Here is a 239,841-nt window from a genome sequence, read left to right as displayed (position 1 = left end):
CAATAAATGTGTGCAAATTGATTCTATTATCAGTGTGTTGGCAGGCCTCCTATTTGTCATTTAAATGAGTAAAACTTCAAATAAGAATTTTTTTTTTTTTTTTTTGGCCTCATCCTCACGCAGTGTTTGGTGTTGGTGAGTGACATGGGAACCCATAATTGACTGAGTGTAAAAGAGGAAAAGGAAAAGGTATGGCGTAATGCATCATAATACATAGATGCCATGCCTCTGTTCTTCAGGAGTGACATCCTGCATCCATGACAATTATACACATACACATACACACTGAAGCTTTGATCAGCACTCTGTCATACTGTTTGCCTCTGGATCACCTTTCCTTTGGATTTTCACCTCTTTATATCAGTAAATATAGTATTTTTATTATAATGTTTGTTTGGTGGCAGATTTAAAATTGTGTAGCCCCATTAAAAACACCTGGGCATCTTAAGGGCTTTAGTAAATTATAGCAAACTATCCTAACTGATATTTAAAAAAGATTATGTGTGGATGGCAAATTACATGGTATAACCTCAGTGACCAGAGTGAAATTTAAAATGAAAAAAGCAACAATGCATTTATTAATACAGTATTTAATGAGGGTTTTTTAAACATGAATTCAACATTTACAGTTCAATGTTCATTTTTAATTGGGGAACTGTTCATGTGAAGCAGTGGAAACATTCCATAGAAATAAAATTGGTAAACTCAAGCTCCATTCAATGATGAATTTATTTATTAATAACCATGGATTAATATATTTATTAATAACCAATACATATAACGATATATTGTGAATATAATGTATATATTATTTATGAGTTGTCATAAAAATGTTTATATTGTGACACCCATAAATAATATAGCTTACAATAGCAAAAATCTTTTTTGGCCATTTAAGGTGTAATTTTTCTCCTTAATCTTAATTCTGGCTACATACATTTTCGAAGACTAGCAAGCAAATTTATTTTAGATGAATAGTGCACCTAAAAGTGAAAATTCATCGATTCATCCTCATGCTGTTCAAGTGACTTCCAGTGTTACCAACATTCACAGTAAGTCTTGTAAGGTCATACATACAATAGCTTTGTGCATTGGAGACCACAATTTGAGTCATTATTCTCTGAAATTCTTCTTTCCCCGTAGCTCTTAAATCTCATTTGCATATTCAAATATTTCATTCATATTCAGATATGGCGCAGACAGCCCCTGGTCCCCTCCACTTTCATAGTATAGCAAAGAGCATCATGATCATTCATCTTTAACAGCACCTCTTGTGCTTTACATAAAATAAATTCTGGTTTGGAACAACATGAGAGTAAGTACATGATATAATTGTCAATATTTGTATTAATGATCCTTTAAATAACCTGTAGTAAAGAAAACTATGCAATGCAATATGCACTCTATCATGTGCAGTTCTCTGATATTTTACAGCATAATGTAAGTGAATCTAATATTTAGTTATAGACAGCAGCTTTGTGTAATTTACCTTTTTTTATACTGATGATCTGATTGACAAACCCGTGGAAAAGAATTGATGGGCAATGTCAGTTGCTATACCAGTGGGGTGAGGGGTGAGGTTGGCACACCCACAACCCTGTGGTCACCTCCAGGCATGATATCACACACTGACAGGCAGGCGTGATGCCACGGTACTTCACACAAACATAGCCACATTGACAGCCGACTGACCCAGGCTGACAGCGCCAGGAAGAAAAAGTGGGGGAAGGCAGAAGTTCTCCGTTTGTCCGTCACGGTGTGAGCGTGTTGGGGAGTCAACAACGTTTTTCTTACAGAGGCTCCCAAACCCTCCGCATCAGAACACGTTCACACCCAAACATCCGTGACCTTACCGGACACGGGTCACTGTACATTAGCACTCGAGATGGCTGCAGTGGTTTTGATAGGCTAAATAGAGTATGTCCGTGTCATTACTGAAGGGTTGAGCTGCAAGACTTGTAGACAGAGGATAGGATCTAACTTGATTTAGTTCAGTTAATATAGCCAGACTATAATGGATGTGGCTCTGTGCCATCTGAGCATCTTTTTGGTCATTAAGCATTATAGATGCATTGGCTATATGTCAAAGGTTTAGTCACAAAAGACTGAACCAGAGCTTGTTATGCGTTTTATCTGTCTTCGTTATAATAACATGCTGTAGTGGCCTTTGCTATTAACAGTTAGTTCATGAGTTCACCAGTCAATAGAGGCTTTCAATTATGCTAATATAGAACCATACTATACCATAATATAGTGCTCTCTAGGCCTACTGCCCATGGCTCTTTTATCAAAAAAAGTCTTTTGAAGTCAAAGACTGCAAAGGTAAAAATGTGCAGGAACTCATGAGCATACAATTGCAATGAAATTACATCACTGATCATACAGAGGTCTTTTATTTCGATTTGAGACAGCTAGACCATCATCTGTTTTCATCCAGCATTTATGTGGGAAGGGAAGTGGAGAAACTGCATTGTCTTTATGTTTACGAGCGAGAGAGGTATACTATATGATTCCCCTTGAAGTTTCGAGAGACGCCAGTCAAGATGCAGGCCTCTGAAGTTGATAACCCCAGCATCATGTGACAACGAGATGAGAATGACTGAGTCCTACTGAAATCCCTCTTCATTAAAGAGCAACCTCTCAGCTCTTCTGTAAGGAAGTTGACCTCTATGGTAAAAAAAAGAAAGAAAAAAAGGTGGGGGTACAGGTGAAGTGAAAAACAAACATCAACATGATGTATGATTCCCCACTATAAGGCTAAACAAGTCTTGCATGCTATATTCGTTTAAAGAAGGGTGAAGAGAAAGAGACATTCGAAAAAGAATGAAGAAAAAACAGTGTAGATAAAGTCACACAGAACATAAAAAATAGTGTCTTTTTCCATTGCTTTGTCCACCTCCAGATGTCCTCTATGTTGGTGTATTTTTTGCCTTTTATGTCCAATCTCCATGGCTTGGTCTTCGGCACCAGGTGGTTCCAATGCCATGTACAAAGTCCTTAGTTTCTGGTAAGAATTATCAAAGGACTGATAGTTTATCCCCTTCATGCTGAGATGATGACAATACTGACCCTGTGCTGGAACCAAGAGTAACCAGGTAGAGCCTCATCTTCTGTAGGCACCAGATTGAGCCTCTTTAGGTCCCTCAAGCCCATTGAAGCAGGTTGCTGACTGTCTGTATGTGATGAGAGGTTTTTGAGGGCATGGAGCCTTGCTGACAGGCATGAAAGGGCCAATGATCACCTGTCACCCACCTCATCACATCAAAGTCCCAAGTAGAAGCTCCTTGTGTGAGGGATCTGCTCATGAATATACTGGGCAATCTGATCCCTCTTATTAGTGAGATAGAGTTTTTGTGGGTTGTGTGTTGAGCACGGATGGCACATGAAAAAGTACCACACCTCTTGAAGTATGTGTGCTTTCACCAGGAATATTTTTAAGTCTTTTTAATGGTATCATCATCTTCTTATTAGTGGTAAAACCCCTGAGTGCCGAAGTGAAAGGGGCTTGTGGTGTCCCCCCCCGAGCCCTTGCTTTTACCCCTTAATCCGCTGGCTAATAAGTTCATAGCCAGTCCATATGCTCTGGTGCTGTTCAGGAGGGGGAGGTGTTGCCCCATGCTACTTACACCGAGCGGGCCCATTTCTCAGGTACCTCTCCTGCTGACCGACCTTTTGTTCTATCGGATCAGTCCACTCCACGGCCAGAATAGTCTGAATTGATTAGCCCTGCACCGTATAATTGCCAGCAAATCCCACTGAATCGTTTCCCATCCATTTGAAAAGGACAATGTTCGTTCTTTTTCTCCCCAGCTTTTCTCTGCGCCCCTCCCCCATTACCCTCCTTTTCATGCCACTTGGTTTGTATCCTGCCCCACACCCCAAGCCACCTCCTCGAGGTAAGGCGAGAAGGGGGGAGGGGCCGGAGGAGAAAGCGCTCCTATTCCGGACGAGCCCCCTACCCGAGCACTGGCAAAGGATGAAAGCGGGCGGCGGGTGGACGTGTTCTAATCCGTCACCCTGGAGTGTGAGTGGCGGGCTGATCGGAGTCCTTACCTGCCGGTGCACAGTCAGGGTTGGGAGGACAGTGGGAAGAATCCAGGGAAGGGGGAAGAGCTGGGGTATAGTGTGAAAAGAAACTGTGGGGATATGCACGGGATTATTCAGAGGCCTAGGCGCCAGCGTCAACTGCTCCTGCAGCTCTACTTATTCAGTCGAGAGGCCCAAAATCTCGGGTCGGGGCAAAAGTCCATCAGTCTTACTGAGAATATTGTTATATTGGAGTAGACCTGGAGGGCCGATAAAGTGTGCCATGTCTGGAACAAAGGCTATTTGAACATGTTTTACTTTGAGATGGTCCTTTCTGCACCCAACACATAGCTACAATTCAGGTCTCTCTCTCTCTCTACAATGTTTGTGACCATTCCACACAGTAATTTAATAGTCCATAATTCATTTTAATAATCATAAGTTCTGCATCAGCCATTAGCCCATACATCTTGCCCAGAAATTAATGTGGCCCACCTTCACAAGACAACAGGTTTTACTGTTATCCTTGAGCCAGGCAGAATATATTTTATGAGTTTTGAGATGTACAGACTTTGTTTATTAGGTCATCATTAATAAGATGCATTCTAATAATGTCTAATTAACATGCTGTATCCTCTTCATGCATAGTGTACCTCACCGCATTGCTCGCCCTTCATGAGAATGATATAAACTGTCTCAAAAAGCTTTGCATAATTGTATGCCAAACTGGGGTAAATTAAAAAGTTTGGTAATAACTGATTCCATTTTTGAATACCTTGTATTATTAAGAAATATCATCATTCTCTTCTTCTTCTTCTTCTTCATATTCTATGTTTCAATCAACTTTACATTACATTGTTCTTTGAACATCGGGGCTGGTCCTTTGGGAAAAGGTCATAGATTTTGGTTGTTAAGGGCTGTGACCCTTTCCAATTTTGACCAGGCCTGTGTTTAAGCTCCTAGATAGAAGGCCCTCATGGGGTTTTAAGAAACACATGGCCTATTGTCTGCTCTGAGAGCTGACCACAAACAAATTGTGTATGTTCTTACAACATGACCCTGGTGGGCGCATGCTAGGGATGTCTGACTAATGAGATGGTCACACCACTTGGAAGAGTGAGGACACTAGAGATTGAAAAACCCTTTCACCAGTTTTACTGTTGAAAAATTCTCTTTTTACAAAAATGATAAAATTCAAGAGTTAGGATATTGTAACCCTGGAAATGTAGTGTAGCCTATAATATCAAACTGGGACTACATATTGGTTGGTAGGTGTGTTATTGTATTTTGTTTTTGAACATACTCAACTATAAGAAAGCTATAAGGATTGGTATCGGTAAAGTATCAATATCAATGAGCTGAAAATTGGTTTTCCTCTGAGGCATTCACTTCTGTCCAAGTTCATCCATATGGTGGGTCATATCCTTCCCAAAGGGAGTCTGTGACATTGACAAGATCTCTGGTTAAAGGTCATATTGGTAGTGACCACTGAAGTGGTTGATGATGAACTGGTCAAACCCCTCATTCTCAATGCCCCTCCCTTTTCACCCAAAATGAGCCATTTTACCAGCTTATCTATTGACTCAGGTTCCTGTGGAGGGCAGGGCAAGTAGAATGGTTGACATCCCATAGGTCAGAGGTTAAATGACAAGGACTGTTAACTGGGAAAACAGTACAATTCATGATCATCATAAAAGCTGACTTGGATCTATAAGATGGTGAAGGGCCTCAAAACAAGAAATGTGTTTAATGAACTTTATGAAATAATTGTACAAAGCACAATAGTTTGTTTGTATTCAACAGTTCATCTAATAAGCCCGATCAATTCTGGAATAGTAGTCCCTCATTAATAATATGAATATGTTTAAATACAATATTTAACCTTGGTTTAGCCACTCTCTGCTGACCATCTCAGAGGGGGGTCTCTTGGGACACTTCCCTGCTTCGCAGGGTCACCGCCAGATAGTCATCAGACATTTTTCCCATGTTCCCTATTGTCCCTCAAAGACGGGCTCTTCTAGTGTTTGACCCAGTGAGGGTTAGTGCTGGGTGGATGACAGAACTGGGGTGTGAGCCTGTCTTGCTGCTTAAGTTTTTGAATGGCTCCCTGGGAAACTGCTTAACTGGGAGTGGTGGAGTTGCCCGGGACAGCATGTGGTTATTTTCCAGCTTGCTGCCCCTTTTAAGGCCTTCGGTGCACAGGGTCTGTAATCAGAGCATTGAGGAGGGGAGTCTCTTTGACTGAGCATGTGTATGGAAGATGGAGAGAGAGAGAGAGAGAGAGAGAAAACATGAAGGAAGAAAAAGCATGGCCTGATGGGAAAGTAGGGTGAAAATGTTGGAGAAGCAATATGAGATGCTTTGGGGATGTCATTGCTGCATGGCTGGGTAGCACCAGCCCATATGTGAACAACCAATAATGAGGGGAGAGGCACACACTGTAAACTACTGTAAACATCTGGAACAATAGAATGAAATGTGAACCTATCTGGTCGGATAAATAAAAGAACAAATCTATATAATTAAAAGTTAGTCTATCAAAGATAGCTTACCCTTCATTATCATAACTTACAACATACATACTCAAAGTAAATATGAAATTCTGCCTGTAAATCTAAGGCAACACAAAACAGCTAAATAATGTGTATTGGTTATTTATTTGCTTTTCTCTCAGTTAAACAGTTCAACACTCAAGATGTTGGTTGTTTGTATCACATTTCAGCTAAAATGGGATTCTTATTTGAAAAATAAGTTTCAATATATGTGTAACTGCCCTGAATAAATTCATACTGTTCATTTTGTTTTGCTCATCTCACAGCCGTCTCTGTCCAGTAATTGATTCCTTCACTGTCAGCCATTTTCTCACTCACGTCATCCTCCCCTTCCCCATTCCATCCTTTGCATGGGCAGCTAAAGGAGGCAGATTTATCTGCATCACCCTGCCATGATGACAGAGTAAATATTCATACAGACGGCCAAGGTTCCCACACCATTACTGGGGCGTTCACTGTTGGCCCTGCTGGTACAATGCTAAAAGGGATTGTTCGAAAGAATGAATGGAGCCAAAATACTGAAGGGCACAAGAGTTGCACAAACAAAAGTTTTAATGTTATTAGCTAAACGCGGATTCTGACCAATGGGATAAATAGCGAGAGAGAGAGAGAGAGAGAGAGAGAGAGAGAGAGAGAGAGAGAGAGAGAGAGAGAGAGAGAGAGACAGACATGGTTTTAGTGACAGTGATTTAAAGAGCAACACAATCTGCTGCTGCAAGGCTATAGTTTAACATTGCTGTTTGCAATACACAGACACACACGCACACATTATATAGGCCATTTAGTGGTGATATGTTTTAACATCATGAAAAGAAAATCCACCTGATCTATTTTTTAAATACATGTCATAGATGATTTGACGTGAATGATTTGTCCATGTAACATATGTTTTTGTTTTGTTTTCAATTGCCCTCATATTTTTATCAAAATGTCATTCCTGGATCTTTCGGTGGACGTTACAGACTTCTCTCTAGTGCCGTATGCAGGATTTCTCCAATCATTTAGTCTTACGTTTGTTCTTTTTTGATCATCTGTTCAACTGATCAACTCAACTGATTAAAAAAAGATCTGTCACAATTTTAACAGTCCCTGTTAACAAGCATACAAATAAATAATGGTGGTCTCGAGTGCACTAAAAGATCTTCAACTTGTGTTACTTTGTGTGTTGAATCCATTTAGCTCTAAAGATAGCTATACATTTAATTGGTGACCTGTGATATATTTATTTGTTTAGATGTCCTGAGGGGTTATCTACATGTTGTTTATGAGGTGAATCTGTGTGTAAGTGTGTGTGTGGGTTGTGCTATTGCTTTGTGTCACGCTGGGAGCCCCTCCTGAGAGGCACTGCAGAACACTGAGGTGGATGCAGCTGCAATGGCTTTCATCTCCTCAGGCACTCGGTGGGGAATCACAGTATTTATGAGTGTATACGTGTGTGTGTGTGTGTGTGTGTGTGTGTGTGAGAGAGAGAGAGAGAGAGAGAGAGAGCAGTGAGAATGCAGCGTCTGTCATTTGAAGCTAATTAAGGGTGGCAAAAATATTGAATTTCTGTGTCTCAGACCTCACATCTGGGATTGTAACACTGGTAATTCAATATATCGGTATCAGTTAGGAGAAAAGTGAAAACTATTTCAGTGTATTTGTACTTTAATCAAAAGAAAGTCGGTTCAGTTGTTCACATGCCTTTTTGGAGAGCGTGTCTGTAAGTTTCCATAGGAACAAAGCTATGAGAAATCATTCAATGGGACTGGATTCTGCTGACGGCGTCCACATTTGAAGGACATCTCCTCTCCTCAAGAGTGTGTCTGAGTCGATCATCCACTGCGACTCCCTTCTGGGATACGTGTGTGGGGAAAACGTGCGTGAACGCGGCCACATGTGAATCTCAGAGGTTGCCCACGGCTACAGCGCGGGCAGCTAATCCGCAGTACACCTTTTGCTTGCTTAGATGCCGCTTACAGTTGGGCAGAACGTTTCAGCCCCCGCAGTGTGCCGCAAGGCATGAAGTGATACATGCAGTGAAAAGCGTTCCGCTTCTGGTCTCTAGTTTTTTTCTTCTGCTTTGATTTCGCTCATCCCTAAATCAGTGACAGGGCACTAAAGGCCTCATTTACTGTAGATTTACCTTTGACTTACAGGCAACATCTCTGTCATATATAGTGCACTGATCAGGTCTGGTGTGTAAGAATAGGTTTAGTCTTGATCTGGGGTCTGTCGTATCCAGTCTATATCTGATTTGTTTTGTTACTAAATATTTATCTCCATCAGGAAATATCAGCTTTTGTCTGGTATTCAAAGACAACCAAGTTTGTTATGTTAACTCTTCTACCAGCCAGAGGCAAATGCAGGGGAAGAGAATAAGACAGCAGACGAAGTGATAATAAGTAACCACCAGAGTTTATAGAGTATATACATTTGTTTCTTTGTCAAAGCTCAGTCTAAGTTTGTCCGGCCAGAAACAAGACAGAAACAAAGTCGACAAATGTTCTTATGATGGTGTCTTATGACCTTGAAGACTTCAATTGGAGACAATTTGTCACCTCTAAATTGTGAGGATAGCAATAGTTATTCTGGCAGTTAAAGAGTTCAATCCTGCACAAATTAAGGCTAAATATGATCTTTTTTCAAATAAATGCTGTGTGGAGGAAGACGAATGAAGCATATTCTGAAAAGAACACTGCTTACAGTTAAGCATGGTGGTATATACCACCATGCACTTTCATTGTATGGAAAAGAGCAGCCCTGGTATTTTACAAATAAGTCATTTGAGATTTTAGCGAGTTTTGAGGATGGGTAGATGACGACAATTTCATGCAGCTCGACTGAACAGATTTTGATGTGGATGCATGATTTCTGCCAAAATATATATATTTTTTTTTTTTGGAAGTCAACTTCAAAAATCTAAAAATGCTTTTGAAAGGTTTACAGAAACTAATGTCTTAAAAATATTATACCCTCTTGCTATTCCTATAACATTACTACTGCTAATGATAACAATAAAATATCTTAAAATATCTGTCTTAAATGCCCCCATAATTCGCTAAATAATCAACATAATACTGAAAAAGCACCTAGCGTGCTCCTTAATCCCTTTTAGCATTATTTTAAACAATTTAACCATTAACAGAAGTGCCCTTTTTTTATTTGGCCAGCATACCTCGAATATACAAATGTGGAGACACTTTCTACTTTCCTTTTTCTAGAGAGCTTTTGTCCTCAAGTGAGGCATAAATGACAGTCCAATGTGTCTGTGGCACAAGGCAGTAATGATTGCATGAAATTACAGAGGCCTCAGCAGGCCTCCCCCTCCCTCTCTCTCAGGTAGCTGGATCAGCTCTCACCCCTGCCTTCCTTTCTCTCTCTCTTCTTGCCTCTCACAGCTATTCAAAGGGAATGTATAAATGAATATGAGATGGAGCGGGCGTCTTTCAAGGGCCAGAGCTAATGAGACGTTTTACCTTGAAATCAGAGCAAGACAGGAGGAGACCCTGTTGAGCTGAGCTTGCAAAGGGGATCACAATTGGGTCTGGATCCTTCAGCGAGAGAGACAGAGAGAGAAAGAGAGAGAGAGAGAGATAGGGTGTGATCCATTCCAGACAGGAATAATGCTCTCAAACCAGAGTGGATTATGACAGGAGGACATTTTCAAGCGACAAAGTGACCTCACAAAAGACGCTGGCTTGTTCCACGCTAACGTTGACCCGCTGTCTTTTGTTGCTTTTGTCCTGGGCGACACCTGTACGTCCAAGTTAAATCTGTAAGGCTTGGCTTTCAGGTGAAAGCAACAATTACTCTCACTTGAAGAGGCACAAACTAGAACGGGGTTGGATGGAGGTGATGAGAAGGAAGCGAACAGGTACTCTTGACAGTTAGCAGTGCCAGCATGGATCAGAGAGCTATGTTATATGAGGCCAGGGATAAAAGGGGACAGGAGATTTGTGTTCTGAGGGGTCCTCTTTTTAATCAGGGGCCCAACGAGATTGTTGCAGAGCAGGCTACTAACCAGTGTCATGCTAATAAAAGAGAATACAAGTGTGAATGGAGGGTGCAGCTAGTTATCTACACTCTAATTAACGTGGTACCGGAAGCGAGATGCTTATTTGCGTAGCATTGAGAAGAAGGGAGGCGGGAACGCTGAAGTGTGGGGGAAGGGTAAAGAGGTGCAGCCTAATGCCGTCCATCTTTTGTGCAATTGTATATGTGTGAACAAAGCCGTACATCCAATCTACATTGCGCGCATGCTAATCACCGCATTTGATAATGAAAGTAATTTTGAGCCATGGCATATTTTTGTTTGAAAGATGATGGGGAAGGTTATTTATTTTTCTTAAAATAGCATGGCTAGTAATGGTGGTAATTAGCAGCAGCTATGCTTCTATGGGGATTTCATATCATTTTATTCAGGGACAAAACATGCATTTTTATGATTTCAATAATGGTACAGCTCACCAAGATCTCAATCATAGAAAAAAGGACTTAAAAATACATCAGTACTCATACACCCAAAAATTACCTCGGCCCTTTTCAACAGTTTTGTAAGGAGCTCGACCCCGTGACCTTCGATGTCTGCCGTAGTCCTCATCCCCGCTTTCCCACAGACAATCCTGCAAACGAACCCATGTCAAGAGGCTCAGCATATGGCCCTGGGCCGTGCCTATTGTCTGGAGTGGCGGGGCAGGATGGGCCGCCATTATTGTCACCATTGTAAGATAGGCAGTGTGTCTGGAGAAGCAGACAGGCGGCAGTGTGAACTGATCCCAACAACTATCTGTGTGCCCTTTCCCACCAATCCAAAATCACATATCAGACATCAGCTTCACAAATGCTTCCTTGCCTGGTCAATGTTAAAGCTACAATATGTAATAAATGTAATAAAATATCCAAAAATCACTTGCACAGTGTGATATATTTCCTGCAGTTGTGTACTTAAAATATTAAATATGCCTAAATATGCCTTTTTATTAAATATGGGAGTTTAAAGCAGTGTTGCGGACATTAAATTTTTTTCACTTACAATATCCCAAAAGTTCCAAAAGATTTTTAATTTCAGAGAAATTCCAATTTTAAATAATGGCTCGTCCCTGTACACTTGTCGCCTGTCAATGACGTAATATCCGCGTTATCCCTGGTTTCCGCTCGTACTGGCATAGTAACCATGGCGACAGACGTGGACAACTGTGTAACGTCTAGCGCTGTTGTTGTTTCGTTCAGACATTACGGACCATCGCAAGCAGACTGTGGGACAAAAGGAGAACTAAAACTAGGATCAATATCAGTGGCGTTTTCGAGATGCCGAGAGGTCCACGTCCACGACTAACTTCGACTTGACAGAGACACCTGTCTTGCATGTACTTTATTAGACAGGTGAGCATATGTACATAAAACTAATCAATGTTATATAGCTCAACATGATGAAATGTTAGAATATGATCAGTATGTTATTCTAATGTTGATCTAGCTTACTGCTAGTCTCATACAGACAAACTAACACATAGAATAACATTATAACTTTCAACACACTCAAATGCAGTTTAGTGTGATAGTGTAGAGCAAGTGAAACAGCACAGCGTTTCATTCGTCTAATAAACTGACTTGTGCAAAGTAGTAATTCAGCACTTGTGGGTAGTTCGGTAGAATGAAATGTCCTTATTCCTTTATATCCGCGGGACTCATGTGGCGCTGATATCTGTCTCTCATTAGTAATCGCGACATGCTTCATACCACAGTCATGCTAAAAACATCAATGTATTCACTTATCCATAAACCTTATTAGATCCTTTCACTCACTCAGATTGGTTTCTTTGTCGTCAATTAAAGCGCTATGGGAGGAAGATCTGGGGTTTGCGTTCACTGACGATATGTGGGGGAATGTTCTCGACAAAGTGCACCGCTCTTCAATTTGTGCCAGACATGGACTCATCCAATGTAAAATTGTACACCGTACTCATCTGACTAAGACCAGGCTCTTTAAGATGTTTAGTAATATTGACCCGACTTGTGACCGATGTCACCAGGCAGCAGCAACACATATACATATGTTTTGGTCTTGCCCAGTCCTAACAACTTATTGGCAAAATATTTTTGATTCCTTGAGTGAGGTCACAGGGAAGAGATTAGTGCCTGATGCGGTCACTGCACTTTTCGGGGTAACTCCGGTTACAATATCATTGTCTGCGGAACTCAAGATGTTCATAGCCTTTGTTAGTTTGTTAGCGAGGCGCTTGATACTTTTGAAGTGGAAGTCTCCTACACCTCCATCGTACTTTCATTGGATTAGGGATGTCCTTTACTTCGCCAAACTAGAAAAAATTAGACATTTGTTAAGGGGCTCCCAGGCTAAATTCTCAAAGACGTGGGATCCCTTTTTTGAATATGTGGGGAAGTTGACCTTCCCAGATAATCCTGAATAAATTTAGTGTCCCGCGTCTTTGCTGCAAACGATTGGGCAGTAGTCCTCGGATCGTTACTCACAGCTAATAATTAATGTGTTTTTTTATTTATTTATTTTTATTTTTTTATTTTTTTATTTTTTTTATTTTATTATTATTATTATTATTATCATATATATATATTTTATTTTTTTAGGATGTTTCTGTATTCTATATGTGTAGAGGGATTTTGTTTGTTCTTGTTTCATGTTTAAAATTGAATAAAGAGATTTGGGAAAAACATTATTAGATCCTCTGGCATGACAAGTTTCATAATTCCGCTTATGCGTCATCAACGGCGCCTTTGTTATTGTAAGAGGTAGTGACCCCTAGCGTGAAAAAAATTACATATTGTAGCTTTAATGTCAAGGCCCAAATTTTGGGGCAGAACTCCTAAAATCATTATGTTAACAGAGACCCTGTCAAGTACTTTGATTTGCATACTTTGAAGCAGAACCTGATTTCACCAATTACAACATGTTCCTGGATCAACATCTTTGTTGATCCTGTAACAACATTCCAATCAGCCAATCAGATTTGAGGGACATTTTTACATGTGAAGTTTAGGCTTACAACCATGGTAAGGTGCTTCTGTTATTCACCTGTAATTTGCCTCTGACTTTAGGGATAACTTATAGGTAAGGTTAGGTTTAGGAGTAGGGATATGGCTAGGACAAAAATGTAAAAATGTTGTCCTAACTATATTAATAAACTATGTTTATCCAGGAACGTCACTAACTCGGCAATATCAGGATGTGCTGCTTTTTTTGAGGTTTGTTAAACGTCTCTGTCAAGTGCATTGTATCCGAAATGGCCAAACATATCACATCAGAGTGAGTAGTTTATATGGTTTGCTATCCACACAGACTGTTTAAACTAACTATATGTCAATCTATTTCATGGATATGGTTGCTGAATAATGAAAATATTTGTTTAGTGGTACTGCAGACCAGATATTATCCACAGTTCTTGTACCATCTGCTTGTGTCGTCCTATAAACCACCTACAACTACTCTGTGTGTTTTCCTAAACTGTAAACTGACAGAAAAATAAATGAATCGCACACCCCTGGCAGATGATGAGGTATCTAAAGCATTTGGTTAAAACGAGTTTCTGTCATTCCTGGAGCTTGATCTAAAATTCTCATTCATCACCTTTTTTAGGACAGGAATGTGCCGATGGCGGAACATATTCTTGTTTGATTTGTTGAAACTTGCACTCATTATAATTTTGATATAAAGACATTACAATTATGAAATCAATTTATTTTCCATATTGAAATCGTTTCCAGTGGCACTCCCTTATCCCCATCTATGGCAAAGCTTTGTTGAATCATTTGGATGTGTAGATACATTTTAAAGCCACAGAGTACTTGGATGTAAATAAGAAATGTACTAATCAGTTAATGTTAGTTAATACATTAACTACTGTTAATTAATGGGACCTTACTGTAAACTGTTACCGCTTTATTTTATAGTTTTTTTTTAATAATAAATAATATTAGATTTTTCCTCTGGCCTGTCCTTCGTTTTTCAAGCTTTAGCAGTGTCCATAGATCACTACTGCACCCTATTTACGCCTTATTTAATATTCTTATTGGGGCACAGAAAAAAATCCTGCATTTAGAGAGAAAGCCCCACCTTGCACATACCATCTTAATTAAATTGTTGCTAGGTAACAGAGGCAATCTGTTGGTAAATGGACAGGGTTTCGCAAAGTGAGCAGAGGCCGTTTACACAATGGCGACACATCGCCTCTCTGCCGCACTTGAAATATGTCCATTGCAAACTTGCAGACTATCCCTTATTTCTCTTGTCTTTCAGGCCAGCAAACAGCGGACACAATATGAGTTTCACACCTCCAGTGGTGACCTATGGGGAGTCAGCTCCTATGGCCTTTTGGGATACTATAGGCGGAACATGCCTCCAGCCACTGCCTGGCAACAATTCCCCAATGACAAATACTACTGTATAGGATCATCACTATGGCTACACATATACCAACACCAGCACATGAGAAGGGCAGGAAAGTTCTCAAGTCTGTGATTGTGGCGATAAATCTCATGTCTGAAGCAACTTCCCGAAGTAAGAAAGTTTTTCTTTTTCTGCATAGAGACATTGTATTGATAACACATTCAACTAAGAATATATCCTGTGTTTGTAACAGTTCTTCACACATTATTTCTCTCTCATTAATCTGCTTAATTTACAGTCACAGAAATAATGCTTGCTTATCCTCAGCTAATTACCTTTTCCTTTTTATTACTAGGTTTCTATTCCAGTAGAAGTAAAATAAATAGAGTATCTTCAGCGATGGTGATGGTATGCTGGAATCTAAATGCTGGTGTCCCTCGGGGGCTTCGGTTGACTGGCTGCTGACCTTTGCTGCCCTCGGACCACTAGCCACAGTTCAAACAAGAGGCACAAGGGACACATCAAGGACAACTATGGGCTAAAGAGGATTATAGATCGGGTCGCTTGACCGAAACTTTGTAAAAATACTGTTTGTATTTTTGTACTGTTTTTTTCTTCAAATATATCAACAAACATAGAAAATGTTTACTATTGTACTATTTTAGTACATGAAACAGAATGTTTGCTTTTCTTTTCTTTTTTTTTTTTTTCCTGAATGCAATATTAAAATGACTGATGTTTTCATTATTATTGTATATTACAACAAAATGCACTTAAATTATTCTTTGACTTTTATGAATTTGTAGGGCAAATCAATATTGCACACTCTCAAGGTTGTAATTAAAAATGTATAATCTTTAAAGGTTCAAAAATACCTTGGATATCTCTTAGATGGTTTTGTTCAGTCCAGCAGCTCTTTTCTTGTACTCCCATTTTCATTCACTTTCAGTTTTGATGCTCATATACCTTAAAGACAGAATTAACGATTTTTAACGAGATATAATAAATTAAAACTAAAAATTAATGACAAGGCATATAATAAAAATAAAGGCTCTCTTGAGATCTCATTCATGTTAAGCCTGTCAGTACAAGATGCTTTCACAAGGGGGCAGTCACTTCTGTTCAAATGCCCTCTTGTGAGCGCTTCTGAGTTCAAGTCATTATGCAGTGTATTTAATTGCATGATTGCACTATACAAATACCGTACATACTCAAATAATCCACTATATAAATAACAACAAATACGATATATCATTGGGTAGCTATCCCATTCCCTCGTCCCTCTTCTTAAAACATGTAAAACAATGCAGATACGTTCTGCAACTAACGTGTTCACGCATGTGAACTTACTGTTCCAGTGTGTATTTGCATTATGGGAAATCAAGTAGTCTTAGAAAACAGCTCTAAATAACAACAAAAATGATAGATCACGTGGTAGCTCCCCTCGTCCCTCTTAAAACATGTAAAACAATGCATCCACAAATATGTCTGTTCTGCAACTAACGTGTTCACGCATGTTAACTTACTGTTCCAGTGTGTATGCATTATGGGAAATTAAGTAGTCTTTGAAAACAGCTCTCTGTGGAAAACCAAAGCGCCCAGGGTTCGTTATCTTTCTCAAGCGTTCTTCCTTTCAGTCTATTCATTTCTGGACAAAAAGAACAAGGTTAGGTCACCCATTATTACAAGTTCTCATTATTTATTTTTCTGCACTCAACTGAGCTAACACAATAATGAAACTCTCATTATTTATCACAGACAGTGGATCGGTCATTAAAAAGATACCTTTCGAGAAGATTCGATCGTTCGGGCACTGGGAACGACGACCCTCAAAAGCACTGTTTGGTGGGCCTCATAAATGGTTTGTGTGAATGGAGTCTTCTTATGAAAAGAAAAGAGCCTCTTCGGCTGTTTGTTTTGGAATTTGTCTCATTGATCCAAGAGCGGCAACTAAAAGAGGAGGCCAGTATCGACAATAGCACTCAGGACGACATTGCTCCAGCGTCACTTGAAGGAGCACCATTCATTTTATTCACGATAACTCCGACATTAGACGATTAACAGGACTAAATTGTGTATTTGAGATTTTTTTAATTGAGATTTTTTTTAAATGTTTTATTTTAAGGGGAAAACCCCCCCAAAACTGTGTAACTATGATACGTCAACAAAATACGGAGGAAAATGATTGTGTATAAATCTTGACAGAACAAGAATAATGCTAATTCTAAAAATCGAGGGAAAAAAGAAGGTAAGTCATGTTTTCTTGACAATCATTTATTAAACAAAGTGAAAAGTAATAAATAAAGATAAGTACTTAAAATGTATTAAAGACCAACAGAGCCAGGGGGGTGGGGGGTGAATTGTCTTCTCAATTTAATATGGATCAGTTCTAAACCTCATATACTGTTATTTGGCATTAGGGTTAGAAATGTTTAAAGAAATGCTTAATGAAAACATCTTAAAAAGGGGGGTACGTTTTTAGTAAAATTTTTAATACATTTTGGTCACTTGTTTTAATTTTTAATGGTCGGGGAAAGGGGGAGAAACCCCTAGGTGAGGTAAGACTAAAATGGCCCCACTTATGATTACCAAAGGTTGTGAATGTTTACAGTTAAAATAAACCCCCCATTGCATCCATCAATCTTCACAGCTTGATAATCAACAACAGGAAGAGAAAAAAAAAAACAGCTCTTAAAAATTGAGTTCAGGATTTTACTGCCATGTTATATTAAGTGTGCTGTTGATGATAACGGACGCACCTTTGCAATATAAATGCCACTGGAAGTCCACAACATATAACATTTATATTTTTAATTTAACTGATATTAGTTAAAAGCCAAGATTATGTAATATTTGACTGTTTATTAGTGGCCCAAGGGTAGATTTGCTAAAATAAAATTAATCATAACTACAATAAAAAAATCAGGCAGGATCAATACATTCATTGTCTGCGTACCCTCCAAAAACTCATAAATGGAGGATGAGAGTAAGACTTTACAGTAGGTTAACACTAAAAAAAGACTAACAAACAAAAAACTAAAAATGTATTTAAAAAATACTTCAGATTTGTCTCTGTGCGGTTTCATGTCACAATGTTGAAGTGGACATCATTAAACCCCATGTTTCTTTGTGATCAAGCCACATGTTCTGCCTCTGCATGTGTGCTTTCTGATTTCCAGCAGGAAGTACTGTACACACTCATGGGGGAATACAAGCGTACTTGGCACCTTCACATGAAAGAAATCCTGTTATCCTGTTATTTGATGCATAACAGAAAATCAATAGGCTCCATACAGAAACATGGAGCACGCTTAAAGGATGTGCTTGATGTCACTGGACCCGAAATTCAAAGTGAAACATCTGACCGGTTAAATGACGGGGAAGGGTATCAGAAGAGCGGAGGCCACTGGTTTAGAATTTTTTTTTTTGTTAGCTTTTATACATGATCAAAATGCCCTTTTTAGATTTAGCAGGGGCCACCAGCAGCAGGGGTCACTGGGAGCCTGCAGGCACTGATGTTAACACACGAACCGCCACTCTCACACGCACATGCACACTTAAATTATCTCTCAGTCTCCTACAGTCAAACAAAACTCTCCTCATGAGAAGGCTGGCTTCAGTCCATCTGAAATAAATACACCCTTAATACATACTTTTCTTCTTGATAAATCCCCTCACTATACTCTCCAAGCTCGACTAAATCACTGTTTCCTCTTCATGTATCAGCAATGAAAACCTCCCCTACAGCAGAACCCAGTTTCTACTTTGGAGAAGTAAAACATAAAAAAAACACTATTAAAAACTGTTTAACAGCTGTTCTTATGAAATTCATCAACCATAATTTTCAACTAAATAATAAAATGTCAAAGACTGTGAGTGATCCCTTGCTTTCAACCTTCTGGTGGCTCAAAGACGGCGGAAAGTTGCAGCCCCTTCAAAATCAGCATTATTTTGAGGTCTCCTTCAGATGCCATCCTCCATTCGATGAATATAACAGTGACTGCATTATTACTATTGTCATTTTTTGAATTTGTTAGGCTAAAACAATGTGTCCATGGGGGAAGCACATCAGAGAAGAACCCGGCTGATATGGTTGCAGGAAAGGGGAATGTTCCAGGGCCTCGTCGTGCCGCACAGTTCAGTCGAACAAGCCCTTCCTGATGCTATGCAGCCATCAGATACTGGTGGTAGAAGAGGCCGAAGAGAGAGGTGGAGAACAGGCAGGCGGCGGTCCACCATGTGAAGAAAGACAGGAGCCCTCGAAAAAGCAAGGGGGAGAAAACAGTCCTCAATCCCCCGAGAGCGACCGACAGCTGGGCCACAGTTTGAGAGGCCTGCATCTCGCCTTGCCCCACCTCAGCGGGGTTCGAGTCCTCATTTGATAGACACGGCAAACTCTCTTCAGGGTAAATCGCCCACGAGTATCCACCTGGGGGTGAAACGAGATTATGAAAAATTCAAGAAACCCCACCGAGGCAAATGAGAATGTGTTGAGAATAACCTAATGCCTCACCTAATGTCTTTAGCAGCAAAGTAGTGTGTAACAGCATCACCAGAGGTGCAACGTACTGGAGTGCTATTACACACAAGTAGTAAAAGACTCGGGCGACCTATGTGAGGAAAAACAAATTTGCAGTTAAAACATTTAGGCAAATTTCATTCAAAACAAGCAGCTTGGCTTGGAGAGGAGCTCATCAAACAGACTCGCTGAAGACTCACTGGGAGCTTAAGTACAGAGGGAGGCTGCGAGCATATGATTTTGGAGCAGATGTAAGACCAGACACCCCTGCGACTCTACAGCCATTTGCGAATCTCACTTATGGCTTGGAACATCAAACGGGCTCTTTTCCTCAGCTCCAGCTGTGGAGTGCTGTGGGTTTTGATCCTTGCGCTCCACTAAACTCAAATAGCCTCCTCATTTTGGAGCTTTGAGGGCAACAATGCCACGCAGTCCTTTTTCATACCGACATATTTCCACCTTTGAGGAATGTCGACACTGTAATGTAGGCCCCTAGAGTGGATGCCACAAGAGGGTCCCTGAGTGCATTTATTAACCAGTATCAGATCAAACATCACAAGAACAACCTAGTGAAGATGGGATACTTGGGATAGATGGGATATCGGGCAAAATAAAAGGATGGCTTTCCATCACAATAACTTAATTGCATATTATTAGCATTATTACATGACTGCTTATTATCTCAGCGATTTTTAATGTCAGTAAGAAGACGACATAACAAGAACAAAAAGTGATAAGCACCATCTTTTGAAGGTCCACGGTACTAATGCGCCCTGCTTCCTTCTTCATCTGCAAGACGCCCTTCTGGGCCAGGTTGAGGTAGGCCTGGAGATGATACCGCATCATGGCTAGTCTCAGCGCACACAGAAGCAGGATCACCCACAGACGCAACGTGTCGTATGTGTTCTCAGACATTCTGAAAGCAGATGGAGAGGAGTGACACACCGAATCAGGGTGAGTAAAACTTGCCCAAACCTTAGGATGTGACTTGAGCAGAGAAGAATTAACAAAGGTCTCACTGAAATAACATCTCTTTAGGTCAGCAAGAAATGGCATTCACAACCCATTTTACTGTCGCAATGTGATGATTTATAGTAAAATAAATATAGGGCAGGACTTGATTGATTGGATTGTGAAAAGTGGGCATTCCACATGAGAATAAAGCCTCAATGTGAGTTTGAGTGGATTGCCCAAGGATAATTCCCTTTCTGAAATACCATTGGAGGCTGAAGGACAACTTCACCCCCAAGAGATCGACTTATCACAATAGTAATGCTTTTTACCCCATCCCAAATCTTTTGTTATCCTTTATTACTCTACCATTACCTGGCATTAAATTGCTGTGTTGTTAACTACTGGAAAGGTTGTTAACTACTGGAAAGGTTTTGAAAGACTGCATACAGCAGCCTAAAATATATCACCTATATGCCTATTTGATCTCATGAGAAAGCTCAACTATTTTACGAGTTGGAGATTTTGTATGAATTCGTACGATTTGATTTGCATGAAAACATAGTTTTTTTTTTGTTTTTGTTTTTTAAAGCATGATGATCCAACCCTCAACCTAACAGTCAGTGGGGCGTAAGCAGATAGTACAAAAACGTACAAATGAGATTATACGAATTCAGCAAGATGTAAAATAGTTACCAAATGTCATAAGAGTGTGTGGGCTATTTGTCAACATAATTTCCACCCTTCATGACATCGAACAAAGTCATTTCAGAAGCAGAACAAATTGTTAAAAAAACAATACTTGAATTTTCTTCTGAATAATTTGTACTGATGAATCATGCACAATAAAACCAGGGATTTGTATTAAGAAATTAATCAGGGACCATATAGATTTCATGTTGACATTAAAGTGAATTTCCTTGAGTAAACAAAGTCTTGATGAACTCAAAATCAAGTTTTTAATTAATCAAGAACAATTCAACAAACTAGTAATGCAAAATGTCATGTTGACAAAAAAACAACACAAAACACATTGTAAAATGAGGTACTCACAAAGGCACACCATCTTTCCCAAATGTGGGATTTATTATGCAATCCTTTGTTATGGGCTTCACCCATAGCAGTACCATAATTAAGGGGGCCAAGAAGTTGATATGCAGCAAAATCCTGAAGGATGGACACATAAAATCAAACCATTAGACCATTACACACAAGAGTATCAATGGAGCAGTAAACATCAACTATCACAAAGTACCACTGCTTTAAATGTGGCATTTCACCAGCACAAGAAGCATGGAAGTAATCCAGGCCTTAAAGAGGTCTAACTGTAAGCCTCATAGTGTCATGAGAGCAGAAGAGGATTAGCTATGTGAGATGTGTAATGCCTAACTCTTCTTTTGTAAAACAGTTACCCTAAAGCCCAACGCTGGCTGAAAATGGAGAACAGGTCCATCTGCAGTAATACTGGTCTGCTAACTTACCGAGGATATAGTCAGACACTGATGCTCCACATGAATTAACATGGAAATATTGTTAGTGGCTTCAATATTTCAATACAAATTCAGGTTGACAAATCATATATATATATATATATATATATATATATATATATATATATATATATATATAAGGATGATGAGATGTAATAAATTGTATATTATTTTGAAACATTTACTGTGTGATTTTGCAGTCGTTTAGCGTGAGGGCATCAAGATGCATCTGGGCCAATCGCAGGCCAGGGAAGGTGAGAAAGGCTCCAATGAGAGCGCAGAACAGTGCCAGGATCAGCTTAAAGGTCAGCTTGGATATAGGGCCCCTGTAGAGGCAGAGGAAGAGAGCAAGGCCTGTTCACCGCAGGGAAGCCCAAACCATCACATACACGGTTTAATCCTAACCCACAGAGACATGGTATACTGTATACACACACTCCCTCTGTACTGACAAAGGGGGGGGGGGGGGGGGGGGGGGGACGGGACACTGGCCATAATACTCACTGGGACTCAAGGCCTTGGTTCTCCAGAAACTGCACGGCACTTTCGGAAAAATTAGCAAAGCCTATGAAAGGAGAAAAACGAGGATAGAAACAGTTTATATCGACAGAAATTCAAATGTAACAAAAAAATAGTCATAGTAGGGGTGTGCAATATGCATCGCCTATGATAATATCCTCATTAATTTTGTATTGATGTGTGAGCTGACATTAAATGTGAGAATTTGACAAATGGAATGATGCATACATCTAACTAGGATATATAAAACATTGCCATTATATAGGTAAAAAATAATAATTTTTGCCTCATAGTGGAAAAGTTCAATTTAGTTTCTGCTGTGAACTAACCACAACACAGAATATGAAGAATATGAAAACCATGACAGACCTAAATCAGCCAAGGTACCAGCACAAAAACACTCAACTTAGTGTAGCCTATTGCATAGTTTAAATCATAATACCAGAATGACACGAAGTGATGCGAGTGATTCAAAACGAAGAGATTAAAATGGTCTACAAAATAAAAGCATGGTGACTGTCATGCACCGTTAAACCACTTTTTACTTTGGTTAAGTAAACTGGGAAGCCAAAAGATTTTATTTTATTGTCTACAAGTGTCCACATTCCTGGTGTTAAGTGACATCAAAAAAAAAAAAAAAAAAAAAAGAGAAACCAATAGCTCCCCATTTTTGTGAAAGTTTCTTTCATTCCAGGACTAGTTAGTGTATGATGATGTGAGTGATGAAATGGAAATATGCAAGAGAATTATTATTAATTTTTTTTTGAAATAATGTAACGTACAGTTTCATTGCCGGTTTTAAACATTTCCACTATCATTTGTTAATTTTAGAACAAATAATGGTCTCACATTCTATGTTACTACATACTCTAAAAAAAGAAACCGATACACAAAACACCCAACTTGACACTACTATACCTGTCTCGAGGCCAAATTCCAGGTAGTTCTCTGTGACAATAAGGATAGCCATTGCTTTCACGAAGAAGAAAAAGGCAAAGGTGATGCAGAGGGAACGCTCACCGCCCTCCTCTAGTCTGAAGTAGTGAGCCGTGAGGGAGAAAAGGATCTTCCTGAGAAAAACTAAAGCTAAGGAACATGGTCACAAAGGGTACTTTTGTACACTATACCAAAAATTGCTCTCCAAAAACATCAGAAAAAGGCTTGAATGAATTTTTTGCCTAATTAAAGAAATATTGTAGGTTATATTTAATAATTTTGGGTTACAATAATTGAGTATACTTTCCCCATAGACATCCATTGTAAGAGTATAGGCTAACGAAACACATTTTTCTTCATTTTACAAACTTACATATGCGGTTGATAGATTATGCTGTTGGATTTAGCAGACTTTTCCTTTCAGTGCCATTACTCTGATGGATTCTACATATAACTCTCTGAAAAAAAGTTATAAAAATGACATTTATTTTTATGAAAAATGCACAAAAAAAATTTATATTTATTTATTTATTTATATTTTATATATTTTTTTATATTTTATATATTTTTTTATATTTTATATATTTTTTTGTATTATAATACTTTGTTTTGCTCTAAAACTGTGAAAAAAAGCCATAATTGAAGAAAAAGCCATAAATCGATACAAGCTGTGTTCCAAATTTGAAGTTGATATCTCAAAAAATGAGCTTTCAGTAAGAATTTGTTTGTGCGCAGAACCAAACGCTTCCAATAGATGAAATTTATCTCCCATTCATTTCAAAAGCGCAAATTTTTGACCATGAACAATACAAGTTCGATTTTTTTTTTTCAGGACCATTTAACCTTTTCGAATCATGTCCATGATTTTTTTGTGTGTGTGTGTGTGTGTTCACACAACAAGTGCCAAAACCTTTACCAAGTTTTGTACTATTCCGTAAATGTAAAAAATTTCGGTCAAAAATTAACGAACAGCACCAGACGGTTAGATTTTAAAACACTAGGCAATATACACTTGAAGACTTTGTAAAATGGTTCCAGAGAAAACCTCATCGTAGCATCGTAGACTAAATAACTGAGGATCATACACTAACAGACTTTAAGTAATTTTCAAGCCGAAAACCAAACTGACAGAAACATTTGAAAAATAAGAATAATGTGCGTTTCAAAATCACCTTAAAAATATCAAACATATTTAATATCCTCCAACTGAATGGGATCAAATCCTGAAGCAAAAAAAAAAAGTCTGTTAACCGTCTACTACACAATTTTCTGTGATATCTGCCAAGTGCCAACCCTGACTGCCCAAAATCTGCCGACTAGCATCGACAAAAATCAATGAAAAAGTCATGGTACAAGTCTTACATTTAGTGTCACAGCAGCAGAGAAACGCATTTAAAACATGCCACATCAAACAGTGTCAAAGCTAATATCCTTACGGTGAGAAACGACAAATTTGAAAAGCGTCAACAGCAGACAGAAAATGTCCATCTGTGCCTCTTTGTTATGACCGCTTGCCTATATGTGCCCGTTTTGATTATACTGGTCTAGGGTCAATCATTCAACTTGTGGCTACGTCGTGCAAATCTGCAAGGCAAGCGGGCGGCCATCTGAGGAAATGTTTTAGTGACCATCTCTTTGACAAGGCCATTTTCCCCCACCACACACTCTCCACTGAGATCAGGAAAAAATGGCTCCCTCCTGTCCACATTCAGCCATTTGCACACATATAGACCTCTCATCATCGTCATCATCATCTTCATCACCCTACCAGGCACCTTCCTTCGTTCCTCTCTTTTTCCCAGGCAAATCAGTCCGGTGGGCCGTGCAAATTGGGCCTCCAATCTTCTGCGGCAGGCTGAGCTAGGTAAAGGGCAGTGCCGAGCGGAGGGAGATTGATCTTTGTGGACTGTGCCGAGGTTAATGTGTGTGATTTGGTGCGGCACTAGAAGGGGAAAGTAGCAGGTAAAAGGCAACAGGTGCAGCTTTCATCACTCATGGCTAGACTGTCCCTGCATCGAGACTGTGAAAATTGAGCTTCTCCACAAGGGTTGTCTTTTACAAAGGATGTTTTAACATTTAAGGACTATGGACATATTATTGGATAAAGTACTTTAAAAGTTCCTTCTGGAGTTCTGTTAAAATAACAAAAGGCTCCCTATGCAAGTCAAATCATGTTTTGAGAAACGACAATATTTTGTGTTTGTTAAGCATCTCCATTACTACTCGTGTTTGCGATTGCGGATTTTAAACCCCAAACTGAAGTGTACAGAATGATGATTAACCTCAAATCTTTTTAGAACTCTCTTTAAAACATCTCACAACCAAGCAAACGTATAGCAATACCCTGGCAACTATTAAAAGAAATAAGTAGTATTGTTGCGTTGATATTTACACAGGCAATGACTGAAAGAGTTGTCGAAGATTGGTGGCCGTGATGTCAAAGTTGAGCGAGTGACCATGGTTTAGTTCGTTTATAGCCTAAGTTTAGCTTTTTATTTCTGCCGATTGTATTTAGGCTTCTAAATGTATAAAAGCTTTGTTCATTTTTGAATGATCTTGATGGACAAAACGTGCAAGTATCATAAACAGAGCTTATTTTCTTGCGATAATTCAAGGGTTTGTTCACACTTGGTTCGTTTGGCCCGGACAAAAAAAAACGAACCCATTTAGTTCTGCTCAGCATGGCGTTAACATTGGCATTTTAACACCGAATCTAAAGGCACAGGGATATGTTATTTTATGACGTGTATTTCTAGACAGAACTTACCGAACATCCAAAACAACGCTGTGTTCTGAATGCGCTGGTTGTATGTGCATATGATTTTGACCAGCTGAGAACTCATGAAGAGCTTATAAAATGTGTAAAAGAGTCAAAACAGCAGCAGGAATCCCTCCGTCACACACACAAACGAAGATCTACTGCAAAGAGACGCGGTTCTCCTTACCGAACTGTGATGGGCAACCGCGATTATGACGAGAAAAAACTGGTTTGCTTGACAATTCTGTCCTTTTTAGGGTCACATCTTGTGACATCATGTCCCATTTTTGGTTTGTTTACATGTCTTTGGTCTGTATTGCTTTTATATTTTATGGAAGCGGACCGAGACCCGTTGTTTGGTGCGCACCAGGGTTCGGAATTCGGATGGCAGCGTTCACACTTATTCAAATGAACCGCACTAACAAAGAGTTTTAATCGAAACAAACATGCCAAGTGTCACACACCCTTAAAAGCCAACGGAAAAAAAATATTAGGTTTTTGTCGAGGGAACCAGTGTTAATGCTGATCCTATTTCACATCACACACAAAAAAAAAAGTGTTTTGTATTGTACATCAATTTTACAATTAAATCCTGATATAGGAAAGAAGACAATGTTATTTGTCAACTGTGCTATTAATGAAATATTTGCAAGAATTAATAGCAATAAAATATGAAATAGGGAAACCAATGCAAAAGATGAAACGGGAAGAGGAAAAACTAGCTCAAAAGGGATACATGACAAAGGCCAAGACCAGCAGGCTCCACACCACACTGATGTTCATCTCTCCACTGGGCTCCGCCACACAGAAGTACAGTTCAGTGATGAGATACACCACTGTGGCGGCCACCGTAAAATCCACCAACCACTGGAATTCAGGAAAATAATGCAGAGCTAGACAGACAAAAAGAGAAGCTTTAGAAACCAGACTTTCTAAGAAGATCCTTTAAGCTCCAGGATTCATTGGGCATATAATGACAACAGGTGAGTTACCAAGTGTGTCCACTTCTGCAATGCACTTAGTCTCCAGCTGAAGGTCGATGTCTTTGGGAATAGTCATCGGCTTGTTCTCCAAGTGCCCATTGTACTTCCTGAGAAGTAAAACGTGAACATAGCACATATAATAGTTATGCACTGAAAGTAGGCTAAGCTGAAACAAACACACACACACACACACACACACACACACACACATCACAAGGACATTTCAGGCCAAAAACCATTCACTTGCCAGTATTACTGAATAAATTGTAATAAAGTTGCTTTTTATTTATGCTTTTGAATAAAACTGAATATAAAACATAACAGATTATTATTTATTTTTCAAAGCGCATTACTCAAAATCTCGGCCATACATAAATAATAATAATTAGCATACTTCATGAATTATTTTTTTTTTCAAAATGATAACAGTATGTTCTTCCAAGTAGTCGCCGTTATCATCCTCTGCTGCCCGGATAAGACAGAATTTATTCAAGAGCATCTGGGCTACTTTATCCATTCATTTATGATGTTTCAGCACTCTTATAAGTGGCTTCAGTTGTAAGATGATGGGGCTTCTCTGGCATTTAACCTCATTACACAATGCAATGTGTCACATGACTTCTTCCTGACGGTGAGAATCCTGGTTTCTACGTGAAGTGGGATGTCATCATCAGGGTGAGAAGTTCAGAAGCTCCCACTTTCAAAAGACATTTGTGTTTCATTTATTTTGCTAACTTTTATTGAATGTCAGAGTTTAAGTTGATTAAACTAATGAAATGATTTCATAAATGTGTCATGTTGACCACTGACCTGCTCTTGAAATTGAATCTACAATACAGAGTACAATGAATTAGTAATATTGAGTCAGTGGTGACTAACTTCAGCCCTATTCGGATGGGACTAGTTTTCCTAGTTTTCCGTCGAGGACATTAGGGAAATTTGTTTCACAATTGTTTTTCTCACACAAAATTTCAGGGTAAATTACCTAGAGATTTCCAGGAAACTCAACAGTCCTCAGAGAAATCTAATCCCGTCCGATTAGAGAGTCTGTGATTGCCCATATTTTATTAGAAATGCTTCTCCTCCATGTGTTTTTTGACATACGTGAGCTACCATTTGCACACTAATGTTCCGCATGCTTTCATTTAATTTCAATAGAGATGATTTTAATCATCTTAATATCAGTGTCAGGCAAGATACTATGTTTAGATTTCGCTGCTCATGTATGTGGGTTTATTATAAACCGCTACTTCTATAAACCCATTTGAAGTTAATTTAAATAGGGTTTTGCCCCATTAAAATGGCAATATAAATTATTCACACATGTACAGCATACATGATACACGCAACCGCAGCACATGAGCTTCTGTAACGCCTACATCTACAAAACACACTTCCACCTTTGTAATAAACAGAGATGTTAGTCCCGTCAGAATCAGTTAATTAAATAACATAGTTTAGAAAACTAATCCTGCCCGAATAGGTTTTTGGAGAACATTGAAATAGTGTCCTTTGGACCATTAAGTAAAAAAACTCTATTATCTTTGTATACAGTGCAGTACAATTCATCATAACTCATTTGTGAAGTGCTGTGATACGAATTGGTGACATTTTTTGTAGTCATAATTATGAGCTTTCATAATAGTTTGGCCAAAAGCTGAAGTGTATTTTTTTCCTTAATTTTTTAGAAAATAAATATTTATATTTGAAACAATAACAATAACAGTATAACATTTTAAGGCAATTAAGTTTATTAAAATAAACTTCAGTTTTTGGCCAAACAATTATGACTGCACATAATTATGACTAGAAAAATTGTTACCTATACACTACTGTTCAAAAGTTTAGAGTCGGGAAGATTTTTTTATGTTTTTGAAAGTCTCTTGTGCTCACCAAGGTTGCATTTATTTGATCAAAATTACTGTAGTGAAATATATATATATAATATTATTATTATTATTAAAGTTTTCTATTTTAATACATTTTAAAATGTCATTTATTCCTGTGATAAAGCTGAATCCATCATCACTACTTCAGTCTTCAGTGTCACATGATCCTTCAAAAATCATTCTAATATCCTGATTTCTTGCTCAAGAAGCATTTCTTATTATAATCAGTGTTGAAAACATTTGTGATGCTTAATATTTTTGTGGCGACTGTGATACATTTGTTTTCAAGATTCATTCATGAATGGAAAATTCAAAAGAAAAACAGTTATTTGAAATAAAATCTTCAGCAACATTAGTATAAATGTCTTTACTGTCCCTTTTGACGAATTTAACTTTTCAGGGCACCTAATTATTATAAATTAAGCTAAATGTAATATACAATTTTATGGCGAGCAAGCAAAAGAATAGAAAGAACTGCAAAACGGGTATCAACGTGTGGGATCGGCAACTTAGTTCAAAGGACAGCAGATTTTCCGCAGACTAACAGAGGGCTCTGTCTCTATTGGAAACCAAACACTAGAGTTTGCACATTTTACTGGGGATTAGAGGAGCCCTCCTCGCTCTTGAAAAAGAGCTAAATCCACACAACGCTCAAATCAAACATATTTCCACCCATCTCCAATGCCGTCTGCATGACAAAGAATAGAGAAATGAATGTCGGGCTCTGCTGGGAGCGGTGGGATATTGGAAAGGGGCACAGGCCTTAGCGTGAACGAGTCTAGTATGCAAGCTTTCTGCCCCGTGGCTCCAAGCCAACTGAACCTGAGATTCTTGGACTTCTCCTTCGGGTCCCTGTTGTTTACATAGGTCAGTGTGCACAATGGTGTTCAGCACAAAAGCACTGTGGGTATGGTAGTCTCTCTGCGCTGGATTGCGGCATACCTGCCTGACAAAATGGCCCAAGAGCTCCCTGCAGAGCAAAAATGGGCTTTTGTCTGAGAACAGGAGGTAGGTATAATAGAGCTGACTATCAAAACTAAGCTGCTAGACACGGGGCTAGTCTACCTTTTCAGGGAATTAGCACTGTACGCATAGTCCAAAGCTTTCATCCACAGCAGAACATAGGCAACAAGGCTGCTTGATCTTCACAAGCAGTCAAACAAAAGTCAAACGTGCACAAATCTAGAGAAATGCGGTGTTGTACCTGTCCTTTTTGCTCTTTCCTCCTTTCTGCTGCTTTCCAGCCAAAGTCCTCAGCTCATCTTCTGTGGGGTGCTGGTACCAACGCAGACTAGCAAGACAAAGAGAAGTACATCACCACCATCTCTGAAATACACAGAGCTCTAGAAAAACATATGCTACCATTCAATACTCTAGCATTTGGGGTCGGTAAGATTTTATGTTTCTGAAAGACGTCTCTTAATGCAAGGCTGCATTTATTTGACCAAAAATACAGTAAAAAAAAATACAGTGTATTAGTATATTTTAAAACGTAATGTAGGCCTATTCCATCCTGTGATGGCATGGCATAGCTGAATTTTCAGCAGTCATTTCTACAGTTATCAGTGTCACATGATCCTTTAGAAATCATTCTAATATACTGAATTGGAGTCGAAGAAACATTTCTTATATTGAAAACAATTAAGCTGCTAATATTTTTTGTGGATTTTGAAACCATTATGATACATTTTCAAGACTATTTGATTAATAGACAGTTCAAAAGAACAGCATTTATAAGAAATAAAAAATAATAATAACACTGTAATAGTCTTTATAGTCACTTTTGATCAATTTAATGCATCATTGCTGCATTCATTTATTTTTAAAAGCCTTACTGACCCCAGACTTTTGAACGGTAGAGGAAAGAAAATGTTGGTCAGAACTGTTGTTTTAAAGAAGCTTACTAATAAAAAAAAGTTTTGTTTAAAAATCACCCACATTTTTTTATCTGTCATCATTTAGTTTCAAACCATTATGACAGAACAGATGAAAATATATTCTGAAGAATGTCTGTGTCCATCCAATGAAAGTCAATGGGGTCTAAAACAATATGCGATTCAACCGATTGACTTTCATTGCATGGACCACTTTCACAATTATTTTATGGTGCCTTTGTGACCTTTTTTGAAAGTTGAAAGCATCAGTCTTGCATTCACTGGAACTGCATGGAAAAGAGCGACAAGCGCAGCCTTCTGAATTTCTGCTTTTCTGTCTCACGGTAGACACAAAGATGATCACATGAATTTAAATTTCTGTGTACACCATTTTTCAAATGAAAAAGGTTGTTTGATGCTAATAAAATTAGCAGATCTTTGGTGGCAAACATTTACCACAACCCCTTCAACTTTGTTTAGGAGCCCGGCCTGTGATGAGCCCTGAGAGGGCTGTACTGCTTTCAGTTTGTTTTTTTGCATGTTTACTTCCTATTGAAAACTTAATTATGAAAGTCTCCTGGGCAACACTTCAAGCCCTGCACTCAAGCCAGAGTTTTCCCAAACTATTTTTACAGCCAAAAACAAGCACAGATGAATTATTGAGCACATTTGGAGGAGCTGTTTACTCTAAACACATATGGCTCTAATTAAGGGGGGAAACAGGCATGGCTTATACTTTCGTTAGCGGTTCTCTTGGGTTGCAGCGCTTTTTGATGATACCCTTTGGTCTTACTGAAACCCCATAATGATGCATTTTTGATGGGCCCTTAATATGAACAATAAAACACAGGATATGCTCGCAGAAGTGGAGCAGGATCTGTGGTTTGTGTTAAGGATTAAGATGCCATTTTAGGTTGACCATCGAGAAGGGATGCCAGAGTGGCACAGTGGGCTGTACTTCCTCATTACCTGCCACTGCAGAGGAGCCATCGTGCAAAGGAATAGTGGGGTATGATCTTCTGAATCATGCTGGCCATTACCATGGTAACCACCAGCTGCACACTGATCACACCCTGAAGGGAAAGAGTGAAATATTAGAACACTTTCTGATCGCACCAGTAAGAACAGAGAACAGCATTCAGAGTAGTTACTAACCTCAATTGCCGTTTTGGTTGGCAAGAGCATGTGATTTTGAAACCAAACTAGCCAAATTTGAGGTGAAATTTGTGGTCTTGCAAAATGAACATAAAAGGACTCAAAATACTTGACATTTTCTTGCAGATATGTATTTGAGTCAAATAAAAAGACAGAATGTCTTAAGGCACCCACACACTATATAATTAGGCCGATTTTGGGCCCAATTCTCCCCTTCTGACAATCCTAGGTAAAGTCCCGATTATTTTGATGGTTCAACAGATTATCTTTTCAGATTTTCCTGTGATACGATTAGGGGTGCACCGATATGAAAATTTTGGCCGATACCGATAACCGATAATTCTTTATATTTGAAAGCCGATAACCGACATATTGGACGATAAATCTAAATCCACATTTTTATATAATTTGAGAGCCAAAAAAAAAAGTCTCACCATTAAATCCATGTCCCAAGCACACAATTATAATGATGTTCTCAATTTAATTTTATGCAGCCTATATGACAGACTTGCACTGCACGTTGCACTTAACTGCATCTTCCTTTTTTGAAGTGATTCCAATCATATTTCAAGCAATAAAAAAAACATGGCGAACAGTGTGCATCTGAAGTGCACTATAATCATTATTTATCAGTTTTAACATATCGGCCAAATTTTCTTATTCGGCCGATAACGATAACATTAAAAATGACCATATCGTGTATCCCTAGATGCGATGTGTGTTAAGAGTGACGAAGAACAAATCTGCTTGGAAGAACATCAGTGCCGCACCAATCTCAAAATCGTAAATATTCAACATTGAATATTTAGGATCAGATATCATGTTGTGTTGGGAGAATCCAGCGAGCTGACTGAAGAACGAAGCATCAAGCGACTTCATCCAAATCTTTTTTCTAGTGAATGTTCTGTAAAAAGCAACACTATTACAGTAACTTCGTGTCCACCGTCTGCCATGTTTATTTACTCTAAAGTCACGTTTGTTTGAACATCAGCAAGCTTGCCCGCGTTCGCAGTCGAGACTCTAAAGTTTGTGAATGGAATCTAATAGTGTGTGGTTAGCTGTCTTGGTCACATCGTGGCACTCCACACACTAGTCATGTTTGTGGCCTTTCACATTTTGAAAATCTGATTTAGTGTGGGGCAGCCTTTAAGTGGAGAAAAAAAAATTGACTAAAAAGTCCACAGAGCAAGGGAAAAGTAATGAATTTAATAACCTAAGGTAATAACCTTTGCAAATGATGCTGACTTCCCCAGTCAAGCACCTCCTCTGTAATTTCCTTAAAAACCCAAGCATCAAACTATACCAGCTACAGCGTGGGAGGACCGCTGGCATCAATGGGCAATCTCACCATCCATGCGTGTAAGGCACAGTGTCCTGACCCTATGTTGAGGATGGTGATCAAATGATCGCTGATCCGCACAAATTGTTATGTGTCTAGCTAGCCATTTTCAAACTCACACAAAAGACATTTACATGGCAACATGGCTGGCGTGTCACTCAGGAACGAAGGAATCATGAATCATATTGTAGAGCAATTCAATCACATGACAGAAAAGCTAGGAAATTATCTGCAATATTCAATTTTGAAAGGTTGAAAGGTTGACTTGTTGAGTTCTGTTCCACGACTTTGGAGCCTAATTGTCAAGAGTTGTGGAATGCAATGGTCCCATGTTCTTGAAAATCTAGCAGTTTATTTAGTATACAAGACTTTGGATGAGCATGAGGGGTTCATGAGTGGAGCGTTCGCATGGGCCGTGAGCAACTGAGCACACATGCATCGAGCGGAATATTGAGCGGAGCGTCACACCGCAAGAGTGAAACCTGAGCACTGAGAGGCGGCATATATTTTCGGCCGTTTTTTTCTTGCTGACAATTTTCGGTAGCTGAAATTTTGGTGCATCCCTAAAAAAACAAAACACGATTGTACATCTTTTTTTCAACTATATTTTTTCAAATATACAACTAAAAATATGTATCTTTTTTTATTTGCTCACTGTATCCGGTTAAATCAGAAATCAATCAGTTGATTAACCTTTGCTCTATTTGTCTTGACTTCCTTAGTCAACCACATATTACTCTGTGCTCGTTTTAAAACCCCCAGCATCAACTATTCCAGTCAGAGGATCAACAGCTGTGATATTTAAGCACCGCTGCCATTTAATTCACAGTACAACAATTTGAAAAATTAGCTTCTTGTTATACCTTTCACTATGAAAACCTCACACTGATGTGCAGCACAAATGCAAAGCTTTCCATAACAACTGAAATGTTATATTTCATTTATATTTCACCACTTGACAAATGCCAGTACCTGCACTGAGGTAGAGCCACACAATGGCACAATAACTATAATGTGCTGGTCTGAAACGCATGAAAGCAGCCACATGCTTATTTTCACTGCTGGTCACAAACATCTCTGAGAGAACACGAGCCAGCCTTCAATGTTTCCCTCACTTTACCGGAAACAGACAGGTATCCCATCGCCATGGTTGAGAATTACATCGCCCATATGAATGAATGGGAGACTGCCGGGAAAAGTGTTATTAAGTTGAATGAATCAATGAATGATATTAATATGTGGGCAAGCCTAGAATCAAGTGTAGGGTACAATGGGGCTAAAGGCACACCATGAGAAACATGTGCTTTTCACTGCTCCCATAGTGTATGATAGCAGAAAAATATAATATATATGTTTTTATTGAACATTGACGGAGCAACAGATTTGGTGTGAAAATAAATCATAAAAGTGGTTTGCTTGGTAAAAAATGGTCTAAATGTATGAGGTGGCGAGGGGGGCCTTTTACCCTGTGTGTGGGACAGCATGGGGCAAAAGGCACAAAGGATTGATTCAAATACTTTAGCTAAATAATATGTCTTTAATAATGTCTAAGTTAAAACTTGTTCAAAACAATCACTTTAGCAAAGTTTGTATTATTTTTGGTTTATTTTGGCTGAAAATCATTAACAAGACCATTGTCTCAAAATATAGACAATTTTATCGATTCTCATTTGCTACATAAATCTACAACATTTTAAAAACCATTAAATATTACATAAAATTAGCGCAGAATCAACTTTGCGTTGGTGTCCGCGATCGCATTAAGGATCAACCAAATTTCCACGTGCATCCAAGTGCTGAGCTGAGCTTAAAAGAGAATAAAGTCAAGTGACCCTTTTAGCCCTGTTGTACCCTATATTTTTTATATGTTGTTTTCTTAAGACACACTGGAATGATAAAAGTGCTCAGGAAATTCAGCAATCAGTTTTATGTGAATAACCCACTTTTTGAAGATATTACAATTAAGGAGAAATAAATATAATTTTATTCATTCAGAAAACATAAAGGAATGAGGATTTTAAAATATGAAGGATTATTTTGGGATATTTCCCGAAGGTAGAGGTGCAAAACTTCCATCCGACTATCAATATTGAGATGGGTCAGTTTCCAAGCAACTTCCCATTAGTCAACTCAAACCATCAGAAAAGCGTAACACCTTAAAATGCCGGCCTAACATCCTGGACATTCTCCTTAAAAGCGTGACATAAAAAATGTAATGCGTCCCTTGCTGGGGAAGTTTGATCGGTCAGTGTAAGTCACCATGAGAGGTTCGGGCAGAAGAGGTAATTGAAGCAGCATGGGACACTTATCTGCCAGTCTAGCAGTGACCTGGACAGCACAGGGGCCAAATGAGCTCTGAAGGGGGCCACTGAAGATAACCAGCAGGGATAGAAGCCCAGTCACCATACGAGATAATGGTCAAGAGGAGAGTTGCTCTGGTTAAGTATGGATTTTTTAGCTCTTCAAAAACACCCTGTGGTGACACGTCCAAACACTGCAATTAATTTCCTTCCATTACCCAAGTTCTCACTGATACGCTGTATATTATAATTTAACCAGTCACAAAGACTAATGCCAGTGTGGAAAGAAACTGACATCAACCTAAAACTGATACAATAGCATTATTATTAGATGATATGATATGATATATTAATTGCATTACCTTAAAACCACATACGACATATAAAGCAATCTATAATGTACTGCCTCCAGCGATCCAGAAGTTCTGCTGAGAGTTAAATATTAATGAAGCATTTACAGAATGTAAAATAACTTTACTTGCAGTCTTGGCATCTAAAGAGTGCGTCCATGTGACAGGAAGTATGTGCGCAAAACTAACTCAGGTCTGAGCGGTATTTGAGGCTAAGCGTATTCCATAATTAATAGTGTTAAGGTAGCCTACTTGTGTGTCCCGAAATGATATGATTTTGAGGAAAACTTTCCAGTGTAAGTTAACTTAATTCGAAAATAAAATGTCAGTACAATGTATTGGTGCAGAGATGACGAGTGTGTGTATTTTATAAAATGCTTGCAATCGCTTTTTATCAATAGAAGCACAACAAAACTGTCACCTGTTACATAGGGGAACTACTTAAACAGTTAAAGTGCAAAGTATTGAAAAAATGAATATAGCTCTGTAAAAAGTTATCTTGCAATTTCACAACAAAATGTTTTAAGTGTTTCCCATCATGTAATCAACAGTTTTACACACACTTGAACACGAACCAAATACAGGAAATACGTCATGAGAGCAGACAAGTGATCATGTGTGGGTACTGGGACGGGCCTATAATTTGTGTCTTTAATTGAGCAGTGACAGGATAGGAGTTTACAGTTAAAGAGATAGGCCTAGTTCTCCTAAACATGAACATTCAGTCATCATTTCCTCACCCTCATGTCATTCCAAACCTGTATGACTTTATTTCTTCTGTGGAACATAAAATGACATGTTTTGCAGACTGTTTGTAACAGTCTCTGTTCATTTCCATATCACCTTTTCCACACAATGAAAGGTAAAGGTGACTGAAGCATAACATCCCTTCCTGTACAGAAATACATTTTACACCGGTTTGAAACTTCTTGAGGCTGAGTACATTGATGACAGAAATTTTATTTGGGTTGAACTTTTGGATCATTTTTTGATGAGACAAGATGAGTCAAGAGATCTCCTCTGGTGCCCTTCCATGACGTCATCCAGTGGAGGGCATTCTGAGGTCAAGCACCTGCACCAGGTGAGGCACATCCTCCCCCTATGAGCATATCCTGTCCAGCATTTACAACTACCATTAAAATGACGCTAAATTATATCATTCTTCATTTCTGTTTAAAATCTATGCATACATTTACACCCATACGATGCAATGGCCTCAATCCTAATATAGATAAAGAAATGTCTGCAGTCATGCTTCTAGATCTGGATCATCTATCATCAGAATGAACAAATGAATAAAATATCCTCTCGTATTATAACTAGCATGCATTAATGGAAACATGACAGTAATAATGCATTCAGATGATGTGCTCACTTACCATATTGATGTTGCAGTGCAGTGATAGATCTCAAAGCCGGTTGACACTCTGAGCACCCCGGAGCGGAGATCCAGCGGCACGGAGCACATAAGCCTGTCTTACGGTGCTGTTATTTGAGAGTACTGTGTTGACAGGTAAAACGAATACCTAAACAAACATCCCACTGATCGAGCCGCGGCTTCACTGTGTTTTCAACTGCAGTAGAGGTCACGCTCAGACTCTCGGCACTGGGCTGTCACCGACAGCCTGTACGGTTTAATGACTGCTAGAACGTTTTAATAATGACAGTCTGTACCACAGTAATGTTCCGGATTGATTATTGACATTTATTTTTGTGTTTATATCCACATTGTTAAGTATATTGGTAATAGGAACGTTGAATTATTCTCATTTTTAAAACAGGCGCCGTTTTGGGCGACTTAAGAATCTTGCAGGACCCCTTCAGCGGAAGTAGGGAAAGGAGCACATGTGACGTTTTCCTACCGGTGTTGTTAACCCTGCACGGGACTGAGGAATGTCAGTGCACATTTACTACCAGAAACCTTTTTTAGCTTTGTGGTGTTGTTAATAAGCGAAATCAGGCGGTGCAATGATAGTAATTAGAGATTCATTGAATTAAATGGTTTTAATGCTAGATTTTTTAAATGTATTATACATTATTAATTATAGGCCTATATATTTTTCACCTTAGAGTTCCCCTTGTTTGTTTATTATTGCATTGTATAATGTTATTCCCTGAATATGTGAGGGGGGAAAAAAGCTTAGGAACCAAGTCTTTATTTAATGTCAATATGAAGAGCATATTATGCAGCTTCACTATTTTGCATTTCCAAGTAACTTAATTCATTTATAAATGTAAAGCATTAAAACATTGTTCTTCTAGATTTCGAAAATATGTTGAGATTTGCATTCTCCCTTCTAACAAAAAGACTACTAAAACTTAGTGTGAATGTAATTTTATGTAATTTATGTATTTGCTGTATGCCTGAAATGATTAATTACTTTACTCTTTCTCTATTCACTGTTTTTATTCTCTAATATTTTAAATTTAACTATCTTGAGTTTTAATAATATCTTCTTTTATTTTAAATTGTTTTCTATACAATGATATATAGCTATGACAAGTTTAATTTATGTCTTATGATCATAAAAAAAACTTGATCCAAAGACTTATGTTTAAATGATTGAATTTGGATAATTGAAGTGCCAGTCATACATATAAACTTTAATACTGTTTGAAAAGCATCCCAGGAATCACCTCGTGCGATTTGAGCACAAAAGGTGGTGAATTGGAATAGTCTAAACTATGGAAAAGTTGTTTAACATTTGATAAATGTAGATAATGGTAATAATAAAGAACGAGGTGTGTCCACACATTTGAGTAGTAGTGTAAATAGCAGTGGGTCATGTATGAATTCACTCTCCCTCCCCTATGTCATTATCATGTGTACAGTAAACAAGATCTTCTCGTCCTCTATTTACAAAAGACTGCTTGTCTAACTGATGTCTATAACTGTCAAATAATAATGGATTTAATGCCTTGTGGAGTGGTCTTATGTTTGCCTTTATTGTTTAATATTGTAATTTTTGATATTGCAAAGGTTTTTTTTTAATGTAAGTTTTAGCACTTTTTTGTTGTTTTGTCTTCCCAGATTATCTGTAAACAGTTGCTTTTAAAACATGATTATACTTTTCCTGCTGATCAGATTTTATATATATTTTTTTTTTTTCAGTAAAAAAAGATAAAGAGCAAACATTCCACTGGTGGATCATGGTGTAAACAGTGGTTTAGTGGTGAGCATTAACAGACCAACCAGCCTGAAAGCACAATTTAACCTCTAGGTTTTCAGAACTGAAATGTTGAGGGGCAGTGCACCCTTTTTTTTTTTTTATTGCTTTATTTTGCCAATGACTAAATGTTTCCTTTTATATAACATATTCTTATAGTTATATGATGTATCACCAAACTATACCTGCAAAAATAATATCTAAATGTTGAACAATTTATCGGTAAATTAACGTTTATCTTCAACTATATCCGGATAAGATCCATTCACAACATGAAAAAAAAAAATGTCCTTACAACAATATCTTTCCAAATAAATTTGTTTAGAAACATGCCTAAGACTAAACAGGATAATTCTAAGGAGAAACCTAATGCCAATTAAATAGTTAAAAGTCGGATGTTAATTTAAATGCACAAGTGGCGTTAATAAGCGAATCCTTCTCTTTTATTAGCCTATTTGTACAGTGCAGTGGTGAATTGCCTTCATTACTATCCTTGCTGCATGTTTTATTTTTGGATGAGACACCATATCTGGGTCATGGGAGATCACAGTCGACTTTCACAGGCATTTCTGCTTTTTATCCAAGCTTTCTCCTTGGTATCTGTTCCCTTATTTCCAACTCCCTTGCTCTGCAATAGAAATTCACGCTATGACAATACTACAGCCCAGCCTTTGTATATCCAGTCAAACACCCTTGTTTCGAAATGCCACTCGCTATTTTTCCACTGTGTTTTTTTATTTTTATTAAATTTTTTTAAGGAGACCAGTTTCTATCTTCTATTAATTAAACACGATTTGAAATATGTGCCAGAACCTCAGCTGCTCTACCCTTGAGAAACACACACACACACACACACACACACACACACACACACACACACACACACACACACACACACACACACACACACACACACACACACACAGTTCTGCTGCAGTAGCACACTTGAATTTGACAGTTTACTTTATCAGTATAATCTGTCATTTAAATTATAATACAAATGCAAACACATCCATGCCTGTATTGATTCCCCCCCGTAAATAAGACAGTTTTCTGTTCAACATTTAATTTTAATTTAATTTTTTTATATTTAATTATTATTATTTTAAACAGGGACTAGACCTTTTCTTATCTACTTTCACTATATAGCATTCACATTTCTTCTTTATTGTTTAAAGAAATGCAATTTATATGCCATTGTGATATCCAGTCCACTTAGAAGCATCACACTCGTTCTATCAAATGTCATGCGGTTTTTCTACAGACATAATGTTATTTAAAGGAATTACACTGGAGGTGCTTTTGTTGCATGTACACACTTCTCTCAATGTAAATGTCACCTCCGTGCATTGTTGACATTAGACCCCGGTCGCAAGCCCCAAACATCCCTGGCAAGATGGAATACTATGCATTTTTAGTGAAACCACAGGCAAAGAGTGAATATTGTGGCGTGTTCTCATGAACCAACGTATTGAATTCTAAACATATGCTCGATCATCTCTCGTCAAGGCCTTGCAAACTGTAATGCTGCATGCGAGTCATAGTATTTGTAGAGCGAGCACACGGTTAGATTCATGACTATAGAATAGGCTTTCTTTACCTATAGTGTCCTCTGAGTGAGGCCTTTTGAACAGACTCCAAGCAGCTCTGAAAGAGGGGTGGACCGTCTCTGAGAGGGCCGCTTTGTGGGTCCATTGGGTCAGACAGATCCCCTGCTGTGAACTCCCACACCTTACAATCCATCACTCCCTGATGGTCCCCCCTCTGTTGTCTCAGAGAAGTGTCTATCTAATGGCTAGCGCCCCTTAAACACAAAATGGAGCTGCGGCATTCTTTAAATAAGCCACGTAGAATGACAAACAAAGCAAACATAGTACAATTTCAAATGGCCATTCCTAAAAATCAAGTCTAAGACATTCCTGGCCAAATGGCCCACTGTGGTTATATGCTGATGGCATTAGTTTGAATAGATTCTGCCACAGCTCTGCAATCCAGAAATGTGATAATTAAAAGAGAGGGGAGGGCGGGCTCTCCAGGAAAGAGAGAGAGAAAGAGAAAGAGAGAGAGAGAATATTCTCTTCATCAAGTAATTAGCCAGGCTTTCATACGGAGCCGCTCGGCATCCTCATTATTTTGCGTCGGGTTGATGATGGACTTACAGGGAATCACGGACACACGCACCTGAAGTGGCACATCTGAAAAACAGTAAGATCACGGGATGAAAGCTGTCTGGACGCACCATATTCATGCCGTTATTTGCATGTCTGACCGGGTCCGCCCTTCTGTCAAGGTTGCATTGTGAATCTTCAATAGAGCAGTCAGATTCATCATTTTATTTCATGCCTTCATTTATGACACCATATGTACTGACATACTGAATGTTTTTATTCGCATTCTATTCATGTAATTTTTTTTTTTTTTTGTAGGTCTTTAAAAGCCATGATATGTGTCTGTCTGTCTGTATACAGGCCAGTTTTCTGGGTGAAGGCTTTTCATGCACTATTTGAAACTAAAAAATGTAAAGGTGTTTACTACATTTTTCACATTTTCAGTTGACAATTATATGAAATTATATGACAAAAGACGTTGATTATTCACGTATTGTAAACCACTGTTGTCTAATACTGTTAAATGGAGCTGCTGAAGTCTGCAAAGTCTCTAAATAACAACACATGCTTTGGTGATAAAGAGCTTGACCTTTAGGTTAAGGGTGTTTGGCCAGCGTTTGACCTTGACCCTAGGCATGTTTTCTGCTGACCTCTTCTTGTGGAAGTCATATTGATCACTCTTCCCCAGAGACCCAAGCTTACTGACCGCTCATTATTCTCATTTACTGAAATGAAAATATTTGTAATGTTTGTATTAATATGCAATGTTTGTACATTTCAAGTGCTTTGAGTGTGTGTCCTTTTATCCAGTTTTGCTGCAATGTCTGTCAGTCACTGAAAATAAATAAAATCTTAATAATGAAAAACTCAGCCATTGTTATTTATTGTACATCATTAAATTACATTTTGTTATTCTTCCCAAGAAGTATTTCCCATTCTGTTTTTTTTTTTATCTTCCAAAAAAACATGGGCCTGTTTTTCTGTATTTACATATTGCATTAGGTAAATGTTTGCTTTATGTGCAATTATATATATCAGCTATAATTATTATATAGTATGGCAATTATTATTATTATTAAGGCTTTTAATCTGCAAGAAAAGCAAACCTATGTTGAACAGTTTAGTTACTCTGTGTTGAATAGTTTTACAGCATGTATAATAGGCTATAATAACAATAATAATAAATTACATTTAGTTTCCTTTAAAATAACATAAAAATAAAAATTATTTGTATTTGTACATTGCATAAACCAAATCTTCTGAAAACCTTTAGGGGTGAATTCGGGTTGAATGGGACACTTTTTCCAAGTCATCTCAATGGCCAAAAGTGCCCCAATCACCCTGAATTCACCCTACCGTATTTAGACTGTCCCTCTATGATTTACCGTGAATGATTTAGTTAAACTCATGTTAAAACTAAAATAAAAAATGAAATAAAATCTAAATAAACTGTTACCATTGTGAAGATCAAGCTATGCTTTTACCTGATACTGTGATTTGAAAATCAGGTGTCTTGTAGAACACGTAAAATGGAAGTGAATTGAAATGGAAAAATTACATTTAAAATAATCTCATCATACTAGGCTACATAACTTCATAACCATAATTCACAGCACATGAGTGTAACAGCACTGTTCTATGACTCCTCGTCCAACTCACACACACTGACACCATGCTAGCAGCACCTCGAATACTTCTCAGTAAAAAATAAATAAAAAAGGGTCTCGGAGGCGCACTGACCGCGCAATGCCGTGCCACACCCAGGAGCAACAACCCGCCGGTGAAGTTCTCAAGGAATAGTTTGTGTCTGGCCGTGGAGTGGGGGCTGGACAGGAGCGTTAGCATAACAAAGACCCTGGAGCATGTGAACTTGAGGAACCTTTCGACCCTGCAGCTCCATGTCTGAATGCTGCCAGGGCCTCCTCACAGAGCTCCTCCACCACTCTACTATTCGTGGCTAAATTGTTAATCAGGGTAATTTAATAAACTTTTCAATATGCCCCCATCTCTCATCAGGAGAGGCATTCACAGCCTCTGGTCCTCTTTTTTACACACACACACACACACACACACACACACACACACACACACACACACACACACACACACACACACACACACACACACACACACACAAAGCTTGCTCTCTCTTTTTATTTAGTCGGTTCAGACAGGCAGCTGTTGCTCATGGTTCTCTGTGCAAATGAAACGCTGGAAGTGTGTGTGTGTGTGTGTGTGTGTGTAGTGCCTCTGTACATCTCTGACAATAATAACATCACAATCAATCATTCATGGCCATTACGGCACTGGGAAATTAATCAGGAATATCAAAGTACAATGTATTTTATTTTGATGCTATTTATTTACTCTGAAAAACAAAAAAACATTTGAATGATGCATTGTTGATAATGATTTTTGTTTTTCTCTTTCTCTCTATCTAAGGAAAATGTATGACAGTTGCTCTTGTAAAGCAATTCAATGCAGGTCTGACATCTATTTTAACCATCGGCAATGATTCTCACTCTCTATCATGTTAGCTGTATGAACGTCCTCCAAACCTCTTCTTGTTTTGATATCATCTCAATTCTTGTCTTTTCTTTTACACATTTGAGGCCCCTACCAATATGTTAGCTCAAATGCAAGTGATGTCATGTTTAGGTGTGTTTGTCATGGCAGAGTGATGTTAGTGTGTGTGTGTGTGTGTGTGTGTGACTCAGAGCGGAGGCTCATACTTCATATGAGTAACACTGAAGGTCCAGCTCTGTCCTTCAGACCCCATAAATACAGTAGTGTGTGACTCAATCCTCAAAATGAATCCAGGTGAAATTGTATATGTGAGTGTATGTGTGCGTGTACATGAATGTGAGATTGTCCTTTGGACAGCACTTTCAGATAAGGGCTTTGTGGAGAAGCTGTGTGCAAGTGGAGACCTCTAGGGTTCAGTACCTCAGCTTTAGGCTAAAGATGCAAAGTCACATCCAACCATAAAGATGTTAACATTTATGTATTTAGTAGATTTATTTTTATGTGAGCAGTAATAAATAAATAAACAAGTGAGTAAGTAAATAAATAAATAAATACATACATAAATAAATGATATATTTGATGCTATTTTATATTAGTTATATATTATATATTAGTTATTTATTTAAATATATTATGTTCTATATACAGTACTGGTCCAAATGGGAAAATTACAGCATATTGTTATGATATTATAAGTCAGAAGCAGATCAATAATTGCACAATGCGTCATAAATAAAAATAATAATAACATGAAAAAATGATATATGCCACCATCTCTCATTGGGAGAGGCATTCACTTATGGCCATTATGACAAAAATATATAATGTATATTTATTAAAGCATTTTCTGTTCAAAATATTGTTGTTAAATAAAATATAATCATTTTAAAAAATGTGCATTTTAAATATAATCCAACACAGAAAACAAACAACTTATTGGGGCTTTTTTCCCCTGTCTTTTCATTGTGCTTCAGGCGAAGCAGACATATGAAGAGGATGGAGGGATATATTATATACACAGGCATATCACCACACACACACACACACACACACACACACACACACACACACACACACACACACACACACACACACACACACACACACACACACACACACACACACACACACACACACACACACACACACACACACACACACACACATGAATACAGCCATAGTGGAACGGAGCTGGGTGACATGTGCATTCCCTCAAGGGTGAAACAATAAGGATGTGTGTGTGATCTGCAGGTGCGTGTCTTCAAGTCAAGTCAAGTCTTCAAATCCACAATCACATGAAACATCATCTGGTGGTGTTGTAAGTATACTGAATGTTATCATAATCAAAGAAGCCATTACTCCTTTATTAAATGCAATGACTTTGCAGGAGATTAAGTGTAATGCAGAATAAAGTTTTGACCTGTATTCATTATTGAACCTCATAGCTGGATAGTTTTAAAATAAGTTGTCACTCTAATTACAGTTAACTTCTTCACTAATTATTGTGTTTGCTTTAATACATTTTTTTGTATGAAATAAAATATTATATTTATTTCTTTATTATATATTTTTATTATTTATTATATTTATATTATTATTTTTATATTATTATTTTTTTAATGAGGTGATATTTAACTGTGAAATGTCCCACATGGTCAAAACTCTGCAGTCTCTGATGGTTTATTCTAATTCTAATTTATTTAGAATGTTTTTGTTTTTTTTGGGATAGGGACACATGTCTGAAGTTCAAGTTGAAGGCTTCAGTGAGTTTAGCCACCGACATTTGGTGTCTGACAAGCCAAGTAGTGAAAGACTATGGAAACAAATGACGGATGGGTCTCTAAGGACCTCCACCGTGGTCTGAGCACATGGGTGAGGGGACATTGTCTAGACCAAACCTCTTTTGTGAGTCCCTTGTGACCCCTATGTCCTGTCTCAATAGAGGAACTTGACCCTGGGACATGGGCTAGTGACAGAGATACAGAATCAGCAGTTTTGTTTATTTTTAAATAACTCAAGACCCGGAAAACACAATCTAAAGCATGGATGTACATTAACTTTACTGGTGCTATACATAGGTTAAAGTTTTGTTGCACAGGTCATGTAATTGTAGCACAAAAAATCAAAAAACTAGTGCAGTTCATCACTTCACAGCCTCTGAATTGGGACACAGCCATCGACAGATGACGCGTAAAGAGAATAAACACATTGCGACAATAGGCCTATATGGTTTATCTGTGTTCTTCTAGACATCTTGGGTATTTTCATAAGAATTAAATATATTTATAATGCAATGCTAATCGACAGGCGGTGTAACATAAAATAATAGCCTATCATTTCCGCCTCATTCTACGATATGAAGTCACAAAAGTTATTTCAAGCACTCGACTGACCTTATGAAGTGAGTGTGGAGTCCCAGACAGCAACAAAGTGTCGGCCCAGATCCGGGCCACATCTGGTACATGTAGATTCCACGCGTACCAGATGTGGGCCGGATCTGGGCGACACTATGTTACTGTCTGGGGTAAAAACGTCATTAAATGTTCTCTTTTGTTGGACAACTGATTTGTAAACGCTTCTCATTACAAGTTTGGAGAGATGTTTGGTGCGTGTTGCTGACTCACTTTGGTGGGTTATAACTGACTCAAACTCACAGTGCTTGTAGAAACGGAGCAGCATTTACTGTGAACCGACCGACCCGCTCTGATCACAGTGCTGCGCTTCACCATGAATCACACTGCGCATATATCCATTTAATTCAAATGTTTCAATTTCATAATCACATTGAGCCAAATCTTCTTTATTAACCTCACACAACAAAATACTAATTCACACACACAAGTGGCTTTGTCTCACACATGCAAAACTGTGTCGCACACATGCTACTGTGGTAAATTTATATATACATATATATATTTTTTTTTTTTTTTTTTTTTGTGTGTATATATATATTTTAAGATTGGTCTCAGATTTATAGTAGTAGAGTTCCTGAAGTTTGGGAGATGTCATTTGTTCTTTGCATTTTAATGTTTGCATCTCATGAATAGAATCAAATAGCTGTTAAATTCAGCGAGACAGCAAGTCTGCAGTCTGTCTGATCCACGGTTATACTAGATAATGGACAGGGACACTCTTGGATAAGTTTGAAGTGGGTTCAGTGAGAGAGGCTTTTGAGGACCAAGTATTGTTTTGGACTGCAATTACACATGAAGTGAATGATGAATTAAATTTAGATGAGTTTGAAGGACAGTGATAGGACATTCAGCATTTTTTTTTTATCATACAAAGGCTAATTAACAAATGTGCCATGATTGTATGATTGTTTTTCTTGAGCAGAAATAAAATACGGGAGCAAATGATAAAGGTATTTTAATTTTCTATTTGATTCAGTTTTTTGTCATTGTCCATTTCAATTCATTTCTTTTGTATTTTTTAAATGTTCTAAAATGAACAGTCATCATTTACTCACCCTGTTGTTCCAAACCCATGTGATTTTCTTTCAATGTTCCATGCTTGTGTTTCTCTTCATGGAAGACACTTTATTTTATTTTTTATCTTTTAATCTTCAAAAAGGATGCAAAATCACTAAAAAAGTTTGTATTCACTAAAAACGTAGTCATTCGAGACATATATGAGACAATGAGACAATAAGGAGCAATTCATGAACCAATCAATATTTTGAGTTTGATCTTGATCAATGAATTGGTTTATCCGATTCAAAAGAAATCTTAGTCAAAGATTTGTTCACTAATCCGAGTGAACTCACTGTAATTTTTTATAGGTGAACTCTTACTTTAAATATATTATTTTAATGTAAATCCTTTCTTTTTTTTCTTTTCTTTTTTTTTTTTTTTGGTTGCTCTTCAAATAGATCTCATGATAAGACTTGAGTTTTCCAAACTTATTAAAAACTGTCCAATTAAAAGGTTTAAAAAAAAAAAAAAAAAAAGTTTCTGTTAGGACCCATGAAACAGTAAAGCTTTGACTGTTGGTTGTGGATCAGTTAAGAAGCAAAAAGCACTCCACTTGTTTAAACCACACTGCCTCAAGGCATGCTGGGAGAAGAAAAGGCTCTCAGAGAAGTGGGATAAGTCCAGTGAGACAGATGCATAATGTCAGCTATATAGGCCTACAGACCAAATTCATTATTAAAAACCACTTTCCTGAGCCATTCACAGCATTTCTGTATAAGTCTGTCCTGGGCCTGGCTATTTCTTATTTTTCATTGTGAGAACAATATGTGAATATGTTAAGTTAAAGTTAGAAACATGATATCTCAAGATCCTCTTTTTCACAATCATCCTTTCCAATACTTGTTAAAAAAAAAAAAAAAATTGATTGCCTCCTCTTATTAATGCTGTTTTCTCAGAGATTCAACATGTCAGCTGTTTACTGTTGTCTGCTATTTTGTGTGGCTTGTCACAGTCTTCATAAAGACCATGAAAATATGACAGCAGTGAACTCAGCAAATCAGAAATAAATCACAGGATGTGCAAGGCTTCCACTAGCCTGCTGTTATTGACCAATATAAACATTTTACACTCACCAAATGTGGTTTTGTTGCAATAAACATGTTACCATCAATGCAAACATGCAGAGTGGGGAAGAATTAAACTGTCCTTGTGTCTGAGCTCAGGGGTTTTCTGCATCTCTGAAAACATTTACCTTCAATCAATAGCTACACCAGAGTCTGTACAGAAACATTATAAAGGTGCAGGTCACATTAGCGAAATTCCGTCAAAATGTTGTGGGCAAAAAGCTCCATTTGAAGCATGTATGAAGCACTGTTCACACAAGTAGCTTTGTGTTGGTCAATGTGCGAATCTAGATGATCAACTTGAACCCGTCGCAACATAGCCTACATCGGGTAAACCTTCGTCCACATGCAATGTTTCAGCCAGTTCCAAACTTATCCGATCAGTGTCCGAAATCGCATACTCTAAGTATACATATTTTGAATAATTACTACTTCACGCCGCTAAAAGGTATGTAGGCTACGTTAATATAGTATGTGTGCAGTATGTAATCTGGACATTCGGATGTTGTCATTATCATGTGATCTATCAGCGTCAGTTGCGTCGCTTCACTGTCATTTACAAATCCTGTTCTGTGCCTCATGGGGTAATGGTGCGTTCAAGTCATGTCGTAAAGATCGGGACATCGGGTCATTGAGAAACATGGCGGAATACCACAATAGAGTGGTGCAGGTATGATGTCACTTTGTATGCCAAAACGAGTTCGCATTTTAGCACTTCCGGTTCCATCGTCCCGAAGTCAATGGGTTTTTTGAATGGGATTTTTGTTAAATGGCAAAAACAAACACAAGCGCAAGACACTTTCACGTTTTATTCTACGACATAAAATACATCAATACCTCACTCATGATTTTTTGAAGCTGTTATGTGTCTTGAAAAAGGCGGTTGCTAACAAGTGGCTTAATGGGACTATGAAGGCTGTCGGGGAAATTAAACGTCATCACGCCGAACAGGTAAACTGAGGTAAAGTCCGCTTTTACAGCCTCATTATACTTAGAACTGTGGTAATAGTGGTGGTGATGTTGAAGTCGTGGGACCGTGGTGTAGTTCGTTTATAGCCTACCTTTAGCTTTTTACTTCTGTCGACTGCATTTAGGCTTCAAAATTCATAAAAGTTGTGTTCTGTGAAAATTATATTGATGGACAAAACGTGTAAGTCTAAAAAACTTTTGTTGATCACCGAGCTTGTTTTTTTGCGATAAAAAAAACACACACCTGATGCACATTTCGTTGTTCTTAATTTTCTAGAAGAAGAGTTTAAGAACTTTGCTGTATTTTTGTGTTATTAATTAAGAGAAAGTACACCGCCATCTTATTCTGACGAAAGTGACTTGAATGCACCTGCCGTCGTAAACACGACTTCCCACCTCTTCCCAGGAGGGCTTGAAAGCACCATGAGTCTTCACTGGATGAATACTTAAGAATCTCGCCGGAAGAAGCAGGTCATCCTACGTTTTGCCTATTCTTTTGGTGTGAATTCGGACATGCTTCTTTTGTCACGTACTGTTTTTCACCTATATAGTAGGCTAGCTAGGGAAGTGTGCGATTTCAAATGCAGAATATCAGAGAAGAGATGAGGAAGAGGGAGGGGAAGGTTATGATGTTTAATGTTGCAAACAGGTAGGCTATTTGTTATGATATTATTTTAATTTATTACCATACTAATAATCACACTGGTTTGAAGTGCAGATAGCTTTACCATTTGCACTTTGTTATTCTTAGTTATTTACCTGTAGAGGCTAATGAATCGCCAATTCAAAGGAAATCTGTAAATGTGACTGCACCTTAACTCAGAATTGTATGCTATCTACTTATATGGTAATTTCACTTTGGAAACAGAACTTTTTCAAGAATTACGATTGCAATTCTGGATTCTTGATTCAGGGGCCAGTTGCATAAACTTAGCCATTGGTGTCTTAAGATCTAGTCTGACCCACTAGCAGTTAGTTAAGGGGCGGTTAGTCTTACTTTTCGGTATTAAATTAGGCGAATGCATGATGACAATCTTGTTAGACTAGTCTTGGCGGTTTATGCAACCGTCCCCTGATCTTAAAATGCAATATGCATTCGTGCTGTACCATAATATTAGTACTCATTCATGAAACAAGAGTGGAATTAAACAGAAATGAATTTCTGTGTAAAAGGTCTGTGAAAATATTTTCATGTAAATCATCATGCCGAATTGATGTATGTTACAGGCGGTTCACGCAGAAACCGAGGCCCGTTGTGTTCATACTTCACACGCGGTGCCAGGCTTAAAAAAACCCGAAAAAACAAGAACTGAATCCTGCTACAGTTTTAGTGTGGCCCAAAACTTGTCGTTCTCGGTTTGAAGTAAGTGAGAAAAACCTCACAGGCCATTGCAAGCCATCTGTGAAAATCAGTGCGGCATGTGTTCTGTCACAGGGGCCGCTTGCACAGGTAGATCTGTGCTTTGGAGGACATCACCTAGCATGCTTGGGAATTCTGACTGGCAGACAGACACTCTGGGAATATGTCACAGTTCTCTCTTTAAAAGTTCTCTTTGTGTTATACAGCCCGGCTCTGCGAGAGCACATATGCTGCTGCGCGAGGTGTATGCACGCCTGCGCGTGTGCGTTTGCGTATATGCTCGGCTTTTCAGATGTATCCCTCTTTTTGTCTGTAGAGAAATCCAAAAAAGCTCCTTTTTTACAATGCAACTGGCTCTCATCTCCTTTAGCATGAAAGTGTGGAAAGTTTGGAAAGGAAGTGTTTGGTATCTCACCATCCGTGGGGAGTGTGTGGTGTATCGCGCCTTGGAGGCTTTTCCCCTCCTTCCCGTTTCTCCCTTCTTTCCAATAAGAATAAGATAACACAAAGACCTGCTATCGGGAGATAAAGGTGAAATACTGCACAGTGCTTTCCTCTTTCTTAAAGCAAGAAAAGAAAGAGAGAAAGAGAGAGAGAGAGCGAGAGAGCAAGTCCTGGAGTTGGTAATGGAGTTTTTAAAGTTACCTCTCACTGGCCTCACCAAGGTCACTTTCTTTGGCCTTAAAAGCACTCTCACTTTATTTTATTTTCTCTAAATTTCAAATGTCAACAAAAAGTATATTGAGTTTCATTGTTTGCTCTGATTTCGGATCATTCGTAAGTGATTCGAAAGCAAAGCTAGCAGGGGCCTTTTGTGGTTCTATGTGCTTTACAGACAATTGGATTGTGCCAGAGAGTTGAGGCGGCCGTTGCCATTGTTCTGGGAAGATCTACTCTAAAACTGTGTTTCATAACTGAAGATGGAACATCAGTCATCATAGATTTACAATGGACATCAGTTAGTCAATATGGCTAATCAGATTCTGCCACTGCCCCGTCATTTGTAATTCTTCATTATTTTCAATCTCTGCGTTATAGATTACGAGTCTGGGACCATCAATCTGAAGGTTTGGACTGAAACAACTGAGATGGTGAATTCACGTGTTCGTCAGATGAAGTTAATGCGGGTCTGTGGAAGTAGAACAACTGCAGGAGAGTTTGTGTACGGTTTCAGTCAGATGCTCAGTTAAAAATGTTCAGAAAAATGCTTTATCTGTGTTTTCATGTGGGCTTGATGTGAAAGATACACACACACACACACACACACACACACACACACACACACACACACACACACACACACACACACACACACACACACACACACACACACACACACACACACACGGCTTCCATGTTTTATGGGGACTTACCATGGACATAATGATTTTTACATTTATTTTCATAATGATCATACTGTACAATTATACTGTACTGTATTGTATCCCCTTACACTAACCCTACATCCCAGAAAACTTTCTGCATTTTTGCATTTTCAAAAAAAAAACATCACTTATGTTGTATGATTTATAAGCTGTATTCCTTATGGGGGACCAAAAAATGTCTAAACAAGGATAAAGATTTTGGATATTGCCATTTTTGTGGGAACATTTTGTTCCCATAATGTAGGGTTTACCACATTGTCCATTTTTTTATTGAAATTTCTTTTTCTTTTTTTTTTGCTTTAATGACAGCAGTTTTCAAGCTGCAGGAACTATTTTGTATAACCAGATGATCATGTTCTCCAGCGTGATTTGAGATGATCATCTTGAGCTTTCAGGAACATTTGAGAATTTAATGCTCAATATTACAGATTTAATCAGAGACCTATAAATGCATAATCTTAAATATTTCTACATTTTATATCTTACTGTTTATTTGTATTAAATGTAATGCATAATATAATATAAATAATAATGTTTATTTCCAGTTTATAATTGTTAAATCCCAGAATTTGCATACACACTCTTAAAAATAAATATTCTTTATTTGTATTGGTGGTTCCATGTAGAACTTTTAACTTTCATGGAACTTTTCTATTGCACAAAAGGTTTTTTATAGTGGAAAGAGGTTCCTACTATTATTTTTAAACGTTGTTCACACTAGGAAAAAATGGTTCTTTTAAGAACTGCTCACTGAAATGGTTCTTCTATGACATCGCTGCACAAAAACAAAAGTGCGGTATATCTGTAATTCACTCTCAATGCATTATATTTCATTTTAGGGATGTTTTTGGTCTTAAGAGCAAAACACTGTTTCTGCTCCAGATACAGGCAACACCTGGCCATAACAGAGTCACATGACACTGAGGTCAGAGCGACACACAATGCCTGCCTTTGTGTTCAGGTGTTCTTGTAGACTCCCATGTGATCAACTCTTTGTGACACATGCAGAAAGAGCAGAATATATGAACTTTCATTTCCAGACCAAAGTAGCTTTATTCGTGCATCTTGACCACTTCCTGATGCAATTCAGAGAAAACAGCTTTTTCTGGGACATTAAACAGGAAATTCGTCTTGCTCATTTTACCTCAGTCACATTATTTAGGACTTTTTCAAGAACAAAAAGTGGAGTGTGAGAGCTACTTTGCATTATGCATGTGAAATACTTAGGTGTATAAATCAAATCTAAGCAATAGCATTGAGACTAGACATTATTGTTCTTTCATATTGGGTGCGTGAAATTTTCGAACAATGACAAGCCGGAGAAAACTTAGATACGAGAACGGAAAGAAAGGATAATTGTACATTATAATGGTAGAAATATTGTAGAGGTGACATGTTCAGACTGAAGCAATAATTCCCTGTGCGGCAGTCCTTTAGTACTGATTCAGCCATGTCAACCCTCTCAATGCATCCGAGACTGATCATTTTAATACCCAGGATATTAAATATTTCATCACCCACAGTTCAGCAAATAAATCACAAGACCTGTTCCTTTTTTTAGAAAAATGCACAATTTATTGAATGAATAAAATCTACAAGCATGTTGAAAAGTTGGAGCCTATAGCAATTTCTTCATAAAAATAATGCACTCCGCACAAGGTTCAAAAGGTTTTTCAAGCTACTTTGTATGTCGCTCATAATGTGCTGTCAGACTGTACTGCGACGTTAGGTCACAGTGGTCATCTTTCCACGTCGGCAAAGCTTGAATGAAATGGGCAGTTCATTGGGTTTGTGACCTGGTGTCTTCAGGTGCTGGACACTAATGAGGGTGGCATGTGCTGGAGAGCTCTCGCAACCTACAACAGAGACAAGAACATGTTAGAACGGACTCTCTTTTATAGCAGACATACATTACACACAGAAATATGACATTAAACAAGAGAGAATTGCATTAAATTCCCCTAAAATGACAGTGTTCCTAATCAGCTGTCTTAGTGCCTTTAGAAGAAATTATGTCAAATCTTTCTCAGCATTCACGTCACCAGAACTAAACTGTCGCTACACTTGTCATCTTGTTTTTCATTTTTATGTTTGTACAATGCTATTTTTTAATACCATGAAAGACCAGGCGTGTTTTTAAGTGAATCATCTTCAATCTTCACCTTATTTCAGAACGGTTATCTGGTATACATGGTATACTTTTCACAATTAGTTCAATAAGTATACTTAACTTTGCTGTATATAAAATTAGTTCTACAACAATGCAAAAGCAATAGTAGATGCTGTTTCATTTGACAAACTTTTTATAATTTCATACTTTATGTTCATACTTCTTATTAAATGATTATTATTTCAATTATAATATCTATATTGTAGCATTTATTCTACAATTAAATACCATAAAACTGAAATATTTGTTTGCGTGTACGTAGGATACTGCAGGCTGTCTGTGATTTCCAGGCAACATATAAACTTTGCACACTGTTTAGTCACTGGTGTGTGTTTTTGGTCATTTTAAGCGAAACAGACATTTATCCAACACGGTTTATCAGAATTTGGAGTCAAAACTATCCATTTTATAGTTCTTAAAGGGATAGTTCACCCAAAAATGAAAATGTTGTCATCATTTACTCACCCTCAAGCTGTTCCAAACCTATGAGTTTAAAAGACACAAAATAAGATATTTGTAAGAATGTTGGTAATCAGTCTGGTCTGTCTGGTTACCAACATTCTTCAAAATATGTTCTTTTGTGTTCAGCAGAAAGAAAGAAACAGGGTTGGAACACCTTGAAGGTAAGTAAATGATGACATGATTTAAATTGAGTGAACTATCCATTTAAAGTAAAAAAAAAAAAAAAAAAGGCGAGTCTCAAAAAAGTATTTCTTTCATAAAAAAGTATTTCTTTGTTATTCCTCACTCTGGTTTGTGATTCGACACAAAGCACTAATTCTGACATTAAGACCTTGCAAATCCCTTGCTGCTCATTTAGTCCAGCTCAAGCTACCATGATCATTTCATTTATCGAGGAATTAAAAAGAACCTCTCTATCTCTCTCTCTCAATATATATATATATATATATATCTCCCTACAGTACTAGGGAAGCGTCCTCATAAGCATCACAAAGTTTTCTACACAGCTTGCCAGTTTTATTAAAAGTTGTCTAGAGCTAAGAGGGATTTTGACATTCCCAATATTCCGGGCTGTCTGTCGGCAGGCTTCCAATGTATTATTATACCTCTTTAATATAGATACACACTTAATCCAAGTGTACAGTTTGAGGAGAACAGATCAATGAGAAATATGGAGGATTGTAGCAAAATGAACTGTCTCTATTGCCCTGTCAGACTTAAAGTGCACATTCATAAGCTGAATTCTGAAATGGTTTGGCTCTAATAGACCCGGAATGGCCCTCTGACTGCTGCTCTCAAGATCTTTCTTCTCAAATGAAACCTCATCGTAGGCACTACTTCACGTAGGCGCCATTGTTGAACCATTGTTTTCCCATTTTCTGTGTTTCAAGCTTGCAATAAAAACAAAACAAAACAACACAATGCTTTGCTTTAAATTTCACTTGCTTTGAGATCTGACTCGCATTCTGAAACATCATCTTCGATAAAAAAAAAAATCACTATGACATTCCACGACTCCTTGCACTGACCTGGCGTTTAACTTCAATAAAGGCATTCGATTCTTCAACAAAAGGAAACTATACCCTGCCTCATTATGAAACAAGAATCAGATGAATCACTTCAAGTCTAAACCATATCACAGATTGTGAACGACAAAAAGATCACCAAGTTCTCAAAAAGCTTCATGTACTGTTCGCTAACAAAGAGGAAAACAATAATGGAGTGTCCGACACGTTCTTGTCTTCACCTTTGTTCCTCCTTGTCTTCTCATATGGTTTTTGCTTACACTTCTCCTTATAACCTGATAAGAGTGTTTTTTTATATATATATTGTTGTGAAGAACACAGGAGGGTCTGCGTTTCTGCCTCCCGTCATTATTTCTTGTTTGCTATCGGGCAAGAGAATAACTTATCCGATTCCACTTACCGCCTTATAGCTTTCTCTCTCTTTGTGTATTACAGCATTATATTTCTTGAAAACTTTAGAAGACGATAACAAGCATGAGATTTTATTCAGGAGAGGACCATTACGCCAGTACATATATACTGTTAGCCATATCTGAACATTTTTCTAGCTTTCCTTTGAAGTTTTAAAGAGTTACCGCAGGTAGGATATTGTCGTTTACGGTCATGTTTCCAGCATTTTCTTCAGTGGCTTGTTAGATTTGTCTCATCCAGCCATCTCCATTCTAAATCTCTTGTCCCAGAAAGTAAATAATTAAATACCAAAATCAAGACAACAACAAAAAGTACTTCAGCCCAGAGGAATAAATTAAAAGTGCTTGTTACATACAGCGTGCTGCCTCAGGAGAAGCATGTGCCTTTGAAGTGTGGTCCGAGAACGGCACAGATGTGTTTTTCAGCATCACATTGCTTTTACTGACTCTGCAGAATTCATCATCCTATCTGTGTCAGATTCCTCTCCAACCGCACATTATTTCTCTGAGAAATGAAAGAGCTGCTTGAGCCACTCTTTCCCCAACTGAACCCTGCGACTCAATATGGCGCACACCAACCACTCCTGCTTCAACCACACTGCTATCCTGAATGAAAAGGGCAACGCCATCTAAGAACTCAAAAACTATCACCTAGACATCAAATTAAGTGTCCATGTGCACTAAACACTATTGTATGCAGGGTAACTAAGAAGTACTTTGCAGTTTAGGGCAATGAACCAGCTATTAAAACAATTGTTGTAGGCTACTCTCTCTGCTAAAAAAAAAAAAAAAAACTCTAAAACCAGTCTTAACTGCTTTGCTGGTCTTAGTTGGTCTCCAAACCTGGTCAACCTGGTTGGCTCATTTTAGAGGGGTTTTGGACACTTTTTGGTCTAGGACAGAGATTCCCAATTATTTTTAAATTATATGCTTTCATTTTACATTTTTATTATTTAATGAATTATTAGCTTTTCATCAACTCATGAACCCCAGTTTTAGAAGGCCAGGCCGAAAGACCAGCTTAAACCCGAAGAATACTGCAGCTGTCTGCGTTGTGTGACGGCCCGCGCACTGTCTATGTGACGTCATTTTCACCGTCCGTGTACAGCCCAATTTTTGTGTCTGTGCAGATGCATGTACAACAACAAAGTCCACAAGAACAAGTCTTTCCAAAGGAGTATATTGAAAGGCTTGAGCACTCAACTGTGCACACGATACAGAACCTGATTTCACCAAGTTCAACATGTTCATGGATCATCATCAACATCTTTGGTGATCCTGGAACAACATTCGAATCAACCAATCAAATTTGAGGGACAAGTTTACAGTTTATGTCAAGTTTAAGTCCTTCTACATCAGTGTTATTCACCTGTAATTTCCCTCTGATTTTAGGGATAACTTACGGGTAGGGTTAGGTTTATGAATTAATGGTTAAGATTAAGAAGTTATGATTACATTTTCTGACAGGAACGTTGTTCCAGGATCAACAAATTAAGTTGCCCAAGGAATGCTTCCAACTCTGCAAAATCAGGACGTACCAAGCAAGACTGAGCAGAAAGCGAAAAATGAAATAAACCTGGGCCTTTAGGCAGGTTGAAGGGTTTTTTTGTTTGTCTTTGTTTTTCATGGCCATCTCAGTTAGTATTAACAAACACTGTTCAAAATGTACCGTGTCCAAAGGATAAGGAGTTTGCAATGGTTTGTCATGCCTTTGCTTCCTATGAGGCAACTTTATTTTTTTGATTCACCTCAACCAACTTTAACTGTTGAGTTGTTTTTGTCCCTCGGTGACCACCTCTTAACCCCAAATATGACCCCTCATTTTATGTGACATACATAACAGTACAGTACTAACCTTTCTTCCTCACAGCAAAGAGCAGCGCACCTCCTCAGAAGCATCACTAGAAGGAAAGAAGAAAAAACACAATAATTAGTGTCATGTGTGAATGAACTGCTTCTATACGTCTAGTTAAACCCGTCAAAATCTCTCTGCTCCTTTCTGACCTGAAGTAAATTACATGACCTACTTCTTCCTCCACCTACAGCTCTTTTGTTGGTGTAGATAAAAGCAACTCCTCACCACATATCTGACAATCCATAAGTAAAGCCCATTCCAGTGCACAGTCTCACTCCCAACGAACAGAGGAACACTACAAGAGTTTCAGCTATTATAAATAATTTACAGAATTTTTCATTCGCCCTTTTAACCTCTCTGCAAAAAGCACATTTGGCTCAGGTTAAAAATATATGCTCCACATCCGCTCGGTGTATGAAGGCGGATCATAACCTGGTCCTGGAGAAGCCTGTGGTTTAGTCAAGTCCCATGTTGTCCGTGCTGTCTTGTGCTGATGTGAAAACGAATGAATGTGCGACTATGGGTCGGAGGAATATAAAAACGCTAACCAAATATCGTCCCTGACCAGGACGTCTCAAGGTCAAACTCAACTGTTTCTCCATTCAACTGTGAAAATCCTACTACTACTTAATGTAACTATTAATGCACATAATTGCTTTCCTTCCTTGTCCCACTGAATCAAGTGCTTTGCCCTGGGATTGGTACGGCCCTGGCATGCTGCAGTGTTGCCATGGAGACCAGGATAAACCCTTGCTCTTCCACCAGGCAAGACGGGTGAGGCTAAGCATCCATGTACATACAAACACACCCCCATCTTGGTTTCTGACACCAGACAGCACAAATATCTCGGTTCTTTGCCAGGGGCTCCTCTCCTTTCATATGTGTGCAAATGAATTCATGGCCATCTAAGAGTGGGCGAGATCAACCCCGTCTTCCAACGGCTAACCCAATGGAGCAGGCCCGTCACAGGGCCTTTCAGAAACTGCGAAATCTGAGATAAATGCATTTAACACTATGTAAAAAGGGGTGCAATATTTTCCAATTTTTATAATTTTCATAAATCTTTTCAGCTTTGACACTATAATTAGATATTTGGTAGGTCATATTTATCCATTAAATATTGTGTGTGTGTGTGTGTGTCTGTCTGTGTATAGATCTCTGCATGCTTTTGTGGGTATCCAGGGACATGTACAGTTTATCCCTCTGTTCATCCTGAAACGATTCTTTTCATTAGCGGTTATCAATAATGTAACAGTGTGCTTGTTCAGTTCTCTTCTCTCTCCAGTACAACATTACATATGCACTACCACATACACGAACCAAGCAGGCATATGTGAGTCCACAAACACACACACACACACACACACACACACACACACACACACACACACACACACACACACACACACACACACACACACACACACACACACACACACACACACACACACACACACACACACACACAAGCCCGCATGACCTACAAACGCTGTCTTATGTTTAGATATTAAATTTGTCAGTGTGCTCATCACACCATTTGAATTGGTTTTCAATCATTGCACGACCGCACTCAAATTGGCAAAAAATAAATAAAAATAAAATAAAAATATATTATTGAATTATTATTATTGTTTTTATTATTATGTACTGCATTGTTAAATCATAAATAAATAAAAAATAACAATACATTTAAAATACCAAATAATAATAATACTACTACTAATAATAATAATGATAATGATTATTATTATTATAAAAATATTATTATTATAAAAAAAAAAAATAATAATAATAATGTTGCAGGTTTAATATCTTAGCTATACAAAATTGCTAAAACATAATTTCTCTCCCCAGGATGGAAGAGCCTCTACTTACTTACCCATACACTAAAGATAATCCTTTGTGATTGGAGGGCTAATTTGAAGTGTCAATTATTCTTATGCAAATGCATATGTTCTTTCTCACATTTCAAAAGAGGCTGAGCACAGATGGCTTCCCACAAATCATGCCACGCAAGGCAAAGCAGCCCGCCAGACAATAAGATCTTGTATAATGTGATGACGGTGTCTGCATGTCTGTCCTCCCTCATGCTTGTGGGTGCAAACTAGTTCTTGTTTACCACCAAAACAGTGATAACAAACAAATCGCCTGATATAGATATATATCCATGACCATTTATCAAAAGTCTAATAAAATGGGGGGAAAACAAGCGGTTAATATAGTTTAAAGTAACATTAATATATATATCTATGTTCTACATTTACTGTATGTTGCATTTTATGGATGGCGACTTTAAACTGTATTGCCCTCTATAGTATACGCTGGCGAACATGGGCAGCAAAAAGGAGAAGAAAGAAAGAAAAAGGATAGTTAAACAGAAAGAAAGAGACAGTAAGGAACAAGAGGCTGCTCTCTCAGCGTGACCTGAACAAGCCACTAAAACGTGATTTCTGACAGTTTGCTAGCACTCAGACTGAGAGACAGCGGCCTCTCTGCTTTCACACTAAAGACCATGATTTTGCCTCAGAGAAGTCGGCTGACAGACACACCTGCTTCGAAACCAAGCAACTCTCAGACAAATATGTGGATAGGCTTCAACAAACTAGCATTGTAATGGCACTTTAGGAGCTGCAGAGGAAAGACAACTTGGTCATGTGGAAAAATTAGTTAATATTTTAAATGCAATATATACCAATTTATTCCTTTTTAAAAGGAAGATACCGGAAGAGACTGCACAACAAAAGACAGTGTTCCTTGACCTTCTCAGCTGATCCATCGCTTAACAAAAAGGAAGTGAAAAGAAGACCCCAAAGAAAACTTTTCAGAAGAGTGGATCAAACAGCCAGTTCTGGCGTCTTGTTACAACACAACAATGGAGCCATTGAAACCAAGACTGAACATGGCAACCGGGTCCACAGGTTTTGATTGTCTCACAAAGGGTCAAGAGGGAGAGGAGAAGCTGAGTGTTGAGATATTTTAGACGATAATGGTGCTCCAGAAATGAGACGGTTTCAGTTTGCCAAGTTTGTTTTGACTTATCTACCTCAGAGGCTAAAGTTGTTAAACCTGGAAGGCTAAAGAAATAAGAGAATTGTCCAGACTTTAATACCTCATGTCCATGTGGACAACAGATTGGCTAACAAGATACAGGAGTGTGTAGAGAGTGAATAAAGTGATACTTTACACAACCACTGTTCCTGAATAATGTTAATTGGGGCATAAAAGCTGAACCCTTTCAACTACGCACCCTAATGCCAGTTAAGTTAGCCGCCACACAAAGCCAAACCGAGATGTTTGCTTACATACAATAGACAAAGGGCTTTAGACCTAATTGTACTGTGATTCACACATACTCTAAATAGCATTCACCCTTCATTGCTCAACTGGAAGATGTTGTACCGAAAACATCTAAGTGCATTGCGGTTGACAGCCCCCCTGAGGGGAGCACCTGTCTATTGGTTATCCAAACCCTATCGATTAGCCCACATGAGTAAGAAGAACAGAAAATTCTGATTAGAAGAAAGGCTCAGTCAAAATTTCTGGCAATCATTACTAGCAAATTTCGGCCTTCCTCAAGTCCCTGTAACTCACAAAGTACTGTATCACTAAGTGTTTAATCATAATTGCATCTTAAAGGGATCATGAATTGAGAAATAAATGTTTTTTCTTTGATCTTTTGATATATAAGAGGTCATTGTATTATACAAATATCCTGTAAGTTTCAGAACTCAAAACTTCTAAGTCCAAAAACAGCTTTTATTGAAACCAAGCTCATGAAAACAAATAATTTCGGATTTTGTCACATTATTACATCATAGCGCACCAAAAGACCAACCCGATCTCACGGCTATTCATATGTATTTTACGAGGTAGCTAATTCGTACAAATTCATACCACTTCTGCAGAAGATCAACGCCTATTCTACATCATTGCCTCTTTAGCCCCTCCCACCGACGCATGTCGTGGAACTAAATACGAGACAGAAGCAAACACAGGATTGTGCCAAGTTGTGGAAAAACAGCCTTTGCATTGCCCTCCTTGTGATTCTAACATTAAGAATGTATGGATGATCTTCATCAGGTCGTGTCAGTAAGACACTGTTCGCTTAATTTTACTACAGATCTGTTTTTAAACAAGACACAGTTCGACCCAAGCTTTTCAGAGAGACTGAAAATAAAAGATGATGCAGTGCCAACAACATTGGATCCAACAGTAATGTCGCAACACACAAGTGTGAGTAACAGTGTTTTTACCATGTGTCACTATTGCTTTGTCTGTTTGTGGCGGATGTTAGTCGAGCCTCAGTCAGGTCAGTCTTGAAACATCCGCCACACACTGTTACAGATCGTTTGATATGTACTGAGTATTTATACTGTCGTGCCGCAGTCAGACTGAATAGTTGTGATTTGCTGTTCTTTCCTATGGCACGTAGAGAACGCTGCTTTTGTTATTGTTTTGATCTAAGCCATTCGCTGTAATCCTGAATAAAAGCTTCAGTGAGTGACATCTTCCGTTTCGTCATTAGTAAGACATTAAAACACGCTTCTTTTTATTTAACACGACACTGCACTTTATTTGCCACAACCGAGACTTATAAAGCATATTATGTAATATGCATAAATGTTTCACATTGTTGGTAAATGTTTCAACTATGTTACAATCATTTACAACATCCCCGCCATTACATTTATGGAATTGTTTTGAAAACTTCCTATGTTGAAATGATACACAACAATTCTATACATGGTGAAAATTATTATATGCAATATAATAATAATATGCAAAATGGTTACCCAATCATAGCAGTGGGCGTTTACGTCCAAGTCTTAAAGGCGGCACGTCTATCAAAATGGAGCGTTCGAAAGAGAAGGTAAAAAACAGGATAGAAAATAGCGTATTACTGCTAAATTAGAATGCTTTTTGATGTTAAAATCTTGATAACATTATAAGTGGACCTCAGAGAACATGATAATAATAAAAAAAAATGTAGTTCATGACTGTTGCTTTTGCAGCACAGGAAACTATTAGTAGTCCACTCATCACCTCTATAGAGACCAGTTGATGTCTAGACTACAAGTAATGAACAGATGCAAAGGAAAAAAGGTTTCCTAATGTCTCTGAGAGATTGTTTGCTAAAATAATGGTTCCCCAAATGACCAACTACAATTAAAGAAACTCTAAAACTAATCTTATAGTAGCAGTAAAGGTTTACTTCCAGCATAATTCTGAAACCTTCCAGTACAAAATGGTGGCTCACTTCACACCAAAAGCTAAGTCCAGACAAGCAACCATGATACTGTCACAAACACTGTCACTGTGAGGGCGGACATGCCTATTCACACAGCTCACACTAGTCTCTCCATGTGCCAGTGTTTTTCCTTTTCACCTATCTCCCCCAAAAAAGTGTGTGTGTGTGTGTGTCATACACATCAAAACGGTAAGGTGAATCCTTTTGAGCTGGCGGTGCAGTTGGCCACAGAATGAATAAACATCCATGTCAGGAGAAACTGATACACTCCCCTTTTCAAGCAGACGGGCCTCTCGTGGGAAATCCAGCACTAACACAATGGATAGAGACTGCCTTTTGTTGAGTCTCTCAGCTATGGGCTACTTCTTCTCTCGAGTCTGTAGGCTGAACAGACCACTCCCCTCGGTTCCTATTCCCCTTCTAGCACACAATTAACTTGAACCTTTTTCACACTTATCCATACTAGAATGTGTTTCTAATATGTCACTTCAGAGAGTTGGATATCAGAAATGATGTACGCTGGCTCTCAACATGGGATGCCAGTGTGTCCCTACCAGGCTTAAAAACAGCTAGTTAAGCTACCAGCATAAAACAGCTCAAATACCTGTTGGAAATTCATACTAGTCTAAGCTGGTCTTTTCAACTCCTTCCTCAACCCATAGTTAATGAACTCATGGTGAAGATTTTTAATTCTGGCTCCAAATCCTCTGAATAGTAACAACATGATGTTCATCCACAACAAACTCTAAGGAAGAGCTCCCGACAGGTCAAACTGAGGGGATTTACATGAAGTTTATCCGTATAACTCCCTAGTCTCTGTTGGCTGGCTGAGTGATTTTCCCTTTTTCAGGGATGTTCAACACTAAATTTGAAATTAGACTTGAACTTGACATATTACATACTTTACATGTACCCATATCACATACAATAACTATGGCAGCTGACAGGTCACCACTGTCTTCAACATTCAAATGGAAAGCAATTTCCATAAAACAAAATCCATTTGATATTTCCTTTATATATATATATATATATATATATATATATATATATATACTAGGCTATATAATAAGTAAGGGGTCTTGCATCAGCCTGAAGGGGTTTATTCTGAGAGAACAACCGACTGGATGTAAATTATCCCGCTTATTACATGGCTACTACACATAAGTAAATAACTAGACACAAAATACTGATCTGAGTCGAAATATTTTATTAGGTCTTTAAACGCAAAGCTTCCGCGGAGAGAGCAGTTGCTAGCGCTGCAAGTTCAAACTAGACAGACATTTAAGTGATACGGTACAGTCATACCACTTATTACACACATCATTTTGCCACATAAGTAATTATGGTGATGAGAGTATAAAACAATAGTCGCAAAATGGCAGCAGCTGCGTTTTTATGAAACAAGAGAGAGCGAGTCCATGATACTGGATGACAATTAAATAACTGTACACAAAATATTGATTTGACTGAGTTTTAATATTTTATTAGCTCACCAGACGCAAAACTTCCACAAAGAAAAAACGTTCCTAGCAAGCATATAGCGCTGCTGACTTCAGTAACCCGGATGGGTCGGTGTTATCTGTTTTCAGTGGTTGTTATTGCGGAATAACTTACCGCTGGACGGTGCGATTGACCAATCAGAATCAAGTATTCCACATAGTCGTGTAATAATATTATATAATAGAACAAAACCCTATTACCAATTAAACAAAGCTGCAATATTCCATACAATTGCATGTCAACTACACTGTGCAAAGACAATGTCTCAGTGTTAGTCAACACCAAAAACAAGATTTGTATCTTGAGCTCAGTTTACATACCCTGGTCAGCCCCTTTCCAGTCATGCTTTAAGAGAAGATTTCTCTCACTCCCCTCATCTTTCATTCCCTTGCCCTATTCTTTGCTTTCAGCTCCCATTTGTGTCACAATAAAGTTGTTATGCATGACAGTTTGGTAAGCAGAATAGGTACTGCCCGAGCCTGCTGTGTGGCTACAAAGTGGGCCCATTCTCTTCGGCCGGGCTCAGTTACGGGGCCCTGGGCAGTGGGACAAGGACAACATTGCTGGGACATTCCCAGACTGACGGAAACTATTAGACTCAAAACCACAGTGAATCTTGGATCCCCTTGTCCTTTAAGCGAGGACATCTTGATACAGTCCAACTCTCAGTGAACCAAGTATCTTCTACAGTTGAATGGGGATCTAACCAAAGACACAGGTGTGCACAAATTGAAGGCTTATTTCACTTGGTGCTTAAAGAGATTGTTCACCCAAAAATTATTATTTTTTTCATCATTTAAATCACCCTCATGTCATTCCAAACAAGTATGACTTACTTTCTTGTGCAGAACACAAAAGAAGAATGTTGGTTACCAAATCGTATTGGTGACCATTGACTTCCATTGTACAGACAAAACCAGTGGGTTATTCTGATAATCTTGATATTACAAATATAGGCTTTGTTAGAATTTGTTAGATGAGGAAAATTAAGCCCTTTTAGGTTCTTTGAAGTACCAGTACACAGATGGTTATCTAAAGAGGTTCTCAACTGGCATCAGGCTGCAAAACATGTTTGCAATCTTTGCTTTTAAAAGAGTGCCTTTTCCAATGCTTATGAATAACATATAGAGAAGGATTTATCTTTATAAGGTAAAAGTAAAAAGGGTTTTACTCTGTAAAAGTAAGAAGAGTGTTTCTTTGCAGGGATGGAGGCTTGTCAAATTGAAAGAGGGCAGGGACAATGCAACGCAAATCTAAAAGGCCTCCAATCCACAAGGACTCGCACAGCAACCATGGGAATGAAGACTACTGGGGTTCAAGGTCAATGCTAGAATAGAGGCCTGCAGATGCATTGTCTGCTTTCCCCTAACACATTCCTCACACACATATGCAAACATACACACCACTACCAACAGAAGTCATCAGCACCCCCACTAGCACAGGTCTGTTTGTATGTGACACAAAACCAACAAAAGCAGCAGTTCCGCCTGTATGTACGTGCGTGTGTGTGGGCGCATTCACATGTGCATACTCACTCGTCCTATAGAACCAACAGCTGTACACATACACAGAGGATAGATTTCCCACAGCTTTGTTTGTCTGTCCAGACAAGCTTGGAGCTAGCTGGCCAGCTAGCTGTGAGAAATGATCTAAGACCTAGTGAAAAGAAAGACTTTGGCCAAAGCTGAGGAGAGAGTCTGTGATTAGCTCCTTTGTTGGAGGTCTTTTGAGCTTCATTGGCTCCAAAGAAAGACCGTCTAATGAATCCATCCAAGCTTGGCCCAAACTTTGTGTGGACGACAAACTAAGTTATGGTGGTCTCCCGGTGCACCGCCGCACAGCATAATGATACAGAACGTTTGCACATATGGTCCCCTGATTTCAGGACCCCATGTAAGCACTTTCTCATATGCCTGGTCATCCGTTCGCTCCAAGACACCAGGGGCACTGAGCCAGGGGGACGATTTTACTAGGCCTGGTGTGATTGAAATTTGTTTGAAAGTCTTTACGTCTGTATGAAAATGCACATAATAAGTAAATATGCCTTAAACCATATTATATTTTGCAGTTCTTTATAAAGTTACCAGCCACTGGCAAATGTTCAATTTATATGCTAAAGTCAATTTTTACTTGTATTTGGCAATTGACGAGTGTTAATATTGGACCCGGCAAATTATTAGATTTAGACTATTAGAAGTATTCACTGGAACATGTCAATGGGAATGAGAGACAGCCGTTTATGTATTTTACTTATTTTTATGTAAAAACACTTTTGATTGTTGCATTGAAGCAGTGCAAGAGATCTCATATTTTATCACAGCACATGCCATTTTCTCAAATAACAACCTCGGAGAAAAGAGGGAAAAGTGCACTGACACGGGGTATTCCTCAGTTGCAGTGAGGGGCTGCACGCACCCCCCGCCCTTTCGCTTCTCAGCGGCACCCACAGAAGGCAGAAAGGCTTTCTGACATTGCCCTACATTCAGCTGACTGATCCCACACACACAGTCTTCTGTCACAAATAATCATTACAGCCGCACACCCTCTTTCTCTCCCACTGTATTAAATATTGAAGATTTCAACTTTCAACTGGGAGCATGTTCAAGCACCCTCCCATCAAAACACAGAGACGTGCACACACACACACACACACACACACACACACGCACGCACGCACACACACACACACACATTGCCCTAGCTGCAATACAAACCACCTCTATTAGAGTGTCAATCGCATTCAGATCTTTCCTTTCTTGCCAGCGCTGACTGTCAGAATATACGGAAGCCCTACATCCTCAGACGTGACTGTGCCCACGCCCATCCATCCATCCCCACACATTTATATGCTTTCTTTCTTTCCGTTTCCCTTTGTTCCTCTCAACACATCAAGGTGCCCTGCATTTCTTCCTAATGTTGGCTAATGCTTTCGAAAGAATACCACCCGAGTGCTGTTGCCCGCCTCTGTTGCGAGTACCCATGTCACCGGATCGTCATTAATTATTCCCTTACTTACAACATGCTGTTGCCACGGTAATGTGCCATTAAGGGAGAACCAAGCGAATGGCAGTCTCTATGCAAATGAGGCTGCCACAAAGACCCTGGGCGCGGATTTGCAGATCGGAGGATGCTGAGATGGACACACTGTATTAGAATTGAATAAAGGGACGATAATGTACCTGGGCTTCCTTTTTAAACACAACGAGTGCAGAAAGGAGCAGAGAAGGAGGGTTTGGAGGAAGCACCTGGCATTTTAGAAAATACAGGGGTGTGTGTGTGTGGTATTTGACAGTCATTTGAGGGACGAGTTGGCAGGGACCATCAGATTAACAGCAGATGCCTCTGCGACAAATCCGCAAGTCTTCGATTTAGATATAACTCGCATGTAAAATAAAGAGGTTTGAAATACATGTAGAATATGTCCTTGTCGTCCTGACGAGTTTGCTGGGATTGCGGTGCCGCCTGTAGTGGTGGACATAGTCACGCACAGCTTTAGATAATAATCAGAAAATAATTTTTGCCTGTGATGTCTCAAAATGAGAAGAGGAAAAGTATGTGGGAAGGGGAGAATGAGAAATGCAAAGATGAAGATTTGTGCCCCGCTGAACATTATGCTGTTTTAGCATGTAAACCCTGAGCCAATCAAAAATGATGTTCTTGAAGCATTTAGGGATGGCAGACCAAATCAGCATGAAATCACAAGGCTGCATTACTTACACACTGTAATATTATAAATAAACCATATTCACGTTTATAAAAAATAAAATAAGCCAACAAATCGGTTCATTCTTTGTCATTTAATTGTTCAATGTGTGCAATATTTGATTGACATCCAAATAGTCTCTGCACTGTTAATGAGAGCAATATTAAAAATCATATTAATCTCACATTTTAGTATTACTATAATGCCCAAATTACAATGCAACCATAACACATTCAATTAAAAAAAAGAAATTCACTTACTGAAATGCATTTACTGCACAATTCTTATTTTAAAGGAAAGCCAGTTCACTGTGGAACAAATATTGTTTAAGTTTTTTACAAATATTATATAATCTTTACAATTTAAATTGTAAAGTCATCAGTTTCACTCATAATTTCCCATCAGAGTGATCAGTGATGGATTGACTGATGCCGCTCAAGTAGGAATTCCAGACGGAAGTCATCGCAGGTTGCCGGAGAGAGAACTGTCCCCTGCCTTTTGGATACAGATTGCAGCCATTATCAGGACAATTTCCCAGGTGGAGAAAAGCATCAGAGGAGTCTGGGATAACGTTGAATAAGAATCACAGATGGGGATGTGTTTGTTGGGGTGGGGTGGTGGGATCTTCAATTTTATATGCAATTGTCATTGTCTGCTGCAGACTTTCCCTTTCTGCAACTTTTATTTCGTAAAAGCCATCACTGCCAGGATCCGAAACAGGTCATTGGGTGCCTTCACAATTTAGAGGGCATTCTTGTGTGTTACTTCTAATATGTGACATATGATTTACCAAATCCACAGATGGAGAGGAAATTCCAGGTATCAGACATATTTGATATAAAGTAAATAGAGTACAGAGAGTAAGAGGAAATAACAAAACAAGCTCAGACGGGGTTTGATGACACATACAAATCTGTCGTTGTGTTTCTTCACACATTCTTTACACTAAGCTATATTTTCCTAAGGTATAGTCTGTGCCTTTGACAATCATGTATGGACCTCTCTCTGTCTCTCTTTCTTTATCTCTCTCACACACACACACACACACACACACACACACACACAAATGGGCAAACACTGTCACTTGCTGCTGAGAGTCCAATCAAGCATTTGAATGCAGTGACACATTCATTTTTTTTTCCCGAAATGACAACATTTATTCATCAGGGAGAGAGAAATTTCATTCAAAGACCCCACACTGCTCTGCCAGGGTCGGTCTGGCCCTGTTAATTGATTGCTTCTCACTAACAAGGCTGTAAAGTCCTCCATTGTGCACCTCTTCCTCTATGCTAATGAAGTCCAAACACAACACGCTCTTTCTTTCGTTTCCTCTCCGCATCCCCCTTCCTCTCTTTCTCTCTCCAATAGGAGGTTTTGATGTGAAGATGCTATGACAGGCTTGCTCTCTTTCTCTCTCTGCAGCTGGCACGAAAGATGTGATAGGAGCCAGGACCAGGAAGCAGTAATGGGATCATGGGAGAGTGATTGCAAACACATACACACCTCCAAGTTTCCCCTCACACTCCCCCTAATGAGGGGTAAAGGGACAATATCGTCATTGTTCCCCCCATGTTTGGGAACCTCGGGCCAAGAACAATTGCTGTTTACCCAAGCAGTAGCGAAAGTCCTCGCTGTGTCCGTTAATTAATCGGAGGGCTCCTGATTAAGTCTGCTCTAAACACCCAACTCAAAACTACCTTTCACATCCAGTCATTAGAGATGAGGGATTATCGGTAGCGCTTCCTGCCGCTTTCATTTAGTTTTTACACCATCCACCGTTTTCTATTCCTATTTGTAGCGCACGCACACACACACACACCTGTACTCTCATTGTCTGTAAGAGCACTCATTTCCTTGATTTATCAACAAAATACAAAGGCTGAGGCAGAGATACAAAAGTGAAAAAGGGATAAATTATTAATTAAATAAATAAACCAGCAGTAATAATAATAAATGTATTACTATTATTACTAATACTAATTATTATTAAATGTCAATTTTGCTATGAAATATTTTTTTTGTGAATTTGTAAGGTCGGAAAGTAGCAATAATTATCATATAATTAATGCATAAGTAAATGTACATGTTTTTTATTGAAATTGCATTCAGAGCAATTAAATGCCATTACAAAAGATGTGGAAGTCCCACCGTAACATCTTCTCCATGCACATTTGTATTGGTGAAGTCACCCTCTCGTTTACCATCATATATCTCGATACTACAATCGATAAGCAAAGCACCATCATGAATATGTGCAATTAGGCAGGGCTGGTGAGATTTTTCCGACGTATGGGATGTGACATTTGTAGGGCAGAAGCACAGATCAGCATAAGCGAGAGTGACAAATGCCTAATCCCTTCCTCCACATTTCAACATTTTTCAGGTCTATCGGAATACGCGCTTACATACACACACCTACACCGCATATTCACACATTTGAATTCCCGGATCAACACGCCTCAGCTGTGGTCATACGGTGTCATGGATATGAACAACACCACCAGAGCAAGAACAAGAGGAGACTTCTTAATGGATCGTGAAGATTTGTCAGAGTGCATGTGCTCTGTATACCAAGGCCGTTCTGTATGGAAATCACACAATTTTTGAAACAGTTTGTGTGACAGAGTGAGTCTCAAGGATAATCAATTTGTGAGTTATTGAGAGGAAAAAACATGCAATGCATATACAGTTATATTCACACACCACAAAGAAAAAAGCTAAATGATAGACAAAACCATCCTTGGAGCTTTTTCCCTAAAACCATGTGAATCCAGTGAAAATAGATTATGTGTTCACTATACTTTTAGCTGTCAAATCACTGGCAATCCTCGCCAATTCATCACATACCTACTTCAGTTGAAGTCTGCAACCAGGCATTTTACATGAAAACATGCAAAAGAAAATTCTATTTTATTTCTCAAAAGTAAGCAATACAATATTTCCAGGAAATTACTGTTCGCTGTAGTGCACTTAAATAAATATATATTAGGAAATGGCCACATATGACTACATAAATATGCGCTTTATACACGTATATCTCAATCACACACACACACACACACTCTCAGGCAGACTGGTTTTATTCAGGTGTGGGTGTTTAATTTAGCTGAGAGACGTCTGTGAACCCTATAATACGGTTCAGGTCTGAATCCTCTTGGAAAATCATCAACCCATAATCCTTTACATTGTGGCGCATTCAAATGAGGTGCTGGAACTCCCACTAACGCAGTGTAGCAGCGACGGTTAATTTACACGCGCACATACACTGAAACAGAAATTGTTACAACCCCCACACACATACTGTATATAGTTACAAAATATGAGTAAAGCGCACACACACACCTGCATGTAACGTGGCACATTGCACGAGCTCCTCCTTGCAAACCTCTTCCCCCAACTAGCTACCACACACATCATGTCACACACACACACGGCGCATGGCGAGGCGTCGCTCACACCACCCAGGAAATTAACTTGACATTTTATGGCTACCACAGAGGAAAAAAAATATGGAAGGAAAGAAGAAAAAAAACAAAGCGTACCAAAGGCACAGATAACATAAACCCTCTCCCGAGCCTCGCCATCATATTCGCCAGGATTTTCACCGATCTGCAATGCAGACGGCACGGGGTGGCCACAGAAAATGAGCTTTTCCGTCCTCGCCCGCCTTCCTCCGGAGACGACGGCTGTCTCTCTCTCTCACTCTTTCTCTCCCTCGACAAATGCTTCCTGTCTATTTTCATATCCAATTCAGTTGGTCCCATTGGCACGGTTCTGCCTGATGTGAGGTTAGCAAAATGAAATAAATAGAAACGGGACAATCTCACCTCAGTCTAAGCTCCCAATTAAAATGATACAGCCGCCCATGTCAGAGAACGAGAGCGCATTGAAATGGGGAAGGAGAGTTGCTTTGTGGCCGCTTGGATTTATTTTTTCGTATATGCGTGTGCATGCTGGACGGAGCCATATTGTCATTGCGACTCTTCCTGCATGCACACACACACACACACTTTTCTTTTCCATTTCTTTGACACAATATAGCACAATAAATCTCTGCTATAGTACAAAATAGCAAAATATTGCAAAAAAAAAAAAACTGTGTATATTTGCATCCTCACACATGATGTACATATGAAAGTGCGTTTCTAAGAGGTGCAACGGCTTAAAGCCGTTGGGTCAGCGTTCGCTGTCATAACCTCAAAGAAAAGATTCAAACACACCCTTGCATAAAGAGTCCAAATTAATGTATCTCAGGATGCTGAGTGCATGGACACACAAACCTGTGCACACACGCACACACACACACACACACACACGTGTGCTTGTCTGATTTCGGTGCATCTCTCTGTGGCTGGGTCCTGCTCTATTAGACATGCAGGAATGTTAACATCATTATGCATTATTCTGAGTGTCTGTCTGTGCCTTCACACCCCCCTCCTCTCTCTCTTTCTCTCTCTCCATTCGCCATATTGTGTCTGAGGAGAGGCCCAGACATGTGTGTGCCACAGACTAACGCAGTATTGTGTCTCCTGTCTGGGGATGGGCATTATTTTAACGGCCTTTCATGTGCTGGTGCACACAAATCACTGATCTTTTTGGAAATGGAAGAAGTGGCAAACACACGCATACGGACAACCACACCCACTCACACACATATAGAAATTGTATTAATGCTCCACAGATGCCTTGCAAATAACGCCCAGGTTAGGTTGCCGCATATCTAAACAAAAGCACAACGTGTGTATGCGATATAACCTACAAAAACTGTGAAGAAAGAAAGAAAGAAAGAAAGAAAGAAAGAAAGAAAGAAAGAAAGAAAGAAAGAAAGAAAGAAAGAAAGAAAGAATTTTTAATGCTATATTTGGCGCTGAGCGGCTAAAGTGATATTACTGTCAAGAGAGTGTTTACTTATTATGCAGCTTCATTCAAAATGTAATCAGTTGTGACTATCATCAAGTCCCATTTTCAGACTGTTAATGGGGAGGGGCCGTTATATTTGCAAAATATCTCTTTGGCAATAATGAAAAGCCATTGAGACACTTATAAAATGTCATTAATTCTGATCAAGCTGAAGCACTGACCTCATTTTTTTCTTTTTAACCCAATATTTTATTATGCTGAAAAAAAGGCATTTTGAAATTCCACAGCCTAGATTTTAGGGGAAGAAATAAATTATTTATTAATCATTTCTTCAATTAAATCTCTGTACCCCTATTTTCATCCTAATAACGAATGGTCTCGGGTTACGTTATCTAACACCTCTATGGATTATGCAAACTTATTTCATTGATATATTTTATAGTTAAATTGTCTGAAAATGCTACAGTGATATTTTATCATAATTTCTAAAGCATTGTGGTAAAAAAAAGAACAATACAACGGTGAAGTAGGTGATGAAGGTAGCAATAAGCAAAACTTATAGCTGAGAGCAAATCTCAGGTGATAAAGTGGATCCTTGTTTAAGATAAAACCATCTCTCGTGGGTGTGTGGGCGCAGTAGAATATATGTAGATTGAATAAAAAACAGGTTGGAGTGTTTATGCAAAGCATTTAAATTAATATGCATGATTTTTTTGTGTCTTTTAACCTCAAATCTGGCATTCCGGAGAAATTCTTAATACATTGTGCCCTGAGAATATATATATGTAAACATTCGGTGTATTTGCAGTGAAACTAGACTATAGCCTTTCCTCTGCCTCCCCTCTCAACTCCTCCCTCTTGCTGCTTGAAATCTGCATACATTTGCATGTCATTACCATGCGCATATTCTTTGTTCTGAGAGGGAAAGGAGGATGCGGTTTACAACCGCGTAGCACACCTCTGTTATGCGATCCGCTTGAAGATGCTTGTATATTTAATGAATGCAAAAATGCTTCATCATCTGTTGTCACGAAAGGCTAACTAGCTTTTTAAAAATGAGACCCCCCCCCCCCCCCCCCCGGGGTCAAAAAGATAAAAAAAATGGTTATATAACAAACTGAGCGCTGTAAATTGTGGAATGTGGGGATTGTTGAATAAAATATTAAAATGACTTTTCAAATGTAAAATATTTCTATTATTAATAAGACCTAAATCATTCAATGACATGCATGAATGTTTATTTTCACAAACTACACACGGCTATAGTGAAATGCACTTAAATTGCGTCCGAAGCGGATTTAATTTTACGACACCATATGCATTCAAACGTGTCACATAAAACACAGCGATACAGGACGTTTGATAAACAGCAGAAGCATGGGCTGGCATGCTGTAAACTGACATCTATTGTCCTTGTGGGCTCTTCGCTTTGTGCCGCAGCCAACTGTAATCATGCAAACGCAGGCGCCAGACTTCATTAGCTCCTCAGGGCCAACGCTAATCACACCACAGCAAGGCACAAGAGAGGAGGGGTCACAGAGTATGCAGAAAACAGCCGGGCATTGCCTGTGTGCTGCTGATATACATGTATAGTGTACTGATAGCATGCATGCTAGCACTGACTGCTTTTTTTTCCTAGCGTTTTTCTTATATCTGCAAACTTTGCTAGTCAGCTTTCCAGGTATGCAAATTCACAGTTTATAAAGTGAGACATTAAAATATGTAGTGGCTGGCTTTGAACCCTGCTTTGCTGGTCACCAGCATACGGTATGTTTTGATTGTTGGGACCAGCATGGGTTGCTGGTTTGCTGGTCACCAGGAGTGCTAGTGGAGCAGCTACACCAGCTCAGTATTGTTTGAGAACGGTATGACTATGCTGGTCCACCAGCTAGACCAGCACTATACAGGATCTAACCAGCCTGGACCAACATGGATTTTATGCTGGTTTACACTGGAATTTTCAGCAGGGAAGACATTTTATAATGTAATGAAAAAGACTGGAAAGTAAAGGTGCATCTGAAAAAGTAAGATAATAAAGTGCATGCTGTTAATGTTTATGTGCGTATTAAAGACTGTCTGTTCTGACAGAAATGATGAGAATCAAGACTTCTTGAGGCCAACATGCTATGTTGCAACTATACAAATCTGTCAGGTAAAATAACACCAATAATTGTACAAATATATTTATGGGCTGATGCAGCCAGATTTGTATTTGTTTTTACATTTGGATTCATCGGTGAACTCACCTCATGTTGGTTTATCATTTGATAACATTGATGCCAGGTCCCACATGCTCAATTCAAGTGGGTCAAGTAACGGTCACATTTTCATTCAGCCCTGCAACACACACACACACAAAAAAAGGAAATTTTGACTTTAAAATCACTAAACATGCACAATTTGTTTTACAGCGATTTGTTTTGATGACATAAATGAAGTAAGCATGTGCCATAAACCATAGTTCATGTGGTTTAATATTTAGCAAACAGTTCACAAAAAAAAAAATAGGAATTTTCCCCAATAGGAAAAGAGCTTATAAATCATACTAAGTGATGTTTTTTGAAAATGTAAAAATGCAGAAAGTTTTCTGTGATGAGTAGGCTTAGGGATAGGGTTAGTGTAAGGGGATGTAATATACAGTGTGTACTTTAAAAATCATTATGTCTATGGAAAGTCCCCATGGAACATAGAAACCCAATGTGTGTGTGTGTGTGTGTGTGTGTGTGTGTGTGTGTAGAGGTGATTTATGAGGACAGAAATGTGTATAATGACATGGGTATTACAATGTAAACATAGATTATGAGGACACTTCCTGTGTCCTAGTAAACCATATGGCTTAAAAACATACTAAACTGTTCTTTTGAAATTCAAAAAAAAAGCTGAACGTTTTCTGTGATGGTTTAGTGTAAGGGGATAGAAGATACAGTTTGTACAGTTTAAAAAAAACAACAACACTATGTAGAGTCCCCCTAAACCACATATTCAAGAATGTGCGCGTGTGTGTTAGTCCAGTACTGTGATGTTGCTGTGTCTATGGCATATGTGAATATGTGTTTATTTGAATGATAGTGAAGGAGGACAGAGTTAAAGCCAGGATGAAATCAAGTCTGCCCTCCACAGCTGTATAGGATATGATCTTTGGATGTCCAGAAAGACACTCTGCCCATGAGTTGCTGCAGCTGGTGTAACCAGCATTGCAGTTACCTTGAGGGGGTTCACCACTGGTGACTTTTCAGATGAAATGACTCTTTCTGTTTCAAACCATCCCTGTGTATGGGAGAATTCTGGCAGAGGCTGCCTGTCACCTCAAAGTATGTCTCTGGCCAGCAGAGCCCGAGATCTCTGCAGCTATGCATTCCCTAGTGAAACACACACACAACACACACACAAACTGCTCTGCTCTACTGTCGCACTGGTCCAGAGCATAACATTATATTTATTTTTGCACATATACATTATTGTGTGCGAACAGCTCTGTAGTTTGCAGATGCTGAAAGCTTAACATGAAGCTTTTGAATGGTTTTCTGATATGTGTAGCAAGAAGTAAACATGCAAAGTAACACATCTTCTACAGATACTGCCGGAGGGCTGCAGCTTTTCAAGCCAAATGTGTATATTTATCCATCAGTAGTTGTAGCTTTTATGCAATTGAAATGCGTAATATGCATTTTTAGCATTATATTCCTTAGCCTGAGAGATAACCGTTTAGCTCAATTCAAAGATTGTTGTTTTTTATTACACTACAACACATTAAGGAAGACTCCCCTGAACCTATAGGTTTCAAAAAAGCTTCTTTTTTTTTCTTCTTTTTTTTAACCTATGCAGTGTGTGTTATCTCCAGAAACTCTCAAAGAGTGGTGTAGGGCCATGTCCACATAAAGGTAGTATTCTCCTGACACATGTCAGAGGCAGAGTGACAGCTGTCAGCTTTTATTAAGCCTCTGTGTTCGTATGGCTTGAGCTTTTGACTTAGTCACTGCTGCTACAATGCACAATGCATTTTTTTCACATGGGCTAATAATATTTTATTAAATTTTCTGTTGGTACCTATGAGTAACAGTGGTTTTTGAGACTTTTAATCCCATCTCATTATATGCCTTTACAAGATTTAAAAGATGTTTATTAGCACATAAAGACATCTCACATCATAAACCCTTAGAGGACTTAGATGTTAATTATAGCATTACAATATCTCATGGTTCAATCACATGATTAATAGCTGACCGTTGTTTGGCTATTATATTCTATGAGTCAGTCTTGACAGCTTGTGTGCTGAAAAGCAAATGTATAAGGCAAAAACAAAAAGCAAATTCCAATCAGAAAATAGAAATTTATTTTAAAAAAGAAAAAAGAAAAAGCACATCAATCATTGCTTTCGCAAAATACAATACAATAAAAGAAATGACAGCATTTTGTTTCATTTGTGAGGATGTTATCTCTTGGATCCCCAAATGTTATAGTTTAAGGTTTCTGTATACAATAACAAAATATAAGCTTCAAATCGATCACATAATAGCACATTTCATATAAAGGAAAGTTACTGTATATATACATTTTGAACATCACAAGCTGTTGTTTTTCAAAGCATTTTGAAAACGAACACCTTCTGGTTCTAGAGAGCAGATAGCAATAATTAAGCCGAGCAGCTACGCTAAAAAGCTAAGAGTCTCTATGTGCTTGTATCGCCTGCAGTACAGGGAAACCAAGGTCCATTTTAGCGCTTGATGTTGGCAGTGTTTGAGTCGTCCCCATCCCCCACACCCCCTCTCTCCACACCCTCAGCGTCTGCACTCACTGGATCCCTCTGCCAACACCTCAGTCCTGACAATCAGTGGCTACTGGACTATATATGAAGGCCGACTGCTCTAGCATGGAGCCAGGTATGATTCCCCAGCTGACAGTCTGCATCACATCTGATGGCTGAGAAGCAAGAGCTCTCTCTCTCTCTCTCTCTAACACACACACATAGCCGTATATGGATCATGACCAGCTACAAACAAAAACACTTAGGAACGATCATGCATACAGGCGTTCACAAACACAGTCCACACATTCTAGTGTTTGGTTAAAAATACGTCTATGGGGAAAAACTAAGATTAAGATATGTTTTGGTCAATCCAATCACAAGTGGACGACGCTAAATATAGCTGTAAACTGGGCCTAAAATGTTTTAAGCTTGACCACTTTCGACCACTTCCAGAGGTAGATGAAACCACATTAAATTGGATTGCTTTTATAGTGTAGATGTTCAGGTAGTCGAATGCGTTCGAACAGCCAAAAACACCCAATATGTGAGCATTGAGGGACTTCTTGTGAGAAGGCACAGCAAAACAACTGCATTGTACCAAAACACACAGGTTATGGTCGAAATCGTTGCTGCTTTCTTTATCCTTTTCAGTCATTCAGTATACGGCACTCCAGCAAAAGTGATGTAGAACATGATAAAATAAGAGGGGAGTGTCTCCAGGAAACCTGAACGGAAGTAGTTACAGGAGATGAATTTGAATCGCATCCTAATACCAGGTGGAAACAGGGTCTTAGAGTCTCAAACGACATTTCAATTGAAAAAAAAAAGAAAAAAAAATCAGTCCAGCTGTGGATAATGCTTTGTTCGGCCATGTGGCACAAAACGGTTGAGACTATGTGAATGATTGTTGCCTATTGTCTTTATTGTTGTCCTTTTTTCGTCTACGCCACCAATCCTTACGCTTTCTTATCTCATTTCTCAACACGTTTAGTACAGGAGATACTCTCGTTTCCTCCCATTAACCACTGACAGGCTGAATCTAAAACATGCAGGAATTTAATTAAATTCGGCCGGCTCTCATAACGGCGGTCTAGAAGTGGGGGGGGGTGAGGTGGAGGTAGGTTGCACACATCAGGTATAAGTGTGTATGTGTGGGTGGGTGCGAGAGGGAGGGAGTTTTGCTGACACCTCTGTTGCCCACTTTCACGCTAATTAACACTTCTCAGATATACCCGCTGACGGTAGTCTAAATGACAGGCTCAAGAGGACATTTGCGCGGACCTTTCGTCTCTGAACAATCCGAGCAGATAAAGGTGCGCGCAATACTTGCAACAAACGTGTGTGCGGGAGTATAATACATACACATGCACAAATACCTAACTGACAGCAACAAATGCACATGAAACGGATCTTCACTGATGCCGCCTCATTATACCACCCCATCTGTAGAAGTCATGCAGTAACTCTACCCGAACCAGGATAACACAGGACCATGGCGGTGTGATTCATGTAACTGTCCGTTCTCCATGAGAATGCCTCACTGCCACTCGGCACTATAATATCATGTCTTTTTGATACTTTCCTCCACACTAAATTCAAAGGACTCTAAAGAAGCCCATCACTCTATGACACCCGATGTCAGTCCTGCTGATGGATGCACGTTGCACATTGACATAATCTTAGCTTGGCCTTCTATTATTAGTATTTATTTTATCCCGTTGGATGGCTGATCACCATAAATGGGAAGCGCTATATTCTCTAAGTAAACCTATATCTAATTTCAGATTGAATATATTTGCAGGTAGAACACGCATGCGGCATTATGCAAGGCTCCTATGCCAGCGTTCTATATGTTTTTGTGCGTCTATAAGGGGGTGATATACAAAAGAGGTAAGCATTAAGAGTCATTTCTAGCACTCCTGCCTCGGCAGTGCCAAGAGGACGCGCGGAGATGAAAGGTAATGCAAATGGAAGTGTCATATAGCGAGTTCCATTCCAGACAGCCACCTTTGAAATAATTAAGACCGTGGAATGGAGTGGAGCCGGAGTGAGGAATAGCTATTCCTCTGAGTGACTCCTTCTAAAGACAGCAAGACACCAGGCACAACACTGCTGTGCAAATGTTACGACAGAATCTCGATTCAAATGATTGTTAAATTTGCCAAAAGGGCATTTTAATGTTAATTTGATGATTAAAAACTATAATCTCCGTCAAAGGGGCGCCATTTTAAATTGTAACCTTTTTACAATAATCGAGATGGTCATTAAATGAAATCACATTCAACACAATCATATTGAAACATGTCAAAATGTGTTAAATACACAGGAATTGGCTTTCTTTTAACCTTAGCCAAGGGCCACAATTCCACATACAGTAGCAACTAAATATTCATCCGGAATTTTCTACTTGCACACGGCTAAAGATGAATACAAAGTGGGTGAAATGTGAATGATTCCATGCTGTGTTGGAATATGGCGCATGTGTTGTGCCGGATAAGTACATGGCTTGCCACAAGCAATTCACATATGTATCTGACAATAATGGGGCGGGTTTATGCATGCAAATGAGTTTCTTGAGTCGCATCTTGCCAGCGACGCTAGCTAATTTCCTAATTGGAGAGCGTGATTATGCGAACGCGGTGGCACCTTATTGGAACATGCGAGGTGGGCTTGTAATCAAGCGCGTGCCAGCGGACATTTTAGGTCTATCCTTTTCGCATGCTCACCACTGCTAAATTCTTTAAGATGGTGGCACCTTGAAGGAAATGCTACTGCGCTGACGGAGCCCAGCCCACCTCCTCCCTACCCAGAGTCTGCAATGCGATTCTGGGAAGATTGTGGGGCACCCTTCGCCTACCCCACCTGCATGATAAATTTTTAATTCCCACGTTACTAATAAGGATATTAAGCAGAGAGTCTGGAGCTTCCGCATATATGCATGAGTCCGCATGCATTACATTTGCATAGATTCAAGCGATTCAAATGTAAGTATGCGAACATGCAGCACTTCACTGTGCAACATTACTCGCATGTATGACAAATGCTGTCTTTGGATTGTAACCCATGTTTTTAGCCACACACACACACACACACACACACACACACACACACACACACACACACACACACACACACACACACACACACACACACACACACACACACACACACACACACACACACACACACGCACACACACACACACACACACACACACACACACAGCTCTGCTCAGATTTTCTGAAAAATTAGTTGGTACAAACCTAATTATTCTGATTTAATCCAAACTGATTATTACGGTCAAAGTGCTAATGGTTTTTCTGCACACAAACCCGCTATATAGCTGTGTTTTAACCGCATTATTCACTCCTGAAAGATTTCTAAAATATATCAATATATTCCTTTCAATATATTATTTAAAATTAAAATATACTATATAAAAATATACTGTATAGTAAAAATGATAATTTATGAGCAAATGTAACATTTAAATACATTACTTTTTTGTAAATCATATTGTCAAACTTCTCACTGACATGACATGCATCATTTAGGCTTTCATCTGTTTTGAGGGGTATTTGAGACGCAGTTATTGACTTATTTATAGCTCTAAGAATTTGCATAATCTAAATTCAGCAGTGAACAAACATGCTCAGTCAAACCGCAAATGCATGTAGTGTCAGCGCTGTTATTGGACAGATTACTTCTGGCTTAGAGGAAAAATATTACTCAATCTTGTACCATTTTATATCTGTCATTATCATGCAATGGAATATTTACAATTACACACATTACCAGGAACTATAGTAAATGAATTATGATGCCCAATGACGGATTTTGGACAAAAACAACAGTAGTGTTTCACAACAGATCAAATCAATAATTCAACCATTAAAAAAAAAAAACCCAAAAACCTCATACTGAACTGGTTTGGAAGTTAAGGTCAAGATAGGTCAAACTACTAAATGTGGTGTTCAATAGTGAAATATTGACATTTGCAATTACTCATTTTACTAAGGGTTATATATAACATATCAAAAGAAAACATTTTGACTTTTTTCAAATCACTGTACTGCTTCTAAATCTTAACACTGAAGTAAATTTGCTCCATGAATCATGCTGCGGGGTTGTTATTTTTTAACTAACATTTTGGCACTAGATCTGTCTGCTTTGAGATGTCAACGAGCTGTGCATTGACTCTGATAAATCAAGATTTCAGTGTGAGGTACCAGATTGTTTCTGCAGCCTTGAGAGAGTGATATACACAATTACACACAAATGCACGGCAAATAAGAATGCAAGCAGACATGCACACATACACTTTCGAGTGACAGTTCCACAAACACACACACAAAGGTACATTCAAGTGAAAGAATCTTCCACTCACTAATACACACAAACACACACATATATGGAACCTATCCTGCTTTTGCACATTGCCATCATACGCATGTGAGATCACCCCCTTGTTGCCACAGCGACTCCAACCAGCGGGAACAACATTGTTCATGTGACCTGGTCGAGAAAAGGCGGGTCTACAGGATGCTCTGTGCCAACATGTATCTGCTTGTTTAACATCTCAGCACATTTTAAGGCACATTATTCCTTCAGTTTGAAGGAAGTAAACTTACACATGAACACGAAAGCTTAGTGAATCACTTTTTAAGAAGTCAGTGGTGAGAAAGCAAGCTGCACTTGGTCCCATTACAACACTGTAAAAAGTATCAATATGAGGCATGTGCAACTAAATGTCACCATGTATCAAACTAAAATATTATTTGTGGGACATACAAACTGAGAAGTAAACCTGAAAATCAATCAATAAAAATCTAGCTAAGAAAATCTGAAATGTACAGAAGACTCTATCTATCTATCTATCTATCTATCTATCTATCTATCTATCTATCTATCTATCTATCTATCTATCTATCTATCTATCTATCTATCTATCTATCTATCTATCTATCTATCTTCAGTTTCTTGTTTCTTGCCCCACCTTGGTTGAATACATCTAGTTAAAGATGCCATTTACAACTGCATACACAATTATTTTCCCAAGTTTTCATCAAAGTGAAGAGAGAGCCTGGACTATTTGTTTGTAACAATCTAAGCATGGAACTGAGAAAACAAGTTAAAAACTAAACAGGCTAAGCATCCAATGATTAAGTATATTTTAAATTAGAGGACAACAAAATGTATTCAAGGAAATAAGCAGAAATGACAAACCATGTCAATTCACCAAATGCTAACAGTTCAACGAGCACAGTAATAAAGACAACTGTGCAGAAGCGCTGCAGTTTGTGACAGAGAACAGGCGGAGGTTGTGGAGTAGCCAAAAATATGAAGATTGCTTGCCCAATGAATACTGATAAGCTACCATGGTCACCATGGTTATAGTATTCAGCCAATTACAAGACAGCAATATGCCTCCACTGTCTAACACACACACACACACAATAGCAAACGGCTCATTCATAGAGCTGCAGGCAGCCGGCCTACTACATAAAAATTCATATTCAAAAGGAACCTTGGAGTTCACCTCAATCCAGGTCCTAAATCGTGTAAACAGGCTTAATATTTTAGTTTAAGCTCTGAGCGAGTACACTTTTGTGTGTTTTGCTCACTTCCATGAAACAAGAATTCTTTTTTTTTTCTTTTTTTTTTTTTTTTGATATCTCGCAGGAGTAAATCCTCACAAAAAATATATGATAAAAATAAATAATAATAAATGCAATATCCATGATGTATTTTTTATTTATAAGTTAGAGCGCTGGCTTATGTAGCGCTGTCTTCTTTATAGTATTACAAATTTTCTTAAAAAAAAAAAAACATGACCCATTTCTATCACTCAAAGCATGTGGTATAGCTGTAATGAAAGAGGTGATCTCAAATGATTTTCAAACATTCAGAACGACATTCAACCTTTCAACAGTACACATTAAATTGCAATGCGGACATTTTGAATAGATTGACTGTCAAGTCCTGGTGCATACAAAGCCAGCGCTGGATATGTAAAACGAGAGGACACATAACATTATCATAAGAGGAATTATGATGAGTTTGACTGGTGTGCTAAAAACAAAGTCTATGGTTTTGTGAGACGCTAAAATTAAACCTAACCCCCCCCTAAAAAAAAATACACACACCTTTGTTGTCTTTTTTGGAAATTTGAGAACTCAAAAGGCAAGGTGACAATGCATTTTCACAGTAGATTCTAGTAATTGCTTGTCAATATATATATATATATATATATATATATATATATATATATATATATATATATATTATTTTTTTTTGTAACAATTAATGCCCTGTTATAACAAGTATTCACAGACAAGAGTCTATAATAAAAATGCCTTGTCAGGCATTTAAATAAAGGTATATATGTATTTTCCCTCTTGCAATAGGCCTATATTTAATGCACATTTATATCTTATCCAATTTATCCCATTTATCTGTAACATCATAATTTTTTTTTTTTTAACTAAACTATAAATATAATAATTATAAAAACAATACATTTGAATGCATGAATTTCTTTATTTTATAATTGTTGTTGGCTAAATATTAAAAATAATAATTTAGTTTAAAATGTATTTAAAGCTATTGGCTATTTCTTATATTAACCATTTGAATAACATTACAATTCCACTGTGTTAACAATATTACTGAAATGATCCTTTATAAGAGAATATGTGTTAAGGGTTAAACAATTTAGTCATTGTAGGCCTCTAAAAATATCTCATTTAATCTTCAACTAACCTGCATTAGGGCTCTAAAAAATAGGCTACCTTATTTTTTAACCGACCCTGAATAAATTCATAATAGAGTTGACCTATATTAAAAGTATGCTGCAAAGAATAAATACAGCAGGCCCATAATAAGAGGCCGTTAAGCCAAAAAAAAAAAAAAAAAAAAAAACCTCACACATGCCAAGTTCAAATACAAGCGCTTTGAGGACAATAGTGGTGATGTCATGTTTTAACGCGGTCTGCAGCATATGCTTCAAAACTTCAAGCTCAATACGCCACTTCTTTTACATACACACGCCTTATTCCCACACTTATTCAGCTCAGCAGAGGCAGCGTATATAGCTATGATGCCTGTGAGATATTCACAGCCGTTAGGCTACTGTTCCTGCTTTGGGGCCCGCGTCTGCTGAGGCTGGGAACGGTCGCCACTTTCTAAAGGGATGCAGATGAGTCGGGTGCACTTGACATCTTTTCATGACCCATGTCGCCCCCAGCCCCCCCCAGCCCGCCGGCGCTGTCTGTCATATTCTGGATAGGGCCGTGGCATTGCCACTTGCCCTCGAGCGTGGGAATGGGAGCGTCCAGTCGTTCACATCTACTGCGCTCCGTTTAACGGAATCAATTAAGGAGGACCGACCCCCTCGCTCCCCATGTGCCCACCCCTTTTCATTTTTGTCAGCTCTTTCTATATGTCCTAATTATTTCTGTTTGGGATGCCAGCGCCGTTTCCTGGCCAAAGGCGACCGAGCTGAAATAAATAGTGAGCACGTGGGTTCCTCTCTCTTCACGTGTCAATTTTCAGTAAATTGGTGAGATCATATAAACTCGAATATTATTAATTTAATCCCTGCGCGTCAATTAATTTATTCTGTTGAGTAAAACAATACTTCCTTAGGGAAAAACGAAGCTGACTTTTTTGGTTTGCATTTTTTTTTGCGCGCGAGCGATGAATAGAAAAAGCATATCCTACTTTTCAAAGCAACATAATAGGCTATTAAATGAAGCCTAAACAAATAAATAATAAAAACCCAAAATTCTGTCTGACATTGTGTGTAGCTATCAGCTCTCCAAAGGTATTGACACATATAATACACCCTAACACATTTTCTTTTTGTAGCCTAAATGTATCTTCGTGTCATTAGGCATCCAGAGTTTTCGATGATCCAGGAGGCAGTTTTTACTTTCGGTTATCTAGCTTTATGAAGTGCAAAATACTCATACAGCTAGATAACCAAAGATAACAACTCGCTTCCAATTCCACAACAGTAATCCCCGGATACCTCCGTGTCTTGTGTAAGAATAAATCCAAGTGGAGAAGTTGCTAAAAACACAATAAAAACAGGCACGGGACTTCACAATTGTCATTTGTAGTTCTTAAAAAGTAGGTGTGCTCGCAAGAAAAATAAATGACAGTTTCTTCACAGGGTAATGAGAATCAAAACGGAAGCTATAATCCATTTGACATCGGAGCAGTTAACGTTAAAACAATATGAGAGTTGGAGTGAGGGAGCCTGTCGAATAAGAAGCAGTCATCCTCGCACAGGCCATCATTTGCATTGCAAATTACCTCCCAATCTCACAAAAGGCTCCTTTGGCTCTATTAAATCGTGGCAGCAGCGATAGATATCCCACGGAACCAGCAGCGAGATTATACAAAGAAAGAAAAAAAAATCCGATTCCAGAGGAAAAAAGTGCACACGGAAATAACATCGCGTTTGTTTCGGCACTGAATGGAGAGATCTCTCTCTTATTTTTGGCCGAGTGGTGGCAGGTTGTCCGTGCACGGAGGAGATCGGTAATGCCACAGATCCCTGAGAGCTGCTATGAGAGAGACGAGAGGAGGATTGTGTTGCTGCTGCCAGCGGTCTGAGAGAGGGAACAGGGCCACATCTCGAGGAGTGGGGGGGCGGAGGGGGTAAGCGGGGGGGGACGGGCTTCCAGTACCAAAATATGGACCAGCCAGAGAAGGTCAAAGGTCTCGGACCACGGGAGTGCAAGGCGATGATAATGATGATGATGATGATGATGAGGATGATGATGTCATTAGAAATCTCCAGAGTGCGTTTGTTCCCCTCGTGCAGGTTGAAGCTGCGATCCTGCACGCACTATTTCTGAACGCATAATGCATTTTCAACGACGAGCATAGGCTACTTGACGGAAATATTTCAGAGGCAATGCCAATATCACCCTCGATCACGAGGATTTTAGATTGTGCGACTGACTAGATGGAAAATGCTCGCCAGCGACACAAGGAGTCTTGCGATCATTCCTCTGGCATTGACAGACAACACGCAAAGGTATGTTTAGCAGAATATAGCAGATCGCACTATAGACAGAGTACGCTGATTTCCATCGTTAGTAGATGTTGATGCCCTCATTTTCTGACCACTGATATCAGAATCTTTATTTTTTTCAATTGATTACATATTCACGTGGACTTTCTGGTCCACAAGAACTGTAATTGAGTGCAAGTATAAGTGGATAACAAACAAATCATTCAAAACGTGATGCTGACTTTCCAGCATCTGTGTGGGTTTCAGAATGTGGGACTCACAGTACATCTCTCTCTCTCTCTCTCTCTCTCTCTCTCTCTCTCTCTCTCTCTCTCTCTCTCTCTCTCTATGTGTGTTTGCAAAGCTGCAGAACATATGCAATAAAATTATCTATATCACTTATCTTATAAAATGTGTCTTCATTTATTTTTTCCACTCACTGAATAAGCTATTTGAGCCACTTGTCACAATATGGATGTCAGCACAGAAGGTGTTCTAGGCCTACAGGATCTCTCGCCTTTTAGGTCTCTAATTTTGGCCTTGCTTAAGGTCAAAAGACAGATATCATTTGAATTAAATTTGATAGGATGGCTTTCTGACTGAATTGGTTTAGTTGACCCATGTCACAACAGCAGTTTTGAATCATTGGCCCAGGGTGAGACACATACTCTCAGCAACAGTTCATTTAAGTTTATAAAGGCAAAACTAATAGTTTGAAGTTGGAAAACTTAGACCTCATTTGTAAAACTCCTTGTTTAACATCATAGCATTATTCAGGCCTTATAGAGCTGTTGTACTGCCACAATGAATGAAACCATGAATAAGAATCAAAACATGCAAACACAAATGACAAACACAAAGCAAAGCTAAAATCATTAGGAACAAAACATTTGACTCTTTGCAATTTACAGCTCATCTATGACTAATGTAAGCATCAACACATTATGCATAAGAACATGTACACATGTAAAAGTTGTCTGCCTCTCCTGAAACAACAACAAAGATCTATTTGTGTTTCTTCTTCCAAAAATCTTAAAGAGGACTGATCAACATTACAGTGATTAAATTAGAATTAATGACAGCTCACTAACATCTCAGAAATTGGTGTGAGAGAAGATAAAATGTGTGATTGATGAATCACTGCCCGGAGAAGATACATCATATTTTCTATCCCAACATGCAAAATTAAATTCCCTTGCGCACAATGACAAGTTATGTCACTGTCACCCATACATGGCTATCACTGCATGAGACTTTGGCCTTGAGACCAGAGCTTTGTGTTAGATCAGTTCAAAGTGTGCTAACATGATATTGTTCTGCAATGGTTATTTTACCTCGAGAATAAATTGAAAAGCACAATTTTCCATTATGTGACATTTCTTTGTCAAAGTCTGTAATGCGACTAATAGCACTATATTATTCGTAATGGCCATAAAAAAGAAGGATGAGAAGTGTATCCAGATGTACTCACTTGAGCAAAGGTTTTTTTTTTATTATGCCGAAGCCGACGTGACCAGATGCAACTCCTGCTGTAGGTAAAGAAGCCGGCGTGCACGAGGAGCTTTCGGTTTAAAATTGCCGCTAATACTCAGTTGATTGCGCGTGCCTCAGCGGCTCTGATTCTCACAAGAGCGCAGTCCAAGCGCACGAGCACGACAGCTATACCGTATAAGCGAGAGCCAGTGAGAGGGGGAGAGAGGGAGGAAGGAGGGGTTGAGAAGTTTCCCATAACCTATTTGTCTGCAGTACCAAATAGAAAAGTGCACTGTTGAGCAGAGAAGGTCGGCATGTTTCCCCCCCCCCCTTTCTTTCCTTTTCTTTTTTTCATGAAGGGTGTTCGGGAGGGGGCAGTCCTCTCTGTGAAAGAAAGGACGTGCTCTGAAATTCAAACAAGTTCGCCAGGTCTTTTGTTGGACTTGAACTGAGGAGGCATTGTTCCTCTATTGGCGTGGACTAGCCCCAAGTTCCCAGACCAGGTTACGGATTGACTGCGGTAATGAATTTGCTCCGAGCGCTTCTTCCCAACACGTTTTGACTGACGGAACGCAATGGCAATCTGACACTGAGAGGACATCATTAGCTCGGAGAAAACTTGCACACCGATACGTAATGGCTTGTGAAGAAAAAGAAAAGAGAAAAAAAAGTGAAATCTTTACACTTTAAACTTACCATAACCTAAAAAGTGCGCGTGTACGCAGGCAGATAAGGCCATGCATGTTTAGGCCTAGGCTATACACGCAATAACATTTACAGTGTGAGAAAGAATTTTACAGTGAATTCTCGTTTGGGACTGTTAAAAAAAATAAAATATGATCAATAAGTTAAGACAACATGTGTTTTTACACTGATTTAACTCATCAAAATAATAAACAATTTTCAACTTTTTTATAAGTTATACAATATTCAATTCATTTTTTAAAGTCAGTTTAATGTAATGCAAGTTGAAATGACTTAAACATCTAAGTTGATTATACTTTAATTAAGGCAGCATCTTATTTTCACGTAGTGCAACGTCAACAAAATACTTTTTTAAACAATAGATGTATGCTTTATGCAAATGAATAAATAAACAATTATATTGTTTATGTTTTGTCAATGTCTCATCCGATGATGATCCTAACAAAAAGTGCAGTTGCTATAGTTACCTCATCTGACGAATGAGATTGCTGTTCGCCATAGCTTATTTAAATATACGGGCACTGGTTTGCTTCTAATCTAACTTTGAACATAGACCTAAAAATAGACATTTATTTGTAAGACCCTGATGCCAGACCTTTTGTTTTGACATTGTATGTTGGGGCTTCAAACCTTAATTAGGGGGCCAGACCCTCCGCCCAAACCCTCGCAAATTCACACAATGAATATCCGTAAATTATTATTTATAATTTTTATATTGTCATTATTGCAAAGCGTTTTATTGACCCTCGTTCAGATATTAAACATCTCTTCATTGGAGATTCTAAACGTTTCCAAATAATGTTGCTAATTCTTATTCCTCCACAGTTCTCAATTATTGCTATCACTTGTGTTTGACTAAAACGAATTCACGTTTCAATTTTACAACGAGGTCACGTCCAATGACGTAGCAAGCCTATCGGCTACGTGCAGCCATATTTAAATACATCAGGGAAATTAGCGCATCAAATATGCAAATACCCCAACATAGCCTTTCTTTCAGCGGTCGGAGTAATTTCCCCTCATCGGCTTCGAGGTGGCTTGTTTCTTTTTTTCGGAAGAATATGTAAGTTGCTGTTTTTTATTGAAAGGAAGCACCTTTCTTGAGCGTGAATACTGGACGATATTGCAGCAAAGAAGCGGAGCCATCATGCATAATGAGACGCCTACTCCGCCATTCTTACATCTTCACCGCAGTTGGTCCTTGCGTGTGTATAATTTTTAATATTGATGCATATTTAAAAGGTATATTTGAATTTCCTTTGCATTCATGATGGCTGTATTGTCTTTATTTCCATCGCATTTGGCAGTGTTTTGGCTCTTCGCGATGCGGATTTTATATTGTATAGGCTAAAGCATTGTCTCCATTATTGTACAATTTCAACCATTGAGTAGGTTTAACAACACTTCATAATGTGTTTTTTTCTTTCTTATTCATTCTTTAGGATCCGCCAATAGATACAAATATTATAAAATGCCCATTCAAAAGCATTATGAGCGAACAAAGACATTTGAACGGCTCAAACAAAAAGGCACAAAGAGCATTGTGCCATTAGCATATCATTAATTTAGAACATCTCTCATTCAGAAACAGTCGGTTAACAGATATACAGCCTATTAGACAAAGCAAATATTCGCATACAATTTGGAGACGTCTATACGAAATAAAATGAGTAAAGTAAAAATTATGTTTCTGTGCACCTAACAGTATAGTAATTAGAATAGAATACATTTTGGTGTACATTTTGTAAATTAATTCATAATTCAAAAAATAGCATCCTATATTTAGTTTTCTAGTTGCCTTAAACCACATAACTCGTCTGCAAAAAGAAAACATGAAATCATGAGGCAAATGCTTAGAAAATTAATTGACAAACGAAATCTATTGCTTTGAACTTGCCATTCACACAAACATCGTCGACCTCAAAACTTACCGCTAAAGTCATCATTAGGCCTAATATCCGTTTCCTATTAATATTATTGCGTTCACTTTCGAGACATGACTCTTTCCCATAACTTTTTTTGCGCAATCTTAGGCATCTCTCCTTCATAGTTCATCGTAAAGCGTCTGATCTTCATCTTGTAAACCTTTGCTCAACTGATCTGGCACCCAATAGAAGTGGTCAGACGAGCACGCGTAAAGATTTACTCCCAATGGGTCAACACACGTGCTCGCATGTTTTCCGCCTAAAACAAACTTAAGACAGCCTTGCAGCCTATACCTCTTTATACGAACAGACGTCAATGAGAGAAATAGGACTTACTTGGACTCTGTCTGTCCTCATCTTGGCGACTTCGTACGGTCCGAAGTTGTGTAGCACATGTGTGCTCTGCTGCGCCTGTTTGCAACACAGCAGGACCGCGATTACCATACTTATGCATATTTAAAACCTACAGAGAAAAGGGTTTCAAACTTTCCCACAGCTCCTATAAACTATAATGGGTGACAATGACTCACCACGTCTGGAATAATAACACACAATTATTGTGTGCCATTATTGGATAATGAAACCAATTTATTGTCTTATAATCTAAATATATTTTTTTGTTATTTTTACTGTACATTTCTTTTTTGCATTAAATTCTTAGCATTTGAAAGTTTTTTTTTTTTTTTTTTTTTTTTAGCAGCCATTGAGGAGTCTAGTATTAGTTAATATAAAATGAATAGGATACATGCTATATATATATATATATATATATAGCCCTATAGAGTCAGATTTCGACTTCGCGGAGAACTAAAAGGGATTTCAGAGCATTCATGATGACATCCCTTATATATATATATTAAAAAAGTATTTTAATAACTTTGAAACTGTTTACGATGCCCATAACAATTTACGTTTCACAACGAACAAAATAAATACAAATAAAATTGTAGGATTTCTGTATTCACTTCTCCCACACATTATCATTCGATATGACATATCGTTTTTTCCCCAATGTGTTCCTGTAAATCTACAATCTTGACTAGGCTGTTAATTAAAATATAAAATGAATAACATTCTTATTATAGATGTAGATAAAAAAGAGAGAATAACATATTTAGGGGCATTTTTCGCATCAAAAATACATCTGTAATCCAGCCTCTACCCTTACGAGTGTAAATTAGGCTATAGGAATATGAAAATATAAAAGGTCTATAGCGTCTAAACGAGCATTGTGGCTTATTTTTCATTCTCCACCTCATTTCTCTCTTTTTTGTTGTTGTTCTTTTTACATCATCAAAACTAAATATATAACTATCTATATAACTTATATAAGATATGATTAGAGAGTTGTTTAAGTCAATTAAACGTGTGATAGATAGAGAGACGCGGAGAGGCTGGTTTCCAGGTAGCCTAATACAAAGACATGCATGCTTTCTTTCCATTGTTTAGCGCTGCCGAATAATGTAGTGCACACCTCACGATTAACAGATATTTATAAATTAAGAATGACGGTGGGTATTTAGTATTTACAAATATTTTAAAAACTGAACAAAAAAATAAATAAAAAAACTTCAGGTTTCTCAAACTTCCCCCTTTCAACTAAGACTTCATTTATATTTTCCGTCTCCCACATGACAATTGATGAGGCTATCCCAATTTCTCTTAACGTGTAAGACAGCAATTTCCATGTTAAAGTATATTCTAAATTATATTCCAAGCCTTTTATAAATATTGCCTCAGCCATTGATTCTCTAGAAATTCATTCGAAGTAGCCTAAGATGCATTTCCGTAACACGCGGCGACATCTAGTGGTGCAATGCTCTAACGGAAACTGCTGCAGAAACAAATGGAACGATTTAAGTTGGACACGAGCGATAATTCCATGCCATACCATTCACAAATTAAAAGCAATTTATCATTATCATTATAATTATATTTGTTTATGCATAAGGTTTTCTTTTTTCTATAAAATCTTCCATCTAAGAGTTATCATAACGAATTGAGGCTACAACGATTTCAAATTGTAAGCAACTACTGAAGTTAATATAAATAAATATTCGCTTTCTTTAAATTATTGGAGTTTTGCGTCCATTTCTTTTCGTAGACACGTTTCAAAATTTTCTATATTTGGGAAATAAAATTCAGCACACACACATAGACTACGCAACAGTTTTCACACCATTTATCCAAATACTCGGTTTATGATAGATTACTTTGTTAAATCCGGTTATATTTTTGTCGGCCTCAATTATGAGTGATGACTAACAGCTCTTACTCTAAATGATATGCAGTGCTGCGAGGTTGTCGGACACCTGCATGGCAACTGGGGGAAATATGGAGGAAAGTCCTGCTCGTTCATTCTCTCCGCGTCCACTTAAGCCAGAGCCTTTAATAAAGCCAGGAAATGTGCTGGAAAACAAAGAGACATTTCAAAGTCTTACTTCTCTAAAAAGTCGCAGGCACTGATGGCCAATATGACAGATTAAATGCGTTATCAATATGATGCATTTATGAGCCTTAATGTTTTTTTTGTTTGTTTTTTTCATTGGAATGGTTTTCAAACTTCTAACACTATAATGTTGCCCATTCGATTTCATCTTCATAAAACAACGTTAAACTTACCATATTTACTTGATGTAGGCTAGTTAAAAACGCATTTAAGCCTCCTTTCTATTAAGCATAAAATGTCTTCGAGGTGTTTCGAAATTTGTATTGATTTTATATAGGGCCCTATATTTAAAAATTATATTTAGGCCTATTTATTATAATATTCATCTGGTAATTTAGTAATTTTCGATGAGCTATTATTGCCAAATCATCTGCAACAATGTAGCTAACAGAGGAATCAAAAATGACATATTGCATATGGCTGATTAAAAATGACCAAAGGCGTGTAACTTAAAAGCAACGTAGTTTTTCTTCTTCTTTTAATCCAGAGGAACTGCTATTGCATGTTTTCGTTCATTTTCTGCGGAAAGCCACCTTTGAATCTTGAAGCGAAATTAATTTTCAATTATGTCTGGAGTCAGAACGAGCTTATTAGGATCTGTTATTTAAAAATAATAATAATAAAAAATAAAATAAAATTATTATTTTGAATCATGGGAAGTTTCACAGCGTTCAAATGTTTAATCGAATTTGGGATGGGTTTATCAAAATACGTTTTACAAAACGTTTTTTTTTTTTTTTTGCTCAACTAACCACTCATAGGACTACATGTTAATGTATTAATTGTGTATGTGTTTGGAAAACCGCTGTTATTAATTGTTCATATAATCTAAACTTCAAAGCAAGATTTACTTGGCAGGCAATGTAAACTGCTAATTCTTTCACAGTAAAAGTGCGCCTTTGATTGATTCTCTTTCTTTCGTTTGTGTTTATACAATGTTTTTTTTGAAAGATTTCTGAAAGTGTGATTTAAATGAGAAAATCTTCTGTCATGCTGCATATAAAGAAAACAGAATGCCTGACGAAAACCTGTTGATTAAACGTTGAAATAATCTTTGTTGTGACTTTCTTCTCGATCATTACAGACTTTCAAAAACACTTACATTTTAGATATAACATGTTATGTTTTATATACGACTACTTATATATATATATATATATATATATATATATATATATATATATATATATATATATATATATATATATATACATACATACATGCATATATATACATATATATATAGGCTATATAAACCAGGTGTTAACGTTAGAGAATGCATACAGGGAATATACTGTCCTTATATCTGATAAGAATATATGTGATGAAAATGGCCTCTTTTATGCACTACAAATGTTATAGCCTATTTTGAGGCCAACAGCAATTAAAGATAAAATAGCCTAGCTAGAAATCTCTTAAATGCAATCAAAACAAATAGCATATACAATTAAAATCCAATACAAATAAAATGCACATTCAAATGAAAGCCTAATCGAAGAGTATGAATGTGTAGTCTATGCCGAATTTGTGCAGTAGCCTATAAATATCGTTTAAAGCAACTGACAGTGATTAGTTCGGTAAGCGTGTGAATGCAATCAAATAAAGGAGGTCATAATATTTTAAAATATGAACAATGGTGACATCTTGTGGCCAAAGGGATTCATTGTCTCTTCAACACCCTATGCTGTTTCCACAATAATGCAATTCATTTGCATTGGGTCACCTCAGATCTGAATTTTTTCCCTTATTTTTATACAATAGGCCTATTTAAAGATTAGTCGACACATATTTTAAATCTATAGCCTAGTCTATTACAAATTTACTAATACACAGGGTAGGCTATATGTTAGCTTTTTGGTTGGAATTTAAATAACAAACATATGTTATCTGCTTAATGTGCAGGAGCTAAATATTTTTTAGGAGGGAAAGATAAGAACCTAAAAGAATGAATGACAGGCAGGTGTTGTGGGCGAAGTCAGCCATTCTAGAATGTTCATTATAAAAACCACCAACGCCCCTCGTTGCACAACCCTGTCACGCTGGCGTTACCATGCTGACCAGACAATATAGCCATTATTTACTTTTTAAAGCAGGAGCAAAGCGAAAAACGTCGTTAATATTAACCTTGTTAAAGTTTGCTTAACCGTTTTTAAGCTCTTTACCTCACTCAAACAGGACGATATTTACCAATGTTTATTTACTTTTGGGTCTCTTTATTTTACTCCCAGTGTTCCTTTTAAGATGTTTACCTGTGTAGGCCGTTCTTGACAGGTGAGAAATCTGGTACGTGCCGTGGTTTTGCATCCCTCAAACTCATGAAAGTGACCCAAGTTCATCTACTATCACGCTCTCAACTTCCGGTTTCCATATATGGACTGGACACTGTGCACGCAAAAAAAAAAAAACAAACAAAAAAAAAACCCGGTCTGACCGCGACCACTTTTTTATTTTACGTTTACAAACTCGGCCTATCGTAGATTTTCGAGTGATAGCCTATACTTGGAGAGTTAATTCAATTAAATATTTTAAGATTCAGGGCATCCTTTAGGATAACTAAAGGCCTACAATCGAAAAAACAAACAAACACACAAAAAACGATAACAAACATGGAGCCTACACATGATGAAATTTATGTCAGCAAGATTTGGCAACATAAATTGTACGAACATTTTCTGAGTGGTTTAATGAATGTGTGAATGATAAATATGATCTAATAGGCCTATTTTATTTAGAAAAGTCAAAATCCAAAGTGGTTAAGCCTTGTATGTGTGTGTAGTCTACACCTCTGTGTGAAGATATGCCCAGACATGATGATCACAGTCTGTTATGCAGCATGATGACCACAGTCTCTTTTGCTGCATAAAAACATAATAGCCTTATTATTCTGCATGGATGCTTCTGTGATTAATAACTTTGTTTGATTTAGAGCTACCTGGCTAAAAACATTTTCACAAAGCTATCTTGCAATCAAGGCGAGGGACAGAACACAATAAAAATCACACCAGGACGTCTGTGTAACTAAGAAAGCCAGTAACTTTACTGAATTCTCTTCAAAATACAAATACCTTTTTTTTTAGTCCCAGCAGGAGAAACAATTTTTATTCCATACATTAATTTTTTACTACATACAGCTGAATCAAGTCCCTTGAGATACAGAGATGTGGTTTTAATTTAATGACATCTTGTCTTCAAGTGGCGACAAAGTCCAGCTTGTGCCGCTGAAAGCCTCTTTCTCCTGGTTAGAAAACAAAAAGACACTTTCTTTCAACCTTACCCATTGTAGGTTTATACAAGCTACATTTTGTTACTACAGAATTTTTCAGCATTTTTTTTTTCATTTTTTTATTTTGTTATTTATATACTTAATGGAAACAACACTCGAGAGAGAGAGAGAGATAGAGAGAAACAGAAAAGCTCAATCAAAAAAAAAAAAAAAAAAAAAAAAAAGGAAACAAAATAAATAAAATAAAAAAATAACCGGAGAGTCATATATTGACAGTTGAAATCTATATAACAAACAATGGCATTGTTTCACAATACTGTACACTCGTTAGTTAGAGGAGAATGTTCCAACTTCTCGACAAGACCAACTCATTGAAAGGTAATCTGAGGCACTGGGAGGGTGAGTCAGAGGTACCAGCCACTAGCATGAACAACTTGTGAAGAAACACAATGGTCTCAAACCCAGAAAGGATAATGGATCGGCAAACACAACATCACTTTTTTGTCTTTGGTAGAAAAAACAGACTAACATATGTCCTGTCAAAATCACAGAATGCACAATGATAGATATGTATAACAACTGAACAAAACTAGTCACAATCCACTAAATGATGATACAAGCTTACACAAGCAGTCATGAGGTATCTATGACTGTGCTGTCTTATATTATAGAATCTTCAGTGCAATGCCGATTAATGTGACACGGGAAGCTTTAAAAGGTTGTGAATATTCCAGACCAGGACAAATATATTGTGCTTTATAAAAAAGGGGGGCATATTTATGAGTGTGACTTCAATTTTAAAATGTAATTCTGAATGTATTTGCCCCTGAAAGACTCAGTCCGGTGAAGAAAAAAAACAAAACAAAAAAACAAAACAAAAAAAAAACACGTGTGCGACTGCACATATTCCCTGTAATGGGGAAAAAAGTTATGACCATAATTTTTTTTATCATATATATTCATATATTAGAAAGCTATACACAAGCATGTTAATTTCACAGATTCTTTAAAAAGATTCTTAATATTATTATTCAATATACTTAGAAATACACGTTTAAAAACAAAACTTCTACAGAGAGAGAGAAAAAGAGAGAGAGAGAGAGAGAGAGAAGGAAAGAAAGAGAAAAAAAAAAAAACATTGAGCAAAGCAAGGATTCACTGTCTCAGATTTCATGGCTTGTGGTTAAAAAGCCCAAGGTTTCTCGTTCTTGTACTATCATTTCTCGTATAAGCAAAGCTATCAAAACACATTCTGGCTCTTATAAACTACAAAAAGCCACAAAAATGCTTTGCATTGTATTCCTTTTTGATATGAAAATAGAAGCAAGTGTATCATACATTTTTTTTTCTCTTTTTCCTCTTTTAATACTGAACAACAACTGCAAGTCCTAGGTTTAAATGTCATCAGACTGAAGTAACATGGCTCTTAATTTAAAGTCCTTCACCTTGGCGATGCCACTCTGTCCTGCAATTTCCTTTCCTTCAGCAGGAGCGTTTTTGTTTCCTGAAATACCCACTCCCCCATAACTTAACCAAGGAACCTGCACATATATCTGTACAATCCTTCGAAATTCTTGCATAACAGTTATGTTTGTGTGAAATCAGCAATATTTACCAACCTTGACCCTTCCCCCCGTGTCCCAGCCTTGTCTCTATGTACAATACGTTGAACCTGCAACATGACATTGTCACCCATAACATACATTTAGCGAAGGGGCCCTCTGAATAGAGTGGCACAAAAAAAAACTAAAAAGAAGGAATCTGTACATATTGTACTGGTACAACAACTCAAGTGCTAAGCTGTCACCTCTCTGCTGTGCTCCTCGTGTGGCTGAACATCACTGAGGCAAGTACTTTACAAAAAAAAAAGAAAAAAGAACAAAAGATCCAAGAGTACCTGACACTTTTTGTTGGTTTCTTACTCTGCATACATGTACACCTACACAACGTGTAAATATATATGCATATCTGGTAATTCTTTACATTGTATTCCACACACTGCACAAGTAATGCATAGTAGCCCGCCCACTAAACCCTCCCCGACCCGGTTTGTACTAGTCCTCCTTCATGTTTCCCTCCCTGAAAACCCGTCAATCACAACAATACGTATACCAGACACACTCTGGTGAAATAATAATAGTTAAAAACAAATGTTACAGGTCATTTCGAGAGCACTTCCTCCCCTCTCCACAGCAAATCAGAGAATAAGGGGAGAGCAATGATTGTGACTTGTCATAAACGGCAGAGAGAAAGCGAGAACGAGTGAGGCGCCGTGGAACCACGTGGCATCGCGCGGGGAGGTCAAGGTCGAGGATTGGGCTGTCCAAGGGGGGCATCGCTTATCATGTGGCCCACCCCTCCGAGAGGCGGACGCGCTTGATGGATGGGCTGTCTTGCTCGTCCAGGCCGGGCCGGCCCAATCCTAAGGGCGAATGGAAGTCGGGACGGTGATCGTCGCGGTCGCTGCCCTCGTGCGAGCTGCCACAGCTACTGAGGCTGTCGGCCGGGGAGCGTCCCGAGTCCTGGCGCCCCTGTGTGAGCGGGCCCTGGTGCTGCTGGTGAGACGGTAGCTGGCCGTAGCCGCCTGGTGTGGTGCTGCTGGATCGATCTCTAGGAGGAGAAACAGGTTCGGACTTGATGTGCAGGCTTTGAGTAGAGGGCAGGGAGAGATTTGAACCCTGACATAAGTGAGAGCTAGAGCAATTTCTGTAGGAAGGAAAGGAAATGAAGGGGGTTACGGACTGGAAGGAGTGCTCGTGCACTCCTGTACACAGGTGGCAGAGATACAATCAAATCAGTGACATTTGTCTAAAAATACTCGAACATGGTTATTGCAGAAAGAAAACGCTGCATTACTATAGAAAATAAAAGAGATGTTTACTTCCTATATAGTGACAAAGAAAAGTAAGAGAAAGTTGCACATATTAAAGGTATACTATGTAGTTTTTCTGCTGTTGTTCAGAATGAACAAAATACCTCATCAATTCATCTTCTAAAACGTATGTTTGTCTTAACCTGATTCACTATGCTAAGCCTATTATAAGTGTTTATATTTTAAACTTATTCACATGTTTTTCGCTGGAAATTGGGCAATCGTCACTCGCTCGCAAATCTGTAAATTGAGAAAAGTTGCTCCGGCTACTTTGACGTGAGTATGGTGTGGGAGTTGTCACAATGAGCAATAAAGGTTGACATGGAGCAGCTAAATCTCCAAGCTCCAGGGAATCACCTGTTTTAAACAAACGCCGAACAGAGGAGAGTCTCTTGGTTCTCTTGCTGAGAACTGAGGGATTTGAAATGTTGTAAAAGCGACGTGGGGATGATGTTTTTATTACTCAACATGTGAGTAAGGTATTTTATTAAACAGATAAATTGCCTTATGTAGCTCTCCAACATAGTTTATTGTAAAGCATTATCTATTGTGAAGGGCCACTTCATTATGGTTGTTGTAGTGCTGTGCTGGAGTTTATTTTCAAGGAATTACCGTGTCTATTAATGGATAAAGCTACAGTAACATCTTCAGCTAGACAGTTTGAGATCCTTTCCATCTAAAGGATTGTTTATCTCTTAATCCTAGTTATGATTTATTATCTCTTTATCCTAGTAAAGGATAACTTAATCCTATATCCTATCTTAATCCTATATATAGAGATATATCTCTTAATCCAAGTAGTTAATGTTTTATGAGCAGTAGGATAACAATATTCATATTCGCAAAGGCGAAGCACAACCAAAACAATGTTCTTCTGCAAAATGCATGTACTTTTGTTTTTTAATCACTAGAGGGCTAAAAGTTACATAGTGTACCTTTAAGTGCATAAGGATTGATGTGTGTATTGGTGATTAATGTGTGTATTGGTGTGTGTGTGTGTGTGTGACTCACCCCAGCTGACTGAGAGCAGAGTGCTGCATGTTCTGAATCTGGTGTTGCTGCCATCCGCTCATTGAGCCCAGATGCAGAGTGTTGGCACTGTTGAAGCCAGATATAGAGGACAGATCTGCACTGCTCAGAGAATATTCTAGAAGAAAAACGCATGATCAGGGTTAATATTTGCATCCTAAACAATTGATGCTGCTTTTCTAGATAACAATGGCTCCGCCTGCTGGAGAGACAGAGCTACACACAGACTGGAAAAAAAAAAGAAAAAAAAAGAGATTCTGAATTAATTTAGTCTGGGTTTAATTAATATAAAAAGAGCTAAATAATAATAAGAAAAGCAATATGAAATTCTAATTAAAAATATTTATGTAAATTTTTACATCTGATTATGTTCATTTACAGTAATTACAGTAGTAATAGATCACGGAACAGTATTTTAAATTGATGCACTAATTGTATTATATTATATATTAATTTATTTATTAATAAACATTAAACATTAAAATTACTAAATGTAATGGTATAATATCTATATATATAAAAAAATATATATTCCTCTATAGTAAAACATTTTAAACATTCTGATTAAGATGTTAATGTGTGTATAACGTTTTGTGAGTTTTAGTGTAGTTGAGGTACGTACCAGTACCATATGAGGTGGAAATGGCTGATGGGTAACCGCCCATTCCCTGCCCCGGTAGAGTGGGCGTCGCTACAGAAACCACTGGGGTCGCCAGTGACTGTGCAGACTGAGAGTTGTTTATTCTCTGGTTCTATAAGAAGAGGAAGAGAGCAGAAGAACACATAGAGATGACTTGTCACGTCAAGAGGCTTGAACATCTGTATCTTCATCAAACAAACGACGGAGCACCGCCCACCAAAATAATGAAGGAAAAAATGGCCATTTGACATGAAGCACCACTGAACCATCTCAACCTATGATTTACAATCCCTCATAGGGCACTTGGTCGCTATAGAAACTCAAGGTCTCCAAGGCAACAGAACCAGTAAAAGAGGGGTTGGAGATGTGTTTTTTTTTTCCTGGCTTGATGACTGAATGATGCGACAGAGATTAAGAAAGAAAAGCAGCGATAAGCAGAGATGGACATGAAGGGGTCAATAAGACCTGAGAACGAGACGACTCTTATAACCACTAGATGTCACTCTGGAGCTTGGTTGTGTAGATGTTCTTAGTTCACTAATACGAAATTGCGTTTAAGCACTTGTGCATCGCCCTATTGGCATTCGAACAATAAGCTAAACAACATCTGACCACACACTACTGGTCTGATCATTTTATGTGTATGAGGATGACAAATGGCCTTCAGATCTACTAGCCTACGCATGTTTGAGTGACAGTGTCACTTACCAATAGAAGGTCAACATCCTCAGACTGATGGCAGTAAAGGGAGGGTGATAAATCCAGAATTAGTGTCATTGACTGACAGTGAGTGAAGCTGATAGCCGCCTACGACACTACGTGAAGCTACAGACGCGTACTTCACCAAACAACACCAAAGCTGCTGAGGAGACTAAGTACTGTATGATGTTTCTAATAGAACTCTAACCTGTGCTTATTAGATAATGAAACTACTGGAGAGGAAATGAGAAGAAAGGAGAGGAGAACCATGGAGGATTACGAAGGAACCGAGGCGTGTGGTTTTATGGATGTGGTACTATCGTGGCTGTTAGTAAAATTCAACACAACACACTTACGATGGAGGGCATGTTGTTCTTTGCCCCGGGTGGGATGAGCACTCGTAGGTCAGGCTTACGGCTGTTCATCCCCAGGTTCACCGGTGGAGGGGACTTGGCCTGCATGCTCTTGTTCATTCCTCCGGAGGACACCAGAAGTCCTGGAGAGTTACGGTGGTTTCCATAGCCATTTCCTAATGAGAGACAGAAAGGGAGGGGGAAAAGGCGTTAGACACAACAGAGCCAAATTGAGTACATCAAACTTTCACCATGGCACCCAATTTAAGCAAGCTTCATTTCACTCTCTCGCCTGCACCAGAATGCATAATTTCCACCGTCATCTACTGTGAAGCTTCCATTCAAGCCTGTCTGCAGCTCTCCACACGGTTCCAGTGAGCCTTCACCACATGCAGCCATTAAACACTGTTTTATCCGTTCTGGAGTATTGCAACCATCTTTCACCAAGAATGTGCTCTTTCAATTCAATGTTTCCACACCATTTCACACAACTTTCACCTCCACCACCACTCATTCATTTGTACCAAGCACTTGGTCAACACACCCTCTCATTCACCCTCCATCAAACCAAGCCAGACTAATTCAGCTACCCCAAATCACCCCGTCACGCTCAGATGATTTTCACTCATGAAATTATTATGATTCAAAATATTTTTTTTTTCTCTGCCTCTGCATTAGTAAAAAGATCCAAGCTCTCAGTTCAACCGATTGTCACGGATAAGCTACATAATTTTGTCACTGATTCTTAAGATTAATAAGATAAAACATGTTCTGAAAATATTTGTTTTAAAACAGTAATATTTTAACTTTGAAAATAAGCAGAGATTAAATACAATTTTATTTATTTTCTTCATCAAAATTATGACGTTACATTATCACTCATTATCCCTTAAGCCCCTTAAAAATTAAATACTTTATATAGATATAAAATATAATACAAAAATAAATTATAAATAAAATATATATTTTAAATATAATAAGCTTAATATTTAGCTTCAGAGTTAAACATGTTTTCTTTTTCCCCCCTTTTTTTATAAAGTAAAAACTAAACTAAACTAAACTAAACTAAACTAAACTAAACTACTGCTGGAGAAAAGGATATGGTTCTTTAAAAATATACCTTTTTCATAAAGCTTCACAGTTTTGTCACCTACTTTTTTTGTCAACACCATCTGATATTTAGGAACACATTTACCGGAAAAAAAAGATTAAAAGAAATTAATCCTTTGGTAGGATTAAAAGAAATTAATCCTTTGGTAGGATTAATCGTTTTAATTTTTAAATTTTTTATTAATTAAAAGTGCTAATATTTTCTTTATGACATGAATTATGGTGAAAACTACGATGCAAGTCACTGATCATCTCCTCGTCTCTTTTAAGTGAGGTCTTTGGTCTTCAGCTATGGTGGATTCATGAAGACTGCTTAAATGTTTGTTTCAGAGCAAACTGTTGCAGTATCAGGTCTCTTTAAAAAAGTTGAGAGATGAAAATGTGGAGTGTGGGTAGATAAAGATAAATAGAGAGAGGAGAGATGTGAGGCTCATTTTGTTCCTCTTGTGGTTTTGCGGTATGGAGGCAGGTGTTTGATGAATAGAGACAGGTGGCATTGGTAACTCATGGTGCTTTAAGAGCTGATGTCAAATGAGAGCAAAACAGTAAAAACTTCATTAGGTAAAACATTTTAGTTCTGTATTATTGTTATTTTTTAGCAGAACACCACTGGTTTTGTTCCAACACTTTATATTAATTAAATTCATTTGGATTTTGAATATTCCAGTAATTTCAAGACCCTTTATTTCAACTGTAAAGGATCACTCCAAGTCCCATCTGGAGCACAATGGGAAGGTTTCCACTATCACATCTCATTTCCCAAGGCAGCAGTCTCTATGAATGACATAAAATGCATGGGCCTTAACTACTGACAGTGAAGGTCCTCATTTGGCAATCAATGATAATACATGTGTGCACATGTGGCTTTCTCTTATGACTACCAGAAGTGGATCAGACAAGCAATCTTTATTCCTCATCCACAATTGCTAACCCAACTCCTAAAAAATAGGAGTACAGAGTACAGAAGTACAGAGTCTTTGTTTCAAACCAAATCCCTCTTTCTTTTTTTTTTTGCTTTCGAGGGGGAAAATGTGAAGTGCTGCATGGCTTTTGCCACTTAAAAGAGGGTTAGGAATTATACGGTAGACATAAATGAATTTCCCAATCATACACTCGAGAGGAAAACTAGACGCAGATGTCGTCCTCAGCAATTTCGCCCCGGTGATCTTTCTATAATTTGAAGGCGATGGTTTTTGTTGTTTTCAAATGAGAAGTCTTGAAAGCGCAATTTGCACGATTCAAGGAAAAGAAGGAGGACATGAGTTGGGAACCAGGAAGAGCAACTGTGATTGTGAGAGATTGTGTTAGTACAAGTGTGAGCGGGTGGATGTACGTATAGTGCCATGTGCACTGATGCATTTCCTGTCTCCTCATACATAGTGAAGTACAGGGCTCGAAAAACAGCTGGCTGGAGCTCTTCTCTAAACACTTAAACAGCCACACTTCATTGTTCGCAGTGGAGATGAGGAAATAAAACTGTGTTTGATCCCCTTAAAATACATTTCCACACTTATAAAGGAATATAACAGGCTCAGTACAAGTTGAGCTCAATCGACAGCACTCGTGGCATAATGCTGATTGCCACAAAAAATTATTTCAACTCATCTCCGCTTTTCTTTCTCTCTCGCTCTCTCTCTCTAAAACAAAACAAAAACAAAACAGTAATCTAGGTTACAATGCAACACTTACAATAGAAGTGAACGGGCAATTCATGCACATTCAAATATTCACTCTTTCTATAGAATAGGACCATTTTACTAAGAATTATTTTCTAATAATAACATTGTATTTAAAGTTTCCATGTAAAGTTATAACTTTGACTCAATGCCATAAACTACTGTAAAAATAATAATTTAAGCAGCTTTACGGCTAAGATTTAACAGATGAATTAATGTATACCTGCTTTTATAAAGTTATAAGCTGCATATTTCTGTTTTTAAATCTTTTTAAATATTACTCTATTACTTTTTAACTATTACTTTAAATCTTTAAGGGCCCTATCTTACACCCGGCGCAATGCAGCGCCAAGCGCGATGTAAGTGTTTTTTGCTAGTTTCAGCCTGACGCAGTTATCATTTTCACATCCTGCGCCACGTTGTTTAAATAGCAAATGCATTTGCGCCCATTTGTGTGCCCATGGTCTGAAAATGAGGAGTGTTCTGGCGTATTGTTGGTGCGTTGCTATTTTGAGGCAACATAAATAGACTACGCCAATGACCAACTGAAACCTGGTCTAAAGTCAATGGCACAATATATATTTTTTGTTATTTAAAGAGCGCGTTAGTAATGTGTGCCTAAAGGCGGGTCCACAACGCGCGTACATTCTGCTTATTAAACACACATGGACGCACAGCAGCACACAAACATGCTAAATATTAAAATTAAAAGGATTACAATGTAAAAGATTATTGTTGTGTATATAAAGATATGGTGGAATTCGGCTTGTCCCGTCGATGGTCTGCTTGCGCACTTTAACCTCGCGCACGAGCAGTTCCGTTTGCGCTCTGGAGACGGCTTCGTTCTTTCCACTATCAAATTCCGCCATGTTAATAGCGAATCTGCCATGGCGCGAGCACAGCTGGCATTTAAAGGGAATGGGAGATGAGACTCTGATTGGTTTAACGCACGTAAATCCCAAAACACACCCATTACTCATTAAGAGAATAGGGACAACCATTTTAGACTATGCGCTGGGTGCGCCGACCATTTTTTCGTTAAACTAGCAAAAGTGGATTCGGACACGCTCTAAGTGAACTTGGGCCCTGTGCTTTAGACCACACGCTTAGATCGTTAAAATAGGGCCCTAAATCGGCTTTTTTTTGGCCCCATTCACTTCCAGCATGTATGCTGGTATCGGCATTGTGTCACATAAGCTGTTGATTGTGCTTAACTTGTATCTGGGCCATATATAATGTTTACTGAATATCTGTGCATTTTAAACTTTTTAGGTTCAAGCTATTTGACCGACACACCGTGAGAAAATCCGAACACTTTCTGTTATTATTACAGCACAAATGGACTGATCGATAGAACCATTCATAGAGACTGGCCTCTGTTCTGCTCTGGTAACCATAGAAACATGTGATTTCATGATGTGTGCAGGTTAATTAAAGGGGCCTGTACAGTACAGTACACCCTGAGCCGATCATAAACACGTGGACTGCTCAGATCACACGGACCGAGATCTATTTAACAACCAGAGCGCTGCCATTGGCAGGCACATTGCTAAGCAACCTCAAAAACAAGCAAGAGCACCCTCATTTGATATTGTAATAATATATTGGTGAAACAGATTTGGCAAATGCTCCAGTGCACATTTGTGTTTGCGCTCTGAAGAATGTCAAATGTATCTATTTACAATGTGTTTTTGCAGTGGTGAGCAGTGTAGCCAATCAGAGATATAGTTATTGATCTCTTGAACGCAATGGCCAATCAGAGGTGTTTAAGTCAGAATCCACTCACGGCTCAAAACGCCCTTTTATATTCAGTGCAAAGTGTAGACACGATATAAGTAAGAGATTTATTCTGCATTGCAGCCAGCTTCATTGATTTTAATGGACTTTTGTGAGATCCCAATGAACTGACAAAGCAACAGCGTTTTAGTGATTGTAAAGGGAGCGATCTTGGCTCGCTTTCGAGGCTACAGCCTATATAATCCATTGAATAAAACTATTGTCTTTCATGCTGCTAAGAGGACCGATGGCCAATTGCATGCTGCAAAGTTTCGGAAGTTACATCTACATATAAATACTGGATTCACTCTGTACAGGATAGAAATATGACATGTTAAAATAGTAATGCATTAAAGCAATGTAAAGGCAGACTAATAGATTAATAAAAAAATATTGTTAGCAAAATAATTTTTTACTTCTATTCCAATTATTGGAAAAATTGATGACTTGTAAATAATCATAAATGTCTCACTGTACACTGCTAAAGAGTCGTCGTTGCTCTGCCTACATCTGCACTTTACTAGAGCACCCTCAGTCATTTCAGAAGCACCCTCAGTGATTTGATTCTGGAAACAGGCCTGGCCATTCGTAATTAGCAATACCAAGCAAGAGTTAAAGTGACCCGTCGAGAGCAGACAGACAGAGACGATGAGTTCAACTAAGGACGTGTGTTAGACACTGGTGATGAATGAGCCACGGCGACTTGATTTATGGATCAGAAGCAGCACAGCTGGGATTCAGGTGGCCAATAAGTAGCACGAAACTCATTTATCTCATGCTTTTTTTTTTGTTTTTTGTTTTTTTTTGCCGTTGCTTGTTCTGTAAGTCACTGAACACGGCATCCCAGATTCAAAACCAGTGCGCTATAGGCCAAAACAGTGTCCATCTTCTGACTCACGCCGTTTCCCTTGCAAAAGCCACACAAGTATCTTCCCTGTGCACTTGTGGCCCAGCTATCGCCCTCACAATGGGGAAGTACTAAAATTACAGCTGCCCAGAAACGAGTGGTCCCCTCCTCACACACAAATCGCCTGATGTGTGTACGTGATAAAGGAGCCGATTCTATTTCTGGGGCTCCGCAGAGGAGGCTTAACTGTAAATGGGCTTGGCCTAAGTTTCCACTCAGCATCAAAGCGAGCTGACCAGCTAGTGTGGTTAAGCACACGCTTGCTTTCCCTGCGAGTTGGACATTCTCTGATTTCTTATTGTGGTGTAACGGTCGAATTAATCCTGTTATCCGTGTTTGTTGATTCGGTGTTGAGGTTTCAGGCCGGCCTCGATTCAAGCAACTGAAAGAACTGCACTGCTACTTCAATGACCCATAAACTGCAGAGGTGTGGTAGGACCAAATGCCTGTAAGCGGTAAATTAACAATACAAAAGCAAAAATAAAAAACGTAATGGACTTGCTACTCACTCCTACGAGATAAAATAGACTTTCTCGCATGTGTTGGCTGACCTCTCCATATCTCATAGCCTAACATGTGTCGCAGATGCATAAATACACGTAGCAGAGGATTTGCGGTTGTCTGAGAATGCCAGGCTGCCAGCCAAACAAATAAATGTCTACGACGAACATCATAACATGGCACACTTTGCTAGAAAACACCACTCCATAACATAACTTGAAAAAATATATTCAAACATATACACACACTACTGTTCAAAAGTTTTTTTTTTTATGGTTTTGCCTCTTATGCTCACCAAGACTGTGTTTATTTGATAAAAAAAAAATATATAATAAAAACATTTAAAATAACGGTTTTCTATTTTAATATATTTGTAAAAAGTAATTTATTGCTGTGATTACAAAGCTGAATTTCCAGCATCATTACTCCAGTCTTCAGTGTCACATTGATCCTTCAGAAATCATTCTAATATGCTGATTTGCTGTCAAGAAACATTTATTATTATTAGCAATGTTGTAAATAATTGTGCTGCTTAATATTTGTGTAAAAAACTCTCACTTTTGATCAACTTCATGCATCCTTGCTGAAAACAATTTTAATTTCTTTAAAAAAAAATCTTACTGGGTCCAAACTTGTGACTGGTATTAAAAAATATATATGTACTTATATATTATTAATAATTTTAATAATAGTATATAGATTTATATATTTATTGCTATGGTTTCATTCTTAATGCAAAGCATGTATACTACTACTACTACTACTACTACTACTACTACTACTACTACTACTACTAATAATAATAATAATAAAAAATCAGTCATTTAAAAAAAAAAAGAAGGATACTAAACGTCTTGGGATCAATAAGTAACTAAGGCTGCTAGAAGAGAGCGAGAGAAAAAGTCATGAATATTCATGTAATATTCTCTATTAGACCATTAAAAGGCTGCTTGTGTCGTTTGACTCTCTTCAACTCTTGTTTCCAGAGTTGTGGCCTACATCAACTCCACACTGTGCCCTGTGTTAGCCTGTCGTCGGCACAATGGCTATATTTGATGGCTGTAGACCTTGAATGTGGACAGCAGGGCCACACCAACAAGTGGTACTTTTGTGCATTCGAGACAGTGAGGAGAGGGGGTCAGTTGACAGACCTTACCCTCACCCTCATACAATAGACTCAGGGCCAGACAAGGTTACCCAGCTGTGTCTCAGCAACCCGGAGGCCAAGTTCAAAACATCTACTGTCCCGCTTTAAATATCCAAGCCATGCTTCTGCAGTGACCACTGGTTAGTGGTTAAGACTGGCCGACCCACATACACACACACACACACACACACACACACTCGTGCGCGCGCAGACGCAAACAGATGCACAGACACGCATACACAGACGTCCACATATACCCAGAGACTCTGAGGAAACCACAAGCCGAAGCAATCCTACTGTATAACTATTCCTTTCAAGTGGATTGTTCTGGTATATAGAAACTCATATACAAATTCTCCAAAAGGACTGGGATACTAGATGGAAAAATATTCCAAGTATGTTTCACTTCAAACACATGTTAGGCCTTATCCTACAAAAGACATAAAGCAGAAGTACAGGGTGAGAGGGGAGCTGTGTGCGCTATCATTTTCAGACAAGAGCTGAAGCAAACAAACAAAGGGACATGGCTCAGACAGTGCAGCATATTGCTAATGCCAATATTTACCTCTTTACTAAAAAAGCTGATATTTACAAAGCTTATAAGGATGAACATCTCTTTATGCTTGAAGAGCACACAACAAGAGTGCGTGCATTTGATTCCACCAAACCTGACAAATTCACTAAGGAAATGGTTTAATGCTAATATACACTAAAAGGTTTGGGGTCAATAAGATTTTTTTATATTTTTTTTTTTGTAAGAAATTAATACTTTTATTCATCAAAGATGCATTAAATAGATCAAAAATCACAGTAAAGACATTTTTGATGTTACAAAAGATTCCTATTTCAAATAAATGTAAAGTAGCACAACTGTATTCAACATTGATAATAATACGAAATGTTTCGTGAGCACCAAATCCTCATATTAGAATGATTTCCGAAGGATCATGTGACACTGAAGACTGAAGCAATGACTGCTGAAAATTCAGCTCAATATTATTGTTTTTACTGTTTTTTTTATCAAATGAATGCAGCCTTGATGAGCATAAGACACTTCTTTTAAAAGTATAAAAAAATAGTACGACTCCTAATCTTTTGTATATGCTAATATTCTATGTATACTGTATGCTAATACCGATACACACGTTAATACAAAACAACTATTGTGCAGTAATTATTTCGCAAGAATTGAAGTGAAAAAAACAAAACCAAATATTTTCAGTTACTGAGGCTGTTGGGTTTGAACCAATCCAGTTCAGTCCAGTTCACTTAATGACTAAAGTCTGCGAAGAAATTACTGTGAATGCAAGCCCAGCTTAAACAAACAGAACGTTCTGCTGAAAATTTGCGAGGCTGGTTAGAGCTGGAAGAGAATTCGTGCAGTTATTGGCTGAGTAAAAGTCATGATGGAGAGGGAACATACTGTAGTATGTGGGGATGCCGTCCTTACCAGCACTGGTGCCCGCGCCAGTGGAGAGATCAGTGCCCATCAGACCACCTAGCATGGGAAGAGAAAGAGAGAGATAGAAAGATTCAGTCACTTCATTGCAGCTGACATCCATATCCTACCACAAAATCTTCCCTCTTAAAACTGTCAGGTCATTTATTCAGCTCCTTCAAGCCATGGAGATCACCCTCCCTCCAAGCATGTTTAAGAGCGAGGGAGACCGAAAGACAAATATAAGGTGACAGAGACGTGCATGTGTTTGTCTGAGAATAACAAAACACTGTCCTTTTCCACCTCAGCACACATTTCTAAGGAGGAAGCGATGTGGCCGACGGGGCTCGTCCACAGTGTCCAAGAAAAATTACACATTTTTATTTTTAAGCATGCAGGGGAGCAAGTGTGGTCAGAGGCGTACAGGCTGGGCCAAAACTCATATTTAGCTAAGCGCTCCTGGAACACAGAGCTGATTGCATCAGGAGAAAGCAGTTTTAATGACAGAGCTGTGGGTGAGAGACTCTGTCTAATGAAGCAAGACAACACAACAATAACAAAGTGCCAACAGGATCCTGCTGTACACTCTAAAAGAAAAGGTTCTATACAGAACTTTAAAGGGTTCTGGTCAAGCGCATCATACGTAAAACCTTTTTATGGGTTCCCATCATGGGATCATTTTATGGATTTCTTTTCATGAATTAATTTAATTTCAATTCATTTTATATTTTGATTAAATCGTATCATTAAACAGCTTGTAAACATGCTTTATCACTAGAATTATTTTTTTAAATAATCCATTAAACATGAAAGTATTATGCAATCATTTAAGAGATTTCTCCTTATAAAAGCTTTAAGCCAATAGAGCCCCACTGAACCTTTTTTTTTCTTCTAAAAATGTAAGAATATTGGCCATAGGTAAATACAGACAAAAAGACAGATTAATATAAATATAGGGGAATGCTGAGTATTAAATTAATTATTGGTAATATTATTCTGTAGGTATGACAGAGAATTTGTAACACGTCTAACTTTAATACTATTTTTATTATTATTTTTTTTAATAGTATTTTTTTAATAGGACTTGGTCACATCAGCAAGATACATTTTTAAAAAAAATTTTTTTACAGTCCCACTATGCACAATATGATATATGTATATGTGTGTGTGTTTTTACCTGCACTAGGTGGTCTGTGTGTGACCCCGGGTGACATGCTGTTTCTCTGCAGGCTGTGGTGGGCCAGTGGAAGCAGGTTATGATTGCCTGGGTAGATCTGGTTATTCACTGGGATGGGCATATCGTAGGTGGAAGAGGGCACCGCCTGGTTGGAGACAGCAGCAATAAATACCTTTAAAATACTGATTAGTAACATAAACTACAATAATAATGGTTAAAACAACAAGTTAAACACACTGAATACAAAGGCAAAGCGGGGGGAAAACAAGACTCAGTTTTGAACATGAATATTTTTGCACCTTTTGCAAAGCAAAAACAATATTTTTTGACAAATATAAACTCGCAATTCTGAGAAAAAAAAGTCATAATTTCGAGTTTATATCTTGACTTTATTTCTCGCAATTGCAAGTTTATTTCATGTAATTCTAGCTTTATAACTTGCAGTTGCAAGTTTGTATCAAGTACTTCTGACTTTATTCCTCGCAATTGCGAGTTTATATCTCGCAATTCTGACATTATAACTCACAATTGTGAGAAAAAAAGTCGCAATTATCTTTTAAATTGTTTTATTATGTGGCGGAAACAAGCTTCCATAGCAATGGCATCAATTCTTAGAACTCCTGAGAAGTATTTATGTCCATTTTCTCTGTTATCTACCCTAAACGAACAGGCTGAGATGACTCTAACCCCTCTAAATCTCTGTAAATCCTCTTGTTCATGTCACTCCAAAAGACACAGGCTTAACCTTGAAGAGAGTCCTTCCTCCTTCATATTATGTTTTTCTTTTTAAAGGACAAAATAGCCCCTAATTGTAGCCATGTGTCCTGAGGGTCTGTAAGTGCTCATCTGGGAGAGCATCAACTGACAGGAACTGAAGAGGAGCCTCTCGCTCTTTCTCACTCTTTCATTCTTCATTAACTCACAAGGCCACAGCAATCATGGCTTGAGGCAGCCAAATATTTTCTCTCCGCAGAGGTCTTGGCGGGCACAGCTTCACTTTTGTTAGGTGTTCATTTTTCCGTCTTTACCTTCATGTTCTGTTTGGAGACTCAGAGACCCTAAGGCCTTTTAATAGCTTGAAAAAATATTAGTTTGATGCTCCATGACTTTTTTGAAATTGTATGAGAACTAATTTATAAACCACATTCTAACCTTATAACACCAATCAGTTATTGTACATTTATTTATTTTTTCCTGGGGTAATAGTCAAATATATTACTAGACCACATTCCTAAAAAGTGCATGTCCACTCTCTGACAAAACAGAGGGATACTGCTTCAGTAATATCAGCCTAATTTAATTATATAATTTGATTTAATAACATGTATTAAAAGTGAGAAGAAAATAAGGGGTCAATATCTAAATGACAACTTTTTAGTTTAATAGGTACATGATTCAGGTCACCCTAAGCAATAATAACAGTCAAGCTTAACAGAACATGGACAGAACATCTTTAGCATTTTCGCTAAGTTTGCCCTATTTTTAAATGAAAGAGATTTCCACATCTTCTTGTGTACGTGAGGCTGGACATCTTCGGCATGGTGCCTTTCTTCCTCTTTGTGTTACTGTACTCTCTAACTGGAAACATATAACTCAGTCACTGTGACCACAGAGCGAACTGCAACTATCTTCACCACTATTTACCACTCCACCCAACCCAACCTGTCCTAACTAGATGCGATGCGATAAAATTCCAGCGACAAATAATTTGTCTGTCCACACTAGACGCGACGCGACTGCGAGATGCGTCAAAATCAAAATCAATCAAAACCCACAGCCAATCAGAACAGTGTGTGGGTGGAGTCTCGCGGCACCAGAGAGTAATCTTGACGGCACTCGCAAGAAAATTGATAAGTAGGCTACATAATCAAATTCACAAATATTACACCATTTAAACATTATTAAAAATACATAGGCTACTGAGTTACTAAAACAATCTTTGTCAAAGAATACACTTGTTTGTTCACAGTTTCAACGTTCTTGTTTCCATTTGTTTAATTTCAAGATCTGAGGTGAATTATCCATTGTTGCTTTTACAGCTACAAAGCTGGGAGCACTAAATGATATTCATAGTCACATTGCATTCTTTTAACATTAAATGAAGCACATATACAGTACCTGAGATTACCATTGCCACACATTGTGTTTGTTGTTCCAGCGCGATGTCGCAGAAAAAATAGAAACCGTTTCTAAAATAGAATTGTCGCGTGTCGCCGTCGCGGCTGGTTAGGACAAAAACTCAGATTAACATGGAAAAGATAAATTTGATCGCGCGTCACGGCGTGTGTAGTTAGGACACGGTGTAATTCCCATAACCAATGAAACACTGTAGCTTACTGGACATATCTAATCACAAAATAAATAAATATCAAAATCATGCAACTTGGTACTAAGACTTCCAACTTTCCTTGAAGATGATCTTTTATTTCTAACAGCATTGGCAAATTACCTAGACAGACAGACAGACAGACAGACAGACAGACAGACAGACAGACAGACAGACAGATAGATAGATAGATAGATAGATAGATAGATAGATAGATAGATAGATAGATATATTCTTTGACAAGTACAGTAGCTAGGAAAGCACATGCAATGCATTTTTTTAAATCAATCAGGCTGTAGGTTCAGACATGTAAAGGAAGAGTATCTATTTCTGAATACCAATCAGTGGAAGGCCTTCCAACGCACAAAACACACTCTGGAGGTTAAAATGACTGTTTTTCTCACAGTAATTGTCTTTGAGCTTCTACTTGTTTTAGTCATATCTCAGAAGTGCAATTATCACCCATGCATCCAAGGGCAGTGCCAGTGTATATACTAGATACAGTATACTAGATCTACATGATATATATTTTATATGAGATCTATATACAGTACATAAGGTTAAATCAAGATTAGAATGAACTACTTTGTTTCTCCAAATATGTTTGTTAGCCTTTCCACAAAGCTGTTAGTTTTTAGCCTCTCCTCTCTTCACTGTACTTACAGACATCTTCTGAGTCTTGATCATTAGATCAAACTCTTCGTTAATCTGTTTGTATTTCTCCTCCGTGCGCGGAGTGAGAGCGAGAGCAGACTCGAGCTCCAGGCTCTCGCCGCCTTTGTTCTCCTTCTTGCTCAATGCCTGATGGCCCGCACAGAGGGCGAGCAGTGAGCCAGAGCACAAAGAGAGATAGACAAAAAGAGAGAAAGAGAAAGGAAGTGTGAGAGAGCTGGTCTGAAATGCAGGTACTTACACATATCCTCTGTCTGCTGATCATGTGCAGATCAATGTCGTTGTTGATTTTATGGAACTTGTCGTCTGACTCAGGGCTGTGGCCCACCGAGTCGTCTGCGTCGGGGTCAGGGCTGTCACAGCCATTTAGACCTTTCTTTCTCAGGGTCTGTAAATACAAGTTTGCACACAGTTCAAATACCAGCCACCATGTAGACCATCAGGTGGATCATACAAGCTGTATTTAGACAGGATTAAACTGAATGCTTCCCAGAGTTTAAAACCCATCCCTGTACACTATAGCCCACTTCAGTATTTGGGGGAAATTATACCTCAAATGTTTTATGTATAGTTAAGTACAGTATCGTTCAAAAGATTATAGGGTCAGTAAGATTTTTTTTGTTTGTTTTTTTAAAGAAAGAAAGATACATTTCATTAATACGTCTAATCAAAGACACATTAAATTAAGCTAAAGTGGCAGTAAAGACATTTATAATGTTACAAAAGAATTCTATTTCAAACAAATGCTGTTCTTTTGAAAAATAAATAAATATATTATATTCATCAAAGATTATTGAAAAAGAAGTATCAGCAGCACAACTGTTTTCAACAAGAAATACATGTTTCTTGAGCAGCAAATCAGCATGAGAATGCTTTCTTAAGGATCATGTGACAATGAAGACCATAAAATAATAATGGCTGCTGAAAATTCAGCTTTGCCATCGCAGGAATAAATAACATTTTAAAATACTGTAAAAAAGAAAACAATTACTTAAAATTGTAATAATACTTCACAATATTACTTTTTGCACTATATATCAAATAAATGGTGAGCATAAGAGACTTTTTCAAAAACATAATAAAAAAAAGCCCACCAACCCCAAATTATTAAACGGTAATGTATATATTGAATTTAATAATTATTGAATTTAATAATTTTTAGGCATATTTTTTTTTATAAGTCACATTTTATTTGTCAAGGTTTATTAACCAAGAAATTCAAACTGACATTTTATTTTCTAGAATCTTGTTTGCTTTAGACTATTTGCATAAGGTCATGTTATTTATATCCATGTAATATAAAATAATCATACATATTCCTTCTAAGTCGGTGTAAAGGAAGTTGTCGAGAGACAAGAGGACACAAACACACACACACACACACACACACACACACACACACACACACACACACACACACACACACACACACACACACACACACACACACACACACACACAGACAGGAAGGGCCAACCTAAAATATAAATGTTAATATTTAATCAGGTCTGGGTCCCGAAGAGAAAAATGTCTAAATGTGATTTCAAGAGCAAGAAACAGCCCTACTGCTACTGACCACATGAGAGAGACGCCTATAGACCTGGCCAAAATAGATTAACAGAAAGACGCCCAAGGAAAATAAAAGATATGGGGATTCTTTTGATATAACCATTAACACACTGTAAACCAAAAATGTGTGATGAAGCTGAAAAGTTGTGCTATGCTTAAGCAAACAAGCTAGTGTAACAGTACAAGAAAGAATAGTGGGCTCTCCTAATATATTAAAGCAGCAGTTTCTCTCTCTACCACCTGATGGCCACCTTCTAGTAGGAATGAGATCTTCCTCTCGCAATAAAGTCAACCTAAGAGAGAGTATTACTTTTGTATTAACACTAACAAATCTTAAATGACTATTAATTTACCATTAAGCCATTGTGTTCATTCAATGTAGTTAAGAGATTCTGCCATCCTGAGAGAAACAAAATCAGCTAATATCAGAAATTCTAAGAGAGACATTGAATTTTTTTTATATGATTTTTTTTTTTGAAAAGAAGAAATAAAAACTTGAGGCACACTGCCACATGCCGCACCAGACCCAACCCCCTTCAACTGTCTCGTGACATTATCTGCACAAGGTTCTCAAGCAGTCTGACGTCTCATCAAAGCGAGACGCGTTCCACTGGATCAACTGGCTTTAAGTGTGGTGTGGCGTGGCGGGATATTAGCCACCAACTAACATATGTGCAGCTTGCGCTCTCACACACAGTCCTTCTCTGCCTTCATCTGCCTGTCTGCATCAATCACACAAGAATTAATTTACTCTGCTGACGCGAGGACTTGATGAAGACGGGTTTCTCATCCTCTTTTCTTTGCTATGACACGCTTCTATTAGGTGTTGAGGGAGTGTGTGGAGAGCGGCACTGCGAGATGAGAGCTTTTTTTTTTCTCTTCCTTTATACATATTGAGCTTATCAAATGCTTTGATGATGAGTACCAGTCTGGTTGTTTTGTGCGACTGAAATAGAAAATGACGGATTTTGAGTCTCAGTCATTAAAAAAGACAAACTAAACAACTTTATAATGCTATATATATATATATATATATATATATATATATATATATATATATATATATATATACACATACATACACGTAAAGTACTAACTGTGGTAGTCCAATCAAATTGGTTACTTCAAACGTTTTTATTTTTAATTTTTTTTCGTCTGCAATGATAGGATGCCCCCTAGCAGAACTCAGGTATTGCCTCGGCACCAGGGTGGGGGAAGATTGCGGTGTAGCCGGCGTCGATCTGAGGCAACGGAGTGCGAAGAGGCAGAGTAGACTATAGAGTGCTGATGGGAGGCCATGCTGGCTGAGTGAGCGCTCAAGCAGGGATCGGCAGTTTAAGACCCAGCATGAAGCCGCTCTGAACCCCCTGACGGTCCGCCGCTATGCCACTCATTCCAGATATGTGCACCTGCCACCAGCCCTCGCACACACACACACACACACACACACACACACACACACACACACACACACACACACACACACACACACACACACACACACACACACACACACACACACACACACACACACACACACACTGTTCTGCTGTAGGGTGGTAGAGCTAGCCAATCACTGAGTGTATGCTGAAGATGGCCATAAATGGCTAAACAAACACCCATTCCCCTGAGAGAAACAAAATGTGCTCAGATGTTGCTCTCTCATAGCTCAGGAGGCTTAGTGGATGTCTTAACTGTACTTTTTTGAAGCATCATCTTTTTCTTAGTTTCAAATAAATCAAAAATTGACACACATGAGACATAGAGAGTAAGAGTACAGATCTATGAAATTAATTATCACAGCTCAGGTGAATTTAATGGAAAATAAATGTGACTTTTGATTGCAGACTTGGCAAATATGAGCATATTTATCAGGGTCTTTTTCTCAGTTGAGCAAAATTCTCTATTTGAACTTGTGAGAAACAATTGAGAATTAAAAAAAATCTCATAAAAAAGTGTATAAATCATATAAAAAATACTTAAATTATATGTATATATATATAAAAAAACAGGTCATACTAAATAACTACAGCATAATATTTTTTAAGACATTTTTATGAATAAATAAATAATTTCATAATACATGTATTAATAAATTGAATTGAATTCAATAGATTTTTAGGTCCATTTTTAAAATAATTCATTTGGATAAACTTTGGATAAACTTTGATAAAATAATATTTTAGGGACAACCAGTGTCAACAGATTCATTTGGTTTCTTGGCCAATGTGAGCACAGAATGAGACATGTTAAGAGAGAAGACGTTACTGGGGTCTCTTTTTCACTTAAGCAAAAGTCTCTATTTGAACTCCATTTAATGCCATTTCTGTTTAGGAGAAACATTTGAGACTCCTTACATCCCATTAGTAATTTTTATTTCCCATGGGTTTATAATGACTCACTCATAATCACTCCCATGATCTTCATTTCCAAAAGAAGGCAAAACACACAGCCAATGCAATTGATTTCCCAAGAAGCAAGGCAACATTAATGCTTCTAGTTTGCCGGTCTAAAAATAAGATACAGTAGACAACAAACACCCTGTACTTGGACCAAGCAGTGAGAACATTCTGATGTCTTAATAGCTCTGCGAGATGAAAGCTGCATGATTGTCCTTCCAAAACATCGATGAGAAGTAATCAATCTAACAAAGTGGAAAATGGCCAGGCAGGGGTGAGGGAGGGGGGGCTGATAAAAAGCTAAAATGCACAGATATAGTCAATATAGAGCTGTGGAAAGGATGAGCGGCTGGAGGTTTCTGAGAATCAAGAATGGGTGAAGACAAGGAAGGGGAAAGAGTGGGAAGGAATGTCTCCTTCATTGGTATGCTCCTAATTAAACTCCTTCATACTTCTCGTCTCTCCTGGCTCATTCAGTCAGACCTCCTCTCCGGGCTGAAGCCTAAATAATGGACTGATATCAACTACGGTCTTGGAATTCCAGCTGTAATCAAGCCAGAGAAACTCTAGCTCGAGTAGCCAAAGATGATTCCCTACTGTCTTCACTACTGATCATTTTACCCTGACCTCTTTTTTAAATCTGAACAGTGTCCAGTGCTCATTTAGACATCTAGTTAAAACCAGGCCAGATTGATGAGGGATTCTGACCCAGACAGACCACATGGTTTATTTTTAAGAGGGTTTCTGTTGTGGAATGGAGATGACAGGTTTGCAGGCAGGTCTGGAGAAAGTCCCTCATTCAATATTCTGCTGGAGACCATAGAGATATGACAGACAAGCTTAATTTCTATTATCTGACAACAAAATATGGATGATTAATCGTACTTTAATGATGATCACGATATCTGCTTCCCTCGATTAATTAAACATAATGGTCTATGATATTGGTCCACTGGTTATTTATCCTTAAAACGTTTTTTTTTTTTTTTTTTTTTTTTTTGAATTTATCTTGCAATGGTTTTTATGTATGGGGTTGCAAGATGTCGACAGTTTAAATTCCCCAATCAGATTGTTTCTCTTAAACTTTGCTCTCAAACTGGATACAGTTTCTGCCCAGTGTTTTACTAATACACAACCTGGTGACCATGCACACAAACTCTTTCTGAAAACAGTCAAACATGTCTGTTGGAGTTTAGCGAACTCAATTGTGATATTCTGCTCAAATAAAATTGTAATAGAGCCGGTCTGTGCTCCTTCACAAGGCCGCTTGTGCTTGTTTGCTGCCAGTAAATCTGTGACCAAACATTAATCTCGACTATATTATTTGCGATTGTCGTTGCTGAATAAATGCACTTCCTCATGTGTTGCAATACAAGGACTTTTTTGTTGTTTTATAAGAAAACATTAACGTAATTTCACGTAATTGACAGAAGCTTCTTAAAGTTTTACCAGTTTTCATAACTGTTAAATCAGGAAACTAGATGAGTTTGAGTTGACATTCTCTTGATTTGTCCTTTCCGTGGAAGTGTAATAATTTTGATGAAATGTAAACAGAAATGTCTCAAATGACAACAATCCTGACTAATAATCATGATTTTTACTGTTGAGCAAAATAATTAGTTATCACATTTCTGTGTCCCTGTCATAAAGATTCAAATAACTTGCACTGACAATCAAAGTTTGCACTGTTACTTTGAGGTCCTAGCAGAACAGTTACATTCATTTTCATTAGCTCACATTAGCGGTTTACAAAAAAAGGCATAATTTCACACAGGGCTCTATTTTGGCAGCTCAGTGACTCTCCTTGCTCAGCACATGTACTCGTGTTTTTTCCACTTCTTTCTCTCTTATACAAATCCACTATAAAGCCACTAACTCCAAGGTGGTCCCATTAGGCCAACAGAGATGACATCATGCACCTCAACAGTCACGCCTCCACCATGTGTGTGCTGCGAGTAAGTTGGAGTTAATTATTGCGTACAGTCATTGCTTCAACAGAGTGGATGGAGGTCAGAGAAAGCTCAGTGACAGAAACGCACTCGATCCAAAAGCGCTCTGCAGATGGCCTCACTAAAAACTCTGTGATTTGATATGGTACTTTTGAGGGGGGACCGCAGAGTATGCTCCCGTTGAACATGAGAGTGCAGAACTTTAGGAAGAGAGCCAGTCTGTCTTGACCTTATTGGAAGCATATGGCTGTAGAGAAAGCAGGGAAGCCACCGTTTAATTAAGTGTGGTTTGAACATGCTACGACAGTGTAGCGAGACATGAATGCAGATGACAAAGGATGTGGCCTCCATATGTGCCTGTGTCTCTGTGTACATGTGTACAGTGTGAGGTGGTGCATCACAGAAGACCATCCTTCTTTGAATTAACCCATCATGCTTTTCAGCCTTTGGAAGTGGGCACCTCTTAACTCCTAAAAACAAGCTACTTTACTGTAATTTTCTTGCTTTGAGCCCTTCCCCCTCTACACTATAATCACACATCAAAGAGTCAAACTATAGGCCTGCCATTTTATGGTTAATATGGATTTTGGTAACAGAGGTAATATCAGACTTGTTTTTTTTTAATTCAAATGTTTCATTTTCATTTTTATTGTTATATACCTTTATTTAGCAGGGGTGGATACAATTGATTAAAAGTGACATTTATAATCTTACAAAAGATTTCTATTTCTAATAAATGCCGTTCTTTTGAACATAAAAAACAAACAAAAAACCTGATCAAGATTTTTGCAAAAATATTAAGCAGCACAGCTGTTTTCAACATGGATGATAATAAGAAATGTTCTTTGAGCAGCAACTCAGAATATTAGAATGATTTCTGAAGGATCATGAGACACTGAAGACTATAATGATGCTGAAAATTCTGCTTTGTCATCACAGGAATAAATTACATTTTGACATAATATTAATATGGATAGCAGTTATTTTAAATGGTAATATTATTTCGCAATATCGCTGTTTTTAGAATATTTTTAATCAAATAAATTCAGCCTTGGTGAGCATAAGAGAGTTATTTAAATAAAATGTAAAAACATCTTTCAACATATATAATATATATACACTACCGTTAAAATGTTTCTTATATGAGTTTGGATATATTCATTGGTTTGATGTCAGATATTTGAATGAACGAACAAGCCGTCTTTTTTTTTATTTTTTGAGAAGTTTTCCGTTCTAAAAGTTACAGTTTGTTTTCTTGACACAATGAACTCTTTTACCTCAACCGATCAAGGAAAATTTGATTTCTCATGATTACAGTAGGTAATGGATAAGTAATATCATACCTTGAGCATCTAATTACATCCTGGAATGGATGAACAAAGGGCAAATTCAAATCCACTTAAAATGTTCTATAGTTAGGCATTTCTAAAATGAAAGCTATTCCCAATACACAGGCATTAAGTGAAGTAGTACACAGAGAGAAAGACAATAGCTTTCTAGCTATTTTCAAGAGTACAGCTGTTACTCAATTACACATTATTCTTAGCAGTGATAAACCGCTGTACTAAATATGCTTGTGTCTTTATTTACTACCTCTACAATAATGTGATACTCTGTTGAACATTTGTGCCATGTTTTTCAGATTCTGGTATATGACCGTGTAAAGCGTATCATCTCATATGCTCTCTCCATGGCTATTACAGACAAACAAGTCATTCATATGACCTAATGGAGCATCCCATACATGCACACAATGACACTCAGTCTAGCTAAATAAAGGGGTGCTTATACCATGGCCATCTTTCCATTTGAAACACGCTGGTTATGTCTTTATGTCTTATTTTATTTCTAGAGAGACAGAAGGACACCTATCACATGCACACACATTGAAAGGGCTGTGATTCTTTTTTTGGATGCAATGAGCTACAATCACACTTGCACACACACACACACACACACACACACACACACACACACACACACACACACACACACACACACACACACACACACACACGCACACACCACATCAGTTATCAGCCTTTGTCTGTAGGGGTTCTTATCATGCAGCTGCATTACAGGAAGGGGCAGAGGGTTTTTGAGGAACAATGCTCAGGCACCTGACCTCTCTGGCATGACCTTGTGTTTCCACACCCTTCGGGCCCTGTGTGAGGGGACACTGCCATCTACACCCATATACAGAAATAGATTGCTCATTTTCCACTGACAGTAAGAGGGACAGCCAGACAGGACAGCCTTGTTTCTTGTATCTTAATGCTGATGTCATGTGCTGTGCTGATTTAAGGTCAGTCTATGAGTTTCATGCTGATGAATAGAGCCGATCTTTAATCTTATGTATCATAAAAAAATTTTTATTGAATTTTTACTTGAAACTGGGTGTCATTGCAGTGACATTATATTCCACCCCCCCAAAAAATAAAAAAATAAAAGAAATGTTTTATAATTATTATACATGCAGGTTTATGCAATATTATATGACATAAGAACTAAATCTACATGAAATATGTGTACTTTTGAAAATGCATTTGTCAATCTGCAGTACCATTAAAAAAAGAAACTAATGAAAAACATGGTGAAAGATTTAAAATTAACAGTTAGGGAACATAAAATACTCACTTCAGTCTTAAGGCCTGTTCACACCCAGAATGATAACTACAGTATAAAGATAACTAGGTAACACTTTATTTTGACGATCCCCTTAAGACATTCTGATGACTATATGTAATGTTGCACCTAAATGTCAACTAACTAGTATTAGAAGACCGTCTTCATCATATCTGCTAACAATTATACCCCCAAAATACATTCTCCTGGCTATAAGTAACTTTGCAAATGCATGTCAACTTATTCTACTAACCCTAACCCTAGCAGTCTACTAATACTCTACTAATACTCTAATAAGAGTCAGTTGACATGTAGGTGCAACATTACTTATAGTCAACAGAGTGTTTAAAGGGGACAGCCAAAATAAAGTATAACTGATAACTACAATGATATAACTATATTAGCGTCCACACCAACACACAATAATATTCTGTTTATTATAAGCGCACGTAGCAATTATATTGTCTAACACTTTAAGATCTTTATAGCAGGATGGAATCCAATTGGCTGTGTCCATTGTTTTTATTGTTCATTAGCTGGAAAAAAATCTTTCTGAATATGATTCCAATGATATCGAAACTATGTCGTTATAGTTGTGGTGTGGACTTACCTATAATTATAGAATTAGAACGATTTTTAAAACCTCATAGATATTGCTATTGTTATGGTTCTTGTTCTTGGTGTGAACGGACCATTTTACTAATACATTCTTATTATCTTTTAGTTATAATCTTATAACCTAAAATTGTTCATATAAATTCATAAAAATTTTTATCTACAATCACAGCCGTTTCTGTAAATATATATATTGTGTGCATGCACTATTCTGTGACACTGAATCACTGGAGAAGCCATTCAGATCCGTTAAACTAGCCATAAAAACCCTTTAGAGTCTTTATAAATAAATAAATAATAACAGCTTTTATCCCCTGGATCAAATGTTTAGTGGCACCCCCAGGTCTGGCGGTGGAGGGGAGGAACGCAGTCCAAGGGCAGCGGTTCACTAGAGTCCTCCACACAAGCTGTTGAATGAATAGAGTCTTGCTTACTCACCCTGCCTCTCCACGCCTATTCTTCTCCATTTGCTTTGCCAGCGCAATAAGCCAAGTGCTAAATTTAGCAACACAGTACACTATTTTTAGACCACTACCATTTTTTGAGACATTTATTAGGGGAAGGATGCTAAAAAAAACTCATGCACGCACACACACAGAACCACATCACACACACACACACACACACACACACACAAACAGAGGGAGGAAGGGGGAAAGGGAGGGGGCTCCTAATTTGGACACTTCTGAAATACACTCATTTTAAAAGTGTTGCCGTAGACGCTTTGCAGCTGTTTCCAATCAGAGGGAAGTGTAGAGGAAAACACACGAGATTTAGACGGAGTAAAAGAGAGAAAAAGAGGCAGAACAAATCTTTTTCTCGTCAACATCCAGCTGCCATGTGGCAGAAGTTCAACAAGTTGTTCTAAGGCTGTGGGGTCAACATGCTCTGGACCGGTGCTGCTTCACACTGAATGAGCGATGAGATCTGCTTTGAAGGCTGGGCAGACGTCTCACACGCATGTCACATTTTACAGTTATTTTTCATCTTCTTAAGGAACCGTAGAAAACATGTTCTGGTTTGTTATTATGCAAAGACTTCCAAATCTCACAGCCTACAGGAAGTCAAATCATTTAGTGAAATATTACTATATATTTTTTAATTTGTTTACAAATTTAATTTATTCCTGTAATGGCAAAGCAGAATTGTCAGTCTTCAGTGTCACATGATCCTTCAGAAATTATTATAATACGCCATTTGGCTGCTCAAGGAACATTTCTTATTGGTATCAATGTTGAAAACAGTTGTGATGCTTAATATTATTGTGGAAACTGTGATCTTTTTTTCAAGATAATTTGATGAATAAACAGTTCAAAAGAACAGCATTTATTTGAAATAGAAATATTTTGTAACATTATAAATGCATTACAATATTTACTTATTTATATACAGCATTAAGTAGTATAATGCATTATACTCTATAATTGATACAGAAGAACTCACTAAAAAGTTGCACATGCACTTTTGCAATATCTCAGTCCTATGTCTTATTCTTTAACCCTTAAACGCATACCTCGGGCCTTAAGTGACCCGGGACGTAATTCACTATACCCTCTTCTTCATTCATTTTTTAAAGTTGGACATCAACCTTCTTAGTATTCCTCCATCAATTCCTTATAAGCAATATGTTAAGAAAAACATTATAAAATTATAAAAGAATGCCTGTATTCCCATTCATTATTTGTAAAAATTGTATATGGTCGCCAAAGACCCGAGGTGTGTAACAGTGTATGTTTTCGCAAAACAATAATTAAATCTTTGATGATTTTTATAAGTGCAGTGTCTGATACACAATGATGAAGTGACGTTTCACTCATAGTTACTGCAGGCAGAAAACAAAAGAGTAGGAATTATCATCAGCAAAACTTGAAATTACTCTTTCTTCAGTGATTTACTGCAGAGCAAGAACTGAACGCAATCAAATATTAGTGTCACTGTCTCTTGATTGTGGATCTGGTGAAGAAACTGTCAGTGATCAAAATATTGATTTTGAAGATGTTGAAAATTATAGTTTTGAGAATATGTTTCAGATCACGAATATTAGCCAGATGTTGATTGTACTGGGAAATGAGCTCTGACAAGGACAGTGATTATGGTATAAAACATCTGCTCAAACTGAACCCTTCCAAGCTTCAAAAGGTAAAAAATATGCTTTATTTTATTCTTCTGTAATTGTTACTCTAATATCAGGAGAGTTTTATATTATCGCGACAGGTAGAGATCCATCCGTGTTAGATATAGATGAGGGCGCTAAAGAGCCGAATATTTAATAATAATTAACATTCATGGATTTAAAGGTTAACCAACAACAATCTAGTTTAACAAGAAGAAGTGCACTGAAGTAGTGCTTCACTTAATATTTAAATTACGTCATTGGAAAACCACACCTTTCTATGCAAATTAGGCTCATCATAGATGTATCACATACTCTAAGAATAATAACGCCTCCCTTTATACTAGGTTTTACTTCCTGTTTGTGATGCTCATTGTTCATCTACACTCCTCCTCTGTTGACTTGTCTATGTCACAAGGTTTATTTGCTTAACTAGACAAAGCCTCTTCTGAGTTTAATCAAAAATTCTGGCAAAAACACTGAGCTTGAACATCACTCGGTTAAATTAGCATAAACTTATTGACTCTTTGCGTGAGCCATCAATAGTATGCGTGTGCGTTGTGGTAGATTATGGTGGTACACAAATATTTCCCTCAATCAGATGTATGTTTGTCTGTAAGAGGACACAGTTATGTGAGTGTGTTATGTCATAGCGGGCCTTTGTAAGTTAAATAGATGGCCATTGAGTCTCGGCACTGAGAGAAAACCGCTGTAGGCTAATGTTCTCTCTGATCTCTGATTACTCAAACTAGTAAGAAAGAAAGTCTTTTCAAAAGACAACTGAGGGAATGTTCTACCAGAGGAGCCTGCTAATGTGCTAAGTCCTTACGAGGAAAATATATTTTAATTAACTCTTTACTGCCACTTTGAAAAGAAATGAAAATGAAATTCAGTTAATTAGTGTACCTTATCCACATTAAGCATTCTCCAAGACGTTTAATGAACCTGTGTTTATCTTCATTTTTTCTCCTTCTACTTTAAACAGATGTAAGTTGAGAGAAGCCTGCCGCCTGCATCCCTTCTTACACATCTCAGCACACAGCAACACATATGAGGGTGAAACATCGTGAGGGAGCTTTGTGGAATCTCATTAACCAAGCAGGTAGTCATTAACAGTGTGACCTTTGGAAATAATCACCAGCCTCCCTCCTTGTCGTTCTCTCTCTCAGTTTGTCTCCCGCCGCTTGCAGCTAAACGCGCTCCTTTCTGTTGCCGATTCATTTAGAACTTGTAGAGGTGAGAGAAGAGAGAAGATTAAAAGGTTGATGTTCAGATAAAGCTAATCTATGATGGGATGGGCTTGGCAAACTCTCTCTCAAGTGTTTGTGAAATGTTCACACGACCGCTCTATGTGATGACGTGAGTGTTGACATGAGTAAGGCATGCAGCCACAACTAGCTTCCTTTCATGTTAATCTAGCTCGTTTTTAATACTGTTAAAACTGTTCTGAATTAATAATAATAAAAAAATTGAATAATGACTCATTAATTAGTCATTTAGCTGGAGCTTCTAAGCAATACAAATATTATATAAAATTATATATTATTTTGTATAATTAAATTATATATTATTTTGTTTTCTTCACATTATATATATAATCATTCAATAATTGACTAATTTGATATAATATTTCTTATAATACAACGTTGTTTAAAACTATATTAGTAATATATTATATTTTATTTTGTTTATTTAATTATAATTTTACATTATTCATAATGTTATATAATTTGTAATAGAAGTGTAATATAAATGTTACATTTAAATAGTATTTACATAATGTTTTATTTTTTATCATATTGATATGTTTTACATTATTCATTCATTGACTGATTTCATGTAATGGCCAATCAAATTAAACGTTTCTGTCGGTTCTAAACCGATCTGTCATCGGTTGCACAAAAATCAAAACCAGCGGTAATGCCGCCTTCACGTGCTATCGGAATTATCGCAAATATGAGTTTCCTACTTAAAAATTGGACATGAACACCCTTTCAAATCATATTTAGCACTGGGAAGCTCAGGAACATTTTTGATAACCAAGTTCCTGAGTTGGACATGCCATAAACTTTAAAAACGATTGCTGCTGTGACTGATATTCTTTATTAATTTCTTCCACAACAGCGACATCGCCTTGTCTTTTCATTTAAGTTATGCATATTTACATATATGAATAATCATTTGAAGCATATTGTATGTTTTTTACACAGCGAAAATAGCTTGTATTTGACCGGGATTCCAGAATCATCATCAAGCTGACTATCTAGATGTTTATATGGTTGTCAATGAATGGGACGCTAAATATAATTTTGCCTTGAATAAGATTTTCCAATAAAATAGGCAAGAATAGTGTTGTAATAATGTCTGTACAGTGGCACAACGAGATGCGCGACAGGCACTCTGATCCAAAGATTGTGGGTTTGAGTCCCGTGTAGGACATCTTATTTGGGGGCAGCTGTGGCCTAATGGTTAGAGAGTCAGACTGGTAATCTGAAGGTTGCGAGCTCAATTCTCTATGCTGGGAAAACTTTTCCTGGCACAGTGCATTATGGGAAATCCTTTTAATCACCTGCCAAATAAATGCTGCATTGTTTTTTTGTTGTTTTCCTCCCCTGCTAATCTAAAACTAGATAATTTGACCTTACACAAGAACTCGTAATTTGTTCTTTCTTCACGACTTAAGGTGTAATTATCTGGACCTTCCCACCTTTCGTCTAGCCTCAGATGTTAAGACGTAGGAGACTTTTAATGAGTTTTTGTGTGAAAGCTAAACATGGTAGGAAAAGTGCTTCGACTGAGGCATGAAGCAGTATGAATTGAAAACTATGTTCTATTACATTACAATAAACTTTCATTTAACAAGGTTGACGTGTATGATAAATCCATTACCATTCTGTCTTGTGATATAATAAATTAAATCCGATCCTTTTGACAAACATTGTTAAAATCTATCTGAGAACATTTTCCTCTCTTGCAAATTATATATTTTTTCATGTCTCTATTCTCATGTTTATGTTATTAATTACGCCAATGCCAGATTGAGAAAGGCACGTCCGTGTACATTTCGGCTGAAAGAAATAATGGCCTGACCTACGAAAATAGAGATAAAAATGGGACGAAAACGGAAGACATAAGCGGAAAGAAAGAGCCAGGGATAGTAGAGTAGGGTAGAAGAGCCTCTAGCCTCTCATAAATAGAGCTAAAGAGGCTGGGCAAGCCTCTCACTGCCTCTCTCCCAACAACGCTAATTATCAACCAAAGACATGCTAATTACATGGAGCTTTATTGCTAATGTAGCGGGCTGCTCTTCAAGACGCCCACACGCTGCGCCCGGCTCCCCTGCCTCTCCTTATCCTCCCACTGCACCCCACAGGCACTCCAGGCAAAGACAGGAAAGATTTCTCGGATTTGTGTGTTTTATATGAGTGTGTGTGTTTTTCGCCCGTTTAAACAATGCTAAATCTATGTACGTACAGCACACGTTTGAGACCGTCCAAAGTCGATACGTGTATCACACACGCAAACTCTCACACTCTACAGCTCAAAGCTTGAACTATGGCACTGACACCCCTATGCCGAGTTCCCCCTCCGGCCCACCCCAAGGCCTCGTCCCCATCCTGCCATCACAACAGGAAGTCTGCTTTGTTCCTCTTTACCTCCTACCGCCCACATCCCCTGGCCGTGATGTAACCTAGCAGCAGAAAAACGGGGCCCTGCAGGAGCTCAACGCTTCAGCGTCGACAAATCCAGTTAGGGCGGCATTTTAGCCACCTTCAAAATCGATTTCTCAAACACGAAATCTGGCAAATTGGAAAGAAACTCCACTATAGCTGTTGCTTGGTGATGGGAGCAGTTTGACTCGCTATGCTCTTTTTTATTTCCTTTCTACTTCAATGTTTGAGTGTGCTGATTCTTTAGTGTGCTTAATATTTCTTCACATGGCAAAGAAAACTGTGATACTCAGGACCTACTTTTTAAAGGGATAGTTCAGCCCAAAAGGACAATTTTGTCATCACTTACTCACTTACAAAAGATATTTTGAAGAATGTTGCTAATCAAACAGTTGACAGTAGCCGTTAGTAAGACAAAAATACTATGAAAGTCAATGGCTACCATCAACTGTCTGGTTACCAACATTCTTTAAATTATCTTATATTACGTTAAAAAGAAGAACGAAACTCATACAGGTTTGGAAAAACATGAGGGTGAGTAAACGATGACAGGATTTTCATTTTTGGGTGAACCATCCCTTTAAGCAGAGTGCAGCACTTTGCAGATGTTCTACAAGGTTTCAAAAAATAAAGCATAACAAGTATATTTTACAATCTCAGAACTCAATAATAAAGACAATTTCAGGTCTAAAAGACTAAACTACACTAAAAGAGTTTTTGTTAAAATTGTGAGAATGACTTGTGACAGTCTTGAAAGCATGAAGTAATGTTTGAATTGTAATGCACTGTAATTTTTGCAAACATTTCATTCACTGCCTTTAGAATTGTATAGCTGGCATAGTGTTAAATAGCAGTGTATTGTCCATACTTATTTTTTAATTATAATATGTATGATATACAGTATACAAAAAAAAATAAAAAAAAATAATTATTGTTACTCCTGTTTATTGTAAAGTACATTTAATGATTTTTTTTATTTTTTAAATCCACTTAAAATTCTGTCAAGTAAAGTATACATCTTTATTCCTTTTTGCTGGGCCCTGAATCTTACTTTACATTCAATTTCACTCTCCCCTGAAAAATGTAATGGTACACCACAATTTCAGCGTAAATTGGATCTTGGATCTTTATTCATTTTTTCCTTCAATTTCTGGACTATAATACACACTAAAAAGTATATGACTGTTCAATCACTAATGAGAGTTTCTGAGAATTCCAATATGAATCGGAATGATAAATATTTTAAGAATAAATCACAGAAAATCTAGTATTTACTTGAGTCTTTTCTCAAGAGCAATGCACAGCTGCTAATGCTTGGAGTGCATTTTTATAATTGTGCCTTGATGCACAATAGGTATAACAAGCACTTTCTTTTTTGCCCTTTAAATCTGCTTCAAGGTCTGAGTTTGTATAAGAGACAAAAACACAGGGCATGTTTCACACTTTATGACAGATGAACTTCCAAAAACTCATCTTTGCATTTGAGATGATAATTTTCTAGCGCATAAAAACTAATTAAAAATATATAAATTAGAAAAAAGATGTCACGCTGGCTTTATAAGATATATGCATATGGAAATATTATTGCTGAATATGTAAATAAACCAAAAAAAGATCAAGCTGCAGAATTATTGAGCCAGTTTACGCACAGCTGAAATGAAGATTGAGCACAGAGTGAGTGGATAAAAAAGGAAGTAGACAGAAAAACATGTTTTTTTCTGACTCTAAGTGCAAAGCAATTGGATTGCACTTAGATTGAGAACAACTCACTTCACCAACTCACCCATAGATCTAGTGATATTAAGAACCGTTTGGGGATGTGGACCTGTTCGCGTGTTGGCATTGCAAGAGGACACCTTTTTTAAAGCCCTTTAGTCCTTCAGAGGACCACCTTGTCAACCCATGTGTGTCACCTTTTCAGAAAAGCAGATTACGTAAACAGCTCAAGCTGCAACATGCTTTTGGATGTTTGCCGCCAATCGCTTAGCATGGTCTGACCTCAGGTTAGGTTAAAGGCAGGAACCAACAAATGTGTCTCTAAGACCTGAGAGCCTTAAGGAGCATTAAGCTGATTGAGAAAATGCAGACATCAAAGCAGCAGGCATTCAAAAAGAACAGAGTGCAATGAAATACAGCATGACACTGGATGTATTTAGTGCACTTTTCATATAGTCTATTTTCTAGTCAATTAGACTGTAAAAACGTGTTGTTGGGTTTGTGTCTATAGTGTCTCACCGTGACAAGGGTTGTGCTGAAAATAAGGGTGCAGGAATCTAGTCATAGTCACGTGTTAATGATACATTTCGCCTACTGAAATATCACACACAAAACACTCATTTATGTTCATCTTTCTGCATACACACTCACTATTGCAGGGTTTTTCGACCTTTACAGACCCCGACCCAGACTTTCATACAGGTACAACCTGAGGGACCCCCAATATAAAACTCTATTTCTATGTAACATTTTGTCATAAGTTTAATTTTAAACAGCAACTAAAGTATATAACATTTATCAGATCATTAGTTAATGTCCATTAACTATGTCAAAAAAATATCATCAAGTGAAAAACTTACACTATTGTTCAAACGTTTGGAGTCAGTGAGATAAAAAATAAATAAAAATTATTCAGCAAGGATACATTAAATTGATAAAAATTGACAGTACAGACGTTTATAATGTACGAAAAGATTTCTGTTTAAATAATAAATGCTTTCTATGAACTTTCTATTAATAAAAACAGTCTCATGGTTTCATCATGATCATACCTAACATTATTATATATTTTTCCACAAACATTTGTTTAATTTTAAGAAAATTCAGCTTTGCCATCCCAGGAATAAATTACATTTTTAAATATATTCAATTATTAAATTACAAAAATTATAAAACAATTATTATTAAATTGTAATAACAATATTACTGTTTTACTGTATCTTTGATCAAAGAATTTCAGCCTTAGTGAGCATCAGAGATTTCTTTTAAAAACAAACTTGATGACCCTGTCCCCAAACTTTTGAACAGTAGTGTTTTTATTTTATTTTATTATTATTATTATAAAAATAAATAAATAATTATAATAACCATAATAATAACCTGCTGTCAGTGTGGGAATGTCAGGTAAGTGTGTTTAGAGAAACTCACCTCCACAATGTCAGAGTTGGTCCTGCTCTCATGTGGCTCATTGTACTCAGTGTATTTGAGCAACACTTTGTCCATATCTGTGCTGGCATACTGGAACAGCTTGTTGGTACTGTTGAAGATGATGAGGGCAATCTCACAGTCACACAACACGCTCAGCTCATAGGCTTTCTTCATCAGGCCAAACTTTCTCTTCGTAAATGTCACCTAGAGAGAGAGAGAGACAGAAGAGGGGAAACAAGGTTAGACAAGTCATAGGCTTCACTGACGCCGTATAAAAACTGAGATGGATGACTCTATGTGTGTTTACTCAGCGCGTTGAATATACTCTTAAATATTCTTGACTCCCGAGATGTCCTAAATACAGCGTTTCTTCGGAAAATCAATGTTAGTTTTCTTTCCTTTTGTCTACTTTCTTTTATTTTCCTTTGTGCTCTTCCAAATTATCAGGAAAAATAGACAGTAGCGTAATAGCTCCTTCCTCTCATAAATCAACTGAAGATCTTTTAAAAATTCCATTCTTTAATCCTAAGTAAAATACTTATTTCACTTTTGCTATTATTCTTACATTCATAAGCAAAGAGCTTAATAATTGAAATATAACGTGTGCTCCAAAACCATGCAATGACCTTTCATTTAAGATTAATACAGTAACACTAACTGTGCCTGGCCCCTCTAATACAATAGTTCAACTGTATAATTAGGATTTTACTTCATAATTAAGATTAAGGTTAACCATATCCACCTCAAGCAAATTGGGGGGGGAGGGGGCAAATTCTCCACGTGTGCATCTGTGTGCAAATGCACTTTCCAGCAGATGCGCAGACATACAGACACACACACACACACACACACACACACACACACACACACACACACACACACACACACGCACGAAGATCATCACTGCCACAGAGTGTTTGAGAGGCTGTTAATGACTTCTCAGTGCATGTTCCCGTCTAAATTAGCAGCATTAAAAATAAGAAGCATCTCTCTCTGACCTCATAGGTTTCATGTCTCTTGAGCACTTAAATGCAGCGCTGGAGAAACCACACACGTACAGACCAGCTCCTGAGAAGAACAACACAGACGAGGCCTAACTTCTAACCTTGAGGCCTAACTGCTTCACCTCATAAGTGTAACCAAAATGTCCCCATGCACCTGTTAATGTGATACATGTTCGCGGGCAAATCTATGCATTATTTATTGCAGAAGAAAAATGCATAATTTTACAAAATATATTGTGCGTGTGATAATCACCTAAGCAATTTGATAAGGAAGAAAATTAGCATGTATTAGCATAAGGTATTTCTTTGATGATGCTAATTTGTTTCTGACGTTGTCATGGTGAAACTATTTAGCTTAGCTGGTGTGTTAAATGAAAAAAAAAAAAAAAATTAAAGAATGAGCCCTAGTTATATATGAGAGTAGATTCAGTTTTTGTTTCAGTAAGGTTGTGCTTAAATAAAAATAAAAAAATGGTCAAAAAATTAAAAAAAAGTGTGTAGCTTTAAAAAAATGGAAAAGGAAACAGTATACTGTTAAAAAAGAAAAGAAAAAAAAAGTGTTGTTAGCTAACCTACACATGTACTTCATGTACATCTAAATTAACTGTTTTTGTTCAAGCCTAATTTTGATTTAATATGACTGAATTAGCCAAGAAAAATGTAGTAATGGCTTCTTAAAGGGATAGTTCCCACACAAATAAAAATGTATTTACTCATTCCAGTATGACTTTCTTTCTTCTGCAGAGAATATACAGTATTATATATATATATATAAATTTTTTTTTTTTTTTTTTTTTTTACAGTGTATATCTCCCCTTAAGAGAATAATGACCTGTTACTAGTTTTTATAATGTGTGTACTTGAACTGGAGTTCATCTCTCATCTTTCAGAGATTATAGTAAAAAATATAAAAAAATCTCATCCTGCTGGTCATCTTCTATCATCATATTTCTAATAATTTATGAGCGAAGAAATTATGTATTGATTATGTATCATTTTGACAAGTTCATTTTGACAAGTCGAACAGCCACTTAAAGAACACAACTGATGTTTTGACAGCTCCCTTTCTGCAAGATAAAGCCAAAGCGAGAGTTTTGAGCTTCCACGTTGTGGCTTAGCAGTTCTGAGAGGTTTCTTCTTGAGGCTTCTGGAGATTTGGCAAGTGTGACAAGATGCAAAAAGAATAAGCCAAAAATCCTCCAGTATGACAGCAGGTGGAGAAAAGAAAAAGCTGAACAATGTGTTTGATGAACAGACTTTGAATTTTGGATTATTTGAATAACAAATAACGTAAGTCAGTAATTAATTCACACATACAAAATTTGCACTGGGCAGTTCTCTGAAAGAGGAAGTAGTATCACACATACTTAGATATGGAGATATAAGGACTTTAAATAATCACTGTGGTCAAGCTCATAACTGTGGCTAGTGACATCAACACCCACAGTCACAAAACAACACTTACTAAAGATACTTCACTTATCCTTCACCATAGTCTTTTTTTCTAAAGCGGCATGGTCACATATATTCCTCTTAAAGTGAGCGGTGCACTCAATATTTTATTCTTAAAAGGATAGTTCGCCTAAAGATGAAAATTCTGTCATAATTTGCTCACCCTCAAGTCATTCCAAGACTTTTTTTCTTCGGTGGAACATAAAAGATGATATTTGAGAAATGTCCCAGTTTTTCGCCCATACAATGAAAGTCAATGGACATCGAAACTGTTTGGTTACCAACATTGTTCAAAATATCTTCCTTCGTTACGCAGAAGAAAAAAGCCATACAGATTTGGAACGACATGAGTTTTTTTGTTTTTTTTTACTATCCTAGAAAGTTTTACTTTGAAAAAATGGTCAAATCAGGTCCACTCAACATGAGATGCAGCTGTCAAATAAAAGCTGTTTATAAGGGAGTCACCTCGCTATAACCACCATCCCGGGATCACATAACTGAATACTAGCCAAGTACTACATATTTGATCTCATCTGATGAAGAAAAACATCATAATAGCTTTCGCTCACTCTTTGTCTCCAATACCATTTTTAGGTTCACCATATATGTAACATGGTAATGTGATCACAAGGGCCTTGGAGTGTGATGTTCTTCCTCCTCTCCTGCTCACTACCTGCCTCCACAATCTGTGAAGCTCATGAGCCTTCAGCGATCCAGCGTGTTAATTGCAGAAAATGCCAGTTGCAACACCTCGTTGATGTGGTGAGAGCTGCAAAGAATGAAGGACCGCGGTTCATGGCGATCACGATTTTGTGTCTTCGAACCCTGAACCTGTAGACCGCAGGAGTGTGAAGCCCTTATCATGTGAGCACATTCTTATCATGCGTGACAAACAAACTGCCTAGACGTAAACGCGCCGTTGCGCACGTAAGGTGAGCTTGAACTGCTGTTCAAAGGACTGAGAATCACTTTCTACTGCCAAACAGAAAGAATGAAAAGGAGAAAGGAGAAAAAAGGTCTGATTCCCAGCCTGAGTTTGGTGTGTGTGTGTGTGTGTATGTGTGTGTGTGGGGGGGGGGGAGTCGGAGGGGGGAGGTCAGGAAGCACATTTGTATGCATTTCCTCTCATAACAGGAAGTGCCTGACAGCTTCCCCTTCACAATGGCTTCGCTTCTGCTTCCCGCCTCCAGTGCATTTTTTCCCCCTGGGGAGTTCCTCTAGAGGACAGAGACAGGGAGGATGAATGTCCATTTGTCACCATCTGCCCCTGAACCATGATCCACGCGACCCACGCACCCCAAAATCTCCCCGCTCACGCTTCATGATATACTGTATGAATCAGTAAAGTCTCACAGTAGGGGTTGTATTGACAATAGACATCAAGCTTATATGTGTGACCCAGCAAAATCCTGCTCTGTTCCCTTTCTAAACATATTTTACAGGTTGCTTTTGTGTTAACAAACACACAGTTTATGCTAAGCTACTCTGACGGCAACACAATTTGTTTAAAAGTCATGCGATATTTCAGCACATCGCTTTCAAAGCCTCAATGAGTATCACTTGCTTGTAACAAAGAGAATGTTTTGAAGGTCATCAGCAGAAACATAATAAGAAACAAAACCTGGGTGAAAAAATGAAAATGAGAAAAGCTCGGAATAATGAGAAGAAAAGTGGAATAACAATTAGCGTAAGAGGAACAAAAGAATTTTAAGAAGATCAATTCTAAGAGGAGAAATTTGGAGAAGTTGCACTTCGCGGAAGCAAAGGAATTTTCCCGATGATGTTGGTGAAGAAGCAGAGAAAGAAGAGAGAGAGAGGGAGAGACAGATGAAAAAGTGAAAAAAACACGCACAGCGTGTTTCGTGAGGAGACAGGCGCAGAGGTAACGATCACAAGAGAAAGGTGGGAATCGTGGAGGGGAGAGCAAGGGGTGATGGGATACCCAGAGGGCCTCATTATTTTCTTGCTGTTAATTTTACTCAAACTGTTTTACACCTTTCTGTTGTTGATTGGAGAGACGCCTCTGTTGTCATGGGTGGCTGAATCAAGCACCGTCTCCATGCCATCACACCATCATGAGGCAGAGATGAAAAGAAAGGTAACAGAAGCCTACTGAACGTGTGGTGCCTGCATTTGCCAAGTCAGTTAGAGGGGTGACAACCACATGCATGTTGAGCGCCAATTAAAGTACGTACTTCTGAATGAACTTCCACCATACGGAGACTTCCACACAGAAGTAACTACTGACCATATTTATTGAGCCTTTCTGCTGAAGAAAATCCCAAAATGTAATTTTTGTCATTGTTCTTTTTGCTCTTTGTAAACCATCATAATTCCCTTCATGTCCTATTTAAGTAAACGAAAATTAAATGGAATACAAAATTACAATGAAATTTTCTCTTATTACTTCTTTTCAAATTTGGTCAGTAAGATATGCTCATTAAGGTTGCATTAATTTGATCAAAATATAATAAAAAGTGTTTTATTTTATTATTACTTTAAATGTAATTTATTCCTGTGAAGGAAAAAGCTGAATTTTCAGCATCATTCATCATTCTATTCAAGTCTTCAGTGTCACATGATCCTTCAGAAATCATTCTAATATGCTGATTTTAGTGCTCAAGAAATATTTAATATTATTATAAATGTTGAAAAACAATATTTTTCAGGATTCTTTGATGAAATTATTTCAAATAGAAAAGTATTGTAAAACTATAAACGTCACTGTATATCCACTTAATATTTATATTATATCAAATATTTGTTCAATGCTGCACAATAACAAGACGGCATTAAAGACTCCATACCATTTCCTGAACTCATCGAGTCTATGAGACAATCATCTGTATGTGTTTGATTTTATTTTCCAAGACAAGTCAACATCAACAATGTTTATTCTTCAAGTAGAAGTAAGCAAATCTCTCATCGCCCTTTTCGCCCTTATCAACATCAGACACTATGTCCCGGCCTGTCCTGCCATCATGGCAGAAGAATCAGCATTGAATAAAATTGAATTTGAAATAATTATTAAATAGATTCATCTCTCTCAAACGTGCCTGTAAGTGTACGCTGTGTATTCAGCAGTGTGAAAATGAGTCAGTAAGCATGCTCTTGTTAGCGATGTGGCTAACACTTTTATGACACAGGGGGTCCTTTCATGTGACGTGCCCAGGAAAGTGTTTGAGTGGCTGAGGGGAAGAAAGCCAGGCTCCTCACACTGATGCCCTCTGTCTAAGCTTCTGGGCAGCTAGTCAACGCCAGGGAGGCCTGCTGGAGGAGCCTTGCTCTTCGCAAGTGTTTTCAGGAGGTGGGCTATAGGCAGCCAAAGTGGCCGCCCAGGGCGGCTGAGGCCTTGTGCCCATAAGCATGGCGCCAGAGACAGGGTGGGCCGTAGGGAAGCTGCCAATCTGGGAGAGGTGATATCAGCAAGGAAATGATGGGAGACGACAGCTGGGCCAAAAATGTTTGAGCATTCAGACATTAAATGTTTTAAAAATATGATTTGTATGGACCGAGTAGGTTTAGGTTTTAATAGTGTATTCAAGCTCTTAGCGGTTAATTAATGCAATTCAAATAAAACTTTATATATATATATATATATATATATATATATATATATATATATATATAAAAAAAGATAATACTTTTTAAATAAAAAAGTAAATGCAATAATTTTAAGTACAGAGGAATTGCATAGGGTTAGGGATAACAAAAAAACTATTTCATATAAACTACTGTTCAAAAGTTTGGGGTCAACAATATATTTTTTAATAATTTATGTATAATAAATATTGTATTACGCATTTTGTTTCCACAAAAAAAATAAGTAGCTATAAAAAAATAAAAATATTCCTTTAAGTGCATACGTTTCTTAAGTAAATCACACGACACTGAAGACTGGAGTAATGAGAAAATCCAGCTTTGTTACCACAGGAACATATATATATATATATATATATATATATATATTTATATAGATAGATAGATAGATAGATAGATAGATAGATAGATAGATAGATAGATAGATAGATAGATAGATAGATAGATAGAGATAGATAGATATAGATATAGATATAGAGATAGATAGATAGATAGATAGATAGATAGATAGATAGATAGATATAGATATAGAGATAGATAGATAGATAGATAGATAGATAGATAGATAGATAGATAGATAGATAGATAGATAGATAGATAGATAGATAGATAGATAGATAGATAGATAGATGAAACTCTGCTACAGAATTTAGATGCATTTACATGAAAAAGAGCAAACATCTCAAGAATGCAGTGCTTAAGGTAACACCATTGAAGCAGTCTGTTGTTTATTTGGCTTCGGTATGGAAAGATTTCCTTAAAGAGGAAGTGAAAATATGCACAGCCCCAGCCACGTCTTCAACACATTAAGAGCTAGAGGGGAGAGAAAAAGCAAAATAGAAATGAAAAAACCCTTTGTAAGTCAAAGGTCCCCCATTCTTGTCTTGTGATGTCTGTCTTCACGGTTCTCTTGTAATACAATGAAGCGGGTTGTTTGCCACAGCCCCAGATGAATGGCAGCAAGAGGACAAGAGTCAATGATAACCCTTGTGCCAGCTGTCGAACATGGCGTATAGTCTATAAATACTCAACAATTTATGATGCATGTTTTCAGCAAAGCATCTTCTGACCAAAACCTCTCTAGAGAATTTATGAGCTTATTTTTATCACTTTGCAAGGCCACAGTATGTTTTGGCATTGCTTTTTATTAAAGTTGTTGACATATGGCTAACGATGTGGTCATACTAGACATTAAGCATACAAAAGTATGACAAATTTTGGCAAAAGGATAAATGTCATGTTCTAGGGCTTCTGTGTTTAATAAGTAATGCATTACAAATAATTATACAAATTTGAAATGTTATCTACTCCATTATCCCTTAACACTGCAATCGTGCAGCTTAGAAGTTTATTTTTGTAGTGTGCCAAGAGGTCAATCCCACACAGTGTGACGCATCTGAACATTCACAGAACAAAAGTAGCTACTTAATTAGTATAAAATGCTTAATTTCAACCATATTTAAAGAAACTGGCCAAAAGGAAATAAATGTCGCTGTTTTCTTCCTTTGTCCCCCTACTTTATTCTTTTCTATCCCAAGACCTGGAAATCTGTGGCATTGACTCTCATCAGGTGTCCTTCCTGTATCAATCTCTGATCTTGAAGTCTGGTTAAGGGGGAGTGAGAGAAACAGAGAGAGAGAAGGAGAGGAGAACAGCGATAACACCAAGACAGGATGCTCTCTGTGCAATCCGATAGCTTCGCCAAAAACATCCTGACCTCAGCCCCCCCACTTCTCTCCGTTTCTTTCCTCCTTTCCTTTTCATCTGTGTTTATGATTCGAAACTCTGTGTCTCAGAGCATTGAAAGGTTATGTAAAACCAAAACATTTACCTGAAAAGGAAAATTCTGTCACTATGGACTCACTATATTTTCTGTGGATGAAAAATTGAGAAATTTGAAAATTAATGCAGTTCTTTTCCATTTAATATCGGTTGATAGTGACTGCATGTGTCAAGCTCTAATAAATAAATAGATAAATGAACTACAAAAAACAATTAAATAAAATGAATGCAATTGATTTGTGTGGGACTGAAATATAAGATATATTATAATCTTCCCATCACACATTTTAGGGACCAATGACACAAAATATCACTGGTTCTCAGATGGATTACTTTTATGATGCTTTTCTTGTACTTTTTTTGGAGCTTGATAGATATGAATGGTCATTGTATGGAAAATAGCTGCATTAAGACTCGTGAAAAATGTGTGTTAAGTTGTACTAAAATTAGTCAAATTGAATAAATAATGACAAAAACGTATTTTCTGGGTGAACTACTTCTTTAAGTGCATATATAATCACCAATAAGACTTATTTTTCATAAACAAACCTTTGAAATTCAAACTATATATCTACGTTATACTCAGAAGCACATTCAATATGATGCCTTGTTAACATCAAAACTTGTTGGTTTTTCGAAATAAACAGAAACAGAGAACAGAGAAGTTTCTGGTTTGAGAAGTACCTTGACTCATTCTTTCAGCGTTTGGCATGAAAGCCCACATGCATGTGAGCCTCTGGTTTCCTCAAGGGGGAGAACTTACTCAACCCACAAGTACTGAATGACTAATGCCACTGTGCCCCCTCCGTCTGCTCCGGCTGACACGCCCATTACTTTCCTCACCCGCTTTTTTTTTTTCTCACTTTCTCCTCCACTTCTCCTCAGGCCCTCACACTATCTTCAATAATTGATCAACCCACCCAAGGTCCAGACAGCAGCCATTAACTGCAGCAGTATGGTCTCACTCAGTCATATCAACTGTTAGTCAAGTCCTTTTCCCAAAATCACATCTTTTTCTTTTTTTCTCCAGACCAGACTGAGGAACTACAAATGTCTGTTTCTGTGACAAAGTGTCATCCTGTGAAAGGATGTGAGGACTCTGGTTGACTGTTCAGAGAGTTTTTAGAGAGTCAAGTTACAACACAGAAGACAAATAGAACAACCTGAAACTAGTCAAGGTTACTTTCTGTCAAACTGCAAACTGCTTTCCAGGCTTTACTGACTTTTTTTTCTTTTTTTTTTATATAAGGGGGACAAATGTAAATGTCAAGCCTAAATAACATTTATTGATCTTGCAGTAAAACAAGCGTCTATGTAACCGGCACCAATACGATCAATACAACTACAGTATCTGCTATGCATAATATCTGCCTGTTTTTGTGTGTTCCTGACTTGATTCTGTTTCACGGCCAGAGAAATGGAGATACAAAACAGAACGTTTTTCTAATTGTTCAAATGTGAACGAAATAACAAAATTAGTTTGAAGACCACTAACACACACAAAAAGCCAAATTAATTATTTTAAGATTTTAGTGTCATCCATGTAGAAGAAAAGAGCTTAAACTAGTCAAAGCTGGTTTGGTCTACTTTGCTGGATTTAGAGGGGTTTTGGGCACTTGTCTGCTGGTTAGAAAACCATCTTACCAATCAGCTTAACTAGCTAAAAACCAGCTTGGCCAGAATTGGAGACCTACCAGTCCGGCATAAAACAGCTAAAACCTTGAGCAGTTTTTTTATTAGAATTTACAATTTATATTAGTATGAACAGGATCTCAATGATCTGAGAGCCGAGTTGAAGAGGAAAACTACTAGCTAAGGCAGGAAGGGCCCCTGGAGGGCCATCTTTTACCTCTGTGTTGACTCCACCTAAAGCCCTGAAGCATGTGGCATCATTCCACCATTGCCATCTCTGTGTGTTTGTGTTCTCCACCCACCCTGCCCCTGCTAAAGTAATATTCCACAGCAGTAAGCAAGAGGTGGCAGCGTGCGAGGACGCCGACAATTAGCGTGCGCACACCACCTACTTAGTCTATTTTAGTTCGAAATAACCCATCAAACTTCCGTGAAGGAAGCTGTCTAGAGTTAGTTTTTGGCTCCTTCTGGTCAGCGTGACTCACCTGTCTGTTGCGTTCATCCATAATCCGTGTGATCTGAATCTTTTTCCTCCCCATTGTCCCCGTCTTTTCGTCTCTCTCTTTCACCAATGAACTTTATTCTTTTGTCCCTCTGTTTTTGCTTGCGATTTCTTCAAACCAGGCTTTCTTCTCTTGACTTCCTCCGCTCACTTCAAAGATTCCAGTAGCTGTACCTGTGAAAGGCAGAGAGAGAAAGGCATTAAGTCAGATGAAAAATGGCAAAACCGCAACGTTAAAAAACAGGGAAAGGCAGAGTCTGAGCCACATGGGACAGCAAATAAAGACAAAAGAATCCGTAGACGTTTCGAGGCAGCGCTGTTTTCTGCCATCAATATCATGCAAATCAGATTCTTGCGCTTCGGCTGCGACTATGAGGGTAGACAGCACTGTCATGCTCTCTCTACAGTCACAGAGAATTTGACAGTGTTTTGGAAGTGCCACTAACTTAACAGCTCTAATCATTTGCAGTGTAACGTTTACTGTCGCCTGAACGACAAACAGCGGCGCTTTCCTTAACAACAGCGGTGTAACATCGCATAGAATTGTCACTAGCATGCTGAACGAACACACTTGCATTTCCCTTTTAGCTGAAATTTTGTGTGAACGCAACAAAACTGTGGCTGAGCTACGGTGCCCCGAACGACGAGGCTTTACTATCCACGAATCATAAGATCTGAAGAAGAACCTGAATGGAAACCTGGGCCATCCTGATTTAGCCCTCGTCAAACCCGCTCTGGAATACGATCCCGCTGTCACGTCACAGCTTCTCTCCGTCTCTCAGGGAAAAAGGTGTGCGGGGCCTTTATCAGGCCCTCCTGCTGAGCTTTTTGAAAGGCTGCCCTCACCCGAGAAGCTAACCCAGGCTTTCTATAAAGTGCTCACAGCTCAGATCCACACAGTGCGAGAGCTCGCGATCACAGAACACACATGTGCGCGCACCAGTGTTTGTGTGCATGTGCGCACCTCTTTGGTGCCGTAAAGTAGGCCAACCCGATTCATCTCTGGGAGGAGCGGCAGAAGTGTTGTTGTGTTTTATTCTGACAGTAGAGGTGATAACGTCCCTCGTTATGCAAATGAGCGTCCCATTATTTAAGCTTTCTGTAATGCAGTAAAGCTGTCAGTGGTGTCACGTTAAAAGCCCTCCATTGCTTTCTCTTTATTCTCTGGCTCTTTTTCTTCTTTCTGAACCAGATTTCACCTGCCAGAGCAAGCAAGGGACATTGATGTAGATACACCTAAAGGATACGCTGCGCTTCTCACGTCTCTCTCCGTGCTGCCATGCTTCTCTCATTTATTAATAATCAAGTGTTTATGGGTGGAGTAGGGGTTTGAAAGTGTTCGAGAGTCTTTTCCATGTCATATGAGTTAAACCGCAAGCAAACTCTAATTTCATTGGCTGAGATCCATCTTCATTTCATAGGATGCTGCTAATCTACGAAATTCCGCACATAATTGTTGGATTCCTTTGGTGTTGTTGAAATAAAGTTGTTAAATACATAGTTTCTTCGCTATAAATACAACCTTGTGCTGATGCTGATATAATGTATTTTCCATTGTCTCTAATAATAACTGTGAATAAGATTACACTCTATTAGCATACAAACAAGAGCGCTCTGTACTTCACTAAGAGTTGTTAGCTGGACTGTTAGCGAGCACGTCTTAATGTCTATGTGGCGAAATCCGAAGCGGCTTGATGATTGTTTAGAGGACCACTGTAAAAGACATAAAACAAGGAGCAAAACAACTCAACTACAAGCTAGTGATAATGACTGGACACCCGTGTAAATATTTACCTACTGTGCAGCCAGCAGAACCTGGCGTCACCGAGTGCGGTTTCGCTGCTCGCATTTGAAAGCTGATTAAGTAGTTAATTCAATCAAAACAGGGTCTTTGGCTGCGAATCCAAGAGGAGCTTCCTCATTGATAACGACAGGTCCGTAATGCCCGAGACAACCACGCCACAGTCTCAACATGGACCTGCTGTGCCTTACGTCATTTTAAACATTCTTAAAGGGCTTCATCTGGACACTGATTCCTGTTTACAGTGGCACCAACAATTATTAAAGTATGAACTTTATAGCATAAGAGTTGACAAAATATCAAAAGTGATGATAGACCTTGATAGAACTTCACTTTTTAAAACCATTCATTCATTCTTTCATTTCTGTTTTTTTGTTGCAATAACCTCACATACAGCTTTGGACACGTTCAAACAAACAAACAAACAAACAAACAATGCAGTATTGTTATTATTTTTAAAGCATTAAATAATTTTATTTGTACCTAAAAGTAAACATCTCAAAAAGAGAAAATAAAACATAATGCAATAAAAAGTACAATAGATTAAAGAAAATCAAAAAATCTATACATCCAAATTAATACACATAAATAAACGATTTTAAACTATTTAAATACATTTGTATTTATTTATTTATTGTTTATTTATTTCTGACAATATATTTATTGTCAGAAAGTCAAATTAATGTGACAAGGTTTTTATATTTTATCTAATGCCTGCTACAGACTGTGCGATTTCAGCAATAAGATCATTACTAGTATAGAAGTAATGGCTAGGCTAATATGCTAGTAGGCTAGTATAGAAGAACGCAGGTTAGTACAGAAGAATAAAACGTAATACGCATGTGCTAGTGGTAAACAAATAGAGCAAGATTTATCGCACTTTGGCAATTGTGGTTTTTATGTGCGCTGGAAAAAAAGAGGAGGAAGCGAAAGAGGAGAATATGGAGAGGCGGTCATGGCTATGGGAAAAGAAGCCAACTTGGCATGCTGATTTTGCAAATGGAGCTTGAGGTAAGTAGTTTTAAGTTTTAGTGCCATGTTTCATGACACTGTCAGAAAATTATCGCAGGCTATCTTTGGTCGCAAGACCGCGACAACGGCCGTCTTTGAACCTCTTTTACTGTATGACGTAGGACCATCGTTTAGGAGCCACGACCACAAAAATCACCACCATTGGTCATCTTTCATCTGGGACTGCCCAAAATCGCACAATGTGTTCCGGGCATAAATCATAAAGTTCTCTCTCTCTCTACATCATCCCCTCCTTCACATGTACACATGCTCACACTCATCTGCTTTCAGATTACCACAGATGAGCACAATCCAATTTACACCAGTAAAGCCGAACTACAGTGCAGACAAGCTGTGGTTGATCAGTAGCCAGTGGCGCTTTACATGTAAATAAGGTTCGACTCTCATCCAATATCTGATCAAATATGTCTGATGCACAAGTGTGGCTGAATCCTGCCGAAAGCACAGGAACAAATACTATGTCAAATATGTGTGTGAGGAGGTTTTAAAGCTTATATGTGCAATTATACCAGAGAGAGAAAGAGTGAGGCGGAGAGGGACTACTAACAGGCTTTCTCTGCCATGCTAAGCCAATTCACTAATCCACAGCCAAACCATATGGGAAGGGTGAGAGAGAGGGAGGGAGAGAGATAGTCAAGGGCCAGAAAGATCCCTCCCCCAAAAGAAGCTCAGGACAGGTTTGGCATAGTGTGACAGGCAGAAGAAAGCCTGGAAGAGGGGTCATCACCAAGGGCTGAAGGGTCATTGTGGGATGCTACAGGACAGAGAGGGAGAGATAAGACAAGTTAACCCACAACCTTTCTCAACTGATATATTGGACTCAAAGCAAGAGCACAAAGAGCAAACATGAGCGAAGGGAGAAAACCAAAGGAAAAGCAGAAATATGTGAGCAAGTCTCTCTTGAGGAAAGGGAGGAGAGGCTGCCGTCCACCCTCCCATCTGTTACCCATGCCCCTCTTTCTCTGCCACAGAGCACAAGGGTGGTGGGGGAACAAGGAGAAATCGTGGGGGAAAAGGAGAGAGAGGTGGGGGTGCCGGGACTGGGATGTAATGAGGTGCTGTGTGTTTTTCTCTCTTTCTCTCCTTCTCTCTCTCCTTTTAAGAAATGGAACTGTGAGGGCAATGAGTACGTTCATAAACAGGCACAATTCTGGGTCGGCTCGGTCCCTAGTGTTCCACCAAAAAAAACACAAAAAAAAGTATATATATTTTGCACGCGATTGTATTGTCAAAGTCTTAATAAAGTGAATATGACTACTTCTCTGTGCTCAGCGATATAATTTTGTTAGGGGAAAAAGAAACAAAGCAATTTTTTATATCTCTAAGGAGTCTCGTGTTGAGAATGAAAAATGATTAAGATGCAAATACCATGAATTAAATTTGTAAAAAACAAAAACACAAAAAAAAGTACAGAGATTGTATGTGATAATGAAATACTTGTTTTGATGAGATATACAACTCTGGCAGGTTTCGCTTTTATTGAGATCTGGCGCAATCTGTAAGGTACAGGGGGGTTACAGAGCAGCGCTGCTTGACTCCCACCACATTAAAGTCATCTGTATGTTATTATTACAATCAGACAGGAGCTGATCTTTTGAGAAATCGACCTCAGCACTATGTTGCCACCCTTTGTAAACTCTCTCGCTTCCACTTTCCCCATTTTTCTTTTCTTTTCTTCACAGCACATCTGCAAGACATTTGGTACTAGTGTGTGTTTGAAAAAAGGGCAGTATCCTCTATCCTCGTGGGGAAATGCGGTTGCGAAGATTTAAAATAACATATTATGGGCAAAAAGTAAACCTTTTAGGAGGTGCATGATACATTAAATAAACCCTCACTCTTTTAAAATAAACTGCCATTTCCTTGAAGAGGTCAACAATTTTTAATATGTGTCTTATGAATAATTTGAATAAAATGGCACTTTTGAACCTTCTTGGATGTGACACTTTTTACCACATCTTAATCTTAAGAAATGTTCATGCTGTAATCATTGAAACTAAAATAATATTTATTTACTCCCATGTTTTTTTTCTTTTACACACATATTTTTATGTGTACATATTTAGGTGCGGCTGTTTGGTTTGCACTTAAAACGGGGCAGGGAGCCCGTAGCGAGAGAGTTAACAGCCTATTGTCTGTATAAAGTCATTATGGCCAGTGCTTCTTAAGTGTGGCAGAGTCTGCCTGAGGGACGAAGCTGATGAGTGCCCATAAATCTTGGCAGTGGAAAAGACACAGGATGGTTGACCTGAACCTGAGATCAGGATCAGTGTGGGAGGAACCCTGGCAGTACAGATCTTAATGAGTGCTGGTAAATCCACATACACAGTAAAAAGTGTGTACAACATTTTTACTGCATGTGGATTTAAAAATTTGAATTAAAGTGGACAGGAATAAAAAGGACAGACTTTTCTGAGCTACAACGATACATAATATTTAGGTATATTTTCATTTTACAAGGCTGACTTTGGGCAAATTGACAGAAATGTGGTACCACTAAAAATCTTACACATATTGTATCACAAATTGTTTTCTGACCAAATATAGAGATCAAAGGCAGCTACATAATTTCTAGTTTGTTGCAAGTTTTTGTTAAGAAACAAATATAAAATAAATATTTTATGTAAAAAAAAAAAAATTTGATGAAAAAAGTAAAGAAAACATTTAAAGTAATTGTAAAACTGTGTGACAATTATTCCAATATAGATGTATATATTATGTAAAAATACAAAATAAAAATGTAACAATTAATTCTGTGGATCAGCAGAAAAAAAAAATATGTTAAACTCTCTTTTACTATGATGCAATTCAGATAGCATATTGCTTAACAAGTTTACAGTTTGATACTAATATTTGGACATTTAATGCAGAAAAGTAATTACGCAACACATCTGATTTGGATTCCCCCTAATTTCCACCAACTGTATTTTGATTGCAATCAAAACATATTAAAAGCTACTGTAAGACACACAATCTCATTATTGTTAGGGAGCATGAGTGTCTATCTGGGCTCCGCCATGGTCATCTACACCCCCACTGTATGACTGGATAGTGACAGGAAACATACATGCACACACAGAATGGTGGAAGGATATGACATCAGAAGCCACAGACAATCAAAGGTGTAAAGGTGCTTCCTTTCCTAAACTGTTCCAGCGTACACAAAATGGGAACCAAAACTCCTGCGCTTCCTTCTCCAGGCCAGAAAAGAAGAAAAAAGAAGAGAAGAATAGAGAGAAAAAGAGTTGAGGGCTTGAGCCACAGCTGACTGTAAACAAACCGCCTCCACTGATGCAACTCCAGACAAAAAAAACAACAAAAAAAACCAGCTTGTAGTTTGTACTTTTTAAGCACTTAGTGATGGCCAAAAATGTAATGACAAAGCTTAACAAACATACTTGCAGCGGATATGGTCGAAAAATCACTGCATCCACATTATTAGATTTCATCACACAAAACAACCTCATTGATGGTAAAACTGATTTCACAGCCAAAGTCAACCATGCAAGTCATTTGTTTCTTCATAAACTCATTCAACCCAAAGGAAAATAAGAGCAGAGATGAAGAGAGACATTTTCAAAATGTGAGATTTTATTAGCAAAAGTGTAAAATTATAGATGAACTGCTTTTCTGTGTTTGCAGTGATTAGTGAATAGCTCTTTTCAGGTGCTTTGCTAGATTAGGGCATTGGGTGGAGGGATTTATTTATGTGATACAGGGCACTCTTTCAGGACTCTGCTGCAATACCTTCCTTCTGTCTCTACAGGAATCAACAGCTAATTACTTAAATAGTTCTACATGTACCTTAAAATAACACGCCGGCCCCTCTGACTTCCCCTCTCTTTGTCAAAACAGCTAAAATTCTTGGCATAGAATCATGTAAGACATAAATATGACATGCTCTTGTCAGGTTTGTAGGTTTACACTGCATGCAGCATTATATGGTTTGAATCCAGATTTAAATCACCACCACCATTTTCTACTACTTAAAGTCATATGTTGAGCTCTCTGAAACAGTTTATCGTTTTCCAGTAACATGTAAATCTTTTCGATCTCAAAAACAAACGCTGTGTCCGAAATCGAATACATCCATACTATCCACCTTTTTCCTGACCGTAAAAGTCTCGCCCGACTCATAGTGAAATGATGCTTTATATTTTCGGTCTCGAGTGTTTCTAGTCAAATTAGCGCATTTTCCGAGCTGATAATGTGACGTTAAACCTGTTAACATGGTTATAAAAAAGCACTTGGCACCATAGTGCCATCACTTTACAGTGTCGCAATGACCATCTTTTGTCAGCTCACCCGTCAAAGTTTAACTACATTCAGACAAACAGATTGGCGCTCATATCCTACATACAGATCCCGGTGGGGTACATTATATTATATGGACATTCTTTTCAGATGTCCTGGTGCTCAAAATACGTACCTTCCAGGAATTTTGTGTGTTAACTCTGCGCTCATTTTAAGCTTTAGTAATGTTCAAAAAGTTTCTGTTTAATTAATTCAGTCGCTATTTTTACTCCATTTTAATTATGGGTTCCTATGGAGACCAGAACAGGACAGCATACAAACAAGAAATCATACAAAGTTAGAATCCATCATGGCGGCACTCATCATTTGTAAGGTGGATATAGTATACGAGAAACTATCCCATTTTTCTTTACTAGCACATGAGGCCACGGGAAAGGATTTATGAATCGCAATGAAGCTACGCAACTGACGCTGGTAGGTCACATGACAGAAACAACATGGCGGATGCAGTGCATCCGAATTTCATTCATACTACCCACATTCATACTATGTAGAACATACTTTTTTTAACGGTCGCAAAGTAAGTTCAAATTCAAATGTGGTACCTACTCAAGACAGTATGCGATTTGTTTTCTTTTTAAAGTAAAACATTTTTAAGTGCATAAAGAACTTACACTTTACAACAGCCACACGGCTCTTCCAAAAAAAAATTTGTCTCGTACTAATTTGACATATTGCTTTTTTAATACTTTGTAACAAGGAAGTAAGGATATTCGGTGCAAGGTCAGATGAAAAAGTGCCGTAGTGTTGTAGTCTTTCATATGGCGGCACGTGACCAAGCGCAACAGTGGAAAACAAAATGAAAGGGTGTTAACAGCAGTTGCATCCTTCATGAAGTCAGTAAACAGGGAAGTGTGGCCTACTAAAGCCAGAACCAGGGAAGGTGAGAGCTGTCTTTCAATTAGCGATTGGTTACTGGCCCAAGAAAAGCATGGCACAACATACTATGTCAACTGTAACTGAAAGGTACGCTGAAACCAGCTGCTCAGATGACAGACACATACTGAGTGAATGGTGTCTGATCACTGTCCTGTTCTGGTCGGCCAGCTGTTAGTAAAGAAATAAGGGGGAAATAACAGCCCTGACAGTGGCTCGGTCTTCTTGTGAACAGGGCAATGACCCTGTGCTGGGCACAAAACAGAGATTGCGTGGGTTTCTTTGGGTGGTTTCATCGGTCAGTATGCCGAAGGCATTACCTCAAAGAATCTCTCAGACTTCTGGGTGAGTTCTTAGTACTGTGGAACAGAGTTAAAGAAAGAAAGGAGAACTGAAATAATGTTCAACTACGCTAGCATGTCAAAGAAAAAAAAGTCTAAGACTACGTTCACACTGAAGTGTTTGAGATGAACAACCATTTTTACTAACCGGACTTTCAAATTGTTCTGTTCATATCTTACAGAAGTTAACTGATTAATGTCTGTAGAAATGAATAACTAAAGTCAAGCCCCTTTTAATTGTGAATATGTCTGTAACCATATTGACAGTGACTAAAGTAATTGCCAAACATGGTGACTTGTCAACACCATAAAGTTACAAATGATATGACGCAAATGCACAGTTGGTCTCACATTGTATCACACTAGTTGTTGTCTGACATGTAAGAATCAGATCATTTATAGAAAGCAGTGTCACTCTAGTTGAAAACTGAATTGTGTGTGAACAGGCATATTGATGCTAAAACGGAATGACAATGGTATTCAACAGCTGTGAAGATATGCATACTTTATCGCATTATAAAACTAGCCCAGACACAGCAACCACTACTCTGTACACTTCTGGAGTCAAAACTTAGGTGTTCATTCTCCGCACTAGAAAATTACTATAATGAGTGGAGAACGACAATGTATTGTAATGTTAGCCATGTTGTTGGGGGACGTTAGTTAGGAGGGAAGACAAAGTCATGTGACCTTTCCCTGCAACACCAGAAAGCATGCTCGGATGATCCTCTGATTATTTCATCGCGCATGTTTTTTTCATCCCCTCTTCTCCCTCTGTACCACGGCATTCTAATCAGACTAATTAAAAGCTTTGTTCATTTGGAAATCTCCGATGACAATTTGTTTCACTCTACCCTACAGCGGTCCTGTGAAAAGAGAATTAAATTTGATCTTCTGACAGCAATTATTAAACGCTCCCTCCTGGCTTCAATTAAGCCCAGAGGCTAACGTGGCTCACCAGGCAAGAGCGAGGGCCAAGATACTTCCTTTGCCACTTTATCATCGCACTCTCTCTTTCTTTTCTTTGGATTTTTTTTTTTTCAATTCATGTACAAAAATCTCACTGCATTGATTTAAAGATTGTTTATGTCTTTTTTTTTTTTTGTGGTTCCTTCTTGCAGTGGCCTTACAAGATGCCGGTTGAATGGGGGAGCAAGGGGATAAGGTGGAAAAGGGAAGTTGAGCAACCTCTCTCTGATCAATCGGCAGAGATTGCGAGAAAGTTCTTTTAATGAGTGATGTTTCAGTAATGATGGAGAAACAGTTGGTTACAGATGCTACTTTCACTTTCACTGTAGTCAAAAACAAGCAACAGAAAAAAAAAAAAAAGGTTAAAGGTCAGTCTGATACAGCAATATCATCAAATGTGTAATCTCAAGTATCATTTTTATATGCATAATATAAATGTAGTATTTTGCAATATGTAGCTCTCAGTTTCTCTGTTAAGGCAAATTCTCACTGCACCGACAGACGCTGATCAAAGGCAACCAACAATTCGTCAGGTTTTGTCAGCGCTGGTTGGCGGCTGTTTTCACCGATTGAACATGTTTGTCAGGTCTTGGAATGTCTCAGAAGTGACACTGCAATCTAGTGATTGTCGCCATTGGTCGGTGTCTGTCGGGGCGGTGTGGCTTTTATGGTTGGAAACTCAGCAATGCAAATACATACTTCTGACTGATCTGTGACCTGCTCTTGTAAGCAAATTATATAACTGAGAACCGCAGGGCCACAGTTTCCAACTGACAAAGCAATATTCCCAAATGACTGTTCGCTGTACCTACACTGACCAGAGAAATGAATCAATTCCTACCGTAACATCACACGTGGCATTTCTGGCCCCCCTTGAGGTGACCTGAAGACATCTAAACTGATCACAAAACGCATTTAGATCTTTCAGGGAGAACATGATTTGAAGTTGAAACCCATTCAGCAAAGATGTCCTTCAAAATGTTGACCTGACTCTTTTTTTTCTTTTTTCACCCTCCACATTTCTCTCTCACCGGTCCCAAAGCTCTGTGAGGAAACCGAGTAACCCAGATCGGGAGGAAGAGAGCGCGGAAGAGGAGATGAAGATTACGTGAGCCCAGACACTATCTCAAATCTCCTGCTGCAAAATGTTATGCCATTATTCCGCCCTCCCCGTCCTCGGCTTTCCAAAGTGATGTCACAGTTTGGTTTAAGCGCAAGCCGATCCGCTTGATTGTTGGAAGCATTGCTGCGCTGTTGACATTGCGGATCATTAAACTGTAATTGTTGCAGTTAGCGTTTGTCTAAACATGAGTGCCAATATGACTGGGTGACGCCTATCTCTCTTTCCTCCTCTCTAACGGTTTCTTCTTGACTCACTCCTATGGCCTCACGTCTTTTTATGCAGGACTAGGGATGTGGACTAAATCGACTAGTTGGAGGTTTGCATGAATGACTAGTCGGCTTGTTTGATTAGGTTGTTTTCAGGTGCACCAAATGTTTCTTAGGGAGCCTTTACATAAGATGTGTTGAAAAACAGCTTGACGCACACTGGGGTTTTGAGACAAGTTTTTAAAAGAAGAGTTATTTTTAACTTGACATGTCATTTAAAAAAAAGCAACACTCATGGCGGGAAGCTCAAAAACAGATCGAGATGTGATTCAACGTCATATGATGCCCATCAGAATGCGTATGGCTGTAGCAATGATGCTTTAAAGGAAATTCATTTTAGATAACTGTTTTACTGTGCAAATTGTGTAACCATGAAAGTAAAGCTCACTGTAAGCATGCTAATTAAAGCATAACCGCTTAAAATGTAAAAAAAAAAAAAAAAAAAAAATGTATACTGCTTAAAAAATGTGTATATATATGTTCACATATTCACACATATGTGTGTATTTAAATAACTTAAAAATATTTCATTATTATGAGAAAATATTAACATATTTAGATACATTTTATGATATATAAATAAATATGAAATAAATATAAATTTATATTAACAATATTTAAAAATATAAAATAAAATAAAAACATATCTCAAAATTCGGATCTCTTTGGCTAAGATACCTGCAACCCCCCCCCCCCCCCCCCCCCCCCCCCCCCTCCCCCCTTTGGTGTCTTCACAGCTTGTAAAGGGGGAACAGGCAGCCCCGGGCCCAGTCTCTCATTACGGTTTCAAGATGCCGACGCATACCCTCCCACCCCCCGTTTGTAGTGGTGAGGGGAACCACCAGGGGCTGGCACAAGTTACTCCAGTACCGGCTCGGCCTGACCTCATCAAAGCACGCGCTCGTAATTTGTCACAGAAAGCAACCAATTAAGATGCGTTAAGGGATGAGGAAGGGGAGGGGAGGGAGCGACTGAAGGGTAGACGGGGCAAAAGCAGTGAAAAGATAGCATTTGATTAAAGAGTCAGCGCAGCTGCGGTGAATCAAAACGGTCCGGACTTTCAAAGAAAAACCTCAAACATGAACGGGAGGTTTAGAGCACAGAGCTAGTGTGATCAGATAAAGCGCTGTTGGTTAACCCTTGATGAGGAAGAAAGAATGGACGGAAAAGAGTAAATATACAATTTTCACGACTTTTACTGATAATACGCACACATGTTGAATGGACTAACTTAGCAACAAGCTTCTGGACCCGTCACAGAGGTGACCCTTCAGGCCAAGCTCCTCCCACTTTGTTGTGTCAGCTATTTTTAGTTGACACAAAGATATGTATTTTAGTCGTAATATATATATATAGTGCTAAGTTTCCTTTTAAGTGTAATTGTTAAATTTTTTCCATGTTTCCGCCTCACAATGACATTCAAGATGTCCTGCCATGCATCACTGCAATTAATCTCAGTCTCTCCCCTGTGTGCACGAAGAAAATGTTCCACAACTCGTACCTTTTTTTTTTATTCTCCTATCAAATCCTCCATACAGGAGTATCCATGTGTAGCGTGTGATGTGTGCGCGTGTATTTCACTACTTATTTATTTATTTTTTCAGGCTTTACCTTGTTGTTCAGTAGTGTGTCAGTGTTGCACGCATTTGCATAGCTTCCTTTACTGTGTGTTTCTTGTGTCTTGCAGCTGTGACGGGCCTGTTTTTTTTTATATGTGATCAGAAAACAGTGACAGCAAAAGTTTTCCGATACCGCAAGCCGGATTAAACGGCTTCACTTTCTGCTTCACACTTTTCAGTCATCTCGATAAAAAAAAAATAAAAAAAAATGATGCTAGTCAAACAAAAAAAAAAAAGAAGAAAAAAAAGAAGAAAAATCTCTGCTCAGAGGAAGAATAAAATATTGTGAGATGCATATCACATGTTGTTTTTTCAGGCATTTATATAAAAAATAATCACTCTTGTAATTGCTGTTATTCTGATGGTAATCGCTCACTCTAGCTAAATAATGACCCGCTTCTCAATTTGACTCGATAAGAGCGGAAAAGAAAACAAGTGAAAGCAAGTGCTTACAGCCGGTGTTGTATAAATCAGGTCTGTGTGTGTGTGTGTTTTCCAGAGGCTTATCTACACCATCTTGTTTTTTAGGGTTTGGGAAAGTGCAGCCTGCAGAAGGTTGCGAAGGGAGCGAAGCTTTTTCTCAAGGCTCCAGCCACTCGGCAGCACAGGGATCGGCCAAGCGATCTCCCTCGGCTCCCGATCCAGCTGCAGCGTTCACATAACCCCAGCTGTCCCCCTCGGCTTATGATAGCACAACTTGTCTCTCCCTCCCTCCTTTGCGCTTGCACCCATGGACTTTTCCACTCCCTTCTGCACTGTGGGCACACATCAGCCCACCCCCCCTCCACCGTACGTTGTTTTTCTTATTCAGCATTGTATGTTTTTTTACAGGTTTCTTTTGCCCCCACCCCTGAGAAAAATCTATGGCTGTTTGACCCTGAGATGGGATGTGAATGCCCACCCCTCCTCCTACCAAGCCTCCCTTTCCTTGCTCTGGCGCCGACATTGGGGGACTGTCTTTCTCCTGTCTCCTCTTTCCTCCATCTCCTATCCTATCCTTGACTCTCCTGGGTCTGCTCCCAGCTCCGGCGTTAGGCAGACGTTCCAGCTGCGCATTATCCCAAATAAACAACTCATTACACATGTAATTAACTGAGGGGGCTAGCCAAGCATCGGAAGCTAATCCACACCAGCATTCCCAGTCCTTCTCTTTTCCGATTCTGCTGGAGGGGAGCTTGGAGAAAGAAAAAAAAGTGGGCTGCGTTCAGGACAAGGAAGAGAGAAAGTGAAAAAGGATTTCGAATCGACTTCCCAACAAAATTAACCTTCTTTTTTTGCCCTCTCTCCGTCATTCTCCACAAATTGTTCTCGGCTCTTCCTTGTTTTCTCGACCATCTCAGAATTGGGTCATCGACGGGCTGCCTAGCAGAACGTGGAGAAAAAAAGGTCTGCTCTTTCCTTAGCGAAAAACAGTTGTAGGCTTTTTACGAGTGGCCTGCTTATCCAATTAAACTGTCATAAACACATTAATATAGCGGCACATGCCAGTTCAGGGAGAGAGGAAAATAGGCTAACTGCCGCTTTATTAACATGAGGTTTCTTCACCTGCGCACTGAAGCTTGACAAGAGCAGTTCCTCTTTCTCACGAAAGATGATGATGAATCTAATAAGATTACACCTCCTACGTTAACAGGCCTGCAGAGCACAGTGCTTTTAATCTGACCTAGGTAACAATAACCTGTGGATAAAGGCAACCATGTCAATATAATGAAATTATGTCCATTGTGTGTCCTCTACTCTGGTGGGACTAATCCAAAGTTGTTGAAAGAGAAAATTGCAGTAAAAAAAAAAAGGTTGAGTGTAATTGGTTGAGTACTATATATTTTAGAGATCATTTTTGCGCATTTATAATGCAGATGCAAGTATTACGCCTCTTTTCCACTCAGAAAATTCTCGTCAAACTAAATTTGTTCTAATCTATCCAAGGTTTCAGGCCTATGTTCAGGCTTCTCTGCGGTCTACAGGTGCTAACGTAGAGTCCAGAGGTCCAATACACAACCCCTCTAGAGAGACACCAGCGGGAAACTGGGGCGAGCTAGCAGGAATGTTTGCCGAGTCAAATTCAATCATGCCACATCATTAATTCACAATCTTAACAGTTGGCAACAGGGCTGGGGACATAAGTGCAGAGCTGCTCACACGGAGGTTTGTTTTAATCAAATATATAGCGTTCAAAAGTTTGCACTCTTTAAGATTTTTTAATGTTTTATTATATTATATTACAATCAGCAGTGCTACATTTATTTGATCAAAAAATACAGTAAAAAGTAATATTGTGACAACTACAATTTTAATTACAATTTTAAAAGATTCTAATATATTTTAAAATGTAGTAAATATATTTTATTTATTTAGTAAAGCTGACTTTCTTTCAGCAGCCATTACTACAGAAATCTTTTGCAGCATTATAAATGTATTTACTGTCACATTTGATAAATTTTATGCATCCATGCTGAAGTAAGAATTTCTTACCCCAAACTTTTAAACTTTGGAATTGTCTGACCCCAAACTTTTTTCAAAACAAATGAAATATTATGTAAAGTAAACTAGTTGCTTAGCAAACTACCTTAAAATTTTCATTCACTGATTTTTACACAGAGACTAAACGTGCAATTTATCTTTAGCATAATTTACTTTAATGAATGTTATCTTAAGGAACTACGTATACTTGATCTAACGCTTAAAACACGTTTGTTTGTGTAATCAAATGTTCTCATATTGACAGAGTTATAATAAATCATATTTTTAACAATTAATCATTTATAAAAACAGTTCATTTAGATCCACATTCATATAAAACACTCTGTAAGTTCCTGACAAACCTTTTTTTATTATTATTATTATTTATTTAGTGAAACTATTTTCACATAGTGGCGTTGAATGTGGTAAATCTACTGGAGGTGGGAAATGTTCCTAAACAGCTCAAGTTTGTAATGAAGAAAAATTAAATTAGCACTTCACTTCTAAAAATATTCCATGATGTGGACATCGCCCTATTAGATTACACTCCTTGCCTACGCACAATTTTTTTTTCTCTATTCTCTTCTCTTTACCAACCGTGAAGACCATACACCAGTCTAAAAGCTCTGTCGCAACGTATAGTCATATGACTATTTTCCATTTAATAAGTTCCTGTTAAAACCACACATATCAAGGTCTGTTTAAGGAGAGCGTGATGTAGAGAGGATACAACGTGAACATTAGGCGGTGGGGGACAACAGAGCTCGCCAGAGTCTCGGCAGGTATCTCCCTTCCTTTCCTTGTCTATTTATAACCCGTGAGCCGCTCTGATCCAAAAATAAGACAGTGACCAATTTTAACCTGAACAATACTGCAGGCTCACAATCGTAGTCCCTGGCGCACATATGCACACACATGCAGACAAAGTCAATCTCATGGCTGAGCTATTTCTGGCGGGACAGCAACATTTAGGAAGTGTGGGCTACGGGCCAGCAAGCAGTTTAATGACACGCCTGCGTCACATGGTCTCATGTCACAGGAGCTCCCGCCATTGTCAGGGTTGAGCGCGGGCATAAACACACACACACACACGCACGCACGCACGCACAAGGTTATTTGTTTTTCCAGAGGGGCAGTAACAGAGCAGCTGCAGGTGAAAGGAGCCACCTCCACACTTCACCATATAAAGCTGAGCACTCCACATCCCGTCCTGCACTGGCCAGCAAACCCTGAAGTTTCAAATGAAGTGCTGGTCTTATTAATTATGCATACAAGTCGGTGCCGCACATTTCCTTTCCTTCTTTCTCTCTCATTCTTTTTTCTCTCTCCATCTCTCTCTTTTATTCTCTTCTTTTCCAGATGGAGCATCTGTAATAAAATTAATGACATCATTGGCTGTACTTCGGAGTAACTACTGGAAGAAAAGTCATACATCAAAGTAAACAGTGTACTGTGGAGCGGTGGGGGGGTGAATAAGTATGAAGAAAAAAACGGATTCTTCCTTGACTGTTAGATATAAAACAAAGAAAGAAAATGAAATGTGTGCATATATATATATATATATATATATATATATAGGCCCTATATCTATTAATCTAATATATCACTCTACACAGTCTAAAATTAATTGCACCCATCATTTATTGTGGAATAAAACCGATTTAAGACAGAGCAGACAGCCAATGGCTGAAACTGGCTGGTCTGATTGGTTATTTTGGAGGTGGGTGACAGCCTGCTGAAGGGCCCTATGTAAACGGCACCACAAACATAAAGGCATTAAGTGTCACAATGCCAGGCTCACAGACACATCTCCCCTTCTGTATTCATGACTTTTCTTTTTCTTCCTTGAATCTCGAGTGTCCGGCGCGGCACGCTTTTTTCCCGAAGTTTCAGCCTCCGCTGCTGACAGGCCGCTGTTGAGAAGGGCGCAGATGACTGCAGAAAGACACACGTGTGCAGCTTTGGCAGGACACCGCTCGTGAGAAGCTGCTCTTGCGAGCCGGCTGAGAGGCTGTCTTTGCAAGCTCGGCTGAATGAAACACCTCAACCTCACACTAATGAAAAGAAACTCTTATTTCCTCCCGACGTTTTATGTTCAAACGTATCTGAATCACGTCTGTCAGTTGTCAGACGCAGTGGCCCGTGTTTACTACCCCCAAAAAAAGAACGCACCAAACAGTATATGATGATGAAAATCACAGGATCGTGACACTTTGAAAGTGTCAAGAAGACCTTCGAGTAAATTGCTAAAAATATACGCCTTGCCACACGGCACTGTGCTACGGGCAGCTCTGGCGACAGAGACGTCGGGGTTATGAATGTTATGTGAAGCTGGGGCATAGAGGGCCCTCTGTCCCCCCTCTCACCGGAGAGCCTTACAGAATGACTGGGCTATGCTGCCCCACTGACAAAGATAAATTACATTTGCTGGAAAATATTTCAGCATTTTTTCCCCTCCCTTAACTTCTCGACTCGTCTCTCATTTTTTATTTTATTTTTGAAGTTTTTTGTCGCTTTTTTGGCCCGAGTCCACCAGTGTGCCAAGCAAGACGCACACACCGTGCCACTGTGCTTTATCATGGAGGAACAATGCGTTTAAGCATGGAGTCGGCAAACATAGATCCGAGATGGTTAAAGAAAAGTTTTACAGGATTGCAAGTAAAACTGACCGAATACGAGAGGCGTGTATTTTTAGCAATTTTACTCTAAGGTCTTCTTGACACTTTCAAAGTGTCACGATCCTGTGACGTTCATCATCATATATTGTTTGGTGCGTTTAGAGAATGTGTGAAATCTCTGAACCTGTTTTTAACTACAGATTTTTTAAATCTCCAACTATAACAGAAGTGGAACAGCCAATAAAACACATAGGTTTTCTGTATATAAAATGCTGGATTGCATCAAATACGCACGACTAGATAAAACGAGCTCTCGAATGCAGGGATGTACCCTTTCCTAAACTGTTTCTACTGTTCTGTGAACTCTTATCTAGCATAATATGTGCTCTGTTTTCCAGCGATACTGACCAAAGTGGAAGCGTTTCAATGCTTAAGGCCAGAAAAGGTTCCCTGCTAGACCACCCAAATCTGAAGAGGAGTTTATAAGAAACAGGAGTCACCTTTTTTTTTCTTTTTTTTTTTTGGGGGGGGGGGGGGGGGGGGCAGCACCTCTTTCATGTTCGCAGCGTGATATGTTGCGCACATTCATTCGGTGTACGCACGCACACTGACTTGTCTGTCATCGCAGCCTCCTCGTGGCAGCCTCTACCATCCTTCACAGCTTTCTATCATATGCTCGTGTACAAATACACAATAAAATATAGTTTTTCTCATATCATGCAAATGCACATCCAAATACACAACTCTCAGAACTATTTCCAGCCACATACAAGCAGACTTCTTTAGCATACATAATAATTACTGTGTGTTCGGTACATACCACGTAAGCCCACAGCAGATCTTTAGAACAGAGAACGTTCAGCTGAAAAATTCAATTTTATGCAGAAGTATTCTTTTCACAATATAATTAAACATCAAAGGCAGGACTATTCCTCTGTGATTGAGCAGCACTCTGGTGAATCAACTCCATACACCACCTTCCACTTTACAGCGAGAAAGAAAGTTGCCAAGCGTCACTGCTAATTACAAAATAGAGACAGAAGCAAAGTTAAATTCATTATGCAAAAACCAGGACTCGTACGCGTTGGGTACGTTCAGCTAATGCCAAATATCATAACCTCTTTGAGGGTAAAAATGACTTATCTGGAGCTGGTTTATTTGCTTTATTAAACTAATTTTTAGCCTAGTAAATGAAGCTGAGAGAGAGTATGGAAAAAACGAAATGAGAAAATGTTTGACTTCATTGACTCAAAATTAACACACTGCTGTGTAATAAAACGGGCTGATATTACTTTTTATTATTATTGCTGAAGAGTTACAACGAAAATAAAGACTGTCTTTCTTTTTGAGCTCATGAAACTTAGGAGATAGTCACAAATGTTTGGTTTAAACACATATTATGACTTATTTTAGAACACGTTTAGATTAATGACTATTCCTTAAAACGAATTACTACATGATTTTTTTTGTGCAATGCCTACCTTTACTTGAAGATCAATAATCATTCATCACACTGCACGCAAAAGTGTAATTTACCTAACAACTGCAAATAAAAAACATTTTCCTTGTGTTTATCAGGACAAACCTAAAGACAATACGTTTGTGCTTTGGAGGGGTACACAAACTGTGCCTGTAAATGCCTCTGACAATCGGCTCAAGTAGCTCAGCCAATCAGAGTGACACGTGGAGAGCTGATCCCTCTTTGAGAGAAGTGTAAGGCCATGTTGTCACTGTTGGTTTTGTGAATCGACAGAAGCCTAATCCCAAGTGATTTCCTAGAGACGACAGGTCTGAGGACGACCGCTCGTGTGTGTGTGTGCGTGTGTGTGCGTATATGTGCACGGCTATGAGAGGACCCTCTGAGTGTAATCATACGAGTCCACATGTGAGTGTGTTCATTTTCCTCTTGGGCAGATTAAGCAAACACTAAATCCCAGGAGAGCAACAGGTGAGACACTCACACACACGCACACGCACATGCACACACACACACACACACACACACACACACACACACACACACACACACACACACACACACACACACACACAGGAGCTTCATTGATTGTGTTCGCCTGTCTGAGAGTATAGTCTGAAAAAGAGTGCACTTGTGGTAGAAGTGACAGAAATACAATACGTGACGCCTTTTTGCGTGGAGAAATTGTATCTCTAGTCAACATTTTGCTTAAACTTTTTTTTTTTAAACTGACATAAACATATTATTTTACTGTAATTTCCTATAAGCAAAGGCATTAAAAAAAAAAATCTAATACAAAAAAGTGACAAAAATAACTCTCTTAATTGTTCATTTAGCAATCACATTTATTCATTTACATCTGTATCTGTCTTCACCTTTACTTGTAAAAGTATGCAGATTATCACATTTTAGCAGCTACCTACTTAAAAATGTAATTAATTATAACAGCTTCTTTCAATAACTGCTCACACAGACACACATACAATTATATATATATATATATATATATATATATATATATATATATATATATATATATATATAGACAAATTCGCACTTCTTTGTCTTGATAAATACTTTGATTTATGGTTGTATGAAAGGAAACTTGACCCTCAACCTAACTGTTGTCTCTAGATTTAATTGGGAATAATAGGCTATATATATATATATATATATATATATATATATATATATATATATATATATATACATACATATACACAGCACACACACAAATGTGTATGTCTATAAACTTGTTTTAAGCAAATATACTTTTAAGTAAAAGCTTAGGCTACTGAGGAGAAGAACAAATAATTAACCCTCATAAAACTGAACATTTAATATGGACTTTTGGATATATAATAAACAGATGGTCTCTCAGCCTGAGTCTGTGTAGTATTTAATGACTTACAAATGTTGCTATTCTTGATCAGAATCAGGATGCTGTGATTTTATTGTATGTATTTATTTTATTTATTTATGTATTTATTTATTTTCCTGGTGAGTTTTTAGTTTTATTTATGTGTGGATTTGCCAGCACAAGTTGGTCAAATTAAATGTTTAGGCGGTAGCACATGAACTATAACCTACCTGCATATAGCCTGATAATAGAAAGCAGAAATAAATATTGTCACACGAATGAATGTTGATCATTTGAACGCCTGTTTTAATTCAATACTGAATTTATAGTGTGATGACCCTCGGACCTTCACACAACATCGCACAGCTATCTGACTGTATTCACGACGGCAGTCACAGTAAATGCAACCATGACCTCTGTAAAGTGTTTTGGTTTATTCTGCGAGCTGATAAAGCACTTTACAGGACCCAAACAAAAGCACGCGCCTGTAAATAATAATACAAATAATAATAATAAGTCTACATATAGAAACACTAGTAGTGATTCTCCTGTCAGTATAGTCAGAACTAACATGTGTTGTCATGTCAACTTTCTTAACGGAGCTACTTTAACTCTCACCCTTGTGATCTCACGAAATAACGGAGATGTAAACTCATCGCATTATTGTTTACTTAACAACAATGTCACACAATGTATCAACGAACAAACACAGGGTAGGGTATCAGTGTCACACTTACTTCATGGCGCGTCTGAAGTGTGTCCGGTGAAGTTTGTCCTACGGTGTGACGGAAGGTGTTGAGCCGCCGGGTGGACTTTACCGCTTCACACTTAAAATCCAGCAAAAATCACCAGCGGCACCTGGGAAAAGTGTCGTTTTCTAAATGCGTGTTTCTTTTCTCGTGTCTAATAAAGCGTTTCAGATGCTGAGGTTGGTGTCGGTCGTCCACGGTGAGGAATGATTAAGCCGTTATTGCGACTGATGATGTTGAGCTCCGCGCGCGCCTCTCTCTCTCTCTCTCTCTCTCTCTCTCTCTCTCTCTCTCTCTCTCTCTCTCTCTCTCTACGCAGGGCAAATAATCGGGTTTACTCTTGAAGGGGGACGGGCTTACATCACTCCAGTGTTTTAATGAAAGAAGCGCAACACTAATGCGTTTTTATCTCCTACCTGATCAAGTTAAATCACACCGTGTATAATCAAACTGTGCACAGACACAATGGTAGGCTACCTTTAGCTTTGTGACTTTTAATTTCTTTTGTACCCAGAGATTTTTTTCCAACAATGTGATTTTATCAGATAATAAGTAGATTTCTAATTAATTGTATTTGAACTGAATATTTTACTATAGCCTCTTATGTAGGCCTAATTGTTGTATGTTAGGGGATATAATATAGTTTGTACAGTATACAAAGTAGGAATGACCCCTTAAAACATGAAAATCCAAGATATGTATGTATGTGTGTGTGTGTGTGTGTGTGTGTGTGTGTGTGTGTGTGTGTGTGTGTGTGTGTGTGTGTGTGTGTGTGTGTGTGTGTGTGTGTGTGTGTGTGTTTTAAGGACTGTAGCTCCATAACTAGTTTCATAGCCCACTAAAATGCAAAACTTAAGTTCAAATCAAAGTGACAGCCTGCATACGTTTATTACATGTTTTCAACCACTTTGAATTTAATTAGTGACAATCAAGTTGAGAATTAACAGAAATTAGTTACATCAATGCAATGGAAAGATGTTGTTATCTGAAAACATGATGAAAACCGTTTTAGAGTGTAGGAGAACTCGGTCTACAGAACATTTTATCCGTAAGTTCTTTCGAAAACCATCTATGAAGCGGTGCTCTAATGAACTCAGATCTGAAGAATCTGTAAAATAACACAAAGGACTCAAGACAACTCAAGAAACCTATAGAGTGAACATTTCTCATATAAGCATAGATTAGTGCCCTCTCACAGCCCAGCAAGACAATCCATCTTCTCACCATATATTTAAATGAGGTTCCTTATCACTGGAGATAAGTACTTTAACACATGCTAAACATGAATAAATCACAGACAGATTTGTCCCACCATGAATGGATTTAAACACATCTACCAAGGAATCAAAAGATGAGAATTAGCTAAACCAAAGACCATCCTGTGAATGTTCAGAAATAATGGTTGAATTCACGTTTAAGGGGTTAACAAAAGAATATAAACTATCATATTGCTGTTTTTCAGTTCCCCATCTTAGAGCGGTCATCTGAATTGCTTCACACTGATATTTCATTGTTTCATAAAACGAACACTGTAGAATTAACATCAAGCACCACTTGAGTCACTGACAGACAAACCAGAGGCAGAGGTAAAACATGAAATCAGTTTAATGAATTAATAAAACCTGCTAATCTGCCTGACAGACTGTAACTGGACCCAGGGGTATCAGCTTCCTTGGGATCCCACTTCTGGATCACAAGACACTGTAATCTTGAATTCCATTTTTATTGGTAATTTCAATATCTAGATCAATACGGCTTCGGTTCCACCAGCTATGTGATAGCACATGCTAAGTTTCATCAGATTCTCTGTTTCACCATACGTATATTTACATGGACAGTTCCTCACACTATACCAATAAAAATATATTTAGCCTCAAGATCAGGCCACTATCATTTTTATTAATCGTACGTCCATTTGAAAAGCATGTGTATTACGTTATACCTACCGTGTTCACAATTCCTTCAGTTCTTCCAGCTCCAGTGCACAGTTTTAGCAGGAAGACCCTCTTAGGTTTCAGTGTGCGCTTGTGTTTGTTTAGTTGGCACCTGGTGAAGAGACACAAAGGGAGAGAGAAATTCTTTCTGTGTTAATAGCTATATCTAGGCACAGTGTTCAAGATACACTGGATGACTGGGGGAACTACAAAAGGAATAAATAAATATATAAACACCGTTATTGAGTCGCCTCTTGCATATTCATGTGGTTGGTAAACTAGATAAAGAACAGGAAGAGGAACAGAAACAACAGTAACTACAGCAACTATACTGTATTTCATTGATGTAGATCTGAATAAGAATTTGCAGTTTAAAACATAAATAATCATTTGCCTTATATATCCCTTGATATGCAGAGAATAGAAATTATTACACATTTGCAAGTAAATTGATTGAAATTGAAATTTTGTTCATGCCATTTCCTGCCATTATCCTTCTCTTTTTTTCTCTCTCTGACCAGTTTGGGCTATTATTCAAAGTTTAAATTCTACAAAGAACGAGTTTTATACAGAAAGTTGTTTGATTGAAAGATGGATGATTTTTTTTTTTTTTTTTTAAAGGTATATGAGTATATAGGAGTTTGATGCTGTCGTGTCGTGTGAGAACAAACAACAGCCGTCATTTTTCCTCCTCCCGCGTGCCTCGTCTTCTTAATCTCCTCACGTAAATGATTAGATTTCGATGGCTTACGTTTCTTCCCTACCGCAGAAACCACCACAGGTTCATCAATGCCGTCAAAATTATACACATTTTTGTTTGATTGTTGATCAAAAAGTACAAAGTAGATAGGAAAAACTAGGATGCCGGGTGTATTCAGAGCGCTGCCGTTACTGTTTACAATGCGTGGAATGGTGCGCTGTGATTGGTTGAGCGGATTTATCGCATTCTGCAGAGAAAGGAGACTGGCGTTTGTCGCGGTTTGGAAAGAAAGGGAGAAAACATGAGAGAATAGCACGGCGGATATCGCATTTTACGTAAACTTTAAAATGGACTTTTCAATACGGACCCTATACAATACTGATTTTTGCGGGAACTCAATTTTTTTTTAAATGGCGTTTAGCGCGTTTTGGAACCAAACTCTTTATATATATATTTAAAGGTGCCATTTATATAACACTTTAAGAAAAAATTGTATCTATAAAATAACTGTATTAAAACATTTAAATATTAGATATTTTTCATATTTAGGTTGGTAACTTTCACTACATTAGTTCAGTCTACCAAGCATTGTGCAGTAGAGCTGACTAATGAGTTTGTTTAAATGTCTAAATTTGCCTGTTAAGATATTCCCCAAAGGCACTTTACTGTAATATCTCAAAAGGGGATTTATGTCAATTGAAACATAAAAAAGTATGTAAAGTTATATTTCATGACCTAATTTACAAACAGACAGACACATACTGTATACATGTGTATACACAAATGAATTATTCTCCCTCTTGTTTTCCTTGGCTGTCGATCGCTACCAGACTGTCGGTCCAAACTGAACCTGCTTGCCATCACTCAGGATCAACAATCCGATTTCCAGTAAGTTCAAAGCCACAAGGAAAGTGTCCAGTAGCAGTTATGTCATTTCGTATACACATACAAGAGGCTTTTCAGAGAAAGGTAATTTTGAGGTTTCGACCTCATCTGTTCATGTTTGTAACGAGCAGATGTAAGGAGATGGAAGATAAATACACAATGTTAGTGGCTGACAACAATTCCGCCTACGTTGTTTTCTTTTCGGGAGCCCAGTAGTTACCCACGTGTGTCTTATTATCTTCAGTCAGACATAAGTAGCGTGTTCGGGGAGGATAGAGGGACAAGGCCTCTATTTCGTTTTATTTTAAGAGCACGATAAACATCAACACATTTTCTGTGTTGAAATAACAGGAACAAGCAAGGCTGTTAATGTATGAGTGTGTGCGTGAGTATACGTGTGTAATCTGTTGCTGATCACACTCATGTGAAAACACAATCTGGCTGTCAGTGCTGATAACACTGTCAAGTGCTCAAACACCAGCGCTGAGCTTTCACAGTGCAGGAGAACGTTGGGGATGAGCCTGTCTCCCAGGTCTGGCCAGATCATAGATTCTTCTTTTCCCCTCCTTGCTTATCTCACTCATCCCCTTTCTGCTCTCTCTCTCTCTCTCTCTGCCACCTTTAATATCACCCATTTCCCTTTTATTGCCCTCTTTTCTCTCCTAAACTTTGAAGATTTAGACAGATAGACACACAGACAGACTACGAAATGGCACTTTTGTTTCTGCCTCAGTTCAGTATGCATTTATATCTAAATTAGTTCTTTAAATCGATTAAAAAAATGGCCAATTAATCTCACATTTTTCTGTAATTAATCACACCTAAAATTAAAGTTTTTAATATATTTTTATATTGTAATTATTTCACATTTAATCTCCAAATGAATGTAGAAGCAACAAAGACAGTAGCCTATATTTTAAATATTTGTTTAATTGCATAATTTTTTTGGAAAGAAGGCCACTATCACTGATACAACTGCTGCTGATGTCTCTAAATAGCCCCCCCCCCCCCCCCCCTCCCCCCCTCCCCCCCTCCCTATCAATTTTAGACATTAATAATAGGCATTCAGCATTACAGTATAATTGAAAACAATACATTTTAACATTTATTAGACTTTAGAAAATATATAAAAACTTTTAATAAACCCATTTTAATAAATGTCACATTTACCTGTGCTCTTCAATATATCTTTTTTTTTTTTTTATATTGGCCCAGTCAGATTTTTACTTGCCCTGTGAAAATTCACAAAAAGTTATTGTTTTCATTGTCTTTTATCCATGTAACTTCGTAAACAGTCCAGGTCTAACCGGATATATACAGAAAGTTATTAAAAACTTCACAGTCTTCCCTGTATAAATTAAAAATTAAATATAGATTAATCCTTATTAAGCTACAAAAGTTATTCAGTCAAGACAAGTGAGGGATTTTCTCTTTTTCTTTTGTTCTTTGATTAACCACAGCAGTAAGTTTATTAGGCTGCTGTCACTTTAAGACCTAACGCACATGACGCAGATCTGGCACGCATCCCATTTTCTCACAACTCTTTACGTTCAATTAAGACTTAATTAAACTAATTTAAGACTGTGCTTGCAAGGATACTTGACAAAACAGGCATTTTGGCTTGATTTTGTGTGTTTTTGTTGGTTCAAGCGCTGTCTGAAGCTGCTTTTCTGTGCGTATGAGTCGTTTGTGTCTGTCACACAGATGTGTGCCAGTGCCGCGCTGCATTCTCTTTTGTGTCTTATCACACTTCAATGGTTTAAAAGCATTCGCCTGAATAAGAGCGTGGTCATTTAATGTAACGCTAGCCATAGGATGACGGCAAAAAATCTAAATATTCTGTTTTTAACCCTCATGATATATTTTTATGTTTGGGATCTTGGGATCAGAAATTGTTATCTATTTGAATAGATAGATAGATAGATAGATAGATAGATAGATGGATAGATGGATAGATAGATAGATAGATAGATAGATAGATAGATAGATAGATAGATAGATAGATAGATAGATAGATAGATAGATAGATAGATAGATAGATAAAGACAGGTCTCTGCATGTTTACCTTTACTCAAACGGATTCATTCATTCATTCATTCATTTCGTAACCACCCAGCTAACTAATTAAATCAGTGACATCATTTTGTTAAGGTTTTTTTTTTTTTTTGACAATTTGTGGGCAGGCAGATATTAAGCAAACAAGTTCAGCAATATTTCTCAAGGGAAGCTGATATCTCATCTTACATTAGCTCCTCTGACCCTTCAAAGTCTTTATCTACACTACAGCAAGCCATTTTACATATCGCTGTACCTATCAATTCATCTCAAAGTAATAGTGCAACTTTAACTTTTCCAAGCATATAAGTTAGAAACTTCTGAAAGCGCATAGCTGATGAATTCATCACGGTTTGAGCCCTCTCTTCATTGCATTTAAATAGCACCTGAACACGCTAACACATATTGTGGTTGGAAGAAAACCGGTAGTGAAGTGTTGACTCGTGTGGGGACAAATTTGGTAATTTGCATGTTCTGTTGGGCAAACAGCGCGTGAATGCTACACCTTTGATTCATTATAAATGAACCACAAGCAGCACAACACGGTTAAGCCTTTGTTCAGGATGCTGCTGCTCTGGTTTCAGTATTAAAGCTGTGTGCTGGAAAAAGCCACCCCAGTTCCAGTTACCCTGCACTCTACTGAAGTCTTTATCTCCCCTGTCAATACACCTGTACTCTGTCCCACTTGCTAATGGAGGCCTAAATAGGAGTTAGTGGCAAATGACAGTAAAAGTTCAAATCTATATTTACTTTAGCTCCAAACATGTAAAAGCACAGCTTAAAGGGCAATTTCTTGGAACAGCTCTCTGCCTTGTGAGTAAAATGCGTAACTGCAATATATACTCTGCCAGCAGGGGCACACTAAGGCTTTCTCACAGAAGAGTCAACCCTCTCCATACCAACTACATATACAATAGTTTAACTGTAAGTCAGATGGATATAGCCGCAAGCATTATGTTGACTCACAGTAACATGCATTAAATAAATAAATAAATAAATAAATATGAGGTACAAATCTCTCAATAAAAGCACTGGCACCTTCTCTCAGTCCCATACTTAGACCACCTTAAATTGTCAGTCTCTTTATTTCAGAAAGTCTGCTGCAGTTGATTACATCACATCTTATTTTACATCTTTGTATATTTTACCATTTAGTTTAAAGTTCCCTTTGTCTGTCTAATGTTAAAAGCTGGAAAAAGAAAAATATTTAAAATAAAATCAAACTCTAATGATTTTTCCTCCTTTGAATGGTGAAAACTAATTCACTCATAACCTCTACAAAACTTGCACAGTTATTTCATTGTTTCAACATTTTTTCCCCCCACAACGGCGACACTAAAAAAGATGCCAACATCACATTTTTCTGTCTCCAGACTTACAGTGCCAACCGGTGTTTCCTGAGCTTGTGCAGAAGTTGGGTCTTAACAGATGGTGGGCATTATGGACAGGCAATGGAAATTCTACCTGTATTTTCTTATGTATATTCCTAACTGGTCACATAACAGTTGCTATACCAGACAGTGTAGATTATCTGTGCAGGGGGTGGTTACGTAAAAGTATGTCTGATGTGTGTTTTTTTTTGTTTTTTTTTGAGAACTCTTATTATTCCAAACTCTTATTAGACATCAAATATAGTTATTTTACTCTTTCATCCCTTCACTATTTGTCTGTGTTGTTCTCTCATTTATTCTCTCTTTTTCCTTGAAACTGTTGCCCAGTTACACTCGTGCACACTTCAGGTGGTAAAGAAATCAAACCCTCTTGCTTTCTATTCTCAGACTGTAGTAAAAAAAAAACACACAAAAAAAAAACAGGACCACTGTCCTCTTGACCCGAGGACATGAACTGAGAAGCCCCTCTTTATGCCACATAAACTACAGAACAGACTGGATCTTAGGTCTACACCACAATGGAAAGGTTGTGCTATTATAATAGCCTTTCACGTAAATTACTCAAACCAAGATTTTACAAGGCATACGTTTACAAGGATAAGTTCACCCAAAAAAGAAAACTCTTTTCTGAAGTCATTATTATATCTCCTTCATGTGAGAATACAAAAATGTACTGTTCTGAAATGTTTTAATGGTTTTGAAAGAAGTCTCATATGCTCACCAAGGCTGCATTTATTTGATGAAAAAAAATACAGTAAACATTTTAATATTGTGAAGTATTATTACAATTTAAAATAACTGTTTAAGAAAAAGGGTTATACTGTATTTTAAGGTGTCTTTGTTACAGTGTAACTATACATGTATTACTTTCTTTCTTTGGGAAAAAAGGCAACACTTTATTTGGTAACACTTTATTTTACAGCGACCCTGTTAAACATTTTACATGTAATTACTATAGTAATAACGGTCAATTATGCATAGTTACATGCAACTAACCCTACACCAAACATTAACCCTAACCCTAATTATAAAGTAAGTCCATGTAGTTAATTACTATTACTTAGTACTTAATTGTCTAATTACAATATGACAAGGACACCTTAAAAATAAAGTATAACCCTTTATTTTAAGGTGTCTTTGTTGCAGTGTAATTATACATTTAAGGACTGGGTAATATTAATTACATACATGCACTTACCGTTAGGATTAGGGTTAGTTGCATGCACAGTAGTTGTGCATAATTTACTGTTATTACTAAAGTACGTAACTACATGTAACATTTATAACAAAGGTGCTGTAAAAAATGTAAAAAAAAAAAAAACCTTACTGACCCCAAACTTTTGAATGTAGTCATTATTCACAGAATATCTTGCTTTGAAAAAATTGCAGTCGTGGAGGTCAATTTGTGGAGGTGAAATGTCATATTCATCATTAACGTTCTTTGTATGGAAAAGAACAGCTTGAACATTTTGTTAAATGTATCCTTCCACATAAGAAAGAAAGTCACACTGGTTTTAAAGGACATCAGTGTGGGTAAATCATTTTTGGTGAACTATGCCTTTGTAGAAGGTTTCATCAATACGAGACACTTTAGACAAGTCATGGTTGGATCTCAAATTCCCATTATATTTACAGAGAAATTCACTCATTAACTACTCAGACAAAATGAAACGTCAAAGGTTTTTTAACAAGTCAGAAAACCACCTTCACGCACACACGCTCGCAGAAGCTTCACACTGGAGAATATAGAAGCATATGAGCGCTGAGTCTTGAGGAGTGAATCTGGCTGTACACATACCCGCGCAGCGTTGCTCTGCTGAACGGATGCCGCCTAAACCTCTTTGTGCCTGCAATAGCACCCCAGACTCATTCTTATTCAAACAAGATGAGACTGGAGGCAGGCAACAGAGATTAGCCTGAGATCAAAAGGCGGTGAAGCACTCGTGTTTTGTAGATTCAGACGGGCCCCATCCAACATGTAAGACCCACGGAGGAGCTGAGCGGAGTGGAGCGCTGCGCCGATGCCACCCTCTCCAAGGGGCAGAGGAGTGGATGAGCAGAGAGAGAGAAAGAGAATAAAGAAAGGAGCAACGTCAGACGGCCAAGACTACAGCTCCAGTGTGAAATATTGGAATTAGATTATGAAAAAGAGAGAGAAGAAAGAAAAAGTAAGCCGTCACTGTGAGCAATTATAGGACAAAGATACATAAAAAATAAAAAAATTAAACGCAACAGAGATGAAACCGTTTCCATGTGTTTAATATGTCACTGTTTGTTTTAAATATAAAATTCTCCTCCAATAGACAGTAATGTGGAAGTATGTAACCTAAGAACATGGCATCTGGATCTGCAATATGCAACATAAGGATGGTAACTACTGCGACGCCTGCGTGCCAACTGTGATTGATATAAATAAATGTGGGGGGTTCATTTCTCAACACCGTATATGTTTCGTAGTTGTAGACTGCATTAGTGCACAAATAGGTCTGTCTATGTCGCACCCGTAAAACCGAGTGGCTTCAGTTCTTAGCTAAAGTCAGATCACTTATGCTTTTAAACTCTCTTATAAATATGAGCAAAAGCAAACAAGGCTGACTGCCATATTTGTGTAATTTCAGGTTAATTTGGGGCTATTATAGATTTAGCAAATAACACAGGAGCCTGCGGGAGCTGGGAGAAGAGGACTAGTGCACGGAAACACACACACACACACACACAAACAGGCAGACAAACTGAATCCTGACATAGCCACTGGCGAATAGACAGAGAAGGGTTCAAAAAGAATAGGGTGCCTCCTCTACAAAGTGCACCACCTTTGCTGCGAGAAAACAACGCTCTTTTCCAACCACAATTCAGATCAAAGATTTATATTTATTTATTTATTTTGGTAGCGAGAAAGTTTTTCAAATGACAAACATGGGAGCTTTGGTAAACTGGGTCAGAGCTGCCTTGCCGGTGTCTCCATGGGGTGGGTTGGTGGGGGGTGCTGAATGTCACACCCTGAACACCCAGGAAGAGAGGGATTAGATGGCAGAAAGCTTGCAAGGGATGCTTTCTTAAAAATATGCTGCCTCAGAAACATTGTTCTCAGAATGCAAATAAACTATAGAGGAAGAAGCAGATTGAATCCCAATTTTATTCTCAAAGGACTAAGCTGATGTCAAAACTAAGCATATATTTGTTGAGTCTTAAGAATATTGTAAATATTTAAAGTATATAATAATTATATATATATATATATATATATATATATATATACATACTTTTTTCAACAATGCACTTTAATTTTTTGTAATTATACACACACACATACACACACACACTACATTGTATAAATATTGACTTTCATATAAGGATTAAGTTAATGTCAAAACTAAGCTTATGTTGTTATTTTAAACTGAAATTTTTTTTATTATATATAATATATTCTTATATATAACATATGAGAAAAAAAAAAACACTTCCACCACATATTCTCGTCATTGCAACGTATTGTTTTCCGAATAATACAGGCATTCATCTTTATTATACAGTATGTGATCATTTTTTATTTGCATTTTCTGTATGTCTCGGAATTATGAAATATGTATCTGTTTTCTTTAATTTTAAACACTTCCCACAGATTCCCTGAGTTCTCATGTGCAAACTTGTCAAACTGTTCAGACTGCTTCTGCTAGTGTATGCTCACCTATTCCCCTGTTATTTCAAACTTAAACTAGCAATGTCAAACTTGTACTAAGGCCAGAATGATTCAAATTGATATTGATTCTGTTGTGGCAGCTATTTCACAAGTGAGAAGAATTAACACTGTTCTGAGACTAGGAGGTTTCCCCCATGCTTCATTTCAAACCAAGCAAATAGTTGTTGGATTCAATTACTCTGAACGGGAGTAATAATTTAGTCTGACGTTGAGGAATAAAAACAACATAGAAACAGCAAATAATCTCTGGATTAGCCAGTCCTTGTGTTTGTGATAATTGTAGATTAATTATAGAAATTAGTACAAATTATTATATGTGGATTATTAGTAACTCGTTTCACCTGATATGTTTCAGACCCCCCAAACTTCACCGCTCACACCGTTTGAACTGAAAATCCCCTCACAGAAGGACAAATGTAAAATCCTCTCCGCACAACATAGTATGCTTGGCCACTGTGCAGTTCTCGATTTTTCCACAGACAAAATTTTTCGGCTCATCACAAGAGGGGAAGGAGGAAGGGAAGAGCTTGGAGAGGAAAAACTCACCGGTGCCGATCTTGTGCTTCCCCAGGAAGTCACACCCTGCAGCTCCAGCTGTGGGCCAGGTTAATAAAAAAAATAAAAAAATAAAAAGAATGAACACAAAAGAAATGCCCTGCATTAATAAAGCCAGACCAGCTGGCTTTTAACAGAAACCCTGATGTGGGTTGTGTTGCCCCACAAACTCTCTTGGATCTGAAAAGGGTGCTATGCATACACACATAAATGAGACACTAGCTCCCTAAACACACACCCCTATGAAAAAATGGCCCATAAGATTTGTGGCACAAGTATTTGGCAGTGCCTGATCTCCACCTGTTCCCGTCTCTCCAAGCTCAGAGGTAAATTTAGGCTTGAGATATATCAATGACGCTCAGACCGTTGTCATTGCTGGAATTGCTGTAGCAACTGTCATCAAGAACATCAAACAAACTGGGACACATGCTTTGCAAAAGAACATATATCTATCTATCAGTTTATCAGTCTATCTATCTGTCCATCCGTCCGTTTATCCTATCCTATCATCTATCCTATCCTATCATATCATCTATCCAATCCAATCCTATCCAATCCTATCCTATCCTATCCTATCCTATCCTATCCTATCCTATCCTATATCTTCTATTCTATCCTCTATTTTATCATCCTATCCTATCCTATCCTATCCTATCCTATCCTATCCTATATCTTCTATTCTATCCTCTATTTTATCATCCTATCCTATCCTATCCTATCCTATCCTGTCCTGTCCTGTCCTGTCCTGTCCTGTCCTGTCCTGTCCTGTCCTTTCCTTTAAATATAAAAGCATTCTGAGAGTGTGGAATAAAAGCAGCGATTCCTGTCACTGATCGCCATTATTTCTCTACGGTTTAAATTCACACGATAACACATTATACTGACAGTGACACAATGTGGATTTTCAAGACATATTTATACTAATTCAATTATGAATGATATTTTAACCTGGAATAGCGCAAGTACAGGGAAGACAAGCATTTACCGCATCAAAAGTGTATTCCCTTGGGTTCACGGAATTCCATTCTCTCAGTGACATCACATTTGTATTGACCCTGTTTACAGTATCCTGGGGATATCTGACCTTTAATGGGAATGGGTTTTGGTAAGAAGGAATGAGTTCATCATACATATCTAATGTTACAATAGCATAATGGGGATTTCATTGAAACGGGGCACAAAAATACGACAAAAAGCGGTAAAAGAGTTTGCTTACTGTAAAAACACTGCAACAGGATGTAGCCGAGGTCAGTCACAAGGGAAGAGGAAACTGTTAAGGGGGGAAAATGCATAATTATCCCTTACTGTACAGAGCACTCAGTAACAAAAGCATAATTTGTTTGACCTGTAAATGCATTTATTATTGGCCCTCCCCACTTATCGTAACTTAGTTACAATACCAAGCCTCATTCAGCATCCAGAGCGACAACCTGGAAAACTGCATTTCTGAGTCGGCACACCTTTCTCACTTTCTCCTTCTTTGCTGTCTCTCTTCTCTCCACTAAATACTCACAGACAGTTCTTTCCTATATTTAATAAACTAATGGGAATGTCTAACAAGCTGGAATGTCTCTGTCTTTTCTGGCCATGCTGTTAGAGCGCTCAATGCTGGACACAAGCTGTGTGTTCCAGTGGCAGCAACAGCAGCAGCAGCAGCAGCAGCAGTGTGCAGGAGTCTGGCTGTCTGTGCGGCTCTAGAGGAAAGAGGACCAGTGTGGCAATGCACAGCAGCAGAGACGCCCCAACCATCAACCACAGGAGCCAGCCCGGCTCCCCCCATGAGGCACGCTGACTGGACCCAAGTGTGTGTGTGAGGGAGAAAGAGACAGAGAATAAGAGTAGGATTTGTTTGACTTTTTTATGTGTATATTTTAGTGTGGGAAGCATGTCTGTACTTTACACCGTGTGTTCTGTTATCTTAAAGGTGACAGAGGACTAACAGGAAGCTCAAAGCGGCATCTTTCCTGAGGCAGTGTGCCGTGTTTTTTTTTGTTTTTTTAGCCTTCAGTGCAATTACAATTTTAGTTTAGTCATTGACAGCACATTAACAGTAATTATCTTGATAAATCTACTGACAGATTTATGTTTATGTGATTTGTTTTTATAGCAGCAGAGTTACAAAAAAAGTACTTCAGAGCAACAAAATAGCACCAGCATAAAAAAAAAACTATAGAAAAATGACAAACTAAATATTTTTCAATTATTAAGAAAAATGTTAAAATAAATTTTGTATAATGTTTAAACGTCTTTCTTTCTTTCTTTCTTTCTTTCTTTCTTTCTTTCTTTCTTTCTTTCTTTCTTTCTTTCTTTCTAGAGCTGTTTTGCTACCAACTATATATAAAATATCATCTTTGTGTTCTGCAGAAAAAATAAAGTCCTACATGAGATTGTGTAAATGATGACTCAATTTTGCATTTTAAATTTTTAACCTTTTAAGTTTAATATTTAATTTAATTTGTATTTTTTTATTTGATACCAGAGAAGTATTATGAACCATGTTGATAACATTTACTTTATTTAATTATTTTAAAAGTTTATGTTTCCAGCAGGATTTGCTCTATGCTCTCTGGGCTAATTATTTAAAATATTTCATTATTTTGAATATCCCAAATCAAAATATGCCATGACATATGTTGCATACTTCTCAGCTAACTCTCAGCAACTGTGTTTTTGTGTTGGAAATTCCACCGGTGGTCTATATATCAACGGTACTGAGTGGCGTGGGCAGGTTCGAGTCAGCCCTCTCCTTAACACAAGGTCGCTCTGTGTGTGTCCTGCCCAGGAGACTGAGGGGAGCCCACGTTTAACACGCATATCCATCCATTCATTTACACACACATACACATGTGCAAGGTAAGTACGCTAAGAACATCACATGATTTCATGTTCCATTCTAGAACGTTCTGATGAACTCTGAGCCTGAATAGATCTGATGAAGTACAGAGAAATAAAGGAGGAGGGATTGGGGGCTTGGAGAAGGCGAGAGCTCTAGACAGAGAGAGGGAGAGAGAGGTAGGAGTCCACACACCTCTTTCCAAAAACAATATTTTGACTGAAAGGTTAGCCATCTGGATCTTCTGAACGCAGGATTACGGCTGGTGCCTCAACTTATTTTTTCCCCTATTACCACTCTGGTTGCCACAGACACAGCCACTAGCTTGCATGGAGATACTCTATGATGACAACCACCCTGCTGCTGCATGAACAGCTCTCCAATCTACTAAGGGGAAACAATGGGTTATCTGAGTATTCTTTAAAATAGAAGACTTTGGATACATGGAAAAATAGTCAAGAACTATTTTACTTCATTTGATTTACATTTATATAAAGAACCTTGCTACGTTCGACACCGGCTCACTTAAAGATTGTGCTATTCTACCATATATCAAACAAGATTTGTCAACTGCATCCTTCTGAATGTTCATTAAATGAAATGGTGGCCAAAATGTGTTGCTCTTAATAATTAGAATTAATTGGACAATTATAGGTCTCTTCTAGCTTCACATTACATATATTTTAAATAACAGTCACAAATGCATGGGACACAGTCGAATGTAAAATGTGTTTTGGCAGCTGCAGGTTCTTTGTTATCAGTTAGATTGGTTTTAGGACCTGTTTACACCTGGTATTAAGATGTGTTTTGGTCGATCAGATCACAAGTAGACAAGGGAGACACATTCCCGTTTACACCTAGTGTTTTAATCTGTCTCTTTTGTCCACTTTCGACCACTTCTGTCCTGATTTCTTTGAGGGAAGGGTAACAAATAAGCTCACAAAATTTACTTATGAACGTGAAAGGAGACAGTGGAAAAAACACGGAGAGCGGAAGCTTTCGTTTCTGCTCTGATAGCTGAAAGACCACAGCGAATGCGGTGAGTGTGTATTCGAAATCAGGAATGGTGAGAGCACAATGTGTTTGATATGAAACAAAGTCTCAGCTTTCAAATTTTGTCTTTTCTTTAACCAGAAATTTAAACAGTAAATAAAGTTTTGAACATTAGTCTGGGGAGTCTGCTCAGTATTTTCTACTGCACAAGAGGCGTGATCAACGGGCATAGTTCAAATTACTCTGTATACGCAATTGGATAGTCTTTCAACCAGTCAGACCAACGATCCGGGTGACGTACTTTGAGCGACACAAAAACTCCATGCAGGAAACGTGTCAACAAACGTGTTGGTTTGTAGCATTGCTCAGCGGTTTGCAGAAGCAGCAATGGCATCGAGCGAAGTTTTGCAGGTTGTGCAAAAAAACAAACAAACATGAAAGTGTGTGGTATTTACACCCACTTGAGCGATTTGTTTGCAAAAGTAAAGAAGCCATTGAGCATCGTCGAGAGGTTAAAATTAATTGGATTGGCGGTCGTGCGAGAGCCAACAGCGCGCCAGGTGGATAAGCCAGTTTGTGATTGGTCCCCGCAGATTTGTAATGGAAGCAGGATAGAAAAATGTACAGGTTTCCAGCCTGAGCTGCAGGGCGAAATCAAATCGTGTGCATATCGGGCTGGGTTTACCCAGTCTAGTTTTGTGGCTCTTTAATGTGTAATGACAGATCGCTGTAGCACCTCAGTTAAAGCTGCTTGTGAACCAATCATCTCTTCCTTCTAGTTAATTTATAGCATCAAATAAACATGAATGAACATCAGAAGGAATGTTGTTTCAACCGTGGAAAGACGTCAGTACACACCGTTTTTCAAGTTCAAGTCCACCAGCGATAATCTACTAACTCTCCTGACTGTCGGACAAAATGGCAGATTCTGTGGATGGCGGATAATGATTGGTCAGAACCCCTGTCAATCAAACTCCTGGCGAAGGGTGAATTGAACTCTGTTTTTTTGTATTGCTGTATATATTGTTTATTTACCTTACTATACAATTTATGTTTTTTTATTTTGATTTATTTTTTTATAATGAAAAAATTAAAATCTACACACTGTCATTATCTGATTTTAAAAAAAGCACATGAACATACAGCCTGTTTTCAATTCACTTCATTTGAAAATGCCATAGATCTTCACATCTCAATCTCCTAAGTGCTTACAGATCTCGAACCTGAACGCTCTGGCAGGTGTCCATGGCAACCTGAGAGCGCACTCAACCCCACTCATTCTCTGTCTCCTTCACTCAGTCTCCGAGTTTCTCCGAGCATGCCCTGAGCACAGTGAAAGTGGCAGCTTTTATCTTCTAATTAGATGGAAGGAACTCACCTCAAGGTAAGAGCAAGTGGGGCAAGACCCTGCACAGCCCTTTCATCCAAGTTATCTCGGTACTGTATATCTGTTTCATCATTATCCAGGATTTATTCTAAAGACTAAATTTAATAAGTCAGCTCCCATAATGGGACTTTGACATAGATTGTTCATGTCAAATGAAGAACATCTCAGTTTGTTTTCATAACAAAAAATGAAACGTGACGAAACAGAACAAAGAGTAAACTACTTTTCAGGAAGGTAACGGAAAGACCCCAAGTGTGTTTGGAGGAAGCAAACACATCTCACCCAAAGCGAGCAGCTCAATCAGACCCTTTTATGTGCCCTACATTGGGCGCCACATTTACAGATCGAGCGCTTACATATGTACATCCCTCTGTTTCTCTCCAGCCCGTTCTTTCTTAGCAGCTCTGCCTCCACTCGCTGAAAAGCGTGTGACAAGCAGCACAGATGGAGTGTGAGGAGCGAGGTCTTCTCGGGTCCGTTTCATGGTGCATTTGGCTGTGCCTTGCAGCTGATGATTTAGGTGTCATAATAGATGTTCCCATAATAGCTCTTAATCCAACGGACACTTCCAGAGCAGCATCCCTCACAAAGCTCTCTCATTCCATCTAGAGTGAGTCAATCACCAGCCTCAGGCATCCCTTTTAAAGTGACAACTAGTCCAATCAAACAGCCTTCTCAGTATCACTGATTTAAAGGACTTGTCAAACATATTAGCAGCTAAGCAAAGAGTAAAATTGGCAAACTATTTGATAACATGAATCCCATTCACTAAAGCTCCTGTGGGTAAATTGGGCTTGATTTTTCAAGAGTTCTTCAATTAATGTCCATGCTTTGAATTTTAACGATTGCCACTTAAAACATCCGTAAAAAATGGGTTTTAACCTGAGGGTATGTTTCTATTGCCATGTCTTTGTCCCTGACTAAGTCTTGGTGGCAGATTGTTTGGGGTGAAAGCCAAGGAAAACCTTTACAAAGTCCAGATCCCTTCTTTTACACAAATTTAGTTCTTGTAATCATGTAGATGAAACAATAGCCCCAAATGGATATGATTTTGGGTGCAATTTGTGATGGTAAGTATACTTAGCATATTTTAAAGTTTGGATAAGTAATTTGCCAATTTGTCCCTGTTGTTGGCTCCAAACACTCTCAGACAACATCAGTGATGTTCTTCATATTAAAGATGTACTTGGGTTAAAAAAAATCAGAAGAAAAAGGGAAAAAAAGAGTGAATGAGCCTATTTAGCATCCAACGCATGATACAACAACAACAACCAGAGGATTGTCATGCTATAATGTTATCCCAGACATCATATTTGGGGATATTTTGGGGATATTTAATTTAATTTTATCAATCAATAAATTCCTCTTGAAACAAACTTTGTTGTATTATTTAAATGTAATACTGTGAAGCTGCTTTGATACAATCTGTATTGTGAAAAGCGCTATACAAATAAACTTGACTTGACTTGACTTGACATCACAAGGGCACAATAAAGAACATCCACAAACACCAAAATTGCAAGGAAATGACATATAGTGTATAATTACCATCATATATAATTAGATTACTGATTTTTGCCTTCTCTTCTTCTCTTCTAATTACCCCAACTTTCTTGGAAAGCATTTCAGGAAAATAAAAAAGAAAGCCCAACATTAAGTGGCATTTAGCAACTTCAGTTTATTTGTGTGATTAAAAAATTGAGCAACAAACTCATGCTTTAAAATGGAAAATTCAATAAGATTAAGATTAAACTTGGCAATAGACTTGTCGAATCTGTTCCATTGCTTACATTTGTATACTGATATTCCAAGGAGTGAATAGGTGGAAAAAAAACAATAAAACAAAGACATTGTTTCAAATGGTGTTGAAAAATTGTGTTATATTACGAGCACTATTTCTAAGGTCACAATTCATCGAAATTCTGCTTTATGCTAGTAAAATAAGCAAAAGTTGAGTTGTTTGGTGTGATATTACAGCTTTTGACAGGTACAGCTTAATTACAAGGGCAAACCATGACATATTTTCAGGGAAAGCAGGTCGGTGATGTCCCAATTAGGGTGAAATGACCAGCAAAGTGACAGCTCGAAAATGTGTCTCATCCTTGGCATACGTCCTCAGAGTGGGCTTCGTTATGTCTCCTATACAAGACAGAATTGAATGGCAATGTCAAAAGGCACTCCAAAAAGTCTCCGGCTTGTTAGAATGCAGATAATAATGTTGTTACATGCCTTGGTTGCTAAGGGTCATTTTCTGATGCAACTCCAAGACTTCTGCGAATCTAAATATAATGGGACCAGCAGTGGTCCAAATTATGGTACCATTTAAGGTTACATTCTTGGCATCCAACTTGGCACCCTGGTTAAATTGAATGCATGTCAGACGATAATGTTAAAGAAGAGGCCAACATGAGAACACTATCCTCAGGAGGTCCTTCAGGAGACAGCTTAGTAATCAGGGGATTTCAGCATCGAACGTTGGCCATTCTTTTGCAAAAATACATTTGGTCAGGCCATATATATTATATAAATTATACTGCATGTTATTTCATTACGGAATAGTGACATTGAATGTTTGTTTTTTTGCTTTTTTCTTAAACTCTAAAAACACAAATTTCTAAACTTCAAGTTTTGGATCGCTACTGCTCATGATAATAATTTCCATACTTAAATGGGAGGTGTTGCTGGCTGACAGTTATCACTCTTTTTCAAACCTCCAAATGTATTTAAGTAATGCATAACAATGCTTTCAGGAAATAAGCCACAAAGACAAAGCGGCTTAAGTACCACTTACGCTCTGGAAGGCACCATGCCATGTCTTATTTTCCCTAGTACGTTCCTCAAGATGATTCTTGGGACATTGTGTGGCTTTAATTAGATGTTCATTAGAAGGTGTCTTGTATTTCCTCAATTAGTCCCTGTCATGACAGCAGCGGCACTGCAGTAATCTCCGTGATTAAACTCTACTCTTGTTTGTCTGGGCACGACGTGCCAGCTTTCTCCAACGGGCGCTGTCCTGGAGCCCTGTCACAAAGTGTAATGATTCTTTAGCATGCCCCTCCAAGGCTTCCCAACATCCTGCCAGCCTAACAGCACAGAGCACTCATTTTAAATGTCTTCCCCATTCAACCATTTGCCATTTTCAATTATACCTTTCCACCCTTCCATTTGTGTAATTTTCTAATCTCACCATAGCTGGCGTGATGCTGTTTTAGTGGTAGTGCAGAGTGACAAATGAAGCCATCAGGATGAAAGCTCAGAGGTGTAAGACATGTCAAAGGTCATGGCAATGTGGCTGCCCCTCTAATTTGTCGAAACTGATGAATTATAATGATGATTATGTGTCTGTTTATTATCACTTTACGTATATATTAAAATTTGTGTTTTTTTTCTTCTTCTAAATAGCATGGTATGCTCTCATGTTGCCATGGCTATAGAAGAAAAGACCAGTGGTTTTCTTTAGAAAAAAAAAATAACATTGGACTGTCACAATTTGTTATATTCAAGTTTGAAAAGAAATATGTTAAAGATATGTTTAATTACCTTTTTAAGTATACAAATCCTCTCCAATACATCATTCACATAAAATAGAACAAAGAAAGGAAAATATTAAAACACTGCAAAAGACATTATCACATCTCTATTCTGGTGGCAATGAGTCCACTTGCTTAGCTGAAAGAGCTGCTCTTGTCAAAGCACAGCAGTGGTGAGAGAGGTCAGGGCAGACAGATATGGGGTGCAATTATTGCCTCTGAGAGCCATAAGCATTAAGGTCTATTAGGTTAAAGTGTCCCACCACTTCGCTACCAAAAAGAGCACAAATAGCTACAAACTCATGTTTCGAGGGTTGGCTACTGTTCTGAGAATATGATGAGACAATGACCTGAAAGGCTTGGTGAACAGGTTCGAGTGAAGTTCATGACACACTTTGAACAACAAAGAGCAATAGTTTATATATTCTGCCCAAAAGGCTTCAGCAAAAATATTATTTAGTGACAATTCAGCAAAGAGGATTATGAAAAAGGATTATAATTGGTAGATTATGCTTCTACCAATGCAAATGAATAATGAAGACCTTTTGACGTAAATAAAATGTGGGAAAAAGATGCTCACCCCTCCATTTCTACTCGCACAACTCTGAGATTTGGGATCGGCGTTTCCGGCATGGGAGGCAGGTACACTAACAAGGACACTAAAGACCGCAGCCTATAGTGTTAGTCGCTAGTGTGCCTCATGAGGCCAGGGGAGTTTATATGCACAGCTCTTACTAGCTTGTCTCAGTTACACTTACCCCCCTAAACCTCACTCTGATCCAGGTCACAGCACCAAATGTAACCATTCCCACTCGACCTGCTCCGAGCAGGATTCAAACCCGGGTGTCCAGCGTGGGAGGCAGGGGAGCTAAGAAGGACGCTAAAGACCATGTATATATACAATATATATATATGAAGAGTTCACATGCAAAAGCCTCTAAGTCCCATATGAAATTTTCTTCTAGAATGATCATTTTTATCAAGCTCGTATATTTAAATTCAGTAATTTCACTTAAATGGCAATGAAAATTACCTATGAATTGTCATTTAAGTGAAATTACTGAACTTACTGAAATATACAAGCTTGATAAAAATGATCATTCTAGAAGAAAATTTCAGATGGCACTTAGAGGCTTTTGCATCTGAACTCTTCATATATATACAGTATATATACTTGAAACTGTGTGCAAAATTGACAAGGATAGAAATTGAGGGGACCAAGTTGAAATAGAGTGGGCCTATTCTCAAATTCATGAATATTAGTAACAGTGTTGGGGGTAACATATTACAAGTAATGCAAGTATTTTTGCATTACTTTTATGTTTACAACAAAACATCTGAGTTACTTTTTCAAATAATTTACATTGTTTTCCCATTTATTGACTGACACCTCCCCATTTTGAGAGAAATCGGGAGTAAGGCACAGAAGCATTGTGTGCGCTGTGTGAACATGATGCTTACTGTAGTTCTAGACTAAATGTCAATATGCATTTACTCATCTCACTTACACAAAAACAGATTCAGTATTCCTCAAAATGAATAAAAAAAGTCAAATGCAAACTTAGAATATTACACAAACCAGCAATAATTAAGTTAAACAATACATTTACATTTCATGCTGTTACGTAAACATGGTATAATAGTAAATCGCACGACGAGGAATAATCTAGGAAACAGACTCTAATCATAAACACTCAGGAACCAGGAAAAAAACAACACACAAATATTACAGAGAACGGACGAAGACTGAGGGAGAACACAGGGTCTAAATACACAGAGCCAACAAAGGAATTTATTCAGTAAATTAACAGGACACAGGTGAATGAAATGACTAATCAAACAGATTGGGGAAAACGTCTCAGTTATGTATGTAACCCTCGTTCCCTGAAGGAGGGAACGGAGACGTAGTCGACGTGTCGACTGACTGGGATCACGCTTAGGGAGCCTGTATTCTTCGAGTATTGATAAAAGGAGCCAATGCACACATTGGCGTGCAAGCTTTGCATCCACGCTCTGCAGTGCAGGTATAAATACGGAAGTGGATGCACGCACCACTGATTTTTCGCTGAGGAGTCGAGCGGAGCCCGGAGTCAGTGGTGGTCCAGCAATAGTGGTGACGGGACTACGTCTCCGTTCCCTCCTTCAGGGAACGAGGGTTACATACGTAACCGAGACGCCCCCCTTCAGTCGCTCACGTTCGACATAGTCAACGTCTCGTCTGATTGGGATCCCTATTAAAACGCCACTAGTGGTGCCACATTCCAGTACCTAGACAAAAGCCTCCTGATCCCCCCGCATTATTGATGCGGAGATAGGACAGGGCTTAGGCCAAGGAAGTCACTGCTGTTCGGCAAAACCCACTCTGTCAGACTTGATTACACTGGGAAAGCGTGCTCTTTCGTTGGAAAGGAATACGCTGCGGAAGCCACATCCTGCCCGTAGGGAGGTATATATGTGGAGGATACACAAATGGACTGGGCGTTACTGGGCAGTACAACATATGGGATGTCACTGAGGTGGCTCCAGCCTATAACAGGGGGAGACACACCGGTCAGTGACGGCAGAGGGGCTCTGCCAAGGGAGAGCTCCACTATCTTTTTGTTTTTCTCAGTGGGCCAAGCAATGCTTGGAGACAGCTTTTCCCTTCTGTTGGTCTCCGTAACAGACAAAGAGCTGGACTGAGGTCCTGAGGCTTTGCGTTCTGTCCACGTTAACCGCAGGAGCGGACAGAGAAAAGCCAGGGCTGGGTCTGTCTCCTCTGGGGCAGCACTTGCAGGTTCACCACCAGTTCCCTTTTAAGGGGAGAGGTAGGAACCTTGGGCACATATGCAGGCCCACATATGCAGGCCCGAATTCCAAGCACGATTCATCGACCGAAAATGCGTGCAAGTCCTCTACCCTCTTGATAGAGGCCAAGCAAGCAGGATAACTGTTTTTAAAGACAGGGAGGTCAAAGGGAGGTCTCTGCAGCACCAGAGATAAGTCCCAAGAGGGGGCGTGAGGCGAATTCAGTCTCCTCGCTCCCCTCAGGAACCTTTCCCATGGATTTCCATCCACTGCATCATGATGTGCGCAAATAGAGCAACATACACTTTGAGGGTGGATAGAGACAGCCCTCGCTCCAACCCATCTTGCAGGAAAGAAAGCACGGAGTAATCGAACACCTTCGGGGGTCTTCTCGGAAGAAAAGAACACCATTCAACGAATAGGTTCCACTTCAGGGCATAAGCAAGCCTCGTAGAGGGTGCTCTCGCAGAAGTGATGGTATCTATGACCTGTTTGAGGTAGATCACCTAGAACCTCTGCGTCCCATCCTTTCGGGACCAGACATGGAGTTTCCAGAGGTCTGGACGCGGGTGCCAACGGTGTCCCGTCCCTGAGAATGTCTCAGAGGAATGGGTCAGGGAGGGCTGTCGAGGGGAGCTTAAGTTTGAGGGCTGGATGGTCCATTACAGAGGGACCAGCGCGCTCAACAGGGGGCTCCACCGGTTGCGGTGTGATAGAGGAGTGAGGGGCCCACAGGGATTGGTTACCCGGGTGGGGAAGCCATCACTATGATCCTCTGATCACCCATCCCACACGGCACCCTAGGGTGGGGCGTGGTAATGGGGACTCCACCTTCGCAAATGAAGGCGAGTCTCAACACCGCAATAGTCATGTTCTCGCAATGAGAACATGAACTATAAACAAAAGCTGCTTCAGCATGCTGTAATCCCAGCACTTACGCTGTAGAACCACCAGCACCGGGAGAGACTTCCAGAAGAAGTACCGACACACTCGCTCGTTCGATGAATCAACACTCTTCAGAGACACCGTCATGAAGACCAATCTGCTCCAAAGCGAAAGACAAGTGGTGTACGTGCATTCACTTCCGTATTTATACCCGTGCTGCGGGTCGGAGCGTGGATGCAAAGCTCACACGCCAATGTGTGCATTGGCTCGTTTTATCAATACTCGAAGATGACAGGCTCCCTAAGCGTGATCCCAATCAGTCGACACGTTGACTACATTGAACGAGGTCACATGTTACATCGAACTAGGTCACATGTTACACATGCATGTAATCTCATTTTATTATCCAATGTCTTTGTTGCTGACCTTCGGCAATCCAATTGAACCATCTATCTATAAATTACAGAAACGTCTGTCTGTCTGTCTGTCTCTATGTGTGTGTGTGTGTCTGTTATTCACATATCTCTCGAACCGTTAGTCCGATGGATTTCAAACTTGACAGGTGTCTTCGCTACGGGCACGAGTAAGTGCAGTGCCAAGTTTGACGTTGTTTGGATTAGAAATGCTAAAGATATATGTAAATATATCGGTAAAAGAAGCACTTAGAAGGTTGTGGATTAAAAATAAACATTCTGACATTAAAGGTTGTATTGGTCAAAGAAGCCCCAAGAAGGTTGTGGTTTAAAAATAAACATTCTGATAAGCTACACTGTTTACTTCTGAATATTATATTTTATTCACAGCCATCATTTGTAGTAACCTAGCCTGCTCCCTGAATTCAATGCGTTCACAGTCTCTTTCACGGGCACCAAATCAACAATTACTAAAAACACACACAAAAACTGATTTTGCACGGGCATTTTGCACTAGTACTAATAATAATAAAAAATAAAAAAGTTTAACAGTCGTTTATTTTATTTTTTTAATTGCTGAAGTAAAAGCAAGTATAGGGCATCCAATCCCGCCCAAATCCAAGTGTGACGTCAGAAGCCAAGTTCACGTCCAATATGTCACCTTGTGACTCCCCATCCCCGTTCCGCCCTGGAAACCTGATTCGGTGTATGTAGGTTTCCAATTGAAAGGGTTTTTATTGGTTTTCAGTATGGGTTCCAGATTAAAAGTGTTTTTTTAGGCACGTATGGGTAAGGTTTTGAGTGTGTTTCAGTGCGGTCTGTCATAAAAAGAGAAATACAAGAAGTAAATGAAAAATAATTAGGTGTGAGGGTTAAGTCTTCTTGATGCTTCTTCCGGTTTCAAAGTTAACGTGTTTTTTCCCCCCAAATCACTTCACCAGAAGACCCGTCCTGCAGCTAATTTCATTGGTTAAGGTTACATTGACGGGTAGGTTTAGGGATCAATGTTTGGTGTAGGCAATCAGCACTGTGATTGACATGACCAATACAATCTTAGGAATCAGCTGCAGGGTGAAGTTTTCGCTGGGGGGAAAAAAATCACGCTAATGCAATGGTTCTCAAAAATGTAGGGCGCAAGGATACTGCAGAGGGGGCATGGGAGATCAGCAAAAAAATAAATACAGCCGTTGCAACTGTGTTCAGGTGTGTGATTAGCGGTTAGCGATCTGCCTTAATAAAGCAGCATTGAACTGCAATTACACTAAATCGTTCTTCTTCAGACCGCTGACTTGTCACCGTTGGAACAAGCCCAACATAGAAGTTGCTTGCCATAGAAAAGCACTTCTTCAGCGGACCGAATCACAAGCTGCTATTATGAACACGCAAGCAACTCCACTGATGCGCATGTTCCGGTGAGAAGACGAACAACAGGCTGAGGTGTTGTCAAAAGCAGTTGTATATTGGCGGTTTTAAATATTGTTCATCCAAAGCATCACGGAAATATTTAAATGTTTTTGTCTATTTAAATTAAAAGTTAAGTTCTAATATGAATTAATGAATTCATTTAATTAGTTAAAGGTTTAAAGGGGGGTGTGACGAAAAAAGTTTGAGAACCACTGCACTGATGAGACTGTGACATATTTGGACATGGGCCGAGTTGGATGTCCACTTCAGGCTGCAGTGAGACGCTTCTCAGTAAAAGTGGTGAATTTTCTTCTACGGCAATCCAGAATGGCAGCACAGCAAGCAAGCCCAGCCCAGGTAAGAATAAGAAGTTACGCAAAAGTAACGTAAGGCATTACTTTCCATTAAAAGGTAATTAGTTACTTTTAGGAAGTAATGCAATATTGTAACGCATTACTTTTAGAAGTAACTTTCCCCAACACTGATTGGGAAATATTATTCTCTTATCCTTTATGATGCTATACATGCTCATTTAGACAGCCCAATGTAAGGCTGTACAATTAAGTAAAAAAAAAAAAAAAAAAAAAAAAAATTAAGTGCAGAAATAGCCTTAGAGTGCAGTGCTATTTTAGTATTATTTATATACTATAATGGTATTTATTATTATAACTTGATTTATATTTTATTTTAATATTTTCAGTTCATTTTAATTTGAAAGTTTTAGTAATTTTATTATATGCCTTTATCATTTGTATTAGTTTTTTTATTTGTTAATTTGATAATTTATTTTTGTTTTAGTAATTTTATACTTAAACTTATAATTTTCTTTTTTATTTCAGTTAGTTGCCGAGGCAACATTTCACATTTTTGTTTAGCTTTAAGTTGTTCATCTAATATTTACATTTTATTTCAACTTTATTTCAATTAACAAAAGCAACATTTAATAGCTTTAATTTTAGTCAACAACTCTGGTTGGATGCAGGACTCCAGTTCCCAGCATGAATTGTGGCATAATTAAATAATGAATTAATAGATACCACACAGCAAAGTATTTAAAACTGAAATATGATGCCATCCATGTAGATGCACATTTGAAAACACCTAGTATTGCAAGTCAACATGTATCCTACTCCCAGTACATTCAAACACACATTTATCACAGTCTAGCAAATCTTGCATAACGCACACTCAGTTGCATGACCGCTCAAAGGTCTGTGTGGGTCTCAGTGATTTTCTCTAAGGTCTCCCTGATTGCAAGTTTGAAGTGCTCTCCGCATCCCTGTAGGATAAAGGAAATGAGACATCAATTGGACTCTGCAGTGTGTACTCAGCACCAATGATTCACTCGCAACATTCAGGAGGCATTAGAAGCACTCATTTCCTAGCCCAACTCTCCCCAGTCCACCACTCCCCCACAGCCCACGCTGCCTTACTGTGATTAGGTAATGCTGCTCGTTATGAATGTGATGCCCCATTTCCACTGGCAAATCAAACAGCTCTGGATCAACAGGCCTTAACTTTCGGATTCATTAGACATCTAAGAGAGGTCTTAAAGCGAAACATCTGCTTTCGGTTTCGTCCCAAATACCTGTTCCAAGCCATCAGCTCTGCGCACGATAGGCTGCCAGGCCATGCGAGATGAACCCGAGTTTGATGACATCGGCTGAGGTCGCTTCTCTGCAGGTCTAATGAAGGGTTAAATGAGCTGCTACATTGATGGGTAAGGAACGAGGGATGAACTCCACGCATGCAAAGTTCATATCGTCTTGCTTTGGCAAGTGCAATGCTGACCTCCGTATTAACTTAGCAAGAGAGAGATTTGTCCGGGTCTTTTTTCCCTTATTTTGTACCGCGCTCTTGCTGCTACTACTCTGTTCATTTGATTTTATCCCTGCCAGCATATTTGCTATGTGCAGATGTGACAGCTTAATAATGTAAGCTGAGGTCTTTCCCTTCAAAAACATCCTGGGTTTTGTAAGCCATCTGTTAGACATCCTTTAAGCCAACACTTTGTGTTATACTTAACGTCACTCTTCCAGGGCACACTTATAATGGGGTAATAAATAGTGCCGAGATCCGTACTGATGTTCATCTCAGTCCCCGGCTTTTTGGGTTTAAAATATTAGTGGCGTAGTATGTTTTACACCACCTGTTCGGAATCTGATCTTGAGATTCATTAAACAATGGCAGGTTGTCAGACAAATTTGCAAATGACAAATAACTTGAGGCTCTTATTAAAAATGCACATTCAAAAATCTGCATGCATGTTAAAAAGTATTATATGATGGCATCATTCAGAAGAACCTGTCTTGTTTATTATGGTTGGCTCACATAGCGGCACGATGCAATAATGAAGTGTTCCTCACTTGATAATGAACAACACTATCAAGCACGGCAGAATTTGTCATGCTCATGGACACCTTTCAACAAATCAGTCAATTTACTGTTGCTGTGAGGAGAAGGCCATGTGCATACAAACAGAATACTTTACACTGGCTGGTTATTTTAGTAGGAAAAAAATTATAATAATTTGAGCAAATCCTTTATGATATTAAGGCATATTTATATATCTTGGTGCCGAGAGATTTCCAGAACGGCACTTGCAACAGACCCACAAACAAAAATGCAACACTACCTCATCAGATTCCTCACTGTGTCTGCAAGACTCAGAGAGAGATATATTCTGGTCACAAGAGTTATTTTAAGAGTTTCCAAATCAATCTAATATATGCTCTTGTGCAGCTATTTTGATTTAGTTCTCTACAGCTGAGATTCACCGTTTTTAATAGACATTTATCTGAATTGTATTGAAAATGTGCATTAGATAATAGTTCTTGTAAAGAATTATGCACATATAGCAAATAACTGAAATATTGTCTAACCATTAAAGGTCCATTACTCCTTTAATAAATGGTATAATGGTGTAATGGTATTTAATAAACAAATGAAATACCATTACACATGATAAAGTGCAATTATAAAACAACTGATATAAGAACAAAAAGCATTAGTTTGGCACTTCTTTGCCACAGATAAGCTAGAGTGTAGTTATTGATTCAATTTAATTAATTACTCTGCTTATAAAAAATAAAAAAAGACCACAGTAAATTAAACAAAGCACCAAAATTAAACTGCAAATGTGTTGCTTTTAATGATACATGTAATTAATTTGAGAAACTGTATAAAAACAAGTATCATTCAAAACATACATTGTATTAGCACTCGATAAACTAAATAGAATTTAGTTTTCTTGATTAATTTGAGTCAAGCAATTGCAATAACTATCAGTAATTTTGTTGTGTGTGTTTTCCAGGAGGATAGCAATTAAGCTGTTTTATTCATCTACAATATTTTGGAATGTAGGTATTAATTGGTGATAAAAAATTGCCTGCTTAATTATATATTATATTATATTATATTATATTATATTATATTATATGAAGATGTTCAAATGTTTTCCCTCTAAGCCAGTTCAAAGCCGGCTGAAATCTTAAGTAGAGCAAAACAACATTCAAAGGGACTTCAAACCCAGTTAACCTAGGTGCAGAAGGTATTTAAGATATCCACCATACTCATTAGCCCTTTGTTTTATTCATTTTAATTGATCCCGACAACCATGGCGCAACATCCTCCACTAATCTCAGAGTATGTAAAGATAATCCTGCAAACACTTGTCTCTGGCAATTTACATGCTCGCCTTTTCTAACTAAAGATAAATGTCAAAAAAGGGAGAGAGGGTGGCACAGAGGGGAAACGGTCTTATTTTTTTTCTTTTCAATTACCTAATGGTAAGTGGGCTGTTTACAGTTTTTGCCAGCTTGTTATCATGTTTGAAAGTTTGCTGAATTAAAAATCGCAGCAGTTTAGACAAGTGCCACATGCTCGCTCTACTCTGCCTTTATATAGCGCGAGACGACCAGAACAGACCCAAGGAATTCGTTCTCTAGAGAGCATTAAAAACATCTTTTGTACAACCTTCTCTGATGTGTCTTTGACAAAGAAAATCCTGAGGCATCTCTTTACACAGTCACTGAAAGACATTTTGTCTACTGGAGCAACGTGACAAGGTGTAACATTCCATACCACCATGTCAACAAACCGACTGGCTTCCATCATAGCAGTGAGCGCCACTTCCCAAGACAAAACAACCAGTCTAGAGTCTCCAGGGGCAAGTCAGTTTCAGCCCAGACATGATATTCCTGTCCCCTGACCATGTCCACGCTAGAGGGATCAATGACTGACATCTCTGCAGAGGGTTTCACCAGCCTTGAGGTTGAGTGAGTGTAGTATGTCGCTCGAAGGCATGCCATTGGCCATGGCCAAGTATTTCAAGTCTGGAGGGCCCACGAGAGACCGTTGTTAAAATGAAATACATATAAAAACGAGTACACCAGCTTGTCACACAGTCAGATGTCTTCAGATAGCACAAGCAAGTGTGTATCTTGTGTTAGCAAAACAGGACATTAAAGCCTGAAGTCAATAATACATGTAAAAAGGGAGTCAGCTGATATTGAATAATACATTTAAGGACATGCACATTTGTACAAACAATAAAATCCAAATATATTTTTTATAATGTTTTTGAAAGATACCTCTTATGCTCACCAAGGCTGAGTTTATTTGGTAAATGCAGTACAAGCAGAAATATTGTGAAATGTTACTACAAATAAAAATAAATGTGTTTTTAATATATTAAAATAAAAAAGTCATTACTCCAGTCTTCAATGTCACATGATCCTTCAGAAATCATTATAATATGCTGATTTGGTGCTTGAGAAACATTTCTTCTTATTATCACTGTTAAACAGTTTTTTGTTTTGTGTGTGTGTGTAACCTGTGATCTGTAAACTATTCTTTTCAGGATTCTTTGATAAATAGAAAGTTAAGAAGAACAACATTTATTTAGTATTTTTCTTTATTTTATTTTATTAGTATTTTATTAGTAACTTGATTAATGTATACTGTCCATGTTTATCAATTTAATCCTAAATACTGAATAAAAGTATTCATCTCTTAAAAAATAAATACTCTGTCTGACCCTACATTTTTGAATGGTACAAAAATCTACATGCACTGATTGTGTTTTGCTTTACCCCCAAAATGTGCATGGAAAACCAACCAGTGACAACATATTGTTATATATATTACAAAAATACAAAACTGCTGAAATATTTACAAACTGAATTGATACCAAATTCAGTTTTCACGTAAAGTTAGCATGGATTCCATTTCAGAGTTCATGAAGAGTTCAGATCGAATGAGCTAATTAATCATCTCAACATGCATGATACAGTATTGCAGCAGGACATGTGGCAGCTGTTTAATCCCCCCTTGCCATCCATTCAAAGCATGACAACAAAATCACCAAAACACAGTTTGTCCATTATTGTCTTCATGTCAAAGTTTTTCCATCTCTGCACCTTCATAAGGTTTGAATGAACGCTTCCTGCTGTATTTTCGTGCGTTGATAAAGGTAGTAATTAACATGTTGCTTCCCCACACTGCACAATCGGGCTCGTATTCAGAGCTTCGGCTCACTAATTACAGCCCATGCCTTGATCTCAACCTGTGTCCTTTACACAGCATGGTGACCCTCAAATCAACTGCAGCTTCCACCACCACTCTCCTCATTTTATCTATGTGTCGAGCTTACCTTCATGTGTCGCTAACGTATCCCATGCCACACAAGGCCTTGAAAACCTTATTGCGCTTTGAGCTTAGATGTTCCTGGACATCTGCAGGAGGAGACACTGGAAGCTTCACAGAGGTTGAGGAGGATATCACATCACGGCCCAAGGCAATAAGTGCAGAGCGCACGGAACGCTTGCTCCTTGCTCTCTTCAATTCCCCCCCAGAAAGAGTAGCGGTGTGCTGCTGGGTACGGATGGATCTGGAGGAGGGAAAGTGTAAAGAGAGGGCAAAAGCTGAGGAGACTCGCTTTACTTCTGTTTTTTATTCACCTCCTTTTGCCTTACACTCTTCCCCATCCCTGCTGACCCGACAGAACCCTCTAGCTATGCTGCCATTTCCACGGTTCCACTTGAGTTCTACAACCTGCACTGATTATATTTCCTGCGACTTCTGTGAAAGGAAATAGGGTGAAAATGATGAGAGGTATAGCATTTCTATAACTAAGTGCTAATGCGTTCATCACGCTGTCGTGTGAGATATAAAACAAGCAAAATGAAAAACATCTTTGAGATCCATGACAGGAGGGCTGTTATGTTTGCGCGAATGCGCTCGGCAGACTGATGTGTACACGTGTAATCTATGCCTTGTCGCTAATGAGGACATATTTGTTTTTAATGAGTATGTGGGCACATAGATGGATACAAGGACAGCAGCTTTTGAATAACAAAACAACAGGGGATAAAATGGAGCTCGACGTAGACTAAAGGCCCAGTGGGATTCGCACATGTGTGTAAACCTACTGACACACACTCTTTGCTCAAAGAAAGAGGGTTTTTGCAACTACACACAGAGGAAAACACAGTGCGAACTTGCCTGCGGATGTTCACGAAAGATGCAGTTGTGTTCTCCCACTGCCAAATAAGACCCCACTGGAGTGTCTCAAACACACAGAAACACAAACTCTCGACCTCAGCTATCTCCTGGAAAAAAATGCATTGTTCAGTAACTTATTCTTTGATAAACAAGACAAAGTGTAACGATTCTTCCTCTCGGAGCCTGTTCGGTGCATCCGAGGCTTTGCGATCGCAGGCCGAAGCCTGTTTCCATCAGTCAACATACAGCTGCACCTGGAGGGTTCAAAGACCCCACTGCTACGTCCACGCTCCGGCCTTATGTTAACGCCTTGACTTGCTCCATCTAACGCACCTTTGAGAGCACGCACCTGGCACAGACTGCATTTTACGCTTAAATAATCAGTTCATTTGTACTGATTTAGGGCCGAACTGAGGCCGGATGACCTGATCAAGTTTTTGAGGACATGGTCTCACTTGCTTTAACTTTAGGTGCACTACTTTTTCGCTAAATTTGAAATATATAGGACATGTAACTAAAAGAAAGTACATAGCAAAGAGTTTATTTAAACTGCATGTGTGCAATGCATAATATGCAATGCACTTCATCATATTGTGTCTAAAGTCACAATGAGCCATTTGTGAAGGACAGCGATTATATGTTTGAATTTTGATTCATTGTGTATTGTATTATGTGTATTGTTATTTTTGATAAAGTTTCATATTTTAAATTTCATATATTTTTTTTTAGCTTTTTCTGGCAAAAAATATCTTTCTGGAATCTTTAGAGTCCATGTTTAAAAACAACTTTTTATGTCATGTATATGCATGTGTAAGAGGAATATCATTTTCCTATGTGTATTCAGTCAATACCACTGCTTATACATGATTAATTTAGTTAACTTTGCAAGAAGTATTTTCTAACTCATGCATGGCTACCAGTGTTGGGGAAAGTTACATTTAAAAGTAATGTATTACAATATTGTGTCACTCACACAAAGTAACTAATTGTTTAACACTCTTACTTCAGTTCAGCAATAAAAACAAAAAACTGAAACAAATGTGACATAGGCTATCTAAAGTCTTTTTTTGCTTATTAGAATGGTTGATCTGAATCATCGAAGGTTAGCAACAAAGAGCTTAAATACATAAAGTATATTTGTATTATTTAACATTTAATTATTGGAGGTTTGCGTAATATTCTGAGTTTGCATTTGACTGTTTTTATTCATTTTAAAGGTCCTTGCACACTGAGTCCGAAATTTTCATATGTGTTTTTTCGTATTCATCATCCTAAAAATTCGTCGCGTACAGAAACCTTATACAGAGTCTGATGCGCATTAATTAATCAGTTGTGAAAAAATGCGCAAAACAATACAAAATGGAGTCTTCAAGCAGTGAGGATGATTTTGTTGTCCCCTCTCTTCTTAAAAAGAGAAAAAGAAAGAGGAAATACTGGGTCCCAATTGAACCCAATCCAAAAAAAATGTATGATGGATGAAAGTGTGTAAACACGGAGGCAGTGTGTAAACATGAATGACACAACGTGAGGTCGTATTTATTTTTTAACATGCGAAAATTTTGGCCTCAGTGTGCAAGGACCTTAAGGAATACTGAATCTGTTTTTTTCTTTTGTTTTTGTGCAAGTGAGATGAGTAAATGCATGCTAGCATTTAGTCTACAACTACAATAACCATCATGTTCACACAGTGCACACAACTTCTCTGCACATTACTCCTGATTTCTTTCAACATGGGGACAAGAGAGGAGTCAGTAAATAAATGGGAAAACAAAATATCTTGCGTTACTTATTTGAAAAAGTAACTCAAATATTTTGTTGTAAATTGAAAAGTAATGTATTATTTTACTTGTTACTTGAAAAAGTAATCTGATTACATAACTCACGTTACGTTACTTGTTATGCATTACCCCCAACACTGATGGGGGTTACTAAATGAGGGGGCTATTAAATCAGACATGCAAAGAGAAAGTGGGTGAGTGCATGTATAAGCATGTCTCGGCATGTAGATTAAAAAGCTCTCCCATAATACCCTTTAAGACCATCTATATTGAGAGCACATACTGTAAACATTGCTAGATCTATCTATGACACCATTCTCACTTTTGTCGCTGCTGTGGCCATCATATGATTCAAAGTCTTGTTGTGTTACTCATGCTTTATATTGGATCATCAACACATTGGTGACACTGAAACATTACTATAATCTTAAATGACAGAAAAAAAGTCTGGATTTATAGACATTACACAGAAAACAGAGTTACTGGGCCTTACAGGAAAAGGCCAAATTAAAAATATTGTGTGGCTATTTGCCAAGACCTTTCCTTGCGGTGAGGGTTCAGATGGCCTCCGTGCCTCTGGGATAAATTTACACACTGTACAATTAATTATGGCTTGTTTACTTTTTGAAAGAGGAGAGGCTCTGCAACAGAATCTCAGCACATCATTTCAACACGTCCCAAGCAGTGGCGTTTTAGTTTAGGGTATGGATTTAATGGGACTGTGATGTGTATTAGATACTATATTATTATACAGACCATTGGTTCTGACCTTGCTTTGCTAGACAAGCTATATTATGTGTCCAACATGACCTTGCACACAAAGCAATCAAGGCTATGGGGTCTAGACTAGGCCCTGTAGCAGGTCTCATACACTGTCCAAACAAATAGAGGGAACAGAGAGATAAAAGAACGCAGTGGTGACCAAAGATTCAGAGAGAGAGAAAGTTCTGTGTAAATCAGCTCGGGAAAAGGGGGCTTTTTGGTCTTGGTTGTCATCAAAGCCTTTCACAGTCTTGTTTGAATGTCTCTTGAGGATGCTGAATCTATGGCAGAAGTTCACTCACACTTTATACAGATTTCTATTCACTGGGTTGGGACTTGAGAGGTTCAGAAAGCATGATTTATACTGTAACTTTATCTGCAATCCAAGAAAGAACATATCAGAGGGAAAGTACACATATCGCCAAAGAAAGCAAATGTGAGCTTTGCAGACCTGGCTCAGTGTGTTAACTGTGACGTTACCACCACTGCTACGTCCATTTTTGAGACCAAAAATAAATAAAAGTAACAGAACTGTACAAATCTTTACACTTAAAAGTAACAGAACTGTCAAAACACTCAACCAAAAGTGATGAATTTGTATTTTTAATTTTTTTTGCAATATTGCAAGTTGTTCTGTGTTCACACAAACCAAGTAAAAAAACAATTAAAATAAGTAGTCACGTAGGATGAATATACATTTAGATTTGTCACGAATAAAAGATAATGATAATTTCTTAATCAAATCTGATTCTCCTTGGGCCTTGTGTTGACTGAGAGTTTCCTATTGCCACATTAAGTTAACAGAACAAAAAAAAAAAAAAAAAAAAAAAGAATAATTGTTTAAGTAAAATAAATACAATATAGAGTTAAACCTATATGAATTACATTTTTGTTCTTTGTGTCAGCAGGTCATCAGATTTTTTGAAGAACACTACAGATTGCCACTGGGCTCATGTCGTCTCAAAGGAATAAGACCAAGAGGATTACACTTTGAAAATAAAACTAACACTGAATGTTTTGTAGTAGTTAACATAGCAGTTTTGATGGATTAAGATGGATTATGTCTTCAGTTAGTGATTTAAATACAAAGTAAAACTGCGAACATTGGTGTCTTGTAATACCATATTTGAGTCTGCCATAATATAATGGATTCTTTACATCAGAATAACATCAAAGCACCAGATTAATTAATTAATCTACTTAATTTTCAGTTTATCCAGCTGCATATAAACACTAATTATTAGATAGGATGACGTTTGCATGTATAGGACTGGAGGAGACAGTGAAAGCAGTGGACTTTTTAGATTGACTATAGCCAGAGTGAGAGAGATTACAGATATACGCTGCCGGAAGACGAAAAGAGAGGACGAGAGGCAGAGGAGGGTGTGAGGGGAGGCCCGAGGGGGGGAGGGTTGGCGCCATGATCCAAACTCATTTTGAAACATCAGAACTTATTTTCTTAAGTCAGCATTTCAAATCAGAGCGTGTCCGTACTCATTTAATGCACCGTTTTGCAAAGTGATAAATTTACGAATTCGACATACATCCTTTTGGCTCTAGATAGGGAGCAAAGCGCAAGGAAGAGAGAAGCGAGGAGGATTTAAGAGCATTTCGCAGTGTCAAACATCTAAACCCACGGGGATCCACGGCACAATTAGACCAGGGTGAAGGGGGGTGGGGGGAGAGAAGAGGATCTTAAGAGGAACAGCCTCATTTCTCGTTTACAGTAACGTGGTTATCTGTCGCGGGTGATCCGTTTAAACGGTTCGTTTGCAGGGATAAAAGCCGTATGGAGGAAATAAACTTAGTTCTGGCTTAATCTCCAAATCCTTAGTGGTCATGGAAGATGATCCCAATTTGCTTCTGAGCAGCACTGTCAGATCTCACAATAATAAATAATTTAAGTCTTTAAGCACCAATTATGTTTGATTAATGTTGAAGCATTTGGACTGTGCTCCATGGCTGGCTGATACATGAGTTTTCTTGATCAGTTGTTGCACCTGATGAAGTCTGTAGCCCACGCTGAGGGAGATAGACTTTAATCCGTTTTCCGTTTTCACGTATCGCTCAACAATCATGACATTAGGTGATTAGTAAACATACCTAATTTTCTTAAAGTTCCTATTATAATTTGTTTGTTACACCTTTTTAAAATGTAGGTCAATGAAATCAAAACTTTTCATGTTAGTTCACCAACAAATTAAATATCTACCATTTACTCAGCCTCATTTTGCTCCAAAACTGCTTGAACTTTTTTTTTCTTCAACCAAACAGAAACTTGTAGACTGTTCTGGTCTTTTATGCAAATAAAGTGCAAGAAGACTGAGGCTTTCAAGCATCAAAATGGACACAAAAGCACCATAAACATGTTTTTTATGACTTATTCAAAGTCTATATCCAAAACTATATTCAAAGTCTTATAAAAGCTATATGTGTGAGGAACAGACCAAAGCAAATGACATGAGGGTGATTAAATAACTTTTTGGATAAACATTTGAAGTGGACTTTAATATCTAAAATGCTTTAATATCTAATAGTTCTTAAAATCATTTTCAATATTAAAGAATAGCAGAGTCCACACAACAGCTATAGAGAAACAATTGAGCTGGAATCACTTTCAGAACGATTTTATCCAGCTGATGAACGATAAAAACATTGACAGCCAATCAGAATCAATCCTGCTATAATGAGCTTGAGCATTGAAAGCGACAGATAAGCATGCGCTTAGAAAAAATAGAACAATATTGTCCGCTGGCGTGGACACTATTATCATTATAGTTATCGTTGTTGGTGTGAAGGGGCCTTTAAGGATTAGTTCACTTCAGAATAAAAATTTCCTGATAATTTACTCACCCCCACATCATCCAAGATGTTCATGTCTTTCTTTCTTCAGTCGAAAAGAAATTAAGGTTTTTGAGGAAAACATTCCAGGATTTTTCTCCATATAGTAGACTTCAATGGGGTACAATGGTTTGAAGGTCCAAATTGCAGCTTCAAAGGGCTATACACAATCCCAACCGTGTAGAGCCGTTTCCTCAAAAACCTTAATTTCTTTTCGACTGAAGAAAGAAAGACATGAACATCTTCGATGACGTGGGGGTGAGTACATGATCTGGAAATTTTTATTCTGAAGTGATCTAATCCTTTAACAACCAAAAAAACATTGTGTTTGAAATAATGTTCAGATTTGGCCAGGGTATTTGGTCATCTTGTATTTTACATGCCATTGGCCATTCTGGGATTTATATTCACCTTGTCAAACTCAACAGGTTTTCCCAGGTGACCCCATTATGGCCTGACAAGAGAATAGCCATCCTGTCTCTCATGGGTTTTTTGATTATGTCCTGTGGGGCACTGATATTGTAAAACTGTCACCGCCATAGATATTTGACATCAGTAAGATCTAATCATTATAACTGGATGGAGGGCCAATAGCATTTTAGCTTCTGTTCTTGTTTGCACATGAACAGATCAGGTAAAGCCTAAACAAGAACCGCATATATCTCATACTATGATTTTCATCAGCCACCTGAGAATTGTAATGCGTAGAGTTGTGCAATCAAGAGCTCTTCACTTATCATTTCATGACATTTTATCCACAGCCCTCTTCTCAGCAGAACAAACAAACAGGAACACATGGAGATAAAGCCGCCCGGCAACAGCACATTGTGGGTTTGTTTGTTTTTCCAGCATGTGTTTGTCTTCTCCACATCCTCGGGTTGATCTTTTGTTTATGTCCAAATGTGCCTCAGATGACTGTGTTGAAGCTAGTTTTCCTCAATGTTAAGATGAAGCGCACATTTCAGTTGTGCTTATTTCACAGTTTCACAGTTATAATTAACTAATACATTCACGGTAACAAAATAGGTGTAATTATTAGCTTTGGCATTTCTATCTAATCCTGATTGATGACTTGAAAAGGAAGCTTGCCTGCTTGCTGATGACTAATTCTGTGTACTGGTAAGTGTTTTGGGGCTAACTAGTTTTTTCTAACTAGAAAAATCTCTTTTTATTTCAAGATAGGAACTTGAGAAATACTTTTTTACAGCTCATATTTAAAACCAATGTAATTTCAAACCAATGCATGTCTTATAAAATCGGACATCAATGTCGAAGCACAAAGTGCAAAATTAAAGAAAAAAAAACTAAATCAAAATGCTTGACTTGTTTTGGCAGGCAGTAATGTTTACCTTGAAGAGCCCCTGTTGCTCTTGAATGTGCAGTATAATCCAGTACACTCTGGAATTCAGCACTCAATACCTGTATTCAAGCAAGAACACGTCACATGGTACCACTATGGTTAGTCGTATGCATGCCAGAGCTGCGGGAGACAGCTACTATCTTGTGTTGACTTCTAGAGAGGCCGGACTGTACATTTAGCATTTCAGTATGACCACCAGCATGTTATTAGTGCACTTAGCTGAACCAATCAGAAATCTGTTTTCCTCTGTGTAATTTATGGCAGGTATCCAGCTTAGCAGTGACTTTTTACTGTTTTATTCAATCTGATAAAATAATAAAGATGTATGGAAATTGTAAGTGTACATAATTAGATATGGATCCCAAAAGTAATTGTGAGTACCATGAAGTAAATCAGGTAAATATTTAGGGGAAAAATCCTTTTTTACAATAATCTGGAAAAGTAAAATTTTTAGTGCTTTCATTTCCTTTACTGTATAATTTTTGTTTTTCATCCAACCAAATTTTTTTGTTTTTTTTATTATATAAATAGAGCTTGGGTGATCGAATGGAATTCAAGCGTAGTTCAGGCAGACCACTTCAGCTGACGCTCAGCTGATTTGTTACTCCACCTACTCTAATCATCTATACAGTATTTAAGCTCATTCAACGAATGCTCCGCAATCTGTCGCACAGACATTTACACCCACCTCCACCCCTTCACCTCCTAGCATCTTCTTAATAGAGCAGTGGATTCTGTATAGAAATTCTTTGTACGTAATCGTTGTATCTCCTTCTGTAAACATATGCTAAGAAATATTTGGTTATTAAAAGGCTTGGGGGATTTGTGTCTCAAGGATGTATCTCAAGCTGTCTAGTATGGCAGCTCGAGCACCTTAGAGCCTAAGCCTCTCGCCAAATCCAAAGATTGTCAATAAATTTCATTCTCAAAGTGGTCCTGACTGAACTAATTTTGTTACTCTTCAAAAGCAAACCTTTGCTGGAATACAGCCGTTCCAAGGATTTGAAATGAGTGTATTCTTTCAAACACTGAGCTGAGTCGTCACTTCAAAGAAGATAAACCACATGCACGTTTTCTAGAGGACAGAAAGACCTAGAGTGTACGAGTCTCTAGAGACATTTAAGTCACAGTGACTCTCTCTCTCTCTCAATTCACAGGCACAGCAGCCAGTCTGAGAAAAGAAAAATGCTCTCCGACGTTTTTCGCCGCCTTAGAGATGTCTCCAAAGTTAACGTAGCATATAATTCCACCACTCCCCTTTTTCTCTCCCCCTCTCCCTGCGGCTGTACGAGAGAAAATAAGCATATTATCAAATTCTGCTCTCAAATGGCATAATTTCTTGGTTGCGTGAAATGGCTGTCTCTTCAGGGAATCCTTGGCCTAATGCTGACTGGCAGCCTCTCCAGCTTGGTGGCACAGACGAGACCCGAGCCAATGGGCTGGCAATACAGTGACAGTCATCTGCCTTCTGCCCTCTACAGTGTACATCGAAATCAAATGCTGCTAACATTTCCACCGATTAAGGGCAGAAGGCCGACTTTTCTTACCAAAATGGGCTTTGACGATAAACACTAGGCCTTTCAAACAGGGTTCCCTTTCAGACCTCCTTTGAAGGACATGAGATTCTGTTGAGGCATATGGAAAATTATAGGGGTTTGTTGTCGGGCTATTTGGCAATTCAGGAACTTCATCAGCTTGTCCAAGAAAGAGAGACAAAAAAAAAAAGAAAAAAAAAGAAGACCCAGAGTCCTCTCAATTCCTTTGCAAAAAGCTGGGCGCAATGCACTGCGCTTGAAACACTCCATCCTTTGTACGACGCCATATGTCCCTCCTATTTCCTCTCCTGAAACCTCTGAAGCGTGTCCCTTTGCATTTCACTTCTTCTCGTCTACTGGAAGTACTTATTTGTCATTTCCTCTAATAATTGAGGGAGTCTCAGTTCAGTCCTCCTGACAGCAGAGCAAGAGCTAAAATGATCAGGGAGGAAAAGCAAACACATTAACTCACATTTCAGAGGAGGAGGGACCCAGAACAAACTCTCATTGTCCTCCATTACTATATTCAAAATGAGCCCCCGGAGCCCCTTGTAAGTAAAGGGCATTAGCTTTATGAGGGGACAATTCATTTTCGCTAAAAAACATAGCTTCTGTTTTTAAATAGCACAATTTTCTGCTGTGTTACAATGATATTTTTAAGGGCAGCTCGAGCAGGATCACATTCTCTCAAGTTGTTGCTGCTTTTAGAGAGCTTCTAAAACTGGATGACCATTCAAAACGCTCTGATTACTTCATGACTGATAAAAACAAGGTTGTTACAATAGGTTCAAAATCCATTTTCTAAAACCCCACTTTGCTGAAATGAAATGTTCTCCCTAAAACAAACAAGTTGTGATGTCTATTTTGGTCACCATTTTATGGGCATGATATTGTTTGAGCTGTGAAAGGCATTGTGGTCGGTTGGAGGCAGCCTCCTCTCCATCATCATCATTAGGGCCGTGGAGCAGGGCCTTTGGATAATGAGAAAGCAGAAGAGGGTGGTGGCAGATGGTTTGGCGGCCACTGTACGGTAGCTTTGGCATCCACACTCTGACAACATTTTTTAGATGGTGGGTTGAGTATAATTTGATGTCCTTGTGTATAAGTACACCATATTGTTTGGGAATTAAGTGCAGCGTCTAGGCCTGTAATTACACGTTCACAATAACTGGTATTCACCGAGGCTGGAAATAACTTAAAGGGTTCCGGTCTGTGCTCCGATGCCGGCGAACTTCATAGGAACGGGCTGTGTCTCCTCTCAAATGTCAAACAGTTCTTATTTTAGAAACAAAGGGTTGTCTTTTACTGCTTACAGATCTGGCTGGGCAGAAGTTCATTGTTCAGCGGCTTCCTGATTAACAGAGTCACAGTGTTCTATGTAGTAGACAGCACAGGAAGACCGAGGAGATGAATAAGGAGGCCTCGTAATGCATGGTTATGCAACATTCAGAACTGCAGAATTGGCTCCATTTCACTTCATAAGTGGGAATTTGAACTGGATTGGCCATGCCCCATCCATCCATCCATCCATCCATCCATCCATCCATCTTTTCTTTCCAAAAAAAGTTTGAAACAAACCTTGCAAACTTGAATTTGTTGAATTTTAATTCATTTTAAAGCTCCACTTTTTAAATTGCATTTCTATTTGCTATCTCAATTCGAATCAAATTGATAAATTGAACTGGAAAATAACATGCATAAATTCTGAATGATGCACAACCCTGCCATAACGTTGCATAAAGCAACAACACAATGTGCCAACTTCAAGTCAAGTATGGTTGCAGAGCCATACTGAACACCAGCAGATAGCAAAGTGATAGAGGGAATGTAAATGCTCAGTGGCCGTGCAGGTGCGTCATCTGTCTGCGTTGTCATTGACTTTGGTGTTTCTAATAGGCTCCCCAGGTGGTACTTTACATGAGACCTAATCAGTCAGTGAGGGCTCTACTTCTTTCAGCCCTGCCCAGCTGGAGGGGAGGGTTAGACAGCACCGTCCAGACAAACGGCCTGCTGGGACTCTCCACACAACCCCCTCTCTTTACTAGCCGCCTACGGCTCTCAGTGACTGGCCATATTCAAGGACACAGCAGTGCGCCCAAGCAGCATTTAAATCTCCCAGAACCGTGTTCGGTCTCCATCTATTTTCTTGTTTTTGTCCCATTCTGAGCACATGAAGAATGTGAAAGAAAGAGAAATAAAAATCAACAAAACTCAAATTACTCCGGAACCGCCAACAATGTTCAACCATGTAGTCGGCCGACGATCCCCGCTGTGAGCATGACCAATTGCTTTCTAATGAAAGTTAAAGTACTGGGGCCTGAGAACCCGCTGTGCTAGTCTGGCAGTGTTATTTGATTTAATATTCCTTATGTATCTCAACAACGCTTGCATTCTCCTCCATCGCCTCCACCTTGATACAAATTACAGGTGTCCTCCCACACAAGTCTACCTGGTGATGTCAAAACTTCACATTCAAAAAATCAGACCTGTAAATGCAACAAATAATAGCTCTCCCTATGTAACAATTCAAGCAACAATGCCACTAATCAATGCAACAATGCCACTAAATCAAATGAAGAAAGTCAAGTTACTGCTTTACTTTTACTGGATATAAAGAGAGTTCAGCAAAGTACTTTATTCTTCCATTATTCTTCCATCTGCTCCTTTCTGATCATGGAAATGTAAAGGAAAATTCAAATGAATTGTATGTGCCTTGTACAAATAATGCATTTTCATGAAAAGAATAAAGAGAAAATGAATGAATGAATGAAAGTACTTGAGAATGCATAAAAAAAAAAAAAGTCTCACCAACAAATCGAATTAAAATGCTTAAAAAACTATTAAATCATGATTGGTTTGTGTGAATTATTGGCAACATAGAGCACATTTTTGGAATGAAATGCTGCATTGTATTGCAAATAAAATTTGATGTCTAACTTTACCATCAACACATTTGAAAAATCTTTGAAACAAGAAATACTTGAGAAGCAACACTAAGATGTTGTTTTTACAGAATAATTCAAGTGCATTTTATCTTATTTCATAGCAGTAGCAGTTCCCTTTGAAAGGAACTTGCGCTGCATCAAAGACGCTGTGGGAATGCCTCTGTGTGATTGTGTCATGAAGCATGTGTGAAATCACGTGATGGCGTGACAAAATGTAATAAGTATGGCGAGCAAACAACATTTTAAACAAGTGTGTTCCTCCCTGCCCTCGCTACATCATGGGTGGGGACACACACGAGTTATGTGTTGTTTGTCTGGGAGCGGAGCACGCTCAAGTCAGCCCTCGAGGGGGCTGAATGTGAACATTGTGAGAGCTACTGCTAAGAGCGCTCCGCACCCGCCGGGCGACCTGAGAGTGGTGAGACCTCCTATTAATGTCAAGACCTCCTATCCTTGACATTAAGATTGCCATACCAACAAATAATAGAAAAATTTAAGACAGATTCTATAAAACAAGTATAAAACATTTTCATAAAGGAAGCATCCATATTAAAAGATCGAAGTTTCCTTAGAAAATATTTAGAAAATATAGAAAATAGAAAATACATAGAAAATTCCTTTGAAAATACAGAGTGAAGCACATTCAGCCATTCAGCACTAAGGAGTTGAATGTAGTGAGTATCGAGACAGGAGATGATGAGAACTCGCCACCTCACACTCCTGCATATGAGGACATGTTGGAGGTTGTGACTCGTGGCGTGGCCAGACTGAACATCGAGAAACAGGAAGTTCGCCATAAAAGAAAGTTTTCCTGCCGTCCCGATCACAATCTCGTTGTCAGGGCCTACTGTTTTTTCCCAATCTCCACACCAAGGAAACCGGTTTCCTACCACGTCTTCAGTCCCCAAACATCTAATTATTCAAACAGCGATGCCTAGAGTTGAAGAGACGCTTGCCAGCTATTTCTTCCCTGAGTCAGCATCATCCCTTAAAGCCCCGACATTTTCCACCAAGCCAGTTAGAACCACATCATTCGGCTGCAGGTCAGGCCGTAGCATGCCTGCACACAATGTCTATCCTGCTGGCATACCAGGCCGACCTGCTCAGAGACCTTGATGAGGGAAAGTAAGCTCTGACGCAATTAAAGAACTGCGCTGGGCTACAGATTTATCTGGCAGCCCTTGTGGCCACGGAGAGGCACTTATGGTTAAATCTGTCCAATATTAAGGAGAAAGATAAGAGGCCTCTTCGGCGACGCTGTCACTCCAGTCGTCAAAGGGGTTTCAGGAGGAGAAAAAGCAGGTAGCGCCGTTCCAGAAATTTCTCCCTCACCACTCTCAGGTCTCTGGGGCTGCTGGGTGGGTGCAGCCCCAGCCATCTACGAGCTCCTCTTATTGGGTACAGGCAAAGCCTTTGAATGGTAAAACAGATCTGAGGACAATTATTATCTCTAAGGCGTCGACGAAGAAGCCCTGACGCCAGTAGTGTTGGGCTTCTGAGGGCAGACCTCTCAGGGGGGAAATGGATTACACCTCATTATACAGTGCCCATCTCCCCTCTGTGCCCTCTGGGACCTTTCTGCCAACCCCACTACCTCATGTGCTTCGGGGCACAGTCGTTTCCAGCGAGCTCATGTCTCTGTGTCCGCCCAGAAAGTAGGGTTTTTAAGCAGTCATTTCGGTCGTTCCCTGCAGGTTCGCAGCTTCAGAGCACCGAGTTGGCTACTCAAATTATACCAGTCGAGAGATATATTATCTCAATGGGCGCTGCAGACAGTAGAAAAGGGTTACAGAATTCAGTTCGGGTCTCGCCCGTCCAGGTTCAATGGGGTCCTAACCACATTGGTAGGCCTCAAGCAGGCTCTGGTCATGGAACATGGTATTCAGGTTTTACAGCCGGTATTTTATCGTTCCAAAAAAATATGGGGAGTTACGTCCGATTTTAGATCTGCGCCAACTAAATCGATCTGTAAAGAAGCTCAAATTCAAGATGCTTACACTAAAGCAAATTGTGTCACAAATCAGGTCCGAGGACTCGTTTGTCATGATAGATCTCAAGGATGCATACTTCCATGTATCCATCCTCCCACAGTACAGGAAGTTCCTGAAGTTCGCTTTTGGGGACGAAACGTACTGATAAAGGGTTCTTCCATTCAGCCTAGCTTTGTCACCCTGCACTTTCACGAGTTGTGTGGATGCAGCACTGGCTCCTTTGCGTGATACCAGGGCATTCCTGTGTTGAATTACGTCAACAATTGGTTGATTCTAGTTCAGTCAGAGCATTTGGCAGTTCATTATCCTTACCCACATGAGAAAGTTGAAAAAGCTCAGAGAACCATTTTTCTAGGCATGGTATGGTATTTGACGACGATGCAGGCACTTCTGTCTCCTGCTCATATTGACTCGATTCTCTCAGCCGTGAACGAGCAAAAGCTAGGCCAGTCACTCACTGTCAAACAGTTTCAAAGACTGTTCGGTCTCATGACGGCTGCATCCGACTTGATACCTTTTGGCCTGCTGTACATGAGAACCCTGCAGTGGTGGCTCAAAACCAAGGGGTGTTCCACGAGGGGAAAGCCATTCCACATGATTAAGGTCAAGCGCAGGGGCTTTCATGCCTTGGTAATGTGGAAGAAACCTTGGTTCCTTTCCCAAGGGACTGTGCTATGGGCTCCTTGTCATCGCGTAATGCTTACGACAGATTCATCCCTCACAGGCTGGCGGTGGGATCGGTGATGGCGATAATGAGTGGTCACTTGGCTCGAGGTCTGTGGCGGGGCCATCATCTCTCGTGGCACATAAACTGCCTGGAAACGATGGCCGTGTTTCTAGCAATCAAACACTTCCTCCCAGACCTGAGAGGCTGTCATGTTCTTGTTTGTACAGACAACACATTGGTGGTCTGTTATATAAATCAGCAGGGGGGTCTGTGGTCGCACCCACTATACAAACTGGCACACCAGATCCTCCTGTCACCCCAAGGGAAGCTGCACTCACTGAGGGCAGTTTATATCCCTGGGCAACAAAATCAGGGAGCAGATATCCTGTCAAGGCAGGGACTGAGGCTCAGGGAATGGAGACTCAATCCCAAGGTGGTGGAGCTCCTATGAGAGAGGTTTGGCCGAGCGGAAGTAGATTTGTTCTCATCTCTGGAGACAACACTATGGTTCTCCCCTTACACACCCAGCTCCTCTTGGGCGGATGCCATGGTACAGACGTGGCCGAGGCTATGTTTGTACGCATTTCCACCAATTGCTTTGCTCCCAGGAGTTCTGGAGAGAGTTAGCCGGGATGGGGCCCGTCTTCTGCTAGTAGCCCCCTTCTGGCCAACCAGAGACTGGTTTTTGGACCTTGTGTCCCTCCTCAACAGCTCTCCTTGAAAGATTCCGGTCAAGATTCCGCTTCGGTCTCAACCAGGGGGGACAATCCTTCACCACCGTCCAGAGTTGTGGAAGCTTTGGGCTTGGCCTCTGAGGGGTCCCAGCTCATAGACTCTGGTCTCTCAATCGAGGTTGTTGAAACCATACTTCCCTCCAGAGCTCCCTCCATAAAGAAACCATATGCCCTGAAGTGGAGAGTATTCACGTCATGGTGCAGAAATCGCAAACTTAACCCAGTCAACTGCACGGTTGGTACAGTCCTGGAGTTCCTGCAGGAGCAGTTCTCTGCAGGGTTATCCCCCCCTCAACCTTAAAGGTGCATGTGGTGGCCATAACTGCTTATCACACTCCTTTGGGTGGTGCATCTTTAGGGAAAAACCCACTTGTGACTCGTTTCCTCAATGGCACTTTGAGGCTGAGGCCTGTAGTTTGCACATGAGTGCTGGCTTGGGATTTGGCCATAGTGTTGGAAGGCCTTTCTACGACTCTCTTTGAGCCTATCGAAGAGGTTTCAGAAAAGTTTAACAGGCCTTCTGTCCTCCTCCCTTTCGGACATCAGACAAAGAGAAGCTAAATCTGCTTTGCCCAGTCAGGGCATTAGATGCATTTGTCCACAGAGCTGCCCTGTGGCGAAAAACTGACCTGTTGTTTATATATTTTTGGGTCACACAGGAAAGGGTTCCCGCATCTAAGCAGAGGATGGGCAAGTGGGTAGTCGAGGCTATCTCACTTGCATATGAGTTGGCCAGTCAGCCTTCACCTACTGACGAGAGTTTCCCTCCAAGATGTATGTCATGCATCAGGCTGGTCCCCGCCACACATTTGTGAGGTTTTATAACCTGGATTTGGGCTCCACTATGGGGTCAAAATACAAATATTCAGGATACACTTTTTGTATATGTTATGCAATGCTACTTAAAGTAAATGTATCTTCTTTATAGACATTTTACAACAATTTTTTTTTAAAACTCATTCTATTTCAGTGTGCATGGAAACCATCATATAAATCCTAAAAAAACCTTCTACGTCCACTTAAAATAAATACTGAAAGGAATTGCTTAAATCAAATTGTGCAATTTTCAAAAATCAAGTAAAAAAAAAATTTAAATGCCAACACAAAGATTCACTCCCCTATAACAATTGAAGTGTAAGGAATTCTCCACCCATATTTTAGCCTCTAGGCCTCAATATAAAAAATAGGAAAACACAACAACATGTTACTTATAGTTTGGTAACCTAGATGGGATTTATTTAACAGGCGCACACAACTAAAGTCAACTAAAGTCCTGAAAGAAAACATAAAACTGCTCACCGGAGAGGGAGGTTGGGATATCTAAGAGCACCTGTGGTTTCCTCAGGCAACAGGAGAAGCCATGGAGTATCGATTGGTTGCAGCAAACCTTTTAGCAGGTCTCTCTCCATTCAGGAGATACTTCTGTTTACAAAAGTCGAGTTGTACTGCAATGTTTGTATAAGTGTTTTCTCTGGAACAATACACTTAGGAAAAAAGCTACATATAAACAATTTAACTTGAGTCATTTATAGACACAAAGATCATTTCAGTCATTATAATTTGTGACGTTTGTTGGATAAAGGACATCACCATGCTCTTCAGGGAGGAATCTCTCACTGTCACAAAAAAAAATGTGTATGAAGTGAAATATTTATGCCATGGATGGCAAAGGACAAACTAGACTAGAGCAGTGGCCTGTTCATTTTGAGTTAGCTTGTCAGGTGACCAAGAAAGGGTGAGATACAGTTACAATGGCTGGGTAGACGTCATCCTCAGCTTGTTTGGACTATGCAAGCGGGCCACTTGTCGGAGCCACAAAGTGAAGGAAACTGCCGTAAATGGTTTGGGCCATTATTTAGTCTGTTGTCCACTAAGAGGGAGGATGTGGTCTTATGACAACATACAAGAATGAACTTCTTGTTAAATATTTCTTTTCATGCCTTTTGTGACTAAAGGAAAGGGATTCTCTCAGAGAAATGGATTTTCTACTTAATCAACCATTAACTAAATAAAACGATGCTGTGCTAGCTGAAAATATACACTCTTATAAAAATAAGGTTTAATGGAGTTATATATACAAGCCTAGGGTTCTTGACTCAATTTTAAAGAACCCTTTATGCCAAAAAGTTTCTATTTAAGGAGACATTTCTTGACTTAAATGATTGTTGTTGTTTTAATGTTTAATGGGTTATATCTTCTTTTTTTTAATGTAAAATGTTGAAAAGCTGTTTCATTAATAAAACTTAATTCAAATGAAACCAAACAAACCAGTAAATCATAAATCGAATTGCTGTCAGCCAAAGGATTAATTCCCATTACATGTTACTTTTGCAAAGTGACACATTTCCAAAGATACAGCAGAACTATTGCGGTTTCTGTAATTTTTTTGTGTTTTTCATTACACTTTTAAATCACAAAGGGCAAGTTTATCCTTTCCATTGCGGTATTGAGAGTAATCACTACGTCTGAGAACCTTTTGGATCACCAGGACTCCCACCTTGGCCTTCACAAACACTGCTGGCTCGAAGGCAGTGCCTGGAGGTGAGCATGCTGAGAATTCAGACGTCGGTGAAAGTTTTACACTAAACCTACTTTTCCAAGCCTATGGAACAGCCATCCTCAAACCTGTTTACAAGAAAACACCACATCACAGAACCTGCTGTGGGGTAATTTTGGAAGCGACCAAAGGCGTGCCATCAGCACAGCGTTCCCAGACGCTCTGAAACGCAGCTGTAATGAGAGGCGAAAAAGTTTTGCAATTCTCCTCCCTGCAGTGTGGCAAAAGCGCAAAGAACTCGGCTTTAGCGTAACGTAGCGAAAAGCCGCATCCTCTCTTCCACTGTGAGAACAGAGGGCACGTAAAACAAACAACACACTAAAAATACTAAGTCTGCCTATACAAACATGCTGCTTAATGAGCCAACGGTTTAGAAAGAGAGACTCACTCGTAGAGCCCTCCGTAGTCTACCACACTGATGTCTAGAGGAGAGACAAGATCAGAGGGAGAAAAAACACAGACGCACAATGAAAGCGTGAGAAAAAGAGGCAGAAGACGACTCAAACAGTGAGCAGGAAGAAGAGCAGGAGAGAGAGAGTATATTCCACACATCTCTGAGGGGGGCCAGCAGGAACTACCTGAGTGAGCACTGAGCAGAGGAACGAGCACAGGTGTTGTGGTGTTTCTACAGGGTTATGCTTGATAAACTGAGTGTTTGGCACATTTGAGCAAATCCTTCTCTGCTTGTACCGTCGGGCCACTGCTTCACTCTTTGGGGCTGTTCTGTTATTGTGCCGTAGACCAGAAAATGGCTCTGGCAATGCTACTCTGGGTGATTAAATGGTTAAGGACAAGCTTAGTACAGCCCAAGCAAGAAATCATTACAAGTAGAATTTTGTCTTACACTTTGCTCAAGTTTATAGTAATTTATCTGTCCTTTGCACAATTTCTCAATTGTCTGGAGACCAAACTAGGTCACAGCAATCTTTAGGCATTAAGAGCATAGTTATAAAGCTATAGATAAATATAGCAGTATTTTTGCCATATTTTCAGATGTTGTACTGTAGAAACCGCATACCATGCTGATGCCAATTTGCATTCACATTTGCAATAGCTATTCCTTGAAAAAATGTAGGCCTACAGAGGGAAAATAATTTGTAGTCATAATTTCACAATTAAAATGAAGGAGGTAAAATTGTCATAGACATTATTTTTTAACGTGTTTTGACTAGTTATTTGTTTATTGCATTGGATTCTTATTGGATATAATTTAATGTAGCCGATCATTTCCGATCAATCATTGGTAAAACTTTATTTTGATGTTCCCTTTTGAACATTCTGTTGATGAATAAAAAAAAAGAGTAAAACGAGAAAAAAAAAAGTAAAAAAAAAAAAAAAAAAAAAAAGAAACCTTAAAAAACCTTTCATATATTATGGTTAGTACTGTAAATATTTTACTGAAGTTAGCTCTACAGTATACACAATGCAATTTGACATTTAGTACAGCATACAAAAATATACATATCCATAATTAATTGTGCAGGACAGTGAATATACAATATGTTGTTAATTTTACAGTAAGTACTGTATGAAAAAACAACAACTTCTATTTGTCTAAAGTGTTAAACTTCACTATATATGCCACAAAGATTTAAAAAAATTAAATATTGATAATTAAATCATTTTCAGATAACTGACATGTCACAATGTGACTTGCCAAATATGAATTTTAGTATTTCCAGTCACACCAGTACCAAAAATCCATGCCGCTAGCATAATCTTGCAGTGCATTTTGAATGAGGCTCATATACTGTAAGCTCTGCTGTAACTACTGCCATAGCATGAACAAAAGACTCATTGAGAAAAATCCCCCATCTTTCATTCTGACATAAACAGACAGCAGTGTATATGCGGCCATATACTGGACACACTCTGCCAGCTCCACTGGCGAGACAGACCTCACCATATTCCTTAAGAAACTACTAGAGTTGTCTCTGGTACAGAATGTCTAATATTGTGCACCTGGCAAGCAAAAATAGTTTTATTTTGTAGGTTGCAAAGTGACAATTTTCTCTCTCTCTTTTTTTCTTTCTTTCTTTTAAGGTTAGGACTGCCAGATAATTTTGTTGTTTCAGCCTTTTTATCCATGTTTGACTTCTGCTGTGAATTTGTCTCCACCGCTATGCATGAAAAGGCTGAGTGTGCAGTGTTTTAAGCCCAAAAACAAACCCAGGAATGTTTAATTTCTTTCATTTTAAAACTCTTTGGACATGGTCAGTTAAGCTAAAGATATAATATGTTTAAAGTGGTAGCGGATGGCAGCTTTAATGAGAGTAGGCAGCTGAGAAGATGTTTTTAATCAAAGCTGATGAGGCTTTGGGGTGCATGCACGCCTTCATAATAGAGAGAGAAAGTGGAATCATTTTTACAATAACCTATATGTCCCCTTGTCACAAATCATTAAAAAAGAAACGAGCGGAAAATGCAGCAACAATTACACCAAGAAAAAAAAAAAACAGGAAAACTTTCTTCTTTCTTTTATAGATTACGTTTCTGGTTACATCAAAGCAATTGTGAAAAGATAAACAATTAACCATTGGACTGGGAATATGTTCATAAATAATGTATTTATTTTTTCCCTCCCTTTCTCTTAGAAAATAAGTTCTGAAATGAGTAACCTTATATAGATCTAAAAGTTTTCATGCTGTGAGTTGACACACAAGATATTAGCCTTTCCCCCAAAGGCCACCAGAAGAAAAGAAAAAGGAATAGCAATGACATTCGTGCCTAACAAAACAGACAGACAATTACTGCAGAGAGGAGACTGTACACCAAACACTGGAAATGTATAATCATCAAATTATTGGCAACAGCTTTCAGATATGAAATTAAAGGGAAACTTCAAAAACAAGATCCTAACCACAAATGTTCTTTCTTGTCCCTTTTTTATTTTTAGTCTTTAATAAAGTATATAAATAAATATCAACTTTAAAATAAAAAATAAATCTTTATATTTAAGAAATTAGGACAATGCAGAAAACTGACCTACCTGTAAATGTTCTATAATAATAATAATAGTAATGTATATCGGTTTTTTTTCTGTTTAAGCAGTTTTTAATATTGTCAAACCACTATCCCTCTGTTGTGGTGGTCAATAGTATTCAAAGCGCATACTATTTTTTAGACGCCTGTAATAACTTCATACCTTTAGCCTAACCAATGCAGCAGTAGAGGTGGCTAAAGCAATATTACTTTATAGTAGAGAGATCTGGGTGGTCCATGAGCTTGTATGCAGAGCACTGGTTGGCCTTCTTTGCTCTGGTTCAGCGAGAATGGAGAGCTCTTCTCCATCTCTCTCACTCTCACTCTCTCTGATGAGTCAGCCCATTCTCCCGCTCCTCAGCCGTCTTGTTTGTTTGGGATTTGTGGTCTCAGCCAAAAAAAAAAAAAAAAAATTACAGAAGTAATAGAAAAAAAGGGAGAGAGCTAGAAATAAAGAGAAAATGTTGTTCAATATTTGGACGTCTTCTGACTGTCTGCTTAAATATTGCCCCATGGCTGTTGGGATGGCAGTGAGAAACAAGGGTTTCAGTAAGACTGACAATGAGATCTCTGTGGCGACGAGGCAGACTGTTTATCTGTCTGTCTGCTGGTTTATCGGACTGTCAAATTATCCTTCTCTGCAAACATCTTCCCGCTCCATAAATGTAAATAATGTAAATATGCCGCGTGAGTCACGTGACTCTCTAACTGGAGGTTAACAGGGTTACTTAATGAGATGAGATGTTTTTGACCGTTTCTTTAAATATCTGAGACAGCATGCAATTCCTTTGCATTATTCATTAAGATTGAAAATAATGTGTTTTCTGCATATACAGACAACAATGTCAAAAATATGTATGTGTGAACTGGGTGTAGCAAATGCGTGACATTTCTCTGGTTTTAAATAACTGGCTCAGTTGAAAATGTATGAGACGCAGTGACATATATATTACAATTGAACAGACTTATAACACTTGCACATCAAAGCTCGGAGTGGGGTTTGAACCGCTGCATTTTAAGCAAAAAAAAAAAAAAAAAAATGCCGTTCTGCCAAGACCAACAGGGTGGACTGCCTTTCAATGCAGTGATTCTCTTAAACATAAGGAAGGACACAAACTGATTCAAGTTTCAATGTTTGACTGAGGCTACTGTTTATGAACTAAATTACACGGGTTTGGAACGAGAATCACAGGACACTATATTTCAATTCCACGGAAGTTACACAGCAAATAACTTCCAAAGACATTTACATCAAATGATTCATAAGCTCTTGAAGCATCAACAGTGAGTGTCAGATACAATTTCGCATCATCTACAACATAAACCAGTTACAGCGTCCTCCTCCACCTAGCAAAATAAATCACTGCCTTATATGTGCCACGTAGGAACACATCATAAATATTTCACATAGGCATCTGAAGGAATCTGCAACATAACACATACTGAAAGCCCTTTACGGTGATTAAAAGATTTGGCGAAAGGGTTTAGCCAGAATAAATTATTTTTATACTCGCCGCAATGAAGTCGTAGTCGGCTTTGTGTGCATTGGGTGGGGGCCAGAGCATAAAATTCCCTCCATTTAGCCACAGAAATGGTTGCTAAGGAGTTGGTGTATTGACCAAACAACTCATTCACTCCCTGCCATTCAGTCACGGACTGTGGGCTCGAATTGTCACAACTGTGTCATTCATTGCCCCTGACACGCTCTGTAAGAATATATAAGTTCAAAATTTGACAAGTGTAAACAGACACCCTTCGTGCGACCCGTTCCAGTCAATTTAAAGGCAAAAAGACTTTCCACTGGGCTCATTTGTCTACAGTTTCTCTCACTTTGGTTCATGGAGCATGACGCACAGATGATCTGCTGCGTAACTGCGCACACGCAAGCTCAACTAATGACTTAATCTGCATAAGGCTCTTTGATGTTTTGACTACTCTCATTAGAATATGAAAGCAGTTTCATATAAGAAACAGCTCTGTTTTGTGTCTGGATTCAGTTCTTTGGTGTGTGTGAATCCTTATGGAGTGTTTACATATTGTACGAAATGGCTTTATAGGTGCATAATCAGGACGGTGTTGTACAGCATTAAAATAACAGCTGGGTAAGAAGGTGGATTCAAACACACTTTTGTAATCTGTTAATGAGGGGTGAAAATCAGGGTTTAATTCTACAGTTGTGCTTTAATAAAACAAGAGGGAAGCCCACTTCAACATGTTCCACAGTAAATTTCCATTCAGGGCCTGTTAAGATGACACATTAGGCACTAATGTTTAGCTGGGCAGTGTCATGCGAGCTTTGCCTCCTCTTTCAGACTATTTTTTTCCCTACCTCCTCCGAGGAAACAAACAAAGAATTGCCTCAGACAGGAAATTTCCTTCATTTTGACAAAAAAAAAAAGGGAAAAAAAAGAGTTAGGCTTAAGAATGAAAGAAGGGGAGGAAAAAGAGCTACAGTGAAATTCATAGCCACCCATGATTTTGGAAGACTCGCAAGGACCGCATGAGGGACCAACATCCGACCACTTCACACAGGCGCTACGGGACGTGTGGACACACCTCTGTGTGGTGTAAACACACTCGAGCCTGATCCCTCATCTGGCACCACTGCCAAAGACAAGAGTTTAAGTCATTCCTGTGCATGTGAGATTGGACTTTTATCTCAAGATCTTTGATTATACTTTCAATAAGATTACACATTGGTTTTTACTGATATATTATTTAAGCTCTAATAGTAAGAATATAGAGAACTCATATATACGGCCACTGATTAAAGCTCTTTGAAATTCCATTTCAATTTCTGTAATTTCAAATGGATTTTGATTGAGATGGTATCTACTTTTGATCACAGTCAAAATAGCATATTTCAAGAAATTATTTATCCTTTACTCACCCATTTCGTTCCAAGACCATTCTGCTACTTTCCCCCCCTGGAATACAAACAGATAAATGTTTATGAAACTCTCATTATAAAATGACACTATGTGATGACCATGGCTGTTAAGCTCCAAAAAGCACTATAATAGTCAATGCAATTTGTGTGCTATAATTTAAGTCTTCTGAAATAATTAAGTCATTATCTGTGTCACTGATCCTGTCCCCCTTGAAACTTTGCATCTAGAGTGTATTTGAGCCAAGGTTATGTGTTTGATTCCCAATGAATGCATGAATGGATAAAAAGTATAGCTTGAATGCAGTGCTTTAGATAAAACACTCATGTTCAGTTACTACTAATGACAATGATGCCGATGTGCTCTTTTTTGAATAGGCATGTGATCACGGGCTACAGGCCATCGCCACCAGAGGAAAATATAATCAGTGAAAAACAACGGTCTATTTACCATACAAAAACAATGTATGACTTGGAATATAGTCCATAGTCATATTTTCTAGTGATTTTTTTTGTCCTTTTTCTGGTCTCTATAAACTGGCCTTGTATGAAATTAGCTGTTTAAACTATTCTTAAAAGAATTCAACTTTTATGTTGCACATAAAAAAGTACAGGTATGAAATGACATGGGGGTAAGTAATAACAACGTTTCATTTCTGAGTGAACTATTCCTTTAAGAAGACTTTATAAAGTCACCTTTCAAACTCATTTATTCTTTGATTGACTTGAAGTGATAGAATCATTCCTAAAAGCGCATATATATGTCCGGTGTATATGTGTGTTTTAGGGGAAGCTGGAAATATGAGGAACTGAAAGCTTGTGCACATAGGTACGTGTGTCTATCGTTCCTGTGTTTGGTTGCAGAGATGCAGACCTGCATCTATGTAAAGTGTAGGGGTGTGTATGTGTGTGTACGTGTGTTGAAAAGCTACGCATCCAGAGCGGAGCTCCAGTGCGCCTTTCACATGCCAAAGAAAACTGTGGTCGGAAGAGGCCGCTAATAGAGCATGATGCACGTCACCTGAAACTAAAATCATCGGCAACCGAGAAACCACAGCAGGCAGGCATCTCCCTGGCTCCGCTATTAAAGTCTTCCAGAGCCTCCTGGGACCAGCCCCTTTGCCCAGCCCCAGACCCTCATTTCCCTGCCGCTGCACCGTGAGCCTCCATTAGCCTCCAATGCATCCGTTCGCGTGTCTGGCCTACTCACGGTGGAGATGGACAATTGAGGTGAGAGCTGGATGAGTGTTAACAAGTCCGAAAACCTTCCTCAAGCCTCTTTTGAAAGGTCTTAATCAGTGTAGGTAAGTAGCTAGCTAAAAGTAACCTCATGTCATTCTAATCCTGTATGACTTTTTCTTATGTGGAACATAAAAGAAGACATTTTGAAGAAAGTTGGAGTCCAAACAACAATGGACCTCACTGACTTCTATTGGTTGGCCAAAAACTATGTAAGGCAGAATAAAGTCATACAGGCTTGGAATAACAAGATAAGTTAATGACTAGTGAATTTACTTTTATTTCATGTGAAAATGGATGTGTATATTAATGTGTTATGTGAAATATATATATATGTGTGTGTGTGTGTGTGTGTGTGTAAAAATATATTACATTGACTTTACTCTAGAAAAGACTAATGAAGCCAAATGCAACATTGATTATTAGGTTTTGTGATTTCTGTTAAATCTAAACTTGAGAATAAAAAATAGTTTGAATGATTGATCTCCATGCTAATATTATGTTAAATATCAAACAACCAAAGGTCTAATAAATGTGTATTTAATATAGTTAATGATCATTTTCAAGCAGGGTCCGAAATTAACTTTTTGGCTCCCCTGCCACGGGGACTGGTAGATGAAAACATCCACCAGCCAAGCATATTTTTTACCGGCCAAAATAATAAACAGCCTTTTTTTTTTTTGTCACATATGCATTCATTTTAGTACATTTAATTGAGATAATAAGGTAGGCCTATGTTGAATACAAACATAAAAAAATTGTCCAGAGAAAAATTTGAAAAGTATAAAAAAAATATATATATATATATATTGATCAGAATGAGAGTAATATATGAAATATTACTATCATTGGGGTGAAATAAAAATTTTTTTTGTCAGTTTTGTTTCCTGACTCATGTGGAAGGGAAGGCAGAACGTACTTGGTTACTTACGTAACCGGCTCCCTGAGAGATAAGGGAACGAGTATTGCGTTGCAAACGCTATGGGAAAACTCATTTTCTCGAGAAAAGAACGGCCATGGTGTGTAAAGCAGATGCAGCCGGCGGCGGAGTAACGTTATGCACGATCCGCGAGTGCTGAAGACGTTCTGTACGGCTTAGATTGGTGCGCGCCCTTTGCTCTCCAACTGACAACAGTGGGATGACACAAATGGGCGGCGACCGCTTCTTCCAGTGGCTGGAGCTTCACATATCCTTTTTCCTCAGCGCCATCAACAGATAGAGTGTTAACTGTACGTACACACCACCGCCGACTTGAGCTGCAAAGAAGCTCTGGCCACCCGTCAAGGACGCTTGTCAAAAAGTACGGCGAAGCTTGACGCTTTGGCCGCTCTGAATAGTGAGTGCGCGCGCGCGGTCATGGCTCTCTCTCTAGCTGTGTCTGAAATCGCTCCCTATCCACTATATAGTGCACTATTTAGGGTGTCGGCCATTTTGTAGTGGTGTCCGAATTCTGAGTGAACGACATCATTCCCTACATTCGTTCACTACTTTTACCCACAATCCTCTCTGAATTCGAGTGTACATCCGATGTACACTTGCTGAGACACTATTTCCCACAATCCAACACGATAAGGCGATAGAGCGCGAATGAAAAATAAATATGACGGACGTCAACAATGTCACCATGGCAACGGCGCACGCGAGATAGAAAACAATCATTTGAAGGACACTTAACAATCATTTGACTGACTGGAAACCCCGCGAAAGTAATGAAAGTAATGTTTAAATAACGGAGGGTTTTTTTTTTGACAGTTTTATGTATGTATTTATTTATATACCGTTGTATCTATATTTGAATAAACAAATGTGTTGTGTAGTATTTTGTTCTCTTTTATTTTCACATATAAATGTAAAAAGTAAATAAATATGACAAGCAAGTATTTTTTTAAATCAAATAACGCAATGAACGTGAAAAATACATACATACAATTGTTACATACAATTCATACAGCCAAAAAAGGAAATATCAAAGATGGGTAAGAAATGTTTATGACGAAATTGTCCGAGCTCTCTGGCGCGTGATAATTATGTCAGCGTCCGAATTCGCTCACTCATTTTCGTTCACTCTTTGCTGATGTAGTGCACTCAACTGCCATTCACTATGTAGGGATTAGTGAATGAGTGAACGAGTGAGCGGTTTCAGACACAGCTTCTCTCTCTCTCTCTCTCTGCTCGTTCTAGAGGCAGAAGAGCGCGTGCGCGCTGAAAATGTCATATTTTGGTATAAACATTCACCCGCCAGTGTGGCAGATAGCCTTTTGAGATTTACTCGCCAAACGGAAAATCTACCCGCATTTGGCGCTTGGCGGGTGTTAATTTCGGACCCTGTTTTCAAGTAAAATGTTAAATGATTATAATGACCCATTTCATCATTAGAACAAAAATAATAAAATAATTTTCATTCTTATCCCACACACTATTTTAGAAATGTCACTTTAAAGAGGTTCAAGAAGTTTGTCGAGCTACAGTTTCAGTGGGTTCCCAATCTTCAATGAGAAGGTCAAAGAAGAGTGCTTGCCAAACACATTAACGCTACATACGCTCTTAGACCTGTGAGTCTGAATTACGCAGAGTTTGCTCAAAGTATAAGTATAACCAGGCTTTGGTCGGATGTAAAAACCCAGTTATTTGTGTGCCAAATGTTCTTTATGGAGCACTTAGAGTCCTCTCAAATAGCTTCATGTGTTCCCCCACTGTCTGCACCTTCTGGGCCATCTCAATGTCAGGGTCAATGCCCTCATAACATGTGCCACACAAATAAACTGGTGCATCATCCACTAATGAACTGTAGCCCAATGGTAATACTTTACAATAGGGTTCAATTTGTTAATGTTAGTTAATGTATCATGAACTAACAAATTCTCTACATACACTACTGTTCAAAAGTTTGGTGTTGGTCACATTTTTCAAAAAGGTTTTGAAAGAATTCGACCGTAGGAGATTTTGATTTGTTTAATCAAAAATACAGTAATATTGTGAAATGCTATCACAAATTAATATAACTGTTTTCTATATATATATATATATATATATATATATATTTATTAGGGGTGTAACGGTTCACAAAATTCACGGTTCGGTTCGATACGATACACTTGTGTCACGGTTCGGTACGGTTCGGTTCGGTACGTTTTCCATAGGCTACAGCAAAAATAAATAAATGGCAGAGAAATTTCCTTGAATACATTTTTTTTTTATTTTATTCTTTTATTTAATGAAACATCATAAAGCATGATTTTTTTTATTTTTTTTTATTTTTTTTACTGAGCAATAATGGAGCTATACTTGACTCTTCTTAAGAGCATATAAAACAAAACAGCTCCTTGGACAAAATGAAATGTAATATTGTGTAGTAGTAGGCTAGTTATAAACAAAGGTTTATTTTAGTTCAGATTAACATTTGAGGGCAGCAATTGTATTCATAATGTCAAAATAAAACAGACGTAATGTTACTTGAAAGCATTATAGCCCACTATTCCTGACGAACTTCCATACCTTGCAGTTAGTGTTACTACAGCAAATCCATTCCACGGTGAATGTTGCTGATCTGTGGACACCGGCAGTTCATTCATGGCACGATGTTTCTTCCTGGTTTCCACGTCAGCGCTGTTTGATCCGTTAATAACAGAGAAATGTGCATGTTTCTCACTAGATCTCGCAGCGATGTTATTACTTCAGTGGCGAATTCAAAAAGCATTTGAAATTCAAATGCTTTTTTTACTGGTCTGGATCTCTTAGCGCTGTGTGGTGTTGCTTGATCAGGCTCGCGCATATAGGGCTCGCGAGTCCCGCTTCACAGGTCAAAACTGATAAACGGTCCACACAAACAAAATAAGAGTAGCTCAGTTTCGTTCCTTACATTGCATTTGCCAGTAATGTTGTGGTCGCGCCAGCCTCTATGAGCGCGCTTGCCACCCGCGACGCGCCTTCATTTGAAATAACGAAATTTTGGTCGGCAGAAAAAATGGTCCAGCGAACCGTTCGGTACGTAATAATGCGTACCGAAAACCGAACCGAAAGCCTCGTACCGAACGGTTCGATACGAATACGCGTATCGTTACACCCCTAATATTTATTTATATATAATATATATATATATATATATATATTGTAAAATGTAATTTACTCCTGTGATGGCAAAACTGAATTTTCAGCCGATGCTTATGCAGTGCTCAAGAAACATTTATTGTTATCAATGGTGAAAACAGTTGTGGAGACTGTGGTACTTTTTCAGGATTTGTTGATGAATAGAAAATTCAGAAGAACAGCATTTATTTGAAATAGAAATCCGTAGCTTTATAAATGTATTTACTGTCACCTTTGATCACTTTGCTGAATAAAGTATGATTTATTTAAACAGACAGACAGATAGACAGATAGACAGATAGATAGATAGATAGATAGACAGATAGACAGATAGACAGATAGACAGATAGATAGATAGATAGATAGATAGATAGATAGATAGATAGATGCTTTCCTTTGCCAGTGTTTGTGATGTCTGGAACAACATCCAGAGTTCTTCTTTTCCTCTCTTTCTTTCTCTCTCTCACACACACACATCACTTCTGTCTGGTGACAGCTTGTGGGTGGGAGAGGAGACGACTAGTGTCAATAGTGTCTATTAAAAAGGACCACACAGGCCAACGGCCGGCCATGAAGGATGATTATCTCAAAGTGTGACAGGTGCTGGGATGGTGGGGGAGCACAACCTCTCTCTGTCAACTCCTGTGTGTGTGTGTGTGTGTGTGTGTGTGTGTGTGTGTGTGTGTGTGTGTGTGTGTGTGTGTGTGTGTGTGTGTGTGTGTGTGTGTGTGTGTGTGTGTCCTGGAAAACCCTACATTATGGGGAGAAAATGTCCCCACAAAGATGGCAATATCCAAAATCCTTGTCCTTGTGGGGACATGTTTTGGTCTCCATGAGGAAAACAGCTAATACATCATACTAAGTGATGTTTTTTTGAAAATGCAAAGATTCAGAAAGTTTTCTGTGATGGGTAGATTTAGGGGGATGGTTATTGTAAAGGGGATGTAATATACAGTTTGTACAGTATAAAGGTCCATGGAAAATCCCCATAAACATGAAAACACAACGTGTGTGTGTGTGAGAGAGAGAGAGTGAGAGTGAGTGAGTGAGTGAGTGAGTGAGTGAGTGAGTGAGTGAGAGAGAAAGAGAGAGAGAGAGAGAGAGAGAGAGAGAGAGAGAGAGAGAGAGAGAGAGAGAGAGAGAGAGAGAGAGAGAGAGAGAGTCTTTTTTTCTGTCAGCAAACCACTTTTTGTGAGTGTATGAGGCTTTATCCCTCTCTTCCACTGTCTGCCAGCTCCTTTCGTGCATGTGTGCGTGTGTGCGTGTGTGTGTGTGTGTGTGTGAGAATGTCTGTGACGGCGACCCCCCTTTCTCCATCCACACCAACATTTCTCCATGCTTTCTGTTGCAAGCTTCTTCTTTTCTATCACCTACTTTCTTCCTTTAAGGTTTCGGTCATCCCGTTTCTCTTAGTCAAGATCCCCCGGCCCCCTCCCTGTTGTCCTGCTATCTCTCTGCTGCGCTCTCTGTATTGACACTTGGGAGATAACTCTACATGGCTAATAAGCCTGTGTAAGGGTCTTTCTGCCTGCACTCTGTCTCCTAACTGTCCAATCTCCCTGTCACCGTGGGTGAGAGCGGCCTATCAGAACCATTACAAGCCATCCTGGATATCTATCTACTCCTGAGTCACCACACAAACACACACAAACAACACACACACACACACACACACACACACACACACACACACACACACACACACACACACACACACACACACACACACACACACACACACACACACACACACACAGAGAGCGTGTGTGTGTGTGTGTGTGTGTGTGTGTGTGTGTGTGTGTGTGTGTGTGTGTGTGTGTGTGTGTGTGTGTGTGTGTGTCTCCTAATTGATGTATTATTCATTTTAAACTGAGACCTTGTCACAGTTAAAGTGGACCAAATGAGATCTGTGTGAGGACAGTGTGAAAAGATGGTTGCTTTTCCACCGTTTAATTTTTGGTCATCTTTAATGGGTTTGGGTTCAGTTCTTTTAAAGATGAATACTTGTTCAAAAGGTGTTAAAGTGTTATGCTTTATTAAAGCAGTTTAGTTTAGTTTTTTGTTCTGCTTCGAAACTGAATTGGTACAGTATCCACCCTGCCTGCTTGATGCCACAATGATGACTTCTGAAATTGTTTGCTTGATTTCAAGTCCAAAATTAAAACATGCTGAACAAACCACTCTAACTGCTGCGTAAGCACATACATGCAGCGTAAACCTCAATACTGTCACAAGTCCTTTACAGTTCCCGAAACACCTTTAATCTGGCGTTGTGCAACCAAACTGTTATGGTCAGGCCAAAGACCACATAACCTCACTTCTCACGCTGAACTTCCTCATGGCCCTTTTATGACGTGATTGAGAGTCAGTAGTCACCTGCTACCCATTCTCTGCTCTTATTTGTTAACCACGTCAAAAAGTATATGGCTTTAGTTGGTATATGGTATAGTTCTTTGTTATGGTACGGTACTTCATTCCAGGTTGAGTGACCATATATGTGACCCTGGACCACAAAACCAGTCACATGGTTCAATTGTTTTAAATTGAGATGTATGCATCATATGAAAGCTGAATAAATAAGCTTTCCATAGGATAGGACAATATTTGGCCGAGATACAACTATTTGAAAATCTGGAATCTGAGGGTGCCAAAAAATCGAAACATTGAGAAAATCGCATCCATTTATGTACGCGATTGTACTGCATTCACTAAAAAAGAAAAATGTTTTATATATTTACGGTAGGAAATTTACTAAATATCTTCATGGAACATGATCTTTACTTAATATCCTAATGATTTTGGGCATAAAAGAAAAATCGATAATTTTGACCCATACAATGTATTGTTGGCTATTGCCACAAATATACCCGTGCGACATGTGACTGGTTTTGTGATCCGGGGTCCCATATGAATTCATACGGCTTGTTTAAGTGTTTTCATAGTCTGTGGAGTCATTTGTTACTAACAGGTCTGTCAGCATGGTCTTCTGCCGCCCACAGCCGTGTTCATAATCCTCTAATAGAGCCAGCTGTCAAAGATGTGATCGCGCTGGGGTGGTCTGTGACGAAAATCAGTCGTATACCATTCTTTCAGCTAAAAATGCAAGTGTGACAAGAACTGTGACAAAAAAGATGAGTATTTAAGTCTTTATTGGCTTTACTTTTGTCTTGCGTCTTTTAATTGTGTGCAAGGCGCTGCATGTACGACATCCTCAATCAGTGTATAAACCCTGACATTTTATTCAGTTTTTTTTTCCTTCTTACTGTACTTTGGCAGATTTAATATGACTGTAAGAATGGCATTATGTTTCTTTCCTCAGCGTTGGCAGAGTTATTATATGCTGGTAAGATCGAATGAGGACAGCATGAAGAAATGCAGAGAAAGCATTCTGGAACGAACACTGAGCGAATGAGGGAGGAATGAGGCGCTCTGTCACGTAACTGTACCTATGGAATGTGGCTCGGGAAATTCATAGAAAAAGTCCTTCCGTGAAACATAAGACTGACCTATTTTAGAGTATGTCCAATTAACATGCATGAGGAAAAAACTGAATAAAGCTAAAATCTAATATAATTATTAAATAATGCTGAAAAATTGCTCTTAAGGAAAAGAAAATCTAATCCCTGGACAATACAAACCTTTAGATTCCTTCATTAAAGATTGTTTTGGCAAATGCTAATAAGATGCCTTAGTCTTAGCATTATAAAATTTTTTTTTTTTTTTTTTAAAGATATCCCCAATTGAAGTGGAGGGTCATTGCCAGTTAACTGACATTAAAAAATAAAAAAATAATTAAATAACGAAAATAAAATTATAAAATAAATGTAAATATATATAAATTATAATAAATAATTAAAAAATATATATAAAAAATGTTTTTTTGGCAATTGTATTAAATTAAAGATATTGGCATATTTAGATGTCAGTAAAAGAAAATGCAAGGTTTCTCAACCCCAAGCTTTTTCATCCTCTATATAAAGCTTCTTAAAATCAATTGCTGAGTAAATTTGAAGGATAACGCATTGTCCTAGACTGTTTATGTGCCTCGGTAGCAATTGAACTCTGATCATGCCCTGATTTAAAAAACTTTAACTATGTCATGGACATAAAGTTGATTCAATTAAGTCCATCCTTTATCATTGGAATGCTGAATTAGTTCTTGATAAAAGAGCATTTTTTCCTGGATAAATTTTTTTTTTTTTTTTACACTATTTGAGGATAATATTTTAGACAATGAACGTTTAAAGGAAGAGAAGGAAGTGTTACTCAAAATGTGCTTTACTAGTACAAGCCATCTTTTCTTCGCCACCCTGCTTTGTTTCACATTCTGCATAGCCCATCATTTTAATCTGTCATTAAAGCTAAACCATGAAGACAGAATGTAAAATGACTAGTCCACCCCTCCCCCATGGGCAGATGGTATCTCCCTGACCATATCATCTCTCCCAAAGGAAACTCATATTCAGGCACTATGAAATGACTCCAAAAGCATAACAAATGAAGGAAGATAAAGGGTTGGAAAAATTGAGAATAAATTACTCTAAAGGGGAAACTGCTTCACACCCTGTCCTCCACTGAGAACACTGGCCAAAGTAAAAATCAACTTAAATTGATAAAACCTTTTTCCTCATTATTTTAAGAGAACAGATTTGAGGCAGAGAAATTGATTAATTGTATGGCCTCTTTTCAACTTCAAAGAGCACAAAAAACCCGTAACATTTTACTTATAAAAAGAAGAAGAAAAGAAAAGAAAAGACAAAATATAGCCTTACAATCCCAAAATCTGGTTAAAGAACAAATTAGCTAACCAAAATTATATTATTTAATATTTCTAGCACGCTGCACAACAAAGTATAATGCATTGTGCCAAGGCGATGAGATTATGTATAGGTTTTTACAACATAATTAAGAATGATTTCATATGCAACACCATTCAAAATTTTCATTAAGCCAACAACCATAGAGCAAACAACGAGTGCAGATCCCTTATTTTAGAGTGGCACATTTTAATGTAATATGTAATGCATGGCGAAAATCCATTATGTCAAAACTCATTTCCTGCCTAGCAAAACAAACAGCCCTTTTCTAAAGAGGGAGGAAAAAATGGCAAATTTCTTTCTTTCCTTGTCTTAGCAAAAAAAAAAAAAAGAAAAAAAAAAGACTCAAGACTTCCTAGCAAGACCACCTGGGAGAAGTGTAATATTGGGTGAGGGGGTGGTTTGGAAGGGGAAGTTGATATTATTATTATTGATTATATGAAATGTTGGTATTATCCTCAGCAGGTACACATCTCTTAATGTTTTCTTATTACCTCTTAGAGATTATTATCCACTTACAGTATGAAAGAAAGGTACTTACCTTATGCAAATTCCAGCAATATAACAATAGAATTCAGAACTGCAGTCACAACAAGGGCACTGTTCTTGTTTACGCCGTACTTAAATCTTACCATCCTCAAATAAACTTTTTGATAGTTCACCAAATAGAACTAATGACCTTGAAAGAGGAGCAAATTAGCAAACATTCAGAGCCATCTGTGTGCCCTGCAGGCAGTCAAATTATTTCATCTTTGCCAAGGTACCCTAATGAATCTCCTACATTTTACATGTAAATCTCTGTCTAATCTCGCTCCTCGCTTCTGCCAAACGTCTGAAGCAAATAAATATATAAAACCCAATTATGATTTAATTAATAGAAATCTCATGTTCTGTGGAATTTGTACCTTGGCTGGGCAACTCTAAGCTCGGATGCCGACTCGCATTTGAGCTTTATCAGGCCCTGCTGTTTAAACAAGCCCTCAGGGTCTGAGTGGAGATTCACCAACCTCAATCCTTACAGTAGCTTTTTTTTCCCAAAACCTATTGAGCTACCTCGCTGCCCACTGTTTAAGCAGCTGCCTTCTAAGACAGTTTTGGAAATTTCTACTTACGTTCAAGTCAAGTCAAGATTGTTCTTTTATGAGATTAAAAGAAAAGAGAGAAAACATAGCGGACACAATGGGTGCAGCATCTGTGGTTGATGGGAATTTTTTTTATTATTATTATTTGTTGATTTATTTATTTTTTCATTCACAATAAAACGTCTCAGAAAGGAAACTAGCTAAGTTGCATGTACAACAAATATGATAGTATTGTACAATTCTAATGTATAATGATTCAGTTTGCAGCACCTTCATAAAATTAATACAAATTTGAATCACCGATGTGATTAGAACGTTCAGTGCATCACATGATTAACTTCTAAATTCAAATGTTCTTGCGCACGTTGGCTGGCGCTGAGCCAGAGACTGACACTATCAGCGCTGGTCACATACAGTATCACAACTATTCAGTGTTTTTAAGCATATGTTTATTTTAGGTATCAGACATTTATACATTTATATATATTTTTTAAATACACACTGATGTCTAAGCGGCATTAACAATCCTTTCAATTATAAATTGACGAGGTGTTTTATTCATATCAGAATCACATTGTGCAAGTAACTGTAACGTTTACTCTATTCTTCTCCCACGCAAACCCAATAATATTACTGAACTTGAGGCCATTGCTCATGAGGAATGGGCTAAGGTTCCTCAGAAACGCTGCCAGAAGCTGGTGTCTGGTTATACACATCGTTTTCAGCAGGTCATAACAGCAAAAGGGTGTTCTACTAAGTACAGATGCTTGCCATGAAGGGGTTGAATAATAATAATAAAAAAAAAGCTAATGACAAGTAACTCAGGCGCTCTTTTATATTCTTGGTGCTTTGTGTGTGACGTCATTTGTCACATGTTTTTGTTGTATACGCATGCTCCGACTCCGGTAATGCCCACTTGATGGGCATTCTTTATTTATAAAGACTTTGTAGAAGAAGAGTTTGAAAAAAGCCTTGCTGTAATTTTTTTTGTAGAAAATTTACATCTTGCTCAGACCAAAATGATTTAATGCACCAGACGTCAACATTACGATTTCCCAACTCATAAATACAGACTTCCCGGCAGGACCTGAGCGCACCAATAGACTGCAACATGCAAACACATAAGACATTATATACAGTATATTATATATAAACAAACATTTTCATTATTATAACTAGGGATGTCCCGATCAGGTTTTTTTGCCCTCGAGTCCGAGTCATTTGATTTTGAGTGTCTACCGATACCGAGTCCCGATCCGATACTTTTATAATACATAAAAAAAGAATAAAGAAGAGCGAAAAAACAGATCCAGGATGTTCCTTATTTTTTATTTAATTCACCTTATTTTAACATTCAACAACTCTTACAAACAGAGCACTTCTGTGAGGTAGCTTGAACAGCCATTTATGTAATAAATAACATAAATTCATCACCTTTGCAGAGCTTGAATTTTCGGTGCGTGAATGCGGGGATTGCGCATAATTTAAACCATTCCCGTAAGGTTAGCTTTTATAGTGCGAGAAATTCCCGCACAAATATATTTGCTTCATCTCAGAGCAAATGATTAAAAAAAATAAATCACAGATGCGAGAAAAAATATGTCAAACTGTCTTTTATTTTCGAATTTAATTCGAATTTAATTCCTCAATCAGCGCTGGACCGGCTTTCTCTGTCTTCCGCTGAGACCTGGCCGTAGACAGATCATATGTTTCACGCTGTCAATGCAGTGGTCTGCGTTGCGCTGATCTTAATCACACTATCGAGTGTAGGTGCAGCATTCTAACATTGAGTCATAATGAGCTGTTTGTGAAGAAATTATCCGCTTCCAAATTATGTCATTTTAATCAAGAGACTGAAACATTAAAAAACAATTTGCTCTTTATGGTGTGCGAGTGATAGAGCGCGGCAGCAACGAACCAACTGATCAGCTTGCAGCGTAACAACATTGAATGCTCAGCCGAACACCTGATCATAGCTGTACAGGGCGCCTTATTTTTTTTAATCTCCATAAATATATCTAGTAGTAAAGCTAATGCAAGGGCTAGAAATCTATTAATCTTTTGCTGCTACTTCCTTGTCATCATGGAGAGCGCAGTTCATGGTTGCATTGCAACGACAGACGCCACAGAGAGCAAGCGCTTGTGGAAAGAAGGAGACAGCGGTGCGCCCGCGCTTTCACTTGTTTTTCACTTGGTTTTACACATCATACGTCTTTGCAACAAAGTGATGTCATGCCGCACGCGTTGCTGTTTCTGTGTGGAGTCAAAAGGGTCTAACTCTGTGCCACCGCATAACTATAGATGTGTTAAAAAATAATGAGAATATATATACATATACATCCGAGTCCTGATCGGGAGGTAACGTCCGATTCCGATCGAGTCTGAAACCGAGTGATCGGGCCCGATTTCCGATCACGTGATCAGATCTGGACATCCCTAATTATAACTTTACATAATTGTTTAAAAGTGAGCCGTGCTGGCAAATTTAGAAACTCAAAATTAGAATGAGCAAATTGTCAGATTTTTTTCTTATTATTTTCACATTCTCAATTAAGGGAAAACTTAAAAAAATCATGTTTGATTTGTTGGAATCGGTCAAAAAAATGAATGAGCTACACCTGTGTAAAGTCGATAGTCAGCAAAGTCAAATTTTTCTGAAGGTTCCAAAACAAAATAACCTAGAAACCACCTTAAAATCTCTGGTACTAACACCAAATTTGGCACACACATGAAAACCCATAACCCATAGGGAAAATAATGTTCAACTTTATTGAAAAAATTTATATAAAGACTATTTATCATTGTTACCTAACTTATTTTTCTGCTCAGTAGTCAGTTTGAGAAGTGTGTCACTGGTTAAGGGCTACCCATAGCAATCCATGTAGCAAAATTATGCAACAGAATATCAATAAGAACAATAAATAACAAATTGCCCATCTCATTGTAACAAGTTTATAAAAAAGACTAAATTTTGTGAAAGAATTTTTATGATTTTCCCTGCATGGATGTGTGGCCAGATTAATAGTGATCAACACAGCCATGACAGTTTCATATTGTGCCAACCATTGTTCAAGATTTGCTACATTAATGTCCACAATCATCTTATTTTCACTTATTATCACTGAAGTAGTCATTAATAACTTGAGCAAAACGTTCCATGTAAATTGCTCCGACAATAATTGGAGATCGCAGTGCATAAAGCATAAGTCACCGAATGAGCACGCTCACTATCATCCATATACATTACAAAACAGGCATATATCGACACATTTTTTTATTAAAAGCTTGAAAATTGGTTTGGCTATCTTTCATGATACCACAATACACCACCGCGTGTGGTGTTTGATACCGAAGGCATTATTGCGACTGATTAGCAATCTGGTTTTGTTTACATCATTGATTTGAAAATCACATTTCCTTGATTCAGACTCATGAAGCACCAGTCGTTGAGAAGCGAGCAGAGGAAAATGGCAATTATTGATGATTTAGGAAGGTACACCTCTCAGAAAACATACAAATAAAGATAATAGATCTTTAATTGCTATTTGGAGCAATAGGATCTCTAGACAAGGGTTTAATTAACTCATTTTTGTGAAAACCTCATATTTCACTTGTTTTGCCTGTAGCTCGTAACCACGACGTTGGCATTCCGAATCATTTTGCCAGCACAGGTCACAATATTTTTTCACTAAACTCAATCTTCAAATAAAAACTCAAATCGGATCTGAAAATTCCACATATGCAAACGATCGGACCAAACTCCAATACATTGGAAATGAATGACTTCCGGTCTGTCGTTTGGTGAAAAGGTAGCATTAGAAGGCAAAATTATTTAATTGGCAACCTGCTGGAACAACCCTCATGCCGGAAGCACCTGTGATGTTTTTAAATGCTGTCTACAGAGGCAGCATAGGTTTTGAAACTGTATGTGTGTCTGTGTTGTAACGGGGTACTTCTCATCATGAGAGAACGTGTCATGGCTGTGTCATTTCTCTTGGTCACAAAATGGAGACTGATTGTGTATGTGTGTGCGCAAACATGGTGGTGGGTGGGGGAAGTAAGAGATATATATATATATATATATATATATATATATATATATAGAGAGAGAGAGAGAGAGAGAGAGAGAGAGAGAGAGAAGAGAGAGAGAGAGAGAGAGAGAGAGAGAGAGAGAGAGAGAGAGAGAGAGAGAGAGAGAGGCTGTCACCCTGCCAGTCTGGAGACTGGGGACAGACATGCATCATTAGGTTCACAATGACAAGGTGTTATTACAGTATTTTTCATGTCCTCACACTGTCAGTGGAAACCTACACACAAGAAGACTCAAACCCAACTCACTCAGCATTACTTTCAAAGAAATCTACTTAGACTTACGCCCTGATTCTGACTTAGAGTGAAACAATACCATGTCTGTCATGAGAAGAAAAAAAAAAAAAAAAAAAAGAAAAAAATCACACTTGACAGAAAACAAACACCAAACCAACCACACAACTCTCCTTACTTTTAACATGTTAAAGTCCTCCACCTTTAGACCTGTGCTATAACTAGTATGCATTATTTGTATTAAAACATTTAACAAGTATCATTCTATGCTTTATGTACAGTTGGGTCTGAGACTCTAAGACCACTAGTGAAAATGTTTCTATTTTGTCGGAGCTGATAGCCCCGTGGGCAACACTTTGGACATATAGCGCGGTCCTGACTTGTGGTACTTTCCCATCTCGTCACCACCAGTCCACCCCCCACCCCCACTCTGCTTCCTGTCTGCTCTCCATACTGTTCTCTATAGATGAAGGCAAAAAACACCAAAAACCCCAACAATTCTTAAAAAAAGAAACAGCTTCTGTTTTGGATAATTCAACAAACTTTTAAAGATATTTCTAATTGAATACTTTTCATAAAGTTTTAATATCTTTACAATTTGTAATATCTGCATAACAACAAAACATATCCATAACAATAAAAATAAAATATTAATTTAATTATATTTAATTTGGTATTCCTCTTTCTATCTTAAAAAATATAGAAATATGTAGACTACTGTTCATAAGTTTGCGGCCATACGTTTTTTTTTTTTGTGTGTAAAATGTAAGAAATTAATATTGCATTGATCAAGGACGCATTGAATTGTTAAAAACTAAAGACATTTATAATATTAAAAAAATATTTATATTTAAAAAAATGCTTAAGTAATATGAAATAATCCTGAAATAAAAAAATTGGATCATGGTAAAAAAAAAAAATACAAAAAATTATGGACATTCCTTTATATTTTCTGAAGCCTTTAGGACAGGCAGTATCCCAGGAGAGCTCTTGTCAGAAGTAATATAGTGAGAGAGAGCGATGGATAGTGAGAGACAGATACAAGTTGAGGAAATACCACACGCTCTTGACTGTCCCTTTCTCCTTGCAGTCTGCTAGTCAAGGATCAGATGACTGATAAAGACAAATATCCCACAGCAGAAGATGGAGACGATCACTGCCGACTAGCAGACCTTGTCAATTAGCCTCATGCCAGTGCGATAAGAGCCCCGTAATGAGCCGTTCATATCAGCGGTGAGACTGGACCCGTCCCCTACGTGACAGAGACTTACGCTCCAATGCCTCCATTTGATAACAAAGGTTCCCTCTGTCAAATGATACATTACAGAGCTCAGTCTATATGCTCTTATCTTTTGACATAGTTCACCGAGACGCCACCGTCCTTTTACTCGCTCTGATCTGATTGTGAAAGATTGAGGTAATACAACCAGCTTTTTCAGTCTCTTCCCCTGTTAACAAGACAATAGGGCTGTCACATTTGAGATAAAGTGTTGACCATTGAGAAACTTATGTAACCAGCTTTCTAGGTGACATTATGGCAGGCTGCCTTTCTTGACATTGAAAGCACAGTAAAATGCCTCATTAAGTGCTTCTTTCAAATACATCTGATATTTAATTCTGTGTAATAATTTATGTCAAAAACATTCCAATACAATATGTGGATATTTGTCCGTAAGAAATAAACAGTTTCTTGAATATCGTAAAAAAAAAAAAATAAAAAAAAAAGAGTCCCTGGTTCCATTGGCAAAACATTTTGTAATATTTTCTAATTAAACTCTTTTAAGTATTATCTTTTTTTCTTTTTTTTGTACCACAGAGGCAGATACTTAGCCTCCGAAAAAAAACAAAAAAAAAAACACCTTCCACCCACTCCAAGTGTTCCCACTTTGTGGCAGTTATTAGGAGCTAATAGAATTGCAATGTTGCAATATGCTGATCCAATTACAGGATCTACATTAGCAATTAACTTCCAGCTAAAAATAACAATAATGCCAATTACATGCATAAATAATCATATAATCAGCATATTCTGTCACCAGACAATTATTGTGATTACCCCTCAGTTTATGGAATGCTTTGCCAGAGGGATGTGTACACAAAGCCATTCTCATTTCCCCTCGCTTTCTTATAAATTACCAATTTCATTTCGTGCAAGGAGCTCGCAAATGAAAAATCAACACACTTAAATATCCTCTAAAATGAACATTCGTGGCTATAAGTACAGCTAATGGAATAGGACATTTACTGTACAATTTACAATTCCAGGAAAGCTTAGCATAAGACACAACGACAGCTCTAATCGTATTTTTCTTTGTCTCTTGAAAGTTGTCTCTTGAAGTCGTTTGTATGAACAAAAAAAATAGGTCTGAAAATGGACTTTTCAGTTTTATGTTGCCGTCTGGGTCTAGAGTGCTGGTTTTTGTTCAATGTCCGGTTCCCTAGAGTTGAAAGAAGGTCTCTGAATTCTAGTGGCTGAGAAACAGAGCAAAGCTTGCAGGGAAAGCCCTGCGTTGGTGGTCCGAGACGGTATCTCCGAGTGAACGACTATTCTGTATGTTAGGCTGACATTCAGGATGAGGACAAGGCTGCTGTCGGCCGCAAGGCAGACTGATTAGACTTAACTGGCAGTATTACTTTACACTTGGTCTGAAAATATATACTTATCTATATAGAACTGATTATTCTGACACATCTATATATATAGCTGCGTTAATTCATCCTTTAAAAGTGTGTTTATCCACTCGTTTCTATGGAAGCAAATGTGGTAGCCAGTTTCCTTTGTTATGTAGATAAAATCCCAAGATTTGGTCATTTAAAATTATTACACCCTAAGCACTCTGTAATGCTCTGCAATGATCCAAATAGCACAATATTTTCAATGAGTAGCATGTGAAACCAAGGTTACCAAGCCTGTGGCTTCAGCACAAATGCACTTTTCCAACACGTTCTTCATCATTCATCAGTCAAGCTTCCAGTAAATCCCTACTGTAGAGGGTGCTACACTGTAAAAACAACCAGACAGGATTATTAACTATTTTTTGTTAATTGAAATTAAGCTGACATGAAATAAAATGTTTGATGGAAAAACAATCTAAACGAAAATTAGAAATGCTGCCTTGACAACTAACTGAAGTTGAAGTGCAGAAATGACTAACTGGAAATAAGTCAAAACTAAAACTAAAATAAAAAAATATTTTTAAAAACGAAATAATAATATAAAAAATGGTCAAAGAAGGGAAAATAGACCATAAAAAAAACTAAACAAAAAAAGTTTGAAAGAGTATTTCGATTTTTTATTTGATTTAAATTTAAATTTAGAATGTATTTTTTAAATGAAATAAAATAATCGGGATAACAAGTGTTAGGTGAAATAAATAAATAAATGAATTAAGTAAGTAAGTTACTTGCTTCCTAGCAAACCAAAGAAGAAAAAATAAAATGTTGTGTTTAAAGAAGGCTGAATGTGGCTGCTATTGGACAGAATGTCACTCGTTTTTAGTGGAGGTCTTGAACTGAGCCTTAAAGATGAGCATTTGTGTGAGATGGGTGAGAGGTGTGTGTGTGGCAGATTTGGGCGAGAGCAGTCTGAGCCGGATCCACTGGGCAGCAACAGAGCAAATTGCAGCCGGCTTCTGGGAACACTTTCCATATTGCAGCTAAAGCTCAGGGCTCGTGTGTACTGCCTCTGTAAATAGTGTTAAAGTGAAAGGGGAGGCTAGCGGCCATTTTTGGCCTGGCATCTCTCAGCTTCTCACTGACATATTCTGTCTGCTTATAGGACATACTATTAGTCACAAGGGGGGGGAAGTTATAAATACGTCCCAGAACAAACAGTTGAGGTCTAAATGTTTCTGAAGACTGTAGGCCAGGGTCAGGTTGCATAATGGGATAATAACAGGTATAGGTAGACCTCTTTATTTATCCATAATAATATTAGCCCGGCTAAAGTCTAATGAGCTCCTGCTGTCCATCTAAGTGAGTGACAACAGAGACAGCTGTAATATATCTATCCATTGGTACAGGAGCTGCCATGCGTATTTGATTTATGTCTATTGTTTTTTAAAAGGAACACGAGGAACTGAACGGCTGTCTTTGCAATGCATCAGTAAAGTGGGCCACAAGTTTCAGCAGTTCAAAGGAAGAAATTATTTGCTTTAGTATTCCAACAATGACAAAAAGTCTCTTCGATGCCTGCAAGACATTTCTTGTGACCAACAAGATGAAGATCACTTCATTCTCTTTATATGCAGCCAATTACAATGCACCAGTCCTGCTCAGCTGCCACAAGTGCTTTTTATAAAAACTAAACCTTCAGAAGTGGCCACAAGAATTGAAGGAATTTACCATCCACACAAAACCCGTAGATTTGTTGCAGTTCATATAATTTTGGTTTTGGCTCCGGAATAATTTGCAAGCGTGTACTTCAAATGAGATGCTTTCGTGCAAAGTGCAGCATGTTGTGTGCTGTGGACGGCAGTCTAGAGTAATTGAGGTCATTTGATATGCACCATTTGGGGGTCCAACCCTCACATATAATGTGCTGTTTTGACATGAATTGAATGAACCCTTGCCATACCACCTTCAATGCCCTTAAATATACTGTACACTTGAATCAGTGGCTCCAATATTATCTCAAGCCAGCCTGATCTGATTAGCATTCATAAGTAACATTTACATGTACATTTTTGTACATTTGAAGATGTACTCAAGCATTACAAACATACTGACAGCATAAAAAAAAAAATTATACATATATATATATATATATATATATAGGCCTATATATATAAAACCCAATAATTCGGTCACACTTTATAGTAGGTGTCTTTAACTACTATGAACTTACATCAAACAATAAGTTCAATGTACTGTGTTGTACTGCAAAACACTTTTGCTGCTACTGAGGTGGGATACGGGTAAGATTAGGGACAGGTTTGGTGGTGTGGGTGGGTTAAGGGGTAAGGGAAGGGTCAAAACAGTGTAATTGTAGCTGTAGTTACAGAAAGTAATTACAGATGTAATTACATGCAGGTACTTTTTAAAATACGTAAAAAAACATAAAAACATGTATGCACACAATAAGTGCATTGTATCAA

At 38.3% G+C, this 239,841-nt stretch overlaps 2 protein-coding genes and 2 long non-coding RNA genes across 9 annotated transcripts; all 4 read right to left on the bottom strand.

Annotated features, from left to right (window-relative positions):
* Nucleotides 1-17,520: 17,520 nt before the first annotated feature.
* tmem161b (transmembrane protein 161B) lies at nucleotides 17,521-37,571 on the bottom strand. The gene is made up of 12 exons (XM_082170023.1): nucleotides 37,362-37,571; nucleotides 31,808-31,911; nucleotides 30,169-30,255; nucleotides 27,085-27,182; nucleotides 26,829-26,985; nucleotides 23,317-23,468; nucleotides 22,384-22,444; nucleotides 22,065-22,205; nucleotides 21,443-21,556; nucleotides 20,180-20,354; nucleotides 19,433-19,529; nucleotides 17,521-19,348 (listed from the first exon to the last, which is right to left on the bottom strand). The coding sequence occupies exons 1-12, from the start codon at nucleotides 37,362-37,364 to the stop codon at nucleotides 19,083-19,085; spliced, it is 1,455 nt and encodes a 484-aa protein (XP_082026149.1). The 5' UTR covers nucleotides 37,365-37,571; the 3' UTR covers nucleotides 17,521-19,082.
* Nucleotides 37,572-53,591: 16,020 nt separating this feature from the next.
* Nucleotides 53,592-94,657, bottom strand: LOC309499033. Of its 3 annotated transcripts, XR_014206100.1 has the most exons (5): nucleotides 93,421-94,657; nucleotides 91,482-91,556; nucleotides 75,517-75,607; nucleotides 57,957-58,002; nucleotides 53,592-53,890 (listed from the first exon to the last, which is right to left on the bottom strand). It is a non-coding gene; the product is annotated as an uncharacterized lncRNA (long non-coding RNA). The 3 variants fall into 3 exon arrangements; XR_014206101.1 differs by lacking the exons at nucleotides 91,482-91,556; nucleotides 93,421-94,657 and adding an exon at nucleotides 91,152-91,470; XR_014206102.1 differs by lacking the exons at nucleotides 91,482-91,556; nucleotides 93,421-94,657 and adding an exon at nucleotides 88,514-88,754.
* Nucleotides 94,658-96,609: 1,952 nt separating this feature from the next.
* mef2cb (myocyte enhancer factor 2cb) lies at nucleotides 96,610-175,579 on the bottom strand. Of its 4 annotated transcripts, none has more exons than XM_082170025.1 (11): nucleotides 175,414-175,579; nucleotides 166,149-166,248; nucleotides 143,181-143,371; nucleotides 133,226-133,429; nucleotides 115,382-115,528; nucleotides 112,143-112,287; nucleotides 110,951-111,025; nucleotides 102,414-102,586; nucleotides 101,341-101,470; nucleotides 100,701-100,836; nucleotides 96,610-99,523 (listed from the first exon to the last, which is right to left on the bottom strand). In XM_082170025.1, the coding sequence occupies exons 3-11, from the start codon at nucleotides 143,232-143,234 to the stop codon at nucleotides 99,160-99,162; spliced, it is 1,428 nt and encodes a 475-aa protein (XP_082026151.1). In that variant the 5' UTR covers nucleotides 143,235-143,371; nucleotides 166,149-166,248; nucleotides 175,414-175,579; the 3' UTR covers nucleotides 96,610-99,159. The 4 variants fall into 4 exon arrangements, with proteins under 4 accessions (XP_082026151.1, XP_082026153.1, XP_082026152.1 ...); XM_082170027.1 differs by lacking the exons at nucleotides 166,149-166,248; nucleotides 175,414-175,579 and adding exons at nucleotides 115,132-115,269; nucleotides 164,191-164,498 and having other exon boundaries at nucleotides 110,978-111,025; XM_082170026.1 differs by lacking the exons at nucleotides 166,149-166,248; nucleotides 175,414-175,579 and adding an exon at nucleotides 164,191-164,497 and having other exon boundaries at nucleotides 110,978-111,025.
* Nucleotides 175,580-195,254: 19,675 nt separating this feature from the next.
* LOC309499052 lies at nucleotides 195,255-218,661 on the bottom strand. Its single transcript, XR_014206126.1, has 3 exons — nucleotides 218,640-218,661; nucleotides 196,159-196,265; nucleotides 195,255-195,544 (listed from the first exon to the last, which is right to left on the bottom strand). It is a non-coding gene; the product is annotated as an uncharacterized lncRNA (long non-coding RNA).
* Nucleotides 218,662-239,841: the final 21,180 nt, after the last annotated feature.

This window comes from Leuciscus leuciscus (assembly GCF_965113295.1).
Source record: "Leuciscus leuciscus genome assembly, chromosome: 5".
Taxonomy (NCBI): Eukaryota; Metazoa; Chordata; class Actinopteri; order Cypriniformes; family Leuciscidae; genus Leuciscus; species Leuciscus leuciscus.
The sequence above is the reverse complement of the archived record's forward strand: the minus strand, read 5'-3'. Positions and strand labels throughout refer to the sequence as shown.

Excerpts from the sequence above, each read along its gene's own strand:
- tmem161b (XM_082170023.1), bottom strand. Across the intron at positions 22,445-23,316 it reads GGAATTTGGCCTCGAGACAG|GCTTTGCTAATTTTTCCGAA; the intron begins GTATAGTAGTGT and ends CTCCTTTCATAG. Across the intron at positions 19,530-20,179 it reads CCGTGGACCTTCAAAAGATG|GTCGCCCGAGTCTTTTACTA; the intron begins GTGCTTATCACT and ends TTCCTCACATAG.
- mef2cb (XM_082170027.1), bottom strand. The coding sequence starts at position 143,234 with ATGGGGAGGAAAAAGATTCAGATCACACGGATTATGGATGAACGCAAC. Across the intron at positions 133,430-143,180 it reads TGGATGAACGCAACAGACAG|GTGACATTTACGAAGAGAAA; the intron begins GTGAGTCACGCT and ends CTCTCTCTCTAG. Across the intron at positions 115,529-133,225 it reads CCAACTCTGACATTGTGGAG|ACCCTGAGAAAGAAAGGTCT; the intron begins GTGAGTTTCTCT and ends TTGTATTTACAG.